General features: G+C 44.8%; 1 protein-coding gene and 1 pseudogene across 5 annotated transcripts; one reads left to right on the top strand and one right to left on the bottom strand.

The window, feature by feature from the left end:
• Positions 1-42,958: 42,958 nt before the first annotated feature.
• Positions 42,959-196,869, top strand: EPHA5 (EPH receptor A5). Of its 5 annotated transcripts, none has more exons than XM_075149817.1 (16): positions 42,959-43,773; positions 108,220-108,375; positions 114,161-114,496; positions 145,123-145,247; positions 148,092-148,251; positions 152,676-152,781; positions 162,362-162,427; positions 169,296-169,363; positions 170,782-170,907; positions 171,934-172,119; positions 176,491-176,552; positions 177,363-177,572; positions 179,408-179,557; positions 184,254-184,447; positions 187,406-187,561; positions 195,840-196,869. In XM_075149817.1, the coding sequence occupies exons 1-16, from the start codon at positions 43,104-43,106 to the stop codon at positions 195,943-195,945; spliced, it is 2,877 nt and encodes a 958-aa protein (XP_075005918.1). In that variant the 5' UTR covers positions 42,959-43,103; the 3' UTR covers positions 195,946-196,869. The 5 variants fall into 5 exon arrangements, with proteins under 5 accessions (XP_075005918.1, XP_075005919.1, XP_075005923.1 ...); XM_075149818.1 differs by having other exon boundaries at positions 152,679-152,781; XM_075149822.1 differs by lacking the exon at positions 195,840-196,869 and adding an exon at positions 191,267-191,515.
• A 20,755-nt stretch (positions 196,870-217,624) lies between these two features.
• On the bottom strand, positions 217,625-223,029 carry LOC142082356 (glutathione reductase, mitochondrial-like; annotated as a pseudogene).
• Between the last annotated feature and the right edge of the window lie 65,329 nt (positions 223,030-288,358).

Below are 288,358 nucleotides of genomic sequence, written 5' to 3' on the forward strand. Positions count from 1 at the left end.
GGTTTTTGTCTTTATTCGCTTATCTGGAGGTAGTCTCCTCAGGGGAGGAACTGATGTGGGTGAATAAACCTCCAGGAGTTAATTTCTTACTTTGGGGATTTTTAATTAATTTCTACTAATTTTATTAATTTCTACTTTGGGGATTTTTTTTTTCAGGAAGATGAAGTGGGTGACAACTAGGGCTCTGAGGGGTAGAAAACATCAGTGAAAACTTCTGGGAAACTAGTTGTCAGTGCGGGATTCAAAGCTGTGCTCTGGTGGTGACCTGAGGTAAAATACACCTGAAAATCATCTTTCCATTGGCTCCATTACGGAGTTTCTGGCATCTTGGCTTTCCTGGCCGGGGACGAGCCTTCCTCTCAGGCTTGCCCGCCCTGTGAAATCGCGGATTCCCCGGCTCTGTGTGCTGAGGGGAGGGGGGAAGTTTTTGGGACCATGACGCGTGGCGGCTGCGGGGAGCACCGGGGCTCACCGTCCCCGCTCAGCGGGCTCCCCGGGGCCCGAGGGACGCCTCGCAGGGGCAGCGCTGCCGCCCGCTCTCCGCGTGGGCAGCGCGGGTCTGGGGGGGGGGGGGGGTGGTGTCCCGCAGGGTGGCCATTTTAAGTGCGGCCCCCGCTACGCCCCGGGGCGCCTTAAGGCGCAGCGGGCGCTGTCCCCGGCACGGGGTGGCGGCGGCGGCGGCGACGACGCCGGCGGGTCCGCCCCGTCGGGGGCGTCTCCGCGGCGGCGCGAGGCCGCCTCCCCCATCCCCGCCCCCCGGCTCCCCAGTCGCGTCGGCGGCTGGACGGGAGCGGAGCGGAGGCGAGCCGCGCTGCCAGCCCGCTCCGTCCCGTCCTGAGCCGACCCGAGCGGGCAGCGCCGGGGGGGAGCCGCCCCCCCATGCGCTGAGGGGCGGCGGGATGGGGCCGCGGGGCGCCGGCGGCTGGGCCGGCCGCGCCGGGGCGCCGGCTCCCGGTTGGACGTGCCTCCTGCCGTTGCTGCTGTGCGCCGCGGTCCGGAGTCTGCTGGCCAGCCCCGGCAGCGAGGGTGAGCGGGGACGGGGCGGCCGGGCCGCCGGGGCAGCGCCCGCCGAGGAGGAGGGCTGCCCGGCGGTGCGCTGCTTCGGGCTCATCTGACTCAATTTTGGAACATTTTGGGGGAGGTGAAGGTGGGCTCTGCCCGCGGGGAGGCGGATGCCGCGCCGGGGGAAGCGGGCGGCACTGACCGATGGGGCTGGGGGGTCCCGGGCAAGGGAGGCGGCAGCGGCTGCTGCGCACCCCTCGGTTCGGGAGCGGGGAGGCAGCGCTGCCTCAGGGCGCGGGCAGGCTTGCACGAGTGGGTTTGCACAGGTGCCTTGGCACGGGCGCGTTTTGCAGTGGTTTTTTGGGGGAGAGGGTTGTTGCATAGGTGCCGTTGCAGGGGAACGTTTGCACGGGTGGGTTTGCACGGCTGTGTTTCCTAGCCGTTTGCAGCGGGGGAGTTGCACAGGTGCATTCGCGCGGGTGGGTTTGCAGGGCTTTGCACGGGTCGAGTTGCAGGGCTGTAAGTGCAGGACTTTGCACGGGGGAATTTGCAGGGGGCGGGGGGTCTTGCGGGGGTGCGCGCAGGCGGAGCGGGAGCGGGGCCGGCCGGGGCTCGGCGGGGCCGGGGCGGGCGGGGGAGGCTCCGCTGGGGAGCCCTGCAAGCGCTGGCCGCAGTGCGCTTACTTCGCGGCTTAAAATACATGAAAAAAAGGAGGGGAAGCCGCGGAGGTGCCGGTATTTAACCCGCAACGCCGCGCAGTGCGGCCGCTGGGGACGGATTTTTTTTATACATTTAATCTCTGAGGCCAGTAGCCAAAAACATGTGTCCAGGCTTCTTGTCTAGCAGGGTACTTCCAGGCTTTCAAACCGGACTGGTTTTTTTCTCTATACGTGGTGTGGGCATTGTTTGGGGCTTTTTATTGTTATTTTTGGATCCGCGGGCAGGCTGTAATGTGAAAGCAATGGGTGGAGAAGTTCAGCATCTGAAGGGGATGCCGGCTGCTCGTAGCAGGCTGGTTTCGTGATGCACCGTAATTATTTGTGAAACTCCTTTAGGGGGAGGAGGTATGCAGGGGTTGGTGAAGGAAAACCGTACCAGAATTTCAAAGATGTGGCCTCAGGTAACCAGCTAGCTGTAATTTATTTTCGAGAGTGAGAATAATGTGAATCGCAGTTTTCTTAAAAAAAAAAAAAAAAAAAAAAGTGCAGAGGAAGGGGAAAATGCTGTTCCTCTGTGTGTGAAGGTATCAAATGTTCAGGAAGGGCATTGGTTTGGGGAACGGTGAAAATGGCTTTGGCTTTGCCTTGGTAAGATAACGGTGGGCCCAATCCTTCAGCCCCCACGCGGTTTTGGATGATTTCACCCGTGGGAGCGATGCCGGCGAGGCAGCATGGCTGTTTTCAAAGGGCTCTCCCCGTTACTCACCTGCCTCTTGGGAGGCACGCTGTCCTGCGCGCTCCGGTCTGCCCCGGTACGGTGCCCAGAGACCGGCAGATGCGCCGAGCCCCATCTCGGTCATCCTTGCCAGTTCTTGGGAAATCTGGATAGTACTGACGGAGTCAACGGGACTGTTCGCCGAGTGTAGAGGTGTCTCTGCATGAACAGGCAGTTGCAGAATAGGACTCTTACATGATAGGAAACAGTACTGGAAAGGATTAATAAAGCTGCCTAGCAAACGGGTTTAGTGGCATTTTTGCAGGGAGGTTGCAGGGGAGTATTACAGTAATGATGAGCAGCGTGAGCACTTGCTTCATGGTCTTTCTCCCCCTACTTTTCTGACTGCTGCTCTCTAATTTCTGTCTCTTCAGTAAATGCAGAGCTAGAAGACTGCTGGTAGGAGGGGTCTGACTGTGGACCTGAACTTATTCAATAAGTGCAGTCCTTCGCTGCTAGGAGATTTATTTGTAAACAAGCATTATTTGACAAGTGCTTCTCACAGCATGTCTCCTTTGCCAATTACTACTGAACAGCTCTGCTTCTGGGAACGGCTCACCCTGCAGTACGTGAAGCCTAATGCATGAGAAACCACAGACGCTGAAGTCCGCCTGCCTAGCTGCGTGCCACTGACACTTGTCACCGGTTTGGGTTTGAAAAGTTCAGTTTGGCTACTTCTGGGCTCTGATGAGAGAGATCCTCCCCTGGGGTTAGTTGTCATATTCAGCTGGTTGGGAACTTTACTTTTGCTCGGATGGAGGTAGCCATCTTAGATCTGTGACATATGTTTTCAAAAGTTGGTGGTTTTGGTTTCTCTGGGTTTTGTTTTTTATCCCTCATCCTACTCACCATGGTTAAACAACTAGCCGATACCCTGTGCTGTATAGGTATGTAACACGTATGTAGTTGCATGGAGGATGACAAATTCTCATAATTACTTTTTTCTTTAACCCTGCATCACACTTTTTTGTTTCTCTAAATCTCAGTGACTTCGTAGGGTAAGATACATGCAGTTAACAATTCACAATGCATGATTTTCTGTTTTACCCTCTGGTGGAGGGATACTTAGGGGAAAATGCTTTAAAAATCTAGGTTAAGGTTTAGAGGAAAAAGTAAATTCCGTGTTTGGGTTCCTTAGCATGGAAATAGCTTTTTGGAAGGGCAGCTGAGTTTCAGAAGCTCCTGGCATTTTTATGGGGAAGTATCAAGTGCCCAGCCTGTATCATAAACCTGGTCACCTTCATTGATATCTCCAGTTATGGATTGAAGGATATACATTGGGAAAACTGAATTTTTTTTTTTCCCAGATTTTCCTATAATAGGGAAATAAAACAGATTTTGATTTCAATCACTCTTTCTCAGTTCATATACTAAAAGCCAAAAGCGTAGTGAAGGATGAAGGCTCAATGCCCTTTCCTGCATTTTCAAGTATTGTTTAGCCGTTATTTTTAACTCTTTAGCAGTTCATTGATTAGAACCAGAGATTTCCTCCTTCCCTTTGACTTTTTTTACAAATTCAGAAATTAGTCACAAAGAAAATATTCCTAAGAATACACTGAAAGTATTCCACAATTTTGAAGTGCTGGTATTTCAGAAGTACATTGTTACTTTAAAATGCATTCCCTATGATAACAGGGTGTGAGAGGCAGCCCTGCGGCATGCAACTCAGCTTCCTGCACCTCCTTTAGTTTAAAAATGCATGTGTGTTAAATCTTTCTGTTGTAAGTACTAGGGTTTGGAAAGTGGCTTATATAAATTATTTATGTAAAACACCGAATGAATGAAGGAATTGTTTAAAGACCTCCCCTCCACCCTAAACTTCGTGATTTGTTACACATCGCCTGTGGATTTGGATTGGTTTGCAGATCTCATTTGGATGTCACCCAGATGACCTTAAAAAGTGTCATGCGGGCGAATTAAAATAATGGAATACATTACATCTGATTGCTTGTAACAAAGTAACTTCACAACCTACTTGCATAATTGTCATTAAATACGAAGTATACTTCATTTTAGGGCTTTTCAGCGGAAGTAAGCGCTGATGAGGCACTGCTGTAACAATGAAGTATATTGTTAAGCAAATAAAAAGAAATTCAGTTTGAATTAATGACATTGACTTAAATAGACAAAGGTGAGAAAGACAGAATGAGTCTGACTTTGTAATGTGTTGTATTTGTTTTAAGCTAGAAGGATATTCTTTAGTCACAAACTCCTGCATTTGGTCCTCTTCCTCTTAATTCTTCCGGGGTTTTTTGAAGCTCACTTCATCTTAATGTATCATTTTTAATTTGAATGAATGAATAAATGAGTACAATTAAAGGGGTGGGTCTGGTGCAGGCAAAAATAAAGGAAGGTTGTAATTTGCAGATTATTCATGCCAGAGCCTGGAATGAGCCTACCTGTTCTCAGTGTGTTGACTTTTGTGTGTGTTGTTTCATACTGACACATCATTTCTGTGCCATGGCACACTGGATAAATGCATATTTAGGTATAACATCACAATATTTATCTTTAATCAGTGAATGAAGTCTTTTTCAAGGAGGTTTTTTGTGTATTTAGTAGAAGCAGGTGTGAAAATAGTCTTAATTTTCATATTGGTGTATTCCAATTAGTCTAATGCTTTGGGTAAAAGTACACACGATCAGAACATCTTGCTTATTAGGTTGCTCTTAGTAGCTTGGCTTCATATGTCATGCATTCACACAGCTATTGCATTTTGTGTAATTCTGTAGGTATTAAGTACTGCTAGCATGCATATACCTTGTGTGTGCAAAACGGGTCTGCTCACAGTGCTTTGTAAGGAGGCTTTGAGGAGGTATGTGTTCTTAATTTCATGTACTGGAATGGTTCCCTGTGTGCTTTCCGTGATAGCAGAGCATAGCATCAGTGCTGTGTGTTTATTTTACTCACAGGAATAATCCCATTAACTTTTAAATTTACTGCAGTGGAATTGCTGGTATGAGGAAGGACAGCTCATGTCTAATGGTCTTTTTGGGATCAGTCTGATGTGTGATGTATAGCTTTTCAAGAGGTTTAGAATGACTCAATCATGGCTTTAAAATGGAAACTACTATCCTTTTCACGGTAAAACAACATTTGAAACGCAGCACTTTTAAGTATATGACTAAAAGCATTGCTGCCTAATGACACGTTTAAAAGGGAAATAAACAATAGCAAAGATTGACTCCAAGATAGTACCTGTTTCCTTTTGAAGCTTATCTTAAAAATTGCAATAAATAGTGGAAAACAGGCAAACTGTGTTAAACGGAACCACTGAGACACCGTTTGCTTATAGTATCGTAAGTGTTGACACCATAATTTGATTTATAAAGCAGCTATTTGCATATCAATTTACAGATGGGTAAACTGGCAGGTACCAAGGGAGAAAAGGAAGATTTAGACAAGATTTAGCTTGTCTGACAGCTTCTTCCCCCTCCACTGTTAACTCTCCCACCATCACCTAACTTTTTAGCTCCAGTATATGGTCCATCTCCATGTCTGCTGTTCTCTTTCTGTTAAATAAGAAAACAAAATCTCACCTGTAAAGAAACGTTTATTCTTTGCACTAAAATACAAAGTGTTTTGCAGCAGGCTCTGGGGGGGGAGAAGGTGGGAGCAGGATTTCGTAAAATCTGGCAGAAGTTGCAAAGCCAGGACAGTTTATTATGTGGTGCCTCGTGCTCTGATCTTGCAGGTTTTACACTTTATTGTTCCGAGGATTTCCGTGCTGCTTCTGCAGGAATCCCTGTTTCCAGCACGTGCTGAGTGAATGCAGAGCCCTTGACCCGGAAAGTCCAGCTGAGGATGCTCAGCTGAGCGATGGTGTTGGACCTTGTTGGCTTTAGGTTCTTGAGCAGAAGTGGGGCTGTTAGATCCCCCCAGTCTTTCTGGCTTGGAGCTACGTTTTTCGTGGTCCATTCCTGTAGCGTGCAGGTATGTATATTCTTGAATAGAGACGAGCTTTAAATATTGCTCAGGGATGTCAGGAAAGTGAGAACCCTGCCCCGAAATAAAAAGAAAAACTTTTGGGCAAATTTTTTTAATATTCTCACTTCCTCTTTAGGAAATAAATCTAAACCTGTATATGGCTCAAGGGCAAAATGAGATGTAAAAAAACCAAACGCACACAGATTGGTCACTTTATAGAAGCATGGAATTTCTTAGTTAAGTGCTCACTTCTGTGGAGGAAAGAGTATTCAGTGCAGCTCTTCAGCAGATACTCAGCCTACTATCCATTAAACCAAAAAGGTTTTAAAGAAAAAAAAAGAAAATCTTGTGCTTGTAGTAAGACATCTAAACACAGAATTGAAATATCTGTCTTAAGTGCACCTTTCTCATTGACCATAAGTGCTGGGGAGAGATGGGGCCTCATTTCAACCAGGATGGACTTGAGCTAGGTATTTTTCTTTACTCAGAATGTTGCAGAAATACTGTGTTAATGATTGCATTGGAATGAACAGATTTTTTTATAACTTAAGCTTTACTAAACTTATTTTCTTTGATCTCTGCTGTAAAATTGCTGTGTATTTTAAAAGCTAGTAGAGAATCCTTTTTTCCTTTGAAAATATATTTTGTTCTTAAGATGTCCCTGTTTTTTGGCACAGGCAGAATGAGAGATGGATTGTCCTCTGTTCACATCGTGCCTGTCCCTCACTCGGCTCTGTGACCGGCTGGACATTGAGGTGACAGGTTTTGCTGAGTGAAAGCATTTGCTGCCCCAGTTGCTTTCACAGCCAGCTGTATTGGCAAACTTGAGCATTGGCCTTCAGTAGCTTAGGTCTCTTGAGGGATTTGTTACCCTTTTAGTTGTTTCTTTGACCTATTATATCTCTTACAGTCTCGGTTTTGGTATTTGCTATGGCTTTGGTCAGTGCAGTATTTGAGCTTCTCTGAAGGTTTAATGAGCTTATCCTCTTGGAGGTAGAAAGCAATTATCCCTGTCTTTTGCAAGGAAGCTAGTCGAGAGGGGGCAGTTGGGAGGAGATGTAGGCACTGTGATTCGCAGCACTTGACTTCTGGGTTTGGGAGGTGGGAGGTGATGGGTGGCTGTTTGCAGAGGTCCAGCTGCACGTTGCCTGCTGAGGACAAGGGTGCTGGGACCTGCAGACTGCCCTGGGCTGTGCGTATGAGCACAACCTTCCTGCTTGTGCTTTGCAAAGAGGACTAAAGATGCTTTGGGCCAGAATAGTTGCCATGGGAGCATTCAGTGCATGCTGCAGCTGTCTCACCGGAGGTGGTGGTGGTGGGAAACACCCTCCTTTTCTCTTCTTCTTCCCTGGTATTTGACTTGTGCAGGAGGACTTTGACCAGGTAGAGCTGCTTGGTGAGCACTAGCTGGAAGGGTTAGAGATGCCTCCTGGAGAAAGTGATGTAGCACGTACTATCACAGCAGATGGGGGAATACCTACTTGCGCTGGTCTGGCAGCCCTGAGGGAGAAGGTGACTCCTGCCCATCTTCTTCCCTCTGGCAAGCTCCTGAGCATCAGCAGGGGGTCAGCTGGTGTGCTCCTGAGCAAACGGTGCCTTGAGGGGTGGGCATGGAGAGGAAGCAGTCCCCCACAGAAGTTGAGAGCTTCTAGGTTTAGCTGGCTGTGTAGCAGGTGTTGAGCCTGTAGGAAAGGGGGTAGGACCCTGGGCTTGCAGGCTTTCACGCCAGCTACTTCATTTTGGTGCAGGGGGCAGTACTGAAGTGTCTTGCCAAGGTATTAACTCCTGGGTTCTCTAACCTGGATCACTTAATGTTAGAAAGAGCTTAGAACAACCAGTTTGAACTTTGTAATTCTCTGAAGGGACAGAGAAACACCTGGGAGGAAATTAGTTATTCAGCATCAGTAATGTGCATTTCATGATACTTCTGGGTGGACTTGTATCATTTTTTGACTGTTTTGCATGTCCCAAATCAGTGAAACTACTTGGGGAAAATATCTGCATACTTGCCTTTGTAAGTTAATTTTTCCAAAAAAGCCAGTCATGTTGGTTTATCCATCTTTGCTTTACTAATGTTCACATGCAATTTCTTCCTAAAATGCGTTGGCAATGTGCTGTTCCCAGTAGCAACCTCTTCCCTCAACAGAAATAGAAGGGATAAACTGTCAACCCCCCTGAAAAGCCAATAGATCATCTTAAACATTTTTTTGCTCCTGAATGCTATCTAAGCATTATGTCAGTTCCTTTTTTTTCTACTTGAGTGAACTCAGTGGCAGCAGAGTAGTCATTATTGTCAACAGGAAGGCTTTATTGGTTCTGGACAGTGGAGTCTTGTGAGTCCACTGGTAGTGAAAGCTGACAGCCTTGACAGCTCTGGATGTGTCTGTGCTGAGTTTCCTTCCTTTTGTTGACTTTACTTATATGCATAACAGAGTTTGTCCATGTCTTTTAGGATACCTTTTAGGAACAGAGACTGTATTGCTTTTAGTTGGTCATGCTCTGATTTAGGGAAGAAGGTGACATTTCATCTCAGCACTGCCAAGCAGGTGTTTTGATTGCATTGGGAAGCTGTTAGGATTTTAGGCTTGACTTTATGTGAGTGTTTAATAAGGTGCTTGCTTTAAGTAGGGTCTTGAAGAAACTGGCTGCCTCCTTCAACTGTTTGCAGATAGCCTGGTATCTACAGGCAGCACTGGTATTTTGTTTCTCCACACAGGCTGGTTGTCAGGTTGTGTGTTGCAGGTGCTGGTTGTATCTTGCCTTTTTTATTCTTAATGGCAGGGTGATACTTGCCCAGATGGTTTCCCCAAGATTTGTGCTGCAGCCAACTCAGAGATCCGCTATTGTGTTGGTACAGCGTTGTTTCCAGTGGATCTTTTGAGTGGTGCTGGAAGCATTGCATTTTACTGACTTTCTTCACAGTGAATAATTTCTTTTCAATTAAATGGTGATTTTGGTGGGAATGGGAGTGTTTTCCATTTTAAAAAAAAAGCAAACCATACTGGAGTTTTTAAGTTTCCAGGCACTTTGGTGTGAAGCTAATAATCTCCTGACCACTTCTGCTTTTAAGTTATGTACGGTGGGAAGAACAAACGACTGCCTCTTGTCTTGAATGCAAGTCCTTGTAAGGAAAAAATCTGCAGTTTTCTATTCGTTTTAGTGGGTCCAGTTATCAAAGTGAGCTTTTTGTCCCACTCCCTGGAGCTACGGCCGGTGCTGTGCCTGCCAGGAAAAAATGCAGCCAACCCAAAGAACTTTGTCAAAGGGCAATATCACACCCCTCGTAAACAGTGTGTTCAAACAAATTACAGACATAATGCAGAAATTACTGGGTAAAATTCTCTGGCTGATGTTATGATTGCAGTTGTCCATCTGGCCTTAAAAACCTATGAATCTGTGATGCAGATTCTAGCGTTTTGGCTCTTGCTATAAAAGGGAATCATGAGAAAACTTAGAGCAGAATGAAGCCAACATAATAAAATATAAATCTGCAGTTAATATTATTTTGTGAGTTCATTAAGTAGTGTATATTTTCTTCCTCCAGTGGGCTATAAATAATAGGTACTGCTATAGCTTGCACTCCGCTGTAGCTGGTTTCCACTGATGGAAATGTTTCCGAGGTTCTTGTCTGCGTGTTTTTTGTCCCAACTCAGTGTAGCTAATTAAAACAAAACATCTGCTCCCTGCTGACTTTGATTTCTTTCAAGAGTTTTTTTTTCATTTGTTTTTGCTTTCTTGGATTATTTTTGACTGCCACTTGTTGGAGTGTCTTGATTTATACTTTTTTAAGAAATACTTGGCACAACAGGGAAAACAGTTGGAAAATGAATAGCAACAATACTGCAATAAAACCAGCGAAGATTTATGAAGCAGGAAAACTTTGACTCATGATGATGAAGGGTCCTCTGCAGTCAGTGTGTCTTGGTAGTGCTGTGAACTCCAGGAGTGCAGGAGGAAGGACGGGGAGGTATGCAGTGTAAGGAGAAACCAGCTCCGTTAATGATGATGTCTTTGGCAGCTCTACTCCCTGCCTTGGGAAAGAGGAGGAGAGCAGAGGTGTGAAGCTTGGTGGAAAGCCTGTGATGCTATTCAGGAGACCTCCAGCGAGGGATCGGTGCAAAGCGCTGCTGTCGCATCTTGTTGCGCACCTTGACCCCCATCCAGCAGAGCGTTTCACCTCATGCTTAATTGGCAGTGTGTGAGTATTCCCCTGAGAGGTTTCTCACAAGTATTTTAAATGTAGTTGCTCCCACAGGCTACGAGTGTTGGGCCAGAGCTGGGCCTACCTTGATGTAGCTCTGACCTTTCCATGGATGGCTGTGTCCTTGCGGAGTGCTATGCAAAGGGGGCCAGGAGCTGTAGGAGGATGTAGGAGCACTTGATTCACACCTTTTTTCATATGGGAGTTCAGATTCAGGTTACCCAAACCAATGTTCAGATTCCTGTTCAATTCGTAACAAATGTATTAAAGCAGAGTTTTGCTTCAGTTGTTTAAAACAAAACATTTTGATTCAAATGTTATTGTTTAAAAATGTGCTACTTCAGAAATCATGTGGTCTTTTGAAATATTTATGCAGGCTTTAAGGAGAGTTTCTTTACTCCTGTTTGTTTTGTGATGGAAACTGTAGTTATAGGGTATTGATTTCGTCAAAGAGGATGTTCTTTTCCTCCTGCTCTAGGTGTATTTCAGTGAAATAAAAAAAAAAATATTCTTCTGGCTTTACAGCTTTATGGTGTAAACTCCATCAGCTTTTACTATCCTGACCATTTTGCCTGTTCTAGAGTGATTTGTCAGGATAAACTTTGGTAGAGCATGCCCTGTGGTAAACCTTAGCTTGCAAATGGTGCCGCTGAAGAGCAGGACTACTCCGGTGTGTAAGGATTTATTGGAAATCAGCTCAAAGACCATGGCAAGCCAAAAGAGTTCAGTCTTCCGTATGCCTGCAGAGACTTTGCCCCGGTGAGAGCAATGGAAGTTTTTCTGGAAGATCCTTAGATGCTGAAATGGCAGGAGGACGTGGCTGGTAGGATCAGAAGTGTTCAGTGTTTTAACCTGTTGGAGGCAGATTTTTGTTTTTCAGCTTGTTTTTTTCCCATTTGAAATTGGAGTGAAGAAAATGAAGCTGCTCCAGCTGATCCTATTCCAGACCAGAGCCAGAGGAACCATCTCGCTTCAGTGGTGTGACCAAAATAAAAAAATCCATGGATCGGTGGCTTGTACTTCAGGCATTGTGCCATCATGACAGACCTGTCCTGCTTTTGCCTGGGCAAGCTAATGCTGCCACATGGCACTGTTTTAGGTGGCTGTGTCAGGTGGGCAGCAGTGTTGATTTAGGTCAACGTTGAATGTCATCAGCCCTGGCATTTCTTGTGCTTCCTTCCAGCCACGATCCCCATGTAGCCATAGTGAAGCTGCTAAATGCTGGCTGTGCGAACGTGATGAGGACATTTGAGTAAGAAGCCGTACCCAGTCTCCCTGTCAGAGATTCCTGAGTGAAAAAACACTATTAATTCACCAGCTAGAGTTCAGGGCAAAGGTTTAGATCACTTCTGGTTTTATTCTAACTTGATTGTTCGCCCGTAGTAACTTGCCTGTCTGAGAATAAGAGTGTATGCAAATTCCCCAGGCTATTATTCTGTATTAAAACAGGAAAAAAAAAGGCTGTGGTATGACTTTAGACTTAATCATCATTTATCCTACCCTGAAGGCATGGAAGTTAATGATGATATAGATCTGTGTGGTTTTGTGTTCCCCTTGACTGAGCATTAGAAATAATTAGGGCTTGTGGGATGGATGCACTGATGGTGGAGATGAGCAGACAACATTTTTGGATGTGTGTATGTGCCTCTTCCAAGTTTGCTGGTGAAGATACAGGTGCTAAGAGTGTGCTTATGGGCTCTGAGGTTTCTTGCTTGTTCATTGAGACATAGTTAGCTGGTGCTGAGGACAAAGGAAGTGGGAATAAATGAGTTCTGTTATTTTGGAGGCTTTTAAGGTTATGGGCCCAGCAGAGTTGCTGGTGATTTCTGGAGAGATTTCTTCAGTGGGACAAGCTCTCCTGCATCCCGAGGGCTGCTGAACACAGCTCTGGGTTATGCCTGTGAAGTATCTACAGCATTGGGGCTGGTCCAGGAGTCCTGAGCTATACAGGAGCTGGCACTAGACCTCCTGAAGTATGGAAGCCTTAAGCACCATAGTTGGAGGTTTTCCTGAATTACCTCCTTCAGTGACCTGAGTGTTTGGGTTAGTTGATTATTAGACAGCCATGGCCAAATGCACACTGGTGGTCGTCACAGGTTGGATGGGGAGAAACTGGTTCTGCTGCTCTGGAGAAGACCTCTGGTCTCTTTCTCTGTCTTGCTGTGGGTCAAACCAGAGACCATTTTAGGGTTTTTTATTCAGGTACAAAAGAGCTTCATCTCTTCCCAAGTAGCCATGCAGTGAGTCATGGAAGCATCTGTCTGGGATGGCAGCAGCCCTTCTCTAAAGTCTCTGCTAAAATGGTTTCCTCCATGTTGCAGGTACGTACTTTACCTGCTGTTTGCCCACTGTTTCTTCCCCAGCCTGGCCAATCTGCAGTTTTTTGATGAAAGCCGTTTCAGCAAAAATAATGTTCCTGCTGGGCTAGAAGGTGGTGGGAGGAGAGGTGGTGCTGAGCCCACATGGACTTGTGTAGCGGGACTGTGCGCTGGTGGCCTCTCCAGTGGTGCGGGATGGGAGGGCTGCTTGAGAGAGCATCCCGAAAGCTGGTAGTGCTGCCACCCTGTGTGGGGAGCTGCGCGATCGGAGGAGACACCCCCTTGGAGAGGGGATGCTGGAGCTCTGGCCTGGTTCGAGGCTGAATCGTGGTGGGGTTGGGACCTGGCAATGATGCAAGTAAAGGATAGAGGTACTGGAAATGACTGGACAGAGTGGTGGTGGGAAAGATGCAGATACCTTGTATCTAGATAGAGCAGTGATAATTTGTATTTATACCAGAATTCTGGGGATTCTCAAAGCAAAACGTTTCGGTCCTTGCAGGCAATTTAGAATAAGTACTGACTAAATACATTCCTCAGAGCAGATCGATGTAGTGCAGTATTTCAGAAGATACTGTGAAAGCAGTCCTGGGCAGAAGCCCACGGGGCAGCCGGGGCGTCTGCTGTGCCCTAGCAGCGCCTCAAAGCTGTCTGAGCTGTGCTGGGAGCCTCTCTGGTCCCCAGAGCAGCCCAGGCACAGGGGGAGCTTGAAGTCACCCATGGCTTTTGTCTTCCTGGCATGTGAATTTTGGGTTACTGTGTGGCCCCTGTCAAAAGGTGTATCCCATCCTCTCCTATTTATTTTGCTCTATGCAGAATTCTAGTAAAATAAGGGAGGAATTGAGTCTTATTTAACTGGAGACTTAGTATTCAGTTCTGCTGGCTGACTCACCGGTAGGAAAATTCCCACTGACTTGAGTTAGAGTTGAATGGGTTGTATTATCTTTTCATATGCAGAAAATTATTTTGAAATTGAAGTTAATAACAGCAATTTAAAAATTGTCGTTGATAGAAAGATAATACAATATTTAGTTGTATCATGTTCTTTTTATGATCTGATGTTTGAATAAGAGCACTTTTTCTGCTTTTTTCCTTAATTAGCATGTCATGAAGAAGTTTGTGGCATCAAACACACTATCTAATTACATTCATTAGTAGCATCTCCAAGACAAGTTTTAATTAAGTTGTACAATGTAGATCAATACTTATTTTGCATCCATTGCAACTTAAGACAGGAATATACTGTTCTGCACAGTTTAATTACAGTGATTGTAATAGAAGGAGTTTGGGTAAACCTGCCATTTTGGCAACTGCACTCCCTTTTCTTGCTTTTTAAAATAGTATACAGTTATAATATGGGACGTTATTTATGCATGTCCTATTTTGAAGTATATTTTAAGATCACCCTTTTTATCTCATTAAAAAGAAAATGCAGTGTGGTTCAGGGGCACTTGGGTACTGGTGCCTGACTTCAGCTGGAGCAGGAGACCTTAATGAGCACTTTACCTGGAGGCTTCAGGAGGGGAAAGGCTGGCAATCACTGAGTGACATATCTAATGGTAGATGATAGCAATACGTTTATTTTGCTTAGGCTGTGGGGTGGAAAGCCACCTAATTGTATGTTTACTTACTGTGGATGTAGTTCAGTGTAGTCTGAGTATTGCTTCCACCAAATGTCTAGTAGTTCCGTAGCATTGCCAACTCCCAACTGTTTTCTGTTTTGGCAGGAGAAAGCAATCCGGGCATGAAAACCCTGAGCTACCAAATGTTTTTGCTCAACATCACGAAAATATACTTGACCAAGCAGAACATCTATATGCCTTATGATAGTGTGCTGTATTAATACTTGCATACATAGTGAAAATATCTGGATAGACAAATCTTTTCTAAGATAAGTGTTTGATGCCAGAACTGATTTTTTTCTACCTCAGCATTGTATTTTTGTGTTTTGGGCTGGTTTTGTGTACAAGGGACTACAGTTGTCAGCCTTCAGTACAGTACAATGATTATACCAAACTGACTTGGCGAACTTTGTTTTTTCAAACTAAATCTATTGTTTAATCTTAATTTGTTTTTTAAATATTCCTTAAGATTTTAAAGGAGCACGCCTTTTAGTATAGTGTACTTCTGGGTTTTCTTAATATGCCTCTGTAAATAGTGTAGTCCTGATAACTGAGGTACTCAGTTGGCAGCATTTTTGATTCTGTCTGCGGTGCCCTGCAGCAGGGTGACCTGGGCTGGTGTAAGGAAGGGTCTGTATGCCTCATAGGTGTTTGCACTGGTATATTTGGCTGTGCAGAGACAGCAGATCAGCCTGATGTGAGTACTAGGGGTGAGGGTTGTGATACTCACATCCTTTATACTTGTGCGTGCAGCCTGTTTGCTTCTCTTCTCTAGCAATCTTGAAGTACCTACGTGGTTGGTACTAAAGGAGTGAGCGCGAAGCTGCCTCTACCTGTTTCAAGCTTGTTCTTGGGCTAGATCATCATGGGCTGGAATGTCTTTAAAGTCCAGTTGTGAAAAATTCCAGTGGGACTTTAAAAGAGCACATAGGGAGGAGATCAGGAATTGAAGACCCAGGGAAATCGCTTCCTTTTCAGGAGGGACATGAGTACAAAAAATGAGGTATTAAGCAGACAAATATACTGTGAGAAGCAAGTGGTGTAATCCAAAGAGAAGGAAATTGTGTGCTCTTAAAGTAGAAGAAAGTTCCTCCTAGGGTGAGATTTTTGGATGACAGCTGTTGATTCAGAGACAAGCTTTTAACTTGGGGATTTAAAGCCCTGGGTACAGGAGGTGAAAACTCAGCACCAGAAGCTGTTATAATTTCCCTTAGCGGAGTTAAGTGTGTGTAGATTTAATTACTTCACACTTTTTATTCAGTATTTCGGGTAATATGAGGGGAAAAAATGTTATAAGCTTGGGAATAGTTTTTTGATGTTTAATGTAAATTGTTGATTGCTTCTGCGACTTAAGAAAGCTATTCCGAATTTTTGTGTGGGGGGAAAAAAGATCCCTTGGATATCTTACAATGAAGTTGTCAAAGACTTGGGGAAAAATGTGGGAGAGGGAGAAAATAATAGATTCCTGATAACAGTAATACTGTAATACTTGCACATAAAATACTTGAAAAATTGAATTAATGATAATCAGGAAACTCTGCGTGTTGTTTCTTGTTTCATTTTTGTCTTAAAGGCCTGATTATGCTAAAAACACATGTCACCTTAGCAGAAATGTGTGCATAAACACACATAGTTGTTTGTGAGTGTATGTGTATACCTATGTGCTGTATGTCTTACATATACACATAAACACACAGTGTGCATTATGTATTTATTCCCCTGAAAAGATCAGATCCTAAGAACATGAAGGATCTGGATCTTACAGAAGTTCAGTGCATTTCCAACTTGGTTTCAGTGGCAGATCTCAAAGGAATAAAGTAATGCATATATAGAATTGTTTTCAGTGTATGACCTCATTGTTAGAGGAGTTATTGCATTGTTGTTATGCTTTACAAAAATCCAACTTCCTTGGTTAATTATAAACAGCCTGTTTACCATAGCTACTCAAACCTTGAAATATTTACTGACGTTTGTAATCCATCTATCTACCTTAACAGTTTTTTCTCTTATTTTCAGTGAATTTACTGGACTCGCGCACAGTAATGGGGGATCTAGGATGGATAGCCTACCCAAAAAATGGGGTAAGTATCTGTTGTTGTTTGCCTTCCCTCTCACAAATTATACTAACCGTTTCCATTCGGAAAGTAGACTACTGGGTTTAAAAACTCCCTGGAGTGATTTGTCGGCAGTGGAGGGAAAAAATAAATAAAACAACAAGCTGTGACTGGAAAAATGGAGCTGTGTGGCTAGGGGATTGATTTATTTATGCAGTAGAGTCAGCCACAAGTATTAAAAAAAAATCATGAGTCAGCCCCCTCACTCCTCCCCTTACCAAAAAAATCCATGAGGTTATTTAAATTTTTCTTAAATTATAAATTCCTGTTCTTTTCTTGAGCCTTTGGGGTAAATGTACGACACAATTTTCTGGAAGTTTTTTTCTGAAACACAGGGTCTGGGACATTACCGTTAGCTTTAAATCCACAGGCTTGTTCAAAAATACTTTTCAGACTCATGATAAAATTCTGGGAGCTGGTAACACTGGAACAGAAGCTGAATTTTAAGTACCTTGAAAAGCCTCTGTCCCTTACCATTAACTATACTAAGACCTGGAAGAACCTGGCCTCCTAATTTGATACCTGAAATAAGTGCTGGAGTTTAGATGCATTAATACCCTCCAGTGTGCGTGCTTGGCCTCACTGCATTGTATGTATGAGCAGTCATTGCTGGGACTTTTGGTCTTTGGTTTGGCTGGGGCATCCTCAGTGCTGTACTGTAACAGAGCTTTGGTACCATCTTGAAAGGTTGTCTTCTGCACGGTGCTGAGTATTCCTGTCAGTTCCCGGGAGCCATGAGCACCGTGTGAGGTGAGAAAGCATCCCAAGACAGAAATGCTGCACGACTGAGCCCTCCAACAGAGCAGCTCTCAGGGATGAGTTATTCCAGAGTTTTAGTCACCAGCTGAAATCGGCTGCAGAATTGTCTTGGACTCCAGTTTGATTGTCATAAAAATGGTGGCAATGTTTATATAAAATGCAGCCAACCCTGCACATATATATTACACAGTGAATTAAAATCTGGCTTTTCATATATTCTGTGTAGATGAAAGGTGGTAGAAATGGCAGCCTCGCTCAGACGAGCTGCATGCTTGCAGGCATGGGTTATGGCAGGGATGTAGAAGCTACACAGGGAGTTGAGTTTATCCTCAACTCAGTTCAAGGTCTAATCCTGTTGCGGTCGGAGTCTATAACAATATTTTTTCTCTATTGATTTAAAGCCAAGAACTAAACTTGCTCCCCTTGCATGTGTGGGCATCAGAATAACCAGTACCAGACGTGCTGGCAGAGCAATGTGTTGGTGCCATGGCACACCATAAAGATCCCAGTGTCCTCTTCTTAATGAAAGATTTTTCCTTTTTTAAGGAAATAATACCTCTAGGTATTTTTCCTATGGTATAAAGCACAGTTGCTGTATATCCCAATGTCCTTACAGGAATATCAGTAGAGAAATAAGTAGGCCCGAGGAGTTGAGAAGATTCCTAGGTCTGTATGTGTAGATGAGTAAATGAAAAGCTAAATATCCTATGCATAAGCCTCAGTTGTGGGTTTTTTCATTATTTAGAAAAACCTTTCTATATTTACAAGTCCCGTTTCCAAACAGCACCTGGAGGTGCACTCATGAATGCCAAATTAATGGTTACTGACTCAAAAGGGAGGATTTTTTTCCTTAAATTAACTTCCACAAATAAAAAGTGAATCAGGCAGTTGGTTTTTGAATTTCCAGAAATCTCCTCTTAATCTTCTTTGTTTTCATGGGATATCATAAAATTCATGAGGTTAGCACAATTGTCTCTTTCTTGGTCTAATATATTTGCAGTATTTTACAAGTACTGAAAAAAGTCTTTCCGGACTTACTTCTCCAACCCCCCTTATCTGCTCTGCAATCAGCTATGCTGCAGTCATACTCTGTTAGCTTAATTTTTTTAAAAGATCTACCTTGTATAAATATTTTGAGTAACTGTCACTTCAGGATTTGAATTTGGAAAAGGAGGGAGCTTTAATTGAGATCAGAGATATGCAAGCTGTTCTTTTTGAGGTATTCTCATACAAATTTGTTATCTTATCTCAAGATGCCCTCTTAGGGAAAGTTTTGGAAGGTCCGTCTATCTGTCTGCACAGTCCCCCCCATCAAGGAAAGGAGCAGAAATGTCATAATGTGTCACACTTCGCAACACTACAGTGTGTAGATAACAGACCATGTGCTGAAGTAAGCTTTTTGATGCGTGGTTATTGCTATTAAGAGTATCCTGTAGAGTCCTGTGAGCTACCAAGTCACTTTTCAAGTGCTTGGTAGCAATTTCAATGGTGATACAGTTCCAACTGAACATATATTAGCTTTTGAAGCAGCCTTCAACTCTTCTAGTGTTGCTGCTTCTCCACTTGATTTTTATTATGAATCTTAAGGAGACTTAGTATTTTTCCTAGAACCACATCTGCTAGACGGGTAGGAGGTTGCACCAGGAGCACAGCTGCTGTTAAAGAAAGCAACTGTTTAGTCTTTGTAGTTGTATGGGAGTGCCTGGGAGAATTATCTGTGTATCACGAAGACTCAAGCTGGTAGGTTTTGAAAACAGATTTCCACATTTATTTAAAAAACAAACCAAAACAATGGGGGTAAGAGGTCCAGTCAAGCCAAATGCACTTGCTTTCGGTAGATCCTTTGTAGGTGTCATAGTCTAAATTTTTATTATAGCTGTGTGCCATGGTAATTGTGTATTAAAGCTTTAAGACATTCCATGCTCCAGGGAGGTCCAGCTGCCATTTGCTTGCCTCATTTTTGCTGAACACAATGGGAAAACATGATCTAACTTGGGAAATAAAAGCAGTGGTGTATGGGAAGGAGACTGACTTTCCAGTCTGGAGACAGATTAGGCTTAGAGGTAGACCTGTTTCATGGCTGTAATTCCAAATACAGCACCACAGCTGCTTTATTCCCCTCAAGATCAGACCTTGGTCCACTGCTAAACAGCATGCACCAGCTCACCTAGTGAGTAATGGGTTTTAGGAGAAGGGAGAGGAGCACTTTAGCTAAGGGTTGCCTCTGCAGAGCTTTGTCTAGCTAGGTGCTTATTTGGTACAGGTTTTGGTAGTGTCCAGTATCCTTGCAGCCTGGCTGGCCTTCATTTCCCCCATGCACATGGAAGGTAAGAAAAATCTCCCTCTTCTATCATAGGGAGTATTGAGGGATGAAATATGCAGTGGCCAAGCAGGGGCTGAAACAACGTCTCCTGGTATGAAGAACCGGCTGTTGTGCAGGGGAAGCTGCTTTCTTCTTTCTGCTGCTTTGCTCTGAAGGATTAATGAATCCTGGTGGTGTGGCTTCCTGGCCGCCCCAGGAGGCCTTCCCTGGCTGTGCGGGTTCAGCAGCTTGCAGCAGTTGTGCAGTCGGCTCGTAAACCTGCAGTTTTATATGTTAGAGCGTGAGCAAAGTCCTTGTGAGGTCCACATGGCCATGGAGCTCAGGGACTCTCTCCCTGCCAGTGAGCGTGGTCAGCATGGAAATGCTGCCCCTTTTGCAGCCCAAGTTGGGAATTGATCCTGTTATTACATGCCAAAGGGGCAATTTGGACTTTGCTTTGCAGCTCATGTGAGTTTACTTTAACCTGAAGGAGGTTATTGGAATTACCAGAGGCTATGTCGGAAAAGTCTGGTCCGTCTTGTGTAGTAGGAAGCCCTCCAAGCACATCTACAAAACCAGTCAGTTTTTTTTATTAAAGCCTATGCTTGTACAGCAGGTCTGCAAAGCCTGTGAGTCTTTTACCTCCGGACTTCTTCCTGGGATGCTGCTTAGGATTACCCAAACTGGGCACATCAGAGGTTTACGTGTGCGTTATATATGGCTGTGACACTGACTAGCTCTGACCTACAGAAACGGCCTGCACTTGCCTATGCTAAACATACATTTTTATCATGGAAGCTCACAGAAGTAGGAACAATGGTAAGTGCTGCGAGAGAAATAGCTGGGTCAGGCAGTATTTGTAGGCTGTATTGCCTCTTCTCTTCCCTTGATATGGCAGGAGACTTTGTGTGGTACATTTTGACTCTCCGCAAAGCCATAGCAGGGGGAGAAGCTGCAAAGAGCCCCCTGTAAACCTCTGCTGTTCAGTCTTATTTGGTCTGGCCAAGTAAAAACACAGCCACTTTTAACAATATCCAGATAATTGCAAAAGTTGCTGATTAAAATAAATGCTTTCTTTTAGCTGGCTTGATTTATTCAGCGATTATGTCTGATTTTTGTTTCAGTGGCTATAATAGCGCTGATTTATTTGTTTCAGACCCTCCTTCCTTTCAGGATTTATTTTAAAACTTAATTCTTTACAGCTTAGAAGTATTCTTTGTCGGAGCGTGGCACACCTGCTTTGCTTTTGTGTAATGGGCCCTCTCCCATCTCCTCCACCTCCCATTGATTTCCCTGACTTTCCTGTAGCACAGAACAGGAAAGCCTCTGTTGCCCTTGGGGTATTGGCTGTGTGCTGTGGCTCACTGCACAGCTCCATGTGCTGGGATTTTTGTTTTTTAGGCTCAGACAGGAAAATAAACATGTACTAAGGAACCTGGTCCTGTGGAGATGTTCATAATTCTTTATTCATTGCAGAAAATGAGAGAGCTAGATGACTTGTTGCACGTGAATGGCAAGAGGGGAAGCAATTGCCCTGCTTTTGGTGGTTAATAAGGCCAAATACTGAAAGTTGGGGGGTAAATTCAGCCAGATTGATTCTGCAAGTTGCTTCTCATTTATGTAGGACATTGGTGGGTTTGATTTTTTTTTTTTAAATGTTTTTTTTTTGCAAGCAGCATTTTTGGCTCATTCTTTTGAGGACAGGTACCCTAGGGTGCCTCTTTGAAGTTAAAAGTAATGGTGATTTAGATTACTCAGCATGGTTTGTGAGTAGATTCATATTGCTCTGTCAATCTTGGTTCAGATAGAGATTTTATACAGGAACCCTGGATTGGAGGCAGTGTTTGCCCTCAGGGATAGAAATAAAATAAAGGGGGAGGGACAGGGGGTAGTGAAAGGAGAAGGAGGATTCTTGGCACCATTGAGCTGTGTCATGTAGCTATGATTATAATTGGCATTTTCAGGGCAGTACTTTTGGCAGCCTGTGATTTTTTTCCTGCAAATGCTGCTGCTCGGCTGTGACCAGCGTAGAAGAGGAATCAGGGGGATATGCTAACATGGCAAAAAAGCAATTCATACTGCAGCAGGGAGCATGACAGAAATAAGTAATACCTGAGTAGGTGAAAAAAATATTAATGATATCTTAAAAACCTGCAGTTTGGATGGTTTGTTTATATGTACATGCTTTTGTTCATGCACAGGTTAGTAAGAAACATACTGCACATCTAAGTATTTGAGCTAAACTGAGTAATCCAAACCAAAACAGTATTTAACATTTTCTGTTATATACAGAATAAAGGAATTTTACATGAATAACTTGTGGGATGATGAGTTCAATACAGTTGAAATATACGGGGGGTTTGTTTTCCACTAGGATTCCTTAAGGTAAAATGCAGTATCTGTATATATGTAAACTTCTGTCCTCTGTGACATGAAGAGGTTCTTCATGTGCTTACATGGTCATTTTTGCTTGTATCCCATGGGGCCATGATGATGTGTTTTCTCTTGGTTATGCTGCCCACTTTAGTGTGCCAGAGTGATTCATGCATGCTTGTATTGTATAGCATAATTATAACAAAAGAGCTTGAGCTTTGGGTCTGAAAAGACACCAGAAGTTGTTAATGCGGTTGTGCAGGACTCTTGTGATAATTGAACTAACTGTGTTTTAAAGCAGTGCTGAGTTCACATTTCAAACTCTGAAAGCTCCAGAGTGAGACTGAAGATGCTGGAGTTAATGGGAGTGGAATTCGGCCAGCTGACTACTGTTCAAATTGGTGGATTTCCCTGGTGAGTTGGTGGCCTCACCAGTGCTTGTAGAACTGCATTTGTTTCACAGAGCTTGAATATATGAATCAAAATAGAAAGAGTTCTGCAATGGAGAGATGCGCCTTGTGTGGAAAGGCTGATGGAGTTGGGTGTAGCATAGAGTGAGTATTGGACTGGCCCTTAACCACCTTGAGGGATGCAGAGAAGAAAGGAATAACCTCTTGGCAGTGGGTAGGACAAGAAAAACAGGATTTGTTTCATCTAAGCTGATTCAGGTTAAATTTGATGGAAAGTGCTCTCTACTGGTGTATCTTTGGGGCAGATGTGGGGTTTCTTTCACAGGAGGTCTCTGACAGCAGGTCAAACCATCATCTCTGTTACTCTGGACAAGCAGAGTTCATGTCTTCTGGAGGAACAAACCAGGTGGTCTGTTTTGGTCTTTTCCAGCCCTACATCTGAAGCCCTGCTGTTTGAAAGCTCGTCCTGACTCTGTCTGGGGTGAGATCTGACTTTGTTTCTCTGAGGTCTCTTTTTTTTTTTTTAATCTTGCCCTGGTTAAAAACCACATTACTGTTACTCATTCAACACCCTGTATTTAAGATCTGCTCCTCTGATGCCTGCAACAGATTAGCTATGGTATGTAGCTGCTTTTAAACCAGAGCACCTCATGCTAGACAACAGTTCTCACTGAATAGCCTCACCATTTTATTCTTGTTCTTTCTCATATCTTCTTTCCCATCTGAAGTTAAATCTTCTCACTCCATTTGAGAATGCTCTTAAACTTCTTGTCCTGGACTCTCAGCTAGCTGCCCTTTGGTTTGTATGCTGTTGACATGAATCAAGCCTTCATTTGCGAGCAGCATCTGGCGAGGCATTACTAAAGGAGATCTAAAATGCCTAGGGTACTGTAAGGTACTGTAAAATAAATTAATACTATAAGATTAAGAATAAAGCAAATCTTTATTGCAGCTAGAACTGTATTACTGGAATAATATATTACTATCCTGGTCATGAAAATCCACCATAGAAGAAATGAAGGCTGATCCTTCAGTATATTGTTTCGTAAATACAGCATTGTCAGCATTAGGTTCTTCCACACAGGCTCATTGGGCAAACAATAATCTCCTTTCATGCTAAAAAGTCTTTTTCTCTAGTGTCTAGGAATTACATTTGGGGATAAAAGAGCTTTGAAGAGCTTTATCTTCTAAAACCATTGTTTTCTCTGTTACTTTTGTGCCAATTTCAGAAATATTGGTATCCAACAGTTAGTAACTGTACAATTGAAATGTATAAACTTAGTGCTATAGAATCTGAAACTTTGCGGAATAAAGTATTACCACTACAGAATGCATATGCAACAGCCCAAGGTTTATAAAACATGCATTAGGATTTTATAGCTGATACTGATTAATTTTTGTAGTATGTCACTTACTACTTCATGTGCTAAATATATGTATCAGTGCATTACTTCTCACTTAATTGCATAATCCTTTTATAAGACTTAAAATGCATTGGCCTTGCTCTTGCCCCATTTGACAGCATATATTTTTACTCAGGTTAATGGCTTATTTTGGGTAACTAAATTCAAGACTGCAGTCCTGTTTGATTTATTTAGTGTTCTTATAATTGAGGAAAGTTGGTTTTCTTTTCATGTTACTCATTCAGAAAAGCAAGCTCAAAAAACATGAAATGAAATGAATGCTAACTTCATAACGGGAGACACATGGTAGGTTTGTCTAGAAGGAGAAAATTTTAAATGCAAAATTCCTGAAAATAGTGTTAAGATGGAAGCTGCTATTTTGTGTTCATGACCAGTGGTTGCCTTGTGTATTGCACAGTGAATGAAGACAATAAAAATTAGGGGGCTTTTTGGAAGACCTGTCACCTAGCTTAAAACTAGTAAGGAGAGCTTTTTGATTGACTGCTGTTTTACTGCAGAGTCCTGATATGTGGCTATTCAAGAAATAGTTCAGCAGCTGAATATCTAGGACTGTTAGAACAAACTTTTGTCCATTTTTCAAGTTATTAATGGGAATGGTTCAGGATTTTCAGAGATTGAAAATGGTGGCATCATGTTCCCTGTTTGCTTGTCCTGGTCACAAAACGGGGTGTTTTTCAGTTGCTGAGGGCTATGTGCACGTACGAAAGGGGAGGGTGGGACTGAGTTTTCGGCTATTGAAAGAAAATGCCAGTATTTTAGTTGGAAGATCTTTTTGCCTCAAAATATTTTGGTTTTATAGTCTTAATTTATCTTAAGACGTCTTCATTTCAGAGGAAAAAGCATGCTGAGCTATATGATTTAGTGTGTTTGACTAAAGCAGGCAGTAATCATGAGGTCTGTCGGTTTTAATATTGAAAATACTGTGGCAAAACAAGATCGGAGATTAAATACCAGGAGTACACATGGATGCAAATACATCCTTTCGGGGATTGTGTGTTAACTCTTCTCCAAAGAAAAGCGGTAGCTCCTCTCACCAGCTTTTAGGCTCTTCCCAACACGAACGATGAAGCACTGTTGAAGGGAACGTGGGTGACACCTGGCTATCGGTCATCTCTGGGTTACCACTGTGACATTGTATGCTGCCACTGTGATCGATTGTCTGTACCCTGTGGGCTGAACAGTGGTTGCTGCGTCCACCTGCCTGGTCAGAGGGTTTTGGGGAAAAAAAACACCCAAACCCCACCCAAAACCCCTCAAAAAAATAAAGATCCTGCCATTCTGTGGGGAGCATTTAGGGGAGAAAGCAATTATTTTTTCCATGTGTAATGGGAAATTACTGTTCCTTATTTCTATTTCAAGATGGTTTACTGAAAACACATCAGTGATGTAGTAGTGGTTTAGAGTTAATGACACTTGCCATGTTAGTTTGATCCTCACCTACCCCTGGATGATCTTAGTTAGGAATAATCCATGGGCGAGTTGCCAGATAGCTGCAGGGGGGCAGGATCAGGCCCCGGGGGTTGGTAGAAAGCAAGCCCCCCCCAGGAGGAGTGGGGACTGTGCATCAGCATGTTGATGAAAGAGGAGGACAAGGAATTGCCTGCTGAGCTGGGCACCTCTGGGGCAGCTCCCAGGAGAGGGGTGGTGATGGCGAGGAGTGGAGGTTGCCGATGGCTTTCTAAAAACTGTATCTGTCAGAAACCGTATCTGTCAGACTAGGCTGAAACACCCCCTGCACAGCCCTTGATTTGCCTCCTTTTGCTGCTTTCCAAGAAGGAAGGTATTATTAGATGCCTCGTTCTTGCCAAAATGCTCTGATAAGCATTTAACTTGTATATTCTTGCTTATTTCTTTTTTGTGTTCATTACTCCAGCGAGAGCCAGGCCACTGCTTTGATTATATTAAATTCTTGATTTAACAAAATGAGCAGTAGAAAAAATGAAACTGTTTTATTTTAAGCAGGTTTGTTTAAATTGTTAGAAAAGTTATCCATTCCTAAAGCCTAGTTTCACTTTAAGACTGTGCATCTTACTGGTTTCAGTGTATATGAACTACCTATATATTGAAACACAGAAAATAGTGTCCTGTAGATCTGTTATTGTACTGAAGTAAGATAAACCAGAAGCTTGTAAAGATCTGTGCTTTCTGTGGATAATTACCCTCCTTGGGATGGTTTCTTGCAGTATCAAAGATGAGAACTTTTGGCTCTGAAGGGGGGGGAAGGACCGAGCCTTTATGCTGCAAAAATTCTCATTTGACTTCAGCAAAAATATTTTAGGGCAAGTGACCTGGCCCTCATCTTCAAAGGTCTTCCTCTAACAGCAATTATTCTTCCTGTAATATTGACAGTCCATAATGCTGTGCAGAAGATGGAGTTGGCAGGAGAAAATAGCACAAAGTATTTCGTAATGTGATTTGAGATGTTGGTGTACACAGTTAATCCATTTGCAGTTCTGTTCCGGTTGCGAGGAAGAGCTGCAGGCTTGGTGTTATTCTTGTTCAAGTCCCTCCCCTGCCTTGCCTTTGGCTGTGAGCTAGACCAGGAACTGGTGAGTGTGGGCAGACTGGGAGAGGAGGTGATGACAGGACTTTGTAATTTAAATATCTACTTAGTGAAAGTGATCTTTCAGAATTAATTGATTTTTTTGGTATTTGAGTTTCTCTGTGATGCAGATGTGCTGCTCGTAGGAAGCAGTCCTGCGGGGATGAGAGCCCCAAGACCCAACTGCACCCAGCAGTTACCAAGTGGGGTGGGAAAATTATCTGTTTCTGAAAAGGAGGACTTAGACTTGCTATTTTTTTCTCCAGCTGTTCAGAAAAACTAGCACCTTCTGCCTGTGCTGGCAACCTTTTTCATTGGGACCTCAATTTTTTTGTTGTTTTTTTGGGGGGGGCGGTGGGTTGTCTTTTTGCATATTTAGCCTGCAAACTCCAGTTACATAACTGATGTTATGATTCTCCTGGTTTCCTGCTGGAGCCTGGAGGTCATTCCTGAAGTTTGTCACTTGAAGTTGAGGGCCATCAAAATAACTTCTGCTCATCATTGCTTGCTCCTGGTTCAGTCAACAGTAAAGGATAGCAAAAATGTGGTCTTTGGTCTTCTGTTCAGAAACCTTGGGGATGTTCAGTTTTGTTTTATTTTAGCTTTATTTTCTTCAAAAATTGGGAATATTCATGCTTGAGAGCTTTGCCTTGGTTTCAAACCTCCAAACTGTTTGGGCAGCTGTTGGAGCTCCTTGCAAGACATAATTTTAAGCGCTGTTATAAATAGTAGGGCATGCACTGACTGTTTGTTGCTTGCAATGCAAATGTATAGTAAGCCTGTAAATCGTAGACAGTGTTGTGATTACAAATCATTACAATAATGCGAGATTATTCAGTTTGTCGCAAATCCTTCTAGACTACACAATTAAAGTTGTAACCACAAGTATAATCCTGTGAGATAAAGTCACTTCATTACACAATCTCCTTCTGGTTTACTGTTTGCTTTATTTTGATGCCAGATTGAATAACTGAATGTTCTTGTGTAGTTAACTTCAATGGCAGCATATCTGCTTTTTGTGTTGCTGCTAGTTCTGGAGTTTATTTTACATCCTTAAAACTACGGATATTGATTAATACAATAGTTGGGCAAAGCCCTGATGATTTCAGTTTCTAGTGCTGGGAAAATCAACCATCAAATGATGAAGCTTTAAGAAAAGAATTGCTAGTTATGTCAATCACTATAGATGTCAGGTGATCAGAAAATAAATGAGTTGCCGTCATTGATAGATGGGTTAGGTGATGGGGTAGGTGACTGCGAGCAGGTCAGTGCCTCCATGCAAAAGCAGTGGCTGCAGTTGCTCAGCTGCAGAATTACAGCGAGGCAGAGTAAGCTGCTGAACAGGAACAAAATTAATAATTGACTTGGAAATGGATTTCAGACCAAATCAAACCTTTTTGCACAGTTTCAGATATCTGTCTCCTTCCTGTGTGGTACATGTTGTCTTTTCCTGATGTCGGATGTCATGATGCTTCCAGTGCGAACGAAACTGCAGTGGGCTAAGGAGCAACTTGTGCCCATTGGCCAGAGCCCAATGACTCAGTGTGCCGGAGTAATTCTCATAAATACCCAGGCTGAGATAATCAAAACCCGTCAGGGGATTTGGTTGTTGTCCTACTTATTAATTTTAATGATAATTGAATATCTGTACCGATTACGCAGGCTGTAAGCTCAGATTCCCAAGCCCTGTATATTCAATTTCAAAATGCTGCTTATTCAGAGTCTGGTATGTTTAACTCGGAGGGGTGGTCTCGATGTGGACAAGCTGTACAGACAGACAGGAGCTACTGTGTCCTTTGGAGTTGCAGTAACTAAGTCTGGCAGAGCCTGTTTCTCAGAGCCATATTAAGTATATTGAACTGGCAAACGTCTTTAGCCCCCAGGGGATTTGGTTAGGATGCTGCCTGTATAATGTTTGTAAAAGGCTTTTGCTGTGAAGGTGTTGGAGAGAAAGCAGGGAATTTAAGCAGCCCTTGCTCGGTGTTTGCAAAGCTGTTTTGTTTGATGCCACTAGCCCAGGTAAACCTTTTGGATTCCTCTCTTCCCTGCCCCTTTTGAGCACAGCACTATTCCTGAGGTTTTCTGCTTGCAGGGTTAGCTCCTCCAGTGCTATCCTGGGGTGTTTTCCCCCAGCACTGCTGCTTGCAGAGGCTGACCTCGCTGAAGCTGGATGTGCAGAAGTCCCTGTGCATCTCTCCAGGTGTTGCAGAGGGTCTTTGGCAGAAGCCAGAATCTGTGTTGAGCTTTTTTGTATGAGAGGGGCTTTTCCCAGATGAATTCCCTGGTGCATGTGTCCCTGCTGGAAGACCATGCAGTGTCCCCACTGATCAAGGATAGAGCAAGCAATTGAGACCCAAAACGGGTGCTAGTGCCATAGGTGTCCTGCGTTTTCTTGAACTGGGAATGACCCTAACTTAGCAGAGTCTTGATTGTTGCCTTTAAAAAACAGACCGTCCCCTTCCTTTTTTCTAACCTTTGTTTTGTCACAATTTTTTCACACACAATGCTGTGACCAAAGCTATTACTTGGCAAATTTCCTTTCTTCTCTGCTCTGCACAGTTTTAAATCTGAGAGCTGAACTAGTTTTCTCCCATATTACAGTAAATACATAAGTAATCAAAATGATATTAAGAAAGAAAGTTGGGCAACTCCCCGCTGTTCAAATATGTTAATTGCAAATCATTGGCATTCTAGACATGCTGTTTCTTACTGAGTTATAGTTTCCCTGTTGGTGGAGTAAAACAATCAATTGAAAAAAGCACAATATTATAGTATTTGCTAGTTCTCGTTATTTAAAAATAAGAGCAGATTTGTGAATGTGTGAGCTGAAGGTAATGGTGTTGTAGCTTCATAGGATTTAAGGCTAGTAGGGCTGTTAACATTACGTAGTTGAATCTCCTGTGGAACATACAGTGTAGAAACTTGTTCAGGGGTCCTTGCAGCAGGTCTGTAACCTTGATTTGACCTACAGTGCATCTTCTAGAGAGGGATTTCTTCTTTTTAGTCTTCCTGTTATGGTGAGTCCACTATATCCCTTTGTAGCTTGTGCCAACAGCAAGCTGTCCTTATAAGACAAATTCTAGCCTGAATTGGTCAAACTTCCGTTCTCAGTCAATGGATCTTAGAATCATAGAATAGTTTGGGTTGGAAGGGACCTTTAAAGGTCATCTAGTCCAATGCCCCTGCAGCGAGCAGGGACATCTTCAACTAGATCAGGTTGCTCAGAGCCCCGTCCAACCTGACCTGGAATGTTTCCAGGGGTGAGGCATCTACCACCTCTCTGGGCAACCTGTGCCAGTGTTTCACCACTCTCATTGTAAAAAATTTCTTCCTTACATCTAGTCTAAATCTACCTTCTTTTAGTTTAAAACCATTCGCCCTTGTCCTGTCACAACAGGCCCTACTAAAAAGCTTGTCCCCATCTTTCTTATAAGCCCCCTTTAAGTATTGCAAGGCCACAATAAGGTCTCCCTGAAGCCTTCCCTTCTCCAGGCTGAAGGACCCCAACTCTCTCAGCCTTTCCTCATAGGAGAGGCGTTCCATCCCCGTGATCATTTTTGTGGCCCTCCTCTGGACCCGCTCCAACAGGTCCATGTCTTTCCTGTGCTGAGGACTCCAGAGCTGGACGCAGTACTCCAGGTGGGGTCTCACCAGAGCAGAGTAGAGGGGCAGAATCACCTCCTTCGACCTGCTGGCCACGCTTCTTTTGATGCAGCTCAGGATACGGTTGGCTTTCTGGGCTGCAAGCGCACATTGTCGGCTCACGTCCATCTTTTCATCCACCAGCCACTCCCAAGTCGTTCTCAGCAGGGCTGCTCTCAATCCCTTCATCCCCCAGCCTGTATTGATGCTGGGGATTGCCCTGACCCATGTGCAGGACCTTGCACTTGGCCTTGTTGAACCTCATGAGGTTCACACGGGCCCGCTTCTCAAGCCTGTCCAGGTCCCCCTGGATGGCATCCCGTCCCTCAGGCGTGTCAACTGCACCCACTCAGCTTGGTGTTGTCTGCAAACTTGCTGAGGGTGCACTCGAACCCACTGTCTATGTCATTGATGAAGATATTAAACCGTACCGGTGCCAATGTGGACCCCTGTGGGACACCACTTGTCACCGATCTCCATCTGAACATTGAGCCGTTGACCACTACCCTCTGGATGCGACCATCCAACCGATTATGGTTGGATATGCCTTGCTATGCCTTTTCTTGCTAACTTTACAGGTATGCACTAGTACTTTCTCTCTTCCTCCTTCCCATGCCCCATTACAGGCAAATAGAGGCCACAAGCAAGTTAGCCACATCCCAGCCTTCTCTTCAAATATTTTTACAGATTTTTGTGCTGTAAAGTGGGTTTTTGATCTCTCGAGTAGCTGTGGACTCTCCTTTGTGGGGTCTTTACAGTTTTTCCTAGCTGAAGTGTTGCCATTTGAAATGAAAGTGGCTTTTTGGAAGTGGTCTTAGTGAAGTGTTGCATTATCTTTGTTTGCTCTGTGGGGCAAATGGATCATGAAGAGAAGAAAATTGTCCTTGTGATGGAAGCCAGGTAGAAGTGAAGGGGGAACCTTAGTGGCTGCTCAGCTGGATGCTGTGGCAGGGAGGAGTTGGGGTACAGTGCCAGATGTATCTATGACCTGAAACTATGTGCTAGAGCTGTGCTGAAGCCTCTGCCATCAGTTGACCTGGGCGCTTGGTTATTTGGTAAGGGGAGTCCATGGGAGATGGACATGCTACTACATGAGTGCATCACATACATCGTTTCTGTTGGGAATACAGGTTCCTGTTACAGGGGAAGATATAACCCTGCAGCCTCCTAAAGCCCTAGAAAAGGTAGGATTCAGCCCTGGCTCAGTATCAGCTTTAGTGCGAGTAAAGGCTTCACGCCTGCAAAGCCAGATACCTTGCAGCATCTCAGGACTCTGCATCCCTGAGTGGAGGAGACTGCACTGAAATCATCTGTGTGCTTGGATGGCCTGTCTCTGACTGCTTCAGTCCACAAGAATATGGAAGTTCCCCTTTTGTGTGTATGAGTGGTAGAGTTCTTTAGGTCTGGTCCCATGTGACTCACGCCCAAGGCTAGGGTAAGCTATGGAGATGCAACAACAGGTTTTTGTGTCCTTCCCCTAAATGGCTTATTCCTTTACTTAGTATGAAATTTCTTTCACTGCATACTGTTTTAAGTTTCTTTGTGCACAATAATTTATGGATGAGAGCACACATTATTAGAAAGCTTTATGTATTGTGCACTATGGGGGCAACTTTTCAGCATCCGAGTGGCATTTCTTCAGCTGTCTAACTTCCAGTAGGTATGTGTTTTGGTAAGAAGAATGATGTCAATTAACCACATAACCTGTAGAAGTGCTGTTTCCTATGCTAATTAGTTCTTCCTCTGAGAATTGTACTTCTAATTTATTTTTTAAAGTGCATTCATTCATCCTTTCCCTTTCAAACTTCAACACTTTGTGAAACACGCATTCAGTTTCACTGAAAGAGTCTGAAGCTGAAGAGACAAAGATTGAAAGGGGATTGATTTCATGGTTTAACTGCTAAATAATGATGAAACTGGGTTTGTAATTTCATGTTTGTGTGAAGTGGTCAATCAGTCCATTTTGTAGAGTGAGTGTAGGCCTAGAATAGGGATGGATAAATAATCATCTGTAGTTTCTGTGCTGAGTAGTGCTTTTCTTCCTGGGGACTCCTGAAGATTATTTAAAACTTTTTTTTACCAGAAATTCAGGCCACAGATGAGGATTATCTTGCCTAGCAGTAAAATGCTGTTGCTGCAATTCGGCTGTTATAGAATCATAGAATCATACAGGTTGGAAAAGACCTCTAAGATCATCGTGTCCAACCGTCCATAAGCTGCACAAAACTGAGAGAAGCTTGCATTCAGTGATGGGCTTGCTTCCATACGCAAGTCCAAGGGAGGTCCTTGCTTATGGTTTTCTGACTGGCCCTGGGCTGCTTCCCTAACCATGATGTTCAGTTGGTTCTTCAGTGGTTGTCAGATGCTGGAAGAGAGCGTGGAGTAGCAGGAGGTTGCAGGTGAGGAAAAATAGCCGATGAAGTATGGAACCTCTCCAGACATGTACCTTTTCTGAGATGGTTAGGATATAGGACATCTATCATAAACAAATGAGCACATCCATTTTTCTTCAATTCCAGATTTAAAGAAACGTTGAGGTCCAGGTTGCATCTCTGTCTGACAGGTTTACATCCTTGTAATTCTGGTGCCATATTTAAATAGTAACATAAGCCTGATGCGGTGGGAATTAAATCCCATAGAATAAAAAGTAACTAAAAGTTGCATTATGTTGTGGAATAAGCATAACAAGCGTCCACATGTATAATTTATTTCCTATAGTGGGTAACCACTTAACAGCAGTCATAATAAACTCATTCTGTTCATTCATTTTTAGATCTTAGCATACTGATTCAAACCTTAACTGAAAGTGAATATACAATCAATGTGAGGCTTTTTATGCTGGTTTAATAATGTAGGCCTGTCGAGGTTCTTTAATTAAATAATTATTCTTTGTTCAATCAGGACAGATTGCTTCACTATAAGGATTGCAGGCAAGAACATGCAAAATCCACCCTGAACTGATCATGTTTTAGCTGCTTACTGTAATCCTGCGTAAGTGATAGTCTTTGTCGCGCAAAGCAGCGAGAGCAACCCAAAAACCAGGAGAAAATTGTACTCAGATATTAAAAATGTAATGCCTAATTCTGAGGTGATCAAAGAAAAGCATGCTAAGACCCAATTTGGTGGTGCTGTGAACAAAGTTACAGCTGTCTGACAAAAGAGAAAAGTGGATTTTCTACAGGGTTCAGCTTCAACTGCTTGGTTTGTTTTTGGTGACAGTTCTAAGGTGCTCAGCATGTGGGGAGTCAAAATCCGGGTTTTGGTTTTCTTGCTGGTAACCTCGTGTATTCAAGAGGTGGCAAATGAAGCTGTTAGGAGGAGGTGCAATAAATTGCGTGGTGTATGTGCCTGCTGTGCATGCCAGTTCCCCTAAGAGGGTCTGCACAGGCAGAGCAGCCTTCTCATTTCTTCTGTCCGAGTGTATTTGAAATGCAAAAAACCTGTTTGGCATGGGGGCTGCTGCTGCTAGCATTGCGCAAGGCTGACTTCGGATGGCCCCTGCTGCCATGGTATGTCATTAATGCAGCTCACAGCAGCTGGACTGAGAGGACTTCAGTGTTTATTAGGGGAATATAATCATTTAAGCCTGAATAAGCTTCAAAGCTCTAATGTGGCTGTTTGGCCAACAGAAATGAGATGTAAATTTGTGCTGAATAGCCACTGATTACAGAAAGATGATTAATGCAAGTTTTAAAATTGATTTATGGGTGCAGTTGTCAAGGCCTAAGCCATGAATGTAATATTATCTCTATGAAAAGCTTTGGGTAGATTAGAGACCAGGGAGCAGGGGCAAAATAATGCATTTGCTGGAGGGTCTGATATGGTGTATGGATCGTCTATAATCTAGTCAAATTTGGTATATGTCTGAGAGGCTAGGCTTTGCCAGCGCAGCACATGGATAATTGTATCACTTTGCCTGAAATATTAGAAAACCGAGAAGTTTAATCTGTCTTATTTTCATTAAACGCACTTTTTGATCAAGTATTTTTTCTCTTTTACTGGAAACTCTTAAAAAGTGTTTCCTCACTTCAGGAAATTACAGATAATCGATGACGATGATAAGGATTAAGGATTTAGTTTAGTTTTTGCAAATTTTCTCTGTTGCGGGCATTAAAAATAAGCCAAATGCTTTGTGTTATTCCAACTGTAGTAAACAGAAGCTCCAAATAAATTTTGATTTATTTAAATATTAGGACAACATTAAAGTAACAAGGAAAACTTCCTTTCCTGCTGCTTTTGAAAATTGTTCTGTGAACCTCTTGGTATCATCAGATGATGAGTAATGTGAACAGTATCCCAAAAGCTTTGAAAATCCAAGCTTTTGGTTATAAACCTAAAATGTATGTCATACTGTGAGTCCTTCTGAAAATCTGGCTCTGTCAGTCCTCCAGTGTTAAACCGTGTGGTGTCAACACTGTTTGTTATGGCATTTGTTAAATTGTTCTGCAATGAGTGTTACATTAAGCAGTGAAAAATGATTTAATGGTATTGTGTTTCTTCATTGCCTCTTTCATGCTCTTCTCCGTTGTCTTACCCTCAGTTGCTGGACTGCGGTTTGAAATGGGTGTTTTAATTCAGATGTATAGAGAATTCAGACCTTTAAAAAAAGAAGTAAAATTGTGAAGGGGGAGGCGGGGTTTGCAAATAACACATTGCTTTGTTCTGGGAAGGGGTCAGAGCAGCCTCTGATTAGGCATGCTGGAGAGGGGCTGATGCTCCTTTTCATTTCAGTTGCGCTAACCTCCAGCTGGGTTCTCCTTCCATTTGGATTCTGGTCCTGACATCTTTCATTGATCATGCAGACAGTCAAAGTCTGAGCAAAACTTCTGTCCCATTTTCATTTTTTTCCATTGCATCTTGGTGTGCGCCACTGAAAAGTCTAGGTGACTTTGGTCTGATGTTTCTTCATTTTTCAACAGCTTGAATTGTCCAGGTCTCTGAACAGATAATGTATTTCATCATAAGCATGTACTGCAAATAATTTTTAAGGTTTTAATTGCTCTTCTTTCTTACAGGCTTGCTTGGGTGGGACTTGGTTTAGCAAATTACTGCTTGTGTTTTGAGATGCTATCTCAGCTTTACCGAAATCTGCATTGTTTCTCGTCTTGCCAGTAGTGCAGAGCAATCCAGGAATTGTCAAAACTTCTGCGTTATATTACACCAAGGGAGTTTTACTGAGAAGTCTCCTGCACAGCCTGCTGCAGAAATAGAAGGCATGACAGCAAACTTTACATGCATATTACAAATACAAAAGAATATTGAAGAATTGTTCAAGGAGTAAATTCAAATGTTTAAACAATAGGAGCTGATGATTATGAAGTTCTCCATGTAACTTTAAGTGACTTCTGATATGTCTTGACAAATAGCACTTCTTGAGAGGAGCAATCATGCCTAGTCTCACAGGTTCAGCGTGGGTCTTTCCTATTTGGTGTTGTCCCTCAGCTCTGAGCAGTGTGATTGTGTGAGAACCTTACTTGGCATTACTTAGCGGAGGAAAAGGATTTCCAGCAGTCCTGATTGCGCACAGAACTTTGAAAGCTTGACCCGGGTGGAATGAAAAAGGTGCAAAACACTAAGATACAGAAGTATCCACCTAAATGCTTAAGTTCTCACGTACAAAAATTCCTTTTTTTTTAAAGCTGATTGCTGCTGATGATGAGTTGTTCTGAGTATTGGAGGTGCAGTTGGCAGCAACGGAGTTGGGATGGAGCATGATGGTGCTGTGAACATTCACCCAACTCATTTCCAGTGTAGTTCTGTTTTACAGTGGAGATGAAACATTAATGATACCCCCATCTTCGCTAATCCCTCTCCTGCCCTCTGTCACAGTGCAAAGCAGTGCATAAAACCTTGGCATTGAGTGAAATTGAGCCTCATTAAATCTTGATGCAGTGGTGAGTAGCCTTTAACATGGGTGAGTAGCCTTTTTTTCCTCTTAACATCTTTGCTGCCCACGTGTTGAAAGAGGTCGTTCAGAAGCATGTGTCTGGCTGTTCCTTTAACATTACTGCAGTGAGAATTTGCTCTTTAAGGTTTTTTGGGGGGAGTGGTAATGGAAATTACTTAAGTCTGCTTTCTGCTAGCCAAGTATCACATGTGGGCTAGCAGAGAGTATGTGAGTGTTTGGTTAATACAGAGATGGAGAAAAAAGATCACTAGTCAGATGTGGCATGTCTCAAAGATGCTTTGAACTTCCAGGTCGTACCTCTTTGCAATTTACTTCCCCCACTTATGTTTTAGTTTATGAAAAATGATCCTTAGCTTCTGGCTGGGAAATATCCTGTAATGAGTGAGGAAACTCACATTTACTTCAGGTAATTAACTTCAGTGAGGCTGTGTGTTAACTGGACTGTGCAGCTCAGTGGCCAGCGTGAGTGGCATTATAAGAAACAGCAGAAAACTGCAATCCAGTAGTAAAATGAGAAGTGTAGCCCAAAAGTTGTGGTATTTTTTTTTTTTTAATTATCCTAGTTGGACAAATTGAGGGGAATGTGCCAAACCACCAGAAAATGTTAAGTTCCTTCTTTGGAAACTCAGCTTTTTAAATTAATTTCATTAGACCAGATTTCTGCCTGAGTAGGGAGATTAATCGGATCCTTTCTATCCTCTGTGTCTGTTACCCATTATGTTTTTTGCTTGACTAGGAACTGCTGTCAGTAGGAATATATGTCTGTATGTATAAATGTCTTGGTTGTAAAATTGCCATCCAAATGAGGCTTGAGCCTCGGGTGGGGGGAGTATCAGATGTATGGAAATGGTAAGATCCTGGGTGGTTACAACTGCTTCTGGTATTTAAAGGTTTTAATAAACACTGGACTGATTATTGTTTGTATTGAACTCACTGCAGTTTCCTTTTGACACTGTCTCCTGCCCTTAAAATGAGCTCCAAATCCCCAAAAAACAGGCTGAGGCTGTATGATAGGAATCTCTTCACCTTTTGCATTATAAAAGTGGATGTTGGTATTGGAAAAGAAAAGTTTGTCTGTACAAGTAGTAAGTTGTTTTTTTTTGTTTTGGTAGCTGAAATTAAAAAAAAAAAGTGTGTTTGAGGTTGAAAGAAATAGTTTGGGTTACTGTAGAACAGTTTTCATATTAATTTCTTTTTTTTCTGCCCTCTATTTTGTTTAAATTCAGGAAGAGAAGATGGTAAACATGTGGTTTGGGAGGCTGTCAAAATCACTGTTTTCCCCTTTACTGATATTTTTTTTTTGTCCCCTCCCCTCCTTTCCTAACTTGATCCAAGTACATGAATTGCTTTGGTTTCCTGATTATTTTTATTTCAAATTTGTGATTTACTGGAAAAAGTCACGTGGCTGTGGTTGGTGTCCTTCCACTGTCGGATTGGTGCAGGGCAGGAGGGGGGTGCTGCGGGGCTGTCCCAGTGAGCAAGCATCCTGCCTTGAAGCAGAATTTGAACTTTAAGCCTGAGTTGTCACAGTGGCACAAATCCTTAAAAATTGTTGCCTAAGAGCCCTGTTTAAAACAGGATCCAGTGACCTGGCAGTGGTGGAAGAGAGCTGGGCAAAGCCATTTTGCCTTCTATTCTGTCTGGAGGTGGCATGTAGTGGCACTGTTTATCATGTAGATCTTGAGCTGCTTGCCCTGTCTCTGCTCTGCTCCTGGCACTGCTCCTCCATCGGGAAGAGCAGACTTGCAACTTGCAGCATTGTGTCAGGTTTCTGCATTTTTCTTCTGCTTGAGTGCGGTTTGGATCATTGTCCCTCGCTGTGAGAGGGGACCAGGCTTCGCAAGTGCTCCATGGAGGTGCTGGTGGACTCTGCCACAATCGGTAGGTCATATAGGTTATACATATACCTCTTGCCAATGCCAGCATTCAAAACAGAACTGTTTTGCTCCTGCCAATCCTGAGGTCAGCATCGCTTTAGAGGGGGCTACAAATAAGGTGCCTTTTGGATACTTTCTATTTTATGTTGTTCTTTGAGCAAGCAAAACCCTTTTTCTTTTAATGAAGACTGAAACACCCCCAGCAGAAGCGAAGACTCTCCTTTAATTAAACGGCTCCAGAGCTGAAAATCTGAGCAATGCCGTGTATCGCTGGGTGTGTTGATAAAACTGGCAATATTGGTGGCAGGCTTTGAAGTAGTTGAATTTTGGGACTGGTGTGTCTGTAAGTGGAGTTTTGCAACAGACAAGATGGTGACACAGTCAGCCTTATTTTACAGCTAGCACAGCCCTGCAAAACCTTCTGCAGTGCAGAAAAAAAGATGCGTAGTGCTCTGCCTCGCTTTCAGTAGAAATTTAGCCTTACGTGACCTCACTGAAGTCACTGAAATTGCGCAGAGGAGAGCCTGCTTCTTATTTGCTTTAACTTTGTAACATGATAGGTGGAAAGCCAGCAGACAGTTAATAAAAAAAAAAAACACCAAACAAAAAACCCCAAGTTTTTGGGTTTTGTGATGGGAGGAGAGCAGCAAAGGGAGGGAAGGAGCAGGTTGCGAGATAAAGTTGAGTAGCGGGAGGGAACGTGTGTGTGGGAGCTGAGCTGGAGGCTATTGATTGGCAGCCAGGTCTTAACATCAGATGCATAAAAGGAAATCGAAGACACTGCCCAAATATTACAAGGATGAAAGGCAGGATAAATAGCACAGAGCTGAACGCTGGGCTGGTCTCCCCTTTTAACATGGCATAGGGATTGCATAGCCCACGCCACGCTCTCCTCTGCACCAGGGTGTGCTCATGCTGGGTTTGACAGCAGGATTTTGGGGTAAAAGTATCCTCCTCTGTCTGTGGGCAAAGCGTGTAGAGTATCTCAGATGCTTCCACACATTCAAAGCCTGGGATCTGAGATCTGTGCCAGGCTTGCCTCTCTCCAAAAGAAAAAAAGGTGAAAATGCATAAATCCTTTTCCAATTTTACATCTTTGTGCCAGCAGATACCTGAATTAACGTGCATATGTTGCAGAGCTCCACGTGGTGGAGTGGAAAATGAAATGGGAGAGGGTGAGGCTTCTTGTACCAGGGAGCCTGTGAAATAGGTAGTGGGAACAGAGGCAGGTTGCACAGTCCTTGGAGGGAGGGAGTCCTGCTGGGAAGGTTCCAGGTAAGTCTTAGGAACCCCTTTGCTTAATGCTCTTAAACCTCTTAAGCTCCCTTTCCCTCTTAAGACTCCTAGGATTTTGCCAAATGCCTGATTTCTCTTTCAGCAGTGCTAGGATGTGTGGAATTAGGAAAGAGGCTTGAAATTTCCATGCCACCTTTAATGGCTGCTAAAGAGAGTGTGTTACTGAAGACCGGTAACAAAAATTGTCCTTGCAAAAAAAACCCTAAACCAAATATACAAAAGCTCTGAAACTTTCAGAGCTGTCAGTATTTGTTTTTGGGGCAGCAGCCTTTTTCTGTGCTGCGGTAGCAAATTGCAGTCCTGGAATCCCGGAGATTAGAAACAAGCCTGAGTAGCAGACAGCTGGTGAACGTGTTTTAAAATTGTCCGTTTAACCCAAGGCCTCTCCACTGAATGCTTTTTTAGCTCTTATATTTTTAGTTAGATGTGTGATATCTTTGGCCTTTCCATATGCAAACAGCCTGCATGAATTGCATGCTGCCTATTGATGGAGCTGAGTGCAGTCTTGAGCTTCTGTTTAACTCGCCAGCAGCAGTGTACTGGAAATTTCTGTTTCAGAAATAGGTCTTCTATAAATGATTTAACATCAGGCCATTGAAATGCATTTGTGTTTTCCTTCTTAGGGCTATTAAAGATGTAGAGAAAACATTTAGCACCAAATTAATGGTTGCATTTTTGTTTTAATCCTGCAGATGGGGTTGATTTATATCTCAAAAATATGTGCTGCAGAAAGGAATTATAATATTGCGCAATTTTTCAGTTGTACTTTTTTTTCATGCCAATATTTTCAGCTAGATGCTGTCTCTTTAATGTGGTGAGTTTTCTTTTTCATTAACTGTAAGGCGCTGCGTTTCATCCTCTAGTTTGTATTCCTTTGTTGGTTGAAATACTTGTCTGAGGCCTATAGTGATTGAGAAGCTGGGACCTGGCAGAAGGTGCAGGGGCTCTTACCCCCATCCCCTTCTCGTGGAGGGATGTAAAAGCAGAAGGGCGGCAGGCTGCCTGCAGTCTCTGGGGGGAGGCAGACCCGGCAGAAGAGAAAGAAATGGTGCACTCCTACATGCAGATAAGAGAGAAGAAGGGATTAAATGACAGAGCAGAGATTTTGCACAATGGTAGCGGCTCTGATAAAATCTGGTTGGCTTTCCCTGGAGGATTATACAGAGATAAGCAGCCTCAGCTCATTAGCACCTCCCTTTCCTCTTGCTCTCTGATGATTGCTTTGGCTTTGATGGCAGGTGGTGATGGCAGGACTTGCTCTGATCCGGGGTGCGGTGCTGGAAACGCAGCACATGCTGAAGCCTGAGATGCTAGGTCGTGTGCCATTTCTCGGAGCTGAGATTAGACTCCAGCTCAGTTGATGTATTTATGCTTGGACCTTCCTCCTCACGGTGTTTAGTGCTCTCAGTGCATGAAAGCAACCATGACAATCACCGGATCTGGTTTTTGAACCAAAGCTTTCTTATACTCACTCCCACCAACACAACTCCTGGAGCAGTGATGGAAATGAGCTTAATTTTGTAACTCTGGAGAGCATGATGATTGAGTCTTTGAAAATTGATCTGGCAAGTATTAAAAAAGAGAAGTGATGTTTTTCAATATGCCTTCAAGTTAGGTCACTAATGATATTACTGCAACATCACAGTCACTGCAAATGTCAGTTGTCTGAAAGAAATACACATTAGATGCTCCTTCAGTGTTGTACGGAGTTACACTGTGTACCTTGTGGCCATCTGTACACAACCCCACTTGCTAAAGCTGGTCTGAGCAATTTCCAGCCCTCAAATGCTTTTCACCACCTCCTGCTGGAAGTTAACACTTCTCCATATCTGTTGGTTGACGTGTGTGATTGTTCGAGTGATCCTCTGACCTCCAGCCAGAAAAAGCAAAAGTTTAAAGTCATTAAGGTCTTTCCTGGGCTATATTGGGATGTGCTCACCTGTCCCCTGGGCTGGTTCAGCAGGGATTTCTGCCTGGGTCGGGAGGAGTGGAGAAATACCTTCCCTTTCATCAAATGGAGAATTGCCACTGTGATAAAAATAAGACTTTGCATTTATATAGTGTCATGTTAAACGAATCCACTTGGAAGCATATATGTACAGCATATTTAGCACTTACATTAACCACAGTAGTTGAAGAATGGTGCTTTTCTGCTTTTTAATTTCATGTATCTAAACCCATCCTATTTACTGGAACGTAGAGAAGCTAGCTGCGGATTTGTGCTATCTTCCATACTTTTCCTGTGTGTTTTCTCAATGGTTGTACTCTTCCTGATTGTTAATTGCTTCTCCTCAGTTAGGCATGGAATTCTGCACAGATCTGCCTAGCTTTCGCTGGAGACATATCTCCAGCTAACTCAGTGGCACTACCAGGAAGGGTGAAGTGACAAGTACATGCTAATCACGGTAGGGTCATGGCCTGTTTAAGCCCAGGGACATAAAAAGGGATTAGAAATGAAAATACTGCTTAGCATGACAAAAGTGTCCTCAGGTTAGGTTCCTCACTCGGAAGACTGGTGGTACATGTGAACTCTGCGTGTCGCGGCGGGCATGCCTTGCTGGAATTACAGAAGTCCCCACTTTTACATCCCAGGTCAGGGAGGAGAGGAAATGCTTTTCTGCTGGTGGTATTTATAACTCATTTTGGACTGTAGCATCAGGTTATGTTTTCATGCCACTTGTTGCTGCCATTTTAATTTAAAGTTTAAGAACAGCATTTCCCTTAAAAAAACTTCATCGTTATATTGACTCTGAGGGGGTTCGCTGTCAGCTCTGCAGTAATGTCATCTGGGTTGAGAAGGCTCTCAACTTCATCTCAGGCTTTATTTCCCATGAAAAAAATTGGCCTTTGGCCTTAGGAGATATGCAGCTTGGAATATAGCTATCACCTTGTACCGGAGCACCTTTAAATTATGCTCTGTGCGTTTGCTTTGTGCTGCATCCACAGCTGTGACTAGAAGCAGGCAGCAATGCTGAGCAGAGGATGGAAGAGGCTTTGGGAATTAAGCCCTTGCAGATGATCAGGTCAAAAGTAGACGGGAACAAAACTGAAACCATTACTGGTTCTCCCGAGTTCTTTGCTGTACTTAACGTGGGTTAATCTGATCTCTTAATGTGACACTACAGTTGTCAAAAGCAGAGAAGAAACATTAATGTTGTCTCTCTATTGTAGGCACTGTTGCGGTGCTACTGACTGGTGTGCTGGATCAGGAAAAAGCGTTTCTTCCGAGTAATGCACTTCAGAGTGTGGCCAAAATAAAATGAAAAATCCATTGCTACAATTCCCACAAACAGCTACAAGAAGTTATCGGGAGCTCTGCTTAAAAACCTGTGTAGCACGCAAACAGCTCAAGATTTGCAGATCCCTGTAACCTTTATTGGAAGTAATCTTCTCTTTGCATGAGCAGGAACTCCTCTGACTAGCACACTTGGGGAGAGCAAACGCTCGTTTATTTCATATATCACTCTGCTGATTTTCTGGCAGGCTGTTTGGTGGGGGAGAACAACTTGGAGAAATGCGTTTGTCCTCATTGTGCTGGGCAGTGATTTGAGGATTTTGTAGAAAGGAGCCTGGGGGAGTGGGGACAGACGGACTGTAAATAGCTTTTTTTTTTTTTTTTCTCCTATGTGGATGTATTGGAAAAGGCCAGCTCATGGCCCCATCTGCTTTTGTTTTGTTCCCTGACGAAGTACTAGTGGACAAACCCAGCAGTATGTTTTCCCACTTCTGAAATGTCTGAAACAAAAGGTTTTAACTAGCATCCTTTTATATTTCTAAAGGCTCTTTTATCTGACTTTATCAGGAATGTATCAAGCCTCCAGTATGGAAAACTTTGCCATTTAAAACATTTTTTCCCCCTAAAAGTCCTCCTGAACCTCTGAAGCTCTTAGATGGGAAAGCTAAGATTTTGCGGGAGCTATAGCTTTTTAAAAAAGTAATACTTTTCCTTTTTATGCAGTGGGAAGAAATCGGTGAGGTGGATGAAAACTATGCTCCGATACACACATACCAAGTATGCAAGGTAATGGAACAGAATCAGAACAACTGGCTTCTGACCAGCTGGATCTCTAATGAAGGGGCATCCCGCATCTTCATTGAGCTTAAATTCACCCTGAGGGACTGTAACAGCCTTCCAGGAGGACTTGGGACTTGCAAAGAGACTTTTAACATGTATTACTTCGAATCAGATGATGAAGATGGGAGGAACATCAAAGAAAACCAGTACATCAAGATCGATACCATCGCTGCTGATGAGAGCTTCACAGAGTTAGACCTCGGCGACAGAGTTATGAAGCTGAACACAGAGGTGAGAGATGTTGGGCCCCTAACAAAAAAGGGATTTTACCTCGCTTTCCAGGACGTGGGTGCCTGCATCGCCCTGGTCTCCGTGCGCGTGTACTACAAGAAATGCCCATCGGTGGTCCGCAACCTGGCCCGCTTTCCTGACACCATCACGGGAGCGGATTCCTCGCAGCTGCTAGAGGTGTCGGGCGTCTGTGTCAACCACTCGGTGACCGACGAGGCGCCAAAGATGCACTGCAGTGCTGAGGGGGAATGGCTGGTGCCCATTGGGAAGTGCTTGTGCAAGGCAGGCTACGAGGAGAAGAACAACACCTGCCAAGGTAAGGGTCTGCAGGGAGGGTGCTGTGCTGAGGCTGCCGAGGTGATGTGTGGTCTTGGCTTGCTTCTCTTCCATGTCCTTCATGCCTGGTTGAGTTGACAACGGTAGGTTGGGTTCTCACTTCCACTGAGATCCTTTGAATGACCGTGATAACGTGAAGAGAGAGGCCTTGTCTGGATGTAGTGGGACTTGACACCTATGTACGGGTCCTTCTGGTGCTTACAGGGCTGTGAACAAGGAGAATCTGGCATGCCACTATTACTTTTGGAGCATTGTACAGTTGGGTCCATGAGGTGATTGCAATCTTATCTATTATTTAAAGCTTTACGTTATTTTTCCTCAATATCGGGGTTTCCTTATGAATTTCAGAAGCTTGGTGTCTTTTTTCTGGACCACGGAATGTTTGAAGTTTATCTTCCTATGCAAGATTTGTTTTTGTATTTAAAGGAGTGTGTTTTTCTCTCTTGATCGCTTTATGGGAGAGGGTGGAATTTGATGTGGTGTGAGTTGATTGATTTTCCTCTCTGGTAAATAGTTTAATACAAAGCTGCTCAGCTGTTCAGCGTTAAACCTAAAGCCCCACTGATAAAAATGCTTCCATATGTGCTAAAGTTTTCACACAAGTAGCTGGCTGAGGTTCCTCAGTTTCTGGTCAGCATAGGTCTCCTGAATCATCGGGGGCCTTGTGTAAGAGATCTAGGGTATCTGAAGCTCAAGACCTAAAAAAGAATGCTTTTAAAGAAGTGCAACATACTCTAAGAGTGTATAATCTCATTTTATGGTTTGCTGTATTATGTGCTTGTTTATAAAATTGCCCTTCTCTTGTAAATACGTAATAGGTAGCTTAAAACCTATTTGGATATAAAAGAGAAGGGGAAAGAAAAAAAGATTTCAATGTGGTTTGCTTTTTGCAAAATTATTATATGTTCGTCATCAATCCCATCTTAATTGCCTTGTACTTGCAGCCACTTACTAATAGATAACCTGTGGGGAAGGCAGATGGATTCTGCTCCAATCGAAGTCGGTGTTGCTTTTTCTTTTCACTCCAGACACTCGTTATTAGTGTTCATAGTGTTGGTGCAAAGGATAGATCAGGGCATATCCAAAGCAAACTGGCCTTGATCCTTTAGTCCTTGGTCACACACTGTGCCCCTGAAGATTACATAGTTCAAGTCTCTTCAAGGGTTGACTTGGAGAGAAAATGTAGGTATGTTTGGTTTTGGAGAAACCTCTAGTAAACAGCATGTGGAGTGTGCTTTTTGACCAGAATAGTCTCCTTTTTCTGCAGATGTAGTCAATACAGCAAAATCTGACTTGGTTTTGCTTTTCCTGTGTCAATAAAGATACTTCTCCTGTTTAGGGGGGAAGAAGAGTCAGACTTGATGTTTGATACTGCACAAGGGGAGCAAGATCAACGTTAGCCTAAGCTGAGGAAATCTAGACTGTCACAGTGAGGGATGTGGGTCAGATAGATCAGCAAGGATCTGCTTTATTATGGCTAAAAATACCGTGTCCCAAAATAACACGCACTGGTTGAGTGCTATGTCTAGACACTGACTTCAGTCACCTGTAAGAATTTTCCGAGGAAAGGGGTACATCCATGAGCCACCTTTCAAATCCCGCCCTCCCATGAGCAGCATGGGGTATCTCAAAGCACTCTTAAAGATCTCAAAAACAAACAAAAAAACCTAAAACACCAAAAAAACCCAAACCAAAAAGCTGGACTGGTTTAAACTAGAAACCTGAGACTGTCTTTGAAGAGCCTACTGTGCCTGTGGAGTGGTTGGATCTCTGGTAGTGCTGAGATAGCAATCTGGGGTGTGCTTTCGGAAGACCTTAGTGATTTGAAGTTCTGCTTTCCATCTTGGGATGTGGGTTATTTTTTAAAATTTGTTTTTCTTAGTCAATTGAAAGGACAGCATCTGGCCCCGCAATTTATGACTGTGTTGGGTAGGACTGTGATCATAGTTTGGAAGTGTAAAGATGCTTTGTGGTGATGTACCCTTGCCCTTCTGTCATAAGCCATACCCACATAAACTACTCTTACACTTCACCTACAGCCTGCACCCTTGGCAGGAGTTTATCACTTTAATTGCTCTAGAGCTGTTTGTAGGAAAGACCTAAATTGCATCACCAAATCAATGGGACGTTGGGCTCCGAGTGCCTATGGCAAAGTCTGAGGGCCCCATTTGGATGTCCTGTGTTTAACCCAGGTCATCGTGCCAAGCGTTTCCTGCTGGTTGGCTCCGAGATGCTCAATCGACAGGAGACATTCAGCCTTAGGCCATTCAGGAGGTCTACGTTCAGTGTGTATGGAGTTCATGCTGATATCCCGTGTGAGTAAAATGCTTTCTGGTTTGGATATTGTTGTATTCACAAGGATAAGATTTTTTTCTAGGGCAGTAAAGTTAAACTTTGCAGCCCATAAGCAGATAAATAACACCAAGAAAGGCCCTATGTGCTTGCAGATGCTTTTTTTTTTTTCCCACAGTCTGACTGCTGCTTAGGAAATGCACTCCATGCTCCTGGCTGACACAATGATGGTCTTGGCACTCTGTGGTGTAGCTTTGACAAACACCTAAATAACTTCTGACCTTTGGTTTGTAAATCACTTAGGTCCATCTTGCGAGTTGTCTCCCTGCTTGCTTTTGCTTAGGCATAAGCAGGTCATTAGCAACCATGCTTTGGGAAACATTTTCAACCCAGAAGAGCCTGGCTTTGTTTTTTAAAATTTCTCTTGCAAAGATGACATTTTCCAAGCTCTAGTGTCACGTCTGGACGAAGCAGACTACACTCTCTTATTAGAGGTGATGTAAATCCCAGTCACCCTCACAAACATATGGGAACTATTGAAATCCCTTCTGCCTACAAATCATTAATTGGCACCGATGTTCTGAATTCATCATCTTGTCAGCAGGGTTCCTGTTTGAAGAAGGCACTGACAGTAACAGCTGAGCAATTTCTCTCGCTGGGGACACGGAGGTTGTAAATATGACATGGTCTAATCTCCTTATATAATGCGCTCGCTCTCTCAATTAATATAGGCAGCTAGGTAGTAGTTACTGTAAAGAACCCAAACTACTTGGATTTTTACACCTGCTTTAGCAACATGGCCCATTTATCAGCAACTGCTATGGGACAGCTAGAGGTAAATTGTGACTGTTTTGGGACATGTTTATAAAGGACCAGTGTTAAGGTTCATTATTCACAAGAATAAATTGCTGTACTAGTTAATAAGAGAAATGAAAGCAGTTGGTCTGTGAATTTCTATGCTGGTTTCCAGAGTGGTGATTTGGTGCCACTAAAGGACTGATGGTTATTGGCTTTGCCTTGGTTCAGCTGGTACTGTCTGAATGGGTCCTTGAGGAAATGTTCCTGAGCATTTTCACTAGCTGGAGAATTCCCAGTTTCAAGTCTGTTTGGCCAATTTCAGGTCTCCTAATGGTGGTCTCCTCCTTAGCAGGCAGTACTCAACCAAAGTTGAGGGCCAGATCCTAAAATGCTGTAAAACTTGATGCAGTGCCACTGAAGTCTGTCTTTATCCATTTAGGGGTTTGGCCAAACAATTTCTTATCTGCCACAGTCTATGCTTTCCTTCTTCCTGCACTGGCATAGGTAAGTTTTATTGTAACTTCAATTTTAGTTGCTTACTGTGTACAGCAGGGCTCACCATTAGGGTTTGTGTAGGAAATGAATGAAGTCTTGTGAAAAGGGCACCTTCTGGCACTTCTCTTTGTATTCATCCTCACCTTCAGCCCAATACGTTCTCAGTGAGAAGCAAGAAGTGCTTATTTTTGTGCCTTTAAAGGCTCTGGAGCCCTTGTTACTGGAAGGGAGGGAATGTTGAGATGTTAAGCTAATGAGATCCAAATACACTTGCAGTGGTGAGGTCCTGCTAGTGGCCAGGGAGCTGCAGAGTGCCAACTGCGGATGTAATTGATTTGCAGAGCCTGATATTTTTTCAGCTGCTTTTAGAGCTGAATCACAAATCAATTAAATATTTGAGTAAAAAAAAAAAAAAGAAAAGAAAAGAAAAACTGCACTGAATGAGAGCCAAGCTGAAAAGGTGAGTAATGAGTTCAGGAGGTCGTGAGGCTCTCCTTTCCAAGAATTGGTGCATGCTGCTACTTGAAGAGACATCAAAACGAGTACAGCTGGTTTTAGCCAACTACAAGATATGGACAAGGTTACAGATGTTAGAGGTGGACAAAATAATGGAGGAAAACTCAGTGAAATCTTTCTTCACCCTTGCCTTCTTCTGAGGAAGAATTTTGAAACTGAGGGCTGGAAGGAGGATGGGTTGGGGTATGGTTTTCTGGTTTTAGAAAGGAACTGCTGCTAGAGGAAATACTTGGATATTTTTTGTAAAACAACTCTAGAATGTTCAAGCCCTTCTGCTGTCTTAAATATTGATGTTTGTTTGATTATTCTTCCCTTAATCAACTTTGCTGAACATATCTCAATGCATTTACAAAACAATATTTATTTTTGCTGATTGTTCATTACTTGCGTTGCGATTCAGCTGAGCTCTTGCCAAGAGAAATGAGAATTTCTTACAGAAAACAAAGGCTGCAGAAGAACCTTGTGTTCACAGGTCTTTTATTCTGGATATAATTAAAACTAATTGACATAGGTAGCCAGCTTATGTAGATCAGAAGTTTACCTGCCAAATCAGTTCTTGGGTGATTTTGTTGCTGGCTAATTGGGGATGAAGCAGAGTTACTCATCTTCCTCCGAGAGCGGCGCAATCAGCGCAAACATTTGAAGGCATTTTCCCACAGCGGTGACTGCCCCCCTGTTGATCAACTATTGGAAGGATATTCAGAGGCAATTGGTTTGTTGCAGCTGTGCAGGAGCAGGCAGGCAGAGGTAGTGACCCTCGGCTGGTGGGTAGCAGAAGGCACTGTCTGTAGAGGGTTGGGAGGCAACTGAGGGCTTGCAGAGGCGGTGATGGCAGAGCCACGCTTGATGACTATCGTGTTTCTGTCTCTGCACAGCAGCTATCCCAGAGGCCTGACTTGTGAATGAAACACATAGCTGATACCACAACCACAATAAAAAAAACCCTGTATTTTTAACAAATTCACTGTGTGTGGTTTCCTCAGGTGATGCAGTGCTGCAGCTCAGCCGTTGCCTCCCCTGTCCCCTTATTTCTAGGAGATGGAAACGTGCTGCTGCACAGGTAACCTTATTTTGGAGCTTGGGCTTTTGCGCCGAAGCAGCCAGTGTTTCTGTTTGCATCTGATGTAGGTGCCGGAAGGGCGCAGCTTTTTTCCAACCCCTTCCACAACTTGCTTGCCTCAGGTTGGCTGAATTCTCGTTCTAAACTCCTTGTTACGGATGCTAGAAGGACAGTGTACTGCTAAATCCTGCCTGTCTTGTGGGAGACTTCCCAGCTGGGACTCAGGTGAATAAGGCAAGTGTGCTTTTTACCCTTGTGGTGGAGTTGGAAAGCAAGCAAAGTCCGGGGATTAAAAAAAAAAATCTCTCTTTAATTGTTCTACTGGGAGGTGATTTCATGGCAAGAAAAACATTGATGGAAATATTGAGTATATGGAGAATACTGAATTTGGAAATACAGTTGCCCCTCCAGGGAGTTCTTCGCCCATCATTCATACTTCTGTGTTTTTCTGATTAAAACCAAATTGGCTGGGAGTATAGCATGGTAGGTGTTTATATAATTATGAGCTGAAGTGCCTAGTTAATTTTAATTAGGCACAAAACCAACCAGTGTCAGATTAGCTGAGTTTTTTGGCCACACAGTATGTATTATCTTTTCAAATGTAAAGAAAAATCACTTGAATGCTACATTTCAGCAAAAGGCAGTTGTCACTGCAGGGGGAGTGGGTTTTATTCTGTAGAGAGGTGCATGCATTTAGGTGTTTTGTTCTGCAGCTGAAATAATTAACAAGAGCAGGGGAATGTTTTCCACAGATCAAAACTGTGTTGCAACAGGATTGGTTAAATATTACTCTCTCCTTTGTTTTATTTTGCATGTGTATTTGCGTTCATTGTAGGAGGCATGGTATCCGTGTATGTGCAATATATTGTGCTTTGCTAATGAGTTGTAACCTTCTGCACTACCTTGTATGCTTGTAACCCTGATGACTCTGAAGATCTTTCCTCATTCTGCAGCGATGCTTTTAGGCCATTACTTTGACCAACTTAACCTTACTGTTCTTTGCAGTGTGGCTGCTGTGCAGTCACCTTCCAGAAGGACAGTTAAGGAGTACTTTTTTTATTCCTCCCACAAAGTATAGATTGAGCAGTGCAAATGAAATAAGGTTTGGGAATGGCTCCGAAAGTGTAAACTGTGAAGGTCACGTTTGCTTCTTAGCCATAAGATATTTTGGGGCAGATCTTAGCGTATGCAGTTTAGTCCGGTCCTAGATAACTAGCTGATGTTTACTTGAACACTGACTTTGTGTTGAATATAGGATATCCATTGGTAGCTTAGGGAATTTCTTAAATTATGGGATAGGAGAGGTGTTGCAGGAGAAAAGAAGTGTTAGCCATGGTGCTTTTAGGTTCCTTTGATTGCCACCTTTGACTTTGAACTGCTTGGAAGCAGCTTGCTTATTAATTGTGGGTTTTAGAAACAATTAAGGACTCTGGAGAAATACTAAGGATAAAGTATGTGAATGCTGGTTGGCAATGCAGTGAATTTAATTGCCTTGATTTAAGATATGGCTGTCCCTTGCTGCCCACTCTGTCCCATTGCTGGAAGCTGCTGCTGGCTCTGCAGAACCACATAGTCTGCCCGTGAGCTGATGTGACCAATGGAGGGCTTGTCTTGATGCCCTGGCCTAGGGGCAAGTAAGATGTGGGCACTATCTGTGGATGGTGATCTTTAGCAGAAGGGTGGCTGCAACCTCTCGAACTGCCAAGGGTCTGCCAGAGCTTGTTTGTCAGAACCCTCATTCCACCTAATTTATATGGGTTATTAAAATGAAGTTGTACTATTGTGTTTTGTTCATAATTCGGGTTTTCAGTTTTGTGTTTCTTGTTTAGAAACACTTAGCAGTAGTTAATGATGTGTTGACATTCTAGTAATACGCTTTTCTCTCTGCATGCTTTACGTCTTCACCATTTTAACTTGCTGTGGGTTAACATTGAGATTGAAATCCAGGCTCCAACGAAGGAGGGTACAATTATGCCTTGTATGAACAGATTCACAGCTTACTTTTTATTTCATTTCTTTAGTTGGATAAACTTGTATCCTGTATAAGGTAAGTGTTCAGTAGACAGCAATAAGAGCAAAAAGACTGCAACACAGATGCCTGCAGAAAGAGGCAAATCTGGTCTTCATGTAAACAGAGATGCCCATTTATTTTGCTGGAAGTTTGCTCATTTTCTATCACTGAAGAAGTTAATCTAGTATAGACACGATGGTATCCATGAACAACACATGGTTAAGGTTGTATTGAGCATGGTACTGATGTGCTTCCATTTTGTATTTCCCTCAGTGTGGCTGTGAAGTTGTTAATACTGGAACGAACTCAAAGGGTGAGGTTAGGTGTTATATAAACCCGAAACTGTATACCCAAACAGATTAAAGAAAAAGAGGACGAAAGAGACAATGTCAGGCTTGTGGATGTCCCTTATTACTTTCATATACCTGTCTTATCTTTATAAATCTGTGTCCTTAAAAAAAAAAACAGCTGAAGTTTGAAGAATTGGGATTTAAGATGACAACTTTCTTCTCACTGTAAATGAGAGTCAATCAAGTTAAGGCCAAGGAAATTCCTCCTCCCCGCCCCCTGAAAATCCAAGCTCTAAGAGCTGCAACTCAGTGGCATTATCAGGACAAATCCACTGTCTGGGGGCGAAACAAGGCAGTCCCGGCCTGCATGCCTCCCTGCGCCAACCAAGGTTATGTTGCTGGAAGCAGGGTGGGTGGGAGAGGATACACATCAGCAGAGCATCTTCATCTGCATCTTCAGCCTGGCATCCTTGCACAGCCCGCTGTGGTGGTGATGGTGGTGGGCTCAGCTCCCATGGAAGGTTTGCCTGGCCAGCGTGGCACAGGAGGCAGCGCCGGCTTGGGACATGACCTATTCTTGCGGTGAGACTCGGTGGTGTATCCTGAGTCAAGTCCTCATGGTAGGCTTTGAGTGGCTTGTGAGTAGTTTCGCTGGCACTTCAGATGTGACTGTTTCAGTGTGAGGAAAGAAATAGTTAATACAGATTATTAAAAACATTTCCAGGTCATACAAAGGGTTTTTCTCTGTTGGATCTTGAAGGATCTACTTTAAGAAGGAGGTCAGGGTCACTGTTCCCTATTCAAAAAAGGACAGCCTTGGGCCGGAGGCCAGGTTGTTCAGTGCCAGCCAGAGGCTAGAGCCTGAACCAGGGCTGTGGGTGTCAGTGTTGTACTTGATCCCGTGTGCTCCTTTTATGGTCTTAGACTAACCTAAAACCCTTGTAAGATCATTTATCTCCATTCAATGGATTCATTGGGAAGTGACAACAAACTTACCAGAGCTGGAATTTGAACAGAAGTTGTCTGTGTAAAAGGCTTGCTTTTGTACCTCAATTAGATGCTTTCCTTCAAAAAAACATTTGGCATGGAGGTGCATTTTCTGAGCAGGACTCTCATGTCAACTGGAACCTTTGCCTAATGTGGAAGCTGTGCCAAGGAGTCCATCTCTGCCTGAAGGTCCCTTTTGCTGCCAAAGCCTCAGCGTTATCGAGTACCAGACTTTCTGTGCATAAATAAAAAAGCATCCCCTGCCCCAGCAGACTCTCCAGTCCCTCTGCACATGTGTGACTAGTATTACTTGAATAAAGTGAGCCTGCCTAGGGAGCCAACATGGTCTTTATTGAGCTCCAGAGTCACGGTTACCATCCACCGAGTGAAATGGCTGCCTCCTGCAAGGTCATAAGGGTTGCTCGGCTATGGTACTAATTCCCCAAATAATGCATTAGAGGTCTTACACTGAGTTGGACAGTCTATCATCCCATTGCAACGATGACAGAGGTCACAGCGTTGCCTTCGAAAGCTGCTTGGAAAGAAAGCTTTTTAATTACTGCCGAGCCAAAGGAAAAGCTGCTCCCTACGAGTGTGGGGAATGTGCTAATTTGGAATTCGGCAGAAGCAGCCTGTGCGTTGCGGCTTCCCAGCTCCGAGCTGCTTTGCAGATAGCCTGCAACCCAGGCAGTGACAGAGCCAGAACCGTGGACTTCATTACTGCCGGGGCTCTGTGCAGGTCTGAGAAGCGCCAGCAATGATGGGATCTTGGGACAGGAGCCAGCGTTTTATTAGTATAAATCCAAGGCAATTGGGCATGTTAATTACTGGAAGAAATCCACAGGAGGGAGGAAAGGGTTCAGGATGATGGGGAGGTGCCATGGTTAATTGCCAAGGTCCACGGATGCCCTGTGACCCTGTGCTGGTGGGATTTCCTGCATTGCAATGGTTGACTTGCAGCAGATTAAGTATTATCTCTCCAGGAAAAAACCTCTAGGGAAAAGTGTCTGCAGAGGGAGTTTGAGGTAAAAATGGCTAAAGGCTCAGAGAGTACTGTGGCAAAACCAGTCATGGGACCCTCTGGTACCAAGTGAGATGTTGCTCAGGGCTTTTGCATGCATATGAGTGTGCTGGTGGGGCGTGAGCGTACAGATGATGGGATTTCACTCTTCCTGTCCTACCTGATTTTGGGAGCTGCTTTTTGCCTGAGCACTTGATGTTCTTTTGGTGCTAGAGCAGGTGATCGGCAAGAGACTCATCCTAGAAGTGAAATGCATGGAAATGGCTACAGACCTCTGCGGAAAAAGGCAGGTGTCTGTCTTGCAAAATAATCTTTCCCTCTCTGCCTACCCAAAGTCCTCAGTCAGGCTCAGATAAAAGCTTTTCTCCCCTTTCCATGCACAAGGCTGGCCTGTATTATTTATTTATTTGTAAAGCCTTTTTTTTTTTGAAGGGCTTTTACATTATTTTTATTTGCTCTCACAGTTCAAGCATGATTTAATATGTCAAAACTAGTTTGCTTAGCTGGCCTTGATTGTCTTGCATACTTCCACTAAAACAGGGCAGTCATCCTTCCAGGCATGCTGCTGCCCGGACAAATGAAGTGTCACGGCAGCTAGGACCTGCTCTCCTGTTGTGACAGCGGTAGCATCCTCTGACAAAGCCAGCAGCAGGGAATTTAGATGGGGGTAATGCCTACAGACACAGCTTGGGTCAGAGCAGTGCGGGCCCACACAGGCAGATGCAGAGACAAGCTTATGCTCGAGAGACTTAATCGATCATTCATGTGCAAAGGCATTTTGGTCCAGATTGAGAGTCTAGCTAGTACCAGAGAGAGAGAGAAACTGTCCTGTTGGTGCCTGCGCTGGCGAGCCTGGCAGAAATAGCACTCAGAGCCCTTGCTGCAGGGTTGTGCTGCCAGACTAATACATGTGGGTGCAGGTTTCCTGGCAGAAGTGAGTTGCAGTGTCATCTTGTGCTTTCTGTAGTCAGTGTATCATTGATTTTGGTGGAAGGGTGATGATAATCCTTTATAATATATTCTTAACAACTAAATGATTTCCTGGCCTAGGTCTTTGTTAAGTGTTGCACTAACTGCCAGCAGAGCACAGCCTATAGGATAGAGATTTAGTTCATAATAATTGATGTACCTCAGATCAGACCTGTTTCTCAGCAAATGGTCTGATCCTGATCTCCTCCAAACCTCCCAAATATCAGAGTTTCTGGCTCTTTGTGCTTGTCTTTTTCATCTCATGCAGGGGAACACAGGCTAAAGTTCATCCATGTGTTTCTGCACTGTGCTTCATTGAAAAGAGTAGGGAAGAAGTTTTGAGTCACTCCTCACTCTTATTACAGTTTAAAATGGCATGTCAGCCCTTCAAGCCTGCTTGCAGGACTTGGTGCATCATAGGAAGCCTTCCCTAAGCTGCTGCTGTGGTGCTGTGTGCTCAACTGACTCTCGCTTTGCACTTGGCATCCTCGTCGTTGATGTCTTCGGGCTCTTGCCTCCTGGATGTGTTGGTAACACAATACTCGGCAGTCAGGTCAGACATCTCCTGGTGCTTTTTTGCTAGTGTGCTATGTGGGGTTTTCACTCTCTGGTGTGTGGGATGGCTGCCAGCTGGAAATCTGGTGCTTGGGGACAAGTGAAATGATTATATGAGTCTGTTATTGACTGAGCTCTGAGCGTGGCTAATGGCATTGACAAGAGCTGTGTCATCGTGATGGTGAAGGCGGTGAGTTAGGTACTGGCTGTAAAATGTAGTGTGTTAAGTGCAATGGTAGATGGGGGACAGTGCCCCCTGCCAGACCCTGCCCTTCCAAAATATTGTAGGGTACTGTTTGGTTTGGTGGCCTCCCAGCAATTCCCAGGGCAGAAGGGTGGCTGGGGAGACCCAAAACGTCTTCTTTTTTCCTGTTGTGTTTTTTTTTTTTCCCCAAGGTAAGACCTTGGTATATAAAGCAGTTGGCCAGTGTTATCTGAAAACTTGATCCCATGACTATATAAACTTAGAGTTGAATGTATGCCCTTACAAAAGGTGTTTCTCACGATGCCTTCTGTGTCTCCAGTCATGCCTGTACGTGCAAGTAGTTTGCCGCACTTTGTGCGTCCTGTGCACATGACTAAGAACACAGTGCTTCTAATGTGATGTGTGTGTTTGCTTTGAGCTAACAGGAAAATGAGTATTTTGCAACAAAAACAAGACCAGCCCAAACTAGAGTCAGTGTTGTCAGGTAGAGGCATTTGCTTTTAGGTTGCAGGCATAAAAGCATTAACTTAAAGTTCCAGTGTACATTTTCAGCAAGCTTGTTCTAAGTGTTTTGCCACTCTGATCGGAGAGGAACCAAGGCTGTGCAACAGTCGTGCTGCAGTTATGTCTGTAGGACGTCTGAGTCTGCAGAGACATTGTAGGATTTAGACGGAGGCACGTTGTCACTGCCTGCGTGCTGCTGGCAGATGGGTGAGGGCCCGTGGAAAGCCAACCTAGACCATTTCTGGTTGTGGAGTCCCCTTCTGTGTTTTGCATTGTGTATGTGCATGCAAACAGCATGGGCTGTGAATACAGAGAAACAAAAATATTCTTTCTGAAAGTTTATTGAGCAAAGGCTTCTGGTTTAACAAATTCAAATTTTACATGTTCCAAAGACTGATTTCCAGATGCCATTGGGAAAAGTGTCGGGCCACATTCAAATTAGCCTTATTGTTCCATAATATCTTACTGGAGTACAAGGTTAATTAGTACCATAGGCAATATGCATTATTCATCACAGCAATCAGGCTTTTCTTCTGTTGGGCTGTTGTATGCTGCAAATGGTTTCCCTTCCAATAACAAATCCTTGATATATTATTTTCATATTTAATCCTGCCAAATAATATTTGTGATACATAAATTATGTGGGCACTCTGATGCTGATGGAGAACATTTCAGGTGTCAAAAGGACTATAATTTTAATGTTTAACTCCTGGCTTGCTTGGGCATAGAGCTCCAGGACCATGGGAGATAGAAGATGATTTTATTAATGCCCATCTTCAATCTGACCCAAGCTGGGGATAGCCCATAGTGCTATGTTTTACATCAGTAGTGCTTTCAATGCTAATTATCAGCAGTATCTCATTGGAGGTGTGAAGCACTGAAGTCTTGTTGGTGCTATGGCACCATGGCTGCTTGCAATATCCCAGCACAGATCTCAAGCATCTCCATTCCTACCCCGAGGGTTGTGGCTGGGAAAGGTTCTTTCTAGCAGGGCTCCTTCAAGCACAAGGGCTAAATATGAGGTGCCTTTGGCTACCTCCCAGTGCCAGGGTCCCTGCCCTGCTCCAGGGTCCCACACGGGCTGCAGCTGCGAGCAGGGGAGATGCTGTCTCACCGGTTTGCACAAGGACTAGCAAGTGGTGGCTTTCACTTGCAAAGCCTGTTTGTGGTGCACAGGGTTTGGCCTTTCTTTCTCAGTTCAAGAAACCAGCACTACCTTGTCCTCAGCTGGTAGTGAGTCCACTAGAGAAGAGTCATGTAGGAGGAGGAGTTACACAGTGCTGTGATTCATCTGATCCTTCCTTTCCCTAAAGGCAAGGCACTTTCACCCCTGATATCCTGCTGCCTTCTTTGTCCAGCATTCAGGAGGCTGAGTCACTCTCGTATCCTGAGATTACGGTGCTGCAGGTGCCTATAGCTTCCAGAGCAGCACTTAGAAAACACGGTGAGCTGCAGTGATCCCTCTCTGTCACAGTGTCTACTTCTTAAAGAATAATACTAATCTGAAAGATCTTTGGGACGTCTTTCACTGCTGCTTTCTAGCTCTGACATTTTGCCCTGGCTGCCTTCTGGAGGAGTTTTCCGGCCTTCTGTCATCTGTACACACATGTATTAAGTGCATAGATAGGTATTAGGAGGGAAAACTGAGATACAAGGGCTAGGTGACTTGCTGAAGGTCCCACGAACCAATTTTGATGGAGTCAGGAGGCTCAGGCTTCCTGCTTCTGCCATCCTTGCTTCAAGATCATTAGCAATTCCTCTGATCTCTCTTGCTATCCTGAAAAGGATTTAGGCATGCGCTTGCTTTCTAACATGAGATGTGTAGCCTCCTTGCACAGCTGGGCATGCCTTGCGAAGTGATGCTGTGCTGTCAGGGCCTAGGGGAGTAACTTGAACTGACATGGCTGGAGGATAAATATGGCAGAGTTTTACCTTAAATAGCCTCCGGCAACAAATCCACTGCGCTACGTCAGCCTCGCTGAAGCAATGGCGAGGAATGCTCGAGATTCCTTTGTGTTCAAATCGGCAAGTAAATATTTTCCAGCAACCTGACTCACTTCCCTTCTCCCCCTCTTGTTTTGTATGTGCATTGTTTTCCCCTCCCGAGTTTCCCTTTAGGAGGAACAGAGCACTCTGCTTAGGTGACTGCTTTGCTGCTTGCCTCCTCCCGGCTGGGACAGAGAGGAATTTCAAGGACACAGTTTTTGCAGTCTAATGCAGAACACAACGTTGGTTTGTGTGTCAGATGGTAGAAAATGAACACATGCTTTGAAAGTGAGTACCCTGGTGTGTCCGGGGTTTTCTGGGGCAGTTTGGAAACAGCTTCTCAGTGAGAACAGGCGGGTGGATAAATGCCCAAATTACACTGTCTGTCAAACAACTGGCAAATGTCTCTGGCCCTTGATTTAGGTGCTGTTGTGATATAAACAAATGAGCAGTCACAGGAATGTAAAGAGGCGATGATGGGTATTATTCTTTCCCCCTGATCGTTACCCACTGCTTTAAAACAAGTAGCTGAGATGCCTTTCAGGAGACCTATGCTCTTGCATGAAACTGCATTTGTAGAGTAATTTGGATTGCCTCAGGTTAAAACAGAAGGGTATACACACAATGTTTGCTTAAAAGTTGATTATAGGCAGCAGAATAATAAGTAAATTGTACCTAAAAAATATAATTATGTAAATCACCAAAAGTGAAATGGCTTTGTCAGCTTAGTCTTTAAGACTCTCATCAATAACTTATGAGCTTCAGTAAATGCGCAGTGCTCATATGCTGCTTTGCACACTGTTATGACGTAAAGGCAAAGGAATTTAATTTTTTTTTAAGCATTCCTGGGGACAAAAAAAAAATTCACAGCAATCAGTGGTGTGTAAATTTAGCGTTGTGTTGTGGATCAGTGTGGTTGAAAGTATTAATGAGAGAAAATCTTCTGCAGATGCTGTGTCCATAGATCTCTGAAATAGCTTGTGGGGGCAAAGACTAGATTGTGTGGCTGATAAATAATACAAAAGCTTCGCTCCCTCTCCTCCCCTCCCTTTTCTTAGGTTTATATGACATGAAGCACTACTTGAAAATAGTGTGGTGTTCAGTCTGTACTGGAATATAACAAAAGCCATTGTTGTTCCAGAGAAAAGTTACATTTCTGTTATGTTCTGATTTTTGAAGTAATTGGTCTATAGGTCTATAGAGTCTGAAGGGGTGAAAAAACTATTAATTGCCACAACTGGCTGGCATTGTGAGTGGAGAAAGAGCCATGAAATCGGGGGGTACACGTGGGGGGGGGGAAAAGCCTGTCATTTTTGCCTTGACCACGTGGATATAACCAGCAACTTGAGAATTTATCTCTTTCAGATGCGCTTAAAAATACAAACAGTGCATATACCTGATGGCCCTACTGGAGGAAGGGGAGGTCTGTCCCACTGAGCAGGTGCTCAGAAGAGAGCCGGGGTTGGGGCACGGCTCACCAGGCAACCTTACTGACATATCATTTGGCAGGCATCATGGGGACTCTCTGGTATCTTTTCCTGGGACTTTTATCCCATAAATGTTTTACGTCTACTTATTAAAGAAGAATGTGGTGCTGGCACTAGGTGGGACTGACCTGTGATTTCCTGAAAATGACCCCATAAACTCAGGTTTATCCTCTTTTTTTTTCAGTGCTAGATTTTGGACTCTGCTTTGATTTTTTTTTTTTTCCCCCCTAGTGGCAGCAGGAGATAAACGTCTCCTAGATGCTCTAAAAATCACCGTGTTTAAAAATGTTTTGAATCTTCATTTCTTGGGAGAAAAAGAATCAGGTCCTAGTTTAAATAGTTTGTCTATGTTTTGCAAAAGGCAATAAGGGAAATGTATGATTTCCTGGGCTTTAAAACAGCAACAACATAATGTTAGTAGCATCAACATGTGGCTAACATAGCCTTTCCAAAGCCATGGAAGTTTTGCAATTGATGATAAAGGAAAAAAAGGCTGAGCAGTCAGTCTTAGTTGTGCTTCTTGCATACTTGCCTTTTTGGGGTGGAATTCCCAGGGCTTTTGTCGCAGGATCAAATATCTGTTGTACACAGGTGATGTCTTTATCCTTATTTTGGTGATGAGGAAGGAAAGCAAAGAAAGAAATTGCCAAAATCATGTATCATTCAGTGGAAAATCAGGCTTCCCAATCTTGTACTCTACTTGCTAAACCACGTGTCAATGCAGATACAGTGACTGTTATTTCTTCTCATTAGTAAGTGTAGGCATGTATCTACTATATTTTAGCTGATCTTAAGTGACTTGCTGTCCTGGCAATAGTTAGTTTCAGTGATGTGATTTGTAGTTTACAGTTGAAGGGTTTTTTTCCCCATATACCTGGGCCAGGATTTCAACTGTACGTCAGTCAAACACTTTACTACATTTTGTGTTGCATGTTCTCACAGTCTACAGGATATTCTCAACTAGGTTAGGAAAGCTGGAGACATCAGAAAATCATCAATGTATATTTCATTTCTAATGTCTTAAGCTATTGGGGGAATAGGAGATATTTAACATCTTACAGAAATTCCACTACAAAGTACATGGTATTACTAAGCTATCTGTATCTTCCCTACTAGAAAAGGTTGCATTAAATATTTTGCTCTGTGCTGACTTACTAAAAAGGATGATTTGCAGCCTTTTCTCTTTTGCTGAAGCACCAGATTCTAAAGACGTGTTCCAACGTTTGTTTTAAAATAGCATGCCTCTATGGATGGTGTTTCTACATATTTAATTATCTCTTGAAACGCGTGAAAGTGCATCAGTGCCTTACAAAGCAATATGCCTCTGTTTTGCGTCCTGTGGCAACAGGACTAGATCTCTTCCTCTCAAGTAAAAATGAAAACAGAAGTTCTTACTGTCTTCATGCAAAACTGGCAATCTACTGTTTAGACAAAACCTTTCAGACTTGCAGCTTCTGCAGTCAAAAGATTAGCAAGCCAAAACATACAAGTGCAAAGTTTCCAATAAACGATGATAAACTAGTGTGTAGAAATGAAGCCTGCATGGGCTTCCCGTCCCTTCAGTTGAACTGTTTTATAATGTAATGCTGTCAGGATATTTCATTGTACACAGAAAGGCAAGGGAATAATAAAATATATGTGCTAGAATTCCCATACGTGGCTGAGTTCCTTGAATTTATCAAGCTTGCTGGTGTGCCTCCAGAAATTTTCCCCAAAATGATGACTAGTTCTTTAATTACACTTAGATAGAGCTGTGTTGGTGGTGGTGTTTGAAACTACAGATTGAATTTAGTAATGTAAGTGTCATTAATCTGGTGAAATAAAAATGCTGAGTTTTTTAATAAGGTCTCAATTTAATGTTTTTAAATGCTCTGAAGAGATTTAATGCTAAACCAGCTGATATAAATCTGCTCGGCTCCTCTGTAATTGTCTCTCTGAAGCATGTACCTCTCTCTTCAAGGGAACTTGGCTCACACTAATTTCAAAGCTGTTTACTGCCTGCATGAATTTGATGGACTCTCACTTTTATTGTTAAAAGTTGTTAACATCAGAGGTGACCAGGAAGCTGAAGTGGCAGTGTCTATATATAGTATTAATTGTCCTATATTTTTTGTAGAGTACCACAGAAAAGCCCCGGTCTTTCTGTTACGCTCTAGATACCTAGAGCCTGTCTGAAAGAGTTTGTAAGTTTGAGTCTTACTGTCTTTTAAGCCTTGCAGGTGAGTTTTTGGCCCCTGTTTTGGGGGACTTGTCTGTGTAACAGACTGTGCCTTGCTTTTTGATCTTGTAAATGGAGGTGTATCAGTGCCACTGCTTGATCTTGCTGGTTGCAAGGCATTGGGAGATGGAGCTTCGTAGCTGCATCAGCCTGGCACATTGAGGTTTCACGCAGTGCTAAATGGAGTAGAAATATGCCATTGTTTTCATGATTACATTTGTTTATTCCTAAATATGCTCCAGTCTTTTTTCCTGTGGCATTTTGTTCTCCCTTCTTTTTTTTAGCCAAACATACTTTTCATAACAAATCATCAAATTGGTATGTTTCAGGTGAGGAAGGGAGAGCATTACTTGAGTTGTGTTCTAATTTGTATATATGAAACATGCTGGACTAGCATTCCTTCTTACAGAAATCTTGGTGGCTTCTTCATTAAGCTTATGTTTATTCAACTTCTGTGGACCTGTCATCATTTATACCAGTGCAAAGCAAGCCCAGATGAACTCCCCTCCATGCTTATTTTCCTTGTATGGGAGAGCTGAGAAGACCTTGCCCCGGGGGTCAGGATGGAGCTGCCTGCATGTCAGTGAGTGTATTTAGCCATCCTGATGGTAAATATTGTGATTGAGAGGCAGTGGTATTCACAGGGGAGCTGAATCACTGCAGTTGCTTCAGAGCAACAAAGAGCGGAAACTGTACCAGCCTTGAAGATGAATCGGTGCTGCGGTGATTAAAAAGATATACATTTCCCATGTTCCACGTAGGAGTCAGCATTATTTTCCCTGGGGATTTTCGTCAGTCTGTAAATAAAAGATGCTGACGGTCTCCTTGGGGAGCAGCTTAAGGTCTGAGAACATCGTTTGCCATCAGATACTGCTCATTAGGTGGCGGCTGGCACAGGGGAAGGTGGGTAAGGTGCTGGGCTTTGGGACTTTTCCTCTCCCTGGCTGAGTCACCCTTTCCCTTTTTGGGGCTTGGTGTCCCACTATCTAGCTGAGATGAGGGAATACCTGTGGATCAGCCTCCCCAGGCATTTGGGGGGGTGGAGGGGAGAAGGTTTCTTGGGGACTCGATGCTGTGTGAAGCTAGAGAAGTCCAAATAAATACTGCGTCTCTTGGCATGGGGCAGGGAGCCTGTGTATTTGCAAGCATGGGGCTGGAGGGGCACGGATGCTCCTGGGTACCACGGTGCAGTTAACGAGCACTGCTGCTTTTCTTCCATCGATATGTGAGTGGCTTGGCAAGCAGGCCAGGGAAGATGAGGGGCAGCTCGTGAGCCCAGTCGCTGTCCTGCTCTTTAATTATTACTGTTTTCAAATCCCTTTCAGTATTCACAGCTCAATTTATGTGCTAATTGGCCCTTTTAATAATCAAAAGATAGAGACTACAAAAGTCGGGATGTGCGTTCTCCTGGCAGTGCCACTGCGTAGCTGTGATAAATTATCTGTGGCAAATGTTCTGTTGCCTTGTGGCGCTTGGCCTCCATCGACCGGCACGTTTTCTGCTGGGTCTGGTGGCCTCCAATGTGAAAGCTGGTCTGGGAAGGAAAAAAGCTGAGGGGAGAGGGCTACCGAGTGCCGTGGTGCTGCTGGAGCCGGGGGATGCTGAGGCACAGAGAGTTGAATGCTGCTGCAGGGAGGGTTTCTGCTGCTGGGGATGGTGATAGAGGAGTGGAGACCATGCAGCTCCTTCCCCAGATGGTGGGTGAGGAGCTCAGTGCCGAGTGCATGTTGAAGTGAATTATCCACATCTCCTCCGAAGGTAGAAAACCAGGATTCCTCGTTTTCACTGCCTCCCTTAGCTTCCTGTGTCTGCCTCCTGCTCCTGTCCCCCATGAGATCCGAGGTGGAGCGAAACCTGGCGCATCTGGCTCTTCTCTCTGCCGTCGCATATGCCGCAGTATTTCACTGGAGCTGCTTGAAATGCAGCTATAATTATCGAGTACATATCTGCTCTCATTCCCTCCCACTCACCCTCTGGTACCTTGTGCCGGGCCCTGCTTTTCCCTGCAAGCCCTCTTTCTCATTCCTTGTGCTTCCACCTCCCCTCTCCCTCCTCCCCACTGTGGGACCAGCCCCCTCCTGCAACCCACAGCCCTTCCCATGTTCTTCCAAGCCCACTAGTGGGGAAGCTTCTCTGTGGTATCCACGTCAGGAAGGGGCAATGTGCTTGGATGTAGGTTGTCTTCTGCCCTGGGATGCCAGTTTGCAGTGTCCCCAGGGTCCCTTGCAAGTGGAATCATGTTTGGCTTTTTTTGGGACAGGCAGTTTTGCTCTGACATAGCAATGTGTGCAGGAGGAAGGAGATGCAACACCCTTCCTGCCCCCAGCAGCATCCCAGGTGTCTCGGATGGGTGGAGCGGCAGGACCCGGCATCTGGGCTCCTGTTACCAGCTGAGGGAGTGGGACTGGAGAAAACGCCAGCCCTCCCGGCTGCTGGGGAAGATGTGTGTAGCGGGATGAGCTCCAGGGGGTGGTGGAGGAAAGGGACAGCTCGAGTTGGGCGAGGGATGGCTTTATGTTATAAAGCATGTGAGTTTGCTTTTCCAGAGCTTTCTCGCAGGCGCACGAGGAGTGTGGATGCGGTCTGGGCCTTTGGGGATGCTGTGTCCTCTGCTTTTTACAAAAAGATGGTACTTGCAACTTTTCCTGGTGGCTAGTTTACTTCTAAACTGCTTATTTATTTTTTTGGGCCATCACAGGCTTGGTAAACCTTTTCCCATGGAGGGTGGTTTATGACGTTTGTCCTGCTTATCTGGAGTTGAGAAGTATCCATTTGCACCTTTGGAATAGTCAGCGTAATTTTGGAGGTTTATGATGTTTGTCCTGCTTATCTGGAGTTGAGATGTATCCAGTTGTACCTTTGGAAAAGTCAATGTAATTTTGGAGGAGGCTATTTTTGTTGGTGCCGTAGCTTCAGGAAATATTACCATGTTGCTTGCGAGATGCTAAGAAACTTTCCCCCTCCTGGGTGTTTTCCTTTCACTGATAACTGGTCAGTCTCCGAGGCCAGCCCTTTTAGAGAAAAATCAGACATACTATGCATTAATTTATTTTTAATCAGTTCTTTCACATCATCAGCAAGAGATGTTCACCATGAAAGAAAAACGCAAACCTTCTTTTCACTCTTTACAGTAATAAAATTGGTAAAAGAGCCTTGAAGTAGAAACTGTTTTCTTAATTTCTTGGTAAGTTTGTGGAGAGTGAAGGGGAGGTTATCTGATTTGTTAACAGGGCTTGGAAAACTCCCTTGGGAGATGCTGCTATCCATTATGGCTGCGTGTCTGTTCAGAAATAAGAGTCTGCAAAAATAACCAGATGCGCCTAGTACATTGAAAACAACAGTCATGATACTGCTTTGAATAATACACTACTGAGGGATCTTGCTGGAGGTGAAATAAGATATAACATGGGAGAATCAAGAGTGATGTATGAGTGTTGAAAACTGGGAGGTAGCTAGGTGTAATGCGCAATTACTTAAAAATATCTTTTAGTTTATGTTCTCCTCAGGCTTTGATGGATCAGAATTTTGTGGTCTTTTTCTAAAAGCAGTAATTTTCTTTTTTCTTTGTTTTCATGGAAAGTAATGAACTGAACACAAGCTGATTTGTTTCAAGAAAGCTTCTGCCCTGTTAACTAGGGACATAAAGAATTCATGCTGAAAATATTATGAGCCCGAGTTGCAGTTTTCATGTTAACCCATCCTTTGGCTTTATCTTTTCTGATGGAAGGGATGTTGCTGGGAGGGGAAGATGTTTGCATCCCTAAAAATACGTGTGGTGCTTAGTAGAACAAAACCAATAAATTATTAAAAGCAGTATTTGTCAAAAGTGGTCAGTAAACACAGAGTTCAGTGAGTTTTCCCAGCTCTCCCTGGAGGCAGGTGGACATGGTGGGTGGCTGGGGCAGGGCTGGTGTATGGGTTGAGCAGCCAAAAGGGAGATGTCTTAGCAACATCCAGACTCGGGGAGAAATGTGACTCGAGGCATGGGCTTAGATTTGTTAATACAGCTCATCTTGGAAAAGAGTAAATTTCAGACTACACACATTGCTTCAGTTTTCGGAAAAAATGTGGGAAAAGCCTTGGGATTTAGCAACTTGTGAGGCTTTCTCTCGCCTAACCTTTTCATGTTGGTTGTTTCACAGAATGCAGTGTATGAAACAGGATGGTTTTAGGGGGGTTGATATTTGTTTCCAATTGATAGGTCCCAGTTTGTCTCAAGCCAAGAGTGACCGGGTGTAATTACCATATGGTGGCCATATAGAAATAGTTATGGGAGTGTGGGAAAAGAGGGAGAGACGAGGAAATGGGTGGAGTATTGGCTGCATGGTTTTGCTGCTTGCAGTTACCAGTATCACCAGTACATTGCAAATGTACGCATGCAGAAGTTGTGCAGTTTGCTTGAAAGTCATGAATTTTAAATCCTACTTATTTGTTAAATTCTTTGATTTGCCTCACAGATTTTGAGCCTTTAGTTTTCATTTTCAAGCTTTGCTTGGCAAATGTGAAGCCTGCAAACCTAATTAGAAAAAGAAGGATGGAGGTTGTGATTCTAATGGGCCATTTAATGTAAAATACCAAAGATGATGAAAATAAGAGACCTGGCAAGAGTGGCAGGAAAACATAAACAAACCTTTTGCAGCTGATACCGATTGCTCAATGCTCCAACTGAGGGGTCTGCTCCAGAAATAACTGGGTTACGTTTTCTCGCTTGAATTTGCTACTAGGTGAGATGAGATTAGTATAATAAAACCCATTTGGCTTTAACATTTCAGTACTTTGCATCTAATGTCTTTTTCATCAGAGAGGTGAACAAGTGTACCCATCTGAAGATAAACCTTGCTGTCTGCATGAGTAATAGTCTCTGAGAAGACTTGAAATAATAGAGGTGAGTTTTGGGAATATGTACTGTTTTTACCTAGGCTATATGAATTCTCCATTGGAAAAAAAAAACAAACATTAGTCCCCAGTGCTGCCATTCTGTCACTTTTCTTTCCCAGCAAATTAAGATATTATCCATGGGTGTAGTAAATTATTTAAGATCAATACACTTGGCAAGTTCTTATCTTGTCCAGTAGGCTTAAGATGAAAAATTATACAGCATGTTTCCAAATGAGGTGTTGCACACATGATAAATAGTCATTAAATTGTGCCTCACAAATGACATCATACCTAATAATACATTAGGGGTGTTTGTATCTATGCAGCTCCCAGGAGTCAAGCATTTTGACAGCTAGTGCTGCCTCATGAAAACAGCAGATTTTTTCACCAGGGCCAGGCAGCCTTTCCCCTGAAGGAGAAACTAAAGCAGATGCGTTAGCGGGAAGTGTGGCACTGCAAGGCCAGTGTAGGTGAAGTGAATACTTAAAAATTGTAGAGAACCTTGAGGCTGATGCTTTTTTCTCTTTATCTTACTGACACTATCAAATGGCCAAAGTGCAGAAGCAAATGTTGAGCTTTAAAACACCATGGGGAGCAACAGAAATTTTCTAAATGGGGGCGTGCCCCTCCAAGTTGAACACAGGCTTAATGCTTGTGTAGTGACGTGCCTAGAAGGAAGATTTTAGCTTTTTTGATTTCTATTTATTAGCTACCCAGTCACTAATGGTGTCTACATGAAACTCCAGACTCAGTCCAGGTTAGAAGCTGCTCATGAAAAGTTGAAAGCTGCCTCCTATTTGTAGTACTGTTATTTACACATTGAGTTACACTTCATATATTTCACTGTTGGTATTAATCTGCAGGCAATCAATGTACCTATTTGTATCATATCTGGCATATATCATATATGCCTTAACTGGTTTAGCCTTGTTTTAGAAGTGTTTTTCTGTTTCCTATGAATGATAGCGCTGAACATTTCATTATTTTGGGGCGTGATGAGCATGTGCAAATTATGAAAACCTTGTGTGGTCTTTCTTTGCAGCAGTTGCAACTCTTGACATAACCGGTAATTTTTCTTTGTAGCTGTAGCTCCTCCTTGAGCTCTGTTATGTACATGTTTGGGCACTTTCTCTCCTCCCTTCTTAAAAAGTTCAGCTTTAAGAGTTTATACCGGGACAGAGGTGGTCTCTGATCACCCTTTTAAAAGCTCACCTATGGCAAACCCTGGAGATGCAGGCTATTCAAGATGTCTGCAGCACAGTCTTGTCCTGCACCATCTGCATGATGGTGCACTACAGCTGATGGGGAGCTGCAGGCACCTCATCAGCTTGAAACCCTGTCCCTCATCACAGTCTTCCCTTCGGTGAGAGTTGTTCGTAAAGTTTTCTCAAAAAATTGTACCCAAGGTAGTTTCTGACTTCCGTGTTTTCCTGAACACAGGTGTTAAGGTGGTTGTATCCACTGGATATTGTGAGAATGATGTTCTTCAGTTTAAGTAAGCTCACAACCTACTTGAAATCCTGAAGATGCTGATGCAGACTGGATCCAGTACTGAACTGGCAAAGGTGAAAATGTGGGATAAATATGAAGCAAAGGTTTTGACATTGGTGCATCCTCGCTTGCTGCCAAAACAATCTGTTTGTATGTGTCCAAAAGCCTTTTAGGTAGTGAAAATTATCCAGCAGTCGAGTGTGGCCAGAAAATGTTCACTAAAGAACGCTTTAAAATGGGAATTTCTTATGACAAAGAAACACCTATCTCGATTAAAGCAAGAATACCAGTTGAAAACATTCGTGACTTTGATGACCTTCATCTCTTGACTCAGTTTACTGTGTAAAGCGTGTTTCAAATGCCTAAATTCTTTGCATCTTTCACTACAAAGGGTGCTGGATGCCCCAGTAGTCTTGGAAGCTACCCAAATTGGTCTTAGACTGTTTTGAGACTGGTTGCGATGTGACCTAGAGAAATCCCCTGCGGTAGATTATCCTTCTAAGAGGAACCCAGCAGGTTTTGCTGAAGCATCCTGCTGGGTAGAAGGGGAATGAGAAGCGTGCAGCGCTTGCTGATGTGCAGAAGGATCGTGAAGTGATGAGGAACCATGCTTGTGGCACGGGCAGCATCGGGGACCGTGGTGCTCGTGGGAGTGGGCATGACTAACTAGCAGATGCTTCTGGCCATTTATGTGCCACGGGCTTTCCTAGCTGCTCCTCCATTTCTGCGAATTAATTTGGAGCAGCACTGTGCTGTCTGTCATGATTTTGCTCAGAAGGAGCAAAATTGTGTTAAATTGATCCTGCAAACAGTGGGGAATGATGGTCGCTGTTTTCCATCTTCCCACCTTCGCAGTCCCAGGGCCTGTATTTCTGTGAGGACTTCCTGAGAGCTGTCACCCAAGATACGTCAGTGCATCTGTGAATTAAGGATTTAACAATTTTGCATGCTCTTTGATGCCGTTGGAGACTTTTCTTCTTGATGGCGCTGCTGTTGGCTGCTCTGTCCCCAGTCAGCCCATCCCATTCTTTTGGGTGATGAAGCCTCCCAAGGAGATGATTTGCTTTTGGACTTCTGTTTTCTGTGGGGTTGCAGGGCAGAGACCCTCCTTGGAAGGGAAGGACCATCTGAGACCCTCCCCAACCTCTTCCTTTAAGTAGATACTTGACGTTTTTAGTTATAAAAATTGGGAGTTGGTGTATTGGAAGTGGATGGTGGTCGTGTCGCTGGCCATCAGCAATCGCCTCATCCACTTGCTGTGAACTCGCCTTACTATGTGTGAATGCAAAAGCTGATCTATTGAGTCTTCCTTGCTTTAGCTGGCTAATTCAGCCATCCTTATAAACCACTGTTAGTCTAATACCAGCTTTTGCTTTCTCTCAGGGTTTTTGAGGGTTTCTATGCAGAAGAAAGGGCAAAAAGAGAAGGGGAGAGTGTGGGAGCTGAACCATGGTTGCAAGCCACACAGGAGAAGTATGTTTTGAGGAGGAATTTTTGGTATGAGAGGTGGGACGGTCTCAAGTGGCTCATTCAGAAACCAGTGGACATCTACCTTTCTGACTCTGTTAAGTATTTTTGGTTGGATTTTAAGGACTGCGGAGAGAAAACGTGAGGCTGAGAAATAGTGGCTGGTATGGTGAGAGTTAAGAAGGTTTTGTAAAGGAGCTTTTATAAAATAAAATAAGCTCACTACCTAAGAATAAAGCAAGAATACTGTTTTATCTGTTAAAACATTTTATTTTGATTACCCATGGCTGGATTTATTTCACTACAGTAGTGTTTTTAAGCATATATGAGTACAGCCTCACAAGAATGTTACAGCTATCACCCAGTTTAGGTAGGGCGCCTACTTTCTGTCAATATTGCTGAGTGTAATGAAAACAGTGTTTTCATCATGTGTGAAAAAACCCATGCTTGTTCTAGTGTGGAAATTGTTTGCATTACTTCAGTGCTAGCAATACAACTATAAATTGTGTTCAGAAAACATGACCTTGAAATACCCTTAGTTTTACCCATTTTTGCATGTTTAGTGTGCTCTACTAATCTTTCTTTCCCCAAAACCCTGTTTTAGGGAAATCATTTAGAAGACTCAAGGAGCAATCATAGATATCACCATATTCTTCTGCTCCCTGTGTGCTTATTTTCTATTGCAATGCTCAAAGCATGTTAGATATTATATTATTTTTCATGTTGTAATTAGTTTCTTTCTGGGTGGATGTGGGGTTTTTTTGCTCTTAGGTATAATCATCCTGTGTCTTTGTTCTGAAAGTGTAGTGCAATGATGCGTGGTGTTTTGAGAAGGAATTGGAGCCTTATACCTGTTCATATATTTGAACTTCATGCACTGTGTTTTGAGGGAAGTCACAGTTGACCCAAATTTTTGAGAGCTTTTTAGGATCCCAGCTGGAGGGTTCTTCCATGTGACCGATCTCCTAGCGAAAGCTGAATCCCCATAATCAGAAAATTGGAGCTGTTTTCAGGTCCTTATGTTGGCCTCTAAAAGATGTAGTTACCAGCTTTTGCAAATTTTACGTCGCTTCCGATTCAGCCCATAAAACCTCAGTGTTTTTTCCTATATTCTCTTCTGGCTAGAAATTACCGAAGCAGGATCAATGGCAGAAAATGTCGTCCCTCTCCCTGCACCCAAAAGAAGGGAGAAGGAGAGAAGGAAGGAGGTTTCCAAATCAGAAGCGAGGCTTTAGAAACTTCTCGGTATCTTGTGGTGCTCATGGAGATGGGGAGTTTGTTTCAGGATGTGCGTTAGGCCTTTGAAGATCAGCTATAACTGCACTGTGTTGCAGGGAGCTCTTTGAATACCTGACCAGAGGTTTATATTGTCAGTATTAAGTCAGTTCTGTTCGTGGGAAACATGGGCTGGGACTGTGTGTGTGGGTCCTCTTGCTCTGCCTGTCTGAACAGCTAAAGCCTACACTGGGTACTCGGAGACCCTCTCCTTGCCCATTGAATTCAGTAAAAGTGCAGGTGTTCTCCCTTTTCAGCAAAGGGAACCTAAGCCACCTTGTTCCCTGCCAGGTTGCTTAGGGAAAGGGAAATGAATGAGAGGAGGGAGGAAGATCATCTATTTCTGTGGCTACTTGCGCAATGTTTCCATGTGCGGAAATGCAGCCAGGATTCAAAGAAAAATGAAGTAGTGCTGATTTGGAGGAAGAAAAAATTCTAATCTTTTCTCACTGTCGTGACAAGCAACTGGAGAAATAGCTGAAGCATTCAGAAGAAACGTTGATGTGCCATCAGGACAAAATATTAAACAGTAGTTCCTCTGAGTCACCTACATCCATGTTTCGACTCCTGTGCAATTGCCCTGATGGTCAGGCTTAGTATAGAAGTTGCTACAGCACAAGGGCTCTTTCTACTTGGGTGATTTATGTAGGTGCCCAAATAAGCATTGAGAAGACTAATTTCAAGCGAGCCTTGCAAAAAGCAGCATTGGGGGCAAGATTGTATCTCCCTCTGAAAGTTCAGTCTTGCTCTGGAGACTTATGGCGCGAATGTGTTGTTGAAAGTGCATTTTTAGGAAGATGCACAGCCTGATTTCTGTGGACTAAATAGGAAGTGCAGGGGATTGATGTAAATCTGAGGAAGGCATTGCAGTGTGCTGTGAACATATCCATCTCTGCGCAAAGAGTAGAGGCTGGGATGTTTAAAGCAGCGTTTCTGACCTTGGGCAAGTCTCTTTTTCTGCCTGTTTCCCACCTTTTTGTCAGTTCAGCCTGTTTTTACTGTCTTTTGGGGCAAAGTATACCAAATGGCATGGAGATTTCCTAACCTTATATGGGGCATATCGGTACTGCTATATTACACATGACAGTATGCTTGGCATTTGATTTTTGCGTACCCATCTGTTTGCTCTTACTAATGCTAGCTATCAGCTGAGAGTTCAAGAGCATTTCTGCCTTATCCTGGACATTTGCATCCATTAAAGTATTAATGATAAGAAGGGAAGGGGGATGAGCAGTTGCAAAACGAGGTTTGCAATTAGTAGTAGGTGAACCAACCGAGCCTGGAATTTGCTGAAGCTCCTGGGAGATGGTCAGACCTGCTGTCATGCACGCGCTTCCCACGCAGCAGCACACAAACACCGGGGTGCAGCACGGGCAGCCCGGGTGGCTAATATTTATTGAAAATGAACAGCCTGTGAAATCACTGTGAAAACACTGCATTGTGGAAAGACTGCGGAGAGACCCGAGGGCAGCTGTTGGGACAAGACATCACAGATGCTCCTTTGGAAATGAGTGATTTGCTGCTGAAGAGCAGCCTGGCTGGCTTGTGGAGCGTGCCCTCGGCGCTACCCAAACAGGAGAATCCACTGTGCTGGCTGCTTGTGTTGTAGCAGGATGGGGTTGACAAGTTAAGTGCTTCCCTTGGAGTTTTTACAATAGGACTTTCAAATGCTGCCTAACAATGCCGAACTGGTGAGTTGATGGTGCTGCTTACTGCCTTACAGAAAGCCACATTGCCGTGCATTTGTTCGCTGCCTGTCTGGCCTTAATCCTGAATTTCATAATTTTTATAGATCAAAACTAGGGGAGAAGGAAGGAAGGATTTGAACTTTTTCAGATTCTAGTGTGGTCCAGAAATTTGCTCTGGTTCAATAATTTAAAAAAGCTGTGCACAGATACAAAAGCAATACTTCGCAACTGGGCATTTTATGACTCCATAATAAAGCCTGAGCTGAGCTGGGAAGCACACACTTTTTTCCTAATACAAGCAGTTATCCTCTTGAGATGCTTGAGTTTGAGAGTTTGTAAGTCCAGCCATTAACCTACCTTAAAAGTTAAAGCAAACATGTTAGCAGTAGATCTTGAAGGACTCCCACATCTCATCAGGCTGTCTGCAGGCTGGCTGCTGGGATGGGACGTATTTTCTTCCAGGTTCATGTGCTGCTGAACGTGTCCATGCTCCAGCCCCAAGTTTGGTGGTGGAGCAGGTAGCCATGCTGACCTGAGCTATGGCACACTGCCAGCCTGTGGTGTGGGTGTATTCTGGAGTCTGGCAGATGGGGTCAAATCCAAAAATGGATGTAGGCATCTAAAAAGGGATTCAGGTGGCCTTCTAGGGCTGAAATCCCAAATCCCTTTCCCATGCTCTCTCCATGCAGCAGTGTCATACTCTGGAGGTACCAGACCTTGTTAGTTACCTCTGACTTGAGCTGAAGAAAATCCAGGGCCCCTACAGTTATTTCTGCATGGAGCAAGTTTATTACATTATTATGCTGCTGAGACATGGAGACTGACCACCAACATCAGCAGATGAGGCTCCTCGTATAAAAATGGGAATGTGCTTTTGCTGCCCAGACTCCTGGAAGTCCTCATGGTGCCTGGGGGAGCCAGAGATGCTCCTCATAGCTAACGGGTTCGGCTCCTTCCAGATGGGAGGATGGGAAGTGCTGCTTTAGGGGCACAATTGAAGGAATTTGGATTCTCTAATGGTATTTCTCTCCTTAATATGTTGGGATTTCTTACCTGTTTAAACTTGACTGGTTGTTTTAGGTTTGTTCTGTAAATAGCTCCCTCTCCTGTACTGTCGTTGCACACGAGTTAAATAGCAAGTCACTCCGAATTGTGGGACTGCGGGAATTGCTAGAACTGTGGGTAGTTGTGATATCTTTTAAAGCAGGTCTGCTATACCAATCCTGACTTTTTCCTCTTTTGGTTATTTTGACATGAGAGGTTTTTCTGGAAATGTTTGGCTTTTTTTGGCCATCTCATAACTGCAGGAGGCATTGGGCATATTTCCTTCATTTTTGCTTGTCCTTGGAAAAAGTCTGCTTCAGTAAAAGCACATTGCAGGTAACTAATACCATTGGATATTTACAGCCAGTGAGTGCTATAGAAAGTCTGCAGCTGAGCTGTTGGATGGAAGAATAGCTTGCTTTAAAAAAAAAAAAAGTGTTTTACCGAGAACTCTCTTTCTCGTTTATTTAGGTCATCTGTTATGGGGAGGGGGGAACTGTTACCCCTGCTACCTTCATGCTGCTTGTGATTTATTTTCAACTTAAGTATCATGCTGGCATCACACAGAACATTTATGGTTCTGAACAGAGATGCCTCCTTCCCAGCTTGGTAGTAATGCCCTATCAACTCCAAATGGCAATTAACGCCGTTTCCCCAAAATGACTTGTGCAAAAATAAAGTGTAATTGGAAAGTAGTTGCCCATTACAGTGATTTATCTTGTCAGTGACTGATTTGTTGTTTAACTCTAAAACATTTTATTGATGTCTTTGGAAAGTGACTATGTGACCTAAGTAAAAATGTTAAACTTATTAATCATGGCAAGTTTTCTCTGCTGGGTTTACCATATACATGAATTACGTAGCTTGTAAAATAGGCTGTTTATTATTCTAAGAAAATACAGTGCTGTACTACAGGCAGCATATAGTTTTAATTTTATTAGTGTTAGAAATAAAATGTTCAATAGATGAAAAGGTTAAGTGCAAGTTACTTGGTTCATTTTTTTAATAGAGTCCCTTTGAAGATAAAGATGCTGTGTCCATAGTCAATAATATTGTTGTTATTAATTTCCAAAACCTGAAGCTCTTATTAAGTTGCAATTGAGAAGAGAATCACCTCTTTCCCCCAAAATATCCAGGGGTGATGGATTGCAACAATTTAGGCGTTTCTGAGCATTACAGATTCCAAAATTTCTACAAACTTATTATCTTTAATATAAGAAAATAGCCCTTATCTATTGGATTCCTTTACATTTCTGGTGGAAAGCAATATGACTAATAATGCTAGGTCTCCTCTTTGCTGCAAGAGTAGTAACTGTGAAGGTTGGTTTTCAAAGCATAAATGCCAGCCTGGGCTGAGTTGTGGCGTTTCTCAGAAGCGGGGAGGGTTGAAGAAAAAGATCTGGAATATTTCTGTAGAAAAAGGAGAAAGAAAAGGAGAGGGAGTGCAGCTCTGCTTGTGACGAATCTCTTGAGATGCCAGAAACGAGCAAAAGGACATAGCAGATCCTGGGAGGAAGAGCGGCTGTGTTGTAGAGGAGGACCTGAAGGACAAGGTCGTCTTTGTGCCTCTGCTATCCAAGATAGTGTTGAGCTACGTGCAAGGAGGAGTCAACTCAACTTGAAATCAATTTTCCCTTCAATTGGAGCGTTTTGTGGGATTAATGGGGAAAGATGAGCTCGAACCAATTCATTTTGTACATAGCAGTGCTTTGTGCGAGTCTCTCCTTTGCAATTCATCGTCCTTGTGATAGGAATAGATGCGAGAGCTGTGCTGCAAGTAGGGGCTGTCTCAGGACAGGCACTCCGACCAAACTGAGGGACAGAAGTCAAAACACAGATGGTGAAAACATCAGACCTCTCTTTCTTGAACCAAGCAACCTGGGAAGAGAAAACTTGGGCACTCACCAAAACCTGCCAGGCAGAATCATGTTTTTTTTAGCAGAAATCCTGTTGTAAAAAAAATTAGAGCTAAGTTCTTGATGCTCATTAAAAGCAAACCCTATGGTTACGAAATCACTGCATTTTTCCATGCAGTAAGGGCTGCTCCCAACAATTCACTTGCTGCATTGCAAGAGGAATGAACATCACGCCATGATTTCTTTAATTTCCATGTCTGATAGGGACATCTGAGAACAGGCAGAAACTTTTGCATAATCAAATTGGTATTTATTACTCACCTGTTTATGTGTTCAATCGCTGGAGGATCTTAGCGGTTTATTTACAAGACTGTCCACATCCTCCTTCTCCCGCCAGTCCCCTGTGTCATTGCAAGTGATAAAAAGATGCTCTGATTTGGGTCTTGAAGACATGTGTGTGTTAATATCCTGTGGAATAAAAATGCAGCTCTATAGATCTTTTTCTAATTTCCTTCTATCTGTAATGCCTAAGTTATTCATTATATGATCTCATTTTATTTTATTACCTTACTTTTTTTAATTTTTATTTTATTCATAACAAAAACATAGGATGAGCAGAAAAGATGAAAATCAAATACAAGACCAGCGACAGATAAAGAACTTTGTAACATGAAATAGGAAATTTCATGCTATTAATATTCAATCAGACTGGAAGCAGGTAGGGTGAGTTGGTCAGGGGAGAGAAATCAAAAATATGTGGGAAGAGCACTGGGCCTCTTCAGGCAGAAGCAGCAAAATAGCTGGGAGTGATGAACTTTACCAACATTTATCTTCACTATGGAAGTCCTTTATCCAGTTTCTTAACTGGGATAACAGATGAATAAACCTTGTGTTTTTTAAGAAACAAATGCTTGACGAATTTGACCTCTTGGCCTCCTGTCTTGCTGCAGATCAGGGGGAACGGGGTAATCTCTAGACAAGGTTCACAGACTGCCTCGTCTCATTCCTCACCCATAAATAATATTCCAGATGGGATGTGCTCTGCACAGGGTGTGCATACAAAACTGTCAGCTCACATGTGGTCCAAGCAGGTGCCAATCTGGGATGTAGCTGAACGGGGGGAAGCCAAGCTTGAACATCAACATTGGGATAGGCTTGGAGCAGGGTATGACTATTTTTTGTCTGAGGGAAAGCTGTGAATACCTGATGAAGGGAGTAAAATATTTAGGTTTTGCAACATACTGCGATTTGTGATGTGAAATAACAAGAGAGATGGCCTCCAAATTCCTGCTTCTCTGAGTTGCGGTACAATGGAGCGCAAACTTCATGGAGATCTGGTAGCAGCAGGGAAGACTGCAATGTATTATTACTCACATATCTGTGCATCTAGTGACAGTTGCAGAGACTTTTGACAGCAGGCCCTTAAGCCTTGATCCCTCAGTCTACATTTTAAACAGTAACCGTTGAAATTAAGGGATTTCAGTTTTTAAAAGTAAGATTGTCGTATTTGTTTGATTCAGAGCCGTTGCTCAAGATGTTAGAGGTAGATACTGATGGCTGTTGTGGTTTCTGACATTTAACATTGGCCGGGTTATGGCTGCGGAAGTCTTTTCCTGTGGTCTGTCTGGCTTTAATGTGTCTGTAGGGTTTTGCCCCATTAGGACCTCTCCAGAACTGATGCTCCCAGCTCTGTGGGGCTCCTTGCGGTCGCCTCGTTGGCAGTGCATGGTCCTGTCCTGGTTGACTTGGTTCGAATGAGCCCTTGCCCCCTTGTGCCTGCTTTGCGAAGGCTGTTGAAGTCAAGGTCAAGCGGTAGGCACAAAGCATGGTGGCAGTAGAAGGCTGAAGGACATTGAGATGGGTGCTTTTCACAGACTATTTGATGTGCTATAATCCACTTTTGTACTTCAGTAGTTCATTTCATTAGCTTGGCACTCCCTGTCTAAATATAAAAAATGCACGCTGAAAAATCGATTACTGTCACTTGTCAGTGTGCCTGATTTACCCTGCCTCAAATGCCTGGGGATAATTGGCAACAATGGAAAAGTTAGCAGCCTCCGACTGTCAGCGAGGTTGTGAAGGCACAAAACAGGGTCTCCTATCATGACATTGGCCTGTCAGCTTTGTGGGGGTTTTGAAGCTGGTTTTGGGGGGGTGGTGCCTATTGCAAGCTCGTTCTTGCTCAGCAAAGCCTCCCTTCTCTGAATTGCTCTCTGAGACAGACCATCTCTTTTTCCCAGCTCTGCAAACCTGTCTGTAAACAGCTTTCTGTGAAAGTCAGTTCAAAGAGCTGGAACTGCTGCTCAGGGGAAGAGCTGCCTTGGTGCTTGTAGCTCTGAAATAAGTCCACGTGTATAAATTTTGAAGTTGGTTCCTCAGCTTGCGCTTGTGTTGGAACTTGGATGGAGTCCTGTAAAGATCCAGTATATAAAGTTTCTGAGGGGGACATAAGCCCTGTGAGCCCATGCCTCTTGGGAGACACTGGAGAGTTGGGTGTACTTGGATTGTACTGCAGCCTTTCTCGTCGGAGATGTGACTTTAGGAATAACTCCAGGCAAAGGTTCTAGGGTGCCTTGTATTTTAGTCCTCCTAATCTATAATATTTTCAGACTCTGCATATTGATTGTTCTTTTTTTCTTCGGTGATGTTAAGAATAATTACTAAAATGAAAACCTTAGTGCTAGGCATCTCTGCTGCTTTGATATGTTTTTTTCATAGCAGTAAGTCTCAGGGTGTCAGTGGGTGGTCCTCCATATCATCAGTTAATACAGCTCTGTGGACCAAACCTTGATGTCTTACAGTTTAAAGTATATTACTTGATGGAGCAGCTGATGTTTTGCTCTGTAATTTTGAATGATATTCCATAATACTACTTAACGTGTTGTTAACTTTCAACAGGGGCATGACTAAACACTAGAAATTAAATTTTTTTCATTTGTCTCTTGTTCATTATGGTTGATGTGCAGTTTGCATCCTTTTTAAGTAACACTGCATCTAGCACTGATAATATGCTTGGAACATAATGAACTGTTGAAAGATTATAGCAACGTAAAGGTCAAATAATCACTTAAACATGGTTAAAAAATAATTCTTGAAAACACTGTTGGGCTGCTTCTTCATTGGATTTAGTTAAAATTTTTAAAGAAAACCCCCAACTCCGATAGTCCTGTTTTCCTGAGATAAATGCAACAGAAATAGATAACAGAGGAAGAAAACCTCTTATGTTTTAGCGTCGTTTTAGAGAAATAAACCTAAGCACCCTGACTTGACAGGGAGGCACTGTCTGAACATATTTTGCAAGTGTGTTTGTCTCTCAGTGCAAATTAATTACTAATTGCCTGTTATGTGATGTGTTGAAATTAGCTCTTTCTTCCTCATCATAGCTTGAGACATCTTTGCCTCCCACTTCTTAAGGAGGTCAGGGCTTTGGCCTCCTCTGGAATCCCAAATGAGATTTGTCAGTCAAGCGTAGCAAAATCTAATCGCATCCAGAGAAAAAGAAGAAAACAGACCAGAAAATGATCTGATTTTCCGATTTCATGGCCAAGGTTACCCCAGGAAGTGCTGAAAGTGGCATTTAAAGCCCGTAACTAAGGTGGCATGCCAAACTAAGCACTAATAACAGAGCAACCGTGTGGAAAGATATCGCTTTAACAATTTTACAGTTGCTAAGTGTGAAAATTGTAGTGTGGGCAAGCTCCTGGAATCTGTGGCAGTTGGTTCAAAGAGCTGGAATAGATGCTTTCGGCCCCTGTAACTCTTAAACACCAATGAGGTCGGCTCCTGCTTTTGCTGTTCAAACATAAGGCTGAACAGCTTCATTAAAGAGACTTTTTTTTTTCCCCCCTCGGAGAATAAAAAAAAAGCAACATCACCACATAGAAGAGGGTTGGTGGCTTGATAGGATGGTGTTATCAATGTGATCTTGTGCCATACAGACCTAAAAGAAAAAGGATTAGGTGGCTGCACTTAAAAGATGATGTATTTTTGCTTGTTGTAAGTGCCGTTCTGCTTTTGCTTCTCAGACCTACATGCTTCTTACGCACACGTACATGTGCACGCTCCCCTGCCTTGAGTTATGGCTGTGCACAGCTTTACTCACTGAAAATACCTCCCTGGTGCGATACATTAGGCGTGATGCATACATGCCTCCGGGATGGGGACTGTGAGATGATGTGTATCAGAAAAGTGTTGAAGGAGCAGATTGAAAGCAAGCACATGTTCACATTTCTGAACTTATCTCTCGGCTGATTTGCGCTAGAGGTAGTGGACGCCTTGGAAGAATAATCTGTTGAATGAGTTTGTACATCAAAGGGGTGGCTACTGTCTAGCCAGGTATTAAACCAGCCAAAGACCACTAAATGTCTTCTATAAATTACCAGCCAACCTTCCTATATCCCAGCACAGTGAAGTGCTCATACCATGGGCTGGATGTAGGGAGGACTTCAATACCCCTTGTAAAACTGTGTTGCCAGACCTCCCTCCTCTGATCGGTCTTGGCAGTGGAGTTGGCACTTGCCATCTTATGCAGCAAATGCACAGGGACTGTCCTGCGGAGGGTCCAGCTAGAGGAGGCTTTGCTGGAATTGGAGGAGCTTTGCAGAGCTCCTGATGGCCCTTGGGGAAACACCGCTGAGAGGAGAGTTGTCTACAGCATGAGGAGGTGTTCTCGCCTCCTGTGGCTTCGGGGTATGCCTGAACTTGGACGAAGGCACTTTGGGCCAGGCTGCAGCAGTGCTGCGGGCCATCTCTACTGGGTGAGAAATTGCCATCCATGTTAGGTAGGTGCCCAGAAGTGATGATTACAATAGTCCTTTCTGTGAACATGGGAGACCTCTGAGATGATGCCTGCTTCTGGCTGATCTAGTATCAGCATCTTTGCAGCTGAGGTCGTTTGAGTGCCTAAATGAGGCTGCAAAATCAAGCTTTACGTAGCTGTTAGTTAGGGTTGTGGCTCTTGATCAGCTGGCATTAGTGAGGCTTGGGAAGTTACCCCTGTTGCACTTGGGTTAGGGGTGGGAATTTTAAGCCTTATCTCTTTGGCAGCATATTTATAACCTGTCATTGAAAAGAGTTTGTCCTGGGCTGTGTGAAGCACAGCTAGGGAACTCTTCAGGGCCAGCGTAATTTTTGTGAAGACTTCGTCAGATCTTCTGTGTGTCTCTTTCTCCTAGCCGTATTTAACTCTCACCTTTTAAAAGTGGAGATTCCTGTGTGGTAGCACTAGAGAGGCGAAACGTGTCGGTGGTTGGCTGGGCTGCAGTAAGCTATTTCTGCACAATTTTTTTTCCTCTCGCCTCATGTTGACGTCAGCATGTCGTGTTTCCAGACCCGGAAGCCTAAGGCAGCTTATATTTAACACTCGCTCTCCAGAGAGAGGCTGGAGCCTGGCATGCTCATGCAGAGTAATGAGCTCTTGTCTTTCAAGGACAATCCAAGAAAGATGTCTTGGGAGCCCATGCCCTGGACCGCATTGTGCCATGGGCTGCCTGCAGGCGACGAACATTTGGGCAGGTGAAACCCTCGCTCAGTGGGTGGGAGCGAATGGGTGCTCCAGCACAGGCTTCTGCAGTGGCTGCTCAGCCTGGCAGCCAGTGCTCCGAGCTGGCTGACTTGGCCTAAATATTACGAGTTAGTATTTCTCTTTTTTGTTTTTAGGAAAAAAGCTTAGAAAGCATCAGAGGACTGAAGAGCACAGAGGACTTGCAGTGTTCTCATGCTAGTCCTTGTCTACCATAAGTGTTAAGTCATATAATCCTGCCCATTAACTCATTTTAACATCTTTACTGTACCACCTGCTCCAAATAAGCTGGAGGTCTGTTCTAACCTCACTTGGAAGCAAAAAGCCAAACTCTAGACTTCCTCCATATGGAGGTGAAATGAAAGAAAACCCAGGGAAAGGCTGATTCAGTTCTTTCTGTAGATCCCTGTACCACCAACCTCTCCGTTTTGGAAGAATTATGAACCATGTGTTGCCCCTGCCAGTGTGCCAAGAAGACGACTTTTACAGGGAAATTGTGCATATGCAGTGCTTAAGCCTCTGCTCTCAGGGGCCGTGCTACCTGCTTGAAATGGGGAAAGTAAAGCAGTCCCACGGTGTGTCTTTGCAACCCATCCCTACCAGCTCCTCCAGGTGTGCTAAGGCATTGGGAAGCCTGGGAGAGACTAAAAAAAGCTATCTCCCTTTGGGGAGCAGCCTGAGCAGCTTCTGATGTTGGGAGCAGCAGCATCCTGCTGCCCGTGACCGTGATGTGGCAAGGCTTTGGGCTCTGGCTGGGCTTTTTGGGGTTGTTTTTTTTTATTGTTGCTTTTTTTCAACACAAGGGAATTGAATGTATTTGCAATCAGGCTGTATTGTAGTTGTAATTTATGGCAACTGTGGATGTAGATTTGTCAGATCCTCCATATTGATCATCCTAAACAAAAAAATTTGTTTAGAGCTGGCTCAGTCTAAAGATGCTAGAAAGGCTGTTGTTGTTTCAATGGGTTTGGCTTCAGAAATATGTTGTCTGCATGGGTACTTAAAACCACATCCACTGGCATGTACTGCAAGCTTTTTTCTGATGCCCAGAATGTACAATATGTATTTACCTACATAACTCTGTTGTGTAACACGTTTTATAAACTTTAACACTTCATTCATGTGTTTTACTGCATCAACCATGTTTCTTGCAGCAGAGATATTTGGACTCCTGCTTGTCTACCTCCTAAATGAGCAGGTGACCTCATATATTTAAAGTGACACATGGGAGATATTTCTTGGTTTATCAGTAATAGAGAGCAAGAATTGCTTACTTTTCTATCTAACCTTTTTGGGTCGGGGGGCGAGGAGAGTTGGGGATGGGTATCACCGTACTCAGTGATTCAATCTGTCATGTGCCTGAGTCTGAGATGTCACTCCTGGCTGACTGCTTGGTATCTCTGCGGGTGGCAGAGATAGCTGTTAAAGACTAATATGCGTTAACTTGTGTTTTTATATCTCTATCCATCTTCCAAACCCTAAGGGAGGGTGAAATGGGGAGCAAATGACTGGAGCAGGAAGAGGCTCGCGGGGCAGCCTTGGAAGAAGTCAGAGTGCATTGGGTTCAGTCCTTGCCTGGGCTGGGGAAGGGTGGGGGGAAATGATGCTATTTCTGTAAGACATCATTTCACTGGTGTTTTTCTGATAGAGGCTTTGAAAAAAGGAAGTAGCCCAGGCTGCCTGCTTCCTTCGCTGATGAAGAAGCAGCAGCATGGCCCCTTCTAAGTCTCTGGTTTACAGGACTTTGGTTTACAGCCAGGCAAGTTAGTTCCTCCAGGTTGTCTCCTCTTCTGAACAGGTGGCTAATCCACTAAATAATGAGCCTCTCTTTTTTTTTTAAAAACCTTCAAATGATGAAGCATTAGCTCCTAAACCACCTAGGGAAGCAGCATCTGGTGTGTCTATTAAGCCATATGCACTCAAATTCAATATAGCAACAGAAAAACACAGGGTGAACATTAATTAAGAAGTCCGCTGATAATAAGAGCTGACTCCTCTGTAGAAATGACCTGCACTTGAAATACAGTTTGATTTTAAAAAAGAAAAGGAGGAAAAAAAAGGACCTAATTGGCAAAAGCTGAACTTTAAGTATTCTAAAAATAAGGATATCTTAAGGGGCAGATTGTAGTCTATTTCTAGAGAAATTGTACGATGGATATTTCATTTGTGCATCACTGTCTTTTAGCTCAAGACTTGATACCCAAATATTATTCCCTCCTGAAGATTTTCTCTGGGGAGCATCCTCTTCCCACATCAGCAAGAGCACTGCCTGCTCTTTTCCTCTAAATTACTCAAATGGATGGAGTGACCAGGCAAAGGAATGTTTTAAAAACCACCAAAAACAGCACACAAAACCCAAAAGACCTCAACATGTTTGGGTTGTGGATGGATGTGTGTTTAGGTAGGGGGGGGTGTGTGTATATATGTGAAGCTATCTGATATACGTTTGAGAGATGACATTTGAATAATCTTTCGTAACTAGGCAAGGAGATGAAGATCTGAATATGTGTACTTGGCTGATAAGCAGGTATTGTGCAGCAGTGCTCTGCAGTGAAGGTGTGGGTTTAGTACTGTGGATGGAGAAGAGAGATTTCAGACCCGAGATCAAGACCTGGTGGATTCCTATCCTGGGGTACATTCTGTTCTCTTGGCCATGTCTTGCAAGCCCAGCTGGCAGGAAACTTCCCTGGACTAAGAAAACAAAAATCACCAATCTCAATTCAGACTGCCTTGGCTAACGGAGGGAGTGAATTTCGTCGGTAGATGTTAGCAGGCTTCCACAAAAATAATGAATCATTAATTTGCCCTGGTATCTTTGCTGCAGTTTGATGTCCAGTTGTACCAGAGTCAACTGGAGGATGCTGTGTTGTTTGTGATGAAAAAGGTTAGTTTATGCATTGTAAACTATTCTTATGGTTTGGCTTTGTTTCAGTCCTTGCCCCACTCTCCCTTGGGGAATTTTGACCAGAAGCCCCAGATGCTGATACAAATTAACCTAAATGAGCAGTCATGGTGCTGTATGGGAAGAATGCAGCTAAATGTTTTGAGGGTGTATGAAGTACGTGCGTCAGCAGCAAAACTCATTGCTGTGGACGCTGTTATTGTGGCTACTGAGTGTTTTCCATGTTTCTGAATGAAAATAAAAACTTTTAAAATTACTCTCATAACTTTGACTAAGATACTTTCACTCTGCAAAAGGTTATCTGGGTTTTGGACAACTAGTGGAAATTATTTAAATGCATTAATTATTCAGCAATTCTTAGAGGAAAGATCAGTTAGAAAAAATAGGTTCCAGTGAAAAGTTTTGAGCAACCATAATTATAGGTGCGTCTCAGTATTTTACTATAAAGGAATCCAGATGATGAGTAACTGGAGTGCGTCCGAGTTCCCCCAGCACCCATTGCTCCTCTTGGCAAAATAAACTCACGGGTTCTAGTAACTGTTTAGTAAAAGTCTAGCAATTTTACAGATGTGTTGGAGACCATTTATACCTGCCTTTTCCCCACGTGGAGAGCCCTTCTGTGTTAAGCAGGTCCTTTTTTCCATGCGTTTCTTCACGAATAGTTGTCAATCTGAGTTTCTTGTTGTACCAAAGCCATGGACAAAAAGCAGGAGATAAAACCTCCTCTTCCAGCACAACCAGATAAAGAAAGCTGTAACTAACGTCTTGATGGGAAAGGAATGGTATATGTGACATATATTTTAACATTTGCATATATACCTGTATGTACACTTCTGCATTTGTGTAGGTATTCTGATTTTTAAAGGGAGGAATCCTGAAGGTGAAATGAACACTGGAGATAAATAGAACTGATTTTTTTTCTTTTCCATGGGACTAGCTGAGTCTGTCTTAGTTAATATAAATCCGTGTTATGACGCCACAAGTCTAAAAGCGATGCTTTTGCTTTGTGGAGTCAGTGTAGTGCATACAGTAGTAATCGAAACCTCCACTGATACCTGACTCCTATATTCCAAAAGTCAAAGAAAAAAAAGCAGAGAGAAAATAAAAATATTTTTTTTAATAGTCTCTGCATGGAAATACTTCAGCAGCCCTCCTTTAGATCCCAAAGATACAGGATGCACGTTTCTGGTGTTACAAAGGAAGCAGTTTTTCCAGCAGAGTGTGATTTCTGCTTTCATTCCTTATTTATGTTCATGGGCACAGTAGCTAGCATCTTCCTAGATATGAACAGCATCAAAAGAGCCTCTGGGTTATGACAGTAAGTGGAACATCCGAGTCCTGAGGCTTGAAGATATGCAGGATGCATGCAAGCTCCAGCTTGCCTTGAGACGCAGGCATGTCTGCTTGCTCTTGAAAGGTAAATGCGTTTACCTCAAAGGCAGAGTTGCCTAGTAGAGCAGCGTACGCTAATGGCCAGGAGGTCTGACCTACTCAGTAGGACCCCATTCAGTGCATATGTGATGTAGAGATGGTCTGTATATTGCCTTTCAGACTGGGAGCTGAGCTACGTGGGCTCAAGGGTTTTCCAGCCCTTCTCATTGTATTTCTCTTATGAGAGCTAGCCAAAAACAGAGGTCTCGGGTTGTTGGTGGTTTTGTTTTGTTGTCTCTGCTTTCATCTCTCCCTGATGTGTAGCTGTTCATAAGAGCAGACCTTCCAGGTCTTATCACGGAGAAGTCAGAAGGGATCTGTAGGTGATGATGTGGACCTGGCGTTATTGTTTGCAGCAAAACCGTACAAAGAACCCAAAACGGCTTGTGCTTGGCTGTTGTCGGCAGCAGCCACTGCCTTGCCAGAGTTGGTGGCGTCTCCAGACGTAGTGAGCCACTGAGTTACAGGCTGCTGACTGCCATGTCAGTGTTGATTGCCACAGTTGTCATTATTAATGATCTTTCAGATTTTGTGATTTCCATTCCCACGAATGTACCTTCCCATTTCACTCCCCAGAAATGAATAGAGCGGGAAGTTTTGGAAGGGTTTTGGCTTTGCTTCTGGTGGTAGGCGTGGATATGGTACAATGTGAAACTAGCCTTCCTGCACTGTAGAGAAATACACTCCTAGCACCATGCCAGAGTCGCCACGGATAAATCACTGCATGACTTGCCCCTGCCTGGAAGGCTTACTTATTAGTCGGGTAAGTGGATTTGCCTTGAAAACATGGAGCAAATTCAACTGATGGTTTTAAACTCCACGAAGCAAATCTGTGCCATCTACAGGAGGACTCTCCTGCTTCAATCACCTAGAAGCAAGGTTGAAAGTTATTAAAAAGGGTCAGAAATGTGTTTGACATCTGTGGCACAAACACACACAAATCTTCATCTTGGGGGAGGGAGGGCCTTCAAGGTAATGGGATTTAGGAAGTTTCACTCCTCTTTAAGACCTTGTTAGGTGATGTGATTGCCTTGCCACCTAGTAACAGGCCAATAATGAGACTTTTGATGGCTGTCACTCGGCAAGGGAAGTGAATGAAGTTAGATGATGGTGATAAATTGCTTGCCATGTTGGCTGCAGAAGGGGTTAGGACAGGGCAATTGTCTGCCTGAAGCGATGCAGAGCAGGTGCACCCGCACCTTCGCTCAGTAATGGGAAGTGCATTATATTAGACTTGATCTGTGCATGCATGTGAGAGCAAGTGCTGCAAGGTATTGTGGGATTGTTATTGTCATAAAATCCTTAAAAAGCAGGAAAAAAAACAGGTAGTAGGCAGAAACATGTTAATTTCTCTGGCAAGATCAGTACAGCTCTGGAGAGAAGCATTGCTGCGTTAACCGGCACCAGCAAGTTCCTGGTCCTACATTTCTTTTTCTCCCTGTATTTCCCCCCCACCAGTTTTCTCTATGTAAAGCTCTTTTTGCCCCCTGCAGCAAATGCCCCACACCTTTCCCTCATGACTTTCTTTCTCTCTCACTATGGATTTCTTGCTTTTTGCCGTCGCTCCTTGCCTGAAAAACAGTACCAAAGCTGACTTTTGTCCTGGTCACATCAAGGGAGGGGATGCTGGGCAGTGTTGCTCAGGATGGGGTGATACTGCAGGGGAAAACATCTAGGAAAGGGTATACCTCCAGGGATATAAAGTGCATATAGTGGAGGAAAGCTCACCAAGGATAGTCCAGAAAAATGGTGCAACTGTGTAAAGGAAATGCATCCCGACCTTTCCAAAGGGAACTATTCTTGGGGCTGGAGTTGGAGGATCAGCTAAGCTTTTCCTGACCGAATCTCTCTTATCACTAGGATTTTGCTTGCTTCCCTGCTTTCATTGCTGGAGAAGGCCAAGAGCAGATGCTTCCCAGGTCACCAATTGATGAGATGTGGCAAGTGGGGTCTTTGAGCTACCTCTGTACCATACTCGAGATGCGCTGGGCAAATACTCTTCTTGCTTTGGTGGTGTCTGTAATGCAAAGAATGTAAATGTTCATTTGTTTTTGATTCAGTTTTGAGCAGAGTTAATCCTGGGTCAAACAAAATTACAGTGCAAATCCTAAACCAGCAAATCTTCTTCCAGGCTCTCATGCTGACTCCTTAGAAATAGCCACTCTGCTGTGTGCATTGCTGTGTAGCTACGCAAGTCCGGCTAATTTTGGTTTCCTAACTAAATCCTTGTTGGTTGTTTTGAATTTTTAGAGTGAGAGACGTTTTCAAGAGAGGCAGACTAAAGTTAGGTTTCTAAACCTGTATGCAGGTATGTAAGTGAAAGTTGTGGAGTAAAACCTCTATCCCATTGAAGCTAATGGTGAGCTTTCAGTCACTCCTGATTTTCTGGGAGGGCTTAATAAGTCCCTAGGAGTGGCTGGGCACTGACACTTAGAGCACAAAACAAAAATCCCACACTCATTTCTTGCCTAAGTGTAGGACTTTTCAAAGCAGTCGGTGGTACTGGGAGTGATTTGTACTTGGGTTGCCAAATTACTGAAGATTGGGCTTTTAAATGCATTTGAGTGTTTCATGACTGGACGTGCAGGACTTCTGAAAACCCAATTCTGGCCTAGAAAGTTTTCACCCAACGTCTTGCTGTTAGAGTAAATGAATGTCCTCGAAGGGTGCTAAGTATTTGTTAATTTGATGCCTTTTTGTTTTTAGAGGCCAAATGTTGCCATTTTCCCTCTAGGGAGCGAGCTCTGGTAGCAGCTCAGAAACATCCTCTTGCTAAATCCAAAGTGATCCAGAGAAATTTGCTGGACTTGGTCATGGAAAAAAATAAATGCCTGCTTAAGCAGTGTCCTTTATTAAATTTGAATTTGTAGCATGGGATGAAAAATGTCTCTCTTCATAAAGGGTGTGCTTTATGAATCAATTCCCTGCGACGGTGGTTGATGGAGGCTTTATACGGAGCGTATGCTTGGGAATTTAGCTTGGGCACAGACGCAGCTGCCAAATTTCTGGCCAGCAGCAGAAATTTCCTCATGTCTATCTTTCAATGAAATCATTGCAGCAACATTTACCTGCCTTGGTACCTCAGCAGCAAATGCTTGCATAGAAAGGAGAGAACTAATGCAATTCTCCCCCCCCAGGTTACTCGTAAGAAATATTAATTGCTTGTAAAGTTAGAGGTAAATAATGGAAAGGGTATGAAAACAGAAGGGGGAGGATAGGAAGGAGTCTGTGATCCAAATACCTGTGCAGCAGGGGGTTGAGCTGAAGGCACTCTGGAATCAAAAGCAATCACACTGCCATGAAACCCGTAGGTAAACACCCAGTGTCCTGATAACAAATGTCACTGCACAACAAAAAAGGATTTTGCATGCATATGCCTTGCTAGGACCCTCACTTGCCTGCAGCCTCTCATTTTCTCAGTTAATCTAAATGCTGGTGGGGTCAGATCCTGCTGTTGGGGCTCACCCAGGGGCTGTGGGGTGCAGGGACACCAGTATTGCTGGGGACTGCGGACACAGAAGCTTGTTCTGCAGTTAGTGCTAGGTGTCTCTTGAGATGTACCTTGCGAATAATCAGTTGATATAGTAACACAATCAAACAGTCAAGATTTTAAAAATACTTTGGTTTCTGAATTACAAATTGCAGTGAATTTTTTTTTTTTAGAGCAGGTGGTGGTGTGGTGTAGAAGAGCTGGCTGGAGCGACAGCACGAAATCTTCCAGTGCATGTAGACCAGCACAATTTCCCATGCATATGGATGAAAAGAGAAGAACTATTTGTATTTTCCCCAATAGGCTCTACTGATGTCTGACATATTACCGCAGGTCTTCCAGCAGAATAACAAAGAAAACAATAGTTTTCCTCTGTGGTCTCATCGACTCTCTCTAAGAGTTCTGGCTTGGTATTAACAAGTAAACAATGTTTGCTTCTGCTAGATTGCCTTATGCTACAGAGATAAAATAAAATTACCAGGAAGAGAAGGTTTTATAAACGAGTTACTGGGTGTTTTTTTTTTCTTTCTGAAAATAACCCAAACCAAATGCTGCCAACTGAAAGGAATAAGGGGAGAAGTCACTGAAGGAGGAGGTGATTGGATATATATCGCATTTGTAGGAGTACATTATTGCTGATTCAATGAAATAAGAAAATTGTTTAGGCTTGCCTGAATGAGCATTACTTTATCTAATCAACCTTTTCTAAATTGGTCTTAATGTACTTCTATAAATACATTATTTCCAAACCCCAGGTTATATGGGCAGCATCAATTCTGCTCTGCTGTGGCACTGAAATGTGCCCACCCTTTTATTCTGTGTTGGAAAGCATTATACTCTTTTTTTTTTTTTTTTTTTTCTTCTGAAAGATGGGTTAGGAAATTGGTTGGAAGGATAATGGATCATGTGTGGCTGAGTGGGATAGGTTATGTAGTGGTGGGGTGCCAACTTCTCTGTCAGCAGGCTGCTGAGCGCAAGCCTGGGCTGCTGTATGTGTAGGGCTCATCTTGGTGACCCTCTGGTAGCCTTCTCATGTCCTTCAGGCCAAGAGGACTTGGCATCCTTGTGCCCATGAGGTCTGTGGGGTGAGTTGCTCTTCCAGGGGCATGGGAAGCCAAAGTGCTTTGGCATTTAAGTACTGAGAAAACTCTGTGGCTTGGGACTCTTCAGATTGCTGCCAGGCTTGATTTGGGGATTTTTAGAAGATAACCTCCAAAATGTGACCCAGAGGGCTGATTTCATGAGGAAAAAAAGGATGTACTGCCAGAGCTTAGTATAACCTCAGGTGAAAGAGCAGCGGTGGTATTGATCTGGGAAGGAAAGGGAAGAGCCGCAGTCAAACTCCGAAAGGAGCTGTGTGGACTTTGCCCCGAGAAGCTGGGATCAGGGGCTAAGCTCTCCTCCTTGTGCTAGTGGGCAAGGAAGTTTCTGGCTAAGCAAGTAAAGGAGGGTTTGAGTGCAGGCTGATGGTTTGTGCCTTGCTAGCAGAGCATGCAACTTCTCCATGCTCCTACCGGAAATTAAGCTGGGACTGTTCCCTTAAATGCATTAAGTGGTTGTAATTGTGTTGTTATTAAGCTGAAATGCTACATCTAAAGGTCTTCATGCGTGGATCATGAAAAAGCTAAGTAGCGTTACAGGGCTGGGAAGCAATAAGCCGTGGATTCATGCAAAAAAACCCCAACAACCCTTGTCAGTTTTGCCTTTGACAAGCAGTTAATTTAGCTCAGAATTGGCAGAATTCCCTGTAGTTTGTGTAGGGAATTTCTAGGTTATGCTGTGAACATCAGAGTAATGTTTGGTTATGTGAGACAACTGACAAGTGTTGGAGCATGACAGCTATTGGGAAAGCAAATTCCAAAGACAGGTTGAATCTGAGCATATTATAGCATAAAGGCTGCTATAGGTGTGTATTATCGCAGAACAAAAAGCAGGATTGTTTTAATTAATGATAGTTGAGACTCTGTCTGTGTTAGCAGGTGGGATGACACACTGGGGATGGATCCGCAGGGTGAAGCAGCATGCTGTGCATGTTGCAAGGCCCCTGCTTTGGGCTGGCTCTGGCTTGGCCCCTTGGAAAACCCTTGAGCGTGTAGGTGCCCTCCCAGGGGCACATCTTCAGGTTAAGTTTCACCCCCCCCCAAATCCATTTTGCATAGTTGGTGTTGTGTGCTGAGGGGTGGTAAGTTGGGATAATTGAGAGGTTCATTTCAAAAATACACTCCTGAACCAAATGTTCAATGTAAGTACATTTGCATTGTATTTTGCAGCATTTACTTTGCTCACATGTTCCTTAGTTAAGCAACTGTTCTATTCTGGCATCAAAACATGGTATGGTCAGTAGCTTTGCTGACTCTGTACCTGTAAACAAGGGTGTCTTTCCTCCATCAAACCATGACTCTTCACTGTGCTCTTATGAAATACACAGCACTGTTACAGGACTGTGTTTTGAAGATCCTGTTGTGGGTGTATGGTTCAGCTAGCCAACAGGTCCGCCCAAACGCGAGACCTTTAGCAAACAAAAATACGAGTGCTACAAAAAGAGGCAATGAAAGCAGTCCAAAATCTGTCTCTCTCAGCTAAGGAGGGTTTGAGAGACCTTTATTGTCCCTTCTGTGCTGTCCTGATGTTGGTATGGAGGTATCCTAATGAATCCATATGGAGAGGAAAGATTATTTTATGTAATTGATATAAATTTTATTATGTGGGGGAAGGTGTGTGGAGTGACATGTATTTTTGTGATAACCAGGACTTCAGTTTGTAACCAGCACTCTAGCAGGGTGCTTCCCATTCCACTGTAAGACCTCAAGGGGTTGTGTCCTAGGGGTGTGCGAGCAATCGCATTTGATGCTCAGCCCCAGGTAAGACTGTAGGTGACAAGGTATCTCTGCACGCAACAGCTCGCACCGGCTGGGGAGCTGAGCCATGAGAAACCCAAAGTTAAAACAAAACTAAATCTGTAACTTGGAAACTGCAGCTGAGGAGCTCAAGACTATTCATTTTAGGTGCTAAAACGTCTGTGGGGTTGGGAATTAGAAGGTAAGATGCTGCAAGGGTTGCAAGGTAGAGTCTCTCGGGGGCAAACTGGTATGTAGGGAGGTGGTAGCTATTACACTGGGGGGCTTTGCAGAAGAGCAGGCTTAAGAAAGCTGACAACAAACAGACTGTATTTGATCCCTGCAAGGTGATATGAGAAGTTTAATGCATAGCCTTCTGCAAAAGCAAAAACGTCATCGTTTATAACCTTTTAAGCAGCAATCTCATTGAAGGGAAATAACAGATAGCAATCTGGTTATTTATTTATTTGACATACTTTAAAAAAGATGAGAGCTAGTTTCTACATTTGTTCATCTTCGGAATGACATACAGCTCTCCGAGTAAGCCACACATAAGTTTCATAGACCGTGGCGGTATATTTTGGTTTTTTAAGAGCTATCGCGTAAATCCAGAGACTAGCAGATAATATACTCAGCTTGAAAATGATAAGCACGGAGATATGAAAGCCATTCCTTTTCCTGCTGTTGAAATGGGAAGATTAGTGGAAATGTCATGGCTTAGAATTCATGAAGCAATGTTTCCCTAATCAGCCATCAGACTAAATTGCCAGAATACAGTATATTTGTATTTATTTCTTTTATATGAAAAAACTCAGTATGTCTAAAGGCATGCTGAAATAGGTGTTACCAATATATGTAGAAACCCTTATACATAATGTTCTGTGTTATCAGGCTTATCTCCCAATTATGTTGTGTCTGTGATTAGCTACTATAAAATAACTCAGCATACAACTTGGTCAATACTTGCCATAACATGCTCTGCAGGAGGGCCCTGCCAAAATGCGGTGCTGCTCACTGCCCATTTACCTTGGCTGGGGGTATGGCCCATGTTTGTCTGGTGGTGCTTCCTTTTACTCTGGAGCAAGTAGGAAGTAAAGGTTTGCTCTGCTTCCAAAGAGATGTTGGCAGTGCCTGCAGGTAATTTGCTGCTTCCAGGTGCAAATGGTGATATCTGGGTGGACATGTCCGTATTGCTTCTGTTGTTCTTGGTAGGAGTGTCTGTGCTAGAAAATGACAGATTTAGGAAGAGTGGGGCATAGAATTTGCATGAGCATGTCCTATACATATAAATACAAAAATATATATATACACACAGATGTACCCTGCTGCTCCTCAGCTGGAGGTTTGTGTCCCTTTGGGTCTGGACACTAATTAGAATGAGTGAATTAGCAAAAACCGTAACAAATTATTTAAAATAATGAGCTTGCTTCACTGAAGCAGGTGAGGGAGAGATCACTCCAACTGTTCTGCCAGCAAATAAACTTACCCCATTAGAGCTGGGTACGGGAAAGGAAACGGGTGCCCTCGGCTCTTCCTGGGGCGGGATGATCTTTGTGCTTCCCTGTTCTGCAAAGGGAGCAGGCTGGAAAATAGCTCTGCTTACTCCTGAAGGTGCTGTGTGAGCAGAGAGAGGAGGATGCTCCCTGGTAAAGGGAGCTCACAAGGTAAGTAGGAGATGAAGGACATAAAGCAGAAAAAGCACAAAACCTGATGGGACAACACAGGATACCTCCCCAGTTAGCGACCTTGTAATGGGAACCTCGTGGAGCTGATAAGTGTGCCGAAAAATATTGCATGCTATTTTGAGGTTATATTACCTTTTTTTATCCAGCACGGACAAAATTCATGTTCTCTGGTCTGGGCTGAGATTTATAACTGTGCAGGATATTAGTACTTTTCCGATTACAGTGCTGTGGCGGTAGGAGACTTCCATGCATCCCTCTTGCTTGCTAGAAGGCTGACAGCGTGTGCTTATGCCTGCATGTGTATTAGCAAGGGTTATTAATTTCTTTTGGGTGCAAAACTAAAATTAGTGTCCCTTGGCTTTTTTCTAACTGAAAACGGCTTTTTAAATATGTAAGAATCAGAAATAATTTTTTTTTTTTTGATACCTGGGTCCTTTCCCAAGCCTATCATTCATGTGATCATTTGTCATTAGGCACAGCGGGCAGGAGGTTAATTGTAATTGCGTGGTCACCTGGACTATTGTGTGATTTGAAGCAGAGTTTCTCTGCTGTGTCAGGTCTAACAGTATATTATTTGAAAGTGTTAGTGCCAGGTTGCTCTTTAAATCTGCCAGGGAACTGAGGAAGAAGTGATTTAAGCCTTCGATTTAGTGCTCTCTTCTTGCTGTCCGCTTCAGGCCACTTTAGCAATAGGAGAATGTGAGCGGAATTAAAATACAGAATTTTTAAATAAAATAAAATCAAAAGTAGCAACCGAGAAGGTGGAACCCTTCATCTTGGTGACTTAATACCATATATTGTTGACAACTCTATATGTAAATCACTAATTATTCTAAACTATTCAGTTCCCCTCCAGGAAATCCAGACTTCAACATTAAAGGCTAGCTACAAGGAATGAAAGCCTTGCGCCAATTCCCCACAGGTTTTATTAAGCTGCAGAGGAAACCCAAGGTTTTTTTGCATCATGAGTAACAGTGATAGAGGGGTCAGCAATTTACCTACATCAGTGGAGATTACTGGGTTTGGGGCCATAATTGTAAGCACTTTATGGCTTCAGTAACACATTTTCTACCTTGGTGAAGCAGCAAGAGAAGGAGGGCATGACTGGCTCTGCTCGGCCGAGGTCTCATTTCATCGCTTTATGCCAGAGGTGATGTCCAGGAACGCTGTGAAGGTGCACAACTGATTGGGGTTGTCTGTCTTGGATGGTTTTTGACACAGACTTTTTCACAGCCTTTTTTGGGATGGCAGGTCATTCGCAGACCTGCCTGGTGGCTGGGACCAGATTTGGTGGCTTCAGTGCTGTCTGGTCCAGCTCTTGGGCTTGCGGTTTGGTAGCACTGAGCTGTGGGTTGCTTGGTCTGCATACGTGATGGCGATGCGTAATCTCCCATAGCCTTGGGGTGGCCGGCTCTCTCGTCCATCGATGCATTTGAACAGCACCTGGGTGGTCGTGTGTGATCTGGTGGGTGGGCTGGGTGCAGGATGAGGGTTGTGGTCTCTCATGTGTTTTGGACCATGAAAACTGTGTGTTGGGCTGCGTGGCCTTTCAAAGGAGAGGGCAGGAAAAAGATGCCTCTCTGCAGCCTGGTGTAGATGTGGTGTGAGCAGGTGTCGTGCATCCTGGAGGAGGTGAAGGCAAGCCCTTGCCTGGTCTTGCTGCCTGTAGGCAGCACTCGTGTGGCTGATGCTGTGTGGAGGCCCTGTAGTGACCTTGGCATGTGCTGAAAGGTAAGATCTGGTTAAAACCCCACTACTTAACACCTTTCTTCTGATTTTAACTCGAGTTATACACTCACTTTTGCTTTTAAATCCCTCTTGAAGAGTGTTGCAAAGATGCAGGAATCGCCCTGACGATCAGAATCCCTTTGTTACCTTCATTCACTAGCCAGTTACTGTAAATCTCTAAACTCTGATTACTGTCTTGTTTAAATGCTGTATTAATTTTCTGTTGTTTCATTTTTGTAGCTAATTCTTACTGTATTTTATTGTAACCCATCTGCGTGCTTCTGGTCCAAAGTTCTTTGCAGGGAGAGACAAGCTGAAGGCGTCTAAATTTGGGGCTCATAAGCAGAGCATGTTCCTACATTATCCCTGGAAGAGACAGCTTCATCACCTTCTGCTTCTTTCCTCAGGCTGGAAAAGGGCAGCCTTGGAAAGCAAAACTTCCTATTTAGATTTCTTCTTAAATCTAATTTCTCAGGAGCAAAGGAGAGCTTTCTCTTTTTTTTTCTCTTCTCTCCTTTCAAAAAAGAAATAAGACCAGCCAAAAATCTTCCTGTGGATGAGTGTACAGTGATTCTGATGCCTTCTCCAACCGCTGGCCTTTTGTCCTTTTTCTCCTCTACCTGCTATTTGTATTATTCTTGGCCACCTTTCTTGAAGGAGCTATTGATTAAAGGATGCAAACTGCCTCAGATCCTGCATATCAAGCTGCTCTTTTTTTCAAGTTGCTCGGTATGTGAAGAGCATCCATTTTTGCACTGCAGTGCAGCTTTACCCAGATACCTGGTCTCTCCAGCTCTCTTTTTTTTTTAATTTTTTTTTTTCCTTTGCCCTACCATCCTGCTAAATGGACATCTTGTCAAATCCTGTTTGCGCGGACTGACAGCTATAGAGGTCTTGGAGAAAAAGCCAGATCCCTGCACATACACCCTAACAAACAGAATCAAAATGTCAAGGCACAAGTGAAATATATCACTGTGCTTCCCTGTCAGATTTTGCTAATATCACCTGGATAAATTGACAGAGGAACACCTGCAGCAAGTTAACCTATTTTTATTAGCACTTGTTTCACACATTTATATTTGGTTATGAATATAGGGACTGCTGGGGAGAAAGCTTTCAATTATTTCCTGGCAGGATGAAATGCCCCCTGTTCTTCATGCCGAAAGACAGTTGGGGCAGTGAAGTCGCTTTCAAATAGCACAGCAATTAATAAAGAAAGAAAAAATAATTTCACAGTCTGTTGTTAAATTAGCAATTCTTCAGAGTGTCTGGAGTTCCTGGCAGAATTAATATGCGCTCTGAAGCCTTGGGCAGCCTCGGTGCATATCATTTACCCAGCAGCTGTAAGACCAAAATGCAGAGATGAGGAGTGGTCCTCGATTGCAGGGGAAATACTGGAATTATCTGTCTAGTAATCATTCAGCAGCCTCGTTCACAAATAATCAAGAAACATTTGGATTTGGATTACATCCCTCATTCTTACAAGACAAAAGTAGCAGGAACAGTGGCTGGAAAATCATGTGTTAAGTAACACGGGGAAAAAAAATAGGCAGGGAGTGACATACATTTGAGCAGGGAGAAGAAAGTATACAATAAAAGTGCAATAAATTTCCCTTGTATTGAAGGGGAATATTTTATAGCAGCTTTCTGCAAATTGAATGCGTCTACATAAATAATGTAGTGACACATTTAATTGCAACTATTTATTTTTCAATTTGGCTGGATGACGAGAGAATTTCTGTGCGGAATAATGAACCTTGTGGTTTTGCCACTTGTGCAACTTTTAAAAAAAATAAATTGTGAATGGTATTTGGGCTAAGTGTCAGAGCCTCAGAAGTTCCTAGCTGCTCTCTAGTGCATCTGAAAAGAAACCAACATCCAGAAGTGCATCCATATGGAATGGATGCTGGATACTGGGGAGGCCAAGACATGACAGGGAGGAAAATATTACCAGTCCCTACTTGAGTCAGGAAACTCCCATTCAGTCTTTCAGTTGCAAAGTGTACCACTTCAAATAAAAGAGTAAATACTGGGCTTTTTACATTTGCCTTCTGCTGGTTGAGCTGCTGGTGTTTGCATTTTCAGGCTTTCTTCTCAAAAAGGCTAGAAACCTCTTTTCTCTCTTTTTTTTCTCCCTGACAAGACTGATTTTTCAGATTCTCCTGCAGTCTCTACATTTCAGGGCTGCTGAGAGGACAAGCAGTATCCTCCCGTGCCATCCTTGCCTGCTGGGTATCACAGGATAGATGCCACAATACTTGACAAGGCTTTGAAAACAAGGTGTGGAAGACGAGCTGTGGGATGGCAAACTGTTGGGTGTAGTTATGTATGAGATGTAAGATGAGCAGGTTGCGGTCTTTTTTTGCAGGGTGTAGGTACACTAGACCCAGGGTGCAGTGCCCTTGTGCCCACACCAGCTGCTCCCCTTTCTCCCCTCTTGTTGTCTTCCAGTCTTCCCTTGAACAAATCAAACATGAATGGTTTCTGTAAAGCAGAAGTGTTGGGTTTTTTTTCCCAAACTGCCTTAGGAAGACTGTTCAAGTTGATGTGCAAGGGTGCGGAGATGCAGCAGAAATTACAGATAAAGATAGAGCAAACAGGCTCGTGTAGGCAATGCTTATTTCTTTGGATGTAGCTGGAGAGCGAGCTAAGCTACACGTGAGCAACCGTATTCCCTTATAATAGTTTGAGAATTAAATCACCATAAATCAAGCCTTGGCAGCTCAAAACCTTAAATAAAAAGCCTGTGAGAACGGCCAGCATTCTGCTGCAAAGCGTGCTTCAGGCTAGTGCTTTTATGGTATGGGGAAATGGATTTGGTGGGAAGGAGGTTGTGGTGACGCTTTATGTAGCAAGAGGGAAGGCAATGTTTGCTTTGCTTTACTTTTTGCTTCACATCTGAATTTCTGGAGCAGTTGTGTATGTCAAACAGCCATTTTGGGGGCAAGAACAAAGCTCATGAGAAAAGGCAGCAGACAGGGATGCTAGTAGGACGTCTCCCTCCCAAGAGTAGGATGCTTTTGTACTGTTTATAGTCTGACAAAGAAAATATCTTCTTGGGATATAACTGCATTTTTTTTTTTCTCTGGGGTTTTTGGTGGTTTTTTGTCTGGTCTGGAGTCACAGCAGTTCTAACTAGTTCATGGCAAGGACAGTCCAACTCCAGCTTCCAAAAGCCATGCGGCCACCTGCCCAAATAGTATTGAGTTTGGCTCCAAAATCAGGGGGTTTAAAGTGTCAAGTTGTATTGACTTATCTTGGATTTGAGCACATTTGTTCACATGCAGCAAGTTTTTCCTCCAGAAATGGGAGAGATCATACTGAAATAAATTCTCTTGTTGCAGGGTGCAGGATTGGAGCTCAAAGAAAAGGTCCCAATATTGTCGGGCAGACATGAGAAGAGCTGGCAATTGCCTCAGGTTGCCCTTTATTGAGCTCGTTCCTAAAGAAGAGCTGTTTGGTGGAGTCACTTGGCAAGGCAGTTGAACTGTGAAGTGTTGCAGTGTTCATCTGACCCAAAGGGGTAGTTTAGTTAACTTAATAAATAATGTCAGTATTTTGATGTCTGGTTAATTAAATTGAAATCATGAAGCATTGTATCTGTGTGTGACGGGATAACCGCTTGATGTTTCTGCACTTTGTTGTGTGTGTGGAGCTTGCTCAGCTTTCCTTTCTCAGGGTATTAATACTTGCCGTGTCCTTCTTGCACATACACTTTGATTTGTGGCCTCCTAACCAAAGCCAAAGCATCTCATGGTATGCATATCAGGGCAGAGACCTGCTTCTATAATTCCAACCAGTGCGCTCCAATGCAAAAACCCACGAGCTTCTGCGGTAGGAGGCATGACTGAAGGGAGATGTTCCCCAAGAGACACATCCACGTTTCCTTCTGCGTGCCTCTAAGCTGCCTGCTTGCTGCAGAATTGGCTAGCATCACCTGTATATTAAACTTGCAAAAAAAAAAACCCAGCTTCCCCAGAGTCACTTTTATGTGTATAAACCCATTTAGTTTATGGGATAGTCCAGGCAACTCTGGATGAATCCTTCCTATCTTTTTTTGGTCAGAAGTACTGTAAAAGATCCATCTCCGTTGCCCTCTGATGGAATTTGAATAGATGTGTCTAGAGTGACATATGTTCAGCCATAAATTACAGAGGAACAATTTTAAAATAAATTGTCTGCAGCCAGTCCTACCCAATTTACCTCCTGAGACAGATGATCATAAACCTAGAAGCAAACAGGCCCTTAAACATTTGAGGCAGGGTTTGAAAGGATCCTTTTGTGTAGGTGTTAGCATCGCTGTAGGTTGGTGGGATGCTGCCTATTTTGGACCAAAATAGTCAGTGGAGGGAAGGCTGATTTTATACCACATAGAAATCTTGTCCACGCAACTGAGGTTGCGCAAGGTAGAGCCAACCACAAGGAAATATTCTAAGCATTTTTACTTCTCTTTACTGCTTGCATATGTACAGTCTATTAGTTCAGGCTAAAACCTTGAAATGTTTGTAGAGTAAACACTCATGACATAAATCATCAAAATAAATCCTCCCAAACGTCATATTTCTTAACCACAATGGGTTGCAATTGTCCAAACCACAGCATAATTAGAGAATCTTTCTTTCTTTGCTGGCTGGGCTCCAGATCCCTATGGCAGACTGAACAGAAGACTAAAACCTTTTTATTGTAGTATTGTGCCAGCAAACATGTGGCTTTGAAGAACCCTATTTTCCAGGAGATTTTACTGACTGATCTTTGCATTGCTGTCCGTAATACGCATACACAGACGGACATAGGAGGGTTTTGGCTGCATCATTTGCAAGTTTGATCCTGTCCCCCCGTTGCCATTAGGGATGATGCTTGTTATTGCTATTCAGTCAACACTGCTATCGAACTCGAGGGAGTTTCTGCCACTTGTCCATCAATCCTCCCCTCGCTTAGTGCGCAATGCAGCTTGAATGTTTAAGTTACCATTCGCATAACAAAGGATAACCCAGGGTGCATGTCTTTGTGTGAAGAAACCCCCAAAACAGACTCTTGTGCCTCTTGGATTACGCGCGGAGCCAGGTAGCTCAAGTTATGTTTACGAGTGTGCAGGAACAAATGTCTCTCTGCTGCCTTCTGTATCTTAAATCGTATTTTTCCCTTAGGTGCAGCATTGTAAATCATCACTTCCTCTGTTTAAGGGAGTAAAATGATTTCCGTTTGTCTTCATTAAAAAAAAAGACGACAGTAATTTAAGCATAATTTAAGCGCATCTTCATCCCACACCTTGGAGAACAAAGAAAAGATACACAGATAGATTTTTATAGACATAGAGATTTACAGAGATAGATATTTTATAGCTATAATAGGCAGAGAGACTGTAGCTACAGGATGTGGACTGCCTTTTTTTTATTGTAAGCCAGATAGTTGGGACTCAGCGAGACCAACCTGGATCTGTCCCTTGTAGCCAGAGAGTGAGGGAGGCGGACAGGTGCCACCTGGGCTAAGAGCTGAAGGAGCCCTCGTACACGCTTGGCAAGAGCGTGCAGCTGCTGGTCACAGAAATTTTGGGTTTGCTAGGAAATGACACTTCGTCCCAAGCAGTGCTTTCTCTAGAAATATACCAGTTTCTTCCAGGGTTGTTTTTTACAGGAAAGTTTGGAAAAAAAACTACAAAACCAAAGCACGCCCAGCTAGTCCTGCCATCGACGCAGCCAGTGGGAGCACGCTCGCGCAGTGCTGAGTGCTTTTGAAAAATCTTCTGTTTCCCCTAAGAGCATTTATTTTCCATAGCTTGCTTTCCTTCTGCAAAATCAAACCCAAATGATAGCGCGGGTATGCATATATGCCAGGATAAATCTCCTTCCGCGCTCCTCCATCATGCTGCTGAGAGTTTAGGCTTGTCTCGGGTTTTGCCTCATTGATTGCTTCAAAATCTGCTTTAGAGCAAAGTCGGGATGTGCAGAAATATAGCCCATTAAGATCTTAATGTAATCATGAGCATTTTCAAATGCATTGTGTTCTAGGTATTTTTATGGCTTGCAAATGCAGCTGACTTGGGAATTTGATGAATTTTTCAGAGTGATGACATGTGATGAAGTTTTATACCGTTTAGAAGAAACACATTAATGTCATTAGTGGCAGTTAATTCTTAGTTTTCCAGCAACTATGGTCATGTCATAAATTGCCATGTGACAATTGAGTGAATCACGTGGTAGAAAAAGTGGTATTTCAAAGGGAGGAACTGAAAGTACTAATTTATTTATATTCTAGTTTTCAAGGTTGTTTTGGTATTCAGAGCTAGAGCTGATTTCAGCGTGGAGCGGAGGTAATTCAGTCTGAGTTAGTGTGGGGTTGGGCAGAACAGCATCAAAAGACACAATGTTTTCTTAGAACAAAAAAAAGCTCGAAAGAGTATTTCCCACTTGAGATGCATGAATTGGCTTACATCCAAGGTAAGGGCCGAGTCTCCTTTTTTTCAAGGTGTAAAGCCCCTAGATGCCCCACTTATCCAGCAAGCTCCAGGAACCCGTTTAAAAGGACCTTTAGCAGGTCTTGGGCCACAGCATTTGGTGCTGGACTTGCCGAAAGATGCTGGCAAGTCCACTGGATTCAGGCAAACCAGCAGCTTCAAATTACAGTGTTTTGTTAGTGGGTATTTATTTAATTCCCTTCAAATCCCCACGGCGTGCTGCAGGAAGCAACGTAGCACTATTGCAGATAGAGAGACCAACCCTAAAGGAGATATAATCATGGCGTTTTACACATTTTTCTGTAGCTTTATAGCTTTGGCAGCAATTTCGGTGTCGGCCTGCAGTTCAAGGAGAACTGTTAGGAAGGGCAGGATTAGTTCCTGGGAGCCTGCTTGTAAATTCTGCAGGAGGATGCTTGATGGTGGGTTGCTCTAGTTCTTGAAATACTTTTTGGAGGAGCATGGGGATCATCTGTTTATATTGGTTGGGAGACATGAGACAGTCTGCTGTGTTTTTTGTTTTGTTTTTTTCTTGTAAGTAAAAGTGCATGTCAGGAGCACAAGCTGAGGCTTGGAGCTGCTCAGCAGTTCAATTGATACCACGTTGTAAAGACCGTACCTCGCTAAACCCTTCTTTAGGTTTTGGACACATCTAAGAGGCAACAGCCTCCTCTTCTCGGTGCAGACGCTTCAAGGCATGGCAGCCCTGGAGACTAGAACAGGGGTTGGTTTATTTGTAGCTTGTTTTTGCTCAAATCCTTCAACTCGCGAGGCATATTCCCTGTGCCGGAGTGATGTGCTAATGAAGGCAGAGTTGATGAGCTACAGAGCTGCTCTCCTTTCTGCTGAACATACACACACGCAACACGTCCTGCTTGTGTTTCAGGCGAGAGCCAGCTCGGTGTGGATTATGAGTCTGTCCATGGGGCAGAGTGTTTTACGCTGTGGTTGCTTCTAAAAGCCGTGGTAATTTGAGCTGTGTGTCCCGGCCCGAATAGGTTTGCAGTCTGAAAAGGCAAATGGGACTAAAGGATGGGAAGGAGAAGCAAAGGGGGGTTGCAGTTTGGGGAGGAAACCTCAGTTTGATCTAGGTAACTAGACACCCTTATCCTCATTAATTTTTGCCAGATTTTGTCTGTTAGCTTTATTTATGGATTAGCCGCACTGCCTTATGAGTTATACTTGTGGTTTCTGATTACTGTGGAGACTAATTTGGTGCTCTGCAAGAGAGACAGTGTAATTCCTGTTTGAGCTTTATTTTCTGGGATATATGAAAGGTTGCTTTGCTGATCCTAAGCACTTAAGTACTGTGAGCTTATCCTCCCAGCATCACAAGAGCGCGAAGGGAGTAACAAGTTGGACCTTTTTCATATCTCCTGGGCTTTCAAGGCTATTAGGGTCGTGTTTCCTAGCTTTTCTCTCTTCAGGGACAAAACTAAAATTCCCACTGATATTAATTGGGTGGTTTTACCGACATGGCCACGTATGCTTGTGGATATGGAGGTGGTCATTGCTTCCAGCGCTTGTTGCTTGGGGTTGGTGTGCGTCAAAGGTGTAGGACAGTCGGAGAGGAGAGGAGCGGAGCCCTGCCCGTTGGATGCAGCCTTCAGCTGAAGCTCACGGATGGGTACAGGGATGCATCTGCAAATCATTCGATGTTAAGGCTTGCAGAAAATAATCTGTCAAGTAGTCCCAGCTGTTTGATGTTGTTGGATTGTCCCCCCCGCCCCCCCTCAACTGGTACTCATTGTCTCTAGTACTGATATAGCACATAAATTTCAGCATGTTGTTTGAAGAGACCAGTTTTTATTGTAAGAGGACCGGTGATTCCTCCTCCATCCACCCATGTTCAAAGAGCCAGTTGGCTCTTGTGAACTCCCGTCTGCAAGGTACAAAGCCAGTTTCTAATCCGATCGCTGCCGATTTAAGGGATCAGCTCACCATTGCTGTCCCGAGAGGCTCTTGGTGAAGAGGCTCTCTTCATTGCAGCCATCTCTCTCTGGCCCATCCTGAAGTGTGCAAGCAAAAGGCTGCACAGATGTTAATGCTCTGTGCCCGCAACATTTTGTGGTTGCTACTAAAAATAAAAAGAGTGAAATTAATTTGCTAATAATGGATGTGCTACTAACAGAAACACATCCCACTTGTACCTAACACCAGCAGGTTGTTTATGGCATATTTGCTGTGTCTAAGAATACTCTTGGTTTTTTTTTTCTAGCAACCAATTTCATTTAAAGACTCTTTTCACACATCAGTGGCTGTTAATCAGTTAAGGAGTTATCAGTTTTAACATTAGGAAGAAAGAAGCAGATCTCATCAACAGTTTAAAACTTCATTTCATTTCTTTTCAGCTGGCTTGCAGGAGATTGTGGGGAGTCCTAGGCTCATCTTATTTCTCCTCCTTTTCCCACCCCCTTGAAAAGAGAGATAGTACCATTACGTGTGTGACCGTACTGTGCTGGTTCCATGTATCCTTTCAAGAGCTGTTGAAGTAGAAATACTGAGATAAAAATATAAGAAGACTAAAATAAGATTTAATTAGAAATTAAACCCTAGACACCCATGTAATTTTAAATAAAGTCATGTATACTTCATGAAGAGATTGTAAGGTTGACTGTCAGAAGAGGAACAGTAAGATAAAGACCAAAACCCAAGGTACGTGCAAGGTAAGGTGCAGGCTGTTTGTGGCCCTGTTCTGCTCTGAATCCAATTTCCAAAATATCTGAGACATTGCCACTAGTGGCAGAAAAATGGCACGGTACCAGCCCCTGCTTTTGGCTGTTTTGCTCAGCCAAGACTGTGCCCATCCAGCTACCGTGACACCTGCTCTGCAGTGTGGAGGCGTACGATGTTCCTGGATCAGCTTTCATCTAACAGCATCCACTTCATCACAGCATCCCTGATAGAGGATTGCTGCTTGAACCACCTCTTGGGCTGTCCTCTCCTTTGTATCGTGTACAAAGCAAACATAGAAAAGGGTGCAGAGAAAAGCATTGTCATAGATACTAGTTATGCCTGAAACACCCATGCAGCTACGCTGCTTCTGCTCCTGAGCATAGTAGTGCAAGTGTGGTTTCCATTCAGGAGTGGTCCCCAAGCCGCTGGTCGCGAGAGGCTGGAAAGCTGTGCTGGGGGAACCCTGCAAATCCCCCTCTGTCCTCCCCAAAGCACCTGCTGCAGGGGTGTGGACTCGGCACGCCACCGCTCGCTGTGGTAATTCTTGCATTTATTTTTATTTTCTGTCCTCCCTCTTTTTGCATATCCCATCTCCTGTCCCTTAATTCTTCCTTTCTAACTGTCACAAGAGTATTTCACTTAGATATGATAGCATGCTGCTCTGCTGGCTATTTGTTATGAGGATTCATGTTGAAATCTTCAATGTAATTTAATGCTCTTGAATATTCCTCCTGATACCTTTTGGATAGAGAAGGGACTTGCCTGACCCACGGGAACCTGCAGATTATACAAAATTTGGTCCAGTTCGGTTTCATTTCACATCCCTCAATAAAACATGGGTTATTGGCATTGTACATCTGTTGGCTCCGTACTTATTCATGAAAACCAAACATTTCCTTTGAGCTGAGCTACGTATCATACCGTCATTAACAAGCTGCACCTCGTTGAAAATCTGTCAAGGAAAACTGACTTATTTTGCATTTGCTGCTTTGCACAAAATAGAAGCACGGTAAACTCTTGTGCCGTAATGATTTTCTGTCTGTCTTGATGGGACATAATGAGATAAATTCAAGTCCTTTTTTGAAGGCTAATTACATCGAGTACACACTAGACGTGGGCTGCCCTTGTTATATGTTGTGCATTTTTGTGCTTTCATTTCCCCATCTCTATGGTCTGCGTGAGTGCAAGTGAGTTTGATTTGGTTTTGAAATACAAATTGTAGGCTAGAGAGCAGCTGTTTGGTGGTCTCCTCTCCCAGAAGACTCTCCAGAGATTGTATAACAAGTCCTTGCTGTAGGTAGGGCAGCATTTGAAGGTGGCTGTGAAGTAAATAAAAGAACTTAACTCTGTGCTAGAAACTGAGGAATGTGCCATAAAGCATGAGGGCAGCTCGTGGTAAGTCTGCTAACAGCCGTCAGGAATAAATTCAGCCCTAGGTCTGTTCGCTGGTTCTGATGTATGGACACAAAGCAGATGAACTGCGTCCTGCAGAGCTCACAGCCTGTGAGCACTAGTTGGATGATGAGTGATTTTGGAAATTGGGTTTTTAAAACCTGTAAATCCCTCCAGTCCTGCTAGTTGTTCTCTGCCTGTCTTGGAAGAAGAGGGAGCTGGGGGAAGATGTGTGAGGGTGCCTGGTTGATGAGCATCCCCTAAAGTAGGATGGAGAGGCTGCAGATGAATGTCAGAGACCTGGCAGCCTGTGGTGGGCTTGGGAACTGCTTCAGGGTTGCCTGGCACTTGCTGTGAGAGCCTTGTGGTCTGGACAGGACTGGAGGTGGGGCCTGGGGGAGGTCTTGGATCACACCCCTTTTGATGCGTGAGCGATCTTCATTGGCAAAGACTTACTGGTGGGCTCTAGGAGTTAGACGTTGATGTGCAAGTGTCTGACCTTTGGGGAAGAAGCTAGTGACATAAAAGGGAAGATGTCAAGAGAGTTTCTCTGGTACTGCAGGAAGCAGAGCCAACTTTAGAGGCAGTTGTCCTAGTTGGTCCATCAGGGGGGCAGTTGTCCTAGTTGGACAACCAGGGGATCAGGCCCAGCCAGCATGGGTTCATGGAAGGCAGGTCCTGCTTGACCAACCTGATCTCCTTCTATGACCAGGTGACCCGCCTCGTGGATGAGGGAAAGGCTGTGGATGTGGTCTACCTGGACTTCAGTAAAGCCTTTGACACTGTCTCCCACAGCATTCTCCTAGAGAAGCTGGCGGCTCACGGCCTAGACAGGTGCACTCTTCGCTGGGTAAAAAACTGGCTGGACGGCCGGGCCCAGAGAGTTGTGGTCAACGGAGTTAAATCCAGTTGGCGGCCGGTCACGAGCGGTGTTCCCCAGGGCTCAGTACTGGGGCCAGTCCTGTTCAATATCTTTATCAATGATCTGGATGAGGGGATTGAGTGCTTCCTCAGTAAGTTTGCAGATGACACCAAGTTGGGTGGGAGTGTTGATCTGCTGGAGGGTAGGAAGGCTCTGCAGAGGGACCTGGACAGGCTGGATCGATGGGCTGAGGCCAACTGTATGAGGTTCAGCAAGGCCAAGTGCCGGGTCCTGCACTTCGGCCACAACAACCCCATGCAACGCTACAGGCTTGGGGAAGAGTGGCTGGAAAGCTGCCCAGAGGAAAAGGACCTGGGGGTGCTGGTTGACAGCCGGCTGAACATGAGCCGGCAGTGTGCCCAGGTGGCCAAGAAGGCCAACGGCATCCTGGTCTGTATCAGAAATAGTGTGGCCAGCAGGAGTAGGGAGGTGATCGTGCCCCTGTACTTGGCCCTGGTGAGGCCGCACCTCGAATCCTGTGTTCAGTTTTGGGCCCCTCACTACAAGAAGGACATGGAGGTGCTGGAGCGTGTCCAGAGAAGGGCAACGAAGCTGGTGAAGGGCCTGGAGCACAAGTCTTATGAGGAGCGGCTGAGGGAACTGGGACTGTTTAGCCTGGAGAAGAGGAGGCTGAGGGGAGACCTCATCGTGCTCTACAACTACCTGAAAGGAGGTTGTAGCGAGGTGGGTGTTGGTCTCTTCTGCCAAGTAACTAGCGATAGGACAAGAGGAAATGGCCTCAAGTTGCACCAAGGGAGGTTTAGATTTAACATTAGGAGAAATTTCTTCACTGAAAGAGTGGTCAGGCCTTGGAACAGGCTGCCCAGGGAAGTGGTTGAGTCACCATCCCTGGAGGTATTTAAAAGACGTGTAGATGAGGCCCTTAGGGACATGGTGTAGTGGGCATGGTGTGTTGGGTTGACGGTTGGACACGATGATCTTAGAGGTCTTTTCCAACCTGTATGATTCTATGATTCTATGATCAAAGGAAAAGGGATCACTAGTAAAAACCTATACTTTATCTATGGTGAAGATGAATTCTGTCATCACTGGCTGAATTTTAGCACGTGACCTTCATGTTGTGGTTGTCTGGGACATTCCTGGTAGGATAATATTAAGGCTTTTGCTGTGAGCTCATTTTCTTTGCAAACTAATTACAGCTGCGGGAGTTTGAATGCAGATGGAAAGGCTCTGGGATTTCCAGGCAACGTCTCTAAGTCTGATAGCAGACCTGAGCATCGTTGATATCATACTGGGCAGAATTATTTTAGAGCATCTCTGAAGGAAAAAAAGTAGCAGCTTTAACACGTCTCTGTGTCTCAGTTTTTTGAGACAAACAGAAAATCAAGTTTTCCTCCTTTTGCTAACAGTGGGTTTGTAATTCTACATATAACAGTACAATCACAGAGCCAGCTGTTTTTTTCCTAAAGCCGGGGTGGATACGTGCAAACCTGTGGCTGTCACCGCTCCTGGCTGAGTGTGCGCACGCAGGTGAAGTGCAGAGTGCTTTGCTTAGGAGAAAAAGCACTTGTTTCAGGAGGCTGGAAACAAGATATTACTGTATTCACTTCAAATTATTTAAAAAAAAAAAAGAAAAAAAATAAACTCAAGCTACCCTTAGCCATATGTTATATTTGTGGGAACAAAAATAGCTCTCGTATCAAGTCTTTGTGCCTTGTCATGCATATATATTGGAGCTGGAAGGAATATCTTGTATGGTGAGCATGCCTGGTTCAGGCTATACCCAGAGCACTCTGTCTTACATGGAGCACTTTAAAATTCATTTGCAGGGGAAAAGACCCTAGGGAAGTAGCCTTATCACAATGTCTTAAAGCTGTCCATCTTGAGATTCCCTCCACTACCGTGTTGCTGTTTGTTTGCCGACACATTGATTTCTGGGTGTAGAACATCTTAAATGAAAACCATGAGATGTATTTTACCTGTTTTTCTAAGACTGAATGAAAAAACACCCAAACACAATAATGTTTTCTAAAGCAGAGCCCAAAAGATGTTACCTCTAATGCGTTCAACAAGGAAAATAAATACCCAGCAAAGGTAGATGCTAGGGGAAAAAACATAATCAACAGCTTCTCATTCTCTTTTCATGCAGATATTTAAGTATGCACTGTCTTAGTGGCATAGACTGTTTTAAAATATGCAAACCAAATAGCTCGTGAGTGTTTGTCTGTTTTCTAGCTGAAGATATGTTTTGGTTTGTTTTGGTTTTTTTAAAGGAAATGTGAAGAGACTAATTTTATGATGGGAGAGCTTAGTCTGTGGTTCTTCTTTTCACAGTATGCAGACCTGGGTTCTTCAAAGCTTCACCCCACAGTCCATCCTGCAGCAAATGTCCCCCTCACAGCTACACGCTTGATGAAGCATCCACATCTTGCCTGTGTGAAGAACACTATTTTAGGAAGGAGTCAGACCCACCTACAATGGCCTGTACAAGTAAGCATGTGCCTATAGGGTTGTTTTTAATCCTTTCAAGCTGTTCCTGTACTGTGACTAGACATTATGATCCTAATTAATGTGCTTTTACAGGCTCTGGGCTGGAGTCTGAACTAGTCTTGACACACTTGTAACGTCACTGGCTTTGTCCACCATACCCCCGGTTACACGAGAACAGACTTTTTGAAGCCTTTTGCTTCAAAAGCTGGCCTTAAACCCAGGAAACGTTTTTGCAACGAACAGATGCTCTGTCTCTTGCCATCCGCTCATGGGCAGACTCAGCCAGCAGCATGGCATTCGGACGTCTGCACCGGTGTGTACATGGGTACCGGTGTGGGGCACGCACGCGGAGGAAACGGTGGGTAGTGCTTGTCAGCGGTAGGCATGGATAGAGTCTACATAGTCCTGCTTAGTATCATCTCTTAGCTCATTTTCAGTCAACAAGCAGGGAGAGAGCCCTACCTTTCCATGCTGCCTGGAGATGGTCGTTCTTCAGGGTAGCCTCAAAAATGCGATGGAAACTGCTTCTCCAAACCTGTAGCAGAAATGTAGAGCTTGTCCCCTTGGTGTAGGGGGAGGGTAGTATAACAAGTAAACTGGGGTATTGGGAGTCCAAGGTGGAGTCGGTGGAATCAGAATGGCTAATTTTGCCCTTTTCCTGCCATCTCTGAGCTATCCCGTCAGGTGTACTTGAAAGTTTCTTGTTCAGTTTATGTTTCAGATACTTAGGGCCACAGTTTGCATGCCCTTAGCTAGTCCCATTGAGTGTAGCACAGACCACAGGTTTTTGCTGAGGTCTGTCATGCTCCGAATGTGATTTTTGCAGTGCAAAATTGGTTAAAAAGGACCAAAGAGGAGCTGAACTACTGGGGTAGGAGCAGGTAGAGCTTCCAAGGAACTTAAGCAATGGAGGAAAAAGTTAGTTTATGAGTCCGTGCATGCTCAGAGCTGCTGGGCAACGGTGCAGAGGTGACTTCCATACTGTTTCCTTGCATCATGCAGGCATGGTAGTGGCTTTTTGTGCCTTCATCCCAGTGAATACAGATGTCCTTCCTAGCTTCCCAAGTTTGCACTTCAAAAAGAGAAAGAAAAAGTCTGTTCCTGTTGGAGAGATGCTCTCACAAAGGAAATTGCCCTCAGCAGGTCTCTGCTTGCCTGCAGGAGGCACTTGGAGCAGAATCGGGGCCCTTGAACTCCATGTTTGTTTTCACCAGCTGAAGGAGCATGAAGTACGTGGCTGTCGGACGATGTGCTGCAGGGAAGGAGAAGACAGCCTTAGGCAGTGTGGCAGTAGCTGGTGCTGTAGGATCAAAGTGGTCTGGGGGGGTGAATCACGCAAGCACTTCTTAGTTTATTAGATGTGCTGGTGTCTTTTGGAGCCATAGCTAGGGTGGGTTACAGCATGAATAACTTTGATACCAGGGCTTCTTGATGTCCATTTTGCCCCTTGGCCTGGCTTAAAAAACATAGATAAATGAGAGACGATGAGGTCCAGCGTGGTATTGGGAAATGGGAATGGAGAGGAGTGCTCTGAGCTCTAGAAATGCACATAAAATCGTCTTTTCTGCGCAGGCAGAACCAAAGCCAGGGACTGATACAGAGTTATGCCAGACTGTGGGTGTCCACAGTGCCTCCTGCCGCCATCGGTGGTGTTGCCCTCTTCCCTTCCCAGGATGGAGGGGTACGCATCCAGTCTGTCCTGCTGGTGAATTAGCACAGGGAAGGAGCTGCCATCCCCCAGGAAGAGGTTTATGCATGCCTGTGGCCTGAGCTTAGGGCAGGATTTTCAGAGAGGCACAAGCAAGCTTGGTGACCAGATTATGTTAAAAAGAAGTTAAATTTTAGTGCCTCTCTCCCCCAGGTTTCTGGTGCAATTTGAATCCTGTAGGTAAAGGCTGTAATTTCTGATTCTGCAAATACCATGGGATTTTCTTTTTATGTTTGTTTGGGTTTTGTTTTTTTTTTTTAAGTTTGTTTGGAGGTTTTAATGTTTGGGTGGTTTTGTTTTGGAGGCTTTTTGTTTTGAAAGCTTACTATAAGCTAGTTTAGAGTGCAGGCATGGTGCCTGAAGCTGTATTAGGGTATGGCTTGGCAGGGTACTGAGTGCTTCTGGGGCAGATGAGAGATTTATTGCCGACCAAGGCACTGCTCAGCTTCTGTCGCCCACTGCAAACCTCGGTGCAGCAGTTGAGGATGTTGCAGCATCTCTGCTGGCATTCATGCTTACTACCCCAAAAGCAGAGTGGATCATCTGAGCCTTCTCTGTGTGCTTCAGTCACCCTCGCTTGCCCTACGCATCCTTTCTTGGGATTTTGTCCTGATCTATATTTGTGCTGAAGGTGATGAGGAGGGCCAATATGCTACCCCAGAACAGCTGCAGGGGTAGTAGATTTTGGCAGGGACAGTAAAGAGTAGGTAGCGACACTACTGTTTTAAACCAGTCCAGTTAGATCTGGAACATCTCATCCTGAACTTAAACACAATCGAGACAGACTTGAGTCATGACTGGTAGGAAAATATTGCAAGTTTTTTGTATGTTTTTATTATTTATTACCGCGGAAGTTAATAATATTCATAGGATTCTCTCAACTTGAAATCTAGTTAATTTTAGAGAATACATCAGTGTCTGTTTTCAACTCTACACCTGCAAAGTCCCCCTGCCAGTCAGTACAGCTATAAAATAAAATCACATTTTCCTAATTTAAAGCGAATGCTTTTCAGTCCCAAGCTGCATGAGTCTCCCCACCACCACCAGCATCACTAAAGAAAACTAACTGCTACACCACCGTCAACTGCTCAGATAAGTACAGTTGGGAGGGAGGGGGTGAAATACATTTTTATTTAATTTTTCCAACTCCTTAAGCATGTTTTTTGAGTAATGATTGGTAATTTTGAAATTAATAGTGCTGTGATGCAGTCTGAAATAATTATTGCCCTCAGACAAAAAAAAATGTTTGGTCCTGATGGGCATTTGAGAATTCTCTTAATATTATTATGTATCTTTCAGGACGTAATTGCGCTTTATTTCTTCTTAACTTCAGTTCCTTGCACAACATCTCTTTAAAATGAAAACATAAAGTTACACCCTTTTTTTCCCCTCCCATCTCTGATAAGTAACCCTATTGCTTCAGAGCATATTGGGGAAGTATTTTTAATAGTTTGACACATGGGACAAACTGAAGATTTTATAGTATTTAATTCTACTCGGAAAAAGTTTACAGTAACTTTATTTTGAGTGTGTATATATTTGTATCTCGAGGGTAATTTCTCTTTCAGGTTATATTTTTAAAATATGTGCATTAGCAAACAACAGGTTTGCTGTCCATCAAGAAAAATACCAATATCTCTGTCCTCAGAAAGTGTTTGCCTCTGGTCACTAAATCGTGGTGCAGAAGGGGTGAATCTTACCTGCTTAGGGTATAAAGTAGCAAATTAAAAATATATACACATCTATATATATATACATATAAAAAAATCTGTAAACTAATCCTTGTCCTTGACAAAAGGAGGTTGGAAATTAAAACAGACCTTCTTAGCAGACCTAGGGCCCCTTCTTAGCAGACTCCTCTTCCGAAGTTAAAACACTGTTTTTTTCTCCCAGCTGTGATTCATCAAAGTTTTACCCAAGTGCATTTTCAGGATTCTTCAAGTAGGTCTTGTTAGATATCTGTAGACTACTAAAGACCTTTCTCTGAGCCCCTGTGAGAATGCTAATTTTATAGGTTATGAAGTCCCACTAGCTTCAAAGCACTTCCACTGAAGTTGATGTTTTTACGCCTTCAAGAAGAGCAACTGACTCTTCTGTACAAAGCAAGTAAAAACCTCTGGTGACTTTATAAAAGTAATAATTTATCCCCTTTATCCTTACACATTGTCCAGTGTTTCTTGTGCCAGAGTTCCTTATTTTTTCCTAGAGTACAGGTAGCAGTAAAAGGGCATTCATCCAGTGGAAAAAGAAATAGTCCAATTTAACCAGTAAAAAACATATAAAAAAAACCCTGACTGCAATATATGTAATTCCACATAGCTCCAGTGATGAATTTCATAGTTTCCATTATATCAGTGCGAGTAGGATAGCGCAGAAAATAGTCCTGACTTGGGCTGTACCTTGGTGTCAGTAGCTAAATAGTGCTGGGTCCCGGTGGCGCAGATTGCGAGAGGCTTGCGAGAGACTTGCAAGAGGCTTGCTCCCTGTTTGTAGTGATCTGAAGTGATCACAGAACAAAACAAAGCAGATCTGCCATTCGCTAAACTAACTTAGCTTTTGTCTTCGACTGCTTTTCCCCCCGAAGAAAAAAAAATATATCAGGATTATTTATTTCCTCTGGCAGCGAGTTTCTCCTTGAATCAGAACAGCTTGAGTCGAAATCATGACAGTGTTTTATCAGTGTTACCAACTTTATAGACTTAAAAAGGGAAATAGAGGAAAATGCTTCTGGTTTATAAGGTAATTTCATTTTTGCAACACTGCCTGTTTTAAATAACAAATAGAGTTTAATTATCACAACAAAATGAGAAGATGACAGCCTGAGACAGGCTGTTAAATTCGTATGGATTTGTAGCTGGTGAAGCTACTTGTCGGGCTCTTTTCAAGGAACTGCGCATGGGTTTTGACAGCTTCATTCAAACCGAAGGGGAGTGTGTTGCCTTCCCTCCTCTACCTCCCTTGGAAAAATCCCAGCCTTTGCTGTATAGCTTCTGGTGGTGCCGTGACTAAAATCCATCCTGGCTTGCTTTGATGAATTTCCCCTTTCTTCCTCCTTCATTAGCATTCCCTGAGTATATAACGTGTGGATCTCTTGTATGAGATTCCTGCTTTTCCTTTCACACTGTCTTCAGGGTGTATTTGCAGCTTGCCCTTCATCTCCAACAGAAGCCTGTTAAAAACAAAAAGCTTGCAGCACCTTCTGCCAGTAAGCAGTCTTGAAGGTGTCTCCAGGTGGGCTTTGCTTGCCCAGCCGTGGCCTTTCCCAGCAGGACGAAGGAAAACAGCTCACCTTTTGCAGGAGCTCTGGTAGTTCTGCAGCAGCTGTTCCTCCTTGGATAGCCTTGCCAGCACCATGCTGGCATCCTGAGTGGGGCGGCTTGGCAAAATAAGCAAGCGCGGTGTGGCTAACCAACCGTGCTAGAGCTTGGCAGGGACCAAGAAGGCTGCCGTTGAGTAGCCGGATATGGCCATGTTTCCAGTGGCCCGTGTAGATCACCATCTGCTTTGGGTTACATTGAGCATCTCACTTAGGTGTGATTTGGATGCCCAAGCTTAGGTTTCACTGTTGCCAAACAGCTGATGGGGAGAGGCGGGTGCACACAGAGGAAAGATTCAGCGTCTGAGTTGAGTACCTAAGTAGTGTGAACACCGCAGCATGTGTCTTTTTTAGGACCTAGGGCTAGTAATATAGGGGCAATGGAGCAAGGAGGGGGAATCTTGCCCCTGGTGAAGCTGACAGTGTCTTGGGCAGAGCAAAGATTTGCAGCTCCCTTTGCAAGGAGAGCACCAGAGGCAGTGCCCCAGGGTGGAGTGCTCCTCTTGTTGGGTTTGAGCCAGCCCTGTGTCTTGTCCTCCCGTGCAGGTGGCTGCATCCCAACACAGACCCCTTGAGGTGAGGTGAGGGTGTCCAAACCAAATCCCCATTTTCCCAGTTCTTCGGGTGCTGCTGCAAATGGTCCCCATGTACTTTTTGGCACGTGAGCAACAGGGCATCTCTTTTCAGCCTAGAGAGTAGTAGAGAGCAGGTTGACTGATAATACTGTTTTTACCATGTGTTTTTCTCACTTTACAAACCAGGACCCCCCTCTGCTCCTCGGAGTGCCATCTCAAATGTTAACGAGACTAGTGTCTTTCTGGAATGGATTGCCCCTGCTGATACTGGTGGAAGGAAAGATGTGTCTTATTATATTGCATGCAAGAAGTGCAACTCACACTCAGGTCTGTGTGAGGCGTGTGGCGGTCATGTCAGGTACCTCCCCCAGCAAACCGGCCTGAAAAACACCTCTGTCATGATGGTGGATCTGCTTGCTCATACAAACTATACCTTTGAAATTGAGGCAGTGAATGGAGTGTCCGACCAGAACCCTGGAGCCCGGCAGTTTGTGTCTGTAAATGTAACCACAAACCAGGCAGGTAAGTGGATCTTCAACCTGGGGAAATGTCTGGGGTGGGACCCCAAGCCAGTCAGACCTGGTGCAGACCTCCCTTTGAAATGGGTGGAAGTCCCCAGCATGGAGGGCTGGACTGCGGCCTCTTCAAATATGGGGGCGGGGGTGGTTGTGTCTCATAGGTTATAATTACTGCAGTCTTCAACATGTTTCCTTCCAGCAGGACACACTTTTAGGATTTGTGGCTTTTTCCTTTTATACTAAACTACTTGGAGATCCTTCCACTTCTTGCATTTTGATGTATCCACCCACTAAACCAGAAAGAAAACAGTTGCCTCTCCTTTTGGGAAAGGGAAATTTCTAAGAGTTCATTTTGATTCCAAATGCCAATGGTTAAATTGTCCTAACTTTGCAAACAGTTACCCTAAGAAAATTGTTTTGAGTGACTTTAGGAAATTTAATCCCTCTTCTGCACTCTGATGCTAAAGTGACTGGACTCAGGCTGGTGAGATATGGTATGTTGTCACTGCTTCTCCAACAAGGTAGGGCTGAGATGTCATTGCATACTGTGTCCTTCTTGGTTTTGCGCTGTACAGGCAGAGATCATGTAGACTGATTTGTTCCTTTGTCCAGGACTCAGATCTGTCTGCCCTTCCTTTGCCCAGCAGTTGAAAAGATCTGTTGCCTTGGACGCAGGCAGGGAGTTGTCATTGTCCCCCATCATTTGGAGGTGTGATGGGAGGCAAAAACATGATTACATCTCCTTCCATGCACATCAACACACCAGGCACATCAAGCAGCTTCTGTAAGCCCTGGAGACCTTTCTATCCTTCTTCTCTTGTCCCTCATGCTCTGTGTTTTAGGGTCTGTCCCTTTGCCTACCTGGCTTGCTTCCTGTCATTTTATGCAGGGCTCCCCAGTGGCACTTGAGCGCTGCGGAACCCTTCCAGGAATGTGAACCGGTGTCTTTTGGGACCGTGAGGACTGTGCTGCCAGATCACCAGAGCCACCCCTTGCCTTCTCCTTACAGACAAGGCTTAGCCAGGCAACCCGGTGCGGTATGCAGCGTAACAGCTAGATGGAGATTGGCAGATCCTCACTGCGGAGCAGAAAAATGGTAGCTGGAGCTGGGCTGCATTTTGTTCCTGCTACCCAGGTGTACGCGCGTGGGCTTGGCAGCCAGCAACAAGAGAGTGCAATTGCATCGCACTTCATCAGATACCTGTCCTGGTAATTAGACTGGATTGTTGAAGTGTTGGACAAATCGTTCGGATATATCTCAAGGAGAGGAAATAAAGGCATGCCGGGGTTGCTGCTGCTGTGGCAGGAAGTCTTCTGGAGGAACATCAGTGGATGGCAGTATGACACCTGTTGAAGGCACCTGTTTAATGCAGATCAGTGGGTGTCGTGGTCCTAATGCTGTTTACTCTTTTCCCATTGTGAAAGCTGCCGCCAGTAACTCTGTTGCTGGAAAAAGTATATTTTCCTGTTAGTGGGTTTGCATTAGTATTTCATTGCTGGTATTGGATTTTCCCTGATGTGTGGAGTTAAATCCACATAAACCTCAGTAAATGTAGCTGCACGAGAGGAGATGATACATTGCTGATCAGTGCAGACTGTGAGGAAATGGTCGTGGTTTGTGAATTATGTCCCAAACTCCCCATAGTTGCAGCAGGATTTATCCACGTAGCCGCCTTCCTGTGCATCAGGCCAGGAATAACCCCCTTGCACAGTTGTCGCCTCCAGCCTTGTACAGAAAGGGTAGACCTGTGATGAATGTGGCTCATGCTAAGGACAAGTGGGTAAGTGTAGCTTCTCCTTCAGTCTTGCTGTTTACCCTGGTGGAGCCACAATCAAGGGAGATACTAATAGATCAAGCCATGAGTGTTTAATCCACTGTGTGTGTTGAAATTGCATCTGTATGCTCTCATGTTGGTTCAACAGGACGTTGAATCAAACCTCTGTCCAAAGCAAGGAGTCGTGACTGTATTTTGTTGTCTCTCTGGCTGGTCCCACCACTCGTTCAGGAGGAGAACCAGGCCTGTTTGCTGGAGCTGTAGCATCAAATGTGCTTCCCAGTAATGTGCTCTTGCGGCACTCCCAGGGGTGATCATTGGTTTGTCCATGCCAGAAATAAAGCAGCCGTAGGGGGGGACTTTGCAAATCAGACTAGCTGCCAAGCATGGAAAGTGGATATCTGTTTTCTTAAGGTGCCTCCGAAAACTGTCCTTTGAGGCAAGTAATGGAGGTGTGCAGCTGGAGTGGTCCATGCCTGGCCATGCCCAAAGATGCTGGATATCTCTGAAAAATCCTCTCTCAAATAAGAGCAGGCAGGGCACATGCAGCATCAGGGAGTCTCATCTTTCCCCTGAAATTGCCACCAAGAGGCGCAGCTCTGGGGCCTCATCCTTTCCCTCGCACAGGTTTTCTGATGGTATTATTATATTTTTATGAAGGCTGGTGTAATGAAGTTGAGTCACTAAAGGTAGTGTGACACAAGGCCAACTGCAGCAGTAGGAGAAATCCTGCTACAAGAACTGCTGGCTGTGGAAAATGAAAAAATTACATGCTGTGGGATAGGTCTGGCTGCTGGAGTCCCGCTGGCAGGTATTCACTAACCCAGCACTGCAGAGGAATGCCAGGGTCTGTTTTGTTGGTTTGGCTTTTGTCCATCCCGAAAAGACCATGCTAATTTCAGGACTGCAGAGAATGCGCAGGCAGCGGGGTGCTGGGTGCACTACCACTTCTGTGCAGGGGAGCTTTTGGCAGCAGAAACTACCTCTGGTTTGGGCTCTCAAAAGGATTGCTTCCGGAAAAATATGTGTTTTTCTCCAAAATAATTTGTTCCCCTTCCTCTCTCCCCAGTTTGAAATAATGAGAAAAAGAATTGGCATCGGCAATCAGTCTGGCATTTTCAGACTGATGTAATTTTCCTCTGAACTTTTGAAATCAGATTTGGAAATACAGCAAGGAAACAGTAATGTTTTGTGCACAAGAGGAGGCAGGTCAGCTAATCTCAGCTGGTGACCCCAGCATGCTTCTGCTCCCCCACTCGCTGGGGACCTGATGGTACTTGGGATGGGACCGGTCCACGCGGGACACAGTCGCCTTAGGCTCCGGATACAGGACTAGTTCCCCTGTCACCCTCTTGCAAGCCCCAAACCTCTGTTGTTTCTGTGGGATTTTGCAGATGTTCTCTGCTGGAAAACATGTATCTAGGAAGGGCGAGAAATGGCAGAAGCCAGGGGAGGTGGAAAGTGCACTGGCCTCCATCATGACTACCCTAGAACTGCTGCAGGCAAACGGGGGACCTCATTCCCTTCGCAGGCACATGGGTTGACCAAAACATGGTTCACCCCTGTGGGATTGCTGCAAAATATGTGCCTGAGGGACTTCCCAGCATAGATGGCAGGCAGCCACCTGTAATGCATTCTCACAGTGCATTAAAAAGTGTGCCTTGTGCACGTGGGCTGGAGCCCAGTGGCAATGATAGGATTGAGATAACCATCCTTGTCTTGTTCGTGGTTTTGCTCAAGTTTTCATATTTTTGAAACTGCCACCTAATGCCCCTTTTTAGATGGTTTCCAGAGAGCAGTCTGCGTGTGCCGCTAATATTGAAGTTTGCTTTTCAAGTGACAACTGTGTGATGTTTTTTTTTCTCAGCGATTTCACCAAGCTGGATGATTAAGTAACACTGTCACTCTTGACAGAGATGTGCATCTCCCTTGAGGTCTTTCGTCTTATCTGCCCTGTATACAGAAAGCACCTACCATGACATCTTGGTCAGAGACGCGTGTCTCATAATGGGTCTGTAGGGAGCAAGCAGTTGTGATTCATGGTTGCCTGTGCGCCTGTTGTATCATCATAGGAGCACACCAGGAAGACACAATGTTTAAAACCTTTCTAGGCTTAAAACTTGCCAAGAGTATTCACTTTAAGCGAGCCTAAACAGCCGAGCAATTTTCTTTGCTTTTCATTTCCAGCATCTCCCATGCTGGGCATGGTTTCAGGCACAGAGCTGGCCTGGAGGTGGGGGGTGTGAGAGTGGGGCAGTTCTCCTGCTGACATCCCAAATGCCACGGACTCCTTTACGCTTAAAGACCTTCTCTCTGTGTGTTTTCAGATAAGCTCTCTGCCTGTTTCTGTTTGAAAAGTTGGAAGCCAGCATTCAGTCCCCTTCTGTGACCTGTATGATATTTTTGAGCCTTTTGGGGGAGAAGGGGAAGAAGGATCCGGACGTGCTTGCTAACAGAGGAGGAGTTAACGTGTCTAATGCCTCAAGGAGTCTGCATGCCTGAGGCCAAACCAGAGATTTGCATCCTGTGGTGCAGAAACGCTATTTAAGCAAAGGTGTTGGGAGGACAGGACCTGGCAACCCATACTGCTGCCTGGGAGGCATGGCTAGGTTCTTCCTTGACCAAAAAAACCACTAGATGCTTTGGAGTAGCTGGAAAGCTCTTGGAGCAGGGAGGTGTGCCGAGAGCTGTGATCCTCACTCTGGTTGTGCAGACTGTGATGCTGCGGTGGAGGGGAGCAAGGGAGGAGGTGTTTTCCTTAGCACTCGGGATGTACCAGTCTTTGAAAAGCAGCCAAAGGCAATTCGGAAGGGGAAACCTGCAATGTAGAGCTTGTTGCAATCTTATGTCAGCAGCTACATGCTCTTGAAACCAATAGGCTGCAGCCCTGCACAGTCTGGGAGGAAAACATCAGAAAATGAGGCAAGAAGATGGCTGCGCTGGGAAGCATGTTTTCAGAGATTGCCTTTGGGAATGGACTGGTTCAAGTCCTGTAAGGTTCAGGGTCTGATTCTTGCAAATTTCAAGTCTCACAGGCTTGTTTGGTTTGGCTTGGGGAGGGGGGCAGCTTGCTTATTTTCTTTAGGAATAACAAAAAATTTCCAGGAGGATGCTCCAGTAGATGCAGCATGTTGCATGCATCTCACATGAGAAGCAAGACTGGTTTTGCAGCCCTACTTTTCAACCAGAACTGCTGACCTAGGGCCTGCAAAAGCTTAAGCAGATGCTTATTTTTGGAAAACTCCCTTTCCACAGCCAGGGTGGTGAGCAAGGCTTGCCTGTAAATGTCCATTCTAACAGTACTTGATCCCCTGAGCTGCATCATCTTCCCAGCAATGGTCAGTAGTGGATACCGTACAAAGGGTATGAGCACGAGGCAGACGTACCAATGCTTCCCTAGAGTGCTCTCCAACCTCCGGGGACAACCTCTTTGTGCTTTATAGCCCTTAATGGATTTTTGTCCCATGAATTTGTCTAATCATTTTATAAACTCTCAGAAAATTTTAGCAGCTGCAGGCAATCCTATATGAATGCGGTATGTCTGATAGTTTAAGCTGTGCTTTGGATTCATGTTGGTCAGAGAGGAGCTATTAGTGGCATAAATAGAGGGTTTAAGGCTTGCAATTGCCCATCTATTTGGAAAGCACTGTCATTTAGAGATGCTGCACCAGCTTCCAGTGCGTTAACACAAGTATTGCAGAATTTAACCTAGAACGATGTACTCTTAAAAGCAAAGTGTAATCTTCCATACCAGGATGGGTTAATACAGGGGTATTTTAGTCAGTAGAGATAAACTAGTACTGCCTCAAAGACCATGGTCTCCATTTAAACCTGGGTGCACTCTGCACAGTAGCGCGTGGCAGCATGGCTGTGCCTTGCGACAGGGTCCTTCTGCTGGCTATGAACACCCTTCGTGTCCAGGGAGATGCAAAAATGAATATTGAGCTGCCAGGGAGGGTTCAGGCAGGAAGAGAGAGTAATTTCATTTGTGAAGTCCTGTGCAAATGCTGGTAATCAGCTTTAAGAAGTATTTTGCTTTATTTTTGAAGCGTGGTCACATGTAATCAGAGAATGCAATTGTAGGTTAAAAAACAAACACCCTGGCAGAGCAATGTAAAACCTGAAAGCCAGTGTTGCAGAAAAGGTTTATTGTTTGAATTTTTTTTGTGATGGCCGCATTTATTCTGAATGCAAAATCTTCATCCACTGTCCTATTGCAGAGTCATGAGTTCACCCCAGCCCAGATGGTTGGGTGTCTGCTACCAAATGAATTATGGATCAGCTGAATATTTTACAGTTTTATTTATAACTCCCCAGTCGGTAATTGCTACTTTTTCATAATTTGTTATAAGTCTTTTTGTTGTACTTGAAGTATTAGAAATACATGCTTGAATATTGAAAGAATTCTTTGGAATATGAAAAAAAATCCCCGAACTTACAATACGACTTTTAGTTAGAGGTCATTTTTATTCTTGAAGTATGTGACACAACCCCATTATTGATATACGAGGACATTAAAAGATGAAATAAAAAACATTTTCCTTCATCTACAAACAGACCTTTCAATTTTGACATGAAATTAAAACGTCTTATTTATAGATGAAAATAAAAATAGTAAGAAATAGTCATCCTCATCCACTCTCCTCCTAAAAAGGGAAAGAGGACGGCGCTGAAGTTCTCATGGTGAGATTCAACCGATGACATCTATTGCATGTTTTGCAGTAGGGTGCAGGTTTTACCATCTCCCAGTGGCAGCGAGACAAGTATCTTTATGGTGAAGCGATTAGCCTCCTTCAAAGCATGCTACTTGTGAGGCAGTCACTACGAAAAGCAAATGCCAGGTTACACCTGGGGAAAATTTACCCATGGACTGCATCCAGATGTTGCCATGCAGCTGGGTACGAGGGAGCAAGAGCTGCCCAAAATACCCTGCTTGAGGTGCCACAGTTAGCAGGGCTGACATTGATTCCTCCGGAACATCCTGGAGCCGCTGGGATCACCCCCGGCAACGTAGCCTCAGGCTTAGGGTAAAGAAGCAGAGATTGGGCAGCGCGAGTCTAGATTTTTAGAGGTGTATGATGAGCAAATACTGAGATTTTCCAAAAAGCATACAGCAGGCTGTGCTGCGATCAGATGTGGTAAGAGCTTCACAAGGTCAGAGCTGTAAGAAACTTGTGTTTTTGCAGAGGAACACTGATGTTAGGTGGCAAGAGTGATAGTGCTGGTTTAAAATTTTATTTCCCATTTTGCTGGCATATTTTAAAAGGATTGCCAAGTAATCTTATATTAATCTAATTCTAATCACCTTAAAACACAGTCTTTGGGGCCAAGGAGTTCTCTTTGTATTGTGCTGAGCACAATACTTGGCAGAGAGCAAAAAGTAAAGCATCTAAAATGGTTTCACTGCCCAGATGACATCAATGTATAGATTACATTTTTTTTTCCCATGAATGCAGCTTCTGAATTTTACTGCTAATAAAATCCTGTTCAGCTCTTTAGCCTCAGTCTGCAAGCTGATAATCCTTTTGTCTGATAAGTTATTTCTCCGATTTTAGCATTAAAAGTGGTTTTACATTTTTAACACTCTGCATAGATGATACTTCGGAAAGTGCTCGTAAGACACCAGGACTCAAAAATAGCCAAAAAAGGATGTAAAAATACTTCTAGTGCTGTTAGTGAAATAGCAGGGGACTCACAGGCATTTAATAAACGTCCCACTTGCTCTCTGGCTGTGGCTTCTTTACTGTACCAAGTAAGCTCTTTATAGTAATCTTGTGAAAAGTTAAATATAATGGTGGAAGAGCCAGAGTAGTTTGAAACATTTGCGTTTCAGTAATTGTGCATTGAGTGAGTTGTGCTAGAGAAACATCGCTCAGGGTGTAGTGACTTCACAGAGCATTTCTCCTTTCCCATGCAACTATCATGCTGATAAAATGAATTTGAACGAGCACGAAGGTGTAACTATGCACATGGCAGCGTGTGCGTGTTTGTGTGTGTACAAACATGCAGGACACATGCCGGTCAGAAGATGGAGGTTACCCACCCTTGATTCACATGGTTATCTGTGACGGCTTTGTAAAGCTCACACGGTTCAGATGCCTTTCACTCTTGCTGCCCTCGTACCAAATTGCATGCTAGACGGGCACATATGCAAAGAGGGTGGCTCTCTGTGCTGCAAGGCCACTGAACAGTTTTCTGGCCCTATTTTCATCCTGCCTGCTTTCTTTTGCCTTGAGCCTGACCTCTCCTTAATATGCAGTTTGTAATTTATCTATTTATTTGTTCATTTGGCCAGATTTTTCCCCTCGGTTGCTGATTCACCTGGTGTCTGCATCCACGGAGCAGGCTGGCTTCTGCATCTCGGGAAGGATTTTCCTGTATCCAAACTGAGCTCTAGCTTGCAATATGCATGAATTACAGGTTCCCAATTAGGATTCTACTGAATCAGGCTGAAATGCTTTTCTCCCGTGGGTTGCTTGTTATTGGAGAGGCGTGTTTCAGCGAGGCTTGGAAGGTTTTTCCATATCTTCTACTGTGGCTGCTGTTACAGTGCACTTCAACAGCAAACCCCTTGCTCGTTCCTCGAAAGACGTCTGAAATGCTACTTCTGGCACTTGTATTTCTTGCAAAAGGTTAATGTAATAGCAGTGATAGGGCTGGCTAGTGCTTACTGCCCCTCCTCTCCTCGCTGGGGACGGGGATGGGACGGAACTGGAGAGCTCTACCTGGAGAGCCAAGAGCAGCGCCAAGGTGATAGACAGCCCAGCAATAAACTGTATTTCTTCCACAGCAGCTGGGCCAAAGTTCAGCTACATGCAAATACTACAAAAAGCTCAAGAGTTGGAAGGCTTTAATTAAAACGCGTGTCAGATGTGCTCGTTTGCTGGTGTGGAATGCTTTCTGCATCTCCCGGTCCTGGAGGAACAGTTCTGATCAAAGCAAGTAACTTATGGGTTTTCTGGCTAGATCGGTACAATAGAAATCACCAGAAGGAAAGCGTTATTATTTATTTATTTGCCTACTTCTTCAGGCTTGATAATTTTTAAGAATACGGGGTCTGATCAAAAGGCCCTGTACAATTCAATGCAGGACACCCACTGGCTACAGCAGTGCTGGGCAAGGGTTTTTCTGCTGCAATGCAGCAAGCCGGAGCGATGCATTGCTCTTTGCTGAGAGGTGCCGAGCATGCTGGCCTGATCCTGTAAGCGCTTCAGCTTGGGCAGGCCTTGGAGAGAGCGCTGCTTCGTGGAAACTGATGGAAAAATTTGCAAACTCTGGAAAAATTTTGCCAACTCACTGGCAAAATCCACCCTGCAGGTTTTGACCAGGGGTGGTGGGCAAGTCAAGTGGTAGAAGGGGCCTTTTGCTCCTGACCCCTTAGCTGTGCAGGGCCTTTGGCAGAGGGAGACGAAGATGTCTCAAAAGCAATTTTGCAGAATTAGGTGGAAAATGCCAGTGGAGAGCACCAGCACCCGCTTGCTGCCTTCCTGGGAATACACATCGCAATTGCCCACCATGCTTCTGCATCCTGCTGTGCAAAACTTGTGCATCTTTGCTCTGTGCCCCTGAATGAGATGAAAGGAAGCAATGTTGAATCAGGTAAAAGCAGAAAACTGGGCCTGCCCTCCCTCTTTCGGTTTGCAAGGGTTTACGGGACCCTGTGTGCAATTCCTTCATAGCTTCTTCCCAACTTTCTGCAATCTGCCTCAATCCAAGGAGAGAAAGTGGTGCTCAGCCAAGTAGATTATTAATTGCGCTGTCTCCTGAGTTGTCTTTCACAGAGTTCAGCATTAGAGTGGCTTATTAGAGGGGACTGATCTGCACTGCACTGTTATCCTGTCATCTCCAGGGCTCTGCCTTCCCCGCGGTGGGTTCCTGCCTTGGATCATTAAACCACGCAGCTCTGTGGTTCTGCCTTGTTCTCCTGAAGGGTGGCACCAAGAGCGTGAAATCGCTCACTGACCTTGCCGGAGACTTACAGCGTGAGCCTCTAAACGCCTGGCCATGCAAGGACAGTTTCTCCAGGGAGGTGCTCTCACCCAGTTCAGTAAACTGGAAGACTATTGCTGCAGAAATGACCAGGTTATTTAATTTATGGTACATTTCTTTGTACCAGGTGCGACTCGGTCCCTGCAAGGAGATGGAAAGGAGCTGGAGGATGACTGGACAAGGATGCGCATGAGGGCACAGACCCATCTCTGCCTTTTCCAAAATTGCAGACAGCAACTAGCAAAGCTGGGTGTGCATGAAGGACAAAATGCCCTGTGCTTTCCTCAGAGGTGATGCACCAAGCCCTTTGCTACGTGTTGGCTGAGACTTCGAGGGGGACTTCTGCCAGAGTCAGATAGCCTTGCAGGGCTTTGAGTGCTATTTGCAACCCCTGCAGAACATCTCTATGAAACAAAACAAATCGCCATAAAGTAGTCAGGCAGTTGATAAGTATTGCTTGTGCTCAAATTACAATTGTGCATCTGTCATGGCCTCACACTGTTCCTGTATGTTCTGATATTAGTCAACGAATGATGACTGCTATTTTAAATTCAGCTTGTACAGTGTCCGGTTCTTTGTTTAGGACAAAATATGGAAGGGAAATACACGGTCATTATGCAAATGAAGGCAGTAAATAAATGCAAGTTGGCTCAGCTTTCTTGTATCCAGACTTGATGGATACAGCATCACTGGAAGTGGTGCCTAATGTCAGTAAATTGCTATTTCATTGCCTACAACTTATGCACTGCCTTTCATCAGGGAGGTTTTTCAGGCATCTGATTTGTTGATGGGGAAACTGAGGCACGGAGGTGCGATGTGACTGGCTAGAGGGCACACACCAGGGCTGGGATTCTTCTTGCTGCTCCTCTGCCCCTGCTGAGCCCTTCCTGTGGGGCTGTAGCCCTGAGCTGCGTTGGAGATGTTTCCTAACCTGACTGTTTGCCAAACTGACTTTAAGAGCAGGTAAGAGAGGCTGGTCAGAGTCCACCGGAGGTGGGCTGACGGGTAGGTTGCTGGGTTTTGGGTTTGGGTTTTGGTTTTTTTTTCTGAATTGGTTTCAGTATTACTGTAGTTTCAATTTCACTGCAGCATGAAAAATAGAAATGTCAGTCAACAGTATATTCATCCAAAGCATTTAGTGGGCTAAAGTATGCTGAATAGCTTGGGAAAAAGTGTGGCATGGGGTCTGTTTGCTCCCAAATCTTAATTGCAATAGTGACAGTTCCCTTCTTCCCTCTTTTACACCATCAGTCAGGAAGGACAATCTTTGATCCAAGTCCAGCTGAGTGTAAGGTATTGCCTGCAATACATTTGGTTGGTGAACTGTGCTTTGCTAAAAATGGAGCCGTTAATAATGTGACAGTGTCCATTCCAAGTGGTTGCAAATTCCAGTGCCCAGGCGATTAAATGTAACTAAAATCCCGGTCCTTTTGACTTTTTATCCAGCAGGAGAGCAATTGCTACCTCTTCAGTAAATACCTTGGATTTTATTTGGCCTTTGGCAGTAATAGTATTTAGAGTGGCTTGGCAACTCTTCACTGATGAGGGTCCAAAAAAAGCACTTAACAAAATAAAGCGATAGCAGTAATGAAGTGCTAAAGATGCTGACACTTTGTTTATCCTCTTGAGAGCTTAGCAAAGATTTCAGCGGCTCCTCCCAGTTTCTCTGCCTCTTTTACCTTTTGAACCTGGATGATGAGACAGCATCTGCCAGGGGCTGCTGAGGGGGCTTCCTCCCAGCCAGGGACATCACCGCACAGGGCTGTGTCAGGCTGTCCTCCCCTGGGGTGCTGTGGTCTGGGGTCACGCAGCCCTCTGCTCCCCTGTCCCCATGGCTGAGCCCCAGGCAGGTGCTCAAGGGGTTGTGCCGGTGGTTTGATGGGAGAATATCCAAATATCTGAAGTACGGGACTGTCAGGTCTCATGTCTCCTGCTGCAGCTGCTCTGCCTCGTAGAAGTAATGATGTACTTACGGGGATGGGGCACACACGTGGCTCCTAAACCATCAGACCGTGAAAGGTCTATGCCCTTTTCCATAGCAGGAGAGATTCAGTGCCACATCTGGAGCAGTGCTCCGGCACGCACAGCAGCCACCTTCACCTTTTGCCAGGTGGGTGCTTGAAAACTTTAGAGGTGCCTCTAGTCAGATGTTTTTATAGCTGCCGTTTGGCTGAATCCAAGAGTGTTTTCCTCTCTGAGAGAAGCAGCAGCTATTTTTCACAGACCAAATGAAGGCACCTGTTGGGTTAACTGGGCTTCGTTCGGTCCCCAGACAGCCCTACACAACCTTTAGGGCCCAGAGGAGTCTTTGAAGTACCATTGAATTTCATTGTTAACGTCTCAGTCATTTACCCTGAACGGAAAAGGGTATTTTTTTTTCACTCGCGGGCATGAATAAACTCTCTAGATTGCAGGAAATAATCCCTCTTAAAAGAGAGTTAAAAGCACTGTCTGTTAATATAAGAGGGGAGAAAGCTAGCAAAAGGAAACCTTGGTGCCGAGCCGTGCCTAGGACTGCTCCAGCTCTTCTCGAAAGCGCTGGATTTTGTTCAGTGATTAGAAATGGAATAAATCAGATGAAAGGAACGGAACTGATGACAGGGTGATACATGTGTCGGAGAAGGGGAGGGAGTGGCGAAGGAAAAGCACATAATGTGGGTGACTTTAATTATGTGGAAGGTGGGAAGATTGACTTCCCCATCCTGAGCGGGGTGTGTGAGAAGATACATTAGTCTATATTCTATCAGGGGTTGATGAGGTCTTCTCGAAGATGTTAGTAGTTACTTGGAAGAAAAAAGGTGCACTCACTGCCAGTATTTATGAGAGCTTTAATTACATTTCACAGACTGAGTGAAGGGAAGGGGAAAAAAAAAAGAGGGAAGAAAAGATGTACAGCATGTGTTAAGAGCACGGTGATAAATCTATGGCTAAGGATAATGGTAAACAAGGTAGCTGTACATCATGGCATCATTTGCACACTTCTATTTTTAGGTGTTTATTCCAACCTTCCTTCCCCTCGCCATCACAAGCAAAATGCTCATAAAGGGGTCAGACACAGGCCTCCGTTACTCATCTTTCAAGTGGAAGGCAAAGATCATTTGCAATTGCTGTGGTACAAGGCTATTACTTTTTTTTTTTTGCCGAATCATTAACTGTGTCATAAAACAGCACTCCAGAAAAGGCAGACAGAGACAGATTGCGACATTTGTCTCTGTGCGCACGTGAACAGTGGAAAAATATTGCTATCATTAGTGTATCCTTTCACATTATGTTTAATGCTGCAGGTTCCTACACTTAGAATCAAAGAATGGTTTGGATTGGATTCGCGTTATCCTTGTTATAATCTCACCTAACCGGCTTCTTACCCGGATGACCATGATGTCTGTTTATTTTAATGTCAGGAGGTAACACTGAAAGGGGAAATGTATAAATTGCTCAGCACTGGCTTAATTCTCTTCCCACTGTAGTCAGCCAGGGACTTTGCCATTTGCTTCACTGCAAGGACGGTACCTCCGTGTCTGAGTGGCTTTGGCACAACTCTCTCGTTACATCCCTCTCGCGTGCCTCAGGAAGAAGCTTTTCTGTACTCTTTACTTGTGGTGTTAAGCTGTATCTCCGTGCCAGTATCTCCGCAGGTGATGCAGGTAAGAGATGTGTTTTGTCTAATGACATCAGAGTTAGGCACGGGGAATACCTTGGATCTTGCGGTATTGTTAATTAAAGTAAAGGTAAGTCTGCAAACAGTTCATGACAAACACTGAAATTCTGACTGGGGAATAGCAGGAATTAGCTAGTGACATTGCTTTCATTTCGGATAACATCATTCTTCTCACTGATTAATAAAAGGGCTAACAACATTTCTTAATGACGGTGAAAAGGCTGCAGTGAAGCCCTTGCAGTGCTTCAGCGAATGGGAATTTTTGCTCTTCTGTAATTCCATGATCACACTTGGAAAGTTAAAACGGATCAAAGGAGAAAACTCCCTTTTCTTTGGTGCTGTCGAAACCAAAATCCTTGTTTATTTAAAAGTAGCTCTGTCAGGAGTAAGGTATGATGGAGTATAATTGCAAAGTTCTTATTTGGTAATTAGTATCTTGCAGCCATCTTAATGCTATTCAGAAACAGGCATAATTGCACGTAGGATGTGTATATTTATCATGGGAGCTGGCACTTCAGACCATTAGGAAGTATCTGTAGCTTTGCTGTATGCTGCATGTAGATTAATCTAGTTTAGGAGACTTAAGAGCTTGTCAGAGAGACGCTCCCATCATCCGAGCAGTTGTACCGTCAAGTGGTAGGAGAGCGCTCAGAGAGGCACCAGATGTTTCCCGTAGCCCTGCTACAATAACATTGTGGGTCCCTTATATTTATGCATTTCCAGAGGTTTCCCCACTGCTGGCTGAAGTATTCAACACCGTTTTATACACACACAGAAAAGAAAAAATATTTGGTGAGGGCCAGGAAGGAGTAGTGTTCATCTCCATCTGAGCTCCTGCGCGGGGTATTTCTGCATGCCAGCATCGGAGGAGAGAAACCTGGATTCATGGGAGACACTGGGAAGAGGCTTGGCTATGAAATAACCCCAGCCACACGTCACAGGCACAGGGCTCTGCAACCTTAAATGAGAAAATTGTTGTTGGGGATTAAGCATGTTTTCTTGTCAGCCCATCAAAGTATAGGTAGAAGCATCTTATTACGGACATGAGCAAGACTGGAAATTGTGGCTAGGAGTAAGACAGGAACAACTTGCTAAGGGAATCTTTCAATAAAAGATTGTCATTAACAGCTCAGCAGCACTCAGGGCTTTTTAATTAAATGTGTTTGGACAAGGGATGGACAAGGAGGATCTCAGGGGAAAGATTGTTTCAGCCACAGGCCTAAAGCTACCGACAAAGATGAGGTTGTACACGCTTCAGCAGGACATGTTAACTGTGAACCTCGCAGTGCTTTGCGAGGGATGTGAACGTCCCTCCCGCACATTTTACAGGCTGCAGGAGAGAGGGAAGTGATTTTTCCCAAGGTCACCCAACAGTTCGGCAGCAGGGCCAAGAAGAGACCAAAAGGCCTGGTGGCACCGCGCTTTGCTGGAGTCGAGGTTGAGCCATAAAGTTAACTTAGTTTAGTTAACTTCTCCCCCGCATTTCTCAACTACTTTTTAGTGCTTTGCACAGGAATACAGGGTTAGGGATTGAATCTTGGTGTACATCTGAGTCCTTCCTGATGAAGACTGCTGAATGGTACAAGACGATAGATAGGATCTCGTCCAAAATGGAAGAGTAAATTTTTTCTGTGTCTATCTGCAGCTGACCATAGGTCCGAGTGATCTTCTGTTTCATTCATTGCTTTGGCTAATTCAGTACCTGGAGGGATATATTATGTTTCCCCTTCCATTAATGGATCAAATTCTTGTCTTAGTTGTATGGAAGCTACTTCTGATGTAGTTGGTGAATAGTCTCTCATGCAGACGAATGCAAGGTATGGCCCGATGTCTCAGGTAGATTTGATCTTCCCACTTTTTCTTCTGGATGTTTTCACAGCTGCTGCTTGTGTTTCTGTTTGGGCTCCAGAAATTTTGTCTCTAAACATAAATTTTTCCCCGGGGTGTTGAGAAAGCAAAATTATCTGGTGCATGAAAGTATAATTTTGATTTTCATTCTTTTAACAACGCAGTGTCTTACAAAACTGCTTCCCCCTCCCCGCATTTTTCTGAAAATCCTTTTGCCCAGGTCATTTAGTATATAGTCGTAGTATATGATTTGACATGCCTTGCTGAGGAAAAGATGAAGTAGAAGCATCAGATTTATTATTGGGTCAGTGACTGAGAGATTTTTTGAGTTCCCAGAGCTTTATCATAGTGACCATCCTGGGCCTTGTCAGTAAAGAGATGATCTTGAGAATTAGATCACTGAGATTATAATATACCACTGTGTTAGACAAGATTTATGGTCAAGAGAGGATATGACATTTAATGGCCCTTTTAAATGTCACATCCAGGCTTTAAAAGCCATAGTCTCAGAATAAACAAAAGAGAATGCAGCTAGCTCCAGCACTTTAAAATGAGCAACACCCCAGTGATGCCAGTGGGAACTCACGGTCCATATTTATGCAGCAGATACAAGACTAAGCAGCCACTGGAAACCGTGCAAGGATGATAGCAGTATCTTTCTTGAGATACAAGGTAAGATGTGCCTACGCAGTCAGCATACGTTTCATTTAGCAGGAGAAGTAAGTAATATGACGATCTTATCAGAGCGATGCACGAGAAGTTAGACAGGCATTAATGGCTTGAGTAATTTTGGCTGGAGTACAATAAATAAAGTGATTGTGTACTGTATGAAGTAATATATGTCTCTGCAAGCAGTTGCCTGGCAGCTGTATGACTGGATGGGACTTTTTTTTCTTTTTTCTTAGCTATGTAAATTTTGAATGGATGATAACACTGAGAAAAATGTATTTCCACTTTTCTCAGATGCATTCATCACCGGGTACAAAAACGCCCATGGGAGGGTAATCCACGGAGCTGAATTCCATACACTGTAGTGCTATATGGTATAAAAATGCATGTGGACAGTTTGCACTGATCAGATGTGATAGTTCAGTATCTGCAGGCTTTTTAAAATCAGGCTGTTTTTATATTTTTTATAGACTGATAAATGTTGCCAAATTGCTTGGAAATTCACTGACAGTCTTCAAGGGACATTCAACTTTAAAAAGCACACTTGAAGCATACATCCTTACTTGAGGCTTTTCTTGATTTTTTTCTGGATGACTCATGGAAGTGTGCATGTGTGTGTATCTATATTTAATAGTGTCCTTTTCTATTTTGTTTTTCAGGTTCTCAGGAAGTAACTGTTATATTGATTTTTTTTTTTTTGATACTTTTTGTCTTCAGTACTAATTTCTAGAACAAAGTTCAGTTATCTCTTAAAATGTTCTTTTTTTTTTTAACCAAGTTTACCCCCTTTTTCAAACTGTGCCCTTCCTTTACCCAGGCAGACATCACTGCTAGATATAAATGTGGTTTTGTAATTAAGGACACAGAGCAAGATGGGCAATACTCCAAAAGTCACTGCATGGTGAAGTTTGGTAATCTGCCCCCAGGGGTGAATCATTATTGATTTAAAGGAAGATGAAAACTCAGTGGTGTTTTGTGGGATGGCTAAATTATCTCTTCTGGCCTTAAAATCTAGGGATATTGATTTAAAATTGATTATCTTTGCTGCCTATAAATTTGCAAATTCAAGTTAAATAAGCATAAAACACTTTCTGGTTGAATCCAGTGTATTTGTACAGTGTTTTAACTAAACCATTTTAAATATTGCTCTTTTTGTTAAGCCCGCTTAACTGTGTGTAGCTCTCTTACAGTACATCTCACTTTTTGGGGGCAGTCTAGCAACATTTGAATACTTCACTGTAATTGAATCCTGATGCAAACCCAAGTCTTTGTTATTCTTGCATTCACGGCAGTGACCTTGATAATGCGAATGCTACTTCTTGGAAGGCGGTCCTGTAAAAAACGAGATCAATTATGTGCATTGCTAGGATCCCGTTTTCAATACTGCTGAATTAAAAACAGTTAGAGCTAGTTAATGGGCTTTCCCCTTGTATAGAAGCAGGGGGGGGGGAATAAACAAAGGAGAATAGAAGCTGAATTGTTTGAGAGGAGATAATCTCTGTTTTGTTTCTGCTATAGATTAGGGATGATCAATTATTGTGTCAGAAGGCGGAGAAGCGAATATACCCCAGGATCTACACTTAGTTATTTAATCATCCTGCCTGATGTATAGCATTCATCATTCAGGTTTTTAATGCCACTTACTGTTACCATCTCACATTTATGCAGGGCACATTTAAGGAGAGAAAAGTCATCCTGGTAGGCAACGTCCTGGGGAATAGAATAGCGGAGAAACCCATAGGGTTCAATTTCTGACTCTTCAGTCTAAGTAGCTTGAGCCCTGGCCCCATGCAGACAAACTGTTGAACACGTCTGATCTTGAGATGACAGCCCTGTGGATGACTCAAGTCATCGTCTGAAGGAAAACCTTAATGAACTCCCACCTGTAGTGGGTGGGTAACCCTCAGTGGTGCTGGAAACTACTTTTTTCCAAGAGCAAGTGAGAGCTAACAGACCTGTGAAGGATGCAGGCAAATGCCTGTGAGCAGCTGGTATTTGCGCAATAAGCTCCAGTAGCCACCCCATGCTGTCACCTGCCTTGTTTGGACTATTTTCAGCCATCTTCAAGGCACAATTTCAGCCAGCCCCTGGGTGAGGTGAGCGCTTGCAGCATGAAGGTTGGTCAGGGGGAGTCATAAATGTGCAGGGTAATATCAAACAGGGAAATGTTTTATGTATTGCATGTGTGGAGACATGCATATACGTATCTTATTTCCTCACTAAACTTTTTGGTGGCCTAGTCCACACACTGAATAAAGATGAAGGTGAGAGAGTTGGAAGGAGTAGGGCACTTGCTTACGTCTATCCAAGACATCCCCGGTCCAAGTTGGAGAAGAGAGCCAAGAAACTCCTCTGAAGGAGGAACCTCCAGTGACCGATCATGTTGAAATCCCCTTTTTTCTTCTAGCAGTTACAAAGCTGAGAGGAGGTGAGTGATCAGTATAAGGAGAACTTGCCAAAAACAGATCTGTAGCCCTATTATAGTGGTCGTGAACCAAAACAGGGACCTGGATGCAGTGAGACTTGTATCACCTCCATCTTTCTGTAATGAGGTCTTGGGAATGCTGGATGAGATAATGTCACCAAAGCCTCAAGTTATATTTGAGAGTGCAGCTTCACAAATGCTTACTCTGAAGCAGTAACTTGCTTGATTCCTATAAGCCTCTTCCTAGTCATAGTGAAATAGTGAAGCCACTGTTTTTGTTTCACAGCCAGGAGGTGGATGGATCCAAAATGTGGATTTCTGGCACATTTTTTTCCCCTGACGCTTCAGAGAGCAGCACTATCATAGATGCAAGCCAAAGAGGCAGAAAATTCCCACTCTGCTATCCTGTGTGCGTATTATCTCACCTAATTTTTGATCAGTCATACCCATAAAGCAGTGAAAAATACTGTTGCAGGAGGACCAGCCACCAACAGGTGTAGATTGCGTTAAGCAGCGTGTCACAGACAGAAACCTGTTTGACCACAGTTCTGATGCTGAGGAGAAGCTAAGAACGTGTCCATTTATGCATCACATGTGCAGATACAATTTAAAACATCTGAAATCTCTGTTGGGACCATTTAGCTTCTGGATGCCAATCCCACTCTCGGATGCTCAGGCTGTTTTCCTGTTTCCGTAGCATTGCCCTGACCCCCAGAGTCCATGATGACCCAGGTGAGTAGGCAAGTGCTTAGGGCATACCCTGTCAGCAGTAGAGGGCAAAAATTGGACTAGAGAGTCCCATTACAGTAATTGGGTCTGTAAATTGGGTTTTCATGTCAGAAGTGTTCTGGAGTATTCTTGAGTTTGTCTCTAAATCCTTTCCAACACATTCAGAAACGAACTGGACTGGAAAAGCCTGCCATATTTTGTCAGAAGAGAGTCTGTATTTGCTTCCAGCAGGAAGGTGATGCGTCTGCGGGGCAGGAGAGTCAAGAGCCGTGCTTTCATATGCAGCTGCATTTATCCCATTCAAAACACTGATCTGATGTTCATCCCGGGCTTTGTGTTGCCTTGTCGCGATCTCTGCAGTTTCACCTCAGCAAAGCAATTTTACACAGCGCTCGTCTTTAAGCACACAACTAGTGCTTCTGCTTGGAAACAGAAGTTGGAGAGAGTTATTAAATTATGAAAATAAGCCTTTACCACCAATTTCCCCGTAATTTTCCTTTTTGTCACTCACCTAGGGTTTTTGTTCCATGTTTGAGCTCAGCGTGGTGTCGCCAAGTTGCTTGTGATTTAAATAGAAGAATCCGGCTGCCAGGAGTAATGCTTGCAGGTATTCCTTCTTTTCTTTATTTGCCTTACAGCAGTGCCTGCAGGCCAAAGCAAAGATTGTGCTGGCAGCATCTGAATAGTTAGTTCCTGCCCCTCAAGTCAAAATAGAGAAGGGAATTGTCGTTATCTTCATTGCACAGATAACAGCAGAGAAAGATGAAGTGACTTGCCCATGGTTATGCTACGATTCTCTGGCAGAGCCAGAAACCAAAGCATTGTTTCCTCTGGTCCAATGCTTTTATCCCAGTGCCATCCTTTTGTGCAACTAGCCACTTTCAACAATTCAGATTTTTCCTTAACATCTCCTGGCGCAAACATGCAGGCTGGTAAATGGCATGAAATGTATGTCTTCCAGATCTCTGCCTTTCAAGATTCTTTTTATTTTTATCACTCACCTTATGACGCTCAGCTGGCTTTGTAGAGCTGTGTGTCTGGAAGGATCTCAGGATGTGCTCATCTAACCTGCTTTAAAACCTCCAAAGACACAGATGCCACAGGATCACTGGGTGATTTTCCCCAGTGCTTCATTATTTTTGTCCTTAGAAAGCTGTTCCTAAATTTAATTCTGTGCTTGTCTTGCTCCAGAGACAGCAGCCTTTTACTTATTTGGAGACTCATGTTCTCTTTCAGTCTCTTTTTCCCTGGGACCAAACAGCTCTGCTTCTTTCAGTCTCTGTTTGTAGCTTTCTCAGCTTGTGCTTGTTCTCCAATTCCCTCTTGGATTCCCTCAAAATGCACTGTGTTTTTCCCAACATTCGAAATGGGGCACAGTACGGAGCCACCAGCTCCTTCGAGCACTTTCCCCTTCTCCCCAAGGACCTGATAAATCACTTCTCTGCCTCCTGGGAAGCCCCATGTTGAAGCTGCAGCTCTTCTTCCTTCCTTCCAAAGGGGCATTGCACGCTCCCATGTTTCACACTGCAAAGTTTATGCCTTAGGAAGCTGAAAGTACCCACATTTTCCTTGGTAGTATCAAGAGGTGTTTTCCCAAGCACCTGTAGTGCCCTTTGATATGTGTCGAATTTGCTAGTTAGCTTCATTTCAATGCTTGGAACCTGAGATTTTAGGGCAAACGGTACCCATGGTTACATTAAGTGCCAAAACACTGGGCAGGATGTCTGAGTTGGCAGCAAGGATGAGATCGTTTAGATTTTGTCTCTGTTTGTCTGCCATTTCCCTTTAAAACAGTGATAGCCTGGGCAGCGTTTGCCCTGATCCAGAAAAGCCACTGTCAGTCTGAAACCAAGGACAGGGTGGGAGATGGTTTATGGATTACAGGTATATATAACAACAGGTATATAAACCATTCCATTTCAGTTCTAGTCACTTTGAGGTTTTACTATTCTAGGTGTTTGTTTTAATATAACCTGTTGGATTTTTTTTTTTTTTTTTTTAAAGAATTTTATTTCAAGCCTTCTGGTCTTCATTGGGGAACTTGCTTATGGAAAAGGTCTGGACTGTGGTTCTGCAAAGCTGTGGCCAGCTCAGGGTCCTGTCAAAGGTGGTGGGCTCGTGCTATTCTCCCATTTATGAATGAGACGTGAGAGAAGAGCGGTGGTGGTAGGAGGGACCAAGTACCATAGGAAATCCAAAACTAACTACGATGGGATTTAAGGACTTTGCCCATTCTTCCCTCTGACCTGCCTGCACCTCTTCAGTAGCTGTTCTTCAAGTGGCAACATAAGGAATTTATTTGGCCGCTTCTGATTTCACTGGAGTGTTTACTAATTTGGCTTTAATGTTAGAATTCATCAGCAAGACTGATAGGTGTACCATACAGAGTGGCAGGCTTGACAGAGAAGGAAACTTCCCACACAGTTTAAGAATGGTCTGTGAATTTACTGGGTTTAGAGTTTGATAGCAGCTGGAAGAAGGATGCAGCAAGTCTTGTATGAAGAAAGGAGCCAATCTAGGAATTAAGAAGGTTAGTTATGGTAGGGAGCAGGAACATGCACGTTTTATGCATTTTATTCAGTAGCTATGGTTTTGTTTTGTTTTTAATGGTGTGTGGTTTTTAAAAGGAAGCTTTTGCTTAAATGCAAATAAGATATTAGGTTACTAATGATAGGAGAGGCACTGGTAAGTGTGCTGGAAGCTAACCTGATAAATGCACTCAATAATGAGGATTCTACTGCAAAATGCTGAGCCTGTGGCTATGATCCAGCAAAGTGCTGACAGCGGTAGTACTCATGCGCTTAAAGTTAAGCATTTTCCCAAAGCGCTTTGATGGATCAGAGCTGGAGTCCTTATCACCTTGCTAGGAGTGAATTGATAATAAGAGTCTTGTGAGTCAATAGTATTTATTCTTAGGCTTCACAACTAAATCACTAATGGAATACAGGGAAATTACAGCTCTTCTTTGGCGTGAAGGAATCTGGCTCTGGTCTTAACCACAAACTGTTCCCCAGCTTTGGGAAAAACTTAATATCTTGATTTCCAGAGGCCCTAGAAAAAAACAAAAACAGCTATTGCAATTCCCTGTGGATCTGCGCCCTATGGGAAGATATTCCTTCATGCCTGCCTTCCCTGCTCTGGCAGCCCTCTGTCTCAGGTACGCCTCAGGCGCGGGTGCAAGCACCTGCTGGGGACAGCAGAGAGCCCTTTTCCCTGAGCCCAGGCAAACCGTGATGTCCTAATGTCTCCCTCTCCCTTCCTGGGATCAGGATAAATTACAGCCCAACAGGAACTGTCTGTGCAGGACTCAGGGCTGGTGCTGCTCTAGGTACAAATGAATTTATGCTAGGCCTGGCAATCGGAAAGAAGTTTCCCAAACAGTGGATTACGGCCATGGCCAGTCTTGCCAGGCCAATTTTTTTAATTTTTTTTTTTTAAACAGTCTGTAGCTTTATGAAAGGGATTTTGCACCACAGTGCCTGTGACTCTGGCGTCCCTGCAAAATACAGGTGAGTGTTTGCAAGCGTTCATGTTTCAAGGGCAAAAAATTACCTAGGTTGATGTTACACAGCATGGTGCCCTTTGTAGCCTTCGTTATATAGACAGTCCTTAAAATTCTCATACACCGGTGTTCCTGATAAGGCGTTGAGTGTGTTTGTTGAGTGAACAAGCTGGAGGTAATACTTCCCCTCCCTCAAGATGAGTGTGCTCAATATTCTACAGTTGTTTATGATAAGTCTTCTCAGACATCACAAAAGAAATGAAAATAACAGAGTACGGAGGATTTCTCAACAACTGAAGTGTCAGGACATTTCTCATTTCTTTGCATTCCAACAGCGGGCATTTCCAATGGTGACCGTGCTAGTTAGCTCGTGCTATCTGGAGATAAACTATTGCTAATGTCATTAGTCTCATCTAAAACTTTTAAGATTTCCTGGGGGGTTCCTATCACCTGCAGTTTTCTCTTGTGATATCTGGTCATGTTTTCCTAAAGCCCCACGCCTGCAAGTCGTGTGAATCTGCAGGCAGCTTACACTCAAAGAGTACACGTCTCACATCCGTGATTGCCAGGAGCCAAAAGCATGTCTGTACAACTCGGTAAACAGAAGGCAAATGGCGAGGATCCAATTTATTTTTTTAAATCATTTGCTTTTAAGAGCCTTGCCCAAGATTATGTGGTGTTTGGAGGTGATAGGTAGTGATATATGATAGATTCCATTAAATATTCTGGCCCTGTTGTAGTCTTGCCCAAAAGGCTCTATAGTTTAGTGCCCAGATCCTGTGATGTCTTTAGGCTCTGCTAGTAATCCTGTCGCAATTGCAATGTGTGACAGCTGTGTCACAGCATAGCTTCGTTTTGGCCATTTTTTAGAAGTTATTTGCTTTTTTTGTGGCAAAAGCAGTGATTTTTTGAAACATTTGTGCAGTCAGCAACAGGGCATACAGAAAGGAGTGCCAGAGGTCAGTCGTTGCTACGCCTGCCTGGGTTGCCTCCAGAAAGGTAGGCGCTTCAGTGAATCTCAGCAATATTTTGCTAAGGCAGAATATTTTGTGAATGGCAAAGCTTGTGTTGGCTGCATCCACTGTCCTTCAAGGAGTATGTGTTGAGGCCTGATTTCTTAAAATTAACACCATACTTTGATTAAGAGGAAAAGACTACATACAAATGCTTTAAAGCTATGCATTTTACTGTTTTCATAACTTATGCATCAATAATCAGTAATCAGTCTTAATAACAAGGTATATTTTATAGATACATTTTTATAACACAAGTTAATGTAATGAGGATTTGAGTAGTGATTTTGTACATGCAGTAATACTGCTCTCTTGCTATTTGTTCTTTTAATACCATTTTATCGGAGTAGCTAAATATCATGGAGTGTTCATCAAAAGATTTGCGGCAAGAAGCAATAGGTCCTTATGGGTGGATCAGTTGATGTTAGCTAGTCACTGTTAAACAGAAGATACTTGGTTTCCCTTCGTTTTTCTCTTTGCTGTTTCTCTCCTTGCAACCTTCTCCAGGAGATGCTCAGAGAAAAGGTGGCCTTGAATTAGGTGAATTTAGCATGCATGCACCCCTCCTTCCCCCAAGTTGTGCTAGCGCAGTGGAATTACAGCAAGAGTAGGGTATTGGGGCACAGTAAATCTTGAAGCCTTAGATCACGCTGGTGCATTGCAGTCCCAGTCTCAACCAGGCATATCTCCTGAGCTGTTACACAGATCAGAAGTAAGAGATTAACCATTATCCCTGTGCTAATACAAATTGCATGCAGATTACTTCTGTTATTTCTCTAATGTGAGTATGAATTGAAGTTTTTTTTCTAACCATGAGCACTCCTCTGTAGTGGGGCTGCTGGTAATTAAAAGCATGGGGTTAGTAGTCTCCACAAAACTACAGCACCCATCCTGCGCTCTCTGCCTTCAGCAAAGGTACTTTTCTGGTATCGTAGGTTCAAGGGGTAGAAGTCTAGAGAGAAATTATCTGAGGAAAGCTTTGTCAAAGAAAGAACAGGCTCTCCAAGAGAATTAGACAGCAATTTGGGTTTCACCTTGCACGAACCCAACCCTGTGTCCAGCTGGGAGGCAGCAAGTTCTGGGAGCACCTTGGCTCTGTGACCAGCTTGGGCTTCAAGTCATGTCCTGCTGTCGAGCTCAAGGAGCTGCTTTTAATCTTTTAGGGACTGAGGTGGGAACCACTTGAAAGATTGCCCCTTTTCATATGAGATAAATCTGGTTGCCTGGGTTAGCCATGGACTCATGTTACAAAAATGGGGCCCTGCCTTCTGTCAGAGCCACTGAGTGCTTGAGTTGGGTTCTTCTCTCTTGTGTGACCTCTTTCGTTTCAAGGCACACATCAAGGCATCTCAGGTTTCAGAGGTGGGTAACAGAGACTGTAAATTGCTCCAAGACCTGGCATTTACTTCAGGTGTTTGTTTTGGGAGGTAGAAGATGTGAAGAAACACTATGTATTCGTTGCCAAGGAAATTTGAAGATTGTGTTCTCGTTTTGATATTTGATGTGTGAAAAGGATCAGCGTGAAGTCCCCATCTACTCAAGAAATACCTTGAAAAATCATTCCAAAGAAGATGATCTCCATATATGAACCGTGTTTTAGGATTGGGCTTGTATTTGGCAAGGTGTTTGGATTTAATCCTGGGGCTAAAATTTACCCCCTTGCACTATTTAGGGCCTGTGCGTCATTGAAATCCCATATAAGGTCTCAGGTAGAATTGAAATGGCATTTAATGCTACGTAGTCCAAGGACCTTTCATTCCCTGGACTCAGTTTTCAGAAGCACTTACAAGCACCTGCAAATTGGGGTCCAACCTGTTTGCCTAACTAGCCGGGCATGGTTTGCAACTACTTGTCCTCAAGGGACAAAGAGTTTTGAAACCCATTATCAGGCAAACTGGGGTACACTTTGGGATATTAAAAATTGCGGCACAAAAGTCAAGTTATGACTTAAACGCTAAGTTCTGACCCAGGTATAATATCTGCAGTAAAAGTACCCTTAGGGGAGCCATTGGGTGTTAAGCTTTTCTAAAAGTATATCGTTTCTGTACAGAAATGCAAAGAGATAATACGGTGAAGTCTTTTTTTTTCTTCTCAAAACAGTGTTTCTGTTTTAACTAATGTATGTATCTTGTTTAAAATGAATCTACTGCTTGAAGCCGCCTGCAATTTCACATGCCTTTAGTGTGACCTGGTGAATAATGCAGGTCTTGCGCCAAGCTCTGAAGTCACCAAGGGCTTGAGAAAAAAAATACAATAATTTCATTAATTAGAAACTGAGTGAAAAATTGCAGTATACCAGGCTTTTGAAGTGGAATCAGAATTACTTGTCTTGTGGTTACTCTTCTGATACAGGTTTCATTTTCTGCAATTAAACCTGGCTTTATAAGTACGTTAATGATAGCATAACTATTTGGTTATATGATGACAGATGAAGGTATTGATTTAATCACAAACATGAATTTGACTTTTAAATCTTCTGGCACAAAGTCAGACTTCAAAAGAAACGTGGCATCACATGGAGGGAGGAACCGCAAGGTGTATTACAAGGTCTGAAGTGTTAGATCCCAAAGGTTTGCACATACAGGGATGTAATCACGGTAAGAGAAATTGCAACCATATGAAAATACATTGCATAGGTGTCTATAAAAGGTGACGTCTATATCTATAGACATCTATGTCATAGACGGCTGTATCGGCAGCCAGGACAGAGATGGTAGCAGCAGGATCTTCCTCTTTGATGCCTTAGTTGTCTTTGGAACGGGACCTGAAGCCCAGATACCTGGAGAGCCAAAGGAAGGAGAGGTGCCAGCCCCTTTGCCCGTGTAAATCGGCATCTCTTCCTGGGCTGCTCTGGGTTGTTCCAAGTGAGGATCTGTCCTGGCAGAAGTTAAAGCTGGATTGAAGGTCCTGGGCTGGTGGCTTGGTTTTTGCACCGACTAATTTTTTTTTTTTATCAGAAGTGGAAAACTTCACTGGCTGTGGGGCTAAGGGTGAGATTGGGAGCCATTGACTGTTGTTTCTGCCAGAGTGAAAAATACCAAGGCAAAAGTAATTGGACTGGAGAGAGCATTAGATAGACCATGAGATGTAGAAACTGGATTATTTGTTTTATCTTGGTGCAGTGGTCATTCACCTGATAGCATTAGTTTCTCTTAAAATATAATTAACATTTTATTCCACCATTTTATTCCAAGCATCGTCGTATATTAGACATTAGTGGGACACAGCACAGTATTTTGTAAATACTGAGTTTGGTGCCTAGATGGCTAATTCAGTGCTAATGTCATTATCAAAGGTTGCAGAAGAAGAATGTCCTAAAAGGGCTATTCCTCATGAAATCATCTTCTGTGGTTATTCAGATGTAACTAATGATGCATCTTCTGCAGAAACTTTTATTTATTTATTTGGTATGTCACCTTATTCTTCTTAAGAAATGTTAGAAACAGAACAAAAAAAGGTAGAATCAGTTTTCTATGCTTTTATTTGCTTCCTGATTAATTTTGGTCTCATGAAAGCAAAAATGTACATTAGCAATTTCACACCTTGTTACATCTTCTGTTTGCTTTCATCACACGCATGGCTGTTTTCATGAATGGTGAACATAAACATAAATGATGTAATATCCCTCTTTGATTTTAAGTGTCTTGCTGAGAAATTAGTGCGTATGTGCAGATTACTTGTAAAGCAACATGTGAACAATTCACGATGTACATCCACCCTTTGTAGTGTCAAGGCAGGGATTTGAACAAGACTTCTGCCTGCTTACATAAGAAACATGGGAGATTACAGCTTTATATATCTTGACTCTTACATGAATTTATTTTTTTACCTGTTGTACTCCAAATGGAAGTGCTCCGTGGCTTGCCTTCTTTCTATTAAGAGGATGCTGCCCTTGCAGAAGCAGTGACCTTTGAAAAGCAAGTCTCAAGTAATCCTTTTATTTTCCTGAGATCATATAGCACAGTATCCAGTTGCAGGCTTTTAAGATGGAATGATTGCAGACTTTGTCTGCTTGCCTGGATTGGATTACATTTTGTTCGACAAAGAAAACTCTAAAATACTTATACCTTCCTTCCTTCCTTCAGTTCAGAGCATCGTAATCTACATGTGTTGAGGATGCAGAGTGGCTGCCGTATCATCCCAGCCCGCTGGGATTTATTGAGTGCACTTAATTGGCCTTTATCTCATGGTTACACTTTAACGCTTCTTTTGAAGGAGGTTCAAAAAGGATACAGTTACTCCTTTTCTAATTTACTTTGAGAGTTGGGTTACTCATTTTCTTATCTTCCCTCCTTTTCCCGGTAGAGTAGAGCATTCTGCAGAGCCAGGATTGAATGTTTTAGAGACTTGAACAGCGAGAGATTTAAGTCCATGAAGGTGTTAACTAGCAAAGCTTTTTACACACTGCTTTTTAAAGAGGATGCTCTGTTTTAGGGGAGTAGGGAATTTGATGGGCACTTTTGGATGGCTGGTGGTGCATTTTGTATTGTACCGTGCTGATGTATGTGAAGGAGAGCTAAACTCCAAGGGAAGGATTTTGCAGCAGAGTTCAGAAGCGCTCCCATTGTTGTCTTGTTTTTAAAGCACTTGTGAGCCTCAGTCCTATAAACAGCTCAGGAAACCTCAATAAAGTGGATGAAAAGTCCATTATTTGGTCAGGCAGTCTTGACACTGAGAATTGCATGGTTTTTGCCTTCCTGAGAGATGTTCAATACCAGGGAGGGCTGAGGACTCCCCTCGCTGCACTTCTCCAGTTTGCTTTTGCGTATAGGAGTTTAAAAAGGTTTAATGCTCGGCTCTGACTTTCTCCATCCTGCCAGACCTCTGCTGCCAGCTCTGCAAGGTAGATGACGTTGCAGGGATTTGGGGGCATTGGAGAACAGTCCCAGAGGGGCACAGGTCCCTTTTTCTGAGTACTTCGGTGTCTCCATCCCCTCTACGTAGCATCTGAGTGGCTCCTGATAAGAAATTATCAGTATCATCTGTATAACTAGGGTTGTAGAATCGCCTATTATTTGGCACCACTACCCCACAGTGAGACTTGTTTTCCAATGCCTCTGAAAACCATGTAGCTTCCTTTGCATTAGAAGGGAAGTTCATCCTATTTTAACGGAGTTCACTACGCGCTGTGTCTTCTCGGGGCTAACACGTCTGACCACATGTGCACGGACCATATATCTCACATGCACAACTCAACTTGCTGTGCACATGCATGCACATCACATATTTAGGCACGTGGATTAATTAATGGAAAGTCCTATGCCAGGAGGAGTAGCAGTTTGAGTCTAGGTCGCTATTCGCCTTCACATAGCCCAAAAAATTGTGGAGGACATCAGCCGAGGGTAAGGTGACTTTTGCGGATGAAAAACTGTTGGTGATCACCACGCGGTGCCTACATAAATAACATGATCATCATTCAAATCAAGGTGGTTTTTGCTTGCTCAGTGGAGCAGTTGTGAGCACGGTGGTGAATGCACAGCTAAAAAGCGAGTGTTGTCTGTGCAGCTCGATGCCAGCTCTCCAACAGAAAACAATACGGAAATGGCCAACACCTTTCAGGACCCTCCAAGAGCCAAATGGGGGAGAAATTAGTAAACAGGAGTGAGAAAAACTGGGGCTGAAAAGAGACTGAGATGCAGGAGCTTGCTTTAAAAGAGAAGGCTCGTTGCTAGCCTTCAGGCCAGGGATAATTGTCTGGAGCTCTTCCCTTACTCTTTTTGGCTGAAGATCAGACCTGGCAAAATTAATTTGTTTGTTGTCTTTATTTTACTAAATGGTTTGGATTTTTTTTAGTATTATGATAATTAGCTAGTCCTGCATAAAGGAGAAGTCTTTTTTTTTTTTTTTTTTTAGAGTTCCAAATACATTTTGGAAGATAAAATGTGGTCATTTGCTACTGCTCTTTGCACTCAGTTCCCCATATGGCCACAAAGGTTTTTGCCATGGGTCTCCCCAGCCCCCCTGTAATCCTTGCCGAGAGCTGGCCTGTCCGGAAGGTGAGTTGAAGGCTCTCAGCCAGGCACGGGCTGGTTTTTCCTCTGGAGAAGCTGCTCTTGGCCCTGTAAATTAGACTATGAATTTCTCCCGTCCCCTTTTCTTTTCTCTCAGTGTTGTTTCCTAATCTCTGGCATGAAATACTTGGGGTGTTAGGGTTGCATTGCCCATAGCAACTTTTGCTAGGGAGCTGGCAGGGGTGGTAACAACCACAACTTGAAAAGTCTCTGCAGATATTGGGCTGAAAACAAGGGATCAAGCCTGTTTCTGATGCACATGTGTGCTGCAAAGGGCAGATAACCTTTCAGGGCTGCATCTTAAAATAATAAGCAGAGCTGGTATAGCTGCTTTCATGCTGCGGCTCCCCCAAGCATGCCGCAAACTTCCGAACTGTGATGGCCATTAAAATCTTTACAATTGCCGTTTGCAAGGAATTAGCATCACTATACGAGCTGTAACACCCCAGCGATATTTATGGAGAGCAATCGAATTGTAAAGGTTGTAATGGCCTTGCTACCCTGTTCCTTGCTTCTGGAAGGAGGGGGCTGAAAGATGCCTAGGCTTTAACTACTACACAAGCCAAAAAATAAATAGTTAAGGAGCCCATGTAACCTAAGGTCTTCTGAGAAATACAAACCTTCAAAGCAGCTGAAAGAAAGGAATATGTAATCAATATGTAATTCTGATAACATAGCCCCCTGACACATTTGAAAAAGCAAGGTGTGGGGTTGATGTATTTGAAAAGTGCTTGAAAAGACAAGGTTGATGTGTAAACTGCTGATGGTAGTTCATGTTGTTACTTTGCTCGGGTGGGTGGTGCTGGTCGGATCCTCAGCTGCAGAAAATCTGTGCAAGTTGAGTTGTTAAAAATGGGCAAATACCACCGAGCTGAACACAGACCCCGCTGATCTGCAGTAGCTAAGGATCGCCTTGCATTTGAAGATGCGCTGACAAGTTTGACTTTGGCAGGGGCAAACCGTCTTACTAACCATGGTTTTTGTCTGTTCTGTTTTTCTCCTGTTTTGCAGCACCTTCTCCAGTCAGTAGTGTGAAAAAAGGGAAGATAACTAAAAATAGCATCTCCCTTTCCTGGCAGGAGCCAGATCGACCCAACGGCATCATCCTGGAATACGAAATCAAATATTTTGAAAAGGTGTGACGGACTGATTGCTGAGCATCCCAAGTACCTTCTCTTTACTGTCCTCTTCTTTTAGTTATAATTATTTGAGTCATGGAAGGGAATGGAGCGATTTTATGCATAAATCAATGTCAGATTGATTTTGCAGTAAATGATTAGGAAGATTTGAAATGAGGGTGTTGTTTTCCATTAGTGTGCCACTTCTCTTGAACAAATACATTAAATCTGCGTTTCAGATTCCTCTCCGGCCTTATCACATTAAGACAGAGCCTGCTCATTTGTTAAAAATAGGAGACGTTGGGGATCGAGCGTCTATCTCCTCCTGGAAACATCAGGCTATCCCTTGCCTTTGGTATTTCAATTTCTCACTTGGTTTTGCATCCACGGTGTCAGGAGAGGAGAAAGGTTTTGCGGAAAGATTGTATCTGCTCTGACATGAAGAAGGGCATCCTGGCTTAAAAGCTTGCCTGGGTTTTCCAGCTCTTGCTCTCGGTCTAATGGAAAACACTCTCTCTTCCTACAAAACTTGCCTCTCCTAGTCTTCATTTCCAATGGCGACTTGTTCTCTTCCTGCAAAATTAATGCAGTTTAAATGAAAACAGTAACAAATGCGCTTTGTCTAAGTAGCATCTTTTTAGCACTGCAGCCGTAGATCTTTGGAAATCTTAGATTTCCAAAAATCAGGTTTGCAAGAGGTGACTGAATAGCAGTTTCTTGCCTTAGCTGGGATTGTAAGATGTTCTTTTTTCTTCTGAAACAGCCAGGCTGTCTACATGAAAACAAGAGGAAAATAATGAAATTGAGTCACAATTCACTTTTTTGGGGGGTTGAATTTCTATTTTAAGGAAGATCTTCCATTAGTTCTGTCTATGACCCAGGTTAAACCACTCAACATGGACCAGGACTGGTCCTTACTCCTCCTGTCTTCTTTCTCTGACCATGGGAGGGACCTGCTCAAGTAGCCCATGCAAACAGGGGAAAGAATTTCAGTAATCTTCTGCATCAGGATAAAATCAACATTATTTTTGCAGATGAGGGAGCTTGGGCAAGGGCACAAGAAGCATGAGTGGCTTAAATAGGGCTGAGGTTTTCAAAAAGATTAAAGCACAAAGCAAGAATCAGGATATGCTATTGCTGGAAATAATCCATTACTGATTCTTTTATTAACTTGTTTGAATGACTGTTGTGGCACATTGAATCCTTATCATAGAGTAGCCTGGGAAGATTAGCTTCTAGAAACCTTGATAATGAGCAAATAATTAAAGCAAAAAAAATCCATATATTTGTTCGTTTTACTTAGTTTGTTTTCAAACAAACTGGGGGGGCAGACACACACCTTAAAATGTTGTATTTGTGGTCCAGAACTAGTCTCAAATAGCTTCAGTAAATAGTTCTTCAAGTGCAAGTCCTTCACAGGGAGGTAGCAACAGCCAGTCCGAGTTTATGATGTCTTGATTTATTTCTTTCAGGCTGATAGTGAAGCTTAGAGTTTTCCGTAGGAAAGCTCAAGTGTTTAAATGTTTGCAGAAGCCAACAGTGTATTGAAAACCTAATTGGGCTGACATACAAGCAAAGGTGTGACCTAATATTCACTTACTGCTTTTTAACCAGTCATTGAGTTAGATTTGGGATGTCGTCCTTAATCCTTCTTGTATGTTGCTACTGTCACTTATATTCTCTCCGTTTTCAGCCCTTTATAAGGGTAAATTCACAGCATTCATTTCCAAAGGATGAGAATGATCTATATTAAATGTTTCAGAAAATTGAGTTTTGTCAGATCGCATTCCGTTAAGAAAAATCGCTTCTTAACAATAAAAAAAAAAGGTGCATATATATATACACACACACACACACACACATATATTTCTCCAAAACAGTCTTGTGTAGCTACAGGCTTCAATGAGAAAATCTGTAATCCTACATTTGGAGATTCACAGGGGCCTTATCCTTATACTGTCTATGGAAAGTTGCCCATTAAATTAAAAAGAAAAAAGAAAAATCAGTTCAGATCCTAAGAGCTGTGCAGAAATCTTGGTAGGGAATTACCAAGAACTCCTGTTTACCTGATAATAATTTGGATCTGAGAGGATATGGTGAATAAAAAGCAGTTTCCAAGTTTGTAGTCCTTAATTTATGAGCTCTTGTCTAGATTATGTGTTACAGTAAATAATTCTAAGAGTAATTACCAAGCATTTGAGCGAAATTTTAATCAAAGAACTGAAACTCTTTCGCATTAGAAACTGATGTAAATGAAGATTTATTTCAGCAAATTTTCTTAAGTTCGTTGCTTCAGAAGAACAATGCAAAATTAGATGTTTTCCTGGAGTTTTGGTTTATTATTCCCTTCCCAAGGTCTAATTCGTGCTTCTAAAAATGCCGGCATGAAGTTGTACAATGTATAATGTATTATTCTCTTTTAGGCCTAATTACATTACTGGGAAGTTGTTTTGGTATAAATTCAAATCCCTTTCTAAGGCGATGGGACTTTTTTCCTCTTCCTCGTTCCTTGGGATTGATCTTTGTAGGATGAAACTTTGCATTGCCCTGGCCTGTGTGCATCCCGAGCAATGAAAAGCTCCTACTAAAGATGCTGGTTTGATCCCTGTATTGTCATTTATGGGTGGAAAGTCCCTCTGCTCTGTTTCAGAGTTATTGATTATAAAAGAGAAAATCAGATCTCACATTTTGTACTGCTGAAAGGGCCTTCAGAGGAGGGGTTTTGGGGAAGATATCCTCAAAAATGCATATTTCAGTCATCCTTGTAACGTTGCTCTGGGGGTTGTTAAAAGTCTTATCTTCTCTGAGAGCCACTATTTGTGTGTTTGAACTTTGTGTTTTTCGTGGGGGGGTTGGGAAAAGGACCAGGAGATGAGCTACACCATCATCAAATCCAAAGAGACGACAGTTACAGCAGATGGCTTGAAACCAGGCTCGGCATACATCTTCCAGATCCGAGCCCGGACAGCTGCTGGCTATGGTGGCTTCAGCCGAAGATTTGAGTTTGAAACCAGCCCAGTGTGTAAGTCCTTTTAAATACTGTCAGCCCGCATCCCTGGAACGGTTACCCTAAAGGAGTCAGGGGATCGATACCTTTGCAGAGAGCTCCCCCTCATCTTGGCCTCATCCCTTGACTTTGGAAACATCAGGCACATCATGGTTGTGCACCAGACAGGCTAACACATCTGTCCTTACTTCCTGGTCTCACGTGGTGGGGCAGGAGGTGAAGTCAGGAGGTCCTCAGGCTCCAGAAATTCATAGTGTTTCCTGCTTAGAAAAATCCTGTATTTATGAGAGCTGATGCAAGAGAGGGGAAGGGCTCTCCTCTCAGGAGGAGAGAGGGGATGGGACCTGCTCCTTCACACCTCTTAACGGCTGTCTGCAGAGGATGCTGAGCTCTCTTGAATATCTGCATCTGGGGAAAAAACCCTGAAATGGTGTCTCTCTGCAAGGGGAAGAATTGAACCAACGTTAGCTTCTTTTGCTGTAAGTTCCTGTCAAGTTGAAAGATGGTTTCTGTCGGCTGCCAATGCCACAGCCTCGAGAAAAAGAATTTGACTTGTGATCAGAAATGGGAAAAATGTGCACTGCAGGCACAAGACTTTGCTTGGCCTGTTACAAATGTGTGGGGTTTGAAATTTTTTTCTTTTTTTTTTTTCTTTTTTCCTTTTTTTGTTTCTTTTCTCTTTTCTCTTTTCTCTTTTCTCTTTTCTCTTTTCTCTTTTCTCTTTTCTCTTTTCTCTTTTCTCTTTTCTCTTTTCTCTTTTCTCTTTTCTCTTTTCTCTTTTCTCTTTTCTCTTTTCTCTTTTCTCTTTTCTCTTTTCTCTTTTCTCTTTTCTCTTTTCTCTTTTCTCTTTTCTCTTTTCTCTTTTTTCTCTTTTCTCTTTTCTTTTTTTTTCTTTCTTTCTTTTTTCTTTCTTTCTTTTTTCTTTTTTTTTCTTTTTCCCCCCTTTTTCCCCCTTTTTTCCCTTTTTTTTTTTTTTTTTAAAAATTTAGAATTAATCTGATCATCTGGGTCTGGATTCTGGAGCAGATTCTGTGGCAGGGTGAACTCCCAAGACGTGCAGAGGCTCAGCTGCTCTTTCCTTGTGTTCAGGCACAGCTGCAGGGAAATTCCTTTTGTCCCAATTACTAAATTTTTGCAGAGGTGTCAAAGATAATTTTCTCCCTCAGAAAATACATTCTATCTATTTCAGTTTGTACAACTGTCATTTATTAATTTTTTTATACTGTCTGCATGGAAGAGACATTTTGTGGTGGAAATACTCTGTTCATTCCTGTGGGGAAGAGCCAGTTTTCTGTATGTTTTCCTTAGAAATTTAAATTTGTCAATACTTTGATTACTGTTACTCCGGTTCATTTAAAATTTATCATCTTTGAGAAGAAGATGCCAAGTTGTCTTTTCAATGCATGCTACCTTTGAAGCTTTAATAGATTTTAAAGGAATCATTATACATGTGCAGATGTAGCTGTGGAGCCAGTGATTGAACTAATACAGTGCAAATTACATCACGATGCAAACATTAATGCAATAAGAATAGTCTATTTAATGTATTTCTTATTGCATTAACCATTAATCGTGCCCTATAAGTAGCAACAAAATCACGTTATGCCAAAAATTATTCTATACTATACTAAGGGAATTTTGCTTGCAGTTGGGAAGTTTCTAGTTTAGAGTCACTTGAGTAATAGTGTTCCAGACTATTAATAAATAATACATGAAATATAAGCACATTTGATCCAGTGCCATTGGTACCTATGATCCTGGTCCAAAAATAATGGCACTTCCATAAAGCCCATCATGTAAGTATCTGTGTTGGTCAGGATTTTTTGAGGACATCACATGGTAATATCTTTAAACACTTCAAACCCCTTGAGTCATTTAGTCACACTTGCACCCCAGTCTTTTTAGCATTTTAAAGGCAGAAGAGTGAGGAGTAGGTACTTCTCTGATACTGAGGAGCTGCCGGTGTAGTCGGAAGAATACCTATGGTATTCTGCATGGTCCCCAGTTTGGGAGCTGGGAACTGTTCCTCTGTTGGACTTGAGCTCTGGCTGAAGCAGGACTTAACCAGATGCTTAAACGCGTGGTAGAATTGAAATGGTACTAAGCCTCAGTATCTTGCAAAACGCAACTCCGTTTGACATCTAAAACCTTTGAAAAAGCTATTTTCTTTTTTTCCCCAAGGCCCTATATAAAGTCAGTATTAGTACCGGGAGTGTGACCAGACTCTCACTGCTTTCCTATATGTCCCGGAGAATCTGAAAGCAAGCACAGATCGAAATCTCACTGCTACATCGGAGTTCAGATCTGAACCTCTTGTTAGAGCCAAAGCAAATTATTTTGATTCAAGCACAAATGAAAACCTTTCAGTGACTGTTGTGAGAATCAAAAACAGCCTCCAAAGTCACTTGGACCGAACAATAGGTTTTGTTTCCAGTTTGCAAGGTTTCTATAAAGTTGTTTTTAATACACTTGGAGGAAATATGAAACAACAGCCTGAGAAATGCAATGAGGGGGGAAGCCGTAACTTGTTTTGGACTCTTCTCTTTTTCCAAATTTTGGGGTGTTTTTACATAGTGCTGCCTGCGTGTGCAATTCTGCAAAGCGCCACGGTGCAGCCAGGGATGCATTTTTCAGCGGAAGTTTTTTATTTGGGTGGAAGCTGTTGCTGGGTGTACCCACTTGCTGCTGTCCTCCTTTCCAAATGCCACCGAGCTCATCTAGCCCTGATAAAACTAACCTTGCCAAAAGCTGGTTTTTGGCTGGATTGGTAAGATAATCCAGCTGGTCAGCCAGGTGGGAGTGGGAACATATCACCAAGTCAAGGAGGGGTAAAACAGGTCCCAGCCCAGCTTTAAATGGCAGCAAGGTCCCAGCTTGGCTTATGAAGTCAGGCTTTTTAGCTGCCATAGATCGCAGCAGGATTTATCTCATTTCCCCATCCCTCGAGCTGTGCAAAAAACCACCAGTCACAGCTTAATGTTCTCCTTTAAATGTTTTTCTTTTTAATTATTTTGTCAAGAAAGCAATAAAACATCATCTTAAGGAGCCTCCATAAATTCATGAGGTTAATAAAATCTCTGGATGACGGCACGGGTTTGGAGCAGTTAACATTAAATATTTAATGTATCGGAGCCAATCCTTCTGAAATCATTTACATTGCTGTAGCAGGTCTGCGCCGCTCGCTGTTGAGCACTGGAGAGCTCCCGTACGAAGAGCTACTTGAAACCCATTGCAGATCAATGTTTAATGCCATACCTTTTTGTCTTTCTTTTCTTTTAACAATTAATATGGGACTATATTCAGTTATTTTATAGCCTCCATAAAGTTAATCCTGTGCTAAGGACCCCTTTTTACTTCAATCATTTAGTTAAAGGCTTCTTCAGTGCGTAATCGATTCCTGCTGCTCCCTGGGGTGGATGAAGCTTCATCGGGGGCTAGCATGAGGATAGCAGCTATAATGAGTTTTTTCCCCGCACAGCAGCAGTGCCTACACTGGGGAGCTGGTTTTGCGGGGAGGAAGCCAGATTTGTACCCCGGGGTGGTTGAATATATGCAGCTAAATAAGCTGGCAGCAGAGAGGGCAGGGTGAGAAGGCTTTGGTTTCTGCTTGGGGAACCCCACATGAAATCCCTGGGGGAGAGATGGGCTCCCTCCCCTGCAGTGCAAAGCAGATAAACAAGATATAAGTGGTGGTAGCATTTCCATTTTACAGGCTGCAGGAGCTTGCTCACCTGCTCTTACTTAACCTGTGACAAAACCCAGTTCTCAAACAGCTTTCCTGACCTTTCTGCTGGCATCTTTATCACGGGACTCATCTCCTGCCTTTTGGCCGGAGGGCTCTTTACAAGGCATGGGCTGGGAGAGTTCTGCTTCCCTTGGCTGATAAAAAGACCAACCAGTGTATGTGTCTTAGCAAATTCCTGTTTTACAGAAGGCACCTTCTGACCATGTGGTATAGCTGCCACAAGGAGTTAGTTTTTAATCGTTTATAGCTTCTTGAAGTGCAGGTGATGCTGTTTATCTCTGAGATCTTGCTCATATCTCTTAACAACAACATTCCATAAATGTTCTCTCTCTGCAAATGGGAACCTGTTGGGTTTTCATCTTTTATCTGTGTGATTTCTAATGCAGCTAGCCCAGGAAGACAAACTTGAGTTTGCAAACTCAGAGACTGTGTTCTGAACCACTTTGGTTTCTGAATTCAGTGATGAGATGCGATTTTTTGGGGGTTTTGGCTTGGTTTTGCATGTGTGTTTGGTTTCTTTCCACCCATTCCCTTTCCAAACTAGAAACAGACAGCAAAGGGGGAAAACACAAACCATAAAAGAACAAACAAACGGGTAAGACTTGAAACCTCCGTGGCAGCCTCACTAGAAAGACTCATGTGAGTGCTGACTATCATTTTAACCTTAATCTCCATTTTCTGTTTCTCATCTCAGCAGTAGCTGCATCCAGCGACCAGAGCCAGATTCCTATAATTGTTGTGTCTGTAACAGTGGGAGTCATTCTGCTGGCTGTTGTTATCGGTTTCCTTCTCAGTGGAAGGTAAGAGAAGCAGCTGTATATTTATACTTCTCCAACTTTTGTAATAACTTTTATCTGACCAGCTGATCAGCACGATTTAGGTGAAAGCAGCATGTGAACAAAGCTGTTGAGCACTAGCGCTGTAAAACAGCACGAGGGTGGGCTGATTGATCTGTTTGGACAAGCAGGAATGGCAAAGGTTCGCTCACAGATGTAGTTCACTTCCCAATGATTTTCATCTCTGTATAGACTGGCCCTGATTATTCGACTTGATTCTCACAGGAGTGTTTTCAAATTCCTTTAAAAATAAGCAGAACATGTTATTACAGGTAAAATATCCTGAAGCCATATGTTTGCACTCAAAGCTCACAATGGGCTTTGCTCTCAGAAAAAAATTGACTTCAGGAAAACACTTGCAAAGAAAAAGAGAAGAAACCCAGCCGAATGGCCAAATACCTCAAGTTTTGGTCAGGTCTGGATTTCATTTTTCATGTGTAGGACACTAATGTGTTCCCCACGCGCTAGTAAATTACACAGAGGTCAGCCCACGGAGGGAGACCATCAAGCGATCCCATTGACTTCTCATGTGCTTAAACATAGGCAAGTGATGAAAGCCTGGGCTATACCATCTTTGACAACTCTAATGGAAGTTGATGGAACTTGTTGGTGAACAAGGGATTGTGGTATTGGGGGAAAATCTGGCTTCTATCAGGATCAGTTTGTACTGCGGCACTAAATTTGTGTAGCAGCCAGCACACAAGGCACTTTTTTCATATACTACACGTGTATTAGTACATTTTTTTTAATGGCAGTAGTCAAATGATGCAACATCCTTCATGCAAAGCAATGTGAGGTGCATGTGTTGATAGGGCTGAATTTGTTTTCAGTGCAAAGTAAGCATTTATGCTTCTAAGGTACCCATCAGCCCACTGTTGCTTTCATGGTACAGGTCTGTCTTAAGGTTGGGTCTAGCAAGGTGGCTGTAAATTACAGGATATTGTAAGTGTTAAGAGTACTTGCAAGATACTTGCAGAGGAACTGCGCTGATACTGAACGTATTGGCTGAGGGTCTTATTTCCCAGAGGAGGTAGAGTGTCGGTCTGCGAACGCGGCGTGGTGAAATCCAGCCAGGCCGAGCAGCTCTGTCCCCAGGCATAAGGCATCCATGGAAGGGCACAGTTTATTTTCTGTCTTAAAAGGTAAGTGTGCTGCTAGACTCATCTCCACTCAAGGTCAGAGACTGACAGTCTCTTCAGCTCAGCCATTCGAGCTCCCGTCGTCTGCTTTGAGTGACTTCTTGGGCTTAAAAATGGGAAAGTAAATGCTCCTGTCTGCACGAGAAGCATGCAGCAGCGTGGGGGGATGAATGGCTACGGGCCATTCACACCAGGGGCTACAGGAAAGCTAAAGCCAAAAAGACTTGGCTCTGAACACTGTAGGCAGAAGTTCAAGTCTCTTCTTAAAGGCTGGAGGTTTTGAGTCAAACCCTCCTCGAACAGAGCCGGGGGATGTGGACCTTGGCCTCCCACAGCCTGGATGCGTGCTTGTATCGATGCAAGCAGCAGGATGCACGCGTGGACGTAGGGAAGCTACAGCTGTAGCCTGGCACCTCTGCAAGGAGGAGTCTGGGGGGGTGAATCTCCGGTGGAGGGATGTATATCCCTCTGTGGCCATAAGGAATTGCAACTGTGTGGCAATGAGCAGCTCTTGCTTTTCCCACAGTTGCTAGCAAGCGCTCGGGACCCCTTTGGGGAGGACGTGCCCTTGCAGATCTCCTTTTTGCTGCTACCTTCTCTGGTCCAAGCAAGCAGTTGCAAAGCCTGAGCCGTTAGCCAGCAATTCTTGTTAGTTATGGCTTTCTGTCCTTTGCCCTAATGGGCTTTCCAGAATGTGCTTCCTCTTGGCTCTTTATCTTATGGCATGTTTATAAAAGCCCTTGTCTCCTTTGGCTAGAGTTTCATCGCCGCCTCTGCTGCTGCCTTAATCCTCCTACCTTGTACTCACACCTCTCTCCATGGACAGCTGCAGGTTCCCAGGAGCTTCTCCATGGTGCCATGCCGGACATATGGGAAGGGGCAGGCACAGGGAGCTGAGCTCTCGGTCCATTTTTATCTTTTAAACCCTTCCCCTAAACTGGGAAGAACCCAGTCCTTCAGCTGGAGGTGGTGGAGAAGCCTCCAGCGCCAAAGTTTGGTCCATCGTTAGGGAATTGGCTTCAAAACCACAGAGCTTCTCGGCCGCTTTGAGTTCCTGTGAATTTTAAAGCCCGTCTAGTGCGTTGAATGACTCATGAGAACAGAAAAATAAACCCCAGAAGCCCAAAAAACTGACAGCCAATTTGAAATTAAACAAAGCAAAACAAAAAAATTGCTTCTGTTTGGAAGAAGCAGAAATGCCACTGAAATGTGTCAGTCACGCTACTTTGTCTTGGATATGATTTCGAGACAATTCGTGGAGTGACTCTCCTGCTGTGACACTGCGGGGACGATAAACGCATTCCAAGTTGTGGAATATTCCCTTTCTGAAGCTGTAAACATGTTTCTGGAAGACGCTTTCCTGTATCTTTGGAGCGGTTATGTTGTTCCAGTGCCTGGTTCCAGGGGGTTAAATTTCCTTTGCTAATTCTTTCCCATACTTGCTTGTAGAAAAACAGACATTTTGAACTCCAGGAGTTGCTCCAGCTGGAATCACCACTGCTTTCCACGCCAAGCAAGCTGTGCAAAGCCCAGGCTTTGTCTCTTCTGCTAATGTAGGAGAGCAGGTATGGCCCATCAGCAAAGCAAAGGAGAAAAACCCTCTTGCCTCTGCAGCAGTGAGGACGTAGCCTGGCCAGGTCCTGCAAACAGGCTCCTCGTTGCTGGCTCTGTGCTGCTCCCAGGCTCCCTGGAGTCAGAGTCCCTGGGCACCTCAGAATTAGGATATTCCTCCCTAGGATGCTGTATGGCATCTCTTTGCGCCTATCCTCCCAAATGCTGGGCTGAAGTCAGCGGGAGCTTGAGAGCAGTCCTGCAGTGAGAAGGGGATGTCCTCCTGTTCTTGGCAGCTTGGAAAGTAATTTCCCAGCTGTGTGATTCAGAAGCTTGCTGGACTCTGCAGGCTTTTTATTTTCCGCTGGGTCCCCGGAGGCAGACGTTTCCACACCTCTTCCCCTTTTTTTGCTTTCAAGTATCTCTGCAGTTTTCTCGCTTCTCTTGAACGAATGTAAATAACAGCTTGGCATTTCCTGTTGGCAGCTGGCCCTGAACCAAAGGTCAGCTGAACGGTAGTCACGGTGGCATTTCCACATGCCAGCGTCCATCTGTGGAAACGCGCTTTGTGTCTGAAGCTGGAGGTTCCTGGGAATTTGAAACTAAATGCACTTTGCCCTAAACAATTAAGCTGCGTTTCAGAGCTGATTTACTTGCAGATGCTCAGGAAAACTCTTCCTGTGAATAATGTGTCCTCTGACCAAGGTCATAAATGCCACCAAGCAAAATAGCTGATCACTTTTTTAAGTTATCCCACTCTTTGCATCAAGGGCATATTAATAATATAATGATCAGGATTACAAATCAAAGAGATTCACTAAATCAGACCGTAGTTGTCTCAGCAAAAAAAGAGAAGTGGATTGAAAATCTATTATTAAACCAGCTACAAGCATTGAATTAAAGAACACAGAGTTGTTGTTATCTCTGTTTTGTTGGGATTACATGTTCTCAAAAGTGCAATGCGTTTTACAGATAGAGCAAGGCTATAAATTTTGCTTTCCTAGCAATGCTTGAATTAGATGCCACTTGGCATTGTTGTTCCTAATTGAAGTATGTATTAATCTAAAATCGTTACAGACTTTTGTTTTACCCTCTGCGTCGGACAGTGCCAGTCACAAAGATCTTTGTGCTCTGTCTTGCAAGGAGCAATAAGGTGCCACAGTCGTCGTCGTGGCATCAGCCCCTTTCTTCCTACAAACCGAGGTGGGAAGCCAGGTTTGCATCATCCTGGGAAGGAGACCCACTGCTCCAGAGCAGTTCCCCCTCTTTTGTACTTCAAACCAAGTCCTGTTTGTAAAACTGATGGGGTCTTAGGGTGAGTGTTAAGAGACTGCTGGTCCCTCCGGTCCCACAAGCATTTGAGCTTTGTAGCACTAAACAAAGGCATGGGCTTTTACAGAGTAAAATGGGGGTGCTATTAGGTCAATGCTGAGCATGTTTGCAAAAGCTGCTCAAAAATAACTAAGAAGTATACTGTGCATCTGCATTTATAGCCAGCTACCCATTATGGATGACCTTTCCATCTCGAGTGATCTTCCAAAGAACCGGAGGGAGCTTTTTATAGAACTTAAGAAAAAAAAATAGATTTGAAGCAACAAAAAAACTGCCCCTCGCCCTGTGTCATGCCTATATAGAAAGTCTCTTTCTGGCAAGGAACTAGCCTTCGAAAGACAAAGCAAAGACAAATCTTGCCACCTGGGTATTGGCAATTAGAGGCTTCTGCACCAGAGTATCCATCCTTGACCTTAGCTGATTTAGACTTTTAAATATCAGCCCCTGCAGTGGCAGAGGGCTACTTTCTGGACACAAATATGTGCATCTAGTTAAAAAGTGACTTTCAGGGAGTAGAGAGGGTGAAAGGATTGTGGTGTATATCCTAGGTCCTGAGCCAGTGTTTGCAACCTTCCGTGATGTGGAAGGTCAAAACGGATGAATTTTTCCACAACCTCCCCCCCATCCTATTTTCCAAGATGTGTCAGGGCTTAAAATAGTTTGCTTTTTTGATACTTCCGTAGGAAATGGGAGACAGTTTGTAGATAACGTTTTTCATAGAGAGAATTTTTCCAACGTGAGTCACAATTTTTGTTAATTGTGACTTTTAAAAGGATTTTTATCTCTACATTCTTCCTTCTTCCTACAGGACATTGTCTCCCATGATTTATAGCCACTTTATGATGCTGCCTTCTGCCAAATATTCCCCGCGATTCACCTGACAAGAGGAAGGATTTTGTTGGAGAAGCTATTGCTCTGCCAAGTCAAAATTCCCATCCACAAGAGCAGGCAGGGCGTGGTCCTGCTTCTGTTCGGGTCAAGGTTTTTACTACCTCCGTCATGTTAACAGCCTCTTTGCTCTTTGGCGGTACGTTTTCCCAGAGAGGAGCAGTAGTGGCATTGGTATACAGGACCCGTCTCTGAAAAAAAGTGCTCCAGTGCACCCTTCTGCACAGGGTGATGCCTTTCCGGTGCCGGTGTGGAAATCTGCTGCCCGTAGTCCCCATCTCTAGCATCCTGCCTAGATCAGCTTGGCAAATTTGGCTGCTCCAACACCTTTTTTCTTTCTTATTCTTAACACTTTTTGGCTTAGTGCTTCTGTGCAAACACACCGGGCTCCACAAGCCAGTCTGAGCTGCTGCAGTTTTGAGGAGGGTTTAGGGACCTAGGGTAATCTGCCTTCAGATGACTTTGGCCCAGACAGAAGGTGAGAGTTGACCAAATCTGTAATTAAGCTCCAAGCCCATGAGGCATTACCTTTGAAAGCAGCATTTCTGAGTAATTCTGGCAGCAGCCAAGGGAAGGGGACAGGAGGACCGTCATGAACAGATAAGTGGCTGGTGTAAGCTTTGTCTGAGCAGGGGAAATGTGGGGGAGTGCAGCAGTCAGTGACAAAAGCTCCTCGCCTTCATTCAGACGATGCGTTTGATGGCATTGTGCAAGTCCCGTTTCCACTTCGAGAAGGGAACCAGGCTGCTCTTCAAGCTGAAAATGGAGCTCGACTTCAGTGGTAGCAGCTTCAGGTTCCTGCTGAGCGCTGGTGAAAGCTCCACGCGTACGTAGTGTTTTAAAATGGGGTTTTACAGTGTCTTCTCTTGGCTGTGGAGTGGGTAGAGGATGAAGAAGAAAATCAGACTGTTGTCCCCCTGCACTTCTGAACATGTGGATGTTTCACCTTGCTTTGGATGCTAGAAATAGGAAGCGTGACCTCTCCTGGAGGCATGCCATGTTGCAGCACTTGGCCTCTTACCGAGAAAAAAGGTTATCCGTACTTTCTTACAGCTTAGACATAGCAAAGTATAATGCCAGAGATCTTTGCAAGTGCAGTTCCTTTCCTTGGAAGCTTTGCTTTCCTTCCCCGTAGTGATTGCATAGATATCGTCTGCTTGGGCTTCTGCATTCTGTTATTCTCGAACAGCGCAGAGATGTACTTTAACACGTGAACTAGGTGTATAGCTCAGCAGGAAGAGGAGGTGATTCCTTAAACATTCATATAGTTCTGGGCAAAGTAGGAATATATTCCTAGCAGCTCACAGTGTGTAATGCTGCTCCTCTGATGTCTGAAGCAAGCACATTGACTCAGGAGGTGCTAGGTGTAGTCCTGGCCTCCTGACCTGGAGATGCAGGAAGCAATCATTGCCATCGCTGAAAGCTGCATGAAGGATTAGAAAATCTTCCCAGGCACCCTCAAGTATTTCAGTCTCTAATTGCAAGCCTCTGAAGAACATCCCATTAGAGCAGCTTATTAAAAGCAACAAACGAGGCTTTCATTTATCATGACTCCAAGTCTTCAACTTACAACTCTTAAAAGCCACAGCTATATACGGCAGAGACCCTCTGAGATGCATCTAGCCACTAGAAATGTAGTTTAATTCCAAACGCTGTCTGGGTCATCTGCAGACTTGTGGTAAATTAATTACATTGATTGCAGGCACAGTTATTGGGGCCTATCATACATATATACATTTCATTAACAAAGCATGTAGCCCTGGGTTTGAAACAATGCCAGGGGTGTTGATAAGTCCTCCTAGCACAGGTTTATTAAAGTGTGCTCTCTGGACAGTTGGGTTTGCAAACCACATAGGCATTGCAGGGGTCACTTTTATTAGAACTGGAGGAGTGTCGGCTTTGTGTGCCTGAGATAACTGAAAGCAGTAGAGTTGGTCTAGCCAAGAAGCAGGGCAGCTCCGGCAGGCCACGGAGGTCTGGGAGGTCCCGCTGCAGCTCCAGGCTCCTCTACGTTGTCTCTGCCCATCTGCAGCCCTTTCCTTGAAGCCAGGGCTCGAAGCAGAAGTCACACCTTGTTTCAAGCCAGCTTGACTGCCGCATCAGCGCCTCATTCTTTTCCAGCAAAGGCGGGGATTTAATACTGCAGGTGTTTTCTCAATAACCTTCACCGTTACGTGGACATGTCATCTGTTAACTTGCAGCAGATTGGAGGGGCTCCTGACCGCCCGCTGGAGCCAGGGGCAGGCCCCACAAGCTCTCCTCATAGTCTGCTGGTCGATTCAGTGAGGCTGGAGGAGACTTCGCAGATAATTTTGATGTATACAGTGCTCAGTTCAACTCTGACTGCTCCCCGATACAGGTCAGCTTGCTGGCTAAAGATCTTAAAACCCCGGAGAGGTCTGGGCATATTTCACTGAGCGGCGATCTCTTATCCTGCCACAGCATTTGATCTCGTCTGGAAAGTACTTTCAGTTCCTCAGTTTCTAGACTGAGAAAGCCCTGTGTGCGAGGAGATGGGGAAACTCTGCCCCTCCTAGAAGCCATCAGCACCCAAATGCAGTGACCATGAGGGCATGGCAGGTTTGCTGGAGTGTAACATCCGGTTTTATTTGCCTCAGGGTTTTTATATTTTGAAGTTTATCTGCCAAATCAAGCCATCCTTTTAACAAGAGCAGTAATAAATCTTCCTTTGTCCTAACTGTTCAGACCAAGTAGTCCATTCACTTACCTATCCAAGTGCTCCTGGGACTGGAAAGTGAATTTTGTTGTCTGCTGATCCAGTGTAGTTTGTTTCTAAGAGCTTTAGATTTCCCCTAATGTTACACCTCCGAGTATTTTGACCCTAAGTGCACAGCGTTATGTGATGGGTGTGCAGGAGTAAGGCTGCATTGAAGCATATTTCCCTTGCAATTGAGCTTTTTTTTCCTCCCCGTAAAGGGAGCGAGTGAGATCTGAAGCACTCTGCATTCAGTGCAGGGAGCTGATTTTGTCTCAGAGCAGCCCAGTTGCTGATGAGGTGCTCAGAGAGTTTTCTTTGTTTAAGAAAACGGGGAGCTGTTGTCATTTTAAGGAAGTGGTTGCTTTTCAGGTTAATAGAACTGTTGTTTCAAAAACCTTGACTTCGCATGCTGAGCAGTGTGGGAAGGTCTGGTGGCAGCAACTGTTAGAAAATGCCTGGGGGGAAAGGGCCTCCTAGCTAAAATGGAAGCTAAGTCATCACAGCCATAGTGATCTTCTGGAGAAGTACCAGTTCCCTGTGCTCAAATCCTGTAAGGTTAAACCCAGAAAATGGCAAAATTGATTCAAAATATATAATGCTTGGGTTCCCTTTGTGTGCTTTTAGGTTTTGGACCTCCGGTGTTAACTTGGATCAATGGAGAGGTTTAGTGAAGGCTGAGCTGCCCCCGTATTACTATGACTGCACAAGCTGGGGCATTATGAAAATACAAAATATTGTCAATTATAGTAAAAAAAATTGGCATCACTGTCTAGAAAATGTTAGCACGTTGCTTTGCTGATGCAAAAGGAGCTTAGAGAGACATTCTTCACCAGTTCTAATTTAAGTAAGCACATAATCCAGTATATAATTCTGTAAATCATTGCATGCCTGAAGTTATTTTGCATCATAATTTAAGGCGGTGCAGTTGCAGAATGTTAATTTTGCCTAAATAGGCTATTTTAATGTGGTTAGGCATTGTAAGTTATACTTTATAAAAATCTGATGGGCCCAATTTTTTTTTCAAGAATGACGTGTTATGATGATTTGAGGAGAAATGATGAGTGAGATCTTCAGCTGCCTTTAACCAGAGTATGTCTGCACCGTTGGGCTTCTGCTTGTATATCATACTGAAGTTCTTCCTGCTGTTTCTTCCACACTATGTTCTTTTTCAGGATGAATTACCTTAATAGATTTGGTAACAGAAAAATTGTCCGTGCAAGTTCTCTGACAAGGATAAAGGGCAATTACTGAGGTGCAGCCAGCCTCGGGTTACGGACTGATGCCAGGCGAACCCATACTCTGATTAGACTAGAGTAATGGCTCGGCAGCCTTCAAAAGCAAGCTGTGGACGCATGCAGTGCCTTTCAACTCACCACATTTTGAGTTTATTTAGGCTGAATATTCTCACACGACTCATAAGGTCCTGCTTCTGCAGATACGTAATGCGCCTGTAAAGCTTCCCTGATACAAGGAGACTCAGAAGGGGCTCTGTGAGTTGAGTACATACATAAGGGTCTGCAAAAGCAGGGCTTGCATTCATCCAGTGCTTTTTTTTTTTAAAGGAAATTGTAACTGTACCGCACACATGCTTGTGGAAAAAGTCACTTTGCCTGCTCCAAGGCAGGTGCTTAAGTTTAAGCACATGGGTGGCCCCATTAAGCCTAACGGTGGTACTCAAGTACGGGAAAGCACATGGTTAATTGCTTTGCAGGACCAGGATCTATACGCTCTCCCCAAGGCGTTTTTCCCCAACGGTAGCACATGCCATGAAATTCTTGCAGCCCAGGGTGTTAAGGTCCAAATAATAATTGCAATAAAAAGGAAGAAGTGCATATAAAAATGTTGGGAATGTATTTGCACCTTGCCAGGGCAGTGGGATTATTCCTTATCCTGGGCCTTTTTGTTTGCTTTTCAGTTGCTGCGATCATGGCTGTGGGTGGGCTTCTTCTCTGCGTGCTGTTGCCTATCCGAGCCTAACATGGTCAGTGTTCCCACCCGTGCTGGCTCCTATTTTGTGTCCTCCCTCCATGTTTTCTGTGCACAGTCTGCCTCTCCCTTCCTTTCTTGTATTGGCCTGGAAATCACTTTCTCATCCGATCTCTGCACCCAGCTTGTCTATCTCAACAACTGGAAATAGTGTGACCCGAAGCACAGTGTGTCTCCAGCAGGCTTCCTAGGGGAAAAAAAACCTGATATGTTATGCCGTGATCGATCCAGACACCGCACCAGCAATGTCGTAATAAATGTCATAATAAAACATCACGTATGCTGGACACTTCATCAAATTCTGCTTCTTGTCACCAGGAAGGGCAGGGGAGGTAATTTGCCCCCAGAAAGGAGGCGGGGGGCAGGCGGGAATGGAAGGGTATTTAGTGGCATGTAACGTGCATGTCAGTGAAACGAACTGTATGTCATCGACATACATGTCAATGTATGACGTACGCAGCAATGACATGATGCTGTTTGCCAACGATATGGTCCAGCAGCGTTGGACATATCTCTGCGGGTGTCGAGAGCCGCGTGTCCGTGCTGCATGCTGCCCCGTTCTGCCATCATCTGGGCTGCCTCACCAGCTTCTGCTCTCTTGTACTCTCCCCTTTTTTCTAACTAATCAATGGAAGAGTGATTTTAATTTCTGTTGGTTTGACAGGACGTGAGTTGAGTTGCTCCCTGAAGGGAATGTGTTTTAGGTCTCTGAATTGGCTGTAATCTGTGCAGGCAGAGAGCTTCCTAAGCCTCCTGGGAAACTCATGAAATCACCATCCCCATCAGATAGCTGCTTGAGACCGTAGGAGCGCTGAGACGTCCCACGTGCATTGTTAAACTGGGAAGGTTTTGCAGCATAGCTGGGCCAGAGGTGTGAAGCTCTTCCACTGTGTTTTCTGGGGGATGCTGAGGCTTTGGCATGATGGTAGCTGGGTCACAGCAGTTCCTGGCTGTGGGGCACAGCAGTCACCAACGTGGACCGTTTTTGGTTCCTCTAGTGCTATATTTTGGCTCTGACAGAGACCTGAACCAGGGAGGAGTTTGCAAATGCAAATCCCAAAGGCCTTAAAGCAGAAAGCGTTTTGTTTTTTTCTTCCCTGCCAGAATGTTTTTAAATTGGGTTTTGTGACTTTTGAGGGCTTAAGAGCAGCATTAGCAAGCAAGGCTTCTCAGCTCAAAGTGTTTGGCTGCAAAATGTTCTTCTGGTTCGTGCAGTCGTTCCTGCGAGCCACTGGTTTGGCAATGATTGCACTAAACGAAAACCTCCCAGTACTCCTGTTGTCTGTCATGCCTGTGCCACCAGTGCACGAGCAGTCCCTCGCTGGGAGTCATGCTTCAAATGTCCTCAGCAAGGCCCCCAACCAGAGAGTGGCAGCAATCAAAAATACTTCTCAGAGGAGACCGGGAATGGACTGGATGGCTACGAAGAAGAGAGAGACATAGGAAAAACTTGGCTGACCTGGAAAACACCCTCTGCAAGTTTCCTTCTAAGCTGCGGAGAGACTAACGTGGCAGCAAGCTGGGAGGGGAAACGGGAAAAGTGACTTCAAGGCACGGACGCAGTCGGCTGTGCTATGGGAAGACATGACAACCTCTTTAGAGAGATTTATGAGATCACTTCAGAGGGAGCTTCCTGCGAGAGGGGGAAACGGTATCTTGTTTAAATTATTTTTAATTGTTCTGGTGGAGGTTTAGGAAATCAGGGAGTCATTCAGTGTGAAGGCAGGGAAAGACTATAGGCTAAAAATACCGCTGCTGGAATCGTGAAACTTCCTTTGTAAGGCATCCAAGTTAATCGGAGGTCGAAGGCAGAGTCGCACCCTGTAGAGGGGGACAGCAGTGGCTGGGAAAGCAGCTGAGAAGACGGTGAGCCTGCAGCCCTTAGGAAGGGAACCTACCCTCGTTCCTCTTGGGCCAGCCGTCTAGTGAATCTTTGAACTGAGCCAAAAGTCTTAGCTTGTCATCTCAAGACCTTTTACTGCTCTTTTGATCCTGCTCTCCAAATTATAGGACTTTGAGAGTATAGAGGAGTTGAATCAGAGTCAAATTCCCAACCTGCATGGGTTGCTCCAAGTTACTCCGGATGAAGGTTTTGTCCAGTGCAATGGAAGTAACTCATTACGGACATCAAAAAAGCAGGAGGAAAGTGAACAGAAAAATGGGAAACAACTTCCAGTATAAAAGCTGTTTGTTTTACACCAGTCCCTTGAGTATTCCCTGGTTTTGTGATACTGAACATATTCTAGGATTGCAAGCAGCAAAGGCGAATGCTGAACGTGGACCAACGTCGCTACAGGTAGACTTTTGCCTCTGGCTCTCAGTATCAGTGTTGTTTATCCAGGATAAAACTATTTGCTGAACAAGTTATTGTCTCCACACATGAGCTGAGGCAACAGGATCTTGGCCAGATGGACAGAGCCCTGTTTGTTTGTTCCTCTGGGTGGAATGCGGTCCTGCCCTGCAACACGTATGCAGCCTTATTGCTTTAACATCTTGGAATAAATAGTCTGAAATGAGCACTAACCCCTTGTAAATAACAACGTTGTGGTCCTCGCAAACCTCCTTAAAATGACAGCTTGAGATGGGTTGGATGCATTCCTCCTTGAAGTTGATTTATTGTAAAAGATGTGCTTCTGAGTAAAGGTCTCACACCTGAAAAACAAGTGGCATTTTGTCTCTGTTTCAGAGAAGTGCACAGAGTTAATTTATTTTATATTTGAGATATTAAATACATGTATAAATCTCTGCAGGACTGGGACAGGAGATTGCATGCTGCAATCAGGGCACAAACCGTTTGATGGTCCTGACTGCACCTAGCAAGGTGAGGTCCCTTTCCTCATCGGGGACGTCTAAATCCTGTCCCCATGTGCATTTCCAGTAATGCTTTGGCTGTGTGCTGAAATGCTTTGGCCTATGCCTCTAAACAAAGTATATAAAGACTCTCCCACATCACTGCCTAGGGCTTGGATGTCCAAGGTCCAGCTCCACAGTCCCCTGACTGTGTCCTGCCTGGATTGTGACCAGAGTGGTGGCCCCAGCTAGGGAGAAGGAAACTCCTTCCCTTGGGTATTCTGTGGTTTTTGGGAATGCCTCGGGTGGCCAAGGGGCCACACACCACCCAGCAAGGGCACCCCAAAGCACAGGGTCAGACGCAAAGTATCTCCATCAGTCCAGGGAGAGCAAGCATCTTCCTGCCTCGTTTCTTCAAGGATTTTTCTCTGTGAATTGGCTTCTGCCATGCGAGGCAGTGGGCATTGGTTTCCCAGCTGGATTCTTCATCTTTCTACCCGTCCGTTTTATATTTTATAAACCTATATAGGGATCATTTTACAACTTCACTTTTATAATCTGCCCCATAAATATTTTACGAGCTGCCTGCCAATCTGCAAGTAGTTTTTAAATAAGACATGATGCCTTAAGAATATTTAAAGTCTCACTTTTTTTTCCTCTGATACTTTTATTGAAAAACTCAGAGCTGTGCAGGGGACACATCTGCTTTCTAGATACAGAAACTGGGACAAATCCACAACAGGAGTAAATGAGTTGAGATTCAGGTATGCTGCTGAATTACATTAACTCTTTGGCTGAGTGTCTCAAGCTCAGTGGGAGATGAAGTGAGCGTCAGGATCTTTATGCTTTTTTTGTATGTGATATAGAAAAGATATAAGAAATCTACGGTTTGTACAGTGACAATAAACTAGAGAATGAGTCTTCTATCAGGAGGCTATTGACTCGCACCTTTTCCAATAAATATTAACAGCAAATGCACGTGCAGAAATGGATTATTTCACAAACAAGTGGGAGCTTTTTCTTCCCCCAAAATATATTGCAAAGCCACAATATTTAGATACTTTTATCTACCAGTAAGATTCACATAGTGAATCAGGACTGTTAGCCTGAAATAGCAGATTTTTATGGGATTTAGCTGGGGAAGAAAGGAGAAGAAAGCGCTTGTGTGTATTATTTAAAGCATTTGAAGGTCAAGAAGGGAAGAAGTGCGGTTTAGCCCCGGTCAGCATGTACCTGGCTTGTTTCTCCGGGTAGTTTAAGAAAGTGAGCGTGCGAAGAGCACAAGCGATTGCAACAGGCAGGTTTTGCAGCAAGCTTTGTTAGAAACGCCCAGAGTTGCTTGAGAGTTGCAGTCCACTACCTGCCATCTCACTTTGGCCTGTCTTGTCGAGGCTTGTTTTAATGATGCTTTGGGGATCCCAGAGCCTGATTTCGTACGCTAATGTGACGTGCTGCTGTATGTGTTACCCAGCTCGAGAGAGGGGGATAGCTGGAGCCAACTGGTTTGTATTGGCCCTTTGAGTGAGTCCCTGGGCAGTAAAATATGAACCGTTGTGCATCAAGGTATGCTTGGATCACTGGATGCAAGCGATGGCATGTTCCCCGTTTCTCTCTCCTACCTTTTTATGGTTGAAGAATCAGGAGATGTGGGTAGTAAAAAGGATAATGTTAGAAAAGCTTAGTTATAGGTGAAGTATCCAAACCTGAGGAAGACTTGAGGGCATTTGCTCTAAAGGAGAACAGAAGAAATATGTATACGTGCATTTGGTAGAAGGATGATTTGAAACATTTGTGTATTTTTAAGAGGAAAATTGAGTTATACGCCTCAATCCAAAAAATTGCTTCTGTGGAAAACTGATGTAACTTTTGGCAACTTGCAGCAGAAAAAATTGGGATTGCCAGAAGTGGGAATTGATACTGATACTCATATCTCTAGTTTATATAATTAAAGGGGGAGGCAGTATGATGAAGGAAGAGAAAAATCCATTTTCACCCAGGGACTGTGAACACCAAAACGCGCTTTGAAATGACCCTTACTCCCAGGGTCTCCCTGTACACCTAGTGCTTAGTTTTTGAGTTAATTAGGCAGGACCCCATCTCGGGAAGCAGCACTGCTGCCGCTAGAGCAAGGCGACAGGCACCGACATGCGGATAACTGAACCGTGTCTCCGGGCACCTCGTTGCCACTCCCATGGGTTTTGCGTTTGGAGCGTGATGGTCTCAGCTTGGTCACTGCTGCTGAAGTCACGCCCTGCATGGATAGCCTGGCTGTTTATCAAGTGTGACCCGTTTATCTCCCTGCCTGTGCCCCTGGACTGCCTGTCAGCCTCCCCCCTTGCCTTCTGTACCCTGTCTCGATCCATTCCCCTGCCTTTGCACGACCTCTGCAGTCTGTTTTTGACTCCTCTCCCCTTGGCACAGGTCCCCCCTTCTCCCCAAGGTAAGCTTGCGTGCCTGCTCCCCTTCCCCGGAGTAACCCTGGGAACTCGTGTTGTTTTTCACCTCCTCGACCCTCTGGTGTCCAGCTCTGCTGGGGCCAGCTCAGCGGCGGTGTGTACGTCCCGTCATGTTGGGGCTTTTGTTTGTAAGTGTGATCATTTCACAAATCCGGTGCCAAAATCCTATAGCCAAAAGGCTGCTTGGCCCCTTGCATCCAGGCAGACAGCAGTTCCCTCTAATAGGATTTCACGCTGAGGGCATGTTTCATGCAGATGCCTATTACTGCCTCTTCCTAATTGCAGTTTTGTTTCTGCTAATCATATGCTCCTTCTTGCTGTGAGTGATGCTGGAGTGCTCGCATCCCCCTATCTTAAAAATCATGGGCAATGGAAGAGAAGACTCCAAGTTTCTCAGCTTTAAGTGGCTCCTTGGTAACCCGAGGCTTTCTTTGAGGTGTGCCAGCTAGCGATCCCACTGCGCGCTGGCTGGCTTGCAGGTGTCGGTTGCAGGTTTTTCACTCTACCAAGCAGTGTCCCTCTGTCTCATGTCCATGCGGTTTGCTTTAAGGATGATCCAGTTTCTGTATCCAGTTATCATATCAGGTCCTTGGAAAAACAGGCATGTATATGTGCATCATACATACCTCATTCTGTATTTTTAAATGTATATATATGTGTGTATATAGCAGTTCTCCTTGCCTATGCAATGGCTTCCTACATGGTTGTCGAAGTGAAGCAGGTCTCAGAAATGCCGCCAAAGCAGCCAATTAATGCTAATGCAATAACATCGCCTAGAGAACCAGCGAGAAGGGTGAGGGATGAGTCAGGGAAGAGCAGCCAAAGACTAATAGGAGGATGCCCTGGGGGAGATGTGACTCCCATACGGCTGTGGTTGCAACTCCATGGTAGGATTCACTCACTGCCTGGTGCTAACGTGGGAGCAAGATAAGTCAGGCAGTGAATGTGTGCCTTTTTCCATCTTTATTGCTGCTGGGCAGAGCAGATTGCGTGAATGGTAACTCCCCTGCGTAAAGACAGGAGATGTGCAGGAGACCCCATCAGAGCCAGGAATACATAGAAGACCCTTGAAGGCAGTGAGGCAAAAGGTTTTGGGTTTTTTAAGCCATTATTTTCCATGTGTATAAGGTGTTAATGTTTACACAAGGCTGTGTTCTACAGTATCAAAATTTAAAGTTCTGTGCAAATGCCCAGTTGATGAAGGGGAGCATGCGGTACATACAACATGGTGCCTGCAAAAGCTCTGCGGTCCAGGAGATCTTGCTTCTGCGATTCTAATGTTTCATCCCATTCCCCTTCCATCGTCCTTCCTGTTCTTGCTTTTTTTTCTTCTTAATAATAGCTGAATTAGATGTATGGTAGAGTGGAATTGTTCAGAAGCATCTGTGGGATTTGGAAACACAAGTCCAATTGAAAATCAGTGGGCCTTGGGCCCTGAATTCCGTTAGGAAAATTGCAAGTAGTTTGATGAGCTAAAACTGGGACAGCAGCAATACAGCCGCTAGAGAGGTCGGATTCGTCGCTGCTCTGGGTTTTTGTACTTTGTGTGATTTGAAGTAAAGAGCGGGGTTCTGCCATACCAGAGACAAAAACACTCTTCTGGTTTTTTTTTTCCAGGCGATGTGGCTATAGCAAGGCTAAACAAGATCCAGAAGAAGAAAAGATGCATTTTCATAATGGCCACAGTGAGTAAAGATCAAACATATATGTGTGATTTTGGCTCTCTGTGGTAATGAGAAATACAACTGAGAGGGTTTTTTTTTTTTTCAGAAAAAATTCTAATTTTGCTGGTAATTCACAAAAGAATTGTTTGTTCTGTTATTCAGTAAGTCCCCACCTGCCCCTGCTCTAAGCCCGGTGGAAAACTGAATGTTTGAACAGTCCTTGTATATGCCCAGCTATTCACACCTGTACGTTTGCAGCAGATCTCTCTAGTGAGCCATTTTGTCCTGTTCCTCTGTCTTTGCTGTGTGACCCAAGGTGCTATTAATTTTGCCTGCTCAGCACATAACAGCTCTACATTTTTGTGGTCTGGACGCGCGTCAGTCCAGAATATCTGTTTGAAACCCTTGCTCCACCCCAGCCAGCTGTGAGGACCAAGCCCACAGCTACTTTTTCCCTTGGATGCCTCTGCAGAGGCGTGAGGAATAACATCTATTTCTTGCTCCTAGGAAGCTTTCAGAAATGCTGTGTTAATGCCCTTATATACCTTTGTGGTAATGCTAGAAAGTACATCTCGTGATTACTATCAGTTCTTCCGTACATTCAAAGCCAATGTTTGAAAAGCCTTCCTTCATCAAGTGCTGTGGGATCTGGGTAACAGCGAGGTACCTTTTGGGGTGGAAAAGGCAAACGCATCTTGAGCGAAAGTCAAATTTCCATTAGTGCTATGTAATGAAGGCAGCAGGAAGCAAATCAACTAAGAGCCACAGTGTAATGTAGCTGTCTTATTAGACTGATGAGCAGTTCTTCATGTGAGTAGCCTTAATGATTGTCAAAACAAACTTATAATATGGATAATGAAAATACTTTTTCCCCTCTCGAGTCCCGGAGAAAAAGCCTGCTATTGATTATATTTATACTGGTACAACCCACAGGCTTTGTACTGCAAATATTCAGTTCATTTAATACTCAGTAACTCCATCTGAAATAATGTGGCCAATTGATTAGCTAATATGTGACTGGTAAGGCATAATTTATTGCAGCTCTCCATCAACCCCCATCCATCCAGCTTGCTTTGCAAGCTGTTCCCTTAACATTTTGCTTTTTGTACTTTTCCTCCTGGCGTACCCTTTCCAGATCAAGAAAGGGATCTTTTTGCACCAGACCCCAGACCAGCCCGTTACGCAACACTGAGAGGGATTTTTAGCTGTGCATCGTTCCAGCTGAGCACCATCGTGTGCTTTTCTAAATATGATGAAGTTGCATGTATGTCACATATAAACTAAATGTCGTTTTGCAAGAGTGCTATTCATTTTTCCCATAGAAATAGGTTTCCCTGCTGCTATGTTTTCCAGCAAAGCTGAGTGCGTGGGACAAAAGTGTATATTGCCGATCTTCTGTCATGCCAAGTGCCATTAACGCTCTTAATTTGTGTTTGCAGTTAAGCTTCCTGGAGTAAGGACCTACATTGACCCCCACACCTACGAGGACCCTAATCAAGCCGTCCATGAGTTTGCTAAGGAAATCGAAGCTTCGTGCATAACCATTGAAAGAGTTATCGGAGCTGGTATGGAAATCCATTTCATGGATTAAGCTTTCTTAACACGAGAGATCTGGGAAGGGCCGTGAGATATTTGTGCTGTTAGGTACCCTGCAAGTGATGGGGAGCATGTTCCAGCTGAAGTTTGGGACAGACCTGTCATCGGCTGCAGTTTTGAAATTCAGGGACTGAACTGAAAGAGGCAGAAAATGGTCATGTTTGGACCAAGCTGAGTTATTTCAATGGATTGTAAGGGGAATGAGTCACTTAATTTTCAGATTCTTTTCACCATTTTAACGTTTTTCTCCTCCCCCATTAAGGTCAGTCTCAAAGGAAAAATTAAGAATAAAAAGTTATCTAGGAGAGAAAAAAAGCACAAACCGAAGTCCAAAGCTTTTAATTTCCTTGGTTAAAAGAAGAAACTCCCATTTTCTTTCCACTTAAGCTGTTTGTTTGGACTTGCATCCAACCTTAGGAATATTTTCTATCCTCTGAAATTATGGTTTTGGAGGTAATTTACTGTTCACCAGAAAAAAAAGAAAAAAAAAATCCATTTGGGTTACTTTTTAAAAAACGTGGTCATAAAATCGGAAAGGGTTTATAGCCTATAAAATTATATGTTGCTGTGAAAGGCTAACAGCATTCCATCTATGCAACTTACCAAAGAAAGGTTAAGAAGCAAGTGGCTTGTGTTTGACAGCTATCTACACAGGGCAATGACACAGGATGTGGCAGGAGTCTTTCATCTAGTAGACAAAAACATGAAATGAGGAAAAAGCCCAATAGAATATACAGCATAGCTCTTTAAATATAGGAAAATTATATTTTTCTTCCTAGTTTTCTTGTGCTTACGAATTACTTGGCTTGTGGTACGCCAGCTATTTGAGATGGTGGTCACTGTGATGTTCAGCTTTCCACATCCACGAATGTGGGACAGCCCTGCGTGCTTTTGATCAGCTGTCTGTAGGGACTGGGCTGCATGCTGTAGATGGACGCATGCCGTGCATTCCTTCGATGTGCTGTGACCCCGTTCTTTCTGATTTTTCTCTGAAGGTGAATTTGGGGAAGTCTGCAGTGGGCGGCTGAAGCTGCAGGGAAAGCGCGAGTTTCCAGTGGCTATCAAAACCCTGAAGGTGGGCTACACGGAGAAACAGAGGCGAGATTTCTTGGGAGAAGCAAGCATCATGGGACAGTTCGACCATCCCAACATCATCCACCTGGAAGGTGTTGTCACAAAAAGTAGGTACAAGTTGCTGTGGACTGCTGTCCTTGAACTCTGGCTGATGGGAGAGTTGGTTAGGGGAAGAAGACTTGGGTAACTTGCGTTTCGGCTGCACCTTTCATAATTTCTGAAAAAACAATGAACTCCCCTTGCCTGAAATGTCACACTTTGTAGGTCCAGCCAGGAACATGTTCCTCAACATTGTAAAGGGGGTTTGTGCCCAAAGGATTTCGGCGTTCTTCCAGCTAGAATGGATAGATAACGGCTAAAATGATAAAAATCATTAACTCCTTCTGCAAACCTTGCCTCACCTAGGCATAATATGCAAGGGCTAAGAGAAAACCCCTCTTCAAAGGCCCAAAATTAAATGAGACAGAAATAGGAGATGATATACCTGGCCAGCCCCAGGTGGGTGGGTGGGTGGGAGACGGCAGTAAGCTGGGATGTCTGAATGCCGGTGGAGCGTGCTGCCTGACTTCTGCCTTGCAAGTAGTTCAGCAGCACCTACCACCCGCAAAATGCAAGAGCATTTTGAACACAGCGATACCGGAACACACGCTAAGTTTCTCAAGCAGGCTTGCTTCTTATGCCTGCCTTTATTTGTTTACTTTTGAAACCACAGGAGCCCCAGGGTGAGCAAAGATGTGCCAAGAAGTGGGAAGCGATTTCCCTGGCAGGGAAATGGGGAAGATTTTGCTCCCAAGGGTCTGGGGAAAAAAAAACCAAACCACAACCCCTGATGATTTCCAGCCACCATATTTTGAGAAACCACTGAAGCAAAGCCCACAGGAGGGTAGTGCTGAGCCTTGTGATCACTCACACGGGATGTGAGCAAGGACAGAAGTTAGCTGAAGTTTTGCTTTCCAGAAGCAGGGAAGAAGAACAGGAGTGTAGCTGAAGACAACGGGACTGTGTAAAACCACAATTAAGGCATGGTCCCTCTGGGATCTGCTAGTGATGCCTGTGGTAATAGTTGCCCCTGGTGCTAGCATATAGATTATGAGAGGGGTTGAGGGCTTGGGAAAAATGTGAAATGGCTGGCAAAACATCCCAACACAAGAGTTACTGAGGTCTGACTGCTCAGTTAGCAAAATAACCTTCCATAACTTTCCCAGCCCAGTTCTTCTCCAAATTACTGTATGCACTAAAGGTAAGAGCAGAAGGAGAGACAGCACATCCGAATGTGCCCAGCCCAAGCCTCTCCAGCTGTTGGTGCTGTGCTGAGGCTGTGGGAAAGGCTTGGAGGATCTACATTATTTGCATCAAGGATTTTTTTTGTTGAAAACAACTACTCCTTTATTTTAAGATCTATTTTGTGTTTGGGGAAGTTTTTGCTAGCTGAAGAAGCACGAGCCTCCCAAGTGTGAATGGCTGTCTCCCCTCTTGTCTTCATGATTTGTAACGTCAGAGCTTCGCTACTACCATTCAATGCCGGCATTTGGGGCCATGTGGCTGCTGTTAGTACCATTTGTCATTCATTAGAGGCAGCGTCTCCAAAATTAGTTCTTTTTCAGAGCTGCAATAGAGAAGGTACAGAGACGCTAGCTGTTTGTCCTGTTCGTATCCTTATAACCTACTCAAAATCAATGCTATTTTGCAATCAACAGCCTTTTCTTGCATTTTTTCCTTGAAATAGCATTTCCTAAAACTTTTAAGAAAAGAAAAAAAAATAACCAAGATAGGTTTCTCCCAAAAATTTAATAAATATAAAAATCTCTCGGGGTCACCTTGTGTAGCCCTTAACAGATAAAAGCTCACATTTCTAGCCCTGCAGGGATGTGAGATATGGGCAGGAAGCGAGTGACGATTATATATCCATAAAAGCTCTGTGTGACACGGGCTTGAGTCTTTCTGGCTGCCGGGGCCTCAGGGGATGGGTGGGAATCGCACTTTTAGGGAGGATGTGCCTCCCTAGCGAGCTGCCTTTTGTATAAAGCGACTGTCTGCTCCAAGGGCTGTGGAAACGCTGGGAGCTTTGCTTTTAAATTGGACTTGGAGCAACTGCAGTTTGGATGTGGGGGGGTATGTGCACCCTGAGCTCCTCATTAGCTCAGTAAATGCTTGTTTACTGAGTCAAAATTTTTTCCATCAGGCATCTGGAGCATCTTCCCAGCTTTTTTCTTTTCTTTTAAATGGACCATAACAACCTTTATGAATCCCAAACTATGCTGCTATCTCAAAGTATTGTTTAACTTCTTTTTCCCTTCAGTGTTTTAGTCATTGGCCTATCATATATTCAGATCTTTAGCGTAAAATATCTTTACTGCATCATGATTTACTTTGGAAGTAAATTAAGTTAAATTGAATTAGGCCATTTTTAATTCTGAATGAGAATATCCGCACAGGGGCTTAAGGCTTAATACCATTTAACTAATCTAGTTCAAATGCACACCTTAGTTAATTTGGCTTAATCGTCTTCATTGTCTCCGTGCAGACAAGCCCTTAGCTATTTCTGCTTTACAAAGGTAATGACGGTCCTGTTTTTGCATCCCGTTTGGTTGCGCCAACGGTGTGTACATCGCATTAGTACATCGATATGAATGACACTTACACACATTTTATGGCCCCGTAATGCCAGCGGAAGGGAGCCCTGCTGACACAGAGAATCAGCCCAGTGCTTTAGAAGGGCCAATGTTTACTATTAATTTACTTTGTTGAAAGTTACTCTATTTGTGTCTTTATTTCCATGCTCTTGTATATGGGGCTAATTTATTCCATGATTACTGTCAACCTGGAACAGTCAGATAATGAAACATAAGTGCCAGAAGTCTTACTTTCTTTTCTCTGATGGCAAACAAAGGCAGAAGTCTGAAGGAGGTCCCCCAGGATGGTGGCGTAGTGAGACGCGAGTCTTGCTGCAACGCTGCCTTGAAGTGTCAGAGATAAGGGACCCCATGCTACAGTCAGGGGTTTAGTGTTTAAAAACAAAAATTAAAAAAAAAAATTATATATACCTGGGATTTTCTTTTCCTGCGTGGCCACTGACGTGTTTGCCAACCTATAGCAACATCACCCAAGATCTCTCCTCCCTCCTGCATGCAGCCCATGTTGTGCGTAGACAGACAGCTATCATCCTTGAAGATGGGGCTCGTAATTTTGTTCGGGAATCAACAATATTTTTCATGGCCCAAAGGTGCATTTCTTGTATCAAAAATAATACTTTTGGCAAGCTTCAAGTGCAGGCAGTAGCTGTGATATTAACTTAAAAGAATTGAAGCAGCACAGGTCCCTCACACTGCAAAGGTAGTATCTGCACAACAATGAGTCTTTTGATTGACAAGTTCACAATTACCTTTATTATGTAGATAATTAAGCAGTAAATTAGGCAAATAGTTAAGGTAAAGGGAAAGCCGGAAGATTAAGATCAATCTAAATGGTAGAACATGCACCGATTTTTAGGAGCATTTACCTTCATGTTATGACATGCAGCAGCTCTCGTTGATCATTTCTATGAAAGACATTTATAATGCACTTCACAAATAATTGACAGCTCCTCTTTTGTCTATGCTTCATGCTAGCTAATGGAAATTGATTTAAATAAAAAATAATTTACATGTTCTTATAAGATTTCATTGAATTTACAAGGGCTGGAGCACACCACATTAATTATTGCTATGTCATTGTGGCAAGCTAGCGAGAAATTAGATATAAAAACTGAGCAAAAACTATATATAATTACCATTAAAATGACTCGGGCATGAAAATTAATGAAATGGATTTGGAAAAACATTATTATTCCCGTCAACAATAGGAGACCAGGTCTTTTGCTAAGAACTTTTACTTTGATTTCCACTTGCACTCATTCCATACTTAACTCACTTTCGTTCTGCAGCATAAATATTCCTTCTCGTACTTCCAGATGTGTTTAAAGGGGTAGTGACATACAAGGGATGTAATCCCATCCTTTCCTGGTCTTGGTTTCGGTGGCTACCAAGCTCAGATAGATACTTCAGATCATCTTGGTTGCTCCTGTTGGGCTCCGTTGTTACTTCAGGGTGTTGAAGCTGTAGGGAAGAGTCCAAAGAGGTCGCTGTGCGCAATTTGGCCTCTGCAAGCTTTCAGCTTGTTCACAGAAACAAGGAGAAGGTTATGCATAGGTTGCCTGGGTTCAGCTTGCAACCTCTTCCTGAAGCATCATGTAAGCACTCTAGGGCTTGGTACCCCACCCATAATAAGGGATTACTTTTTCATCCTCTCCTCCTCTATTCCCCTATTTCTACATATATTCTAGCAAAAACTGTTGTCGTCCTGCTGGGACAGCAGTGTCTCGGTGTAGATTTACTGTTGCGTGGCTGTATATTCACATTCAGACACATTATGAAAAGACTTTATTATTGTTCATGTTTTTTAAATAAATTGCTAATAAACTTGTGCATTTTTTTTTCCAGGCAAACCAGTAATGATAGTGACTGAATACATGGAGAATGGTTCTCTGGATACATTTTTAAAGGTAATACTTAGATCCTTTTTCCAGGGGGATCTTGGTTGAAGTTTGGGTTCTTTGCAGGTGGTTAGTATCAATGAAAATGCTTGCTGGGTGCTGGTCCAGCTGTTGATGCTGTCCAGAGGCAGGAGGAGCTCAGTTGTCTGATCTATATTTATACAACATCATGAAGGAACTGGTTCGTGCATTGATACAAACAGATAAGAATAAATTGGAGGATATTATGTTTATTTTAGAAGGCAGTCTGCTGCATGGAAATGATTAACTTACCCAGCAAAATTTGATGTGTTTCAAGAGCACATCCACACTGCGTCATGGCAAACCCCAGGCTTGTGAGAGTTTTTCCATGAAAGGTAAGAGCTAGAGAATGGAGGATAGAGGAAGTGGTGAGAAATGTGGTGTGGCAACATGGGGAAGAGTCCCTACCCCCAAATATTCACACGTGGACCTCTGCAGGTAGGATTTCCATGTAACTTTGTGCCATTCAGTTGGCTGACTCTGAGACAGCCCACCCCAGTGCCTTTATACACATAACTACATAACTCCCAGTCGCAGTCTCTTTGTCAGTCACCAGTGGAAATACCTCGCTCCTTGATCTCCAGTTAAAAGAACTACATTTCCTTAGCTTTGTCTCTAGAGATCCTAATCCAAACAGTGAAACTTTGAAAAGCTTCATGGTCAGAGCATGAGAGCAATGAATTATTAATTTCCCTGTTTTTCTTCCCTGGAAACTTGCCTTTCCATTTTTATTCATGCACATTCAATGCTGAGGGTGCAGAGACTCTCAACTGATCAAATGTCTCCTTCCTTTTGCAGAAGAACGATGGGCAGTTCACGGTCATTCAGCTGGTCGGGATGCTGCGAGGCATCGCGTCAGGAATGAAGTACCTGTCTGACATGGGTTACGTACACAGAGATCTGGCTGCCAGGAATATCCTAATCAACAGCAACTTAGTCTGCAAGGTGTCAGACTTCGGCCTCTCCAGAGTCCTAGAAGATGACCCAGAAGCAGCGTACACAACAAGGGTGAGTTATGAGGATACCGAACTAATTGAGCTCAAGAAAAATGTATTCCCTGCCACATTTTGGTGTTCAGGCTCTCTAGCAAAGAGGTTTCTACAAATCCAGAGTCTCTAAACTGTGCACGAGGGTTTGGCCAGGTGTCACCAGTTAATCGTTATCAGATTAATTCTGCAAATGCCTGTAACTTTGTAGTGGGGATGGCCAAATAAGGCAGAACTTAACCAATAACTTTTAAGTTCATGTTGGGCACCTGAGTCAAATAGCAAACTTTGCAAAGGTGCCATGCTCCCAGCTCTATTCTGTCCTCTTTGGTGAATACCAAAGGGAGGAAAGATCAAGAGCAAGTGCTTTGCTTAGGCACCCATGCAGAGATGTAAGCCATGGTCTTCTGGACAATTTGACCCTTTTAAAACATTAGTAAGCATGTAATGCCTGTTGCAAATGACGCATGTTGCCCTCAACATTACCCTGTTGAGGGTAATTTCCCCCAACCTGAGAAAGAGCTTCAACCTCAGTGCTCTGCTCCTTTCCGTCCTTGATCCATCCTTTTAGGGCATCAGCCCACCCATCCCAGTGCGAGGCCACATGGCCCCAGTGCTGCAGAGAGGGGGTGGACAGGACCCATCCTCAGCAGCACGGGCTTGGAGAGAGCCTCCACTACTCATGGCAGTGATTGGCATGCCTGGACGTGTCCTATTAGCGTGTTTTTCCAAGGGTATTGTTTTACGGGTGGTGGGAGCTCTCTGGGTCACGTTCCCAGTTCCTGCAGAGATCTGGGAAAGGCCTTTCAGCTCTTGGCAGTCACGGCCCCACGATGGGGCTCAGTGCACGGCTGGACCAGAGCCTCCTTGCAAGCTGGAGGGCTCTCGGCCAGCCCTGCTGCGACTGCAGTGTGCTGCCATGTGCTAATTGGCACTGCTGAGAATCTGGCCCCTCACTTAAGGCATGCGCTGATAAGCCTGTGAATAAATAATTATTGGAAGAAGGGACTTCTTAAAATTTGCTTTGAAAATGTGTTCCAAATTCTACCTTTTTCCAATAACAAACACTTAGGGGGCATTCAGGGAGACCTTCCAATATTTAGCTCAACACTGAGAGGAAGGGACTTCACAGTAAAATATATTTTGGTGTAAATCAAGGGAGATAATTCTTTAAACCCAATGAGGAAAGTATTCCTTAATCCAAACTCCCCTTTCCCTCCTTTCTTCCTTCTCAGAACTGGTCTGAAGTTTGATTTCTAAAATGGTAGAAAGGGGAAGAGGAAGCAGCAAAGCACATTTGACAGCTGTGGCATCATTTTCAGTCCCACAGCAGAGGCCAAGCAGGCTGGTCTTTGCACACACACATTTCTGTGCCCGCTACGCAGATGTCTCTGCAGGATTGGGACCGCATTAAAAAAAAAAAAAAAAAAAAAAAGCATTACTTCTGCAGCAATTTGCATGAAGCCCTCATTAGATCAAAGTCTTCCTCGGCTTCAGAGCTGTCTGTTCCTCCCCCGCTCGCTCTCAGAAACGGAGGAACTGTATTCCCCTACCAACCCGTGCAACATAATTGAGATGTTGATCCTATACATGTCCCAGCATTCAAACAGCATTCAAACAACAAACCTTCAGGACAGCCAATTAGTAGGCAGCCTACAAATGCTTATGGGCTGAGATAATGTGGAAAGGGGCCCCATGCTGTCAAACGGATTTACTTTAAAATTCGATGTCTCTTTCCAGAGAGAAAATAACATCCCTCGGTGCTCTAAGAAGTGCTGTTTCGTCCTCTTTTGCATGTTCTCTGCCCTCCTCTGCAATTTGGTTTTTGTTTTTTTTTTCCTTTTCTTTGCCTTGTAGGGAGGGAAGATCCCCATCCGATGGACAGCACCCGAAGCAATCGCCTTCCGCAAATTCACATCAGCCAGCGATGTCTGGAGCTATGGCATCGTGATGTGGGAGGTGATGTCCTACGGCGAGAGGCCTTACTGGGAAATGACAAACCAAGATGTAAGCACGTGTGAGAGCTGCCGCGTGATGGGACTTTGAGGGCTCAGCGTTCATTCTGCAATCAGAGAGGCAGGATGGGGAGAAGAGGAGGAGAGCGCTGTAAAAATGGCTTTTCTCCCCCATGCCAGACAAAAATGATCCTCCCATTTGACGCTCTTTTTTTTGCAGCAGCAGCCCAGAACAGGCTGCGCGCAAGGGGAAATCTGTCTGCACAGAGGCAAGCCTGCTTCCCCCAGCAGACCGCTGGAGCTTCACTAATGCTGTTAGAGCTGGAGTCTGTCCCTCCTCTGCTTAATGACAAAGGTCTGCCAGGGGATAGATGCTGATAAACTGGCAGCATTTCAATTGTGTGTTCAAAGCCCTGCTGCCACGTAAAGCAGAAACTCAAGAGAGTCATGGTAAGGGCTTTGTTTCCCTGCACAAAAGCTGGGTGATTTGATCTAGTGACAGCAGTCCAGAGAGCTGCATCTCAGTTGCCGTTGCATTGCTGATCTCGAGAGCATAGTTTTATTCCTGTTGTGAACATCTTGTAAATCTGTGCTAACGCAAGCTCTCGTGGTTCATTTGTACCCTTCAAGCAGCACCCTTCGAGCTGTGTCCCCTTGCTCCTGGGCCCCGGTGCCCCCTTGAGCCTCTGACCTCAAGGCCACCCTCTGAAACATCTCCAAACAGGGAGATGCCTGGGGACACTGTCCCCCTCCTGAGTGCAGTTCTGCTCCCAGCCTTGGATCTCTTGATCCTACTGCAGGGCTACCTCCTACCCTGAGCTCACCATAAACATCTGTCCTTGTCTAAGGCTAAAAAAATTCAGGCCTGGCATTGCCAGATTTTCTAGGCCCCTCCTTCCTCTTCACATCTCTGAGAACCATGACGTGTGGAGGTCTCTGAGGATGCCAGCTAGTGCATGAGATGGGGGTCACCAGGAGGCACATGGGGACCCCAAAGCAGCTCTGCGATGGGGGGGAAAACACACCACTCTGCGTGTGGCAAAGGGAGTCATTCCTCATCCCTCCCACTTCATCTTCGCAGCCCTGACGCCTGTGGAGATGCTGCTGCCAGCTGGGCAAAGCAAGCAGGTCCTTGCTCTGCCATGGATTTCCTCTGGTCAGAACACCTGATGTTTCATCCTTTTTTCTTTTTTGAGCAGCGTCCCTGTCCCCGTGACTTTCTGCCATTTCGCTGGCAGCAAAGGCTCTGGCTGAGCCTTCTGTTTCTCCTGTGTTTTGTCTGTGGGCCTTTGCCATCAGTGGATGTTACTACCTGTCACACCGAGCTGCTGTCTCATCTTGCTTCGAGTCCAGGCGCGGAAACGAGCGGTACCTTTGAGACAGTCACGCCGTGCTTCTTGCCAGGGAGACGAGCGTGTTGTTTGGCATGAATGGCCCACCGCTTCTGCATTGCTGAGGCTGTCACATTTGCAGTGTGTTTGGTAAAGCAGCATGTATCTACGCAGGGATTTATCTCAATAAAATACAGAGACTTTCTTCCATAGCCTGTGCAGAGAATGCAGCAATTGAGAGCCAAGCTTTTTTGGTCACACTGAGCACTGTAACTACCTTTAATGCTGACGCACTGGCATAGCACAGATGTTGTTCAGTAAATGCCAGGCTAAGATTCAGGCTGGTGCCAGTGAAATAACGCTCAGGTGGCCAGGGGAGTCCCTTGTCTGGAGCATAACACTATGAACATCCACACTTCGCAGAACTGTTCGGTAAAGCCCAAATGCCTCCATGCACTGTGGGGCACAGGGTGAATTTCATACTTGCCTGAGAAGAAGCGGATCGGGGACTGTTTCTTTAGCAGCAGAAAGCAGAGGACTGATGAGATGTTTATGAGCGTCAGTTCCTGCTCAGGCTTTGCTTGGATTAACTCTCTGCCTGTGTGCAGGTGGCAAATGCCTGAATGGTGGTAGCCTAGGAAACTTAATTCAGTGCTGTGGCACGTTTCTCATGCAATTTATGCCTTCCTCCTTCATCTTCTGAAGGCCTTCTCTTCTTCTTTCCTCCCCTGCCTGTGTTGGCAGAAGAATCAGTGGTGTTAGATACAGCATTGGCTTTCGTGCGGAGGACCCAGAGGGCTCTGCTTACATGAATTTCGGACTCTGTTGCACAAGAGTTTCTTGTTGTATGGCTTGTAATTAAAGCACATCGTTTGCAAGCACAGTCGGTGATGAGCGAAACTATTCTCACCATGTTACAGCCAGATTGCTTTAAAGGAGGTGCGGTGCCGTAGGGCAGGCAGCGTTGTAATTGCAAAGGCTACAAACCACGTTTTAAAGTCGTGCTGGTTTCTGTATGGCCTTCTAAAAATATGCTTTGACTCGACCACAAGATAAGGCTTTGATGCAGGAATTGTTGAGAGGAATTTTGTGGCCTATGTTACACAGGTTGCTAAGCTAAATGATCACAGTGGTTGCTTTTTAGTCTTCAGACTGGTGGTTTTATGAAAATACAGAGCTAAAAGTGTTGCTTTGGTTTACTGGAATAGACTATGCCAAATCGTCCTCTCCCAAACATCCAATTCCGTCGCCCCACTCCATAAGTGAGTAGTGCTTGTCCGGAAGAGGAACAGGGACAAAAATGCCTCCTTATAGGTGCAAATTTTAGCTCTTCAAGTCTTACAAAGCAGTACACATCAATGAATGAAACAGTGAACGTGCCGTTTTCTTATTCTCTAAGTATTGTGGTGGCTACAAGTGACTCAGTCTTTGTTGTTTCATTCTTTTGCTCCTTTTATTGCCATACCCCCAAGGCACCTTCAGATGCAAGAGTGTATTTCAGCGTCCTAGCTCCTTGCAGTATTTTGATACCATTTACATTGTATCGCCAGAACGAACGACATCCTGTAAATTGAGTTAACGCTATTGATTGTGATGTTACTGCCAGGAATATCAAACATGCGTAACCCCATTGCAGATGTAGTTCAGATTTTCTGAGCTGGTGCCAGATGGTCTGCTCCCTGTCTTGCTACTATTTTCTTTCTGCTACAGCTGGAGGATGATCCATTATTCTTATAAATACAGACGTGGACATAGCAAATAACATTCTCGTGGCTGTGCCACACTGAGGCTTTTTTTATAGGGCAGCTACAAATTTGGTATTGGGGACCAGCTGAAAAGCATGATGTGAAGAACAGACAGTGCAGATAGCGTGGTGTGATGGGTCTGGTTTTTGATGATGTGAGCAAAAGCCAGGCCATAGAAGAGATTGCTTTGCAAGCGCAGGTTGGGTGGAGAGCAGTGCAACTGCTCCACCGACAGATGAAATCTTAGATGGGTGCAAAAGGACTGCAGGCCAGATCTTCAGACGTGCTCACTACCCTTGGAGAAGATTACAAAGCCTCGCCTAACTTCTTGCCTACTACATACATCCTTAGGGAGTTTGAGGTTCCCGCTGCTGCTGCTCAGCCAAGCCCGGCTCATTCCTGGGACTCTTCCACTTGGCAAAAAGCCCAGTGGTGGAAGATGATTTGAAAGCGATCCGTGCGGTCCTGAATTTCAGAGCCTTCTGAAATGCAATGCCAGCCTGACGCGACTCTTCCTGTACTGCTCATATAGGGACTAAAGATCAAGAAAACAACTTCCATGCTAACCACAGAGCCTTCTTTTTAAACACAGGATGTTTTCAAATCATGAGACGGTGCCTAGAATGAATGGCATCTGAGGCAGCCCTTGGAGTCCAACAGTGAGGCGCTGTGGTTTTCCACATAGCAAAGAGCTGCTTCCAGCTCCTTTTGGTCAAGGAGTCTTGGGAGTAGAGGGTGTGAAGATGGGCCACTGGGACTCTCTTGGCACTGACACAGACCCTTGTGGCTTGAAATGCGAGCTGCGTTCTCCTAAAAATTGTAATGGTTCAAAATGGGAACTGCTGGGCTTGGAGCCCTGCTGTAAATCTGCCTCAAACTGGGGAAAACAAGTTGCTTTCTTCAATTCTCATTTATTCATTTCTGCCTTTCAAGAGGGCAGGCAGCACATGTGCATACCACTTGTTTTAGATATAGAACCATAGATGGTTTGTATTTTAAATCAGTGCAACAAGCCTCCCCTGGTTTTAATTTACATACTCTTGGGCTGACATTTTAAATTCCTGGCAGAAATGTGGCCACACTAAGAAACGACTAGACCCAGACAGTATTGAATGATATATGAGATGGTTGTTCTGCCTCTGCCTTGAATCCATCCATCAATTAACATTCAAAGTCTCTTTTGAAATACAGTCAGACTTTTATTACTGTAATACAAATTTGTGGTCTAGCACATGCCTTTTCATTTAAAAAGAAGCCAACATCTGAATAAACAAAATCACTGCACTCCAAGAAGATGCCAGAAAGCTTCATAATCTGCTTTTCATGGACTGAGGGTAGGCTCCAGGAGTTTCCTGGGATATAACCTACAGATCTCAGCTGAGCTTTGAACAAGTGCAACCTGGCAGTCTGGCCCCCTGGTTGCAGCAGTGCCTTGGCTTTCTAGATTCATTTTGCAGTGACCAAAAATTAAGTTATTCAATCCATCCTGTAGAAAATGTGAAAGATAGTGGGGTCTACTGGGTTTGCCTCTTGTGTGCGGAGTTGGGGGGCAGTGGGATTTTACGTGAGCATATTGCTGGTCCCAAAGTTCTCTGTTTAAGTCAATTTGCATTTGGGAAAAAGGTGAGAGGGAGAAAAGCAACCCATCAACCTCGTGTTTTGTCTCCCGTAGGTGATTAAAGCCGTGGAAGAAGGCTATCGCCTGCCAAGTCCTATGGACTGCCCTGCTGCTCTCTACCAGCTAATGCTCGACTGCTGGCAGAAAGACCGCAACAGCAGGCCCAAGTTTGACGAAATTGTCAGCATGTTGGACAAGCTCATCCGTAACCCAAGCAGCTTGAAGACGTTGGTTAATGCATCGAGCAGGTACAAACTCGGGCCAGAGCCATTTCTCAGAGCGAGATCCCCCAGCATTCAACCCTGGGGTTGAATTACTACTTATTATTTAGCCTGTGCGCATCCGTGGGTGGATGTTCCTCCAACTTCGTTATGTCCAGGGGATTTTTCCCAAATCAACTTTTTCTATTTGAAATTGGCAGGCAGGTGAGCAATTCAGTTACTCTATAAATGCAGTGCTGCTGCCACAAAGAAAATTACTGTGGCCTGTCTTTCAGAAACGGGAGTTTCAGTGTTATTTATAGGCCTATGATAAAGTTACCCGTGCTCTACCCCAAGGTTAGAGAGGGCAAGACTTTGAGTGCATGAAGTAGATAGTAAATGCTGCTCAAATTATTTGCCTGTTGACTTTGTCTTGGTAATGCAAATGAAGAGCGTCTCTTGGGGAAACTCTTAGGATGTGCAAAGCTTATGGATGTCCAAGTGCATCCTCCCACAACTATTCCCAGATGTGCTAGCCGCCACCGCCAGTTCTGACAGTCTTGGTAATCGCGAGAGGATCTCTGTGGTTCCCAAGGAGCTGTACACAAACCATTTGCTAAAACCACATTAAGTGAATAGAGCAGCCGGTGTGCAATTAAACATGAATCTGAATAGCTACATGGCTACAAGTAAGGTAAATACGGTCAAGAAAAAAAGCTGCAGTTGGGGAAAAAGAGATTTTTTTTAGTGAGTTTTATTATTGGAGTCTCCACCATACTGGAGTCTTGGAGAGGCTTTTTCTTTTTTTGCTGTAAGCACACAAGTATTACTTCCGAGCCATCTGTGTTGCTAATCAGTTGGTCCCTTGCAAGGTCATGAAGGAGTGATGAATATAAATCATTGCTGCTTCACTGATGGCAACGGAGTTCCCCTGATTAATACTGGAAGAGGCCCTTCAGAAAAGTTTATTCTCAGAGGAAGAAAAAAAAGACATGTCGTTTTCCTTGGACAGGAACAAGAGGGGTGTAAGATGAGGTTAGACCGGTGGTGTGGACCAAAGCAGATGTACTGTTGTGAGCTTAGGCCCATCCGTCTCCGTACCTTCCGAGTGAGTCTTGCACAGCTGCATGTGGCCCATCTCGCCTGTTGCAGCTGGACCTCACATCCCTGTGCTGGCATGTCTGTGCACATGGCATCTCATACACTGGAAGAGAAGAAACATGAAATCTCTGTTAATTTTTAAATACAAGGTAGATCTGATTCCTCGGGCTATTTTACATGCATCATTTACCATCTGAAGAAGGAATTACTCTTATTAGCAATTAGATGTAATGTCAGTCCCAGCAAACCTGCAGGAAAAGGTTTATGATAGCATAAAATATGTGATGTTTCTCTTTTATTTTAAGTTCAGAACAGTCATTTTCCAGGCCTATTATGTGGTGGTTCATGCACTCTTTTATACCAAACTGTTATGCCAGAAAAGAGGAAAATAGGCAGCCAACCATTTCCTTGAGCTGCTAAGCATTTTGCTGATGTTTTATGAACAGGTCCATGCAATTCCAAACCTTTCCTTTTCAGAGCTGCTGTGGGTATTTTCAATGTGGATGGGGCACCTGAACAGCCAGGCTTTGGGGCTGTGTTTCTATAATCATAGATTGCCGTGCCCAGACCATAGTAATTCCAAATGAATCATAATTTCAACATACAGCAGCTGTAAAGGATTTTTTTATATATGTAATGTGTTCTTTATGGAAATTCTCATTAATGCAAATAAGGGAGGAAGTCACTCTCTACATTACAGCATGTGCATATCAGTAGGTACCTCCTGACATTATGATGAAAATCCACTTCTTGTTATGATTACTTAGGAGTTTTGAATTCCTCATGTGTATAAAATGTTATGGGAAGCCATTATGTTCTTGGTACTGCAAGTATTCACATTTTATTGGACCCTTCAGCATTGCTATTAAATAAACAAATAATACTAATGTGCTCATAAAATTCATGAAGATTCCTGAAGTGCTATAATAATATAATATCTCAGCTCTCCTTCCAGTTGAAAGTCTTTTAAGTGTAATTCTCACCGTCAGAGGCTGACCCAGAAAACGTTTTTTTTACCTGTGAGTAAAAATCTTTATGCAAGGCTTACATTAGCTGTATGTCCTGGTTTACAAAGCAGGGGACAAATCTAGTTTCTTTCCTGGCTGACCTTGGACAAGCCCACTTTGCTCTCTGTGCATCATTAGTAGGGTGGTGGACCTGTACGCGGCACGGGTCGCTTGTGCCAAGTACTGTATCAGTGTTTCTGCTGCAGTGAAGGGTTATTATTTGCCTGAATTGCTTCTTCCGTGCGTGGCATAACCGAGCAGGTAGCAATTGCTGCGGCGAGATCTTGAGCGAGGGTGCAGGAGCAGGAGTCTACCTCTGGTTTCAGGGCTGGAGCATGGTTGGAGCATTGCTGCTCTCTGCAGGGCTCGCAGGATGCTGCCCGCATCCGAAATCCCCACCCAACTCTGCGGGAGCAGCCCCTGAAGTGTTAACAGCAGCCTGCCATTGATGGCTGCTGCTGGGAAATGTAATTTCCATCCCAGGCTCTGGGATGTCTTAAGTTAATTATGAGCTTTAAACTAGGAGGAGGAAAACAGAGTGGGAGGAGTGAAACCAAAGACTTTGAAGTAAGAGTGATTGGGGGAGCCTGATAGAACAGGAGCCTGCTTCTGGGCGAGCGGTAACGGGGATGGACGCTAGTCCTCTCCTCCTCTTTCCGCCTGCAGTGAGGACCAGAAATGGCAGGAACTAACTCAAAAGCGGGTGAAGTTACAAGTGAAGTGGTATGTTTGACACATTGCATATCAAGCCTGCTGGGAGGATTTAGATGCAACTGAAGAATCACTGAAGATGCAACAAAAGAATCATCTCTACGATATAAAAATGCGAGCAACTGAGTCACGTTGGGTACATCTCGATACTGATTCTGTTTGCTTCTCTGTTTTTGCTTGTCTTTAGAGTATCAAATCTGTTGGTAGAGCACAGTCCAGTCGGGAGCAGTGCCTACAGGTCAGTGGGTGAGTGGCTGGAAGCCATCAAAATGGGCCGATATACGGAGATCTTCATGGAGAACGGATACAGTTCGATGGATGCTGTGGCTCAGGTGACCCTAGAGTGAGTAGTGCCCAGATAATTTTCACCTCGTTTGTTGGAATTGCAGAGGGGGGGAAGACAAACCATTCAAAAATATGTAGAGATGAGGCTGCAGAAAGGGAAACCTTTGTTTCTCTTTTAGCATCTGTATTGATGATAACAAGTGCAGGCAAGACTAAAACTTACCGTCACTACATTGGCAGCTGGTACTTTGGCTCCTTTACTCACAGAAATTAATGCTTGAGTTTGAGTAAGTGCCAGGCTGTCCTCTCAACATAATAGCAGTTATTTATTTGGGGTTACTGACAAATAAAAAAATCCACCCTACTAGTAAATGTATAGGAGCTAGAGTCCCTGCTGAGGTATACTGGCTCTACACCGGATTAGCTGGTTTCACGTTGATCTGGACATAACCAAGTGAACGATCAAGTCCAGTAAGGCGCAGAAACAGTATTCAACATTAACAGAAATAAGCATAGATACAGCCGATGCCAACAGAAGAGCATCAGCAAACCCACAGCTCTAGGGGACAGGCTGCCTGGCCAAGACTCTTCCTTCTGAATGTGCCCTTGGTTTTTGCACGTGGGTATGACTGCAGTTGGGGTGACAGCATTCAAATAACTTGGTAAATGCCTTAGTGCTGCTGATTTGTTATGCTCCACCTTTAATTGCCTGCCTTGCTTGTGTAATTACATCTGTACTTTCCTCCTGCCACTTACTCAAACTCACCCCAAAGCCTGCCTTTCTAGCTGGGTTAATTTGAGCTTAGTTTACTGCAGGCGTTAAGGCAGAATGGGAAGGATTATGCTCCGTGCTGCTTTGAAAAAGGTCGTGGCTCTTCCACACATGCAGATTGCCAGTGCACATACAGAATTGGTGCCGAGGATTAGGAATAAAACAAGAAAAATCCCCACACCCCCCAGAACCGCAGCATTTCTCTTGTCTGCCGCAGGGCTTGCTGTGGAGCTTACTGTACAGGGTAGGAGGTCCTTTGCACGTGATGCAGGTTGATAACATCTCCATGGAGTTCAGTTTTGCATGACATGCATGGAGGGAGTGCAGGAGTGTATCTGCTCTCACTCAGATTTTATTTGCTCCACTCACATCACCAACGTTTGTCCCTTACACCTGGACTCATCCAGTCTATCTTCAGGCATTCATGTGAAAACCCTGTAGGGATTAAATCCTCTCTAGCGACTGTCTAGGGAGTCAGGCTGCATGGATTTCTACCTAGATCCTTTTTTGGGTGCCTGAGACTCTTAAATGCGGTTTCCCAGCCTAGTCCTGCAATTACGTGCCATATTACTTTGGCTTTTGAGGACTCCGCGGTTCCTTACCTACTCATCTCATATGGCAGTGCCCAGGAACACTAGGCTTCAGGGCTCCATTTAGACTGGTGATCTACAAATGTTGGCCAAGGAAGAAGTCCATCCCCAGGGTGGTCAGAGTCCACACGGCAGAAGGACCTAGCCAGAGGGCGAGTGGGAAGAGGAGGGATAGCATGAGGCAGTAATTTAAGAGAAAAGGAAAATGTTGGAGCATTCCCCTCTACTATGCCACCTCAATCTTATAACCAGAGCAATTTCTGGTAGAAAATGCAGATTGTCTAAAATATATCACAGACTTGTTGCTGTTTGGCTGAATTAGTCATATCAAAGAAGAAAATCAGGTTTCACAAAAGCTTCCAGTTTCTTCCTCTTTAGAATTCTATGCAATTTCAAGAGCTCTAAAAGAAATGCTCGGAAGTGAAATGCTTTGGTTTGGGTCAGAGAAAATGTTGAGTTCGAGCCCAAATTAATGGTCGTTTTTGACAGTAAATTAGAAGTTCACTTACTCATGTAGCTTTAAACAATCTTAACATCCCTCTGTGCTAACACAGTCTTAGCATCCCATCCTGCTGACAAAACTATTCCTAACCTCCCATTTTCTTGAGTGCAACATTTCAGATTGTGAAATTATCTCCTTAATTTGACTTAAAAATTTAAATACTTCCCTATATTTACTCTTTGGTATTCAAGAAATTTCAAAAGTATCCCCCAAAATCTTTTAAGGCTACCCAAAAAAGTGCTTCAAAACGTTTTTTCTGATTGGCAGTGAACCAAGAAATCCATTATCTGTACAGTTCTAGCCAGAAAGGCAAGTTGGTTTAAAGGTCTTTAAATAAGATTATAGCTGCCAGAGGTGCTCTGACCCTCACCAGCTGCAAACCGCCTCTAAGGCCCCCTCCGCGAGGTCCCAGTATGTTCTCTATAGCACAAATGTCATCCTACTCTGCTCCTTTACTGGCCCCAGTGGAGGTAATGTCTGAGCTGCTCAGCTTCAGCTTTCTTCTGGGCTTTTACAGCAGCAGAGCAGTGCAGAGGAGCTGGTGCCTGGGACCCTGGGGAGCTTCTGGGTTTTGTTTTTTTTTTTTTAAGCTGAAAGGAGGTATTTCATGAATCCATCTTTCATTTCAGTTGAAACTGAAAAAAGGTTGAAACTAACTCCAACTAGTTAGTTATCCATGCCAGCAAATAAATTCCTTCCCCAGCTGCTTTGGACAGAGTTGCATGAGTCAGGCTTGGTTCTTGAACAGCTCAGCCCACACAGCTTTGCATTGCAGTGGTGGCTTAGCAAGAAGGCTTGACTCCACTTGGGTCTATTCTTGGCAAAACTGTGGAAGGTTCATTAAAAAGCCAACCAGCCATCCAAATCAAGACTTCTCTCATCCCTCTCAGATATAGTGAAAAAAGACAAAAGACCAGATTCTCGGCTGTTAAAAAAGGAGAAACCATAGTGGCTTAAGAGGAAAGGTATCCCGTGTTGAAGACCTGAACCACATGCTCAGGCTGATGTAAACTGGCAGATTAAAATAAACAAAGTAAGGGAGAGAAATGGCTCCTGGGTGGGCTCAGCTGAGACTCTCATGGGTTCTCCAGAAAATAAACACTGGAACAAGCAAAGTTCTTTAAAGGTTAATATATTGGGGGTTTTGGTTTTCTGGAGATTTTCATTTTTTTCTCCCTGTAAAAGGGAACAACAAAACATTTTGTACTCTGCAAAGGAGAATTCAGGTTAAATGTTCCTTGTCATTTTTAATAGAGGCAACTGTTCAGTATATTCCAGAGCTGGGACTTGGGGGGATTGGGTGAAAAGATGATCTGAACATCTGAAAGTAGCTGGCTTTCCCCAAATGACATCAGTAAAACATTCTTTACAATCTAAAAGGTTGCCTTCAAATACCATCAAAAATGATCTTCCCCAAATTCAAATTGTGTAGGAGACAGATGTGGAAATTAGATGGAGAAAGGAGAACTGGATAATCACTGTCAGAAAAGGCAGAAAAAAAAATATGGTGAATGTAAAGAATTCCTAAAATCTACTGAAAAAAAACTACTAGCGCTGTAGGAGGGGTTGGCTATAACGCTGACGGGACTGGTGACTGTGGGCACCCAGCTTGTGGCCTCTTTACGGGACCTGGTTGAGATGGTACATGTTCAGCATTTTTTTTAAATCCCCTCCCCTCTCCCCCAGCATGTAAAGCAAAATCCCAATTACACTCTGCTTCTTTCAAACTGATGGCTTGATGCATTCATTCGAGAAAAGAGTAGTATTAGTGACAAAGTTCTGAAAGCAAAAGATTAAAAAGCTAAAAGTGGTGAATATCGCCCCAAGTCCTGAGCTCTGCTGCTTACGTAAAGACCTGAAAATGTATGTGTTCAAACAAAGAGTGATTTCTACATGTAGCTCTAATTCTTGCAAAGGGACGAATCACCTTGTGAAAAGTGGAGCCTCACCCTCCACCCCCTCTTTCCAACTGGATATCAGACTTGAAGGCAACCTTTCCAGTGGACCAGACCTGCTCTTTAAACTTGTGGATCACCTAGTGACTTTGAGTGTGTCTGGAGCTCTTTCAATCCACTGCAAGAATAACTTTACCAGGACAATACTCAAGAATAGATAGATCCATGACATGAGTTTCAGTTTGACCCTTGACTGGACCAATTACTAACCATGTGGACTACATACTTCCACCTTTTGAAAGGTCTGTACTCACTGAATCTCAGGACACCCTGTTGTTTGTTATTAGATGAAGAGCTCTGAATATTTGTAATAATATGTGCTGTGTTGCTTTGCATTGTAAATTTTTTTTGTTCTAAAATAAAATAAATTATTTATTAAAAGTTATACTGGATTAAGAGCGTTTAAGAGTTCACCTGCTCTAGATGCTTATTCTTAACCTGAAATCTCAGTCCTGAGATTGTGATACTGCATCTGCTTCTGAACAAACTAATTCTCATCTCGTAATCAAGTAGGAAGGGAATAATGAATAAGAGCAGATGAACTCTTAAAAAAAATTTTTTTTAAGACCTCATTTCATACAAAAGTCCCTAGCAAGTGGATTCCTCTCTCTTTAGCGTTTTCTGAAGGTCTTTGAGGTTCTTCTTTCCCCTCATTCAAACTGACAACTAACTAACGCCGTGAGTAGTCCCAGTCGGCACAGGCAATTGTAAAGTTACACCACGTGAAGAAGAGTGGTGAAATCTGGCCTGGATGGGAGATGAAATACAAAATATCTGTGGTAGGTTGACAGCTGCCAGCCACGGAGATCTTTCAGGAATGTGGCCCTTTTGCTTGCATGACTAACTGGCTGGTGAGAGGGGTTGTATTTTATGTGGCAATCCAGTCCTAGTCTACACTGTGTTTGACAAACTGGTCCATGGTGTATAAGTAGTTCTGTTTGTAAATAAAATGTTTAAAATATATTTCTTACAACGTGGAGACCATGAATTCAACCCTTGCAAATGGAGGATATTGCAGGGAAGGGGATACCGTGTTGCCCTTGGCACGATGCAGCTGGGCTTGCATGCAAGGCAGTGGTAAGAGCAGCATGCGTGCAGCTGTATGCGGGCTGTTCGGGATGAGCCAACGCTAATTTTCCTCTTTATTTCCTTGGCTTTTTGGTCAGCATAGGTTGGCCTCTTAGTACTGTGTTGGCAAGTGATTTGAATTCCTGCCTGTTTCCATTTTCAGCCCTATGTGGATGAGAGAGAAGTGAAAAGGGGAGACTTCTCCCTGAAACAGGAATAAAAGTTGTCTCATTGCTGGAGGGGGGTCAAGTACTTTGAAGCAAGGAGACCCCACAATACATGGGTGCACTTATCTCCACGGCCTCGGGAGCGCCCCTGCTGCTGCCGCAGCGGCGCACACAAAACCCGACACTGGGGGTCGGGTCACTTGCATGGCAAGGTGCAGCCTGGATCCTGATCGTGAGTGTCATTTGCCCCTGGGTCTTAGTTGTGCCTTTTCTTGCAGGGAATTGCACGTTCCTATTGCAAAGCCCCAGTAGATACCCACACACATCTCCTCTGTGGAGCTGAACCCAGTGAAATTACCAGTGGGCTGCAGTAACGTGAGCCAGGCAGCTCTGGACTGGAGCATGAGAATAGTTGTTTTGCAGCCCTTTGGCACAGAAGTTGATTTTTTCATCCCAAAACCAGCTGATTTGCGCACCCGATTTTGTTTAAAATTGGCTTCTGCTTTACGCTGCTATAAGTCCTTCAGCGCTGGATGCACGGGACCATGCCATGTGCTGTAAGTCACGCTCGAAAAATGGGAATTAAAGCTCCTGCGTTCTCTAGGCGGTTTTTGGAAAGTTTTGTTGCCAGCTTTGCAACATGGGAGGTGGCTTTTGAATAAAGCTGCTGATTTTATACTAGGTGAGCATCTGGCTCAGGAGCTGTTGTCTTCTGTTCTGTCTTTGTGGAGGTGAAAGACCCCACGGTAGTTTTTTTCCCCTCTCTGAGGAGTCGCTGCACTTTTGGCCGGTGGCTCCGCATTCAAGAGGATTTTATATTCAAAAAAAATAGACTGGATCCCCCTGGTGAGCTGCTAAAAGGAGAAGAAACTCCTTTTTCTTCTTTCTCTCTTGTAAATCAATGAGGTGCTCCTCAGGGTTATTGAGGGGGGAAAAAAAGCTGTGTAGTGAGTAGGGTTTTTTTTATTAGACTGGTGGAGCTGCGTGTGAAACACCAAGACATGCCTTTCTCATAGTTTCAGGCTAGTTTTTTCTGCATAACATGCAAGAGTATCAGAAATTATACATCTGTGAAATACGTGGTGCTGGATTTTCAAAAGAGCTCAGCTTGCACTTTAGATACCTGGAAAAAAAAAAACCCTGAATTTTCAAAAAGTGTCAGCAGAGCAATAATCAGCAAAGGGAAGATGGCTCTTTCAAAACTCAGGTCCTATACTGGGTTGTTTTTTGGTTTTTGGGTTTTTTTATCTTTGGTGTGAACTTCCAACTGTGCTGTGTACATAAAATAAATTGCATGTAACAATAGCATTACTACATTTTCCTTCATTATTAAGATGGCTTGCTGAACTAGTTTCACAATTCAGTGGAGGCAGAAATGAAAGTATGTCCCCCTGAGAAGGTAGACACCTTTTGCAGATGCTGCAGCCTTTTCTCTGCCAGGTAAGGAGCGTTGCTGATGTGTCTCATTGACCTCCCTTGCTCCGTGTCCCTTACATTGTGATTTCCCCTATGCATCGTCGAGATGCATCGCCGAAAAAGGGTATGATGATGAAATGAAGTGTTTAGCCTGCAGCAGAAGATCTGGTATTTTCTAAATCAAAAGGTTGAAAGCGTGACAATCCTTGGAGAACAACACATCTAGCTTTTGCCTTCAACCAGCTTATGTGTTAACATATGAACCTTCACTCAGGATTGCTTTTTATTCAAAGCAATGTTCATCTATGTAATTTTTGAACATGGATGGTTGGTTATATTGACACAAGAGTGTCTGTCCAGAATGTGAAGCTGCTGAGAGAGGTACACCTCCATGGGTAGCTCTCACAACATGACGTGAAAGTGTTTTGGTGGTCATTGCTCGTGTTCACCTGCAGTCCAGCATGCAGCCATGCTGTGAGCTGGCGGCCAGGTTTGCAATATCTCTCAGCTGATGGTTGGGCTGCCGGGTGTCGCTGGCCATCCCCAGCCCTTGCACACGCCAGCCCCGCCCGTGTGGTTTCCAAAAAGTATGTGTTTGAGGAGGTCCACTGGCTTTCAGTGGAGAGGTTTCTCCTAAAAGACCTGCATACCAGGGTGTCAGCAGCTCTGGGATTCACGTGTGTATTGGCAAGACGCTAGTAGAGCCCTACTTTGGAAACATTCTTTATTCAGTCCAGCCTGGAGGTAGAAAGCAAGGGGCTGATATTTCTCTAGTGGAAGTCCTCAGACAAAACACCACGTCTCCTCTAAGCTGAATGCTTCTCTAACAGTCTCTGTGTCTTGTGTTGGAAACACGGATGCACCTGTCTTGGTGTTTCTTCCAAGCTTTTATTCCTACAATTTCTTTGTTAACACTTTTTCCCCTGGAAAGAAATCCCTACAATTATACTCTGCCATAACCCGTGGCCTTACCTGGCTTTAGATGTGTCATTGAATCTGATCACCCAAGGTCCTGCTGTAGTATCTCCAGGGGACGGCTTGTCCCACTCCTGTCTTTGGATGGGATAAATTGTCCCTGGAGGTGCCTCTTCACGCTATCAACATGAACCTTGCTGATGACCTTCATCTATACACCTACATTTTAGAGGGCTGAGCTTCTGAGAAAACAATATTTCCTCTAATCCTGCATTTCACATAAACTGTCTTATTTTACAGCTTTCCTGTAATGGCAGCCCAGTAGACAGACTCAACACAAATGCCTTTGGCTTATAGAATTCACCCAAAAAAAAAAATCAAACGTGGGTTTACGGGAAGATTTGCAAAGTCCCAGAGGGGAGCTGCATTGACAATTCCTGTTGATTTCAGGGGGTCATCAGGGTGGTGGTCATGCTCGAGGCTTTTGCCATTCGGCTCTCTGTAGAAGCTGGCTCTAGGATTGCGGTTTGTGTATCTTTGGCTTTGCCTAGTCTGAAGAGGAAGGAAGCGTGGACTGATGTCATTCCTCACTGCTCGTATCCGAGATCAAATACCAGCCTCTCCCAGGAGAAGAGGAAACTGCAACGCAGGCTTTCTTACATGGCTTTTCTCTTGGAAATAGGACTTTTCACGCCTAGCAGAGTCCTTGGCCAAAGGTGATGCTGATATTTTGCTGTCCGTCTTTTCTCCTTGGACAGCGAGGTGATCTCAGTCAAATCACAACACTTTTTAAAAATGGGGAAAATTAAACATGCCAACTAAACTTGGCCTCGGGAACCGCCAGTGGTAAGAGGTGGGCGCTGGCAGCAGCATCGGCATGTGCGGCGCGTGGTGTGCGCGGCGGCGTGTGCCTGAGCGGTCCCTGGAACCAACGTCTGCTTTCTCCCACAGGGATTTGAGGCGGCTGGGAGTGACACTTGTTGGTCACCAGAAGAAGATAATGAACAGCCTTCAAGAGATGAAGGTCCAGTTGGTGAATGGGATGGTGCCGTTGTAACTCGGTTTTAAAGTCACTTCCTCAAGTGGGTCGGTCCTGCACTTTGTACGCTAGCCCTGAGATTTATTTTGACTAAAAAAAAAAGAAAAGATAAAAAGGGAAATGCAGTGGTTTCTATAACTGAAGGACGTTGGCCTCTGCTGCAGCATTTCTAAAGCAGTGTTTGACTAAAGTTTTCTTCTTATTTGTGTCCTCATTTTCATGAAGTAAATGTAAGATGCATGGAACATGGAAACGAATCTGCTGTACGTGAGGTTAACCCGTCTCTTAAGCTTCAGCGATGATGACAACAAGCCTTCCCACCTCATGTTGTCTGTACATGGGAGATATATATATATATATATATAGCACCTTTATATACTGAATTACAGCAGCACACGGTAATACTTCCAAGGACTGACTTGAGCAGAAGAGTTTTGTAGCCGTTTGTGGGCTCCCAAAAGCTGCGGTTTACTGAAGTTTAACTTCGAGTCTTACTTGTCTACAGAAGTGTATTGAAGAGCAATATGATTAGATTATTTCTCGATAGATATTTTGTTTTGTAAATTTAAAGAAAAGAAAAAAAAATGCTGTTACACAGCATTAAGTTATAGAGACTAGTGTATAAACATGTTGCTTGCTCCATAGCAAATCAATACAGGGTGTATATTTTTTTTTCCTCCCTCTGTGTTACCAAGTTCTTTTTGTTTGCTCTTCTGGGAGGATAATACACGGCGAAGATGTATATACTGTACAGTTTGCTATGCGTCAGGTACAAGTTTGGGGCTCTTTCCTTGGTTGGTTCTTTTTTCCCCCCTCTTCGCTTTGTTTTATCTCCCTTTTGGGTTACTGCTATGCTTTGTATTTTTGCTGCTGTTTGGTTTGAGCAACATGTAAAGCCTTCAGGAGTTTTGATTACGTATATGAGGTAAAAGGAGTCTGCTTAAATAAAAGACGTGGCCCACTCTTCCTTTCCAGCGCGGGCTGGGGACATCGAGAAGAAAAGTAAAACATCTGGTTCTCAGTAGCCTCCAGTGACAACATGCCATCGGTTTTCATGTGTATGAGTCCTGCCCAGGAGGGAAACCACGAGGTGGTTTTAGCTGGAAGGAAGGGATTTTGCTGTTCCTCTTCTCATTATGGGGGTTGAGTCCTGGGGTTGAGTTATGGGGTGCGGTGTGGAGGTGAGCCCATGGTCATCCAGCATGGAGATTTTGCAGTATTTCCCCCAAAGTGATGGTGGTGGTAGGATTATTTTGGGAACTGTGCTGTCCCAGGTTGTCTCTCTGGGCATTTTTGGTTTGGGTATGGGCCTGGCCACTTTTGGGCAGACCACAGAGAGGAGGGAAGAGCAGAGCAGCCCAACGTGGTCACAGTAGTGGGCGAGAAAGTCCCATCCATCCGGGGCTGGCACAGCTCGGGTCAGCACTTGGTTGTAGCTGGGGTTCAATGTGTCCATTAAAGCTCACGACTGCTATTTTCAGAGGGACCTGAGGGCAACCCAATCCCCTGGGAATCCCGCCAAGAAACAGTTTGGGGCTGTCCTCCTCCTTTTATTGTTGATAGGATTAATCAGCACAGTTAATTTGGTATTCATAGGTTGGGCTTTTTTTTGTGAAGGCTTTTGTAAAGCTAAGGATTTAAAAATGGCTCAGCGGATGGCAAGTGTTTGCTGTTTCTGTAGACATATCGCTTTCTTAGAGGTTGGGTAGCATCTTGTAGCATCTTGTAGCATCCTTCCTTGGCGATAACATTGACATGTTGACTTGCCGCAGCGCCCTTCGTCCCTGGTGCTGCAGAGCCGAGCCCGAGGAGCTTATCCCGTGCTGAAAGGCAGCCTATGTCCTTCACGCCTTGCAGAAGCAGGTGTCGAATGCCACCTTCAGCTGTTTCAAAGGTCTTTCTTCCATTTTCCCCAAGCCTTTGGATGAGATTTGATACAAAGAACAGTTTCTAAAGAAAAGGGAAAGGTCTAGGAGGAGAGGGTTGGGTGGTGTTTTTTTTTCTTAGCAGCAGGGCTTTGCTTGCTTTCAGCAGGGCTTCTTCAGGCAGTATTTGCCTGTTCTGAAATGGCCTTCTCCTCCTCCTGTGCGAGCTGCTGCCGAGCTCTTCGGGAATTGGGAGAATTAGGAGGGAGAGGAGCCGCAGTGAGGTCTGACAAATCTTGGTGGTGATTTCTTATCCTGTTGTTTCATTTTGGCAGCCATCGGACCACAAAAGAAGAGGGGGGGGGAATCAAGACATAACAATTTCAGCGCGGAAAAGAGATTTGTCATATAATAAATAAGATTATTAGAGCTGTCAGCAGAACAGTCTTGGGATTATTTGTGCCTCCCTGCCTGCAGCGCTTGGGAAAATAACCCGTAGGAAGACAGAAACAACTCTTTTCATCGGGAGGAATCGTTCAGTTGCCGCCCGCATCCATCAGCTGCACCGAGAGAGATGCTATTAGCAAATATGCAGCACTTTCTACCCGTCATCTCCGCTCGTTCCTTACCTGTTGGCTCTGTGGGAGGAGTTGGGTTTGGTCTTTTTTCAAGGACTTAACAGCAAAATCCTTTTTCACCATTTGTGGGGTTTTAAAGGCGTATGCAGTAGGGCTGGGATGCATACCAGATGCTGGAGTAACCTTCAAAATTATGAACTAGTGGAAAACAAACTGTTCGTAAGCCAGACTGCATTTGTAAATAGGGCTCCTCTTCGTGGTTCCTCCAATAAATAAATAAGTAACATTTTCTATTTATTTCAAGAGCTGTTCTTGCTACAGATCTCTGTATAATAGGCTTTGTCTTGGAGCTAAAAATAAAAAATGGTGTTTTAACGAGTAGGGTCCAAAAGTTACAGCTTCTATGTCCACAAGCAAATTCCAGAGACAACGGAGGTTTTCGGTTAGAATCCAAGAACTGCAAGTACTCCGTATTTTGGGCATGATCGTGTATATTGGGGTGCAGCAGAACGAGATGACAGTGTTATTTTACTGGTTATGCTCTTTGTAAGGGCTGCAGGTGGATTTCCTGCCTATGGTTAATTCCGAGCGCTTTGCTTTTCCAGGTGGCGACTGCTGCGGCTGGTCCAACAAATACTTTTTTTCCCAATATATTTTGCTACAAATTGCGAGGAAGGTATTTCAAACGATCTGGGAGGTGAAAAAGCTCTTTTCGATATAGTTTTTCATTTTGGGAGAAGGTAGAAGCATGGCTTGTGTAGTCTGACCCCCTTTCGTTGTGTAACTACCATTTGGAAAAATTACCTGAGCATAAAAAGGGAGGACTGATTTCATAGAAAAAAAAATCAGTTTAAAATTTTATTTATTCTTCTAAGGGAATGGTGAGAAGAACAAAAAATGAAGGTAAATTTTTTTTTTTTGTCTATTCCGTGTTGAATATAATGTAGAAAGTCCCAGTGGTCAAGAAATGTGACTCCTTGGACTGCTGTGGTCTTGAAATTAGTCGTTAAGGCGTATGTAAGATACATCAGTAGCAGTCTTAAGAGTAACGCTTAGTTTCCAATCCTTTATTGTAATTCCTTTGGGCAGGTAGGGCGGGAGCTGGTGCATCCAGCGCTGCCAGAGCCACAGCATCCGTCTCAGCTCCTCACATTGGCGTTTTAACTCATAGGAGACTGTAGCATTGCTGTATTTATTCCTCCCCTTCCCCCCACCTCCTTGGATGCTCTCTGTGCGTTTTGTTTGTGTACATGGTTTTTTTTGTAGTGTAAGATATGAAATTTTCTATTTTTTCATAAAAATAAAAACCTTTGACTAACAGCGACATCCAGTTGTGGATCACATGCACGCGTGCCCCCTCGGCTTTCCACGAAGCATCAGGATTTTCCCTTTTGGAAAGGAAATAAATTGTCTTTATTTTTTCTCTCCTAAACATAGACGTGGTGCTAATCTTGTCGTCCATGGGGGAGATAGGGACCGCAGGGACGAGGGAGGTGTGTAGACCCCACATGAAGGCATCCTGCCTTGTTACAGGCTGTTCCCTCTTTCCTCTGTTTTTATTTTGGGGAGAAAATCTGCTTTTTAGTCTGGTTTGTGAGGCAAAGCACCTGCCGAACCGACTGAGCCCCAGAGCAGCCCCTGGCCACACCATTTCCCCACCCCTCAGAAATACCAATTTTTTGTGATTTTTTCGCCCCCAAGAACTGATTTTCTTTTTTTCTGATTTTTTTTTGGGGGGGGAGGGGACCCAGCAGACCCATGGCCAGCTGGAGTGCCTGCCACCACATCCCCAACCCCATTCCTCCCCTGCCCCATGCATTTGGGGGCAACCTCATGTTGCGGGCCAGCCTTAAAGAGAGGTGAGAAGAGCCATGGGTGGGAAAGGCCGAGGGGCGACGGGGAAAAGATCGGCCTGGGAAAGGTCTAATGGAGGCAGTGGTAGGCAGCCACCATCTTCTGGCTCCTGCGAGATGACCACTGCTGGAGGAACCAGCGGATGAGGATGCTGGTTCTCCCGACGCCACGGGAAGCCGCGGCAGACGATGGGTGGTACGCTCATACCCTGGCCAGGAAAGGCATGGTAGGCTGGAACGGCGGAGGAGCTCCGCTTTACATGTTAAAGGGAGCATAAGGTCAATTGGGTTAGCAAACTGAGGTTGTCAGCAACTCGGATAAAATCTCTCTGGATTGCCGTGCCAGTCCCCATGCAGTGTTTTCTTATTCAGCCCGGGGTTGTCTGCTGCTGGACCATGATGGCAACAGACCCAGGGAGGGATCAGAGGGGCTCTGAGGATGGGGAAAAAATCAATACTAACTCGCCTCATGTAGGCAGCATCCTTGATAGCTTCGTGGAGGCAGAGAGCCTGCTAAGGGGAAAACACAAAAATGGGGAAACTTCTTTAAAGAAGCTGAAAGCTAAATAGCTTTGCAGGTGATGGGGAGACATCAGACAGCCAAGGCTGGGCTCATGGGGAAAATGGGAAGGTTCATCACCTCTAGCAACTTCAACGCAAAAAAATGAAAGAAGGCAAGCGAAAGTCTTGAGGAACAAGGGTGTTGAACAAGGTCTCCCTGATTTCAGCTGCCGTAGAAATAAGGATGGTGCCCTCATGAAGACACATCCATGAGAGCAGCTGCCTCCCGTCCCTGTTCCTCAGCCAACATGAGTGGGAGGGAGAAGGGGATTAGGATGCAAATGGACAAAACTTGCTACTGCTACCAGTAAAGATGAGAGCTGGCTGCAAACTTCTTCCATAATGCTCCTTTTAAGTGAAAACTAAGGAATTAGGCAATTTCCTTGAGCCTTTGTGCCTGCCTTGGTTTGGGACCAGCCCTTACACAAGTCTTTAATCAGGGTTTGCTTATTATTTTCCGCTGGTGGGCTCAGTGTGAAAAGAGGCACTTGCACCCTGTGGCCACCGACTAACAAATTTACCTGCTCAGAAAGGTAAGGTGCTTTACCTGCAAAGCAGGTCCTTAAGAATGTGCCTGACTTATTTTTCGGGTGGTTCTTCTGCACAGCCTTTGGCCGGTCCCTGCAACAAATGCGCAGCTGCATCTCCAGTCGCAAGCACCAACTCTCAAGGATGCTTAACAAGCCGTGAACAGGGTAATACTCTTCTCCACATCACTCTTCTTTTCAGTAAACCCGAAACAAACTGCAAAGCAAGATGACCCCAGTGCTGGCGACATTGCAGGGCATCAAAACAGCACCTCTGTCTTTTTTTTCCTATCCAATAACCTAAAAATGGGGCTGGGGGGGAGTCTGAACCCCCCCTCCTCTGCCAGCTCCACAGGGTTCGAGCCTGTAGTGCTGGCATCCCTGGAGGATGCTGTGGCCCCAGGGCAGGAGCAGTGGGGAAGCTGCTCCCCATCACCCCGTGAAGCCGAGCTGCCGTGCAGAAAGCGATGCAAAATTTATGAAGCTGTGGGGAGAAAGAGCGAGGGACTCTTCATGTATTTTTCATGGGCTGAACTGCGTAAATAGCATGCAATGCATAAACTGTGACCGGATGCTTCCACAAAAAAGGGACTGTCGACCAGAAGAAGAGATGAAAGGATGAGAGATTTATTCGAGTCAACAGGGCCTGATGAAAGTCACCCTCGAGTGCATTAAGGAGCAGTCAAAACAGCATGGCCTGATCCTGGGGCGATTCATCTTTGCCAGTGTGAGGTGGGAGCTGGACCCTGAGGACTGGAGAAGGCTACACGTCCTACCTGCTTGGTAAAATGCATGGGTGGGAGGGGAGAGAGCGCCTCATCCACAATGCCCTGGGTGCAGTGTGGGACTTGGGGAGGTGCTAGGATGAACTATTGCACCAGCAGCCAGGTCAGTGCAGAAAGTGAACCGAGGCATCGCAGAAACAGCTCAAAACTGGGTAAGACAAGAAAAAAAGGGCTACGCTGGAAAACTCAATGCAGGGATGCAGGGAGAAGTGCTGCAAAGGTGGTGTTCCCGGTGGCAGTCCCCTCAGCAGGTGCACGTGTGCTTCCTAGTGTGCATTTTTGGTACCACATCCACTGCCAGAGCTCAAACCTCAGGTACATGAAGTTGGGTATTGAGGAAGAAATCCCAGGCTGAGATCGGGTAGGAAACGGGAGCCGGAGCAGCGTGGCCAGCAAAAGGCTTTGCTCATTTTGCACCCTGAGAGCAAACCAGGGTGCTTGCAGGTATTGCATGCCACAGGGTCTCCAGGGAAAAAGCCTTGGAGACAGCGGGGGGGGGTGGGGGGGTGGAGGGGAGTGATGCTCATTGAAGATACCTATTGCCTCTGTAACAGGACTTCCATTTGGAGTATTTGGGGAAAGTCCTTTGGGACCCACTGGATTTTGGTGGCTGCAGACCCCTGCATTACAGTGACCTTTGATAACCCATTAATGTATGGCTCGTTATTTTCCTCCCGGATGAGCCAGCCGTGGAGGAGAACAAGGCGCCCACACAGGTGATTTTCTTACCCCATCATTTCCTCGCCTCCAGCTGGGGTCAGCTCAGCTATTCGTAGCATCGGCTATTAGTAATATTCAGCAAATAAAGTAAAATAAAAGAAGATGCTTTCTTGCACTGACGTGCTGCTTTGATAACCTATTAGCAGCTCTAACCAGGATTTTTTTGACAGGAAAACTCTTCGAGCTCCCCCATACGTGGCCAACGGACACATTTGTGCTGGTGAAGATGACTTATTTCTCTCAAAGCTTATTTTTTTAACTACAAAACCAAAAGAAAAAATCTTCTGAGCTGAAAAAAAAGCAGCAAAACTGTGAGATAGGCTGCCAGCCGTTTTCTTGGTTTGCTCCCCATAAAGGCCATATTTATTACAAGAAAATTGAAATCCTATCGATTTATCTTCTGAGGCGCTGTGTTTCAAGCTTGACATTTAAACATGAAACTCCGGGCTCCAAAGTTTAATCATTTACTTCTCAAGAAATACAGTGTGTGGAGCTGCTGAGCGAAAGGGTGTGCGAGGTAAACATGATATTTCATTTAAAAAAAAAAGAAGATAGGGAAATGATATGTTCATTTAAAAAAGAAGAGGGAACAACCTCTCCCATCTGGTGGGAAAAATGCTGGCGAAACGGCGTCCTGCGGTCCCTTTCCATGAGGCGTGTAGGAGCTCAGGACTGCTGGGCTTCCTAATATCTTTCAAATGGGATTAAAATCGATGCTTGGACCCAGAGGTTGTAGGAGGAGGGGAAAGGAGACGTGTGTATGGACGGATGTGGGTGGATGGATATGTATGCGTACGCATGTAGAAGCACCGGGGGATAAAATCTTAATTCAGACAAGGATTAGGGCACAACTGTTAAATGATGAATGGCAGCAAATAGCCTGGGAATGAGACTGGATTGGGCTGAAAAGGGGCGTTTTTGGGCCAGGCAGGAAGGATAAAGGGGGGGGGGGCATCAAGGTTTGGGCGGTGGCTGGGAGGGAGGTGGTGCTGGGGTGGCCGCAGAAGGGACCGAGATCCATCCCACCAGGCAGCTGCCAACCGCCAAAGCGGGGAAGAGGGGATTGAATGGCCATAAAGTGGACAGGAACATGCGTTTGGCAAGAAATCAGGAGAAATTAGGCAGAGGGAAGCCATGGGCACGGCTTTCATCCTGGCTCGGCCACAACTTTTGGGCTTGGAAGTTGCTCGCAGACCTAAAGATCGATCCCCAGTGCCCGGGTGGGGAAAGAATATGTTTCTTTGGCTTGGAAGAAATGGTCCTTTCTGGGGTTTTTAGTGTTTTGTGGTGGAAAAGCAGGCTTTTGCAGCCAGGGTTTGTGAGCAGCTGGGTGCACACCAAACCCTTGCACAGGGACTGGCTCACTCGGCACCTGCTAAAACCTGATTTTGGGTGATTTTAGGCCCTGAACATGCCCACATGGGTCCTTCCCTTCGCCCGGCAAGGGGAGAGGGAAGCGTACCAGGTGCTTTCACCCCTTTGAAACCCAGAGTTTGGAGAACAGGGCTGCAGAGCCAAAATCACAGGTCTCTTTGTAGCAGCAACTACTCCTATTCCAGTAGAAAACAATAAAATAAAATAAAATAAAATAAAATAAAATAAAATAATTGTAAATATTCTGTGTGGGGAAAGGCTGGTGGCTCTGGCAGAGGCAAGGTTGGGATGCCCCTCGGGAGGGCGGTGCCGGGGGTGCAGCATCCCAAATCAACATCAATAGTTGCTTCAGGGCACAGAAATCAGCCCTGTGATAACTTCATTCCTCTCCCAGCCCTGACTAAGAGCTGTGGGTCATTGTGCAGCAGCCGGAGAGGCACCGAACCCTTGGCCCCCGCACTTTGCATCCCAGGGAGGGCTCCAGCCAGGGACAAAGCCCTCACGCACTATCCATTCCTCCCTAACGCCCCGAAATCAGGTGATTTCTTCGTCAGGAAAGGCAATTAGCATTCAGGTGCTGCTGTTAGCATAATCAGAAGGGGCAAAAGGCTGACAGCGATAGCTGCAAAGCCAGGGCCCGGGTCAGAAATGTAATGGAGAAATAAATTACGGCAAGAGAGCGCATTCAGATCCGGTCTTTAGCCGCAGCAGGTATGGGGGCAGAAAAGAGCCCTGCCTCCTGCTAGTTTATCATCCATGCTCCGGTGATCCTCATGGCCGTAGCCAGTAAGTAGCCGATAAGCAGCCCGGCTTCTCCAGCAACCGTAGCATCCTTGTAATGAGCGGCTGAGACCCCCGGGTACCAGCCAGGGATGCTGCGAGTCCCCTTGGCACCGCGTCCTAGTTGCTTAAGGCCAGACCTTTCCTTTGAAAAAAACAGTTAATTGCGGGTGCCTTTGTGGGTGTTGCTGCTGGGATTTGCGGGGAGGGGGATTTAAGGGCCCCAGGGTTTTGCAAGCTGCTGGCTGGGGATGTGCACACCCCAAAACTGCTGAAAAGGGAAAGAAAAAAGAAAAAAAAGAGAGAGCCTGATGGCTTGAAGTGGATTTGGGTGTAAAAATAAGACTAAAAAAACCAGCTAATTGTCCTGGTGACCCCTTCATCCCTGTAAATTTGAAAAGCCTGAGTACAGCTGAGTTTTGGGAGGGGAAGGACCAGGTTGTGGCCCTTTCCTTGCAGCCATGGCGCTGCAGCGGGAGGCTGTGCAACACGGCACAGCTCCCTTTGAAACCAGGCTCCCCTTGAGCCAAAAGAAAAAAAAAAAAAAAAAAAGAAAAACAAAAGAAAACAACCAGGCAAGAAATACAAAAGGCCTGGAGATTTTCTTGGAGAAAAAACGCCAGGAAGCCAAGCAGCGAGCTGAAATGCCTCCATCAGCGACGATGCTGTACAGGCATCTGGTCCCTGGAGATGGCAGGGGATGGTTATCCCTGTGTAATCTCTTTTTTTTGCCAATATTATTCACCTATTCAAGGGGAGGAGGTGTCTTATTTTCTAAAAGAAAGATGAAAAGGACAGTAGCTGTGTTCCAGGTTATTTTTAAAGCTGCGGTGAGTTTAAACCACTGATGAAGTGGTGAGTTTGTAGGAGCTGATAAATCAGGGGCTGAATGGAAAACGGGGGTTTTTTTATTCCCCTAGCCCCGTGATTTTGATTTGGTTTTAGCCTCATTTGAAGCTGACCCTTGGCAAAGCCCTTTTATATTCCCCAGGAAGGTTTGCTGTAGTGCACTGCAACCTCCCTAGCTTTGATTTTTTGGGAGGTTGTAAAAATATGTAAGAGAATATAAATATATGTAAGAAAAAATATATAAAAAATATAAAATACATTTAAAAATACATATATACAAAAGAGACCCTTTATCAAATCAAAGTTAAAGCTCTAGAAACGTGATTTTGTGCTTCCCCCAAACAAGGGAAAGCAAAATTATCTCTCCAGGCCTGCCACGCTGAGGACTTGTATTTTTATGTGTATCTGAGCGATGCAGAAAGGGAGCTGAACTTGCGCTAATAAGCAGCTACTCAATACGCCTTGATGAGTGAATGCATTCAGAGCCTATAGAGAGCAAAGTGTTTGCCGTGGCGAGAATGGGAGATGATTCCCCTCCTGTGAATTTGCCTAAGTACAGAATAAATATCTATTTTCTTTCTGCTTTCCCCCTTTTTCTAAAGCCCAGCTGTCTGTTAATGCATATAATGACGGTCCCGCCAGGGACCAAAGCCTGGATTCCCATTCATATGCAAAAATCATAAGTGACAAACTTTAGATTTGGCCCAAATAACGTCGTGCACTTCTCCCAATGAAGGAAATTCCAGCTTGCCGTATTTTTCCTGCCCAGTGCATGCCAGATGTCTTAAAAAAATGGGGGATGTTTGTTGCAGCTGATTATTCCCCTGTGCAGAGCCAGAGCCAGCGACAAGGGAAGGATGCTCCTGGCATCCCCATAACGCGCCGCCTCCCCACGGGAACTTGGAACGAGGGAAAGCGGCGGGGGGGGAATCGCCTTGCTCACACAGCCACGTTCGTGTTGAACACCAAACCTCTCGCGAACGTGGCGTGGTGACCCTGTGAAAGGCAACCGCCGCGTCATGACGGGCTGAATTTAGGGAGCTCTTCAGATATTATTAAAGATATTTGCCTTTTCCTTGCGGCCGTGGCCCAAGCGGTGTGTGCAGAGGGAGTGAGTAGATGCTCTGTGGTCCAGATTTGGGTGATATAATCTGGCCATCAGGGAATATTAATGTATATTTTTTAAAAGTGGAGCAGTGGCCCCCCAGCATGGCAGTGCAAGCAGGGCGATAGCTGTACTTCCTCTGGCATCTTACAGACAGCGCGATAGAGGGGAAAAAAAGGGTTGAATATGACAGCAAAAGGGCTGAGGCAACTAGGAAAATCAGGTATTTTTGCAAAACCAGCTCCTGGGTACTCTTTTTCAGGCGGACCACTCAGTGCTTGCATGCCAGTCAGCGCCGGCTCTCTGAAGCCCTGCCTCAAGCCACTCTCCAAGAGCCTGCAAAACCTTCATGCTAAGGAAAGCAGACACCTAGGAAGCTCCTTCTAGGCTTCACCAAACCATTTTGCTTTTAAAGGAGGCTATCTGGCATGGTAAGAGAGATTGCGCTGAGCAGAAAGAGGAGGGCGATGCTTTGCCGCGAAGCTGCTCTGTTGGAGCAAGGGCTAAGGCTCATCCTGGGTGATGGGGTTGGGGGTGGGGGATGATCTCATTTTGGGGGGAAATAGCTATAAACAGCCAGATTGTTACTGGAAAACCAAAGCCCCGGGTTATTCCTCCTTTGGGGGGCTCAGGCATCACCGCAGGGTTATTTCGAGGGGCTGTGTGGGTTGTGACTGGTGGGCAAGGCATTTTTCAGGCTGGATACTTGCCTTGGGACTGTGTGCTTCAGAGAGAGGAAGTCATTTAAGAGGAAGGCAGGCAAATTCAGGGCTTTTTCTTTTTTCCCATGGAAGAGGAAGGGTCAGAAGAATATTTCTTCCCCACTGTCTCAAGATGAATGGGGGCTTCGCGGCGATGAGGCAGCGGCAGTCTGTTAAGAGACTGGGGGATTTGGGCTGGCGCGGGTTTTATGCTGAGCCTCACAGCTGGTGCAGGTGCATTTCCAGCCATAAGAAGTAATAACAGTCCCGGTGGAAACATTCGGCTGTGGTAAAAGCAGACAGAAATCTATTATCCATGTGAATGCAATGTCAATGTTTACAGAGGGAGGTCAAAGAAGAGAGCGCTGCTCGGGAAATGTCAGCTCCGGAGGAGGAGGAGGAGGAGGAGGAGGAGGAGGAGGAGGAGGAGGAGGAGGAGGAGGAGGAGGAGGAGGAGGAGGAGGAGGAGGAGGAGGCGGCGGCATTAGCAGCATTTCATTCGTGCTGGAACAAGCCCTGCAAGGCTGGGGAATCCTGAGGAGGTTTTGTGACTTCCAGCCCTCTTCACCCAATCTTCTTGCACCGTTGCAGTGTCGACTGCAGCGGTTTTGGGCACCTCCACATCACCTGGAAGCAATGCTGGGTGCTTCCTCCTCACTGGGGATGCGGGCATGGATGCAGTTGGCTTTCCTTATCTGCCATTAACAGGGGATTTACAGAGAGGGAAAGACAAAGGGGTGCAAAAGGAACAGAAAAATGGCATGAAGCAAAGCATGCAGGGTCCAAAAAAGCCCCCAGGTAAAGCCAGGTTGGTACCCGCCGCTGAAAGCCCACCGGTGGGTAGGCGATGCTAGAGCATCCCCCGCACGGAGGCCTCCCAGCAGCGGAGGGGACAGGAGCCGGAAAACCCCGACTTTTTTGTAAAACTGCCTTTTTGTAAAACTTTGCAAAGTCCCACAAAACACCAGCCCCATGCAGCCGGGCAGGAGCCATGTTTTACCCTGGCCAGCTGAGGAGGTCTATGTTATAAATTGCATTGCTTAATTTACTTGCCAGATATCAAGACAAGAATTTACCAAATTCTCATTACTTTTCCTCCAGGTGGAGGCAGGGTTATGGCTTTAGCTAAATGATCTCAGATTATTTTTCTGCAAGCTTATTGCTTAGGGTGGAATGTGCTTGAGATGGGTTTAATCCCCACTGTTCAGTGTTATTAGTAATTATTATTGGTAGCACAGGAGTTGCCAGGCCCTTTTAAATGAAGACCAAGGCTGCTTTGTGTGAGCATGGATGGTTCCTGCTTGGGAAGGAAGCCAAAGCAGGGGAAGACAGCAGAACGTGGGCAAGGGCACAGCTTCAGAAACAGCTTTTTGCCATTGTATCCAGCTGCCGCCCATGGATATTGCCCACAGGAATGGCAGGATCACCGGGTGATGCTCCCAGGTGTCAGAGGGCAGAGGAACATTGCCCTGCAGAGCAGGTATCCAGCCTGGAAACATCCAGAGTGGATGTTTCCCCCCCCAGGAGCATTTTTCCCCTGGGGAAGGAGGCTCATGTCATCCCAGAAAAGCTGGAAAACTCCCGTGCGTTTGCCAAGTGGAAGAAACGCCTCTTGCCAAAGAGCGAGTTCCTTCCTCTGTCCTTAGGCTGACTTTTTGCCTGTAACGCTATTTACACTCGATAAAACCTTCAGGCACCGGTGGCTGTGAGGATGTGGGATGTGCCAAGCTGTGATTTTCATTGGCGCCCAGTGTTCGGTGGTATAAACATGTGCATGGCCAAACGGATGGGAAACCACTGAGACAGAGCCAGAGATGCTAACGGGCAGCAGAAACCCCTTTCCCCTTGCCTGCACACCGGGTGCTGTGCCCACATTAGACTGGACCCAAAGGCAGGAGATTTGGGGAGCTGAAGGCATTGAAAGTGGGAAAACCTCTGCTGTAGCGCTGAGTTCAGGGGACAGGGCAGCCCTGCAGGGTGCAGAGCACCCCATGTCTCTGTCCCACGTCCCCGGGGGGGCAAAAGACACCTCTGCGGCATGGAGAACGTCATTTTCAGGTTTTCCAGCTCCCTCTAGATGAAAGGTTATTGTATTTGGGGGGGGATATTTTGAAGATGTTTCTTTACTGGCCATTTCACTCATAACAGTTTTATTAATAAAACAAAATTGGCAAGAGTCTTTGGCAGGTTTACGCCACTTGGTATTTAAAGCCAGGAGATATGGATTTGTTCTGTGTGGGATCTCGTAATTTGCTCTGTCTGGGGTGTCAGTTAGCTGTAATTGAGTTGATATTAATACCAAATAGGAAAAATAACACTATGTGGCTAACACCTGAGCACAGAGGCGGCTATCACCATGGGGCCGGTGTGTGTGGGCGGGGGGAGGGATTTTCTGCGGGCAACAGAATATCCAGCGTCGTCTCTGTGAACATTAAGCCCCACTGGCAGTGCTCCTCGTTTCTAGAGGGTCTGCAACCCCCTGGCAAGAGCAAGGTTTCTTTAGGTCTCGCAATTCCCATTCCCATCTCGAAATTCCCTGCCTGTCCCACTCCCACGGGTGTCCTCCTGCTGCCGGCCGCCCTGCCGTGCCGCCTCCAGCCGCCAGGGGGCGCTGCGCCCCGCCGTGCCGCTCCCCGTCCGCCAGGCGGCGCCACCGTGCGGGGCAGGGGCGGGGCAGCCCCGGTGCTTCAAACCCTCCCGCGGCCGCCAGGGGGCGCCGCCGCCGCGGGACCGGTTCTCACGGTCCCGGCGCGGGGCGGCCGCAGCCGGCGGGCGGGAACCGGGGGCGACACCGCCTCCCGGCCGCCCCGGGGTCCCGGGACGGGGCTGGGCGAGGGAAACCGGGGCAAAATGAGGCCAACCCGGGCCGTTTCCACCCTTCTACCCCCCGTTTGCTGGCTCCGGTGCGGGAGCGGGGCACCGGCCGCTGCCCGTTAGGTGCCGGCTCCGGTCCGTGCCCTGCCTGCAGGCAGCTGCCGAGGTGTCGGTGCGGGCCCTGCCCCTCCCCGCAGGCAGCGCGGTGCTGCCCCTGTCCCCTCCCGGGGCCGGACCCCCGGCCCTCGGCTGGGGCTCTTCCCAGGACCCACGGGTGACTCTGCGCAGGCCCGCGCCCCCTGCTGCGCGCCGGGTTTCCCGGCCGCAGGGCTACGGGAGCCTCCGTCGCTGTGCTGCCCGCCCTGCCCCTGCTGCCTGCACTCGGCTCCTGCTCCCCTTCTCCCCCGGGGCAGGCACGCCGCGGCAGCCGCGGGCGAGTGGTTTGTTTTCCTCCCCCACGCTGGAGCAGGGTCCCCCGTGGGTGCCCGGCTGGGGCCCGGTGACTTTCCCGGCGTGTTTCGGCACCGACGCTCTGGGGTCGCATCTCGGGGGGCAGCAGCTGCAGCTCGGCCTTTGGGGCTGGGGGTCCCCAGCAGCTCCCGATTTCACCTCGGGATCAGCCCCTGCTTGATCACGCCGGCGCCTCCTGGGCCCGGCTTCCGGCGGGGTGGAGGAGAGAGGCCACGTCCCCGGGCCGTGCCAGGGAGACGTGACCCCTGGGGGAGAGGGGGCCCGGCAGGGCTGGGGGCCTCCTGGGGTGGCCGGTGACCCCTTCTGCCACCGGGCTCCCTCCTCCCCGTGCAGGCAGCGGCTGGTTTCTTCTACCCGGCTCTTCTCCGGAGCGACTGCCGGCAGGACAACCCCCTCCGGCCTGGCGCTGGCTCTGCCGGAGCCGGGGAGAGCTCGAACCGGGGGGTGTGGGAGCTGCTGCTGGGGGGAACTGGGGTTCAGCCCTTCAGCCCTGCCCGGCGTCACCCTTGCAGGCGATGCCCGAGAGCTCGGCGGGGCCTCGGGGCGGCTCTGGGCCCTGCGCGAAGCCCCGCTTTTACTGAAAACCTCCTTTTTCAGCTCAAAACGTGCTGCGGTGGGAGCAGAGGCCGCTCCAGGGATCCGCACCGGCCCCTGCAGCCCCATCGGTGACACGGTGAAGCCGGCTTGGCCGGGCACGGGTAGCGACGGCCGTCCTGGTGCCGCCGGTCCCTCGGGCGGTGTTGGGGCACGGGCGAGGCCGCGGGGCTGTGCCGGAGCGCGGGGAAGGCGCATCCCGGCGCCCGGGCGAGGAGCACGGCCCCGAGGCGGCGAGTGCTGGGGGACACCGGCGGGGAGGACGTGGCCGGTGAGGGGAGAGCCCCGAGGCAGCAACCGAGTGGACCTGCGCCGTGGGACCGGGGCGCCCGGCTGTGCCGGCGGGGCCCGGGGGATCTCCGGACCGCAAGAGGGGCCGGGTCCCTGCAAGGTCCCAGAGGACGGAGTGGCGGGCAGAAGTCACGGATAATGTCCCCAGCTGTGGGAGCGGGGTGCCGGGGGCTGCCTTGCCCCGGGGGCACCGGGACCGACCGGGCAAGAAGGAGCCGGGCCTGGCCGGAGCTCGGGGAGAGGTTTTGTGCTCGGGACACTTGGGCTTTGCCCCTCGTCCTGCCGGCGGGGCGGCCGAAGGACGGAGAGGGCGGGTGCGGGCCGCCGGGAGGGCTCCCCGCGGGGCGCTGGGGGGAAGGAGGGGTCCCAGCGCCAGCGGAGCACCGGCAGTGGGTCGCTGCGGGTGCTGGTGCACGTCCCTCGGGAGCTCAGGACCGCGGGGCTGGGGCCTGTGCCCACCAGGGCAGGCCCCCCCCGTGGCCCGAGGTTGTCTGTGGGTGCAGGGGGGACCCCAGGGGGCCCCGCGGTTCCCATCCCCGCAGCCCACCCTGAGCCGGGGCCTGGTAGTTGGGTGCCGCGTTTGACAGGGCCGTGGCTGCGAGGGGCGTTCGGGGAGGCGGGAGCAGGCGCTGCCGGGGTCCAACCCCGACCCCGCTGGCCCGCCCCGTCCCCAGCCCGGGGCTGCTGGTCATTGGTCTGTGCTGCTGCTGCTACTGCACCGGGACAGTGGGTTTTCGGCCAGACCGTGGCTCTCGCCCACTCTCCTGGGGAGAAATGGGAGGTTTCTGGTGTCCCGTCCCCATTTCTCCCTCTCCTCCATTGCGGGTGCACGGCACCGGGGACCCACTGCCAAAAGTGCCGGCGAGGCACCGAGAAGAGCTGCCCATCCCGGGAGGCCGCAGGGTTTGCGGGGGCAGCAGCTCCAGGGGCTCTTCGGGCCGTGCCATGTCACCAGGAGCTCTGACTGTCCCACATCTCTCCCTGCGCAGGGACAGAGGGACGGACGGAGGAGCCCCAGCGACACCAGGAGCCACTCGTGCCCGAGAGACCCGTGTGGCATGTGGAGCCCCCATCAAGCCGGGCTGCCTGCGCTGCACGTGGCTGGGGACAGCCCTGCCTGCCCCCGCCCGGCTCTCCACGCCCAGAGATGCTGCGGGGACTTTGCGGCTCCATCTCGGTTGCACTTCCAGGTCGGCTGTTTCAGCCCCCGTTTCTTTCAGGTCCAGCTCATGATGGCTCCAGTTCATTTCCGCTGGAGTTTGTCCGGAGCTCCTCTTCAGTTCCAGTTCATTTCAGCACCAGCTCCAGTTCGTTTCTGCTTGTTCAAACGATTTTGGCTTTTGACAAGGTTGTAAATCAATCACTGTCATAGCTTGCATATGAATATGAACTGTCATAATTGTACATTGTCTACATATGGACTAATGAGTTAATGACTATTCCGGCTGTTGTACACACCTGGAATAAAGAGTTGGGACGCGAAGACGGTGTGAAAAGTGCCTTTTCCTCCCATCTCAGACGTTGCCTGGTACACACCGGCCTCCCAAGCTTCAGGGACCAACACGACCAGACTCCCACCTCCGGCGGGGCTCCACGCACCCTGCCCACCCCCCTGCACTAGTGGCCAACCCGGCCTATGGGTTTGACCCCATGAACAGCCGACTCGGTCTCCGTTTCTGAGCCCACAGGATTCGGTCTCTGCCCCAGCCCAGTCTCAGGCGCCCGTTTCCCAGCCCCAAAACCGCAAGACTTCGGCTCCGTTCTCACGCCTGGGGAACGCCCGACTCGGTTTGTGCTGCTGAGCCCCAGCCCCGGCCCCAGCAGCCGGGTCTCCAGCCCACAAACACCCGGCTGAGCCCCCAGGGCTGATCCCCACCCCCCCGCCAGCCCCGAGCATGATGCCGGGGACGGGCCCGGGAGCCCCGGGCGCTGCTCGGGAACCGGCCGGGGGGACCCGCCGGGCGGCTCGGGCGAGGACGGGGGGCGCCGGGCTCCGGCCCTCTGGGCTTTATTCCCCGGCGCCCCGAGCCCCGCCTGCTCCTCCGCGGAGCCACCGGCAGCGCGGCCGCCCGGGCACCGGCACTTGCCCACCCGCCTCCGCCCCGGCCCCAGACCCCCCCGGGACCCCGGCACGGCCGGTCCCCCGGGCCGAGCCCTCCGCGCCTCACCTGGGCCCCGCCGGGGCAGCCGAGCCCGGCCGCTGCCGCCCTGGGGCCGCGCACGGCGCGACCTGGGGGAGGTGGCGGGGGGGGGGGGGGAACGCCGGGGCTCAAATCTGCTCGGCCCCGCCCCGCCCCGCGCACGCGCCTGGGGCTGCCACAACCGCGCTGGCAGCGGGCGCGCCGGACGGACCCACCGCCCGGGACCCGAGACCGGTGCCCCGGGGGCTTCTCCTGGGGCTGTGCAGAGCCCGGGACCAGGTCACGCGGGGCCGGTGCTGGTGGGGGAGTCCCGGCCCCGGTGTGTGCCTCTCTCCGGGCGAGCGAGGACGGAGGACTCCTCCGCTCGTGGCCGGCCTCCCCCGAGCGCCCGGGGTCCCAAGCCCGGCCTCGCTGCCTCCGTCCTGGCGCTGGCAGGAAGAGCCGCGTTCCGGGGCCGGGCCGGAGCCGGGAGCTGCCCCGGGCCGAGCTGAGGCCCTGGGCGGGGAGCGGGGACCCGGGGCCGAAGTGCCGTGTTCCCCCCCCACCCCGCCCCGCGCTGTCCGCGGCTGCTGCCTGCGCGGAGCTAGGGGTGCCCCTGCGGCTCCGGGCGCGGTCCCCGCCGGAGCGGAGGGCAGCGGGGGCAGCCGTGGCCCGGCCGGGGCCGGTGTCACGGAACCGGCGCCGGCGGCTCCGCGTAGACGCCGAATAAAGGCTGGAAACCGCCGGAGGCGCTGGGGTCCCCGGGCACGATCTGCCTGGGTCCCGCAGCACGCCTCGGATCCGGCGGTGCGGGAACCGGGGTACCGAGCCCGTGAGCACCGACCGGGGAACGGCCCGGGGCGGGAAAGGGGCGTCTCGGCTCTCAAAGCGCCGAGGGTCTCCAGGGCTGAGCCGGAACGCGCGGGGCTGGGGCTCTGCTGCCCAGCCCTGGAACAGCAACGTGGACCCGGTTCCAAGGCACAGGACTTGGTATCTCCTTCAGAGTCCAACCACGAAGGACTTGTTTTCCAAGCCCCAAAATTGGCCAAATGAGCCTGGTTTCAAGCCCCCACAACACAGGATCTCTTTTTCAATCCCTAAAACTGGCCAACTGAGCCTCATTTCAAGCCCCCAAAATGCAGGACTTCTAGTCTCTCTTTTTCAAGCACTGACACTCAGGACTCTGTTTCTGAGCCCAAACACGCAGGACTTGGTCTCGTGTTCGAGAGGTGAAGGTGTACAGCTCAGGCTCACCCCAGTGTGCCTGTTCCTGCACCCCAAAACCCACACAACTTGGTCTCTGTTTCCCAGCCAGGTCTGGAGCCCGCAGCAGCCGCTGTCATGGTGTGGAAACGCAGGACTCGGGTCTCTCAGACAGGTGAGCTCAGCTTTAAGCTGCAAAACCCCCTGGCTCCGTCTCTGCACCCCAAGCCCCAGGAGTTACTTTCCCCTTGGAGCCCCCGAGCTTGTTCTCCAGTCGCACCAGCCCAGGTCTTGCTGCGTGAAAACACACGACTCTGCCCGGCTCAGAGCCCCAGACCCAACCCATGGGCCTGGTCTGAGCCCCCAGAACAGGCCCTGGGCCGGGTTTCATGTCCCCCACAACTCACGACTCGGTCTGTGCTGCGGAGCCCCAGCCCGGCCCCAGCAGCCGGGTCTCCAGCCCCACAAACACCCGGCTGAGCCCCACCCCCCCAGCCCCGCCTGTGGTGCCGGGGACGGGCCCGGGAGCCCCGGGCGCTGCTCGGGAACCGGCCGGGGGGACCCGCCGGGCGGCTGGGGCGAGGACGGGGCGCGCCGGGCTCCGGCCCTCCGGGCTTTATTCCCCGGCGCCCCGAGCCCCGCCTGCTCCTCCGCGGAGCCACCGGCAGCGCGGCCGCCCGGGCACCGGCACTTGCCCACCTGCCTCCGCCCCAAGACCCCCCTCCGGCCCCTTCCCCGCGGCCGGCCCCGCCGCCCCGGGTCCGGCCCTGCGGCGCTGCCGGTCCCCGGGCCGTTCCTCCCTCCTCACCTGGGGCGGGCGGACACCGCCCCTCCGCTCCGAGCGCCCGGAGCGGGGCTGGGCCAGGCCCCCCCGCCCGCGGGGCCGCCGCTGCACCGCAGCCCCCGGCCGGCGACCCCGCCCGGCCCGGCCCGGCCCAGCGCCGCTCGCCCACTGCGAGGGAAGGAGGGAGGTAGAAGACGGCGGACGCCAGGGGCCAAAACTTCCAGGGCCCCGCCCCGCCCAGGGGGCTCCGCGGGGGCGGGCCCAGCGGGCAGGGCGGCCCATCGGCCGCGGGGTCCCAGCGCCCGCTCGCCCCCGGCTGCGTGGGGGCATGGGGGCGCACCGGTTTCGGCCCGGCCGTTTGCTCCCACTGGGGCTTCTGGGTCTCCCCCAGGAGGGAGCGGGGTCCCCGAAAGCAGGGCGGGCCGGGCATCCCTCCCCCCGGGGCTCCCCGCTCCAGAGCATCCCTGCCCGGGCTGCGCTCGGCGCGGGGGTCCCGCTCTCCCCAGCTCCTCTCGGGTGGGGGCCCCGGTTTCGGCCCCTTCCTGCTCTCAGGCCGGCAGCCCCGGAGCTCGGAAATCACAAGGTCAGAGCGGGAGCGGGCCAGAGCCCCCAGGCCACCCCCAATGTCCATCCTCACGTCACCCGTCGCACCCCAGGTGACCTTCAGCTCACCAGTTCTGCTGCAGCCACGGGGCAGATGACCCCGTCTCCCCCTGAGCCCCTCAGGAACAGCCGTGCCCAGAGCTGGGATGAGTCTCCACAGCCTCTCCCTCAGGGGACAGGAATTGGGGGGCTGCCTGGGTCCCAGCTCTGTCCCCTGGATGGCACAGGGTGAGGGCCAGAGGTGGCAGCACCCAGGGGACCCCCATGGCCCAAAACCACAGCATTTCCTCACCCTCCATCACTTGAGTTCGCCCCTGGTCCTTGAATGGTTTCCAGCAATGACCTTCTCTGCATACCGGGCCCCGGCCTCTGGCCTCTTCAGTTCCCCCCACCGGGGACCCCACAGGGATGCCTGGGTCTCAACTTCCCTCTGGAAGGGAATTACGCTTTTCTGCGTAATCCCCTCCAAAAAGGAGGCTTCTGCGAATACCCAGCCCCTGCTTGCGCGTGTCCTCCCCTCATCTCCTCCACAGCCTTTTGCTCCCTTTCTCCAGCCAGCACACAACCGGGCAGGAACCGGAGACCTCAAACGCATTCTGGTCCCAAACCCATCACGACCACAAGTGCCACCATGCATGGGGTGTTCACCGCCCACAAAGCCTCGCTGGCACCCGGGAGCCACCCCCACCACTTGGACGTCCACAGGGATGTCCTGTTGCTCCCCCTTTAGTTCTCAGGCACTTTTGCCCCCCCCAAAAACAGCGCCCCAGGGCTGGCTCTGCTGATGCTGATGGGGTTAGGAGGGCTGGGCAGGATTTTCCTGCCTGCTGCCATTTTGCCAGCTGGGATCGAGACACCACAGCAAAGCCTGGAGCCACTCAACTGGAAAATGTGAGTGCCCACAGCAGAGGACAGAGCCCACTTGGGATGCTCCAGCACCCATGAGTACCCCAAGCACCCAGCCGTCCTGCCCCACTCTGCTGCTCCCTGCACACCCCCAGTTCCAGAGAAGGCGGAGGAGGAGCTCTGCCACCAGCAGCCTTCCCCCAAACCACTCCGAGGGACCACACCACCTCCTCTCTTCACCTGCCATCCTGCGGGCTGCTTGCATCCACCACCTCAGCACAGCGTCATCAGCTCTTCAGCAGAAGTGGGGTGAATGGCAACAGTGTTGTTCAAGTCGGCCTTGGTGGCCCCCATTTTGAAGGCCATGGCAAAGCCCCACAGCATTTCGTCACAGCCCAGCACTTGCATGTGCAATTCCACCATCTTTAGGGAAGAAGCGAGAGGCTGGATGGGAGCCAGCACTGGCAAAATCCAGGCTAAACATTGGGCTTGGTGCTGGGGAGCTGGATCCCAGCCCAAGACCCGGTCTGAGCAGGTCAGAGCAGACCACGCAGGGACAAGAGGATAGCTGCTGCGGCAGCGGGGAGCCAAGTCACCCCCCTGCAGCACCCAGTGGTCCCCCTGGTCCCTTCCACGCACCTTCTCCTCCTTGCCAGCGCACACCAGCTTCATGACACACTTGAACTTCCTCTGGGTGACGGTGTGGTTGAAGGGGGTGAAGGACGTGCTGTAGATACTCACGTTCTCCCTCCTGTGTGTGGCCACAGCTTCATCTGCAGCAGAAGACACGACACAGCAGGCAGGGGATTGTGGTGGTGCATTCCCCCCTCTCCCCCCCCGGGGCCGCTTGTTGATTTCAGAAACTCTCGTTAAACCTTGGCCTTGGTATAACGAATCAGGCGGTTAAGCGCCCCTTGACTGTATCAGAAACTCTGCATAGCTGAGGCTGGGGAATGTTCTGACTGACCAGAAATTTCTGCTGCCTGGCCCAAGTGGGGGACGAGAGCGGGGATAATTCGTCATCCCCTGATACCCTTATCCGAGTCATAGCTCAAGTGGAACGATACCATTGTTACTGAAACCTTGAGAATTTTAACGGATGACTAAAGCCAATCATCTTGTGACCCTATAATTAGCGGTCCCAAGTGAGGCCCTTTGAGCTCTCCTGGACCGCAGTGGGCTGCGCCCAGTATCTCCCTCTGAGTGGGACACCTCTCAGAGCTTGCGAACTCTCAAGCTTGCGATATTCAGAGGACCATCACTGACGAGGAGACCTGGGCTGAAACATTCCTCAAGGCTCAACCCCTCGCCCATTGAGAAATGCCAAGGCATTTGACGTGAATATTTCAATTGACTCAAGGGGAATTTTTAACAGGTATACCTTTGTATATTTATCTATCTTTGTGTCTGTGTGTGTGAACTGATAGTAAGATAATTAATTGCTACTAAAATCTTATGACCTATCTTAAAACTGAATGAACCTTAAACTGCTGTTGAACACATATAATCCCTTAGATATAAACCATCGACCAAGTCTGGGACTAGGAGCGGATCCAGCCACACCTAAGCTCCATCAGGAATTTAGAAAGCAAGGGCATCTACTCTGAATCTCATGACTCCATGGGAGGGTCTCCCTTACCCATTTTCATCCTCAGTCTCCATATAAATCATTCTAGCTCAATTCTAACTCGATTTTCGTTTGTATGCTTGATCCATGTAGTAAGTGATAGAGTGAACCTTGCTATCAAACTCTGTTAAGTCGCACTTTTATAAATTTCTATTAAAATCACTTTCTGCCAATACTTTTGACGGTGATTCTTTAAGCGACCTCTAAACCACTCATTCGTGACAGGGATGTACCGTAAAAGAGGGAGTTAAAGCACATTTTGCAAGGCTCAGACCACTTGCCAGAGATCAGATTGTTTCCTCAAGCATCAAACCAGCAGCTCTGAGCTTCCCCTGTGCTGCCACCCGCCATGTCCTGCCTGTCCCCACCTTCGGTGAGGCCCATGGTGCCGATGGGCGGGTGGCTGAAGATGATGGTGGGGGTGTCACGGTAGTCTGGCTGGGAGTCCTGCTTGCCCTCGAAGAGGCTGTGCGCCAGCTTTCTGCCAGCCATGATCACCAGTGTGGGGAGGGACAGGGAGCCTGAGCCACAGCACAGCACAGGGACGAGGGGCTGTGGAGAGGGGGCACAGCTGCGGTACCACCTGGGGTGAGGAGGGCTCTCCCACAGACGTCCTTGACAGTGTAGACCCCTCTCCTTGTGGTGTTCTGGTACTTATCCACTACCACGTGGCCCTTGGTGCCCACCTGCGTGCCCTGCTGTGGGAAATGGCAGCTGCCTTGGCACCCCCCCTGGCTGAGACACGCTGCCACTGATGCCCAGGGGACACTGTGCTGGCTGCAGCAGCAGCTGCCGTGTTCCCAGCTGTGGGGGCACAGCGGGAACACCATCCCATGGCAGGGTCTGGAGACCCCCAGGACCCCATGGGACCCCTGCCCATCAGTCACCGGTAGCGTGATGGACCATCTGGCAGGTGGTCCCCACTGCGAGGAGCGCGACGCCTGCAGTGCTTGCAACGGCAACAGCAGCCACGCTGCAGGGCCAGGGATGCTGCCAAAGCTGTGGCCTGGCAAGCGGCGCTCAGAACGCTGGCTTTCACCCCAGTCCTGCCTCTCCAGAAGGGATAAGACAAGCCGCAGGGCTGCTCTGCACGCCTGTACCTGCATGTGCTTCCACACGTCCATCCCGGTGTTCTCCAGCTCCCGGGGCAGCTCGAGCTGATCATTGAGCCAAAGGTCCTCAGGGCCTTCAGTTGTCCCTCAACAGGGAGGATCTGGAGCCCAGCGTGGAAAGGATCCCCGCAATTTCCATCACCATGTACCCGGCACCAACAATAACACTGCGCCTGCGGAGAAGCGACGATACCGTGCAGGCATGCGGAGCAGAGAGAGATGGATGGGGCAACAGTGCAGGCAAAGGATCACAGATGTCTCTGCTGGGTTTAGATCAGCGAGCTCAGGTACTGTGCTCGCCCAGAGCTCAGTCTGGATTAAGGGTGTGTGAACATACCCAAGACGCGGGGTGAAGGGATTTAGACCATTTGAGCGTGCTTAGTTTTGCTTCACGTCTGTGAAGAGGTCAGCTGTTACATGGAAAGTGTGCTGGATTAGAAATGCCCAACGGGATTATTTCACAACTCCTCTTATGCTGTTTAACCCCTAATGGATAAGAGACTGACATTACAATTCATATTTTGCATGTAGCCATAAGTGAACATTGAAATGAGATAGCTAAAAAGCAAAAATCAAACCCACCAAGGGCTTTTTTTCCCAGCTCCGTATTACCACCCAGCTGGGGGATGTTCGGCAAAGGAAGCTGGGGACATCTTTTTGAACACTTTTGCCAACCTAATTCACGAGGATCTCTTCATGCCAGTGGTATGACATTTTGGTCTCTGTATATTAAGCATGAGTTATCCCAGCCTCAGAAGCTGTTTTCTGCCAGTCCTTGCAGCTACAGCAAATGTTTCCCATAGGTCAGCCCTGAGATCTTACACCCTTTAGCCCCTTATTATTATCTTGGGGAGGGAATGTTTTCCACTTTGGTGTGCTCTAAGGAGTCCTTCTGACTGTAACTAGGCAATGGACAAGGAACGTTCCTCGGAAGACAGAGTGAAAGCTGTAGGTGCAAAAAGTTCATATAATGCATAACCATTTTCACTAAGAGTTATAAGAACTAAGATATAAATAAGACACATTATTCTGCACAGTACTGCAGAATTATTTCCCAGAAACAGGCAAAGGAATTGACTTGACTAAACCTGATGGCTGACTCCTCTGCTTGGGAACCAAGATAAGCAATCCTGTTGCCACCAGCTTGGATTTGGGCTGAGGATCTCCATTCTTCTACCTCTATTTCTCCACTGTGAGAGACCTTCAGAGCCAGGAGGGCTTTTGTCTTTGCAAGCCTGCTCTGGCTTTGGGAAGGCATCTTAGCTCCATTTTTTCCACACTGGATGCTGAAGTGACAAGTAGGATTAAATATGAAGTCCACTACAGACTGTGAAACTGCAGGATGGGAAAAAATCCATCTGAGTAGTGATCTCTCCTGGTAAAGGCAGGGTAATTCCCTGTGTGGTGGGGTGAGTATTCACTAAGTGATGGCAGTTTCATAGAACTGAAGCTCCACAGACAACAGTATAAAATATTTGAAGTGTTGACCCTACAGTCCTATAAAACTGGGAGATGGGCATTCAGGTAATATGGAATCAATTCTAGTTTGGGGTCATCTCTTGTATCAAAACTAATGGGTATTGGCACCCAGGAGGGATTTTAAGTCGTCTCTCCATGTTTGGTTCTGTAGATCACAGCAGCGTAGGCTCCTCAATCTAATGCTACAAAACACAGAACTAAATACTCTCATAATTGTTATTTTAGGTCTGTATGAGCCACGTGCAAATAAACTCAAACTAGCCCTCATGAGAAGCTGTACAAATTCCAAAATAAGAAGGTATCTTGCTCCAAGAAATACATACGTGACTGAATGGCTTTTTAGTTAGTAAATGAACACGGGCTGTGGATCTCAGCCATCAATTTGAGGGCATCAGCCCATTTACAATGTAATCTGTTTGTTCTTTTAGATTTCCTTAACTAAGATCTCATAGGAAATGAAACAAAATGAAGCAAAATGAAATGGGATGTTTTCTCAACTGGTCTAAAAGTCTCTCCTCCTGACAGTTCATAGGTCTGCACTGCTTTTTTTCCAGCTGGGGATTATGCCCATTTTATCTATTTGAAAACAAAAATACCTATACATAGATAACAGAAGTGTGCATGTGTTTGTGTGTGTGCAGATACGTACATCTACATGTGAATAAATGCATACAGGCATATACATGAATATAACAAATATAAACCCCAGTTTTCTGAAAGATAATTGAAAACTTTTTAATTTACATCACAAAATAGACCTTTGCTTAACTGTGACAGCTGGAGGAGTGGTGGTGTCTTAGCCCAGCTGAGAACCTGACTCTGGAAAGTGGCTCTGTGGACACCACATTCTCTGCTCTTCTTGCAGCAATCTGACTTCTCAGCTATTTCTCAGATTTTTCCTTCTCTTCTACTTATATCTGTCAGCAACAAAAGTAAGTTACTTCAAAAGGAAAAGGTAAAGTATGTGCAAAATTCCGGCATCCTCCTTCCTGTCTAAGCCCATCACCGAACAGAAAGACCTCAGCTGCTTTCTCAGAGTACACTGTTCACTCACACATCTCGGGGAAGGGCGTAAAAGCACCTCTACTTTCAAAATCTCTACTTCTGTGTACCTTGTGGACAGCTTAGCTCCAGGTTTCTCTTTAGACAGCCTTCGTGTATCTTTTTACTCTTCCTCTGTATGAAGGTACAAAGGAGCTGTCTATCAAAAAGGACTGTTTTCTTTCACTCCTTATCTAGTCTTACACTCACTGACCATATCCGGCTTTGGATCAGCCTCTGCTCCTCACTGTTTGCTTGGACTTACTGCCTTGCTCCTGGCAGAGGGGCAGAGGGCCATACCGTTCAGTGTTCAAACACACCAGCAGCTCTTCCAGGGGAAAGCGATGCTCAGCCTCCAATTTTCCCCACGGTTGGAACAGTTCAGCTCCATGGGCCATCAGAGAGAATCGCACCAGCATCTTGTTTTCTGTGCGCCACAAGAACGACCGAGGAAGTGAAGGGGTTTCATGGGGTCTGCCAGAGCATCCCTGCTGTGGTCCTCTGCAGGCAGACAAAAGCTCTGAGGAGACATCATCCTCCACCAGCTGCGTTGCTCTGATGCAAGGCTTAATGCAGAGATCATCAGACCTGAACTCTTGGGGGTCCAGTGCAATTCCTCGGTCTCAACTCATGGTGCCAGCTGAAGACCTTATTGTCCCCAAATGTCTCTCCCCCAGGGACTGTTAGCCCAGATGTTACTGCACAGCCATCCTCAACTAGATCCATTTACCAAAGATCAATAGTCTAAAACACTTCAGTAGTAAACGAAAACAACAAATGAAATTATATTTACAGATAGGAGAAAGCTGATTTAAAATATTTTCTAACTTCTCAAAAGAAGTTTGTTTATAGCTGACATCTCTTCTGTGATACAACACTGGTTTCACGCAGGCTGAAATTGTGGGGACAGGAAAGGTAAGCGCAGTGTCTTTCGGAGCCCATATCTCACCTGCTGGAGCAGAGCCCTCCTGTGCTGCAGGCTGTCACCACGACTGAAGCACCTGGTGCTTCTCCCTGTCTGGAGCAGTGCCAGTCTGACACCACCAAGAGCCTGAGAGGACAAGAAAAAGAAGTGGGTGACAAGGGGAGGCAAAAAGACATCAGGATCATCTGCCAGAAGCAGAAGGTGGCAGAGCTGGGGAACAGAGAAGAGAGCGCTGATCTCACACGGGAACCTATGCATACTCCCATCAGCCCTTCCACCATCCACCTTTTCTTCTGCAACTAGAAGAAAGGCTTTGGGAAAGTTGTTCCCCTCCTTTTTAAACAAGACACTAGTAGCACCAATATGATGAGAGCCATCTCTCAAGGCAATTTGCATCATTTCAGTTTCCACGGCTTTGAAAAAGAAAGTTTTCTCTCGGGCTTACTTTGATATGTGCAGGTACAAAACCAGACCAAGAGATTGCAGACACCATGTATTGAAGTAGTCTCCCCCAGCAAGAAGTTCATGAACACTGTGGTTGAGCCACCTAGTGAAATCATGGATCCATGGATCCATACAAAGGACAGCTTTGTATTCAGAGGTTCAAAGGCAAAAAGGATCTTTGTTAGGCAAGGTAATAAGGCACGGCTACTGTATGTGCTTTGCAATCTTTTATATCAGGCATTTATGTGTTTCTGCTGAGAGTCAGGAGCTCAGCAGTGTTTGTAGCAGCTAGTTCATTCTTTTTATCCACTTGCTGGTGCACCACTGGGGCTTAGCAACAGGGATGTTTGGATGCTGTCTGACCCCCATTATTTTAGTTGACCCACATGTCAGCTTTAAAATTGGTAACCTAAGTTTTTAGAGAGAAAGAAAGAGAGAAGAGAAGGAAAGCAGAAGGAAAGCAAAAGCACTTAGCAGTGTATCCCTATTATTCAGCCAAGATCATGTTCAGTTTGGTCTGCCCTGCCCAAGGGAGAAAGAAACTGTTGCTGGAAAAGAGAATATGGGTGTCCTAAGGAGCGGAAGAAATAAAAGAAACCTTCCATGAAACAGATTACCCAAATTGCTTCTTATCCCAATTACGGAATTAACTCTCAGGACAAGACACATCTGTATACATAAGAACAGCATCACCGGCTCAGACCAAAGATCTGATCTCTGCTGGGGCCCCAAGCCCATGGGTAGGGAAGAGATGTCAGAGGAAGGGAAGGTTTAAGTGACTCTTCCCTTGACTTTACTCTTCTCAGGGGCCAACATTTGAAGAGCTTCCTGACCTGGTGGTTGTGTCACTCCATCCCATTTGGCAACTCCCCGGGGCATACATCCTCCCCTGTCTCTTTGAGCCACCCTTATACTTCCCAGAGCATCCTGGGGCGAGGACTGTAGCACACACCACCTTCCCTATTAAAACACCTTCTAGGTGGGGAAAAATGAATATGTCTGAATTCAGCTGTAAGTGGTTTTATTTCTGTCCTGTGTTTCATCTGGGGTTGCAGGTCTGTAGACTAATTTGAATACTAATAGCCCAGGATGAGTGAATATGTTCTCTGCATGGCTGCATGAATGAGGTCTGCCATAATATACCAAAAATGAGACTCTCTATGTCAAGATGTTTCACCATCAATGATGAATGATTGGAGCTGTTTATTAATCTAGGTCTGGTAAAAACAGGCAGAGGACTACCTATAAAGATTTTTTCCAAGGATTGCTATTGATATTGTTTATCAGTTTAATAGCATGCTATAGGAGGAGGTCTGGTTTAGGCTCCTCTTAACTTTCAGTTCAGTAATGCACAGAGCAGTGGGTGTTGTTGAGAAATTCAGCATTCTCACTCCTGTGGGAGACGCAAAGCATCAATAAGGCACACATAGTTTACCAATTTCAGTTCAAGCTTCCAGTAAATAAGCCTCAGCCTTCTGCTGCACATCAGGGTGATGAAGAGGGGAGCGTTGCAGCTTGATTCCCACGATAGCCATTTCTTTTTTCTTTTGACTTAAAGAAATGTCAGCCTACTCTTGACACATTTGAAATATCTGCACTGTGGTCTGCAAGACCTATTTCAGGACTTGCTAGAAGACATATTTCATGTTTCTATTTAATTTCTCTTTTTTTTTTTTTTTTTAGTCTTGGATAAACTGTTCGCTAATGGCTTGCTTTAATGTTTCAGATTGTATTGTATAAAACACTGCTCTTAGCCATAGCCATACAAAGTAACAGCCAAGTTACAACTGTCTTTCGTTAATATTAGCAAGGCTATCCAAGTGAGAACAAAATAACTCAATAAAGATCCTCTTCCCAAGTCTCCTGCTATTATTTCCACTTCACTCGACTCCATTTTTCTTTTTCAGAGTTCATTTCTAAAATAAACCAAAAAAGCAAGTTCCAGCCATGTCTGTGCATTGAGAAGCTGCTCGCTCTCTAACCTCCTCCACTTATTTTACTGGAACGACTCAGAATAAAGCGCTTTATACAGGGAAAACACCACTCTCAGATCTCACCCGTTAATCTCTTTTTTTCCCTTCGTGCCATAGTTAGGGAGGCTGTGGCAGATCTTTTTACTTAAAGGTATTTTCTGCCAGGGAACCCAGAGGCAATGCAGCTGGGGCCTCGGGGGGAGCTCGGTCGGGGACAGTGTATGTTGCCCTGCCTTGCTCCAGCTGCTGCCTTGAGCCAGGGGAAGTGATGTGTGGGTCAGCAGCAAATTTGGGAAATGCCAGAACAGCACCCGACCATGTTCAGAACACCCCCTTTTAGCTCTAATCACATGAATTGAATCAGAAAACTGGTTTTCCCCCAGCAGTCTGTTTTTTGGGCCATTTACAAACACTGGGGCAATCCTGCCCCCCTCAAGCTGCCACAGACCCTGAGGGCAGAGGCAGCGTCACCAGCAGAAGGATTTGCTTCTCTCCTGGCACAGCTCAAGCAGGTTCCTGAGGGGCATTTACAAAGCTGAAGAAGATGCTGCTGGCACTGCGCGAGGAGGTGCAGCCCCACAGAGCCCCTGGGCTGCCAGGAGCCAGCAGGCAGGGCTGGTGGGGACAGACACAGCATGGGGCTAACAAGCTGCTGGTACCCAAGCTGACCCCAGGCTGAGATTGGGTCTCTGTGCCTGTCTCGAAAGCCGGCACACGTGTCCTAAGCAGGGGTTGGATGGTGGTGAAGCTCTGCAGTGTGGGGAAACCTCAGCTGCTTCCACTATCTGTCTACAAGATGTTCCCTGCCCTTGGTATATACCTTAAGGATGCTTTGAGAGAACGAGCTGTTAACACTTGCTCCATCACATTGGTTGGGCTGGTCCTTGCCACATAAATGTACTTTGATCAGAGAAGCTTCCCGGTTTTGTTCACTGCTGCAAACACCCACGGCCACACGTGCCCCCTTTGTGGCTCCATTGCTGTCAGTCTGGGCCACCACCAGCACCAACCCCTTGGAAGAGGAAAGACAGAAATGCTGTCAGAGGAACCTCTTTCCTCGAGGCAGCACAGATAACACCCTGTACCACTGCAGGGTGCTCACCCCTGTTGCATTACTGCCTTCTCAGCATCCAGAAAGGGATTACAGAAGTCTGAAATATGTCCAGATGCATGGGAGGAAAAGAAAATGCAGCTATTTTAAATGTGTAGGACCACTGTGAGATACAGGTCATCTGAGAAGATCCTCAAGGTGCTCCAAGCTTATTTTAACTAAAAACTTATTTAACCTATTTTAACTAAGAAAAAGTGCTTTTTAGAACTAACAATTTCACTGGAAAACTCAAGAAATCTCCTCTCCAGCTGAGCATTACATAAAGAGAGTGCAAACTGTTAAGGTTGCAATCTGCACAGTCACACACAGGGCCCTATATACTTACAGATGTTAGACTGAAAGTGAGGATTCATAAAGAATACTATTTAAGAAACAAGGATGTGGTATTGTGGGGCAAAATGTACTCCTTCCTGTGTTGGTGTTTTGGCTGAAAACAGGCTAACAATGTGGATTTCTTCATACTACCCCCCAAATCAGAAATGCTCCTATTTTTTCAGCTAGTTGTCCCACCAACAACTTTAACTTTTACTACATGCTTAATTTCACTCTTCTTTTTTTAACAGTGGAGAAGGAGCTGAACTCATGTTTTTCCCAGGGGCTTGTTGAAGAGATATGCTTGTGCCAGCAGAGCTCTTTTCACATCTGCAGAACTTGTTAACCAGCCATAGTCTGTGTTTAGGTGCACCTCAGTATCTCCCTGTACTTTGCTCTCCCTGGACTTTGTTTCTGGCAAAAAGGCTTTAAATAGTTCAGAGTGATACTACACATTAAAAGAGGAATGAATATGCTCCATCTCTGGCAGAAGAGGCAATAGCCATCGTGTGAAGGAGGAGACTCTCTCCCAGACCTGCTGAGGAAAGACGCATACTTGGTCATCATGAAGTGGAACTTTCCTGAGGTGCCCATCATGCTTTCTCTCTCTAATGCACACTAATACTGCACAACTGGGTAGAGAGCAGGGAGGTGAACTTTTTCAGTGCTGTTTGAGTTCTCAGTGCTTCAGGATTTGTCTCTGTGGCTGACCCACGAGGCTGCCTCCAATGGAAAGATGCCACTGACCAGAAGCAATAGGAGCACAAGCTGCCCCCCAGTGAATTTCTTTGCCAGCGAAGCGCACCAGAGACATGATGTGACTTTCAACAGACCAAGCCAAATGCACTAGTTCTGCAGCAGGAGGCACCAATTTATCTGTACAGGAGGCATCACCAAAGCCAAGCAGCAGCTGATTTCTGGAGAGGTGCTAGTTATAACCCAGGAGCTTCCTTACCTGCAAATCATCCAAGGCAGCTGCAGAGCCATCGTAGGGATGCAAAAGCACTTGCCCACCAAGAGGAGACACATCGGCTCTCTTCTTTTCTACACCTTCTTAAAAAACTGCCAAGACCTGTGTGAAAATATCAGGTGTTATCTTGAATTACTGTTAGCACAGAGATGCTCCATCTATGTAAGTCCAAACTGAAGTGTACATTTTAAAGTTCTCTTAACGTGTATCTTCCTTAGAAAGAAAAAGATGTAAACCAAAAAAGAACTGCAATACTTCAGTTCCTAAGGCAGCATACACAACGTAACCTGGGTTGCATGACACCTGTACATGTAATTAGTAATGCAAATTAATAAGTTTAATTCTAGGAACAGGTGGCTTACAGTATTCTCTAGCTTTATTTTTCAGCCTGCCTCTGGTCATTCCTAAACAAAAGTATTGTGGGTAATTCTGTAGGTACTACACTAAGTGACATGATTAAAAGGAAAAAGGTAATTTAAAAGCTTGTGTATAATAAGATAGGTACTTAATTGTACACTATACCTTAATTAAATAATCATTATTCATAAATTTAATCAGCCTGTGAAGTAATTTGCCTCCAAGGCACCCAATTAAAATAATGGCAATGAAATCTTTGCACAGCGAGACAGGTAGTCAGGACCTAACAGCTTTCAATGAAAAAGACTCCCTGGTGCATACGCCCAGCACCTCTGACAGTCTGGCCACCTCAACTAAGGACCACAGAACCAAGCTGTGAGGTGAGCCCCAAGAGGGCTTTTAATGCAATCATTTGGTTTAGGTGCTCAGCACTTGAAGCTGGCTGTGCTGTGGTTCTTCTAAGAGAAGGAAAATATCCTTTCCAAAGGATCGAGAGCTTCTGTCTGGTTGTGGGATGGACTCGATAACAGCTTTGGAAAGGTGGAGACACAGCAGCAGTGAGGTCTGCTCAAAGTGGAACAGGGCTGCAGTGAAGGGAACCAAGAACCAGCTGTTCCTTTGAGCTTGGACATCACTTCTTATTCTCATTCCTCATGTTGTGCTGAGTGTAGAAAAGGTTTTCACCCCAACAGGACTTTAATGGACCTCAGTCATCTCCAGGAAGCTTTTCTTACTGAAGGTTTCCACCCTTTTGCTCATTTGTATGTCCCCCCAGCCTGGGATATCCCAAAAGCGATGACTAGTTTACACTTCTCAGTCCTGCTTAAGACAACGGGGTATCCCAAGAGCCTAGGGATCTAGGAGAGACAGCCTTTACATGCACTGCTGCCATAGAAGAGGCTTGTAGTGAAAACACTATCAGGAGCTAAATTTATTTAGCTCAGATAAGAACTGTGCCATAAGTGATCTTCTCACATTACCTGCAACATCTCTTATTTACTGACCTTCCAGAACAGGGAGACTTTGCCAGGCAAAAGCTTATTTCCTGCCATAATTTTCTCGATTGCCTTTCTCCATTTTCAGACTCAGAATATTTTTTAGCCTTATTTAGCACTAATCATGTCCTCTACAAGAAGATATCGTCAATAACAGATAAGGATGACTGACAATTATTTTTCCCTTTTCTTTCAAATACGAGGCAGGTGATTCCCCACTGTCAAGTTCTGCAGAGCAGGACTAAAGACCCAGTCTGAGCTTTCCAAAGGAGTGAAAGGGAGATTAAGCTGGCACAAGAGGCAGCTTTCTCTTAGTTTCTAGGGAAAAGTCCACCCGTACCTCTGTAGTTTACAGGCACAAGCAGATGGCAGAGCTCCAGCTGAGTCACTGCTTTTCTAAAAAAGCTCAGAAGCAGGGTATTGGTATCTCCAGCTGCACAAAGTCACCTCTGCAGGTAAACCTGGCCTGGTAAGACCTGGCCATGCTCTGGTGCTGCAGGATTTGGCCCAACACCACGGATGCAACTCCTCAAAACTCTGGGCTTAATTCTCACTCCAGCTTAGACACTTCATGCTCTCCAGCTCCCTTGATGCAGATACCATCCACTGCTTGATTTACAAACAAACCAGAAATGCCTATAAATCCTTATTCACCTTATTTTCCAAACAAAGCTGAGGTGGGTTTTTCCCCCCTTAACCTGTTGTGTGGTACCTTAGAAGGATCACCCAGAGCCTTCAGTCCCTGCCAGACTAAGGCAGAGCTTTTCTTGAAGTCTGGGGAGGCTTTTCTATTTCTTTGGTTTGGGGATCTGTATAATACTGGTAGATTGTATGACTCACACATGCAGCAATTTTTAACACTTACCCTGAGAGATCCAGGAGAGGCTCGTCTGAGAGAGTCTTGCAGTGGGTGCTTAGCTTTGTCAACGGCATAGTCGGACCAAAGACCCCCATCTGAAAAATGAAATGCCCACAAATAAGCAAGATAAATACCACAGTCTTTCCAGTCCTCATTGGCAGGATACTCACAGAGCCAGCTGACTGCTTGTCGTGGTTTAACCTGGCAGGCAGCCAAATACCACGCAGCCGCTCACTCACTCCCCCCACCCCCAGCGGGACGGGGAGAGAATCGGAAGGGTAAGAGTGAGAAAAACTCGTGGGTTGAGATAAAGACAGTTTAATAGAACAGGGAAAAAAAGGGAAAATAATAATGATAATGATAATGATAAAATATACAAAATGAGTGATGCACAATGCAATTGCTCACCACCCGCGCTGACCGATAACCAAGTAGCGATCGGTACTTCCTGGATCACGCCTACCCTTCATATACTGAGCATGACGTCACATGGTATGGAATACCCCATTGGCCAGCTGGGCTGGCTGTCCTGATTATGTTCCCTCCCATCTTGTGTACCTAGCTCAGTCAGTAGGCACGGGAGCTGTCCTTGGACTAGGAGGGCACTTAGCAACAACTGAAAACATCAGTGTGTTATCAACATTCTCCTTGTACTAAATCCAAAACACAGCACTAGGAAGAAATTTAACCCTATCCCAGCCGAAACCAGGACACTGCTCCAAGGATAGAGGAGCTTTCCTGGCACGAGCGTGCTCATGGAGTACTCTGCCAGAGCTCAACAGGCAAAAACCTACATTTAATCATCTTAGGATAGTGGCGAGCTGGGCTGCTCCAAGATGAAATTAAAATGTTACAGTTTGAACATCAGACCATCAAAAAGTCAACACTCAGCCCTTGAACACTGGTTCTGGTAGAAAACTGAAAAATGAGGCTGTCCCAGAGCACTTTGCTGACTAGAGAGCAGCATGCCAAGGTCCAGCTGGGCAGATAACACAGCTGGGAGTGCACATCACACGTCCACGCTGCAAGCATCTTCTAAGCTAACAGAGCTCAAATGCTGACTGTGGTGTGGGAGCATGGGAAAGGTCGTGGAGAAAATCAACCAAATGACATGGCTGCTTTGATATTGCATTTATGATTTGATAGTATTTTCCCTGGTTTGCAAAAAGAATCTGCTGGAATAGCTGAGAAAATTTCCCTTTCTGAAATTCAATACTTGAAATTCCCTTCTCAATTTCACCACTGTATTTAACATGGGAAGATACAGTGCTACAACAGATCTCCTGATCAATATTTCCTTTTGTACCAGTGAATTGCCAAAGGCAGTTGAAACCAACTAGAACAGGAGGTTAGGCTCTGGTGTAACTACACCTACTCTCATTAAAAATCATTAAAAAATCCCATCCTGTGTTGTCATGTAAGTCAGGACTGATAAAAAGAAATGCACCTGGAAAGCATGCTCTTTTAAAATGTCCACGTCCCCCTGTCTTGACTTACATCTTGATGCATGAAGAATTTGACAAGACCGATCATATTGCTTTTCTCCATCTCTCTAGTGTTCATCTGCTGGCCACAGCTTCTGATTTATATCGGTCTGAAGTCAAGATCAGGTTGGTGAAGTTTTGGCCACCTGCAAGGAAAAAACAGAAGAAAAATGTGCTTGTTTGTGAAACATTCATTTGAGGTTTGAAACTCAGGATTAAATTAATGGCTTTCCTACAGAATCCCAATGGATGACTGGGCAAACCAACTCAGCTCTGGGTCCTGGAGCTGGACTCCTTTTCTTGTCTTATACAAGCCCTGCCAGGTCTCATGTGTCATGTGTGTGGATCTCCCAAACAAACAATAAATAAAGATCTTGCACACCCTGAAGTCTCCCTGACTCTCCTCAAAGCAAGGTCTATTGTTTAACTCAGTAAAACACTACAGCATCCAAGTCCCCTAGTAGTTCAGTCGTTGCTCTAAAACGCATTGCTGGAGAGAGCGTGACTGAAAATGAAGCCAAGAGAATGAGATGTAAAGCACTGGCTATCAGGTTTATACCAGAACACAGACCAGAGTTATTGTCCAGAAAAAGCTGATGGGAGTCTGATTATATTTCACTGTTATGCCTCTGTATTGCCCCTTTGCTTTAGCTATTTGTCTGTTAAGCAATCTCCCCAAGTAGATGACTTCTTCCTCCCTTCTCCCATCCATCTCCACTGTATCCCAGCAGCAAGACACATGGGTTAGTGGTGAGAATCCAACATCATTTGCACTCTTTCCCCATTCTACCTTTATGCATCACCTCCATTCCCCGCTTGTCATTCACTTCGATGCAATGCTTTCCATCAAAGGCTATCCCAAACCAAATGGGGAGTGACGGGAATGGATGGTCTTGACATGGAGCCTCCTGGTTTGATGCATTTTTTTCAATTTGCCATTAATGCACTGGAAATTGTTCTCTCTGACCATCCATTTGTTTTCTCTGCTGGCAGAGCGGAGAAGCAGCCTCTCATATCATGTTCAGATGGGGCAAAAAACAGGCAGAGCTTAAAATCACTTCAGTTTTGTTTCCTTCCCAGGTATATGCCAGGTTTGTGCTGAATAACTAATCTGATTTTCTACCCACAGATCACACAAAGAAATTTCCAATCATGAACTTGGATGTTCAGATCATCCTTGGTTTATTTTCAGATCCAAGAGTCTGTGTTTGAATCTTTTGCTCGTTGGGAAAATTTCAGCCCAAGGAACAAAATAAGGGTGAAGGGCTCCAAATTTAGAAGAGGAAAAAAAACTGCCTCCTGAAATGATCCCACCACAAAAGTATTGTTATTTTCATCCTGGGAGATATTTTTAAACGTCAAAAAAAAAGCTGTTTTGACTTAGTTTGAAATATAGAAGCTCTACCCTGGATGACCGTAAGGGTGTCAGATGCCACCACACATACCATAGGAACCAGGGCTGGAAGGAGCATCAAGAACCCACACAGTCTGTCCTACGGGGTTCACACTTGTGTGTGCAAAGTGGCTGTAACTATACCTGCAGACCCAAATCCCAAGTTCAGAATATCTCGTCTTACTTGAGATGGGAATTCCTTGTTTCGGGCACATCGCCATACCAATTATCACAATTTGCACTGGAGCAGCCAAGGAAGGGCAAACGAGGGCTCACCAGAGTACAGCAAGACCACTGCATTAACACTCGGAAAGATTAATCGGCTCCTTCCACCAAAAAAGTGCAATTCCAGTAGCAACCTAGAATCAACAACTGGAAACATCAGGCAGATGGGAACTGAGCGAACCCAAAGTCACAGCAATACAATTACTGATGAGCAGTGATGCTGTGCATCCTCAGCTGGGATAGCACTGGGTTGATTTCCCCGCTATTTTGTGGGCTGCATATGTAGCACAGCAAAGTGACTAGAAACTCAATTTCACACATTTGATGACCTGCTTTATGTTTGCTTTGTGCCACTGAGGCAAAGTTGAGCAGACGGTGCCTGCCTGTGCGTCTACCCCTATGATATGGGGCCGGGTGGGGAATAAGCTGCAAACACAGTTGAAACACGCACAGAAACATGTCCATCTCTAGAAGGATCCTGCAGATGAAGGTGAAAATTGGATAAAAGATATTTGAATGGAGGAAAGTCTCTTCTCTGCACAAGACCATCAAGTCCTACGTACATTCATAAAAGGCTCACCTTTCCTCCTTCATGCAGACACAGCCAACGTCTCACCATCCTGACTTTCCTGCTCTCCCCTTGTTTTTCCAGTGCTGAGTGTGAGTGTCATTCCCTGGATAATGAGGCTATTCCAGAGGCTGGAAGACCTCCTCGAGACAGAGAGTCTCATGGCTTTTACTGGTGTAAAGAAAAAAAGAAAAAGAAAAAAAGAAAGCCAATTTCCCTGCCAGCAGCCTTCCATTAACCAGGAGCTTGTGCATGGGTGACAGAGGGGAACGCTCCTGGGAAGAAAACAGATTTCAGTGTCAAGATTGCAAAGGGTTATTAATATAAACAGAGTACATAAACTAAAATGATTGCTGAAAATGATGAAAAAAAAATCTCAGCAGTATCCTTCTCATGTTGCCTGCTCACCATCTGAAAGTTTAAAGGGCAGAATCATCACATGGATCCAAGAGGCTTCCTGGAAACACTCCTGTTTGCCTTCAAGCATGCATTTATTCTCCTGACCATGGGATGCATAATTGACCTGCTGTATTTAGCAGCTGTGGTTATCAGAGCAGCTTCCTTCTAGGTAGGGAATGCAGCAAATACAGTTGCCTCAATATTGTTCCCATTTTGAGGGGAGGGAAGAGGTGTTGGTTGAAGCTGTAGACTTCAGTAGAAAGAAATAGTGAAGGTCGGGACTTTTTCCCTTAGCAGCCCCAAAGAACAGCAGGACTAAGAACAACAGCCCTGGGTCCGAGCACCCAGTTCAGCCATAAGCAAGCTTAGCTGGCAGAGTGGATGGTTTCAACTCAAGTTCAAGCAGAGCCCTGGTTCTGGCTCAGCCCTGACTGCAGGCAGGCTGGGGGGCTGCAAACACCACAAGTGTTGGTCAGAAATGGTGTTCTTTATGGCTGGGGACAGCAGAACAGTTAGGACAAGTTCCCGAGAGAGGCCCATGTCAGCCATTTTCCTAAGGCAGCTTTTTAAGCAAGTCATTTGAAGGTAGACACTGGGACATTTTCATCAACTGCATATTTGGGGAAACATACTTCAGTTTGGTTTTTGGGTGCAGCCCAGGAGAGAGAAACAAAGGCAGGGGATATTGGGTGGGAAAAGAGAAACCAGACAATACGTTTTTCTATAACCAGCAGAGCTGAAAGGTTCTTGAATTAAGATTAGGGAAATGAAATTACACCTCAGGGGCTGCGGAGACACAGGTTTTTGTAAACTACGGCCATACAGCCCGTCACAGGCAATGAGACTTTTTACATTCCTATAGAGGGAAAGGGACCTTGCTGTTCTCCTGGCTCAGGCTCCAGCATCAAATCCAGGCTCCGAACCTGTCCCACTGTCTGCATAGACTCCGAAAGAAATTATTATTTTTTACCTTTTTTTTTTTTTCCAAATGTGAGGAATATTAGTCTTTGGGCTTTCTACAGCTCATACCAACATCTAAATACAAGACAGAAGTAGGAGAATGACATGGATGGGAAGGGACAGTCTCCCTCCGTAGGAGCATTTGATAGTAAGTGCTGTGGAGGATGGGACACTAAAGAAAGTGGATGTAGGCCTGGTCCTGTGTCCCTGTGATCCTAAAACTCTACTGTATGCCTTTGAGTGGTACCCAGCAGCCTTTTTAAAAACTTTAACAGCCAGATAAGGCAACGCTTGAATTTCTCTACTCTAGAAAAATTTTCTTCTTTCCCCTTTCCACCACCCCCTCCACCCTTGGAAGGCCAGATATATTTAAATTTAAAATTGAGAATCAAGTTTTCCTCTCCTACCTTAAAAGATGAACATATGCACCTAGAATTGCCTTTGATTAATAACACTAAAAAAGCAGAAGAAAAAAAATGGTAGAAGCCACCAAAATTCTGATTTCTATGCTAGCACCTAGCAATGAAACATATCAGCAGAAATATGCTCTGAGACTGGATTGCTCTGAATGACAATGAGAAAACAGTGTGCAGGGGTCGCTAAATAGACTTGTTCTGTTCTGGGTGATACTGTAACACCTTGCTACATCAAGCAAGCACAACCACAGGTTCAGTTGTTTACACAGCGCTATTTTGTTCAATACCTTTCTGTCTTTCTCAGACTGAAACAAGTAAAAACATGCTTAATACCCATGACTATTCTCCTATGTGAAATTATATTAGCAGAACATTAGCAGGTACGTTTTAAACAATGAAGCTGATGACAGTCAAATCCTGAAGATGCACAACCCTTCCTTTCGACATTTAAGTTTCTCTTCATATATTTGCCTATTATGGTTTTGCATCATTGCATATCTAATGATTTCATGACAGTACGTTCATGCTGACACTACAGTCACCTACATATGTCACAAGTATCTTCTAATTGTAGAGACATGGTAGTGAAGCAGAAACCCTGTGGAATAACTACAGGATAAAACTGTTGAAGTGCCTTGCACTGCTTTGTATATATCCCAACTGTCATGATTAATGAGGAAGAATACAAGGTCCCTGGAGAGCTGAACTCTAACTCTTCCTCTTTCACAAGGAGTGCCACTTTCTTTGTGGCACTGATAAATCAGTCCCCAATCTCCCTCTCCACACCCCAAACCTCTGCATCCTCTCTTGAGACAGGGGAGCTTTATGGGATTTCCTGACACCCTCCGTTGACAGTGCCTAATGCAAGAAGCTACTGAAGTGACAGGAGTCTCTAGAGCCTACAGTCATAAAAATAATTATCTCTGAACAACACAGCATCGGTCTTGTCCAGAAGGTGTATAACCAGCACCTGCAGTTTTCCAGCTCTGCTTGCTGTTTTTTTTTTTAATAGGAAAAGCCAGGTGTCAGAGAGCAACAGAGCCAGGAGCCAAGGGTGACCACAGCACAGGCAAAGCAGTGACCTCACCGACCAGGGAGCCACCCCACAGCACCCGAACAGGGTGAGCAGAGCAGGGAGCTGGCTGCAGGGTCCTCTAGCAGGCAAGGCAAGGCAAGGTCACAAATCGGTCCTGTGGTCCTTTCAGGGAATCCAGACAGGAGCAGCAGAAGAAAAGTCCAAAGACAGGACTAAAGACAAGTACACCCACAGCATCACCCAGACATAGGCTGCAAGCCCGGAGCTTAAATGGAACTCCTAGAACCATGGGCAGAGCCAGTGGGGGGGAGTCCCAGGTGAGGCTGGTCAAGGCAATTAGGCCCTATTAATGCACAGCACGGCTGCCTGCTGCCTATCTACTCTGAACTTAAACAGGCAATACATATAGCTTGAACACTGGACAAAAGGAGGCTGGTACGGAGACACAGTTCACGGCAAAGCCTGTGACGCAGATATTTTTCCAATGACAGAAGAACTGTAGCACCACAGCCTGAAATGTCAGTGTTGCTTTGCAGCACATAGCAATAGAAAAGATCTTCCTCAGATTCCCCCAAAAAATCCTACTGGCAAAATTGTACCACAAATCCAGATGTGCTCTGAGTAACAACAAAAACATCCATAGGGATGGATGCCAGCCATTGAGCAATAAGGGACAGAACACAAACCGCAGCAGTAGTGGCAATGCATACCAGCAGTGCCTCTGCTCTCCAGTCATCATAAGTTTAAGGATGACCTACCAAGCTACCCAGCTGATGTGTAGTGGTGTTTTTTTTCTCGTTATTAAAGAGTAGCTGCTTTCTAAGTGGATCTTTAGATGCATTTTAGTCCCTCAGCTGCTTTTTAGATGCAGTGAGTACATACCTGAAACACCAACTCCTAAAAGGCTATTCATATTTGGGGACTTCTAACAGAATCTATTGCCACAGCAGTTCTTGTCCTCACAATTTTTATACAACAGGTTTATTTCTGACACACACATTACGCTCTGGTGCTCCTCTCTCAGCACTGTACTGTAAGCTGGTTCTGATACTGAACTTACTCTATAAGTAGAAGCATGTGATTTATGCTTACACAGTTCAAACATGAGGTGGATCCAAGATCAGGGACACACAGAAATGGGGATTTAATTTGGCTCAGGGAGGCCTTTTAGGTCCTAGCAAGAACCAGAAGTTGTTTAGTTCTTCTAAAGAGCACCTCAGTCCTACATAAAGGAGAAAAGCTTTCTTAATTTTGTCTTTGAGGAAGTGTCAGATTAGATGAAACTAACCATGCCAGCTAGCTTTTTAAAAATCTTTTCAGTTCAAGCTTCATAAAACAAAAATTATTTGTTTTTAAGAAAATCAGGCACGGGTTTTCACACATGAGAAACCCAGCAAGTACTAAGAAATGGTCACAATGGATCTGTTTTGCCTCTGGTGGCCAAATCCTGGTCTAGCAATGGGAAACCTGTAAGGTTCCACCTCCAGGGAAGAGAAAACAAAAAAGTCTGATGCTGGAAATGAGCGTCTGGGGAAACCAGCTGGGTTCAGAGGTCTGGGGAGGCTGTTGCTTAGACAGTGGATATCTATACACAATATTTTGCCAACAGATGTGGGCTCAGAGCTGACAGCATGGTATTGAGCTAATAAGCCTCGATGAGAGGGAGAGCACACAAGCTAGTCAGCAGAAGCCCATTGGGGCCATGTTAACATTGTTCATAGAGCTTATTATCGGTTTGGAGCAAGTGACAGTGTGACTTGCAGTTGTCTGTAGTATATTTTGTAGACATATCCCCAGAGAGCTGGGAAAGGCAGCTTCAACCAAGGCCACAGGGACAAATTTTCAAGAACACCTCCACTGCCAAAGCCTGACACCAGGTTTGGCAGAAAGCAAGTTCCTGCAGCTCTGTGACATGCTTGGCTGGATTTGCAAAGAAAGCCACCATAAGAAAACCCCAAATCCTTCCTATTTTGGACCACTTTTTCAAGATTCCATTGCATTTAGCTATGGTTCCCAAAATGGCAGCTACTGTGTGCTAAGGATCTTTGCTGATCTGCCTGTTAATATCATTAGTAGAAAGCAAATTATTCCAGAAATCTCACCCCAGTTCTGACTGCATTTCTGAAAAACTGCATTTATGTGCAGACTAATTAAAAAAATCAACCTGCCTTTAATTATCTTCCAAAAGCAGGGCTCCCAATAAACTGCTGAATTATATTCCCCCACAGATTAGTAATTCTTCAGCAAAATAACCTGGCCTCTTATGAATGGGAAAAATACAAATGGAATCGCTCACTAGGCTGCTGATGGTCTCCTTATTTTATTGTTTCACCAATTAACCAAGCCTGAGAGCCTTTGAAGTATCAGCTGTGATAAGCTGTTTGACACTGCTGTCAGGCTTCATCATTCCGAATGAAAAGTGACAGTTCTGAGATTAAACTATTATTTCCTTATAAAGATCAGGAGTCACATTTACTTATAATTAGTATGCAGGCTTTGACAGGCCAGACATTTGTAGCACAATTTCAAATTACCAGCGCAAAAAAAAAGATTTATTAACTGCAAATTAATATTTATGAGGTGGGTGAGTGGCTAAATTTTAATTTCTTCAGTGGGAGATAATTCCATAAAGGAATAGTTGTCCTCTTTCAAGGGAAAAGTATTCAAAACAAAACTTGTGATTACATGTATGCATTTTGTTTGTATCTGTTATGCTTGTTCAAATGCAGGGGGAACTCGCGCACTGTCAGGAGAGTGCTTTGGAAGCTGCTTTCCACAAGTTTATCTCCCACTAAGTTGATTAAACTCGCCACAGAGAAATCTCATGCCAGAAATTAAGAGTCTGAGCAAGTCTGAGAGCCTGTTTCAGCTTCCCATAGCAGACGGGAGCTGGTGAGAGCAATCACAAGAGGAAGAGCTAATCTGGGAGGTAGGTTCAGTTCCCAATCTCTTACAGGCTGCCAGTGGGGAAGAGTCACACAATGCAGCTTGCAGCTTTGCACAGCAGAGGCGATGCCTGTATAAAGCAAGGCACTTCCCATGCTGTGTCAGTGCAGTTAGCTGTTCTGGGAGAACAGTTCATGGCACAATCTTATTCACCTTTGGGCCCTATGGCATGCAAAGGGATGGCAAGAGAGTCCTGGGGCTGTGTACCACAGAAAATTTGTTGTCCTGGTTCCAGCTGGGACAGGGTTAACTTTCTTCCCAGTAGCTTGGGGGGTGTGCTGTGTTTTGGGTTCGGTGTGAAAGGAGCGTTGATGGTCCATTGATGCTTTGGCTGTTGCCGGGTGATGCTTGCACCGGGAGGGGGGAGCACAGCCGGGGTGGTGGACCCAGCTGGCCAATGGGGTATTCTATACCATGTGACATCAGGCTCAGTATAAAAACCAGGTGGGGGGGGGGGGCTCGCCCCCGTTCGTGACACGCGGTCGGCGGTCGGTGAGCGGTTGTGTTGTGCATTGCGTGTTTTGTGTATTCTGTTATTGTTGTTGTTCTCATTGTTATTATTACTGTTCTACTTAGTTTTATTTCAATTATTAAACTGTTTTTATCTCAACCTGGGAGCTTTCCTACTTGTGCCCTCCCGATTCTCTCCCCCATCCCACCGGGGGGGGGTGATCGAGCGGCTGCGTGGAGTTTATTTTTGCTGGCTGGGGTTAAACCACGACAGTCCTTTTTGGCGCCCAACGTGGGGCACGAAGGGTTGAGATAACGACAGATTATTTAGAGCATATTAAGGAATTTAAATCTGGCAACATATTAATTTGTTCTGCACCATGCTCTTGTTTTTACTGTACCTGTTAAAAATTGGAGTTGGGTTTTGTAGTCTGTTGTGCTCTGCCGTGATTAATGATGTTTTGCCTGGGAGATTTGTTACTAAAACGCTGGCATTGGGGGTTATTTGGTATTTGGGATTCATAATGAAGCCGTTTCTGCATTTCGGGTACCACCTCATGGAGACCATTAGCAATTATACCTTTTCCTCCGAGAGATTTTTTATGGAGGAAATAGAGAATGGCATCCTCGCTACCTTTCTCTATGATGTCATCTCCTTTGTTAAAATAATTTGCCAGTACCTTGAACATCCCTGAGTAGTTAAGATACATCTCTTGGTACTCCTTGGGAATATTGTTTTGGTTTTATCCAAGGTTAGTAAGCAATTTAAGAATGTCATCCAGAGATCTGCCCCAAGGCTGGATAGTTATGAGTGGCAGGGCGAGTGGGATAGCATGGGCAAATGCCTAGGGCGATGGGCACCCCCAGTGTTCTGGAACTTTACCCCTGAACAAGTGCAGAACCCTGAAAAATTAGTAGAATATTTGGAAGAAGTATGCTGTCACCCTGGCCATTCCAGGGAGACGCAAATCACTACCGTGTGCTGGGGCCTGGCCCACGCCTACCGAGCCCTGTTCAACACCACTCAGAACCCCCAAGGGGAAGGAAACGTCTCTGCAGCTGATGACAAAGCAACAGGCCCTGTGGCTACCCCAGCCCCCACGGCAAGCACAGCGGCTCCCTCACCCCCCAGGGCAGGCACGGCAGCTACTCTGCCCCCTGCGACAGAGAACCAACCCATGCCGGTATCAGTCGCCCCTATACAAAAAAGAAAATGCACAAGAAAATCAGCTCGTCTAGTAAGGGATGAAGATGAACCAGGGCCATCACGAGAACAGGAGGAGGAGGAGGCAGAACCCATAAATGAGATGGTGACCACCCGATCCCTATCTCTGGGTGAGCTGCGAGATATGCGAAAAGACTTCAGCCGTCGTCCAGGTGAGCACATTGTCACCTGGCTGCTCCGATGCTGGGATAACGGGGCCAGTAGCCTGGAATTAGAGGGTAGGGAAGCCAAGCAGCTGGGATCCCTTTCTAGGGAAGGGGGCATTGACAAAGCCATTGGACAAGGGGCACAAGTCCTCAGCCTCTGGAGGCGACTCCTGTCAGGTGTGAAGGAAAGGTATCCCTTCAAGGAAGATGTTATATGCCACCCAGGCAAGTGGACCACCATGGAGAGAGGTATCCAGTACCTGAGAGAATTAGCTGTGCTGGAAGTGATTTATGATGACCTGAACAACGAGCAGTTATCCAAAGACCCAGATGAAGTCAAGTGCACCCGACCCATGTGGCGGAAGTTTGTACGGAGCGCACCAGCGTCACATGCAAACTCATTGGCAATAATGACCTGGAGAGATGGAGAGGAACAAACAGTGGATGAACTGGCTGGCCAACTCCGGCAATATGAAGAAAGTCTCTCTTCCTCCCTACGGGCCTGTGTCTCTGCTGTGGAGAAACTGTCTCAGGAGGCCCAGCAACTCAAAGAGGATATGTCCTGCTCCCCACCTGCACGGGCCAGTGTCTCAGCCATTAGGAGCAAGCGTCCCTCTGCTCAAGAGAGGAGACATCGTGGGTACACACCCCGGGGCACCCTGTGGTTTTACCTGCGTGACCACGGAGAGGACATGAGGAAGTGGGATGGAAAACCTACCTCAGTCCTACAGGCACGGGTACATGAGTTGCAAGGGAAAACAACCACAGAAGGGGGTTCTTCCAGGAAAACTGCTGCTCCAGTCTCCAGTGAGTTCCCCAGGCAGAGCAGAAGGGCTGATTCCACTTCCGACCTTAACAAAGGGACTTCTGACTCATACTTACAAGAAGTGGATAGCGAATATGATGACCAGGACTAGAGGGGCCCTGCCTCCAGCCAGGTGGAGGAAAGGGACAACCGGGTTTACTGGACTGTGTGGATTCGATGGCCTGGCACATCAGATCCACAAGAATATAAGGCTCTCGTAGACACCGGTGCGCAGTGTACCCTGATGCCATCAGGCTATAAAGGGGCAGAACCCGTTTGTATTTCTGGAGTGACAGGGGGATCCCAAGAGTTAACTGTGTTGGAGGCCGAAGTGAGTCTAACCGGGAATGAGTGGCAGAAGCACCCTGTTGTGACTGGCCCAGAGGCTCCGTGCATCCTTGGCATAGACTGCCTCAGGAGAGGGTATTTTAAGGACCCAAAAGGATATCGGTGGGCTTTTGGTAGGGCTGCCCTGGAGACGGAGGAAATTAAACAGCTGTCCACCTTGCCCGGTCTCTCGGAGGATCCTTCTGTTGTGGGGTTGTTGAAGGTCCAAGAACAACAGGTACCAATCGCTACCACAACAGTGCACCGGCGGCAATACCGCACCAACCGAGACTCCCTGATCCCCATCCATGAGCTGATTCGTCGACTGGAGAGCCAAGGAGTGATCAGTAAGACTCGCTCACCCTTCAACAGTCCCATATGGCCAGTGCGAAAGTCCAATGGAGAGTGGAGACTAACAGTAGACTACCGTGGCCTGAACGAAGTCACGCCGCCACTGAGCGCTGCCGTGCCGGACATGCTGGAACTTCAATACGAACTGGAGTCAAAGGCAGCCAAGTGGTACGCCACCATTGATATCGCTAATGCCTTCTTCTCCATCCCTTTGGCGGCAGAGTGCAGGCCACAGTTTGCTTTCACTTGGAGGGGTGTCCAGTACACCTGGAACCGACTGCCCCAGGGGTGGAAACACAGCCCTACCATTTGCCATGGACTGATCCACACCGCACTGGAACAGAGTGAGGCTCCGGAACACCTGCAATACATTGATGACATCATCATGTGGGGCAGCACAGCAGAGGAAGTTTTCGAGAAAGGGGAGAGAATAGTCCAAATCCTTCTGAAGGCCGGCTTTGCAATAAAACGAAGTAAGGTCAAGGGACCTGCACAGGAGATCCAGTTTTTAGGAATAAAATGGCAAGATGGACGTCGTCAGATCCCAACGGATGTGATCAATAAAATAACAGCCATGTCCCCACCAACTAGCAAAAAGGAAACGCAAGCTTTCTTAGGCGTTGTGGGTTTTTGGAGAATGCATATTCCAAATTACAGTCAGATCGTAAGCCCTCTCTATCAAGTGACCAGGAAGAAGAATGACTTCAAATGGGGCCCTGAGCAACGACAAGCCTTTGAACAAATTAAACAGGAGATAGTTCATGCAGTAGCCCTTGGGCCAGTCCGGGCAGGATAAGATGTGAAGAATGTGCTCTACACCGCAGCTGGGGAGAATGGTCCTACCTGGAGCCTCTGGCAGAAAGCACCAGGGGAGACTCGAGGTCGACCCTTAGGGTTCTGGAGTCGGGGATACAGAGGATCCGAGGCCCGCTACACTCCAACTGAGGAGATATTGGCAGCATATGAAGGGGTTCAGGCTGCTTCGGAAGTGGTTGGTACTGAAGCACAGCTCCTCCTGGCACTCCGACTGCCGGTGCTGGGCTGGATGTTCAAAGGGAGCGTCCCCTCTACACATCATGCAACTGATGCTACGTGGAGCAAGTGGGTCGCGCTGATCACACAACGGGCCCGAATAGGAAACCCCAGTCGCCCAGGAATCTTGGAGGTGATCACAAACTGGCCAGAAGGCAAAGATTTTGGAATATCCCCAGAGGAGGAGGTGACGCGTGCTGAAGAGGCCCCACCATATAACAAACTCCCAGAAACCGAGAAGCAATATGCCCTGTTCACTGATGGGTCCTGTCGCCTTGTGGGAAAACATCGGAGGTGGAAAGCTGCGGTATGGAGTCCTATACGCCAAGTTGCAGAAACTGCTGAAGAAGAAGGTGAATCGAGTCAGTTTGCAGAGGTGAAAGCCATCCAGCTGGCCTTGGACATTGCCGAACAAGAAAAATGGCCAGTACTTTATCTCTATATTGACTCATGGATGGTGGCAAATGCCCTGTGGGGATGGTTGCAGCAGTGGAAGCAGAACAACTGGCAGCGCAGAGGTAAACCCATCTGGGCTGCCGCGTTGTGGCAAGATATTGCTGCCCGGGTAGAGAACCTGACTGTAAAAGTACGTCACGTAGATGCTCACGTACCCAAGAGTCGGGCCAGTAAAGAGCACCAAAACAACCAGCAGGTGGATCAGGCTGCCAAGATCAAAGTAGCTCAGGTAGATCTGGACTGGCAACATAAAGGTGAATTATTTTTAGCTGGGTGGGCCCATGACACTTCAGGCCACCAAGGGAGAGATGCAACATATAGATGGGCTCGTGATCGAGGGGTGGACTTGACCATGGACACTATTGCACAGGTTATCCACGAATGTGAAACATGCGCTGCAATCAAGCAAGCCAAGCGAGTAAAGCCTCTTTGGTATGGAGCACGATGGTTGAAGTATAAATATGGGGAGGCTTGGCAGACTGATTATATCACGCTCCCACAAACCCGACAGGGCAAGCGCTATGTGCTCACCATGGTGGAAGTAACCACAGGATGGCTGGAAACATATCCTGTGCCCCATGCCACCGCCCGGAACACCATCCTGGGCCTTGAAAAGCAAGTCCTATGGCGACATGGCACCCCAGAAAGAATTGAGTCAGACAACGGGACTCACTTCCGAAACGCCCTCATAGACACCTGGGCCAAAGAGCACGGCATTGAGTGGGTCTATCACATCCCCTACCATGCACCAGCCTCCGGAAAAATTGAACGATACAACGGGCTGTTAAAGACAACACTGAGGGCAATGGGTGGTGGGACATTCAAGCATTGGGATACACATTTAGCAAAGGCCACCTGGTTAGTCAACACCAGGGGATCTGTCACTCGAGCTGGCCCTGCCCAATCCAAACCCTTACGTACTGTGGAGGGGGATAAAGTCCCTGTCGTGCATATGAGAAAGATGCTGGGGAAGACGGTCTGGGTTGCTCCTGCCTCTGGCAAGGGAAAACCCATCCGTGGGATTGCTTTCGCTCAGGGACCTGGGTGCACTTGGTGGGTGATGAGAAAGGATGGGGAAGTCCGGTGTGTACCTCAGGGGGATTTAATTTTGGGTGAAAATAGCCAATGAACTGAATTGTATGATGTTAGTTATCACATAGTACTGCATGTCATCACTTCTATGGTTACCATATGCCATATTAACAGTATTACAGTAAGAATCACCCAGATTAATGTAGGATGAACTCCGATGAAACTGAGCAAGGTGCAACGATGATAGAACCGGACGAGCGCCCAGAACTGGCCTCCGCATGCAAGAGTCCCACACCACACACCATCTCTCCTGCCCTGCAAGACTGTTATGACAGGTGGAACCCGAAGTCATGGACTAAATGAACTCAACGGACGTTTTAGAGGGATGGCCCATGGACTAAGGGAATGATATCTCTGTGTGTGTATATATCAAAAGGCAGGAAAAAGGAGCAGTGACTAATTGGAATGTATGGGAAAATGTGAGACCTGGGCATGATGTAGATGGTATAGAATAAGGGGTGGATATTGTCCTGGTTCCAGCAGGGACAGGGTTAACTTTCTTCCCAGTAGCTTGGGGGTGTGCTGTGTTTTGGGTTCGGTGTGAAAGGAGCGTTGATGGCCCATTGATGCTTTGGCTGTTGCTGGGTGATGCTTGCACCGGGAGCGGGGAGCACAGCCGGGGTGGTGGACCCAGCTGGCCAATGGGGTATTCTATACCATGTGACATCATGCTCAGTATAAAAACCAGGTGTGTGGGGGGGCTCGCCCCCCGTTCGTGACACGCGGTCGGTGAGCGGTTGCGTTGTGCATTGCCTGCTTTGTGTATTTTGTTATTGTTGTTGTTCTCATTGTTATTATTACTGTTCTACTTAGTTTTATTTCAATTATTAAACTGTTTTTATCTCAACCCGGGAGCTTTCCTACTTGTGCCCTCCCGATTCTCTCCCCCATCCCACCGGGGGGGTGTGATCGAGCGGCTGCGTGGCGTTTATTTTTTGCTGGCTGGGGTTAAACCACAACAGGCAGGCAATTCATTCCATGCTTCATCACCAAGATTCACCTCAAGTTACATAATTTCTTCTCTTGTTCTCTGGAAGGTGCATCAAAATTCTGCAGCTTAAAGAAAAGAAGAATCTCAAGGAGTGGCCAGTCTGAGAGCTACAGCAATCATTTGGGCAACCTTTACTCACTGAGAGCCAACAGGAGATAACCTGAAGATGACTGTACATAAGCCACACTTTTTGGAGTTGGTGAGATAGCTAACTACATGTGGAGAAGGCTGTGGATGACCCAGTGCAAATACTTTGGGACAGAAAAATAAGTTCTTCTATGCTTAAAAAGACAATGATCAAGGCCTCCAACTCTTACCACAAGCCACAGAATACTCATAGTAGTAATAAGTGACTTACAGCAGATGAAGGGCCATAAAATCTTGCTTTCTACCATAACTGCAGCTCCTGAAAATGCTATAATTGAAAAAACAGTGGTCAGTAAGCAAGTGCCAAACAGGCATGAGCTACTGAACATTCATTTCATTTAGAAGCCCTGTGCTGTGGCTCTTTAAATTAATTTAATTTAGAAGTCCCATCAATAACTGTGCCAGCATCAAAACACCTATGGGCTGAGACTCTGCAAACAGCCATTCCATCATGTCAGAGTTTCTTCTCTCTGGAAACTCTGGCTGCTAATTAGCTGCAACATTTCTGACAATGGACCATAATTCACCAAGGTCCTTTGCAAGTGCCTGTTTTTTCAGAGTTAGTGTATTTTCAGGGCTTAAAAGAAAAGTGACTCCTTTAGCTGATTCTCCATCTTGGCAGTAGTTTGCCTTATCTTGCACTAGCTGTATTTGCCAGGCATGTGATACAGTAAAAAGTGATATTAAAGAGATTCTGTTAGTGTTTAGGGAAACATTTGCTGTCAATTAGGGAAGTTAGCGCATACTCTAGGACAGATTCTCAGTTGGAATAAAGTAGTGTACTCCCCTGTAAGTTGATTGTGCTATACTGATTACTGCAACTGAGACCGTGGATTTCAGCAAGAATAAGCTGATTTGCACTGGCAGAGAATTGGTCTCATTTTATAAAAATTTGCTAACAGTCCTATGTGCTCTAGGATTCACTGGTGCCTGGTACTCCTTGGTCCCATTGTAATTCAAGTGAGTGTTCCAATCAACTTCTGTACAGCATATATTCTGAAAGAGGCACTGCCATGCTCAATCTGGCCAAACCTAATATTTTACGGTCCACCTCCCCTTTCCCAGTGGAACACCATCTTTTACCAGCACCCTTTCCATCAGCTGTCAAAGGGACATGGGTGCTACGCAACTCTGATGCATTTGGAAATCTTGCCCTTAGATAGTAAGACTTCTTGACCTCTAGACACAAGTTTTTAAACCACCCAAATGTTAAAAGAGTTACATCTCCATCTCAAAACATGATTACTCTTAAAGGTGATTTTTAAACAATTGGTCCTCCAAAAGCTGGTTTTGATTGGTATTAACAATCTACCCAGGAGATACAGATCCTTCCCACTGAAGCTCTTCCTTCTAGTGTTTAAGCTGTATTTACATTAATGACACCTCCTACTTATTAAACTTAAGAGTTCTCACTAATCACTGCTTACAAACATTGTTGCGGTCAGGCACTTAGAAATGTAAAGTTTCATTCAAATTACGTACTACTATCTTCTCTGAAATGCCCAAATCACTGCTAAAAGAGACTTCCGAGCACTCTTAACACTTTTCAAAATGCTGCCTTTAATCAAGGCAGGGAGAGATTCGTTTGGTATTTTGTATTAAACACTCCCCTCAGAATTACTCCAGTAAAAGTTACATGTATCACTGAGCTGCAAGAGTTTGGTGACTTCTCAAGAGAAGGTAAGCTGGGAGCCGATGGTGGCCACAACATGAGCAGGGCAGTGACCCCACCGACTGGGCACAGTCCTCCAGTGTCTGAGCTGGGCAGCCCAGGCAGAGCAGTGGCAGCGATAGCTTCTATCAACAGCCCAGCAACCATAAGGGAAAGTGACAAGTCAGGTCCACTGTCAACCCAGGAAACCTGTGCAACAATCTGGGAACAGAACTGGAACAAGTACATCTACAACTTTGCTCAGGCCAAGACCAAAGGTCTAGGCTTGAGATTAAATGGAGTTCCTGGCCAATGAGCAGACAGCGAGGGTGGAGGTAACAGGTGAGGTCTCTTAAGGTAATTAGAGCCCATTGGTGCACTCTGGACTGACAAAATGTGAAACAATACAGATTTTAATTACAGCATGACCAATCACACAGTATGAACAACAGATTCAAATGAGTCTTAGCAATTATTTCCTGTAGGCTGAAATATAGCTGCATAAAATACCTGCTTAATAATTTAGAAAGATGAAAAAAATCAGTCTTTGTTTGCAAAGAGTGCAGTACAAAAGTTTAAAGGGGTTAAAATAATCAAATAAATTATTAATTACAATTAACTCATCCATTAGTGTTATGGTAGCATCTAAATGCACCAGCCAGCATCAGGGCTCTTTGTGCTGGTCCCAAAAGGGACCTTGCAAAGTAGAAATGCAGTCCTATAGGGACTAGGAGAGAAGACCACCTCCAATTGAATGTCCCACCACCAGTCTGCCAAGGTCAAACTACTGTTCTGCTTACCTGGCCCAGTAAACCATTGTTTTCTATAAATAAGAACATTCTTTCAGTAAGAGTGACTGTGAATGTTGATTAGCAAGACCCTGCAACCCTGAGTTTATGCACATCCTGGATAGTGGAAGGCAGGACAAGGGGAAGAACATTTCGGGCAAGATTAGAGCTCAACTGAGCCCATCCACTGCATCTGTAAAGAATTTAACCACTGAATAGGAACACTAACAGGGTGGGGTGGGGGGTGTGTGTGTTGCTTTTCCCCCTGAATATACTTCAAAAGAAAACAATTCCTTTTGGAAGAGAGGGAACAAGCATTTCTGTTCTGAACAGTGAATATGGGGAGTTCCCATACGTTCCCCAAAAGCAGTAAGTCACCCAAGCCCTATAAAGGTTGGATTCATAGATTGATGGTTACCTCCCCTTCTGACATCCCTGCCCCTATGCACCCAATATATGCAGACAGGTGATGGGATCTTGGATTGTGCCCATGGAAAGACGGAGCACATATCTCAAAGTGAGCATTACAGTGCTCAGCCTGGAGGAACTTAGATCAGCAGCTTAGAGTTTCAATGACAGAGCAAGGACCAGAGTGTGGGTCCCACAAGTCACAGTCCAGTGCCTGATTCACTGGACCACAACCCAGATTGCTTAAAAAAAGCCTTAAAAATATATGTAGCGTGAAGCTTTTACCTATTACTCTATCAGGATCAATAGGACAATTCCATTGTGCAGAACTATGTTCTACTAAAACTCAAAAGACTGATTAGAACAAAAGTTTCAATAGTATATTTTTGTGATACCATTTATTATCCCACATGGTTTGACACAGTGTAGTATATTGCACCTATAAATCAGTTGCAGCAAATTATTTAATGATGCATTAACTGTAGAATTTCACATATATTACAGTTCTTTAGCCAATGTTGAATGCTTTTTCAATAGCTTAATCCATCCCAGAAGTACCGAAGCAGGCATATTCATCCATCATCAGAGTGCACATAGTCTTCTCTTTGCTCTTTTTATTTTATTAAAGCCCTCGATCTACAAGCATGGCATTAAATAATTCCCCAGAGCTTTTTCTGCACAATATTCCCACCATCATCCTCACCCTTCTACCACAAAAAAATCCTTTCATCTATTAGATTCTTGCTATCCTCTGGCACAGCTTAAGCGTGGCATTGACTTGGGCCACATTGCTGAGAACTCATAGATGACACCACAGCTGTATGTGTGAAGGTATTCTAACAAATTACTTTTACATTATAGAAATTAAGTATTCAATTTGATGAGAAAGCTCAAAAATACAAGCAGTGAGTCTACCTAGAAGAGGACAAAGAGGAGGAAAAGATACAAGAAAGTATGATTATAGAAGAAAAGATTTAAAATTTTTTTTAACTTCCAAGGTATCCCTTGCTGGAGATTCACCTGAGGTCCTTGAGACATCCAGTGTTGGACCAGAAGAGGCTTTTGGGGTTGCTTTATATATATATTTAAGAATACCAGACATTGAAATAACCTTCTTTATTTTTATGATATTCAACTTCTAGCGCTGAACCCAAATAGCACTTTCACAGATAGTAGTAGTTTTACTCTTCAACATTACATTTGGCGCCTGTGTAAGAGGATGAGCACTCTGGATCTTCATGGAGTTCTAGCTGTGCACCACAACAAGTTGCTCCATTTGGGGAAAATCCTTACAACCTTTAGCTGTTAGGATCTTGCATGATCACCTTTCCACGCATCTTTCATCCCCTCCAGCTGCTGCATGAAACAGCTTCAATCCTGGAGAACAACGTGGAGGGTGATGATGGATCTGCTGCTTGTCATTGCTAGCACAGAAAGATAGAATAACTCACTTGTGGCTATTCTTCTTGGCAATTGTCCCTCTTCTCTGCTCACTCATCGAGATAAATGCTGCTGTGGTTGAACATAGCCTTAAGGCAACTCTTCTGTGCAATATGCAATGTTAGCATTGCATTTCCTTGTATAACTGGTTTTAAAAGCTCCCCCCCTTCATTACCTCTTTCACTGTAATATTCATTCTCATTTTGCTATATGCTTTTTCTTCTACATATTCTTTGTGTCCTCTCTCTTGGTAGCAATTTATGCAGATCCTACCAGTTCAATCTTCTTTATGCAGATTAACGATGGCACAAGGACAAAGAGTTGGATCATGTTGCTTTCTTTTTCTTCTTTAGAAATGAAGCACACATCTCTGAGGCATTGTTCCTGGGTCTGGACATCCTTCTTAGACCAATCCTTAGGATACTGAGTTTGATAAATGGAAGCACTTTGGAAAGTCCATGTGGTCTCTAGGAGAGGAATTGGGCTAGAACTCTGGAGGCAATGAGGAAACCAAAAGCCTGTAATTCAACAATACACAGGGAGAAACAGTCACCCCAGTTGCCTTTCCTAACAACTGCTGCAGAAAGAAGGTGGGAGGACAAGACCAGATGTCTTAAGACACAAAGCCTCTCTTTTCAGTGGAGTCAGGAAGATGTCTCCAGCCAGCGTACTATCCTAGCACCTAACACTGAGCTTAGTTACAGCTGCAGACTTCTTATGTCACCTGTACAGCACACACACACATAAACACATGCATAAGATGTAGGAAGTAATGTTCCAGTATTGTAGCAACAATGCGGGAAAGGTCAGTGAGAGACCTTCTAGGAAGGGAAAGTGACTCATACTGGCACTCTTATGCCACATACTCACAACTACTAAGATGTGTGCAGTCTGTTCAGCATTCAGGCACTAAGAGGCTTTTATCCCACGGTCATCATTCTCATGATGACACAGAGAACGAGGGACACTGGCTATCCAGTCCACCTTAACATCTTAGGATGACAACCACATGTTGGGTTTTGGCATGCTTTTTTTTTTTAAACCCTGCAGAAGCTGGCAGCGATCCCACCATTAATCCACCTCATCTTTCAGGCTCATATAAACAGTCAAGAAAATTTCCAAAGACAAAATATTTCTTAAGGAAATAGTTGTCCTCTTATAACCACTTCTCTCAGATGCACATACTTCAGTAAGTAATATCTGAAGGGGTCAGAGCTCATTTTTTTATGCTGAAAACTAAGCAGGTTACAACATTGTTTTTGGAGCCCCTCATCCCCATACTCAAGCACTTCCCTGAAGGTCAACAGGAAATAATTCAAGGTTCATAGTTTAGAATCAGCTTGTTAAAACCATTATTTGAAGTTGTTTTATGCAAATAACACTTTCTGCCCCACACAGGATTCTGTTTTGCACCTTTCCACATGCTCCTATCTTATCTAATGAAGTCATTTCTAACCTGACAATTCAGGTATTCATGTCAGCTAAGCATGTTTTGCAATGTGTCACTGAACTGGTAATCCATCTCCTCCTTTCCTTATCATTGGGTATGGAACATTTAAAAATTGACACTTTATACAGTTAGTATTAAATCATTTTGGCAGAACTCTTCATTTATTGCTCTCAAGACAATCCTTTTTTTCCCCTCCCTGTGCAAGGGGTGGAAGAGTAGGGAGAAAGGAGAAGCCAATCTGTATCACTGAGAGTAATGGGATTTTCCAGTGAGAGGGTGGAAGAAAGAGGGGAACTTGTTCTATTCTTGGGTGGACTCTCAAAAAATGTGTGGCAGCAAAATCCTGGCCCAACCTCAGTAAGCGCAAGGCACTATCTGCATCTAGTTCAGTGCTGCAACTTACTTCCTCTAGCCAAGGGTCAGCAAAATCAGGGCTGACTCTGACCTTTCCCTTATACGTATCAATGTACTAAGCCTTTGTGCATGGGCAAAGAGATAAAGAGCAGAGCTATGTACAAAAGAAAGGAACACAAGAGTTGAAATTAGGGGCTTGGCAGAGTTTTCTGAACCTCCTGCTCCCTGTCCCTAGCGGGCCAGGCCAGGGAGCTCCAGTTCGTGTCCGTCCACCACTTCGCCTGCTCTGTTCGCTTCTGCTGTTAGGGTTAGGGTACTGGGGGCATTGCCTCCCTCCCTGTGCTGGCAGAAGCACTGGCTCACGTCTCATTAGCTGTACAAGGACAGTTGCTTTCTCTCCAGTTACAGTTGTGCAGACTGTGTATCTATTTCTATTCCTGTCTCATACCTCTTTGATCTCTCTGGGCTGACAAGTAAATTTCTTTCACTGCCCACATAAGTTCTGCCTTCCCCATCCTCCCTTTCCTTCACAAGCCCATGGTCTCCTTGCACACCTCTCCTTGCATTCACCCTAAGAGGTAAACGTTTGCTAGGGGTGAGCGGCATCACGCCCTGCAGCCAAGGCGTCTCCTTTGTCCTGGCTGAGCAGCAGATGTCCAAACCATGCAGTTCCTGTCTCTCTACATACACAAGTGCATCGTCACCTTCTAAATAGGAAGTTCAGGGGACACCTCTGAAAATGGTACTGTGTAGAAGGATCTATTTGTTGGGCACCTGCCTGGCCTGAGCACCTAGTTGCCTCTGGGAGTCAGTTTTGGATGTTCCCTGGCTGATCGTTCTCTTTTAATGTCCTCTGTTTGCTGAAAGGCACTGAGATTATTATTGGGAAACTTACCATTTGAGTCATCTCTCTCCCTAATAAAATGGGCTTTATAGTTTTGCAAACAGGAAGATTTATTCTCCCCTCAAGATAAGTATTGATAAACCTACTTCAGTCAATATTTACTATTTAGTTTTGGGAAAAAGCAAAAAAGTATAGCCTAAAGTTTAATAGAGTTTGGTATCTGTTTTTTATCTACACTACAAACACAATATACTGCTGCGTTGGCAGACGAAGGAAAATTAGTTTTTATTCATATTACTTAAACGCTACGGGGCACTTTGTAGTAGGAGAAGGATGGGAGCCTGGGGCTTGTGCAACGGATACAGCCACATTTTTTATGGCCAGCAGCTTTATGTTTGGCATTTTTTCGGGGGCGAGGGAATACTGAAGTGTGGGTTAGATGTGACCTGCCACTTCTGTTATAAAAGGCTGCATCTCCATAACACAGAGGCTCTCCTCTCATTCCTGCATAAGTAGATATTTCACAAGCACCCTAAATACAACAGTGCTCACTTACAGAGCTCTTCACTGTGCTGTGTGAAAACATGTGCATTAATTTGACCTGGCATAAATTTGTAATTCTTGACACCTAGAAAATGAACATATTACCTTATTAACTGCTGCTCACTCACGAATGTGCAGACCAGCTGTTTCCTCCCTCCATTATCGAAGTGTAGCAAGCACTTTCTAGAGGAAAATTAAAAGTAATGATTACAATCAATTAAAAAAATTCAATTTAAATTCTTCTGCTAAACAGGGAGCTACAGCATATTTTCAAGAACGTTGTGTTCTTTTTTTTTTTTAAGTTCCTGTGTGTTATGTTGGACCCCCTATAGATAAAATATCCTCCTTAAAAAGCACAGGTTTTTTTACTTTGGAGAACGTGCATATACCTAAGCAGAAAAAGAAAACCTGACTGGAGAAATATGGGACTCTTCTCACCCTAAAACAATCTGAAATTGTGGTTAAATATAAACACAGGCATTTCCTCAGGCAGCTATGTGGATGATGGCTAAAGTCTCTAAAGGATGGCTGAAATTCAGGCATCCCCTAAACCTATCTGAGGGCTCTGATCAAGTCATAAGAGAATTTGGAAAATTCAAGCCATTTCAACCAATATCAAGCAATTACACTCTTTTGCCAGTTCTGGTAATTTTTCACGGTTCAACATGGAATACTCTAACTTTTCCTGCACATAAAATGCCTTTAGATACGGCTTGCACTGAATTGCACCCGAAGAACATTTTCAGTGCAGGCATGGGATGAAAATTACTCCCTTGCAGGGTTATTGATGCAGGCAGGCAGCAGGTGTCGTTTCCCTCCCCCCCCCTTTTTCTTGCCTTGCAAAGTATCAATTTTTAATGGTTACTTTTCCTTTGTATTTTAGCAGGTTTGATTGTAGAAAGCAGAAACCATGTCTTGATAAATACACATTCTGCAAGAGTGCTTTACCTGGCAGAACAAATCACTAGCATTGGAGCCAGCATGCAAATCTTGATTTACGACTGCCATCAATGCTTGCCAAGTGACAGCTCTGATGAAGGGAGCCCGAACAACCTTTGTTTGCTGTTCTGGATTTAGACACATCCTTCCTTCCCCTTGCAACTTTTCTTTTGCGTGCATGTGTGTGTCAGTGTGTGTTCACTAAGATTTGTATTCCAGTTACTTACTTGGTTTCTATTGCATAGTGATTGCTGCTGGTCCAAAACACTAACATCTTTTGCTGGGTGCTATTCTCCCACTCACTTGATGCTTAGGTGACCTTAGCTTCATTGGTATTCAGTCAGTATCAGAGATGTGCTTGCTTCAGCTGCTTGGGCCTTGGTGAGCAGGTGGAGAAATGACCGGCAGAAAATGAGTTGTTAAGACCACTACAGCAAAAAGATTGATGCAATTAATTTTTCATTACGTACAGTGTCTGTGGATTGTAATCAGCTTGGGTTGTTCTTCCTCTGAGGCACAAATAAAATGCAAATGCTTTTTCAATGAAAGGAAATGTTCTTTATGAGGTACTGTGCTATTCAGAGCAGCAAAATGGCTTGAAATAAATGGGGATTATGAGGAATGTTTTATGAATCCACCTAGGAGAACTTAATATTAAGTTTCATGCAGGGAAAACCACAGGTGAGTTTCCCATCAGATGAACATATTACTGCTCAAGCAACTGCAAACAAGAAAGAGCCGAAGGGTTTAATCCTTATTTAATAATACTAATACCTAGCTCTTTTCATGAGGAGATGTCAATGCGCTTTACGGAGAAGGTACTTATCTTACACATGGGTTTAAATTAAGTATCTTTTCGAAGCCCCCCTCTCGTCTCTACAGCAAGGAGTAGAAGGCGTGTCTACTGTGCCCTGCCAAGCGCTTTACCCCTTGGTAATACATCGGATCACAGCAGCAGTCAGAGCAGTCCTGAACAAGCCTATTCACACTGCAAAGCATTCAGCCGGACAGAACAGTGGTATTGTAAAGTTCTTTCAGAAGCTTGGCCACAGAGTCAGTGAACAAATGCTGTCCATACCGGGAACATGGTACCTAGAGATTGTTTTATAACACACATACCTTTCAGAATCAGAGCTCCTGCCTTACAGAGCAGACACCAGCTTGGGAGTAGAGCAACTATATCAGCTACTAATTGGTCCTACAGCTCAGGATAAATGAAATATTTCTCACCTGGGCCAGCAGACCCAGGACTCAGCCCACCACTAGCCTTCCTAGTCAAGGAAGGTGGAGTTTAACTGTGGGAGAAAGGCCCTTGATTTTGGCAGGAACTCTGAATGCCTGTGCGTCTCCTGGAGTTTGCATGGTGCAAGTCAGATGGGGATTTAGAGAATAGTGTGGTAGATCTGGAAACAAAACAAAAATTAATTCTGTGTTTCCCCCAAAACAGAGTGAGAGGGAGATCTTGGTAGGAAGAAATGGGTAGTTTCCCTGCAAGTGCATGCAAGCTGTAGAGAAAAGAAGTGGGAGGGAATGTAATGAGGTTTTATTGCTTGCAAAACACAAATGGCTTTGTCATCAAAGGAATCACCACCAGCGCCAAGGCAAGGGTTTTGCTAAATTTCCATTGTATTTCGTGCAGTGGGTTCTTCCTTCTGGGTATTGCTATAATATATGCACATTTTATGACTTTCAAGGCAGTGTAAACTACCGGATAAAGGGCTGAAGGGACCACACGCCTGTGGCAGTCAATTGAGAGCGTTGCATTACCCAATCCCTGGCATGAGAAATCCTAACAAACACTGCCACTCTCTCTTCAGAAGTACAAAGTGACTGGCTCCTGTAAGTCCTACACCAGCACATGTGTGCTTAAAATCATTAATCAAATCCTGGTGAACCATGCAACTTCATTCACAGCTTGGGGACTGTTTTCTTCTCCTGTAGCTTTCTAAGAATTAAGCTAGACTGTCAGGCTAGGAGATGAAGACTCTGACAGCTACATGCACCAACAACTCCTGCTGGAGGAGCTCAAGTTGTGTGTACCATTGCTCGGGTCAAATGTAACTGGCAGTATGTGCTCGTGTGTGCAGCAGGGGTTGTAAGTGTTCAGCACTAACCAAGAGGACTGCTCCACTGAAGTCAGTGTTAATTTTGTTGACCTGATTCACAGAAGGGCCACACCAAAGATGACTGACTTGGAAAATCCCAGCACAATTTTTCCCTAGTTTTCATTTCAAGGCACTGCTGTTTGGTTGTTCTGCATGTTTGGGGTTGTTTTTCTACAATGTATATAATTTTAAATCTGAGTATTTCATTTCAGATTATTATGGCAGAGGCTAGCCATTTATCTGAAATCTGATGTTTGTGTTTCACAACAGAAGTAGAAACATTTAAATCCATGAATATGTTCCAATGTTTTGCTTGCTTTGTTTGCATTCTCAAGCCCTGACAAAAATCCAGGTACCTCCTGGTATCAGCTGAAACCAGTAGGTACATTTTCATGAGACCTTAATGCCAGACAGAATGATTACCTTTGAAAGACCTCACTCGACAGATTAGACTTATTTGGGCTCAGTTTTAGCCTTATGCAGCTCTTGCTAAAGTTTAAACATCATGTAGGAGCTGAATTATATCAAGGACATTTTAGCACAACGAAGCCCTCTCCTGGCTTGGAAGGTGACACAGCATAACATATAGACCAAAACGTCTTGACCAAAAATGTAAATATCTAAGCACAACATTTTCAAATTGCATTTGGCTTACACAGTACACATTTTCTAGCAGACTGAAGACACATTATATTCAACAACTCAAAACTACTTCTTCATGTCCTGCAAAGAATGTGTATAGCAAAGTCAGTTCACTGCTAAAAAAGATCCACCTACTATGCAAATTAGAAATGAAAAGGAGACGGACAGTCAGAATCTGGATTGCTTTGTGTTTTAAACCGAAATTGCACATAGACTTTTTCATGATGCCTTTGCAGGATATATGGCATTTTTCTAAATAGGAAGAAATGAACACTCAGGAGAGAATAGTGGCAGTATGAACCAAATTAAATCCTTAATGGTTGGGAAATGGGAAAGACAGACTGTCAGTCAGCCCAGGTCAAGTCAGGGCTGTGAAGCGTAACATAGTCCCACCTCTGGCCCATAAAACCATCAGTCTATCAGGAAGGCCACTGGCCTTTTCTTCATGGTATGACTTTTAATGTATGACTACTTTTTTTTTTAGCACATCTCTAACCTCATCTGAACTCTTTTCCTTCCCTTCACTCTCTCTTCTCTCATTTTCTTTTATGCTCTCACTTTGCCCTTCAAAACCCCATTTTATTGTGTTTCTGGCCTTAGCTGGAGAGACTTAGTTTTTTTTTTTTTCTTGATCTACGTTTTCATAATGGGCTTCTTAAAAACAAAGCTCTTTTCTCACAGTTTCTGTTTGCTTGATATCAACCTAGAGCAAACATGCCAACATACATCACAGCCCCAGATCTGAAGAGCTAAGGAGTTAAAGGCTAGAAGCCCTTTGGGGTAGGAGGGATATTTTGAGAGGAATTTTTCCCCATATTGGAAAATTCCTGTGTCACTGCAATATTTGAGTCCACAAAATATAAAGCAAACATTTCATATTTATGTGGGTTTGATGTGATTTCAAAGGAAACGGCATGTTACGCTGAAGGAAATAAATATAATCAGCCTGGCCTGCCACTTGGTAATCTTTGCAATTTATATGAAGACTTCCCAACTGACTGTATGTAAAATGATGCTAAGTGGCATGAGTGTTTGTTTAGTTTTAAGAATCTAACTACAGAATAAGCATCTATGAAATTTCTTGCTCTCTGTAATGCAAAAAACTCTACTTGTTTTTGGACTGTTTTGGAGAGTGGCCAGTAGTAGATGCCTGTGTACAAGGATAAGACCAAAGCAAGATCAAAGTGGTATTTCCCAGGTACACCAAAGCTTACAGTAATCCAAGACATAAGGCCCCTTGAATGGGATGTGGTGATGGGGATTAGCACTCTCCAGTGATTTTTCTATTTTTTTCTGAATTTATTCAGTCACTTTTTGAACCTTTGTAAGCTCTTAGCATCCACACCATCCTATGGTGACAAGTTCCACAGATTAACTGCATGTTGTATGAGAAAGCATTTCCTTATATTTGCTTAGAACCTGCTCATCCATTACATTGCTCCTCTTACAAAACCTGTTCTGTACCACTGATCAGACTGTAGACCTTTTCCTGCATACTAGATTTCAGAGGCTGGTATACCATGACAAAAAAAAAACTAGCTTCAAGACAATGCTGAGCTCCTGCTACATGCCTGGACTTCTGATATAAACATGTATTAGTGGCATTTCTGATGGGGGTTGGCAAATTTGTTCTCAGATGATGATATGCCAACAGATGTTCCTGAAACACACAGAATATGTTTAAGCGTCTTGCCCTGATTTGCAGCATAAAGCACAAAGAGAAACGATGCTGTCTGTGTGACAGCCAATTCCTGGCAGTTCTAAAAGAGAATGTCTACATTCATATTTCTACTTTATTGCTTTGCATGTATTTGCGGCCCTCCAAAGCAATAAAAGGAAAATTAAGCCCTCGATGTCACAACCCATAAACTAATTTTGCTAACAAAGAACAGAAAAGGAGGAGTTCAAGGGGAGCAGAATTTCTCTTTCCATTTCTAGGAAGCAGCCAAGCAGCCATGTGGTATTGCCCTGACCTTTCTTTAGCCATTTGTTCCTCTCTGCTTCTCCCTTGGACGTGTTTCTGTGTCACTTAGCAGTCGCATAAATAATGTCAAGAGGCTTCATGTCATGGAAGGCTGCAGTGAGCCATGAGCCATTCCAGCTTTAATTAGGTACACAAACTAAACCCAACAGTAATATGTCTGGGGTACCATGAATGTCACAATCACAGGTCCTTTCTTGGTGAGGGCAAAACATTGTTAGGAGGCATAAGGAAAGCTACTATTTATTACAGAAGCAGGTTTTGCTTTCATTGGTTCTGTTTCAATTGGCAGATATCCACTCCTTGAACAAAAACCTCAGGGCATTCCTCTCTCCATCCTGCCTTTGCTCACCTGCCAGTTTTTAAGGCTGGGTTCTTCTAAGAGGATATGGTGAGTAATGCTCACAACCAGCTGAGATACTATCTTGAGGTAAACATGACGTAACTATCTGAGCAGCTCAGGCAGCATTCCCAACATAGGAAATACTTCGGAAGAGCTTCTGGCTTTCTGAATAATTCTTTGAACCTTGTGAGGATATTTCAGACTACCCTGTAAAGTGCTCAGCTAGGCCACACTCTGCTCTCAATGAAATAGTAAGCCCGATTCATTCTGTGCTCAGTTATTGCAGATGACAGCAATTTTTGAAAGCATGTCTCTGTAACATAGCTTTTAAAGAAGCATGTCTTTAAAAGTAGGGATTAGGGCTACAAAAAGACTTTGGGCCAGCTGCCTTCCCTGTCACATGCCTGGCAGGCTGCAGGCCAAACAGTTTTGAAGACAATCTATCAGAAGGCAACATAAGTAATCAGAAGGCAATGATGCAAGTGAGGACAATTCAAATGCTTTCATGAAATATCCAGTTCTTGAAAGTCTGCTTGTAGCAAAATTATTTGACAAGTGTGGCTAATACTAACACAAAGCTAACAGTCCCCAGTAGAAGCAGTTGAAAAACAATTTCCCTGACATCCCTAGAAGCACTTTCATAATTATTGACATTTCATAGGAAATTCATAAGCTACAATATTTTAGAGCTGGTTAAATACAAAGGGTTTGTAGCTTCTATGAAAGTTATAGGCCCATTTTTTTAACTTGAAAAACACTAGTTATTTCAGTGTTTGTTACAGCAATTTGAATATTCTGACAGGCCTAGGTGAAATGAATCAAAAGCTCATGACTCACCTTAGGTGAACTAATGTTTCTTACCAGCCAGCTTTAATTCACATTTATCTTGTGCAGTTTGACCAGTCATTCATTCCTGCAGTTGAGAAAGACAGGTACAGTTGCAATTTTTTTCCCTTCATTTTCCCGGTCAGTTTCTCTCAGTTGTGTGTAAGGGACTTGCTTGTGTACTAGCTGAGTTTTCTGCACAAACTTCCTATACAGAGTATTTCTGTCTAGGTCTGCTCCTCTGGAACTTGTCATGAGTATTTAGTGATACATAAAAAGGATGTAAGAACTGACGCAAGAGGGCTAGGTGCATAAGGTAGGGAGGGAGACTCTACGACTTTCACTATAGTGTGAATCAGGCCACAAGAGGCTAGGTTATAAAACATTTTTCAGAGCGGGAATTTAATCACTTTATAACCATGGTATGCAGCACATGTTTATCAATACTCTAAACAGTACAGCTGCACAAATCAGTGGGTTTCAGTGTGTCCTGATTTCGGCTGGGATGGAGTTGGTTTTCTTCCTATTAACTAGTATAGTGCTGTGTTTTGGATGTAGTGTGAGAATAACATTGATAACACACTGATGTTTCAGTTGTTGCTAAGTAATGTTTATGCTAGTCAAGGACTTTTCATCTTCCCATGCCCTGCCAGGTGCATGGGGGGCTGGGAAGGAGCGTGGCCGGGATGGCTGGCCCAGCTGGCCAATGGGCTATTCCATAGCATATGACGTCATGCTCAGCACATAAGGCTGGGCGAAGAAGAAGGGGGGGACGTTCGGAATGATGGCGTTTGTCTTCCCAAGTAACCATTACGCGTGATGGAGCCCTGCTTTCCTGGAGGTGGCTGAACACCTGCCTGCCGATGGGAAGGAGTGAATGAATTCCTTGTTTTGTTTTGCTTGCGCACACGGCTTTTGCTTTCCCTATTAAACTGTCTTTATCTCAACCCACGAGTTTTCTCACTTTTCCCCTTCTGATTCTCTCCCCCATCCCACCTGGGCAGAGCGAGCGAGCCGCTGTGTGGGGCTCAGCTGCCGGCTGGGGTTAAACCACGACACAGTGAAACAGTTTTGCATGGGAAAAAATACTCCTGTTGAAACTGTTTGGAGGAGGGAAGGCAAAGTTTTTTTGACAGATAACAAAAACACTATGTGAATTGATGATTCAGTATTCGGAAACACCAAAAAAGTCTATGCTTAGAAGTAATCATCTCTTTATTAAAGTATCAGAACTTAAGCACTTCTTGTTTTCTTCCTTTGCAGAAAGTCCAAAGTTTAATCTAATTTTGGAATTTTCTCTGAGCTCACTGAACAGATAGACAATATACTAAGTCAGCTGAGCTTTCTGTATTAAAGGATCAACATAATTTACTGTTCAGTGCAACCTTAAAGGTTGACCATGTCTTACCCAATGGCAAATTTCCCGCCAATTCCACATTTTATATTAAAGGAGATTCTGATTCAGCACAGTCATTCAAACATGTACAACTAAGCATATGCCAAACATTAAGCATTTATCTAGTTCCAGTACAATCAATGCTAAACTGGGGTTTCAGAGCACAATCAAAATCTCTGATTTGAATCTAAATAAAATACTTGATCTTTAACAGGATTTCTTAGTCTTTAGTATTAGTTCAGCTCAAAAACCGAATATGGATTTGTACACAACCAAGTAACAGAGCTTGCATCCTAATCTCAGTGAGACAACACTATGTGGGATAAAGCGCATGCTGAGAGAATTTGCATGCTGCACCCCTGGCCTTATCTGCTCTTGTCGGCTTTAGCTGTGGCAAAACTGCACTCTAGTGGAACTGAAGCAGAAACACATGCTCTGGGCTGAATCCTCCATATCTCCTCAGCTCCTTTGCTTGCCTACAGCTCTGCAGAGATGTTTCGGGTGCCTGACAGATTTTACAGGCCTGGAAGTCACTTAGAAAATACTCCAGCCTGAGATCATCCCAAATTACGCTCTTGATGTATGATTAAGGAGAAGTTTGCACACCGTTTTTACCATGTGCCTATTCACCTCACTGGATTAGAGAGCGAAGGCATTCACAAGCTACGCTGTGGAGTCCCTAAATCTCCATGGGGTGCAACACCATTAAACTCCCAGAACACCTAGGGTTGTCAAGATTATGGACAGGTTATTTTCCCAAAACATCTCAGCTCTACAGACCCCGCTGTTTTAAGTGACCACTAGTATCTTATTATTTAAAATGTTCACAGATTTTAAGTGCCTTAATAGGACCTGAGTTCTTTGTAATATCTGTCCCAAGAGCACCTGACCTTCCAGCTGGTTAAATCAGCATTGATACACAAAAGTCCAGTAGTAGAGCAAAAGCTGGAGTTATTGCCAGTAACTGAGTTAAAGTGAGGCTAAGATCAGTCCCTGTTATCTGAACAACACAAGATGTGGCTTGGATAATGTCCAAATCTCACCTGACAGGTAAACAGACTAGAACTAAAGGGTTTTTGGTTGCTATATATAGCCGATAGCCACCAGAAGGAACCCATTCATGTCACGTTAACCTCACTTGTGTGAACTGTATGTTCTGAACCAAAGCCAAAGGTGAACTGAAAGCATAAGAGGACCAATGTAACCATATAAATGACACAGGAATTAGTGCAGAGTTATTAAAAATTAAAGGAGTGAGCAAATTTGGGGGCTGAATATAACTTACATCGACATTTATTTGGCTTTACAAGTACAGATACTGCTGTAAATTCTGCTGCCGTCTTCTGTATGGACCCAAGTGCCGGGTCCTGCACTTGGGTCACAACAGCCCCATGCAACGCTACAGGCTTGGGGAAGAGTGGCTGGAAAGCTGCCCAGAGGAAAAGGACCTGGGGGTGCTGATTGACAGCCGGCTGAACATGAGCCAGCAGTGTGCCCAGGTGGCCAAGAAGGCCAATGGCATCCTGGCCTGTATCAGAAATAGTGTGGCCAGCAGGAGCAGGGAGGTGATCGTGCCCCTGTACTCGGCACTGGTGAGGCCGCACCTCGAATCCTGTGTTCAGTTTTGGGCCCCTCACTACAAGAAGGACATGGAGGTGCTGGAGCGTGTCCAGAGAAGGGCAATGAAGCTGGTGAAGGGTCTGGAGCACAAGTCTTATGAGGAGCGGCTGAGGGAACTGGGACTGTTTAGTCTGGAGAAGAGGAGGCTGAGGGGAGACCTCATCGTGCTCTACAGCTACCTGAAAGGAGGTTGTAGCGAGGTGGGTGTTGGTCTCTTCTCCCAAGTAACTTGCGATAGGATGAGAGGAAATGGCCTCAACTTGCGCCAAGGGAGGTTTAGATTGGACATTAGGAGAAATTTCTTTACTGAAAGAGTGGTCAGGCCTTGGAACAGGCTGCCCAGGGAAGTGGTTGAGTCACCACCCCCGGAGGTATTTAAAAGATACGTAGACGAGGCGCTTAGGGACATGGTGTAGTGGGTATGGTGGTGTTGCGTTGACGGTTGGACTCGATGATCTTAGATGTCTTTTCCAACCTTAATGATTCTATGATTCTATGCTGCCACCGAGTAGGTCTGGACTCCAGACTGCTGTGCCGCAGAGCATGGTAAGCAACAGGTGAGAATGCCAAAGAAGCTTCTGTTCTCAGATTAAAGAGTAGCTTGTGAACACTTCTACACAATGGAAATTAACTTTGTTTCATTTTCCAAAATGAATGTAAAATTTCAGTAGAATTTGGCAAATATTCTTGGCCTGAGAAGTAGAAGTGAGGAAACATTTCTTTTTGGTGTTTTTAAAAATGAAATACTTAAAGGCTTTGTGAAGTAACTTTTTGATTACCCATTATCTTAATTTAATTTTTGAAGATTGAAAAAATAGTGAGGACAAAATATATGAACCTCAAATTGATTGTTTGACCACTGTTTCTGTAGATGTATTCATTCTAAAGGTTCTGGAGTTTGTGGCCTGTGCCATGTTTTTGCTGCTGGTAGGCCCTCACCTTTTAGATGAAAGGTGCATCAGGCAGGTCATGGTTACATCTCAGATATACCCTTGGGATGTGCAGAGCAGAGGGCCTTTGAATCTTTCCTACTACCTGTGTGTGCAGCACAAAGCACAAGGGGACTGTGAACTTGGTTTGATGATCTAGAATTCACACTAGTACCACCAATAACAAAGAAACATTCACTGTCTGTATATCAAGACTACATTTTGTGCTTACCATTTTAACCTGCACACTGAATTGCAGATTTTGCGATAGAGGCAGCACTTCAAGATGCTTGTTTCAAAAATACAAAGATAGTTTAAAAGCTGTTCACAACTGATTTGGAAAAAAAAGAAACACACAAGGGACTATATTTCTGTGATAGCTGCGTCTTCGTCTTGACCGTCAGCAATGTGATTCTGTCACAGTCTGTCTTTGCAAAACATCAAAATACCTCCCTTTGCAGGGGAAATGTTAGCTATGTCTTTTTGAAATGGCATCAAGGGAATGCGTTCTAACTTCAATTTCAAGAATGAGAAGCTAAAGTTGAGCTCTTCTGCTTGCACTAAAGAACTAAAGTGACTTAACATCTTCTGTTTCAGAGAAGACTCTCCTTTTTTGCTTAATATTCCATGGTCTTGATCATTACCTCGCTTAAAAAAAAAACCAAAACACAACAGATCTCTTTTTTCCCTGTTACCATACATCATCAGTCAGGTGCATGAACAAAACATTCTGAAGCAATTTTTCCATGTGCCTTGTCCTGTTTCGGTCCCTGTTCAAGCTGTTGGCTTCAGGCAATAATTTGTTAATGCAGGCGTGTCATGTTTTCTTGTGACTGCACAGGGTGGAAAAGTGACTTTGAATAAAGGAAAGAGGAAATTTTAAGGCTGTAACAGAGCTGGGCCTAAAGGTAGGGCTGTGGACTGACAGGGACTATCGTCTTACACTCATGACTGTAGAAAGAGATTTTTACCTTCAGAGAAGGGAGAAGACTTATTATTTCAGTAATTGATTGATGCACAGTAATGTATTCAGTAAAGCCCAATAAAAGGGCTAAGGCTGTAGTTTCATATCTGTCTTATGCTCTTCTAAACATGGGCAGTTCCACCACCCTCTCACGCTACCTTCCCATGGTTAGGTCGTGAGGCAGAGCAAGGAATGGATCCGGCACCGTGACAGCAGCACCCTACTCAGATTAATTTGTCTTAATGAGGCCATAAAACCACAGTCCAAGGTATAAAGATGTCCCCTTTTTCTGAGTTTTCTGGAGGGCTGAAACCTCAAGAAGGGTTTACCAATTACAGATGGATCTCCAGACACTGATGTTCTCCTGCAACATAGGTCCCTATTGCTCATTTGCTCCAAAATCTGGCATCAGCACACTTTGAATCAGGCCCTAAAATTCTACTTTAATCTTTTTGTAGTGAGCTTTGAGGGGGAGACGTTTGCCTCTTGCAGGAAGGAAAACTGTTGAAATAAAATAGGAGGAGAAATAGAAGGAAAATATCAAAGATATTCACATTTAAATAAAGCCTATTTTGCAGATGCTAGGGTTAAGGTGCACAACAATCAATACAGCTGACATGTTTTCTTCTAATTGTCATTCTTGTTGTTCTTTTATATCAAGCCCACATGCTATAAGAAGTAGTGAAGAGACAATTTCATATCTACTAATTATTATCATGATGTTATTAATTTAGACTAAGGATAATAATAAGATAGGGCGTGTGTAGAAAGAATTCATTATGAAATTAATTGCTCTGATTAGGGTCAACACATAAGATAAGGTTTATAAAGCATTTCAGAAACAACTAGTTTTGATGGCTATTTGGCATCCTAAGACATGTAAATCTAGAGCATGTATTTTACATTTCTCCCCCCTCCCCATTCATATGCTAAGTCCTCTGATAAACACCGCTTGTTCAAAAGAAAATTGAAATCAGTGGATTGAAGCAAAGCTGCATAATGAGGTATTATTGATATATTCTGTAAATGCTTCAATTATTCCTGCCTTCGGTTTTGAAATTATTTCAGAGAAACAAAAAATAAATAAAAATGGCTTTTTACAAAGTCAATTTTAATCTCTCCATTGCATTTGTGGTTGTTGTCTTTTCCCCTTAATAGACATGGAAAGGGCTTGATTATAGTTATCTTTCTGAATATACTGTTGCTCTTCGTAATTCCTTTCTCTTGACTCTCAAGGGCTCTCTCACAGAATGGTGCCCCTCAGTTATGTGAAGCACCTGTTCCCAATTCATCTCTGTAAATGAAACTTAACATGGCTTAGTCTCCTTGCATCTTAAATGCATTTTCTTCTTTTCTTTCTTTTTCTCCCCTGAATTCTTAAAGAAAACAACTGACAGAAGGAGCGAGCAGAAATATCCTTAACACGGAAGAGTAATGGTGCATTCAGGATGTTCTTTATCACAAAAGTCTGCAGCAGTCTACATTCCTTCCTAATGCAGTTAAGTTTTGGCACTTGATTTCAACGTGATCACACTTGGTCAATCATGACAGCTTTCAAAGATCCTATCCTAAATATAGGCTGTTTACAGCAAAGAGACAATTCAGCTAAGCTAACTGGTTCTGGCCCAACAGTGGTCTGTTCTTTGTCTGCCACAACACAATGGGCTCTCAGAGGATCATCGACGTAGCTGCCCTGACACTAAATATACCCATTTTGGTTTTGTTCATCTCCTTTTCTCGCTGTCCAGTCAATCAAACTAACAATGGAAGCAATCAGCTCCTCTACACAACAAATGAGAAGTTCTCAGGCATTTTTTTTAAAAGCATCATCTATCATTATCTTTATCTTTGCAGATGGGGAAACTGAGGCCCTCAGGCGTATAACTAATGTAGCCAGAAGACCAAAGTGCAGCTGGGATACAGCCTGTTTCTCCAGAGCCCTGGCACAGAAAGAACATTAGGGAGCTGTAGGTGCATGAGCACAGCATATCTAGCTTCCTGGATTTAAGTCCCTGAGAAACACGGGAGGGTGCGATTAGGAAGGGAACCAGAGCTCACTGAAGTCAGTGGAAATCTTTCCAATTATTTCACAGGTATCTGGCACAAGCCCCTGATGAATCCTGTGGGGCTGCCTGTTGCCTGCTCTGCGTGGCTCATTAACATCAAAATTAATCTTGAACACTTAATTCCTCAACTGGCAGGTTTGCAGGTATCTGTGCTTATCCTTCCATTGCAAGCAGCAGCTAACAGAGACAGGATGGAGAAAAGAGTGCAAGAGGGGAGAGATGAGACATAGCAAGTCACAAGAGGAAGCAGCTTACAGGAATGGCAGGACCTCTTGTTCCTTTTTGCCTGTCCCCCAGGAGCTTAGCAGAAACCTTACAGCTTTGTGGTAGCTGGTACAGCAAACACCATTTCTCAGCTTACTTTCTATTGCAAAGACGAGTGGCTTGATACTGTGATTGATCAACGCTCCTACTGAGTCAATACTCAGATCACACACAGTAAATCCCAAGAGCAGCACCAAAACTACAATGAGTGACTATGTCTCAGCACACTGCCAAACTCTCCTTCCCCTCCCAGACTGGAAACTCACCAAGTCGATGGAGCTGGTGTGCAAGTCGACATCAGCATACCAGAAACTGGCTTGTTTCAGTCTCTGAGACGTCATCAGGCTTGGGGAAAGCTGCGCGGCAGAAAAAGACCTGGGGGTGCTGGTCGACAGCCGGTCGACATGAGCCAGCAGTGTGCCCAGGTGGCCAAGAAGGCCAATGGCATCCTGGCCTGTATCAGAAATAGTGTGGCCAGCAGGAGCAGGGAGGTGATCGTGCCCCTGTACTCGGCACTGGTGAGGCCGCACCTCGAATCCTGTGTTCAGTTTTGGGCCCCTCACTACAAGAAGGACATGGAGGTGCTGGAGCGTGTCCAGAGAAGGGCAACGAAGCTGGTGAAGGGCCTGGAGCACAAGTCTTATGAGGAGCGGCTGAGGGAACTGGGACTGTTTAGTCTGGAGAAGAGGAGGCTGAGGGGAGACCTCATCGTGCTCTACAGCTACCTGAAAGGAGGTTGTAGCGAGGTAGGTGTTGGTCTCTTCTCCCAAGTAACTTGCGATAGGACGAGAGGAAATGGCCTCAACTTGTGCCAAGGAAGGTTTAGATTGGATAGTAGGAAAAATTTCTTTACTGAAAGAGCGGTCAAGCATTGGAACAGGCTGCCCAGGGAAGTGGTTGAGTCACCATCCCTGGAAGTATTTAAAAGACGTGCAGATGTGGCGCTTAGGGACATGGTGTAGTGGGCATGGTGGTGTTGCGTTGACGGTTGGACTCGATGATCTTAGAGGTCTTTTCCAACCTTCATGATTCTATGATTCTATGACCATTGGATATATAGCTCCAGCGGAAAGGTCTAGAAAAAGCAGCACTTTCTCTAGAAGAGAAAATAGCACTGACAGGAATTTTGAAGAGTTGCATTAATGCAGTACACTACACCAGGTGATATGCCACTCAAACAATGCCCTGTATCAGAGCAAGCTAGGCTATTTCATGAGTCTAGTATAATAACCAGAAAAGAAAAAAAACAGATTATACAACAGCAGGCAGCCCTGCCGCTCAATACCAAGTAATAAAAATCAATTGAATGATCAATAGGCTTTTCTGTCCACCAGGGCTTTGAAGATTCTGCTGTCATGCTCTCTGCTATAATTAGCACTTGATGAACTTAAAATGTTTAATGACTGTGAAATTGCATTCCCATAGAGACAATGCACATTTGGAATAACAGCATGCAATTCAGGGGTCTACGGAGTCCCACACCATTAAACACAGAACTTCAAATAGAGTTTTCACCGTGAAAGTGGAGCAGGCTCTTTGACGTGCTAACATCAGCTTTGGTCCACTTGCTTCTCAAATCACTGGCGTAGCAGACAAACTTCAAAGAGCTCAGGATACGCTTTAAAGCGACTACAGCATTTGCTTGTTTAGGAATTAATGTACTCTCCTGGCAGTAGATGAAGAGAGCCAGACCACCCTTACCTCAATTTCACCTTCACAGTCAGAATGAAGGCAGAATGGCCCTATGAAGGGATCTCTATATACCTATATATATACATATATATATAGGGAGAGAGAACAACTCATTGACCAATGAACCCACTCCAGTTTCGGTATAAAATAAGCTGCTTTGTGATATAGATTAGAAAACAGAATCTTTTGCGGGGAAAATAAAGGAGGAAATGCATTGCAAACGTGACTGACTCCAACTGATAGTTTTGCAAGGCTGACGATACAATGGAGATATATAGGAAAGTAAATGTTTTCTTCTCCAGAATCAGTATTTTTCAGCATAAGTATTTCTGCCTTGCACACTAAATGAAAGCAGCACTTTTTTGCCTGAGCTGGGGGTGCACACTTGAAAAGGAAAGCTGAATTCGCAAAGACAAGACAAAGGGCAAAGAGAGGCTGATGTTTTCCTTCCCACGTTCACCCAAAACTTGGCCATGAGTTCAGTTTAGAACTGATCCCTTCATAGGGCCAGGATAACCTGGACTAATGTTTCTAGCTGTACTATTCATTACTCATCCTGGCAACTAAAATCCCAAAACGAAGACCCATTGTATCAGACAACTATTTCCAAAGAGCATACACACAAGATAGATCAGGTGGTGTCATCAACCTTGCTTTAAGGGCTAATGCCAATAGAGTATGAATATGACTTTCAGATGATGTTCACCCTGAGAAGCTGGCGGTCTCAGAATGAGGACCCACAATATGGGAGCAGGAGCAATACGTGGCAGCTGAAACTGACCTAAGCTACCTTTCACTGTATGCAAAAGTCTGGAGAAAAAAAAAAAAAAGACCTGCAAATGTATTTTGTCCTTCTAGGGCTTTTCAGGGCCAGTGTTCAAAATCAGAACCCTTGCTTTCTAGTATCACGCTGGGCAGATATTAAAAAAAGCTGAGGCAGAGTCCAAGGCCACACAAACATAAGCCTAAATATTTGTAAATATCATGATTTCACTCTGACTACATGTGTGTCTGCACAGAAATTCAGTGTTTTAAATCTCATGCTTGATCTCTTAAATTTTTAAAAGACTGCTATGGAAGGCTCTTCATGAATTTATTGTGAAGAAAGAAAAGTAAAACTGTTAGCACTATGCTAGCATTCATTATGTGGACAAGGTTAATGCATGGTAAGATATGAGGGCTGGATATGAATCCATAGTGCTTGACCTCAGAATTCAAGGTGAACTGCTTAAAGGTTTGTCTGTGCTAACACTGCTAGAATTAGCCAAGTCACTCCCATTTCTGATCTGTAATGTCTGAAAGCTAACAGTTCTCTGCCACACAAAAATGCAATGCAGGTCATACATTGCTGAAACAGAACAGTATCTCATATTTAAAGAAACCTGCCAAAATATGCATGAATATGGATTAAAAAACAGTAAAAAAACCCCTTCATATATCACATGAGAAGTACCGGTATGTATTTTCTGTCTGCTTTTGTAAGGTGCATGTAGAACTTTTTAAAGCTAGGGGTTAAACATTCAACCTTTACTTTGAGCTTTCCCACCTCTGAAGTGTTCCTACGGGGACTTAATATATAAGACAACCTGACCTTTGAAGGGTGCTCCATTGAGTTTTCAAATATTATCTAATTGTAACACTTTATCCCTAACCTGTTCTTGGCTTCTGTTTCCTATTAGTATGATGAGTCTTTAGTTTTCACTCTGTAGGGGCAAGGTTTTTGTTTTTTTTCTTCAAACTTTAATAGCACAGCACTGGAGCCAGCCTTTGCTTCACTAATTCTTTGATCACCTGAGTTTTCAGAACAGAACCACAGCAAAACCACAAGCACTAGAAAAGCTTTGTGAATTCAAGTCCCTACGGCTCTTAAACAACCCCCATCCTTCTTTTTTTTTTTTTTTTCAGAATAATTTCCAGGTGTAATTAGCTGATGTTTGCCACTTCAGCCATGACGGGCAGCAAGACAGCCTGAAGTTATGGCACATCTTTGCTTGGTTATTCCTCAACCTGCTACATGGGTAGCAAAGGCCACGCCAAGTTCCTACCCTGTCCTAAGAGCATATCCCAGTACACAGCCTAGAACATTAGTTACTGATCTACTGCACCTGGTTTGTTATATTCATCTAAAATGACTGGATTATAGTTTATATTTCAGGGAAATATCCCAAGTTACAAGACCTGAGGAGCTGGGCCATTGACCTCAATGAAGACAGGATAATTTACATCAGCCAGAGTAGCAGCTCGGTGGAGCTTTGCTGATTTAAACCACTGGAGGATTTCACCCATTATCCCTAGAAATGTTCCACAAAAATACAACGTTCCCTCTAGTGCTTATTGTCATTGTCTTAAGCAATTACTGCACTACATTCCCAAGAAAGAGTACAGCAATATATATTTTAATCTCAAGGTGACTTACTGCCTGTTTTTCCATAACGAGAGATGACTGCTTTACTTCAATAGCTTTTATTATTGGTGAAAAAAGAAAAAGCAGTGATCAGATTTTGTAATTGAATAGAGAAGGTAATTTGCACTCCAGTCTTCTTGGAATGGGGCTTTTTATTAGAAAAAGGAAAAGGTTTGAAAGGAATAACTGTCTTTCATGCATTGTGGTACATAAAAAAAAGCAAGAGAATAGTGGGGGGTGTCCCTTTCTTCCCTTGTGTACTTTTTTCCCTGGAGAGAAAACCAGAGCTAAATCCTAGCCAGATCTCTTTGGCACTGGCCAGTTAGCTGGCTTACTATCTCTCAGGGGGTCCTGAACATGTGCAACCCTTGTAGTTACAGGCCTTGGCTTGCACTGAAAATACCCAGAAGCAGCACAGGGGAAAAGAGGGATCAGGTTCTGGAAGAGTGTGTGAAGACAGCATGAAGACCTGCATCATGTTCCAGCATGTACCTAAAGAGACATCCTCTCCACATCCTACCTGCCACCAGCCCATAGGAGCCACCACTGCAGATATTATAGAAATGGACAGTAAATACATCCTTCATTGCTGACATATTTGAGGCAGGGGTACTTGCTTCTGCAAAAATCAGATGTCATGAAAAATGAGCACTGTGTACTCTAGCTATAAGCTCAGGTGGCTGTCTGAAGAAGTAGAAAGCCTCAATTTTAAATAAAAGGTTTTCACTTAAAAATAGTGTCAAGAACTTCATGAATGAGACTGAAATCAGTGGCTCAGAGAGCTATGTTTCCACTTCAATAGACTGCAAGGTGGTTGAAAGCCCAAAGACTTTTGTTTCACAAAATACAAAGTAATAGTTTTGACACCCTTTGGTAAAGTTTCTAGATAAAGCGAAAAAGCCTGCTTACAAGTCGAATTTACATTTCCATTTCATTATGAAATAGCAATTTTTCATTTGCTTATTAAAATCCAGAATGAAACACAAATGGAAGGTAAAAATACCAGCTTTATTTTGGATTTCTTCAAGAAAAAAAGCACAAAAGCCGAACTGCAGAAGCAGTTAAAAATAAAGACTTCACTGTCTGAAAAAAACCTGCTCATCTCCTGATTAAGGAACAAAAGTAGAAACAGCGATATTTTTCATAGACTTTTTAAAAAAAAAACACAATACATTTTATTCAATAGGATAGATTTTCTCACTGTTTTTATCTCAGACTTTTCACTGCCTGCAGGCCATGCCTGCAAAAAACAGATAATGCCACTGATACATAACTAGAGAAGAACTCACTGGAGCACAGAGGTGTGAATGGTTGAACCAGCCTTGACAGGAGCTCAAAAGAAGATGATGACTTGTTGCTCAGAAAGGCACTACATGGTTGTGTAAGATGGGGATGGCAGGATCAGCTGTGATTTCAGATTTGAATCTGTCCTGAGTCTGGAACAATCAGAAGCTGCATGACTGCAGCAGAAGAAAAAACTTCCTAAGCAACAACTTCCCATTTAGAAATCCTGGGTCACATCCTCTACCAAGACAGTCAGCTTCCTGAGATGAACAGAGCCCAGGACTGGGCCATTTGGACTCTTTGTTCATGTTTTCAGAGCATCGGAAATTCAGCAGCAGCAGCAGCCATCATCAGGTGCAGCTGAACAAGTACATTTTAAGTACCACCTCTGTATATATGAAGTTTTACATTTCAAAATTGCTTGGAGGACCTTCAAGAGGGGAAGGGAAGATGAACTGTAGATTTTAATAAACTGGTGTGGTTTTGGTTTCTGCCTCTACCTTATTTAGTTGCTAAGTATATGGCAAGAATAAATGAAGACAGATAACCTAGGGGGAAAATAACTCGATTGCAAACACAGTTCAACCAAGCTTTATTTTTCAATTGGCAAAAGAAGCAGCTTCTTAAACTTAATATGACCTAGAAACTGCACATTCCCCAACAGTCTCTGCAGCCCTAATTAGCTGAAGAAACTGAGCGTTTTACCACATAACCTTCAAATCATCTCTTTGAACTTACTCCTTGCTTCTAAATCTCACTAGTTTCCCAAGTGTTTCCTTGATTCATTTCATACAGCTAATGAAACAACTCAATCAAGGAGCAGGTTTTTATATGTGAGCAGATTCTGCCTGCATTCTGAAGGTCTGAAATTTGAAATAAATTACCACTCTTTGCTTTGTTTCTTAAAGTAAAATGTGTGTCAGTACCACATCCTCTTTCTGACCCATGAATGGTTTGTCAAGTACCTCACCTCCCTCTTTAGTCTCAGAAGAATACTTTCACATCTCAGGAGGAGAAGAGTTTGGGCACGGGAATCCAAAGTGCTTTGTTTCTCATGTACAGCTGCTATTTGAAATGTGTAGCCCCTCTCCAGCTTTGAGATGGGGTACCATTTGAGATGGGGTATTTTGCTCTGTACCCTGCGAAAGATTTTGTTAACGCAACACAGTTTATACTTGTCAAGGCACTGATGTTGCCAGACCTGGCACATATAGAAATAAAATTTTATCTAGGGCAGAGGGTGAAGGGGGCATCCTGTTCACCAAAGGCCTCTCTTCCTTTTTTTCTTCCAACAGCTGTTCAGAAATTATTTGTCTTTCAGTTACCCTTAGCCCAACTTCCAAGAACAGACCCCTAACCTAAGATATCTAACCTAAATTGACCAAAGTAGTGTGATCCCATTCCAAAGTTTGGAAATTGACCCAAACAGAGGAAGTCTGGAATTTGTGCAGCATTTCTAGAGCTTCTTCTGCGTTTCTCCTCGTTTTCTTTCAGTCATCTGTTTTCGCTATGACTAAGTAGGACAAACACAGTTAAAATTGCTGTAGGAGTTATTGCCATTGGCAAATCCTCTACTAGGGGAAGAAACTGTTGGAGTTTAATCAATTTGAAATATCAGTCAATAGTATTAAGATGGTTAAAGTGTTCACATGCTATAGGTACCTGATTACCTTCAAAATTTGGGGTCTAGTTGGCTCAGTCAGCTACCCCAGAATCCTCAACATGGTCACTGTTTGCCTTTTTCCCACTTTGAACTAACCCTAGTTAAAAACAGGCACTTAGTCAAGAGACTTGTAAGCTTATCTAATCAGTGTTTTGAGGATAGCAAAATGAAGTCAACTAGTCTGTAAAAGAATTTTTAATACTACTTTTTTCTAAAAATATTCAACTAAAAGCTTGTTTAAAATATGAAAAAATATTACTGGATTTTCACTAAAAAACACAAATCTCTTCCTGCTAAATTTGTGGGGTTTTTAGAATAACTGAAGAACATTGTGTGTGTGAAAGCGTTTCAGTGAAAAAAATTTGGCCAGCCCCTAACAGACTCCCAGAGAACTTCCTCCTTTGCCTTACTACTACTCACGTGGGGATAAGTACATAATGGGGTAAAGAAATCACTTATCAGCAAAGGCTCTTATCTGTCTGCTTTCTGAAACAAGCACACATTGTCTATTTGATGACTATAAAAACTACAACAAGAATGCAAGCCCACAGTCTGCAGCATTATAACCTATTAATGCCAAGGCACAATGAAGAGAACAAAGGAAAACAGAAAGGGAAGAGATGAAAGAAAGCAGGGCATAAAAATCTCACCTCAAGAACCAGCTGGGAATTTTCCATCAGGAGGATTCCCTGATGGAAAACAACTTCCACAAAAATCCAAACTGCATTTTTTACAGTAAATATTTCAATTCCACAGTGAAGGAAATTGCAGTGAAGCTACGTGATTTCAACAGTTTTCAACATTTTCAAATCCTACTTTAGGTCAAAGACAAATGCTCAAAGATTGGAATATCCCTTAGGAGGAATTAAAAAAAGTCCAGATTTGCTTGCTCACTTTGACCTTCCCGGACAAGCTTTTCTTTTGACAACCAAATTCCCATCAGATGGAAGCAAGCCAATGGTTCAGAACCAACTGAGATTCATTCGGCTCATAGCTTTGACAGCTTTTGCTTTGCTGGATGTTCTTGGAGGAATGTTATTCAAAGAAAGTTTGCTCTAGGTTGCAATTCCTTTCAGATGCGTTTCCTTTTCAGATTAACTGGGGACACAAACAGAAACTGACACCATCAATGAATGACCTACCCCTGTTGTTCTGTACCATGTTCTGACTTCTCATGATGGGGTAACAGAGTAGGTTATTTGCTGGGCCTGTTCAGTATCACATAAACATATCATATACCTCTTCTGCTACAACTGGTATTCCTTTCTCAAGAGCTGCGCATTTTCTTCATGTGCAAAATTTCACAGCTGCTTGAAAATATGCTTATGTTTCTGACGCTATTTTTGCCTAGTAAGAGAGCCACTCACACAACTAACTTGGAACTTTATGAAAAATGCAATTGATTCCAGTTTTGAGTCAAAGTTCAGAACTGTGCACCTTCCACGACCATTATATTAAAGAATTTGAAATAGTAATGGAATTATTAGACACTTCATTTACATATCTAAGAACCAAACTCTCTTGGAAACCTAGCTCTATGATGCTGAATTGATGTCCTACCAGATGGTTAATTAACAGAGCACAAGACAGTTCTGCAGGCCAACGAACTGGTTATGCAACTCCAGTGCTCACCTTTCTGTTACCTGGTACCAATATCTTTAAGCAAACCAAAAATATTTCTTTAAACACTGTTTCATCATGAAAAAATTTACACTGCAGAAACTTTCTAACCCATTTAAAATGTATCTGTAGTGTAAAGAATTGACTGGCTCAAGGGCACACAGCAATGCAGCTCTATTTCTTTCTCATTCTAACTCAAACCAGTTTGGCTTTGCCTACCTGGGCTTCTGCAAACTGAGCCGGGCTTGTCGTCCTCACCCTGAGGTGCCCAGCCCAGGCTCGGGAGCTAGAAGCTGCTATTCCTCCAGCTGGGAGAAGAGCAGTGCTGGAGCTGGTGGACTGCTTGCACCACCTAGTGATGCCTGCGGGCTTGCACAGCGCCTCCTTTTTGCCTGCAGCACAAGGGAATCCTGGCTGAGGATGCTAGCCATCTCTGGAGGGAAAAAGGGAAAAACATTTAAAACACAAGTATTGTGACAAGGGCTAGCGTTCTCTCCTCAGCATCACCATTTTAACTGGCTTTTCCTCCGACACACCATGTAACACTAAGTTAAGTATATATGCATCACATTTGTATGGATATCAGATGAACTACATAGGGCTTACAGGGCACAAGAGAACAGTACTGGAGTGAACTGGAGAAATCAGGATGCAATGGGGAGGGTCAACAACATTTCCACATGCATTTTTCTGTAAATCCAAAGTTTTGAGACAAAAAAAAAAAATCTACAAGGTCATTTATATTCCCCAGAAACACCACCTTCTATATTAAAGAAACTGTTTTCTGTGCAAAAACATTTTCACCACTTTCTTCTCACTCATCTATGAAGTAACTTTTTTCTAGAGATTTTCCAGGATCCAGCTCGTTGCAAGGAGGGAGCAATGTCTACATGGATATGTGGCTTTGCAAAGAGCTAAAGTGCACTGGTGTCTAGAGGATAAAAGGCCGTCCCCATTGAAGCAAAATCCAAAAGATCACTGACTTAATTTGGCCCAGGAATTCACACTTACATTGCTATACACTTTGGTGGGAACAGCAGTATGTTGTAAAAGGCAGGGTTTTTTTTTTTTTTTTAATATCAGAAATGGGACACAGGAGTCCTAAGTCTCAGGATCTGTGCTGTAAGTTACTAAGCACTTATTTAACTTGAATTGCATTGCCCATCTCAGTTGACCTTTGCGTAAAATAGGGGTAACTCTTACCTGTGTTGTCAGAGTGTTTCCAGGCTTTGCTGGCTAATGCTTGAACAAAATCTTTGAATGAAAATTCTGCAACATAGAAATAGGGGATCAGAATTAAAACAGAACAAGAGAAAGAGCAGATTTGTGCAAAAAACATTTCTCTAGTTCTGCCACGGGGAGCAGGGAAGCTATTCACCTAAAAATGAGCTTATAAGCTCCTGGTGACTTCATGGCGATTCTCATTCTCTCTGTCAAGTGGAGTTTGAGGGCAGGGAAGATGGGAAGGGATGTGAACAGAAGCGAGGTCCACTCCTTTTTTCCTGGTATTATGTTAAAACCCAGGTTGAATTTGTGTTCCCAGAGATTAACTCAAGTACCTACTCCAGTCCAATCTTTTTTTACAATTACCCAAAGAGGTCTCACGTGAAGAGTTAAGTTGCTGAGTGACATCTATACATGAGCTGATACATGCGCTTTTGGAGTCTGCATCGGTTTAGTAAAGAGCCACTGGAGCTTTTTCATTGCACTTTGGGCTATGAAGATACACATTGCCTTTTCTTTGCCTGAGCATTTCTCTGATGACTAGTCACTTAATTCCATTAGCAATTAATATTAGGCACTCTCCCATCTGTGGCTGCAAAGATGAAAATGCTGTTATTTCAGGCAAGCCACAGGTAATTGGGCCTGAATAGGGGTGGGGGAGGGCATGTGGGAAGGGGGGTGGACTTCTTCTAGTCTTTGTTTTACTTGATGGTCTTTTCTGCTCTTAACTTCTTTGGTTCTGGAATTTAAAAGGGCAAGCCAGTTGAGCTTTAAATCAATCCTTTTTTATTATTAACTTGCACATCCATTAAGGATTTCATATGTTATTTGCTTTTCAGTGAGGGCATTATTAAGAATTAAACTTAAACCCAAAAAAAGCAGACTTTTCAGGATCCTCCAGCAAACACAAAACCAGACAATATTAACACTACTCTGCTTCTCTTAATACAAAGCCATTCCATTGCTGTGTTTCAAACTAATTGAATGTTTATCTGAAAGCCTTCATTATGCTAATATAGACAGGATCCATCTCGATGCCAGCTTCTACTGAGATGACTCATTTTAATCTAGATTGTTGCAGAGCTCCACTGCACAGTAATATGAATTTAATGACAGAAGGCCTCAATTAAATCTCTGAGGTTTCCAGGAACATCTTCAATTCTTCAAAAAGTTATTATCTCCCAGCCACGTTGATTGGCCAAAGAGATTTTAAAGGCAACCTCCTCCCCCATCTCATTATGAAGGCCCGAGCAAAATTGACATCCAAACAAATGGTGGTTAGTGAATCAGCCTTTTTGTAACGATAGCAAGAGTTAATGGAGTTTGGACATCTTGATTTTAGTATGTCCTTTGAGATTCATCTTCCTTTTTCTCCTGACTTTGCCACTTTGATATTGACCTTCCCTTGCTGTCATTGCACTTGCTTTTCTTTCCTTCCCCTGTACTCACACAACCACGTGGGTTTTCCCATGAAGCACGTACTCTTCACTGGTATATGTCCTAAAAAGATTTTGTGTGTTTGTGTAACTGCCTGAGTGGGGTCTGCAGTGACAAAAAGGGATCCTTGATCCCACTCTTCTTGAGCTCCAGAGTCTGATTACTAAAGCCTCCTGCTCTTAATGCTTATCCCTCTGATTCTTTGGAGCAGGAGACCTTGAGACCCATCTTCTGCTAGCATAGCTCTTGTGAAGACAGTGGATCTGTGCCAGAAGAAAATTCCAGAAGTGTTAAGTATCAGGGACAATTACGTCCTTTCATTTGACCTCCTTTACAAACTCAAGGACAGAAAAGAGCCCAAATATTCCTATTATTTAAAAACACAATGCTCAAACAGATACACATGCTATCTGAGGCCATCAAGTAACAGAGAAACCCAGCAAAAATTCTCATACATTTTCAGTTGTTAATTGGCCTCACTATTAATAGCTGATCCTTACTTTTAAGGTTTTTTTTTATCTAAAAGGACTGTGTCTTCGTAACCTAAATCAAGGTGCTTGCCCCCCATACAGTTATTTCTACATTACTGCCAAATCACATCTCAATCAGCTTCATATTTAGCAGAACAAATTGCATTCCTTCAGTCTCCCACTTCAATGCCCTATGGATATAATTATAACATGCAAAAATAGTATTCCTTGTTAACATTTCTGCGTCAATAAAACATGGGTGTGCTTGACAATTACTGTAATTTTACATCAAGGATCTGAAACTTACCCCAAGACTGCTATACTTGCAGATGAAGTCAGGTACAGTTTCCTCTCGACATAGTGGGATTTGTCTTGAAGATGAAAAATTCCCAGACAAGCTCTGCTGTCTTTCACTCCTTGCCCCATACACCTTCTAATGCAACTGCCTGCATTCATACACCAAACCCCTTATTACTGTGCTTCGCAACCTGTGGCAGGTATGAGAAATGCCACGTCAGTCAAGAGAAATATGAATAAATGCCTCGTCACCATTGAAAGCAAAGCCTGATGAATTCAAATTCTTTTACAAAGGCTAGATACATGTATAAACCAAATTGAATAAAAGTTTTATCACATCTATCTGCATTATACACACATCTTCCAGGAATTATACTAAACATATTTGTCACAGTATTTCTGACATTTGGAGGACTTTTATATCAGTAGCAACTTCTGAGTAGCATCAGAATATCACCAAACATTTTCAAACCTGTGGGTTTTTATTAGACATTGGCAGAAATAACTTGGTTTCCAAAGACATGGCAAGCATGCAGGTTTCTTTAAGTAGCTGAGTGGATTTAGCCATCCTCAGAATCAAGCTCTCCGTGAATTCAGATGTGGAATCTAGAGAGACATGATGGGCTTGGCTTCTGTTCAGTCCTTGGGTGGGAACTTGCACAGACACTTCAGGTTGTATCTACACACGTGTTTACTCAGAAGTTGAGTGGTCCCAGCTCCTTCAGTTACTGTCACAGTTCAACAGCTGTTAAATACAATCTGCATTTCCTATACATAGGCAGTAAGTGTTTTCAGAGCCACCAAGGTTTGGAGGAGTGATGGTACTATAAAGCAGCAGGACCAGTGCTCAAAGTGTAGGTTTGGTGGTGTTTATTACCAAGAAGTCTAAGTCATGACCCAGTAGCAACTGCTCAGTCTGTACAGAAACTTTATGTCTGCACCTCTTGTTTGTCTGCCACTTGGTTTGCTTTAATATGCAGAAGAAGAGGTCCTCAAACCAAAAGCTGTGCAAGCAATCCAGCAGCAATTCTCAGTAAGCATCTTTGAAGAAGCACCAATGATCTCTTTTTGCCTTTATGAATAGGACTGGCATGGACCTGAGCATGCAGCAGGCCTTGTTCCTTAAAGTTGGTTTGAAAATGGCTGTGTACAATTTCAACACCCTCAAGAGCTTTGGAAGTTTCCAAATCTGTGCCTGTGGAATATTTTAAATTACTAGAGCAGTAACCGCCCTAAAAATTTCTCAGGCCAAAGAGCTACTAGCTGTCATGTTCCCATATTTCTAAAATGGTTCTGGGGACCACTTTGACCAGTGCTTTGCAGTTTGGCATGGAAAGCAGACTGTAATTTGGGAACTGCTGCACCTAAGCCAACAGGCATCAGCTGGCTCCTCCATTACTTCAGCATAGACATTCTTGTTGAGCTGAACAGCTTAACGGGGACAGAACACAGAGTATCATTGTGCTACCCACAGAGATGATTGATACCTTTGAGAGAATGATAACTCGGTCTCCCCTTATCCCTTGGCAAAGCCATGCTGGAATGGCATCAATCTGTTTTGCTAGCAATTTAAAACTGACTCCGCATAGGCATAAACAGCTTAACAAGCTGTGAAAAGACAACATTAGAGCAGGACTGGAGATTTTTCACCCTGCAGTTAAAGATTCTTGGTAGCATTTAAGCCAAGACTTTCACATCTACTCAAGGTATTCAGTATTTTTCTGTGCAGCCTTAAATTCTACTGTTACCTATTTATATTGCTTCCACAGGTTGAGATATCAGGTACCCTGTGGTACAGAACAAAAATTCCTGCCCAACAAGCTCAGAAAGGCCTAAATTTCTGGAAGAGTCCCTAAGAAAATAAGATCCCTTCACAGTGACCAAAACTCTGCAGCCCAAAGCAAGCAGACTTTCTGTAACGCCTTCTGCAACTTTGAGACAAGCAGCAGATGCCTTACCACATCAACCCGTCTTTCAAGAGCCACCGTACAGCCAGGGCAATGGGGTATTACTGGTGCAGTTAGTGGCACTTCTCACTTGCAGAAAACAAATTGGTAGTTGTGTCCTCTGGGCTGTACATTTTAGAACTGATGCACCGCTGAACTAAACAGGGCCAGATCCACCCTTATCAGAAGCAGGCAAGGCTCACCCAGGTCTGGCTCTGGACTGGCTTCCCGCAGGCACATGACCTTGGTCACGGGAGCTTCTCTCTGTGTCTGCAAGCAACAGTAAATAAAGTCACTCTCAGTCACTGCCATTGCTATGCTGTAGTCAGAGGGACAGAAAAATGAGGTCACGCAGAAGGTTCAAAGGCTGAGCCAGGCCCACCAGAGCTGCTATTTTCCAACTCAGTCCAGCGCAATTTACCATGTAACACAACTGATCAGGTGAAACTGAGTATTGGGGAAAACCTGGTCTGACAAAACATCCATCCAGAGAGATTTCTTGGAGAAACTCTGAATCATCACTCGTGCGGTTCCTCCAGACCCCTGTGAGTCTCCCCTTTGGGTTACATTCCTGTACTCTGCAATTCAGACTCAGACCTCAATCTTTTCATCGTGGATAAATACCCTGCGCCGATCTGAGGTTGCTTCTCTCCCAAGAATTGCATCACAAAGCATACAAAAAGATTTAAGCCTCAGATTTCACAGCACAGCGTCAGATCTCTTAGCACAGCAAGTCACCAGCAGGTGCATTTTACAACACCAGCATCAACAGAACAGCCAGTTACACCAGTCACCCTACAAAGCGTGCCCATGTGTGCTGGCCACATCTGCCTGGATCGTGGCCTGGATCCTACCGGCAGAGCAAGACCTACTGATCATCGACACAGCAGTTGACGATGTTGCCAAATCTCACAATTTTAGCACAAATATTATGGATTCTCACCCTCCCCCCTCCAGGAGACTTGACATTTGATCTTGTGAAAAGTAGTTAGGTGGCTAATTGTCATCACAACCAAGAAGAAAAGTTATTCAATCCTGTGCAGGTTTCATGCAAAGTTTCAGCTTTCTTTAAAACCACCACCTCTTCTGAGCCCTTAGCTGCAGAAAGACACTTGCAAGTGGCATATGTTTAGACTTATGAAAAGAAACACCAGTTTCCTTTGTCAGACAAAGCCCCTAATCTCATTATCTGGTGCCTTAGCTGATGATTTTCAAACAGCTAGGCTGCATGACTTCTGAAGGCTGGTAGTGCAGTAATACTGCCTGCACAACAAGGAAAACGGGAGTACACCAACTCTTCAGAGAAACTATGCTTTAAGCATTGGTTAGACATGCTTTTTCCCCCCTGAGGATCACAGGGATCTTCATCCCTGAAGGGCATAAGGATGATAAAGATGACCTGAAATGGCTATGCAAATACTAGACCAGTGATCACACTAGCTACAGCCTCTTCCCTTCTGAGGTACCTGGATGGCTAAGTAGACCGTAACAGCAGGCACACATTTATTGCTGATCAGCAATTGCTACACGCAAAAAAAGTCTGTTTTGGAGGTGATATTCTTATGCATTAAGGTACTATTTGGCACACATGATGCCCTGTGCAGCAAGACCTGTCTATATACTGCTTTATTCTACAGGGTACTATAACCCTTTTTATCAGATTTTTTCACTGCTTCTTCCCCACGCTGAAAGACAGGTGACTATGTGCATTACAGCTTTTTAGATCCCCTGACTAAATGTCGTTTCTTCTCCTGAAGATATATTCGTTACAGTCAATGCCTGCCAGCCAAATGGAGAAGCATTTGATTTTTTAAAGCAGCTGAAATTTTCTCCTTTTGCTTTCTTCTTGTCACATCAGCCAACCCCCTGCTACCATCCAGAATAAGCACAGGCTGCAGAGTCAGTTGAGATAAAGGCAGCAAGCATCTCTGGGGATGGAGTTTCGGGTATCTTGTTACCTAAATGTTGATAGTGTCCATTCCTTTGTAACAGAGTACAGGATTTGCAAAATAATTTCAAGCCTATGAAGCATTTCCATGAATGCTTGCAGCAGTTTTACAATCGTCAGTTAGCCTGTATCACAGCCTTACACATCTTTTCCTCATGAAGGCCGTAAAAGCAGTTAGGTTACCTGTCTAAGGTCAGATAGCAGATCTGTATCTGAGACGGGAATGGAGATTCAGCACTCCTTGTAGGAAGGCATTGCTATTTTCTTCTGCCAGCTTTCTTAAGGAAACAAAGTCTCCATCCATGCTGGCTGGTTTTTGCCTTTCATAAAAAAAAAAAAAAACACCCCAACCAAACAAAAAAAACACGGGCCACAAGTATCACAAGGGAAACTGAACTGTTTTGAATTTACTCAGAAGCAGGCGCTCTGGATCAAAGTCTGCCCCAGACCTTTTCTGGGAAACGACAATACCCCCGCGTCCTGTCAGCCTTGCCACCTCCGCAGCCACGGGAGGGGCGGGAAGGACGGCGGGGCCCTGCCGCCATTACAGCTGCGCCACGCACCGCCCCGCGCTCCTCTGGAAACTTCTCCCCGCCGCTCGGGGCGCGCAGAGCGCCGCCCCCCGCAGCCCCTCAGGGCTTGGGCCACCTCCGGCAGAGCGTGGGCTGGCTTGGAGCCGGCGAAGACCCGCTCCGGCGGCTCTCCCGGGCAGGGCGGGACGGCTCTCCATACACAGCCCGGGCTGGTGGCCCTGTGAGGGCCGCTCCCCCTTTTACCCCCTCCCTCGCTCGGCGGTTTTATTCCCAGAATGTAATATATGCCAGGGCTGTAGCAGAAGTATGTTACCTGGCTGTCGCCCGCGGACGCTAGAGGTCACTCCTGCCCCACGCGAGGCTGCGGCAAGGCGGCTGGCGCCGCGGGAGAGAAGCGCGGTGGAGCGGCAGCCGCTTTAGGTCCCAGCCCCGAGGGCCATGGGAGAGGGCTCAGATGGCGGGTCAGCCAGGGCGCAGCGCCAGTGAGGAGCGGGTGAGGATGCCGGGCTGGCACGGTCTAGGCAGAGGGCGCTGGGGCTCCTTCAGAAAGGGCCTTTCCACCTCCATTGCTCCTTTGTGCAAGGGCTGCCACTGGCCTGAGACAGTTCGTGAATTTGTTAAACAGCTACACGCAGAGGTTTCCCTGCTAGGCCCACTACTGCCAATGGGAGAGCCAGCACCTAGTTGTGCATAGCACCTATGCCTTTTGCATATCTGAAGTGGTGCTTCGCAGAGGACTGTGAAGTGAAAGGAAGGTTGGGAACTAGATCCAAAAAAATGCAAGAGACCTTGATCCTTTATCGTTTCTTCTCGTTCACTAGGGAATTCCGAGTACAGACTGCCACTACATCATACCTTGATGTGATTAAGGTAAGATATTGTATGCTTACCATGAGAGAGGAAGGTGACTGAACTAACAAAGTGTCTTGGTGGTGTAGCAGTATGAGGTCAAATTTTGATCTTCTAAATACTGGAATAGATCCAGAGTGACTTCAGTGGAGGACTCCAGACTTCACAGGTGGAAGTGACAACAGAATTTGGCTAAACAGTTTAATTTCAGTTCCCCATCAAAAGCTGCTAAGGATTTATCAGCAAATCCATTAACCCTAGGGAATGCATTATACTTACCTTTTTTTCTTCTCACTAGTAAGCCAAGGCATTGAGCAATGCTCAAAGGAAGCCATGGGAGGAAGAACTGTACCTTTGGCAGGGTGGGTGCAAGGGAAGCAAGTTTGACATCAAAGCATTAGGAAGAATCCCTGTTCTTAAAGAAAATGTTGATGCAACTTCATTTTCCAAACAGAAAATGGCCTTCCAAGTTTTCCAACTAGTCAGGATGATGAATATTTTAACATTACTCAGGCCAAGTATTTCCAATGCTTCGCATCTCAAACAGCCATAAAAATAAAAACAGCCAATCACAGAAACTGCCATGTAACTCTGAACAGTTTTTCCAGTTCAGTGTCTTCACCTTCCTCTGAGTGGCTCATGATAAGGTAGAGTTGAAAACAGCAGCGAAAAAGTGAAGTGCAGAACTGACCATAATTCAAAAGATGTCACTAATCATAGACATAGGAGGGACTTTCAAATGAGACAAAGTGGCAAGAACTGCCATTTATGGTTCCTTGGTTTTCTATGTGAAACATCAGTGTACTCTGGATCGGTAGAGATATTATGAATGAAGAGGGAAGACAAAAGAATGAAGCATAAAAACAAGAACTATCCAGGCCAAGGTCATTAAAAGTAAAATTGTTCCTTCTTTTGTACTTGCTCTTTCAGAACATTAGCTATTGCTATTAAGTCAATCCAAAATGACAGGGCGCTTCACATCAGCCTAAGCATCAGTGTAATCAAACAGCAAAATACAAGGAGCCCAAAACATGATTGGGTCTCAGAGGTGCTCTAGGAATGCAAACAATAGAACAGGTACAGAAATAATGCATTATAAGGGGAGTTTATCTACAAAAGGAAGAGCAGAAAGAATGATTTAATAACATGGCTGATGAGCAACAGGGTATACTATGTAGAACTGTCAGCTGATTTGGTATAGCTGAGCTGCTAAGTCTGATGAGAAGATAGATACTGCTTTTATTTTAACTTGATTCCATTTCATGAGTGTTCTAAGATGTGCATTAACATGTAGCAAAAAGACTTCCCCGATTTGTGAAGCTAGAAAGCTGCTGGGGAGGGGCTAATTAACAGAGAAAAAGCAGCTAGTCTACTGCAGGTCTCCAAGACCTTTTAAGTGCCTGTTCACTCTTTTCTGCAGTGTGCTGTAATCTTGACTGTAACAAAAAAAAACAGAGGCCACCATCCTAAGTTATGGTATGTTTTAGGGTTCATGGGTAGGGTTTGAGATACATGAAAGGGATGTTCTGCAGACGTTTCCGCATTAATAGGCTATTGTATGCTAGCCTGTGATGGCAGAGAACTGAAGCCAGTGGTCAGCGTGGCCTCTCCTGGTCCTTTTTTGCTGGCAGTGATCCACACACCCAGTTCCCTCTCCTATACTGTGTTAGGACTCCAAGCACATGCTGGTAGCTGAATTACTGCCATACTTTAAAGGGGGAAAAAGGGTTGGAGAATGGAGATATTCAGAATTAGGCTTACACCTATAAAGCAGCATAGAAAACTTACTACACTAAACAACCCTGCCAGAGGGAGTTTACATTGCTGGCTGTGATGTTCCCTACAACTTTCTTAAGCTGAATACTGATACTGACATCAAGGGACCATTGTACCAGCCTGGAAGTGTCAAGCAAATTTCAAAACCATTTTCACTTTTTTCTAAAAAGATCTTCAGGAGCTTTTGAGTCTCCAATCAATGCAGCAATTTTATTCTACAACACATTCCAAAAACCTATGAAGTCTGTGAAAGGAAATATAATCCTAACATTTGCCTTTCAAATATTTGGTGCAAGTGATGAACATTTCTGTAATATTCACAGCAATGCCTTGTTATTAAATTGAGTGTGGATACTTTTTAGATATTTGCATAATTAGCATACCTGATAAATAATTACCAAGTTACAGTTAATTGTCCAATTAATTATGAGAAAATCAATTTGGAAATTGGAGAAGCCTTACAAGCTGCAATAAGACGGCTGAAGAGCAGATGAAAGGAAAAGGTAAATTAAATGAAAACCTCATCTAAGTCAACTTCATCATTTTCAAGACAGAAGAGAGGTGGGCAATTTCCATCCTACTGCTGTGAGATACTACTTCTCTGCCATTGAGATTTCCAACACCATTAGCTCTGATCCTCTGAACCTTTGCATGGTAG

The sequence above is a fragment of the Calonectris borealis genome, chromosome 4 (assembly GCF_964195595.1).
Source record: "Calonectris borealis chromosome 4, bCalBor7.hap1.2, whole genome shotgun sequence".
Lineage (NCBI taxonomy): Eukaryota > Metazoa > Chordata > Aves > Procellariiformes > Procellariidae > Calonectris > Calonectris borealis.

Excerpts from the sequence above, each read along its gene's own strand:
- EPHA5 (XM_075149822.1), top strand. The coding sequence starts at position 43,104 with ATGCAGTGGGAAGAAATCGGTGAGGTGGATGAAAACTATGCTCCGATA. Across the intron at positions 177,573-179,407 it reads AAGCAGCGTACACAACAAGG|GGAGGGAAGATCCCCATCCG; the intron begins GTGAGTTATGAG and ends TTTGCCTTGTAG. Across the intron at positions 187,562-191,266 it reads GTGGCTCAGGTGACCCTAGA|CTCTAATTCTTGCAAAGGGA; the intron begins GTGAGTAGTGCC and ends TTCTACATGTAG.